The following is a 288,358-nucleotide window of genomic DNA, read 5'->3' on the forward strand; positions in this document are numbered from 1 at the left end:
AGAAAGTCCAGCAAGCACCAGGATTGTCTCCTAAAGAGGATTCAGCTGCGGGATCGGAGTGCCACCAGTGCAGAGCTTGCTCAGGAATGGCAGCAGGCAGGTGTGAGCGCATCTGCATGCACAGTGAGGCGAAGACTTTTGGAAGATGGCCTGGTGTCAAGAAGGGCAGCAAAGAAGCCACTTCTCTCCAAAAAAAACATCCGGGACAGATTGATCTTCTGCATAAAATATGGTGAATGCACTGCTGAGGACTGGGGCAAAGTCATATTCTCCGATGAAGCCTCTTTACGATTGTTTGGGGCATCAGGAAAAAGGTTTGTCCGGAGAAGAAAAGGTGAGCACTACCATCAGTCCTGTGTCATGCCAACAGTAAAGCATCCTGAGACCATTCATGTGTGGGGTTGCTTCTCATCCAAGGGAGTGGGCTCACTCACAATTTTGCCCAAAAACACAGCCATGAATAAAGAATGGTACCAAAACACCCTCCAACAGCAACTTCTTTCAACAATCCAACAACAGTTTGGTGAAGAACAATGCATTTTCCAGCACGATGGAGCACCGTGCCATAAGGCAAAAGTGATAACTAAGTGGCTCGGGGACCAAAACATTGACATTTTGGGTCCATGGCCTGGAAACTCCCCAGATCTTAATCCCATTGAGAACTTGAGGTCAATGCTCAAGAGGCAGGTGGACAAACAAAAACCCACTAATTCTGACAAACTGCAAGAAGTGATTATGAAACAATAGGCTGCTATCAGTCAGGAATTGGCCCAGAAGTTGATTGAGAGCATGCCCAGTCGAATTGCAGAGGTCCTGAATAAGAAGGGCCAACAATGCAAATGCTGACTCTTTGCATAAATGTCATGTAATTGTCGATAAAAGCCTTTGAAACGTATGAAGTGCCTGTAATTATATTTCACTACATCACAGAAACAACTGAAACAAAGATCTAAAAGCAGTTTAGCAGCAAACTTTGTGAAAACTAATATTTGTGTCATTCTCAAAACTTTTGGCCACAACTGTACATAGTTTCTGCATTTTCATAATAAATGTATGAAGACTGCATGATCCTCTCTACACCTAGGGAATTCATCTGTCTCTCAGCCCCATTTTTTTAAGAGTACAGGTGAACAATATACTCCTTACTATATCCCCCCTACCTCGTCCGTCATTACCCCAACATACCTTTCTCATTTTGCTTTAGAGATCAATGTTATACTAGATTGACTTGCTTTCAATACCTTATACATCCTAGACACAGATCTCTTCAATTTACTATCTGCTATAAATTCCTTCATTCCTTCTGAGGGAGCTTTTTTATAACTGACTGGGGAAGGCAATGAACATATTGCACTCCTCAGTTGCAGGTATTTATAAAAAATCCCTCTGTTAAATCCCATATTATCCCATATCAAAATCCTTCAATATTTCTCCATCAAAAATGTGATGTCAACACAGACATTGAACATCAAGGACACCATAAACTACCATCAGACAGGAGTACTAGCTATAGGGAGTCCTCTGAAGGAGCACAGAGGGCCCTTCCTTCACTGAGGACTTCCTTTTCTAGCTACTCCCAGCATGCATTCTGCACATAATAATGTGACTACTGAGAGATAGCAGCCTCCAGGCTATAACTAGTCCAGTACCTTTATGGGGGAGTGTGGCCCAGTAGTCCTTCCGACTCTAGCCGTGCAACTCTCGCTCCAGCAGGCGTTGCTGGGTCCCCAAAACTTCGGGCTATCTCACGACCCTGTGGCCTCTCAGCCTACCCGGCTGAGACCACTCAGATCCTCCAGAGGTATTTGCTCTAGGATCACACTCTCTTTCTGACTGACATTCTAGCTGTTTTATTCCAGCCTGATTAGAGCAGGCTTCACCTGGGGACCCCTTCCTGCTAGGGAAAAATTTGCCCTGGAATGGGGGTGGATTGGGAGGTCTCACTACTAAACCTACCATCACAATCCAAATAAAATCCAGCCCTGAATAAGTAAAGAAAATAGCTCCAGCAACTATATTTATGAAGCCAGCGCCATTCTGGATTTCACCCACCTAAGCCAGTTTAGAAACCTGGGAGAGATATACCCCCCTTCCGGGACTTTCCCGTGCATTTTATTGTTCCCATCGCCACAATATCAAAGGTCAATACAGAGATCTCTCTCATCTCTTTATAGCTATGACTGTAGCTATAAAAAATAGACATCCTCTATGTCTAAAGGAAAAAAGGTTTCTATACCAATATATAAGGGGATTCTTTACTGTAAGAGCAGTGACACTATGAAGCTCTCTACCTGGGAAGGTGGTGATGGTGAATTCACTAAACAAGTTTAAGAGGGGCCTAGATGTATTTCTGGATTGTAATAAAATACTAGGTTATAGTTTCTAGAATTCTGGAGAAGGGTTGTTGATCCAGGGAATTATTCTGGCTGCCCGATTGGAGTCAGGAAGGAACTGTTTTCCACAAGATGAGGAAAATTAGTGTCTAATACTTATGACGTTTTGCCTGCCTCTGGATCAACTTTGCAGGATAATAGGTTAAACTTGATGAACATTTGTCTACTTTAGCCTTATAAACCATGTTACAATGTTTTATGAAATACTAAATAAAAATCAAATCATTAAAGCTAAATAATGATGATGATAATAATAATAATAATAATAATAATAATAATAATGAAGAAATGGCCTGGCTACATTTGATGCCTGTAACATTGAAAAAGGAAACACAGGTACTGATTTTGGCAGGACAAGAACAGGCCAGGACTGATACCAGAAAAGCTGGGATTAAAAGTCAACAATTGATGCCAGGTGCAGTGATAAAACAATCAACCTGGTACTCAGTTGCTGCAAGAGCCTTGCACAGACAAACTATCAACAGTGGCAAAATTAATTGGTAGAAATAGTCTATTGAAACTTTGGCAAACATTACCAGCAGCAAAGAACTGGTGAGACCACAAGCTTCAGAAGGTGGTTGAAATCGAATGTGCCAAAATACTCAGAAATTGTGAAATTGAAACTGACAAAGTAATGGCTCATAATGCACTCGATTTGACCATAATAGACAAGAAAAAGGTGTGGCTCATCAAAATCACAATAGTTGGTGACATCAGGGTTAATGAGAAAAAACAATTTAAGTGTGGGTTCACACTAGCGTTAGGGATTCCATTATGGCTTTCCGTTATAACATGGTTATAACGGAAAATAAACTAAATCCATAAGACAGAATGACGGATCCGTTCTTCTGCCCATAGACTTGTATTATGACGGAATGCAAAACGGAAGCATTTAAAAGGCATTCCATTTGCTCTCCTTCCTAATAGAAGTCTATGGGAATCAAAACGGATCCGTCTGGGTCCCGTTATGCAAGACGGTAAACAAAGTCCTGTCCACAGGACTTTGTTTTCAGTCTTGCATAACGGGACTTAGATGGGTCTGTTATGTTTTCCCATAGACTTCTATTAGGACAGAAAGCAAACTCGAATGCCTTTTAAAGGCTTCCGTTTTGCATTCCGTCATAATACAAGTCTATGGGCAGAAGAACGGATCCGTCATTCTGTCCGGGCATTTCCTTATTTTCCGTTATAACCATATTATAACGGAAAGCCATAATGGAATCCCTAACGCTAGTGTGAACTCACCCTAAAATGGCTAAATATGAAGATTTGAAAACTAAAGTGCGGCTGTGGTAATCAGCACACTGGGTGCTATCCGAGAAGACTTTGGGAAGCACTTGACATAATTGATTGTGGACAAAATCACCATCTGTCACCTTATGAAAGCCGCACTGCTGAGATCTGCCTGCATCATCCTCCGATACATCACCACATCCTAGATTCCTCGGAGGATTAAGATGAACACCAACTGTGATGTCCTGTTGTGCTGTGTACTTTTCTTCTTAATAAATAATCATCACCATCATTTTTATTTATATACTGCCAACATACTCAGCAGCACTTTACAAATCAGAGGGTGAATGTAGAGAAAGTCAGACATTACACAGTAATAAACCAATCAATAATGCAAACAATAAATGTGAGAGTAGCATAGCAGTAGCAACAAGTCAACTTTAAAGGATTTTTCTTGGAGTTTTATACTGATGATCTATCCTCTGAATAGGTCATCAGTGTCTGATCGGTAGGGTCCGACATCTGAGACCCCACCTATCAGCTGCTTGAGAAGGTACCGGTGTTCGCAGTATTGCCACTGCCTTCATTATGTTTGTAGATATAAATTGTATGGATTAGAAAAGTTTAAAATATTTCTGCAGACTGCAAGCATGGCAAAATATTTTCTTTAAGGGAAACCAAGGATGTGTGGTTAAACCTTGAATTCATTTAATAATCATAGGGTAATTATCTCAACTCTTGATTACCAGTAAAGCATGGTTCTCCAGGAAAATATAGAAATCATGGTTGCTTTCTTCCCAAAACAGCACCACACCAATCCATAGCTTGCATGTGGTATTACAGCTCAGCCCCCTTCACTTCAGTGGAGTTAAGCAGTAATACCAGATGCAACCCATGGACAGGTGTGGTGCTGCTTCTGGGAGACAACATTGACAACCCATTTAGCATTGAAACTGTTTCTCAGTACACTTCATATAGGATTTGTGTGCTTCTATGCTGTTTATTGTATAACATGTATGATCAGCATAACCCCTTGGCTACTAGCAAATATGATTCCCATGGGATCTGAAATTTTCAGTCTGTCAAATAAGGATGTTGTTTATAAGAAGAAAACCAGATATAATTAATCACGACTTAAGCTTACCATATATTTAATATCTTTGACAAGAAAAATGCTCATTAGGCTACAGCAAGAGTTTCTCGGTGGGAAAGTTTGTTCAACAGTGTTAATTAATGACATTGTGCCAGATACAAAGTAAGACAATTATTGCTACAATTTGTGAAAGCATCGGAATACTCTTTTTTAAGTGTGGGCAGAAACACAATTCTGCCTTTTCTTTAAATTAAAAATCCATGTACTGCCATATTAAAGAGAAATGTTCTCAAAGTAATGTGGCAAAGTATATTGAACTGTATAATAAAAAAATATATTATAGAATGCAATATATTACTTATATTAGAACTTTAGAAGCATGCTTGACACATTACATTTTATGAACGTCCCCTAATGAATTGATACTGCTTATTGGAGATATCGGTCTCAATATCCAAAGGGGCTCACAAAAGCAGACACAAAAATGAAAAGGAGGGTCTTATGCCTCCACCCCATATTTATAACTGTTGTACATTGGGAAGACTACACCCCATCATAAGTGAAAACCTGGAGAACCTACTGTACAACAAGTCTATAACGTCAAGTAATACACTTGACGGGTTACTCCCAATAATAAGTGAAAAAATGTCCTGATCCCCTAGGGGACAAAGGGGTAAAACGTAACATTTAATCCTATGTCTAAAACAATGGAGCACTAACATAAAGCATCGGCCTGGAGGGCCTCTAAACAGACTAACATAAAGACAGCCCAATAGGGTCAGGACATTCAAAAACAAATAGGTAACACACATGGAAAGCAGGCAAAAAAGAAACGTTCTCACCCATCTGGTGCTGTATACGTGGATGGTGAAGTCACTTGAATGCGTGCGGCCTCCGATACAATGTATTTGCATGTATGTGTTACCAACGGAGATGATTCCAACCATAGAGACCTCAGCAAGGCAGTAAACGGGAGCAAGAAGTCCCTAGTCAGCCCTGGTAATGGGGTGGGGGCTAATTCACCCTACCTACCTATACGAGGTACTGGCCCCGCAAGGAGCGTCCCCATCAGATACCTTTCCCTAAAATGGGCGGAATCCCTAGTACACCCTATAACTGTAGACTCCCGACGTGTCACGTTTCATTCAATGCAAATTCATCAGGGGAGATGTACAAATACAATGTCAGGCTGGTGGTAGAGCCTGCATTGGAAAAAAACAAAAAAGTGGGGAAAAAGGAATAAGCATACGGTGGTTGGAGCTGGTTATTCCAGCAAGTATCGAGTGGGAGAGACCAGTGGAGCCAAGACCACCACATACCACAAGTAGCTTAAGTACAGGCTCACCAGTGGGTGACGCCCGTAAAGGTCCAGATATGACCCAGGATATAGATTATCCAAAGAACGTCTGTCAGCAAAGGACGCTTACCTGTCAGCGCTTTTAAAACCCAGACCAGCGTGCCAGTGTCCCGGATCCGCCCCACTTCCGCCCACGTGACTCTAAGTAAAGGAAGATACATTGCGATACGTCCTAGGAGACACGACATCATGGAGTGACGCCGCGAGTCACGCGACCGCCCTACGATTGGGCGCCATGTAATGATGCCACAGACCACATGACATAGTCATGTGATCGGACTTATCCGACCCAAGGAAAACAACTTCGCACTGCGGCCGCTCCCCCCACAAGCGCATGCGTGCAAAAATGAAGGCTATTTAATATCTAATCAGGGGCGGGCTGTGTCTGTGGCAACCCAGATGCCAAAGGCTAGTGAGCCAGGCATCAAGGGTGGCAGTTGGAGCCAGTAGTATAACAATGCCCCTAGTAACACATTTTTTGAAAATGATCAAAGTACAGAGCTGTGAATGGCTGGCTAGAATGACACCAGCCTCAGTCAGGAGACTAATTAGCTAGAGTACAGTATGAGAACCAGAGTGACAGAGAGAACCCAGAACAATACATATGTTAAACAAAAGGGGAGATATGATATGTGGCAGCTGAAGTTGAATGGGATGTCATATGTAGCAACTGAAGTTGAGTTATTCATTCATGCCTAATGGGGCCATAGTTTTCAGGTAATATATCCAACAAAGCTCACGTTGGAGAATGGCGCGATCCCAGTCCCTCCCACACCGTTGAGGGAAGACACGGTCTATGCCCATTACTGTTATACGGGCTTTTCCATTGTGATGGCTATGAATGTGATTGGCCAGAGGTGTATTTTGGCCTTTGAAATGTCACTTAAGTGTTCACCGCCCCTTCTACAGAGCTCACGGATAGTTTTACCTACATATCCCCTGTCGCATTCGCATGTCAGAAGATATATCACCCCACGAATACGGCAATTGATAAAATCGTGAATGGAGTATTCCTTGCCAGGGACAGTACTGCGAAACGTCTTCCCAGTATGTTAATGACTGCAATCAATACAGCCACTACACCTGTAGCAACCCTTGACATTAGATTTTAACCATGCAGAGTCAGTGGAAGTAGGCGGAATAAATTCACTGGATACTAGCCTGTCGCGGAGACTACGCCCGCGGCGATAGGTAAGGTGTGGATGGTCACCCACCACCTCTCTCAGATCAGGATCCAGCAAAAGAATTCCCCAATTCTTTCGAAAGATCTCACGGATCTCACTTACAGCCCTATCAAATGTAGTGATTGGACGAATCACTTGGTGTTCTGCACTTGAGTGGATTTAGGAGTCAGGAGAGTCGTTCTATTCTCAAGAGCGCCGAAATAAAGGCTCTCCTCAGGACTTTATCTGGGTAGCCCCATTGTTGAAACCTCACCTGCAAGTCCTTTGCCTGCCTAATAAATTCACACCTAGTAGAACAGTTCCTCCTAAGCCGGAGGTACTGTCCCTTGGGGATGCCACGCCTAAGCAGGAGAGGATGTCCCACCTAAGCAGAGTGTTGGTAGATGTGGGTTTTCTATAAACAGACGTTTCAAGTTCACCGTCATCCGTCTTTGAAATAAGAACGTCCAGAAACGACAGTCGTTTATAGTCTGACTCACAGGTGAAGTGCAATATTGTTATTGTTCCACAAAGGAACGGAACGAATCCACATTACCGTTCCATATAATAAAGATGTCATCGATGTACCGCGCCCACAGCCCCACCTGGTCCATGAGAGTAGAACGCTCATCTCTAAAGACCAGGGTCTCTTCCCACCAGCCCAGGAACAGGTTGACATACAAAGGGGCACACAAACTCCCCATCGCCGTGCCCCTGAGCTTGTGGTTAATTCTACCATTAAAGGAAAACACATCGTAAGTCAGCGTGAATTCCAGTAAGGAGAGAACAAAGAGGCTGTGGGCGCGGTACTGACATCCACGGGTGCTTAGAAAATGCTCAACTGCTCTAATGCCCAAGGAATGTGGAATACTGGAATATAATGCTTCAACATCTATGCTAGCTAACATGCTTCCATCTTCAGTCTGCATTCCTTCTAGTTGTTTTAACAGGTGCGTGGTGTCTCGAGTATATGAGGGGAGTGCTGTGACGAACGGGGCAAGAACCTGATCGACATAGATCCCCACATTCTGACAAAGATTCCCCTCTCCGGACACAATGGGACGCCCCTTGAGTGGGTGCGTCCCATTGTATAGTTTGGGAAGGCAGTAGAACGTTGCCAGACGTGGGTGGGTGGGTAACAGAAACTTATATTCATCATCTGTGATGATCCATGACAATTTAGCCTCATCAAGGATTATCTTGAGTTGCTTTTTATACTCATCAGATGGATCACGTGCCAAGACTTTGTATGTGGAAGGATCACTCAGCAAAGACTCGCACACACTTCTATATTGACCATGATCAATCACCATCGTGTTACCTCCTTTATCGGAGGGTTTGATAATTATCGAAAGGTCACTTTCTAGATCAGAGACAGCGGTGGCGTGGACCCGTTCAAGATTAGAACAGTGAGAAGGAGGTTTCAACAACGGGGCTATCCAGATAAAGTCCTGAGGAGAGCCTTCAGATCAGCGCTCTTGGAGAATAGAACGACTCTCCTGACTCCTAAATCCATTTAAGTGCAGACCACCAAAGTGATTCGTCCAATCACTACATTCGATAGGGCTGCAAGTGAGATCTGTGAGATCTTTCAAAAGAATTGAGGAATCCTTTTGCTAGATCCTGACCTGAGAGAGGTGGTGGGTGACCATCCACACCTTACCTATCGCCGCGGGCGTAGTCTCCAGGTCAGGCTAGTATCCAATGAATTTATTCCGCCTACTTCCACTGACTCTGCATGGTTAAAATCTAATGTCAAAGGCTGCTACAGGTGTAGTGGCTGTATTGCTTGCAGTTATTTACATACTGGGAAGACGTTTTGCAGTACTGTCACTGGCAAAGAATACTCCCTTCACCATTTTATCAATTGCCGTACCCGTGGGGTGATATATCTCCTGACATGCGAATGCGGCAGGGAATATGTAGGTAAAACTATCCGTGAGCGCCGTAGAAGGGTCGGCGAATATTTAAGTGACATTTCAAAGGACAAAGATACACCTCTGGCCAATCACATTTATAGCCATCACAATGGGAAAGCCCGTATAACAGTAATGGGCATAGACCGTGTCTTCCCTCCACGGCGTGGGGGGGACTGGGATCGCGCCATTCTCCAACGTGAGCTTCGTTGGATTTAATACCTAAAAACTATGGCCCCATTAGGCATGAATGAATAACTCAACTTCAGTTGCTACATATGTCATTTCATTTAACTTCAGCTGCCACATATCATATCTCCCCTTTTGTTTAACATATGTATTGTTCTGGGTTCTCTCTGTCGCTCTGGTTCTCATACTGTACTCTAGCTAATTAGTCTCCTGACTGAGGCTGGTGTCGTTCTAGCCAGCCATTCACAGCTCTGTACTTTGATCATTTTCTAAAAATGTGTTACTAGGGGCATTGTTATACTACTGGCTCCAACTGCCACCTTTGATGCCTGGCTCACTAGCCTTTGGCATCTGGGTTGCCACAGACAGAGCCTGCCCCTGATTAGATTTTAAATCGCCTTCACTTTGGCACGCATGCGCTTGTGGGGGGAGCGGCCGCCGTGCTGAGTTGTTTTCCTTGGGTCGGATCAGTTCGATCACGTGACTATGTCATGTGGTCTGTGGCGTCATTACATGGCGCCCGATTGTAGGGCGGTCGCGTGACTCGCGGCGTCACTCCATGACGCTGTGTCCCCTAGGACGCATCGCCACGCCGGCCCGCCTCTCCCTGCGTTCCACCAGCCATGTGACTTCCTTTACTCTGAGTCATGTGGGCGGAAGTAGGGCGGATCCAGGACACTGGCACGCTGGTCTGGGTTTTAAAAACGCTGACAGGTAAGCGTCCTTTGCTGACAGCCGTTCTTTGAATAATCTATATCCTGGGTCACATCTGAACCTTTACGGGCGTCACCCACTGGTGTGCCTGTACTTAAGCTACTTGTGGTTTGTGGTGGTCTTGGCTCCACTGGCCTCTCCCGCTCGATACTTGCTGGAATAACCCTATACCAGCTCCAACCACCGTATGCTCATTCCTTTTCCCCCACTTTTTTGTTTTTTTTCCAATGCAGGCTCTACCACCAGCCTGACATTGTATTTGTACATCTCCCCTGAAGAATTTGCATGGAATAAAACGTGACACGTTGGGAGTCTACCGTTATATGGTGTACTAGGGATTCCGCCCGTTTTAGGGAAAGGTATCCGGACGGGGACGCTCCTTGTGGGGCAAGTACCTTGTATAGGTAGGTAGGGTGAATTATCCCCCACCCCATCACCAGGGCTGACTAGGGACTTCTTGCTCACGTTTCCTGCCTTGCTGAGGTCTCTATGATTGGAATCATCTCCGTTGGTAACACATATATGCAAATCCATCGTATAAGAGGCCGCACGCATTCAAGTGTCTCCACCATCCACATCTACAGCACATGATGGGTGAGAACGTTCCCTTTTTGCCTGCTTTCCATCAGTGTTACCTATTTGTTTTTGCATGTCCTGGCCCTATTGGGCTGTCTTCATGTTGGTCTGTTTAGAGGCCCTCCAGGCCGATGCTTTATGTTAGTGCTCCATTGTATTAGACATAGGATTAAATGTTAAGTTTTACCACTTTGACAACTTACTGTACCTGAAATAAATCCCCTCCTTACAGGGACCCAGCAGCTACATGGGCTGCTTTATACACTGGCACACTGACTATGGCCAATAGCATACAGAGTCAAATAACATCACATCTAGATAATGTGTGAGCAAAATGGCCAAAATTACGTTAAAACTGAGAAATAGAGATGAGTGAATTGACATTGACGAGGTGGAATTAAATCCAAATTTCAGGAAAAATCAGATTCTCACAGAAGACAAATTTCCTCACGCTTCGTAGTAACAAATCAAATTTTTTCCTAAAATGGCTGCTGCATGTGTTAGGATATGGAGCAAAGAACTCTGGGAATGAGGGATCACCCACAATGCCATGCATGCAGTCAATCAGCAGCCAGCCAGCCCTGTGATGTCACAGCCCTATAAATAGCCTCAGTCATCTTGGATTCAGCCATTTTCCAGTGTACTTAGTGCAGTGAGAGACGTCAGCAGGCGCTAGGAACAGTGCTAGGAAAGACTTGATTGTGCTGAAAAATCGATTTGGAAGTTCAGGGAAAGATTATTCAAGGTGAAGTGTTCAGCCTCCACTGCAGTGACAATTCACAGTGCTCCTCCAGCATACCACATATGCAGTGCATGGCGGTGTCACGCAATTCTACACCTAGTTTGCCTGGGGGAACTGAGTCACACAGGGGAGGAACTGCTCCACGTCCTTCATCAAGAAATCAAATCCTGTCTTTCTCCTCGATAAATGAAAGTCGGAGCCATAGTGACCGACAACGTGGAGAACATGGTGTCCGTGCTGCATCAAGGAGAGCTGAGCGATACGTCCTGTATGGCGTAAATATTCAATCTGGTTGTAAAGCGGTTCCTGAAATCTTCACTCCATCTGCAAGAAATCCTGAAAAAAGTCAGAAAACTTTGCTTGCACTTCAACCACTCGTACACTGCAAAGCAAACCCTCCTTGAGCTGCAGCGGCAAAACATAGGCTAATATGTGATGTTTCCACCCGTTGGAATTCCACCCTTCATATGTTGGACTGATTATATAAACGAATTCTTGATGATACAGACGGATGGAGGTACTCTCCTGTGTAACTTCGATGTTAGCCAGTGGCAGCTCATGCATAACACCTGCCATTTGCTCAGGCCCTTTGAGGAGGCCACATTATTTGTCAGTCGCCAGGACTATGGAATGAATAACATCATTCCACTTATTCACGTCCTGGAGCACATGCTGCTAAATCTGACTGGCCAGGGTACAGGAGACGTGACAACTACATTTTATGGCCACATAAGCCCTGTGGGGGCTAAACTAGAGGAGGAGGAGGAGGACTTTCGAGTACAAGCAATGCATAGAGAAATGGGTGTTTTTTCTACACAGGTGACCGTATAGGAGGAGCAGGAGCAGCCAGAGGAGCTACAGGGCGATGAGAAAGACGAGGCAGAGGACACAGACACACCGTGGCAGTATGCAGTGGAGATGGAGGCAGGGAGTCCCTCCGAGTCACTTGCGAAAATGGCCTGATGCATGCTCAGTTGCTCGCACAGTGACAGCCGAATTGTCATCATACGGCAAAGGAATGACTACTGGCTCTCCAACATGTTAGACCCTCTCTACTGGTCCAAAATAGGGGCCTTTTTTACACCCGCTTAGAGGGAGGGCAAACTGATCAGGACATCCTATGTAGTCAGTTGGCCGCTGCTTTTGTGCGCCATTGCCCATCCTCTCGTAGGTCTAAAAGGAGGGGCCATATGTGCTCACGTTCCACTGCAATGGGTGCTGGGAGGGGGGACAGAAGCAGTACCAGCTCCATCAGCAGCAGCTTTAGTCTAGAGTTGCTGATGAGCAGTTTTATTCACCCGCCTACTGAAGAAACTACTCACCAGCAGCAGCTAGAAACAGAGCAGTACCTGAAACTGCAGGTTGAGGCATACTGTAAACCCTGCCACCCCACATCAAAGATCCCCTGGACTACTGGGCAGCCAAACTCGATTTGTGGCCACAACTGGCGAACTGGGCGAACCGCCATAGACTTCAATAGGCAGGCAAATTTTAAAAACCACAAGGACTCTTTCTGGCCACAATAGTGATGGAAAAGTTGTTTCAAGGGGACTAACACCTGGACTGTGGCATGCCGGAGGGGGATCCATGGCAAAACTCCCATGGAAAATTACATATTTGATGCAGAGTCTGGTTTTAATCCATAAAGGGCATAAATCACCTAACATTCCTAAATTGTTTGGAATAACGTGCTTTAAAACATCAGGTATGATGTTGTATCGATCAGGTAGTGTAAGGGTTACGCCCGCTTCACAGTGACAGACCAAACTCCCCGTTTAACGCACCGCAAACAACCGCAAACAGTCCATTTGCACAACCGCAAACTCCCCATTTGCACAAGGTTGGATACCAAGCTAGCCATGTCCCGTTCCTTGTCCTCACTGATGTCATTGAAGGTCTTTTCCTCCACCCAGCCACGTACAACACCAAGGGTCCCCGAAAGGTGACAACAAGCCCCCTCAGACGCCTGCTGTGGTTGGTCTTCCACCTCCTCAAATCCACCTTCCTCCTCTGACTCGTCTTCTTCAGACTCCTCTCTCTGCATTGCCTCTCTCTGCGTTATTATAAGGTGTGTTAAGTATTACTATTCCTATCAGTTTAATCCCTGTTACGTCCCCTATCAGGGGACGTGTATATGGAATCGATTTTAGGAACCAGGAAATGGAAAAAGATGCTTGGTCGGTCCTCTTAATCCCAACTTGGGGCACTGCGCGTGCGCCGTGTAATGCACTGTGCAATCCCAATATGTGTGGTGTGTTAAGTAGTACTATTCCTATCAGTTTAATCCCTGTTACGTTCACTAGTATTATTATTATAAGGTGTGTTAAGTAGTACTATTCCTAATCATTATAATCCCTGTTACGTCCCCTATCAGGGGACGTGTATATGGAATCGATTTTAGGAACCGGCAGATGGAAAAAGATGCTTGGTCGGTCCTCCTACTTCCAATTTGGGGCACTGCGCGTGCAATCTAATGTGCCACCAGATAGATAGGAGTGGTGTGTTAAGTAGTACTATTCCTATCAGTTTAATCCCTGTTACATCCCCTATTAGGGGACGTGTATGGAAAAGAATTTAGACAACCGCAAAGAGTTGTCAATAGTTGACACACTCATGACATAAATTTTATACCTCTATGCGTCAATCTTGGTGTAGTTATGACTGTGCTCGTGCGCACGTTTGGGAGATTGCAGGCGATGGGGTTTTTTCAAAGCCTATGGTCGTGCTGAGGTAGTTCAGTGACAGTTAAGTGACCCAGAAAACAATGATTCTGCAGTGTGGGCCCATTGTTGGCCTAGTAGGCTTTAATGATTACCTTAGATGATCACAAAGAAAATTAATGTTTTTTTTAATGCAAAATTATCCAGCCGATCGCTTTTGGTCTGTTCACAACGAAGCAATGACCTTATCATCTGGGGTGTACCAACATTGCCATTGCCAACACACTCATAGAGTTGGTCGCTTCATTGTTATACGTAAGCCCCTTCACCACAACAAGGTAACAATCGCGAAGGGGAATTGACACATGTATGTGCCCTTTTTTTTTGGTTTTTGAAGCCACAGTGCGGCACCAGAGGCCAGAAAAATTAGGCATGTACACATGCCTGAAAAATCTGGTATTGTTGCAGCCGCTACTGTAGCAGCGGCCAGAAAAATAGATGTTTCCCAGGCAGAAAGTGCCATAAAACATTGCGACTTGAACCCTAGTTGGTTGGCGGATAAGTCACGCAAGTCATCCGGCATTCAGAGATAAAATACAGCAGCGTGTGGACCATTTTTAGCCCAAGGCAGCTCATCTCATCAGGCCTTTTTTAGTCGAATGTATCGCCCACTGTCAGTCCCTTCGGGATCCATCCATCATTCATCTTATTAAAGGTGAGGTAATCTAGACTTTTTTGACCTAGGCGACTTCTCTTCTCAGTGACAATACCTCCTGCTGCACTGAAGGTCCTTTCTGACAGGACACTTGAAGCGGGGCAGACCAGAAGTTCTATTGCAAATTGGGATAGCTCAGGCCACAGGTCAAGCCTGCACACCTAGTAGTCAAGGGGTTAATCTCTCCTCAGAGTGTCGATATCTGCAGTTAAGGCGAGGTAGTCTGCTACCTGTCGGTCGAGTCGTTCTCTGAGGGTGGACCCCGAAGGGCTGTGGCGATGTGTAGGACTTAAAAAGCTCTGCATGTCCTCCATCAACAACACGTCTGTAAAGCGTCCTGTCCTTGCCGGCGTGGTCGTGGGAGGAGGAGAATTACTTTCACCTCTTTCCCTGTTAGATTCCCGTTGTGCTGTGACATCCCCCTTATATGCTGTGTAAAGCATACTTTTTAATTTATTTTGGAACTGCTGCATCCTTTCCGACTTCTGGTAATTCGGTAACATTTCAGGCACTTTCTGCTTATACCGGGGGTCTAGTAGCGTGGACACCCAGTACAGGTCGTTCTCCTTCAGCCTTTTTATACGAGGGTCCCTCAACAGGCACGACAGCATGAAAGACCCCATTTGCACTAGGTTGGATGCCGAGCTACTCATGTCCCGTTCCTCGTCCTCAGAGATCTCACTGAAGGTATGTTCTTCCCCCCAGCCACGTACAACACCACGGGTACCAGATAGGTGACAACGAGCTCTGGGATGCCTGTTGTGGTTGGTCTTCCACCTCCTCCTCAAAGCCACATTCCTCCTCTTCCTCACACTCCTCTTCCAGCGTTGCCGCAGGTCCAGCAAGCGATGCTGATAAGGCTGTTTCTGTTGGTGATGGTGACCACAACTCTTCCTCTTCCTCTTCACGCTCATCTATGGACTGATCAAGCACTCTTCGCAGGGCACGCTCCAGGAAGAAAACAAATGGGATAATGTCGCTGATGGTGCCTTCAGTGCGACTGACTAATTTTGTCACCTCCTCAAAAGGACGCATGAGCCTATAGGCATTGCGCATGAGCGTCCAATAACGTGGAAAAAAAATTCCCAGCTCCGCATAGGCTGTCCTAGCACCCGGGTCATACAAATACTCGTTGATGGCTTTTTCTTGTTGGAGCAGGCGGTCGAACATTAGGAGTGTTGAATTCCAACATGTCGGGCTGTCGCAAATCAAGCGCCTCACGCATGTTGTTTCGCCGCTGAATGTCTGAAAAGTGCGCCATGGCCATGTAGGAACGCCTGAAATGGCCACATACCTTCCTGGCCTGCTTGAGGACGTCCTGTAAGCCTGGGTACTTATGCACAAAGCGTTGTAAGATCAAATTACACACATGTGCTATGCACGGCACATGTGTCAACTTGCCCAAATTCAATGCCGCCAACAAATTGCTTCCGTTGTCACACACCACTTTGCCGATCTCCAGTTGGTGCGGGGTCAGCCAATGATCCACCTGTGCGTTCAGGGCAGACAGGAGTACTGGTCCGGTGTGACTCTCTGCTTTCAGGCAAGTCAACCCCAAGACGGCATGACACTGTTGTATCCGGGATGTGGAATAGCCCCTGGGGAGCTGGGGGGGGGGGTGCTGTTGATGTGGAGCAAGACGCAGCAGCAGAAGAGGACTCAGCTGAGGAGGTTATGGAAGAGGATGGAGTAGGAGGAGTAGAGGAGGTGGCAGCAGGCCTGCCTGCAAGTCGTGGCGGTGTCACCAACTCCTCTGCAGAGCCACGCATTCCATGCTTGGCAGCCGTGAGCAGGTTTACCCAATGCGCAGTATAGGTGATATACCTGCCGTGCTTTGCAGACCAGGTATCAGTGGTCAAATGGACCCTTGCCCCAACACTGTGTGCCAGACATGCCATGACTTCCTTTTGCGCAATCGAGTACAGGTTGGGGATTGCCTTTTGTGCAAAGAAATTTCGGCCGGGTACCTTCCACTGCGGTGTCCAAAATTTTTTGAAGGCCTCAGACTCCACCAGCTTGTATGGTAAAAGCTGGCGGGCTAAGAGTTAAGAGCCATCTGTCAGACGCCGGGCAAGGGGGTGACTTTGTGACATTGGATTCATACGCTCAAACATGTCCTTGACAGACATCTGACTGTGACTGTGAGTGTTGGACTTCCCACGACTCAGTTTCTTTTGGCACAGGTTGCAAATGGCATCGCTGTTGTCAGAGGCAGATACACAAAAAAAATGCCACACTGCTGAGCTCTGCAATAACGGCATTCTGGTGGTGGCAACAGCATGCGTTGATTGGCGTGCTGTCTGGCTGACCCTGGATGCCGATGAATGCTGTCTGATTGTGCCACTAGCTCCTTGTGACGACCTCCCCCTGCTTCCAACTTGTCTCCTCTTCCTCTCTGTCTCCTCATCAGAACTTTCCACCTGTTCTTCTTCTCTTCGAGCAGGCACCCACGTGACATCCACGGACACATCGTCATCATCAACCTCTTCACTTGTATCTGACAACTCAGCAAAGGAAGCAGCAGCGGGTACAACATCATCATCATCACACCGTACGTCTATGTGTGTAATGCTGCCAGACTGAGACATATCCCTGTTATCTACATCCTCTGGCAATAATGGTTGCGCATCACTCATTTCTTCCAACTGATGTGTAAATAACTCCCCTGACAGATCAAGTGAAGCGACTGTGGTGCTAGTGTTGGTGGTGGCGGCAGGCGGGCGAGTGGTAACTTTAGAGGTGCCCAAAGCTGAGCTGAAGGAGGATGGTGCATCAATGTTCCGAGCGGAAGCTGTAGAAGATTGGGTGTCCTGTGTTAGCCAGTCAACTATGTCCTCAGAACTTTTTGAGTTCAGGGTACGTGGCCTCTGAACACTGGGCATTATTCTAGGGCCAAAGGGAATCACAGCACCACGACCACGACGGCCCCTGTGGGGTGACCTGCCTCTGCCTGTCATTTTTTTTAGATTAGTTAAGTTGTACTATGCGTGCAAGATACTGTGACACCAGATATGAGTTGCGCTGAAGTGACACTATACGCTTGCAGCTGGGCCTTAAACACACAAACACGTGTGTGCAACTGACTGCTATTTATTCACAGTCAAAATTGTTGTTTTTCTTTAAATGGAATCGAATGTGACACCAGATATGAGTTGCGCTGAAGTGACACTATGCGCTTGAAGCTGGGCCTTAAACACACAAACATGTGTGTGCAACTGACTGCTATTTATTCAGTCAAAATTGTTGTTATTCTTCTGGAATCGAATGTGACACCAGATATGAGTTGCACTGGTGACACTATGCACTTGCAGGGCATGAAACACACGCGCGTGCCGGCAACTGACTGCTATTATATTACAGTCAAAAAAGTATAATTTTTTTTTAAATGCAAGCTACTGTGACACCAGATATGAGTGGTGGCACTGGGCATGTGGACACAGTATATGCTGTGAGCCTGACACACACGCTGGCAGGCAGGCAACTGCAATTAGATTACACAGAAAAAAAAAAAAAAGCAGACTGATGTTCTAGCCCTAAAAAGGGCTTTTTGGGGTGCTGTCCTTACAGCAGAGATCAGATAAGTCTTTCAGGACTGTAGTGGACACTGAATACACTAGCCTAGCTATCGATTTCCCTATTAAATCAGCAGCAGCTACACTGTCCCTCCTCTAACTAAGAATGCAGCTTTCAAATTAATCTGAAATGGATGCTGTCCAGGAGATGGGAGGGTCTGGGAGGGAGGGTCTGCTGCTGATTGGCTGTAATGTGTCTGCTGACTGTGAGGTACAGGGTCATTAGGAACCCAGCTCTAAGTTGAAATCGCAATGCGATTAATATAACCTCTATTAATCGCATTGCGATTACAACTTAGATCTGAGTTCCTAATGGTTGTATTCCTAGAATTGACGAATATAATGAATATAGCACTATATTCTCAATCTTCGTTATATTCTAGCAATACAACAACCATTAGGAACCCAGCTCTAAGTTAAATTCGCAATGCGATTAATATAACCTGTATTAATCGCATTGCGATTACAACTTATCAAATTTGACACTGCAGCTTCTGAATGAATCTAAAATGGATGCTATCCAGGAGGTTGGAGGGTTTGGGAGGGAGGGTCTGCTGCTGATTGGCTGCAATGTGTCTGCTGACTGTGAGGTACAGGGTCAAAGTTTACACAATGATGACGAATAGGGGGCGGACCGAACATCGCATATGTTCGCCCGCCGCGGCGAATGCGAACAAGCTATGTTCGCCGGGAACTATTCCCCGGCGAATAGTTCGGGACATCTCTACTCACCACTATGCCACTGGGGTACTCTGTGGTCTTCTCATGCTGCTGCCACCTCAACACTATGTCACTGTGCCACTCTGTGGTATCCTCATGCTGCTGCCACCTCAATACTATGCTACTGGGCCACTCTGTGGTCTCCTTATGCTGCTTCCACCTCCCCACTCAATCACTGTGCCACTCTGGGGTCTCCTCATGCTGCTGCCACATCACTACTCTGTGGTCTTCTCATGATGCTGCCACATCACCACTCTGTGGTCTCCTCATGATGCTGCCACCTCAACAGTATGTTACTGTGCCACTCTGTGGTTTCCTCATGCTGCTGCCACATCACCACTCTGTGGTCTTCTCATGCTGCTGCCACATCACTACTCTGTGGTCTCCTCATGCCGCTGCCACCTCAACAGTATGTTACTGTACCACTCTGTGGTCTCCTCATGCTGCTGCTACCTCAAATTATGTCACTGGGCCACTCTGTGGTCTCCTCATGATGCTGTCACCTCACCACTGTATGGTCTCCTCATGCTGCTTCCACCTCAACACTATGTCACTGGGCCACTCTGTAGTCTCCTCATGCTGCTGCCACCTCACCACTTTGTCACTGGGCCACTCTGTGGTCTCTTCATGCTTCTGTCACCTTAACACTCTGTCATTGGGCCACTTTGTGGACTTGTCATGCTGTTTCCACCCTCCCCGCTCCATGACTGGCCACTGTTTTGCCTTTTTGCCTGGCAGACATATTCATTTATTTGACCCTTCTTCTGATCTTTCAGAAGGAAGGAAAAAGAGAGGCACACAACGGATCCTGTCTATGTAGCAGCTGTAAGACCTGTATGAAATGGTCCCTATTTGGCATCCGAATTGGCTTATGATTTGGTAGCCAAAAGCAGGAGTGGATACAAAACACAGAAGACATGCAAAGACTCCATTTCTGTTTTGGATCCACTCCGTTTTTTTTTTTTTGGGGCTTTAGCAATACTAATAGATTACTGACCAAATGCTGACCGAGTGAAGGCGGGTGCTCAACAGACAGGATCCGTTTTTTAGGGGGTTATTGTTCTGACGGATCAGAGGAAGGGCAAAATAATCAGTGACCTCAACACAAACTTCCTGTTGACACCCTCTCCACTCTGTCAGGGGGCTCTACTTGTATAAGCATTTAATAGAACAGGTTCTGTAGACATCTATGTGGAATCAGCTGACGACGGTGTAAAAGGAGTGCGCTCTTTCATGCTATAGTAGGATCTTGGGCCTCTGCATGGTTCTTTATACCTGGCGCTAACATTGACCTGTAAGGCTATTTGGTCAGTTTTGGCCCCGTAATTGACCTAATGAGTGAAGGTGTGAAGTGATTCTAAGAGCGACGCCTGTCATATGCGTGTCCTACTGACTCACAGTATTGTCTCACTACCACAGAAGACTCCCTATGCGTGTTACTGCAAGGCACACTGTTCTACACCACTATACAGGCTCTCTGCAGCTGTTTTTTAACACGATTCGCCACAAATAAATTCGGATCTAATCAAATTTTTGGGGAAAATTCTGAGAACCGACCAAATCTAATTTTTTTTAAATTTGCTGAGAAACATGCATATATGCTCTAACTCTTCATTTATGCGTACATAATATTCTCAGGTACTGATCTGTGACAACAGCTATAAAACTGTTTTGCTCCACTGAATCTGACCTTATCTGTTCCTGTCTTCAAAAGGTCTTCGAGTTTATTAGTTCTGTTTGATCTTCTGATTGCTTTCTTCTGATCCCCCACTGGAGCACATTTGCATCTGTATTTTTGTAAAAGACATAACAAACAGTTGACAAAGACAAGCAACTATAGTTCAACTTCAAATATGAAACTGCATAACATGTTATTCCTTAATGATTAAGAAACTTGCAGATACAAATTAAATAAATAAGCAAGATTTAATTGTGCAAAACCCATATATAAAGTAGTACTTTTGAGCTGGTGAATGATACATGTAAGGGCATTACACCTTAACTTTCTGGCCAGTGAGGGGTGTACACAGCTCCCCAATCAAGGATGACAGAAAAAATCAGGAGGACACATAATTTGGAAAACAAGTTTGACAGTCACAAATGTCTTTTAAAACATATGGTACGGCCACATATTTTGGTCTTGCCAGCTAATTACCAGTTTTTGGTCTCATATTGAAACAGAAATAAACCAAATATGTGACACCTCCCTCCAGCTTGCATCTGTCTCAGTACTATTGTGGCTACCCTCTAAGGGATGGTCCCCTAAACCGTTTGATCTTCCTACATGGCTTGTTCAAGCAGCCAGGTCTCTTATCCTGCTGCATTGACTGGACCCAAATCCTCCTTCCCTTACCCAATGGAAGATGAAAGTCGATCAATTATATCTTATGGAAGAACTTAGTAGCTGGGCCAACCGATCTCATTCCAAGTTTTTGCGACTATGGAGCCCATGGAATAACTATAGAAAAGCCTATACTTGATATGTGTTTCTAAAACCTACAATTATACCCACTTATACCCACTTACACATATAACCCTTCACTCCGTTGCAACATGTTTATTATTGACCTATGGAAAGGCAAATATACAGAAGCAATAGCCGTGATTTGAATATGTATGTATTGGTATATATTTTTTGGATGCCAGTTTTGAACACATGTATTTTTGTACTGAAGTATACGCTAACTTTCACTAATCATACAGTATTCTTTACTGGTTTTGGGGAGCTGCCCTGGGAACAACCTGTGATATTTGTTTCAGTAGGAGGATATTCATCTCCTCCATTCGTTCGTTATGTATGTTTATCATTATACTGTCTTATCCCATCATAGAAGGCTAAACTGAATATAAACTGGGCGTATTGATGACGTTGTTCCTAGACCATGCTGGGTCAGGTGAAAAATAGATGTCACCCTTGTCTATGTGCAGGCCCCGAATCTGTATACTTTGATGGGCCCTTGTTACCGTATATATGATTGTTATATATGACTTTTTCTCAATATCTGTAACTATATGAAAACGTATATATTTTGTAACATTGCAAATGATACTTACATTTTCATTGTGATAATCAATAAAGCAGATATTTGTTAAAACATATGGTACAATCTGAGATCAGGATGGTTGGAGGTTGCAAAGTTCCTACAAGAAGCAACTGGCTTAAAGGTTACAATATTCTCCATGGAGGCAATTGTCTTAATGGCTAGAACAGTCTCTTTAGAAGTAATAGGCTTAATGTTCCCACAGTGTTTACAGGCAACAGGCTTTCATTATCCTTCTGGGACAAGCTCAGCTCCCAAAGTTGCATCCAACTCATTGGGTGATGACAATGCCACTTGCTAGTCTCCCTCTCACTACTAGGAATAAAAGTGCCTCGGGCCCCATCTACTCTTCAGGAGGCACACATGCCCTCACATACATTGGTGTGGCTTACTTATAGCCAAAGCTATCTGCATATATCTCTAATAAGCACTGTCCTGCATGCCACTTTCACTCTCTGTGAAAAGCTAGTAGATGTATTTCTCCTCACCTGTCCTGTCACAGGTTATCTGAATGCTTGCAGGTGTGAGGGTTATAAAGTGCCATCATTTGATTACCCTTCACCTCTGATATGCCATTCCAAACTCTGACTAGATCCTTAGGGTAGTATGCCAATTAGTGAATGTCACTCACCTATACTTGCTAGCTAACTACCACCCAAGGCTCCTACTCCTTGCTATATCAGCAGCTGTGGCATTTGGCACCTCACCTACAGTTGTGTTCAAAATAATAGCAGTGTGTTTAAAAAAGTGAATAAAGCTCAAAATACTTCTAATTGCTTTTATTTCCATACACACAAATGCATTGGGAACACTCCACATTCTATTCCAAATCAAAACATGAAAAATATATCAAATTTGTGTTGTTCCTCTAAATTTTTTAAAGAAAAGTGAATATTAGACTGTTCAAAAAATAGCAGTGATTGTGTTCTTCTTAAACTTATATAAACTGAAAAAATGTTTGAAGATTTTGCTTTCCTTTGAATCACTTAACTAATATTTAGTTGTATAACCGCTGTTTGTGAGAACTGCTGTACATCTGTGTTGCATGGAGTCAACCAACTCCTGGCACCTGTCAACAGGTATTCCAGCCCAGAATGATTGGACTACATTCCACAGTTCTTCTCTATTTCTTGGTTTTGCTTCAGAAACTGCATTTTGTATGTCACCCCACAAGTTTTCTATTGGACTAAGATCCGGGGATTGGGCTGGCCACTCCATAACGTCAATCTTGCTGGTCTGGAACCAAGATGTTGCACATTTAGTGGTGTATTTGGGGTCATTTTCTTGTTAGAACATCCATTTCAATGGCATTTCCTCTTCAGCATAAGGCAGCATGACCTCTTCAAGTATTCTGATGTATTCAAACTGATCCATGATCCCTGGTATGCGATAAATAGGGCCAACACCGTAGTATGAGAAACATCCCCATATCATGATGCTTCCGACACCATGCTTCACTGTCTTCACAGTGGACTGTGGCTTGAATTCAGTGTATGGGGGTTATCTGACAAACTGTCTCCGGCCACTAGACCCAAAAAGAACAATCTTACTTTCATCAGTCCACAAAATGTATCTTTAGGCCAGTCAATGTGCTCTTTGGCAAATTGTATCCTCTTCACCTCTTCAGCACTAGTGATGAGCGGCAGAGGTCATATTCGAATTTGCGATTTCGTAGAATATTTGTCGAATATTCGCAAATTCGAATATTCGTTATATTCTACGATTTTTTTTACTCGAAAAATCAGCAACGTAATGATTGTGTAATATGCAAATTTTCGTAATGCAACTTTTTCAGCTTACAACTATTAGACAAAGATTATAGCACAATTAGCTAAATTGCTCTATATTATTTTTTTTCGAATATTCGCTATCATGCTATAACTTAGTTTTTTGGAATATTCGTAATATTCTAAAACAAGAATATATAGCAATATAGCGAATATTCGGAAAAAATTTTTGAATATAGAGCAATTTTGCTAATATAGTGCTAAAAATCTTCTTTGTCTAATAGTTGTAGATTTTTTCTCATCTGAAGTTCAGATTGGAAAAAAATTACAACTATAAAAAAAAGATTATAGCACTATATTAGCTAAATTGCTTCTATTTTTTTTCGAATATATTCGCTATACTGCTATATATTCTTGTTTTAGAATATTACGAATATTCGAAAAAATTAAGTTATAGCAAAATAGCGAATATTCAAAAAAAACAAATATAGAGCAATTTAGCTAGTATAGTGCTATAATCTTCTTTGTCTAATAGTTGTAATTTTTATATTAGCTAAATTGCTCTATATTTGACTTTTTTTTCCCGAATATTCACTATATTGCTATAGCTCTGTTTTTTCGAATATTCGTAATATTCTAAAGCAAGAATATATAGCAATATAGCTAATATTCAAAAAAAACGAATATAGAGCAATTTAGCTAATATAGTGCTATAATCTATTTTTTTATAGATTTTTTCGAATATTCGCTATATTGCTATATATTCTTGTTTTTGAATAATACGAATATTCGAAAAAACAAAGTTATAGCAATATGGCGAATATTCAAAAAAAATCGAATATAGAGCAATTTAGCTAATATAGTGCTATAATCTTCTTTGTCTAATAGTTGTAAGTTGAAAAATTTGCAATAAAAAATTTGTATTACGAAAATTCGCAAACAACACTACTCCTAAAGTCAAATATACTGCAGCCTTCTCATTGGCCCACAAGCTAGAAGCAGGGAGGGATCATGTGTACTGATTAAAAAAAAATCTAATATTCGAAATTACAAATATATATCACTATATTCGAAATAATTACGAATTTTCGAAGTACCTATATTCGCGATAAAAATTCGAAATTCGAATATTGGTGATCAACAGTATTCAGCACGTCTTTTTTTGAACAGTGGGACTTTGCGGGGGCTTCTTGCTGATAGCTTGGCTTCACATAGGCGTCTTCTAATTGTAACAGTACTCACAGTTAACTTTAGACCTTCTTTGATATTCCTGGAGCTGATTGAGTCCTTGCCATTTTGGCTATTCTTCTATCCATTTGAATGGTAGTTTTTTCGCTTTCTTCCACGTCTTTCAGGTTTTGGTTGCCATTTTATGTATAATCTTATTTTATTCATTTTTGATTTTCATAAGCAAGTGACTCATTACATCACAGACATTGATACAAGTAATAAGGACATAGTCCAACACAGGGACACGCAGGACCCTCATGAACAGCTGAAAAATCATAGAGACATCAATCACTAGTGGGACACTGGCGTCCCAACTAGGGATGAGCGAACTCGAACTGTATAGTTCGGGTTCGTACCGAATTTTGGGGTGTCCGTGACACGGACCCGAACCCGGACATTTTCGTAAAAGTCCGGGTTCGGGTTCGGTGTTCGTCGCTTTCTTGGCGCTTTTGTGACGCTTTCTTGGCGCTTTTTGAAAGGCTGCAAAGCAGCCAATCAACAAGCGTCATACTACTTGCCCCAAGAGGCCGTCACAGCCATGCCTACTATTGGCATGGCTGTGATTGGCCAGAGCACCATGTGACCCAGCCTCTATTTAAGCTGGAGTCACATAGCGCCGCCCGTCACTCTGCTCTGATTAGCGTAGGGAGAGGTTGCGGATGCGACAGTAGGGCGAGATTAGGCAGATTAACTCCTCCAAAGGACTTCACTTGATTAATCGATCGATCTGCAGCTGTGCATCATTGAGCTGCTGAAATTCAAATGCTCACTCACTGTTTTTAGGCTGCCCAGACCGTTTGTCAGTCACTTTTTTCTGGGGTGATCGGCGGCCATTTTGTGTCTTGTGCGGTGCTGCGACCAAGTGCATCCAAGCTGCGACCAAGTGCATTTAACCCTCATGGGTGTGGTTGTTTTTTGGCTAAAGCCTACATCAGGGTGAAGCTGTCACACCAAGTGCATTTAACCAGCAATAGTCTGTTCATTTTTTGGCCATATACTAAATCAGGGGCAAGCTGCGCCTGTCACCAAGTGCATTTAACCCTCAATGGTGTGGTTGTTTTTTGGCTAAAGCCTACATCAGGGTGAAGCTGTCACACCAAGTGCATTTAACCAGCAATAGTCTGTTTATTTTTTGGCCATATACTACATCAGGGGCAAGCTGCGCCCGTCACCAAGTGCATTTAACCCTCAGTAGTGTGGTTCGTCAAGCTGTGACACCAAGTGCATTTAACCAGCAATAGTCTGTTCATTTTTTGGCCATATACTACATCAGGGGCAAGCTGCGGCCGTCACCAAGTGCATTTAACCCTCAGTAGTGTGGTTGGTCAAGCTATCACACCAAGTGCATTTAACCAGCAATAGTCTGTTCATTTTTTGGCCATATACTAAATCAGGGGCAAGCTGCGCCCGTCACCAAGTGCATTTAACCAGCAATAGTCTGTTCATTTTTTGGCCATATACTACATCAGGGGCAAGCTGCGCCCGTCACCAAGTGCATTTAACCCTCAGTAGTGTGGTTCGTCAAGCTGTGACACCAAGTGCATTTAGCCAGCAATAGTCTGTTCATTTTTTGGCCATATACTACATCAGGGGCAAGCTGCGCCCGTCACCAAGTGCATTTAACCAGCAATAGTGTGGTTATTTTTTGGCCATATCCCAGTCTAATTCTGTCACTAAATCCATACCGGTCACCCAGCGCCTAAATACTAGGCCTCAAATTTATATCCCGCTAAATCTCTCGTTACCGCTGTCCTGTTGTGGCTGGGAAAGTTATTTAGTGTCCGTCAAAGCACATTTTTTGTTCTGGGTTGAAGTACAATTCCCAATTTAGCAATTTCATAATTTAGTGGTTCCTGCTATATCAGAGCTATTTGAAATCTATCCCTAAAAGGGTATATAATATTCAAGGTGCACATAGGGTCATTCAGAATAACTTCACACACACGCTACTGTGCATTTCCAAGTCTAATTCTGTCGCTAAATCCATACCGGTCACCCAGCGCCTAAATACTAGGCCTCAAATTTATATCCCGCTAAATCTCTCGTTACCGCTGTCCTGTTGTGGCTGGGAAAGTTATTTAGTGTCCGTCAAAGCACATTTTTTGTTCTGGGTTGAAATACAATTCCCAATTTAGCAATTTCAGAATTTAGTGGTTTCTGCTATATCAGAGCTATTTGAAATCTATCCCTAAAAGGGTATATAATATTCAAGGTGCACATAGGGTCATTCAGAATAACTTCACACACACGCTACTGTGCATTTCCAAGTCTAATTCTGTCACTAAATCCATACCGGTCACCCAGCGCCTAAATACTAGGCCTCAAATTTATATCCCGCTAAATCTCTCGTTACCGCTGTCCTGTTGTGGCTGGGAAAGTTATTTAGTGTCCGTCAAAGCACATTTTTTGTTCTGGGTTGAAGTACAATTCCCAATTTAGCAATTTCATAATTTAGTGGTTCCTGCTATATCAGAGCTATTTGAAATCTATCCCTAAAAGGGTATATAATATTCAAGGTGCACATAGGGTCATTCAGAATAACTTCACACACACGCTACTGTGCATTTCCAAGTCTAATTCTGTCACTAAATCCATACCGGTCACCCAGCGCCTAAATACTAGGCCTCAAATTTATATCCCGCTAAATCTCTCGTTACCGCTGTCCTGTTGTGGCTGGGAAAGTTATTTAGTGTCCGTCAAAGCACATTTTTTGTTCTGGGTTGAAATGCAATTCCCAATTTAGCAATTTCATAATTTAGTGGTTTCTGCTATATCAGAGCTATTTGAAATCTATCCCTAAAAGGGTATATAATATTCAAGGTGCACATAGGGTCATTCAGAATAACTTCACACACACGCTACTGTGCATTTCCAAGTCTAATTCTGTCACTAAATCCATACCGGTCACCGAGCGCCTAAATACTAGGCCTCAAATTTATATCCCGCTAAATCTCTCGTTACCGCTGTCCTGTTGTGGCTGGGAAAGTTATTTAGTGTCCGTCAAAGCACATTTTTTGTTCTGGGTTGAAGTACAATTCCCAATTTAGCAATTTCATAATTTAGTGGTTCCTGCTATATCAGAGCTATTTGAAATCTATCCCTAAAAGGGTATATAATATTCAAGGTGCACATAGGGTCATTCAGAATAACTTCACACACACGCTACTGTGCATTTCCAAGTCTAATTCTGTCAGTAAATCCATACCGGTCACCCAGCGCCTAAATACTAGGCCTCAAATTTATATCCCGCTAAATCTCTCGTTACCGCTGTCCTGTTGTGGCTGGGAAAGTTATTTAGTGTCCGTCAAAGCACATTTTTTGTTCTGGGTTGAAATACAATTCCCAATTTAGCAATTTCATAATTTAGTGGTTTCTGCTATATCAGAGCTATTTGAAATCTATCCCTAAAAGGGTATATAATATTCAAGGTGCACATAGGGTCATTCAGAATAACTTCACACACACGCTACTGTGCATTTCCAAGTCTAATTCTGTTAGTAAATCCATACCGGTCACCCAGCGCCTAAATACTAGGCCTCAAATTTATATCCCGCTGAATTTGAATACAATACATTGGGCCAAATAATATTTTTGTTGTTGTGGTGAACCATAACAATGAGAAAAACATCTAGTAAGGGACGCGGACGTGGACATGGTCGTGGTGGTGTTAGTGGACCCTCTGGTGCTGGGAGAGGACGTGGCCGTTCTGCCACATCCACACGTCCTAGTGTACCAACTACCTCAGGTCCCAGTAGCCGCCAGAATTTACAGCGATATATGGTGGGGCCCAATGCCGTTCTAAGGATGGTAAGGCCTGAGCAGGTACAGGCATTAGTCAATTGGGTGGCCGACAGTGGATCCAGCACGTTCACATTATCTCCCACCCAGTCTTCTGCAGAAAGCGCACAGATGGCGCCTGAAAACCAACCCCATCAGTCTGTCACATCACCCCCATGCATACCAGGGAAACTGTCTCAGCCTCAAGTTATGCAGCAGTCTCTTATGCTGTTTGAAGACTCCGCTGGCAGGGTTTCCCAAGGGCATCCACCTAGCCCTTCCCCAGCGGTGAAAGATATAGAATGCACTGACGCACAACCACTTATGTTTCCTGATGATGAGGACATGGGAATACCACCTCAGCATGTCTCTGATGATGACGAAACACAGGTGCCAACTGCTGCGTCTTTCTGCAGTGTGCAGACTGAACAGGAGGTCAGGGATCAAGACTGGGTGGAAGACGATGCAGGGGATGATGAGGTCCTAGACCCCACATGGAATGAAGGTCGTGCCACTGACTTTCACAGTTCGGAGGAAGAGGCAGTGGTGAGACCGAGCCAACAGCGTAGCAAAAGAGGGAGCAGTGGGCAAAAGCAGAACACCCGCCGCAAAGAGACTCCGCCTGCTACTGCCCGCCGCCATCTGGGACCGAGCACCCCAAAGGCAGCTTCAAGGAGTTCCCTGGCATGGCACTTCTTCAAACAATGTGCTGACGACAAGACCCGAGTGGTTTGCACGCTGTGCCATCAGAGCCTTAAGCGAGGCATTAACGTTCTGAACCTGAGCACAACCTGCATGACCAGGCACCTGCATGCAAAGCATGAACTGCAGTGGAGTAAACACTTTAAAACCAAGGAAGTCACTCAGGCTCCCCCTGCTACCTCTTCTGCTGCTGCCGCCTCGGCCTCTTCTGCTGCTGCCGCCTCGGCCTCTTCCTCCGCCTCTGGAGGAACGTTGGCACCTGCCGCCCAGCAAACAGGGGATGTACCACCAACACCACCACCACCACCTCCGTCACCAAGCGTCTCAACCATGTCACACGGCAGCGTTCAGCTCTCCATCTCACAAACAATTGAGAGAAAATGTAAATTCCCACCTAGCCACCCTCGATCCCTGGCCCTGAATGCCAGCATTTCTAAACTACTGGCCTATGAAATGCTGTCATTTAGGCTGGTGGACACAGACAGCTTCAAACAGCTCATGTCGCTTGCTGTCCCACAGTATGTTGTTCCCAGCCGCCACTACTTCTCCAAGAGAGCCGTGCCTTCCCTGCACAACCAAGTATCCGATAAAATCAAGTGTGCACTGCGCAACGCCATCTGTGGCAAGGTCCACCTAACCACAGATACGTGGAGCAGTAAGCACGGCCAGGGACGCTATATCTCCCTAACTGCACACTGGGTAAATGTAGTGGCAGCTGGGCCCCAGGCGGAGAAGCTGTTTGGCGCACGTCCTTCCGCCGCCAAGGATCGCAGGGCAACATTCTTTGCCTCCTGTTGCCACCTCCTCCTTCTCGGCTTCCTCCTCCTCTTCTTCCACCTGCTCATCCAGTCAGCCACACACCTTCACCACCAACTTCAGCACAGCCCGGGGTAAACGTCAGCAGGCCATTCTGAAACTCATATGTTTGGGGGACAGGCCCCACACCGCACAGGAGTTGTGGCGGGGTATAGAACAACAGACCGACGAGTGGTTGCTGCCGGTGAGCCTCAAGCCCGGCCTGGTGGTGTGCGATAATGGGCGAAATCTCGTTGCAGCTCTGGGACTAGCCAATTTGACGCACATCCCTTGCTTGGCGCATGTGCTGAATTTGGTGGTGCAGAAGTTCATTCACAACTACCCCGACATGTCAGAGCTGCTGCATAAAGTGCGGGCCGTCTGTTCGCGCTTCCGGCGTTCACATCCTGCTGCTGCTCGCCTGTCTGCGCTACAGCGTAACTTCGGCCTTCCCGCTCACCGCCTCATATGCGACGTGCCCACCAGGTGGAACTTCACCTTGCACATGCTGGACAGACTGTGCGAGCAGCAGCAGGCCATAGTGGAGTTTCAGCTGCAGCACGCACGGGTCAGTCGCACTACAGAACAGCACCACTTCACCACCAATGACTGGGCCTCCATGCGAGACCTGTGTGCCCTGTTGCGCTGTTTCGAGTACTCCACCAACATGGCCAGTGGCGATGACGCCGTTATCAGCGTTACAATACCACTTCTATGTCTCCTTGAGAAAACACTTAGGGCGATGATGCAAGAGGAGGTGGCCCAGGAGGAGGAGGAGGAGGAGGAGGAGGAGGAAGAGGGGTCATTTTTAGCACTTTCAGGCCAGTCTCTTCGAAGTGACTCAGAGGGAGGTTTTTGGCAACAGCAGAGGCCAGGTACAAATGTGGCCAGACAGGGCCCACTACTGGAGGACGAGGAGGACGAGGATGAGGAGGAGGTGGAGGAGGATGAGGATGAAGCATGGTCACAGCGGGGTGGCACCCAACGCAGCTCGGGTCCATCACTGGTGCGTGGCTGGGGGGAAAGGCAGGACGATGACGATACGCCTCCCACAGAGGACAGCTTGTTCTTACCCCTGGGCAGCCTGGCACACATGAGCGACTACATGCTGCAGTGCCTGCGCAACGACAGCAGAGTTGCCCACATTTTAACCTGTGCGGACTACTGGGTTGCCACCCTGCTGGATCCACGCTACAAAGACAATGTGCCCACCTTACTTCCTGCACTGGAGCGTGATAGGAAGATGCGCGAGTACAAGCGCACGTTGGTAGACGCGCTACTGAGAGCATTCCCAAATGTCACAGGGGAACAAGTGGAAGCCCAAGGCCAAGGCAGAGGAGGAGCAAGAGGTCGCCAAGGCAGCTGTGTCAATGCCAGCTCCTTTGAGGGCAGGGTTAGCATGGCAGAGATGTGGAAAACTTTTGTCAACACGCCACAGCTAACTGCACCACCACCTGATACGCAACGTGTTAGCAGGAGGCAACATTTCACTAACATGGTGGAACAGTACGTGTGCACACCCCTCCACGTACTGACTGATGGTTCGGCCCCATTCAACTTCTGGGTCTCTAAATTGTCCACATGGCCAGAGCTAGCCTTTTATGCCTTGGAGGTGCTGGCCTGCCCGGCGGCCAGCGTTTTGTCTGAACGTGTATTCAGCACGGCAGGGGGCGTCATTACAGACAAACGCAGCCGCCTGTCTACAGCCAATGTGGACAAGCTGACGTTCATAAAAATGAACCAGGCATGGATCGCACAGGATCTGTCCGTCCCTTGTCCAGATTAGACATTAACTACCTCCCCTTAACCATATATTATTGGACTCCAGGGCACTTCCTCATTCAATCCTATTTTTATTTTCATTTTACCATTATATTGCGAGGCTACCCAAAGTTGAATGAACCTCTCCTGTGTCTGGGTGCCGGGGCCTAAATATATGCCAATGGACTGTTCCAATGTTGGGTGACGTGAAGCCTGATTCTCTGCTATGACATGCAGAATGATTCTCTGCTGACATGAAGCCAGATTGTCTGTTACGGGACCTCTCTCCTCTGCCTGTGTGCTGGGCCTAAATATATGCCAATGGACTGTTGCAGTGGTGGCTGACGTGAAGCCTCATTCTCTGCTATGACATGCAGACTAATTCTCTGCTGACATGAAGACAGATTCTCTGTTACGGGACCTCCCTCCTCTGCCTGGGTGCTGGGCCTAAATATATGCCAATGGACTGTTGCAGTGGTGGCTGACGTGAAGCCTCATTCTCTGCTATGACATGCAGACTGATTCTCTGCTGACATGAAGCCAGATTCTCTGTTACGGGACCTCCCTCCTCTGCCTGGGTGCTGGGCCTAAATATATGCCAATGGACTGTTGCAGTGGTGGCTGACGTGAAGCCTCATTCTCTGCTATGACATGCAGACTAATTCTCTGCTGACATTAAGCCAGATTCTCTGTTATGGGACCTCTCTCCTCTGCCTGGGTGCTGGGCCTAAATTTATGAAAATGGACTCTTACAGTGGTGGGTGACGTGAAGCCAGATTCTCTGCTATGGGACCTCTCTCCAATTGATTTTGGTTAATTTTTATTTATTTAATTTTTATTTTAATTCATTTCCCTATCCACATTTGTTTGCAGGGGATTTACCTACATGTTGCCTTCTAGCTCTTTCCTGGGACCCTCTAGCTCTTTCCTGGGCTGTTTTACAGCCTTTTTAGTGTCGAAAAGTTCGGGTCCCCATTGACTTCAATGGGGTTCGGGTTCGGGACGAAGAACATTTCCGGGATGTTCGGCCGAACTTCTCGAACCCGAACATCCAGGTGTTCGCTCAACTCTAGTCCCAACCAAACAGGGCACCCCAAGCAGGGAGAGCTATTAATAAGCAGAATCATTATCCATGTTCTAACCCCCGAAAGCCCAAATACACACACAAAGTGAGTAAACCTAAACGGAGGACCCAACCACACAATAGACATGAAGACACATAAGGGAAGAGGAGTAGGAATAGGAAAGGGTACTAAGGAGAGGATACGCCCGACAGGAACCCCACCAAGAAAAAAAGTCAGGGACACAACAAATCCCCAAATCTCTGCGAGTCTAAAAAGAGAATCAGAGAATTGTATCTGTTCTGGTAAATCCCACCTCTCTCCTGACTATCCGCTATCAATTCTTCCATCCTGAGAATATGTTTTAATTCCTTGGCCCATTCCGACAAAGTGGGAGGGGTAGTGGTTTTCCAGTGCCTTGGAATCACCATGCGTGCCGCTGCTAAGAAGAGGCGTAATGCACCTTTCTTAACTTGTGAAATTGAGCCAGGAATTAGAGATAACAGTGTAACCTGAGGAGTATTAGCTACTGACTGGTTCGAGTAGCTGGTGTAGATGCTCAAAACTTTCTCCCAAAAAGGTTTTATTAGTTGGCATTCCCACCAGATATGCAACATGGAACCTTGCTCTCTTTCACACCGCCAGCAGTGATCAGGAACCGACGGGAACATCTGGTGCAGAATAGTAGGGCAGTAGTACCACCTAGAGACAATTTTAAAATTATTTTCTTTAATTTGAGATGCCATGGACATCCCATGGGAGAGTGTACAAATCTTTTCCACCTCAACCGCCGAAAAGGTGACTTGCAGGTCCCGTTCCCATTTTGCGAAGCAAGGGGCTCTGTCACCATTCTGGGAATGTAACAGAACCTGATACATGGATGATATTGTACCGCGACCGTCAATGGAGGCCAAGTAGAGTTTGTCGAAGTCTGTCAACTGACCTACCACTCCACCAGGGAACGTCTGACCCATAAAAGACCTGACCTGAGCATACCCCAACCATGAAACTTGTGCAAAAGCCGCATTTTGTCTAAGGCTTTCAATGGAGGATAAGAGCCCTGAGGTGACTAAGTCCTTAACCCTCAAGATCCCATCCCCTACGGTTTTGATGAGAAAAGCAGATGGTCGAAGGCCCGGTAAAAATGCAGGATTGCCATGCAATGGGGTCATGGGGCCTGGTCTAGCCGACACCTGTGCCAAGGAGATCCACTTATCCCAAATTGATAAAGCATGTCTTACCAAGTATGGCCATTCTTCAGGAGCCGGCCGTTTCTCCAATTCAAGACAAGGCAACGCTTGAAGAGGAAGGGGAGACAGAGACTGCTCCAATCCTATCCACAACTTCTGAGCATCCTTATGAAGCCAGTCCCTGATTCTGGTTAGCACAGAGGCGCTATGATAGATTAGCATGTCCGGGAGGCCAAACCCACCCAAGGATTTCTGTTTAGGTCAGGACTTGCCTTCCTAACCTAGGCTTGCTAGCTTGCCATATGAATTTATTCAGGCCTTTCTGCAGCTCCTGGAAGTACGACCGTGGTACATGTATCGGAACGGTCTGAAAGAGGTAAAGAAACCTCGGTAGGATGTCCATCTTGAAGGCGGACATGCGACCGAAACCAAGACAACTTTTTAAGGGAATATTTCTGCATGTCCTCCAGCGTTCTCCTCTGCAGTGGCAAGTAGTTGAGTGAAAAAAGCATATGTAGCTGCGTCGGGATCTGAACACCCAGATACACCAAACTCTGCTCTTTCCATTTAAAAGAAAAGTTAGCTCTAAGGGAGTTTACATCCGCGTCAGACAGAGAAATGTTGAGTAGCTCCGTCTTAGAGAGATTTACTTTAAAATTGCTCAAGTGGCCAAATCTGTCAAACTCTCGGAGTAGAGATGGAATGGAGATATGTGGGGATGACACGTATAGGAGCAAATCGTCAGCGTACAACGCCAGTTTCTGCTGTCTATTCCTGACGGAAACACCCGGGATGTCGGGATTGAGGCGGATAGCCTGAGCGAGATGTTCCATTTGTAGTACATATAGGAGAGGGGACAGTGGGCAGCCCTGACGGGTTCCATTATGGATCTCAAAAGGTGGTGCTAGAATCCCATTAACCCTAACTCTAGCGGTAGGATTAGTATATAAGGCTGACACATATTCTATGAACCTGTGTCCCAATCCAAGATGTTGCAAGGAAGCCAACATAAATCGCCAGTGGACCCTGTCAAATGCCTTTTCGGCATCTACAGACATCAGGCCAACAGGGATCTGACTTTCTTGCACATGGTGAATCAATGTGATAGTGCGTATGGTATTGTCTCTGGCTTCTCTGCCAGGGACAAAACCCACTTGATCTAGGCTAATACATTGCGGTAGAATCAGTCGCAACCTATTTGCCAGGATCTTGGAATAGATCTTAATGTCACAATTTATTAAAGATATCGGCCTATAATTACCACAAACCGTGCTATCCTTATTGGGCTTGGGAATGACAACGACATGAGCCTCTAGGGCTTGTTTGGGGAAGGGACAAGCAGGAGAGATACAATTGAACGCTTTTGTCATTACAGGACTGAGGAGATCAAGGAATCTCTTGTAAAAAGCGCCAGTAAATCCATCCGGCCCCGGACTCTTGTGGCCTTTAAGAGATTTAATCACCACTTTTACCTCAGTCTCAGAGAGGGGTAAATCTAGGTCAGCTCGTTGATCAGGCGTGATCGCAGGCAGGGCTGTCTCAGCTAGATAGGAAGATATACGACCATCCAGGTCAGAGGGCCGCATGTCCGCGAACTGGCCTTTGATGTTATACAAGGAGGCATAATACTCTCTGAAGGCTTCAGCAATGTGGAGAGGATGATGCAAAGTCTTACCTTGCGAATCCTTGATCTCTGGGATGTAGGATTGCAACGATTTAGGATGGAGCAGTTTGGCAAGCGCCGATCCGCATTTATTGGCGTTCTCAAACAAAAAGCCCTGAAACCTTTCCCTAGCGTGTGCATGTCTCCTGCCGATCTCCTCCCTCAATTTATCTCTCACTGAGGACAATTCTGACAACAGATCTGGGGTACGAGATCCCTTGTGAAGGGATTCAAGGCGAAGTAACTCATCCGATAAGCTCCTAATGCGTGCCTCCCTTTCTTTCTTCAATCTCGAGCCGTGCTGGATAAAGACCCCCCTCAAAACACATTTCAGTGCTTCCCACTGCAGAGGAGGAGCTGTGGAGTCATTGGCGTGCGTGACCATGAAATCTGAGATGGATTTCTCTATGGCTTGTCTGCAGACCATGTCTTTCAATAAATGTGCATTAAGCCGCCAAGTCCTCTCCTTAGCAACTAACTCAGGTAGGGCCAGGGTAAGAAAAACTGGGGCATGATCGGACCACAATATCGATCCGACATCCACCTTAGGCTGGTAAGACAAAGCATGATGGGAGATAACGAACAAGTCAATCCTACTGTAGGAGTCATGAGCTGGGGAGTAGTATGTGTAATCACGGCTCGTCGGGTTTAACACCCTCCAGACATCCACCAACCTATTGGATCGCAAAACAGAGCGGACCTAGTAAGGGTCGAATGAGGGACTAGTGATCTACCAAGGGACGTGTCCAGCGACGGGTCAAGAGGTAAGTTAAAGTCCCCACCCAGCAGTACAATACCATCCAAGAAAGATTCCATTTTTGACATAATAGCAGCAAATGCCTTACCTTGACCCGAGTTCGGGAGATATATATTACCTACTGTGTACACTCTCCCATGTATGGCCAGCTTGACAAAGACGTACCGCCCAGTACTGCAAGATCTAGAATCCAAAACAGAGCAAGGTAAATTTTTGTTCAAAGCTATCGAGACACCTCTCGCTTTAGCATCTGGATTAGTACTATGGAACCAAGTGGTGTACGTTCTGGATCTGAAATTTGGTACATGGTGCGTCCTAAAATGTGTTTCCTGGAGAAGTAGGATCTGAGCTTTTTCTTTTTGCAAACCAGCTAGGATCATCGCCCGTTTGTCCGGGATATTAAAGCCCCTTACATTCAGGGAGACCAATTTGATGTCAACCCTCTGGGTGGTCGGAGGCGCCATGACCAGATTACAGGGGAAGCCCTAACAGGATAGGTGACAGGAACGGGGGAGGGGAAAAACACACGACGGTAAAACACACAGCAGAGAAACACACAAGGACACGACGATTCACAAAATAATGGGAGAGGAAATGTGATCAGACAAGACAAGGCCACAAGAAGAAAAAGGGGAAAAGACGATAGACACAATCCCAGACAGGGGAGACACCCTAAGGTATAAAAAAAAAAACCCTCGGAAGTGAGGTAAGTAACTGAATGAACGCTAAACAGGGAACTGTCTTCCAACAGCAGGTGTAGAGTACCTGCCTGAGAGTATGTATGACCAGCTCTGTACTCCTGCACGCCTCAGATAAATGGCGGGTAGAGAAGGGGGGGAACCGCTCTGTAAAAATGCACCCACTCTCAACGAACAAACAGGAAACCCGGTAGCTATAGATCAAGCTGTGGGGAAGGGATGCCTAATGAGGTGGGTTACTTCAACCCGGTAAAAGAGGGCCCCGGCCCTATGGCATATAGAAAAATCGGGCACTTGGGAGCTGGGCATAAACCATAAGAGGCCCCATGGGGAAACTGCGTAAAGGGGCACATTCTATTCTTCAAAACTTATCTAAGAGACACAATCAGAGAGGCTGTCTCCTGTCATCCATCCCTCTGTTCCGTCCTGGAGAGGCGGCCTTCCAAACCGAGAATCTCGACGGGATCGGGGGGGTAATGGACCAGTCAGGAAGATCAATATCAGGGAGACCCAGCGCTGCCAGGAAGTCAGCTAACTCAGACGGATCACGCAGTTCATAGCGCTTGCCCCCTCTTCTGACCACCAGCTGGAACGGATAGCCCCACATATAGGGGATGTCTCTTTCACGGAGGCATTCCAGTAAGGGACGAAGTGCTCTCCTTTGTTGCAATGTGGAGCGAGCCAAGTCCTGCAAAAGAGAGATATGAGCTCCCCTGAACTCGATCGTGGCGGTGTTGCACGCCTTACGCATGATCTCTTCTTTGATGGAGTAATAATGTAGGCGACATATCACGTCTCTGGGTCTAGCAGGATCCGGGTTTGGGGGGCCGAGTGTCCTGTGCGCCCTGTCAATTTCCAGGTCATCCGAAACCGGTCTGTTCAGGACCTTATTGAATAATTCTTGTACAGTGTGGATAAGATCAGCAAAAGGGATAGCTTCAGGGAGGCCCCGCAGCCTGATATTGTTGCGCCTGCTACGATTCTCCACATCCTCATGTAGGCGATAAAGCTGGCTGATATGTTGATCTCGCTGCACCCCTTTATCTTCCAGCACGTCTAGTCGGGATGAGATTTCAGCCTGATGGGAGAATATATCGTCCACCCTCTCCTCCACCATTTGTATATTGGTGGACAGGGTATGAAGTTCCTGCTTATAGGAGGTTTCAAGGCGTGCAATAAACTGTTCCATCTCTTGCCTGGTCGGCAGTTGTCTGACATGGGCTCTCCAGTCCCAGGGTGGCTCCTCTGAGTCCACCGGAGGGATAGCCTGGGACAAGGTCATTTTCTGTGGCGTCTGTGCTGCCTGAACCGGCGACTCGGAATCTCGTGGGGCCTGGCAAGATGGTGCCAACCCGCCGTCTCCGCCAGACACAGCGCGGGCCGGAGGAGGCGAGTCCCTCTTCTGATGTACAGCGGGTGAGTGGGGCTGGTTCATGTCGCGGTGAGTTACCCCAGACTTTTCCGCTTGTCTCATAGTCTGTAGGGGCTTATATGGGGGTGCAGCGGCGTTCAATTCATTCGCCGCTTGCCGGAGATACGAAGCGCCCAAGTTCCGGCCCGTTACCTTCTGGCCTTCAGGAGCGAAGAACTGCTGTATGTTCTTATGCCTCACGTCCGTGGGGGTATTAACGGAACCGGCAGAGGATCCCCTTCTCGTCCGAACCATCGGAGCCTGAAATGGCAGGTGCTGGTGAGCTAAAAATGCTTGCTAAGTCCCTCTCAGGACAGGAGCTCTCGGCGATGCGTGTTCACTCCGCCATAGTCAGGACACGCCCCCCGTTGGTTGCCATTTTAAAGCATTTGTGATCATTTTAGCTGAGCAGCCTATCATTTTCTGCACTTCTTTAGATGTTTTCCTCTCTACGATCAACTTTTTAATCAAGGTACGCTGTTCTTCTGAACAATGTCTGGAACGACCCAGTGTTTTCAGAATTTCAGAGAGAAATGCACTGTAACCAGCATGTACAACATTTGCTGCCTTCCTCCCTTAAATAAGGGCAATAATTGACACCTGTTTTTCAAAGAATGAATGACCTCACTCATTGAACTCCATACTGCTATTATTTTGAACATGCCCCTTTCAATTAGTGATTCAATTACGCAGAATCAGCAGCATACATGTCATGACTAAGGTTGAGCAAACCCGAACTGTAAAGTTCGGGTTCGTAATGAACTTTAGGAATTTGGGACCCCGGACACGAACCCGAACATTTCTGTAAAAGTTCGGGTTCAGTGTTCGCCGCTTTCTTGGTGCTTTTTAAAAGGCTGCACAGCAGCCAATCAACAAGCGTCATACTACTTGCCCCAAAAAGCCATCACAGCCATGCCTACTAATGGCATGGCTGTGATTGGCCAGAGCAGCATGTGACACAGGCTCTATATAAGCTTGAGTCACGTAGCACTGCATGTCACTCTACTGTTACAAGTGTAGGGAGAGGATGCTGCTGGACTTGTGGTTTCCGGGAGAGCATAGGAGAAAATCTAACTCAGCGATCTACAGACAAATAGTTGTGTGGGTGCAGGTCACTATCGTTTTACCCTGCCTTGAGCTCATTGACCAAAAAATACAAACTTTTAGAATTCTGTTAGTTAGGTGGGTGGCTGCGGTGGCGGCGGCCATTTTATGCATGTTCAGTGCATTCACCAGCACTGCATCTGAGCTTTTGGGACATTGCAAATCATCATTTTTTGGGGGGCAAACTACAACATCTGTATTAGTCAGTGTGCAATTTAAGGCAGAAATAGACCAATCATTTTCTGGGGTTTGAAAAACACACTTTTTTTTTTTTTTTCAAATAACAGTATTTTCCAGATCTGCAAGTGTTAAATTCAAGTTTAATATCTACAGCTTTCATATTTTGTTAGCAAAAAAAAGACTTTTTGGGGGCAATCTACAACATCCGTATTAGTCAGTGTGCAATTTAAGGTAGAAATACAACCATCATTTTCTGGAGTTTAAAAAACACTCTTTTGACAGGGGTTTGAATTAGGCCTTTGAAATACCGCCATTTTGTGCAAAGATATATTTACTGCAGGCCTACGCTGGTTCAGGGCGTGTGTGATCCCCCCTATACATACAGGAGTTTGAATCAGGCATTTGAAATACAGCCATTTTGTGCAAAGATATATTTACTTCAGGCCTACACAGTTTCAGACCGTGTGTGATCCCCCCTATACATACAGGGGTTTGAATTAGGCATTTGAAATACAGCCATTTTGTGCAAAGATATAATTTACAGCAGGCCTACAGAGGTTCAGGCCCTCTGAGATACTACCTCTACATACAGGATTTAGAAATTAGGCATTTGAAATACAGCCATTTTGGGCAAATTTTTTTTTTATTGAGGCCTAGTCTGGTTCAGGCCGTGTGAGATACAGCCTCTACATACTGTTGTTCTATTTTACTATTAATTAAACACCCATTTAGGGTAAGATCCTAAATTTGAAAAATATGAAGTGAGCGTCTAATAAGGGACGTGGCCCAGGTCGTGGTGCTGCTGGTGGAGCTCCTGTTGTAGGGAGAGGACGTGGTCAATCTGTGCCAGCTACACGCACAAGTGAAACCCCTTCCTCTTTTGCGAGTAGGCGACAAAACCTGCAGCTGTATTTGTTCGGGCCTAATGCTGCTTTACGTATGGTGAGGCCTGAACAAGTACAGGCGATGGTAGATTGGGTTGCTGACAGTGGATCCAGTTCCTTCACATTGTCTCCCACCCAGTCTCCTGCTGAAAGACCACAGTTGGCACCTGCAGCAGATGTCCATCAGTCTTTCACCTCACCCCCTTGCAAATCAGCCAAGCAGTCTGAGCCCCAAGTCATGCAGCAATCTCTTCTGCTTTTTTATGACTCAGCGTCAGCTCTCCATATCCCAAACGCTGGCGAGAAAGAGGAAGTACCCCCCTACCCACCCGCAATCCCTAGCCCTGAATGCCAGCATTTCTAAATTACTGACCTTTGAAATGCTGTCATTCTGTCTGGTGGAGACGGATAGTTTTAAAGGCCTTATGGCGGTGGCTGTCCCACAGTACGTCAAGTCTAGCTGCCACTACTTTTCAAGGCGAGCTATCCCTTCACCTTCACAACCAAGTAGGGGACAAAATCAGGTGTGCACTGCACAACGCCATCAGTGGCAAGGTGCACCTGACTACGGATATGTGGACCAGTAAGCACGGTCAGGGCCGTTATATCTCCATAACAGCACACTGGGTAAATGCAGTGGCGGTTGGGCCTGAAGCGGATAGCAGTTTGGCGCATCTCCTTCCACCACCGAGGATTGCAGGGCACTTCAGTTTGCCTCCTGCTGCTTCCTCCTCCTCTACTAGCTCCTCATCCGGACAGCGTAACACCTTCACCACCAACTTCAGCACAGCCAGGGGTAAACGACACCAGGCAGTTTTAAAACTTATCTGTTTGGGGGACAAACCCCACACCACGCAGGAGCTGTGGACAGGCCTTGAACAACAGACCGATGAGTGGTTTGTGCCAGTCAGCCTCAAGCCCGGCCTGGTGGTGTGCGATAATGGGCGAAATCTCGTAGCAGCTGAATTTGGTGGTGCAGAGATTCCGTAAAAATTACCCCGATATGTCAGAGCTGTGCGCACTTTCAGCGTTCTCATCCTGCTGCTCGCCTGTCAGGGCTGCAATGTAACTTCGGCCTTCCCGCTCACCGCCTCATTTGCTATGTGCCCACAAGGTGGAACTCCACCTTGCACGTGCTGGCTAGACTGTGCGAGCAGCAGCAGGCGATAGTGGAGTTTCAGCTGCAGCACGCATGGGTGAGTCGATCGGCGGAACAGCACCACTTCACCACCAATGACTGGGCCTCCATGTGAGACCTGTGTTCTTTGTTGCGCTGTTTCGAGTACTCCACCAACATGGCCACTGCCGATAACGCCGTTCTCAGCGTTACTATCCCACTTCTATGCCTCCTTGAAAAATGCTACTGGCGATGATGGAAGATGATGTGGCACAGGAGGAGGAGGAGGAGGAAGAGGGATCATTTTGTAGGGTTTCGGGCCAATCATTCCCAAGTGGCTCTGAGGGTGGGTTCCTGCCCCCACAAACCCAAGATACACAATTGTCCAGCCAGGGCACAGTTCTGGAGGATGACGAGGTGGAGGATGAGGACGAGGAGATGGAGGAGGAGGAACAATGTTCACAGCAGGGTGGCACCCAGACAAGCTCATGGCCATCACTGGTGCATGGATGGGGGGATACAGAGGACACAGATGATACACCTCCCACAGAGGACAGCTTTTTGTTGCCTCTGGCAGCCTGGCACACATGAGCGATTACATGCTGCAGTGTCTCCGCAACGACCGCCGAGTTGCCCACATTCTAACTTGTGCTGATTACTCGGTGGCCATGCTTCTGGATCCCCGTTACAAGGACAACGTACCGTCCTTAATTCCGTCACTGGAGCCTGATCGTAAGATGCGCGAGTACAAGCGCACTCTGGTAGACGCGCTGCTGGCATTCCCACCTGACAGCGGGGGCACAGTGGTAGCACAAGGTGAAGGCAGAGGACGAGGAAGAGGTCGCCAACGCAGCTGGGCCACCGCCAGCACCTCAGAAGGCAGGGTTAGCATGGCCGAAATGTGGAAAAGCTTTGTCAGCACGCCACAACAACCAGCACCACCAGCTGATATGGAACATCTTAGCAGGAGGCAGCATTTGACACACATAGTGGAGCAGTATGTGTGCACATTAATATGCGGGTCTACACTTAGTGTTTTATGACACCTTTCCACGTTAGTCTGGTATATGTGAGGGTGGAGGTTCACGGTCCCGCTACACGGGGCGTCCCAACCCCCTTTTTACCTTGTGCCTTTGTGTTATGGTATATTTATTATTTTGTGCCCTAATAAACTACATTCTTCTATGGGTTTTTTGGTCTCTTTTCTTTTGTTGGTTTCAGTATATTATACTAGACCCAAGTGTATTTGTACACCTTATTAGAGTTTTTCTTATAGGTTGGTCTAACTGTGTGCACACGCCTACACGTACTGAATGACGGGTCTGCCCCCTTCAACTTCTGTGTCTCCAAATTGGGCACATGGCCTGAGCTTGCCCTTTACGCCTTGGAGTTGCTGGCCTGCCCTGCAGCCAGTGTATTATCTGAACTTGTGTTTAGCACGGCAGGGGGCGTCATCACAGACAAGCACAGCCAACGTGGACAAGCTCATGTTCATTAAAATGAACCAGGCTTGGATCCCACAAGACTTGTCTGTACCTTGTGCAGAATAGACATTTATACCACCATCAAACATACATTCCTGTACTCAAGTCAAGTGCAATAATTCTTTGTTTTCTTATTTTTTATTTGTCCCAATATTTTGGGGGCTACCTACCCCAATAAAAAAATAAAAAAACATTGTTGGCTACCTCCTCCTCCCCTATTGCTGCCTCCACCTACAACACCACATTCACCACCTCCTCAACCTCCGACTCCATATCCACCTCCTTCTCTGATTTGCAGGTTAATAATTTGTAATTTTTAGTTATTTTATGTTATTTCCCTATCCACATTTGTTTGCAGAGCAGTTGCCATGCTCTTAAGTACATTTTACTGCCTTTTACATCCCTCTAGCCTTTTCAATGAATATTTTAGAGCCATTTTAATGCAAAAAAGTGTCAATTTTAGTGCCCTAAATTGAAAAAAATCTTATTTTCAATTGTCGGGAGACATTTAACCATTTTTGGCGTATACAAACCCCTGCTGTGCCTGGGTGACAGGGGCCTAAATCTTTAAAAATCCTTTGTTCTATTGCTTGGTGACATGAACCCCCTTTTGCCGTGAATGAACCCCTGATGTGCCTGGGTGACAGGGTCCTAAATCTCTCAAAATCCTCTTTTCTATTGCTGGGTGACATGAACCCCCTTTTGGCGTGAATGCGCCCCTGCTGTGCCTGGGTGACAGGGGCCTAAATCTCTCAAAATCCTCTTTTCTATTGCTGGGTGACATGAACCCCCTTTTGCCGTGAATGAACCCCTGCTGTGCCTGGGTGACAGGGTCCTAAATCTCTCAAAATCCTCTGTTCTATCGCTGGGTGACATGAACCCCCTTTTGCCGTGAATGAGCCCCTGCTGTGCCTGGGTGACAGGGTCCTAAATCTCTCAAAATCCTCTGTTCTTTTGCTGGGTGACATGTACCCCATTTTGCCGTGAATGAACCCCTGCTCTGCATTGCTGACAGGCAACTTAATTTAGTGAAAACATCTGTTACTGATCGGAAGATGCACGACTACAAGCGCACGCTGATGATGGCATTTCCACCTGACAGCGGGGGCACAGTGGAAGCACAAGGTGAAGGCAGAGGAGGAGGAAGAGGTCGCCAACGCAGCTGGGCACCGCCAGCACCTGAGAAGGCAGGGTTAGCATGGCCCAAATGTGGAAAAGCTTTGTCAGCCTTGGAGGTGCTGACCTGCAGCCAGTGTATAGTGTGAACGTGTGTTTATCACGGCAGAGAGCATTATCACAGGCCGCAGCCAATGTGGACACGCTTACGTTTATTAAAATGAACCAGGCATGGATCCCACAGGACTTGTCCGTACCTTGTGCAGAATAGACATTTATACCAGCCTCAACCATCCATTTTTGTACTCAAGTGCACTTATTCTTTGTTTTATTTTGTTATATGTCCCAATATTCTGGGTGATACCTCAATTTAAAAATAAAAAAAAACACAAATCAGTGTTGGCTACCTATTCCTCCTTCACCGCCACGTCAACCTACACCGCCACATCCACCGCCTCCTCAACCTCCTACTCCTAGATCCAGATTGTTATTTAAAATTCTTCAGTATTTTATGTTATTTTAAGTCATTTCCCTATCTACATTTGTTTGCAGAACAGTTGTCATACTCTTAAGCACATTTTTTCATGCCTTTTGCAGCCCTCTAGCCCTTTCCAGGACTATTTTAGAGCCATTTTAGTGCCCAAAAGTTCGGGTCCCTATTGACTTCAATGGGGTTCGGGGTCAAGTTCGGGTCCCGAACCCAAACTTTTTTTTCAAGTCCGGCCGAACCCGATTGTTACTTAAAATTTTTCAGTATTTTATGTTATTTTAGGTCATTTCCCTATCCACATTTGTTTTCAGAACAGTTGCCATGCTCTTAAGCACATTTTGATGCCTTTTGCAGCCCTCCAGCCCTTTCCAGGACTATTTTAGAGCCATTTTAGTGCCCAAAAGTTCGGGTCCCCATTGACTTCAATGGGGTTCGGGGTCAAGTTCGGGTCCCGAACCCGAACTTTTTTTTCAAGTTCGGCCGAACCTGCCGAACACGATTGTTATTTTAAATGTTTCAGAATTTTATGTTATTTTAGGTCATTTCCCTATCCACATTTGTTTTCAGAACAGTTGCCATGCTCTTAAGCACATTTTGATGCCTTTTGCAGCCCTCTAGCCCTTTCCAGGACTATTTTAGAGCCATTTTAGTGCCCAAAAGTTCGGGTCTCCATTGACTTTTTTTTCAAGTTCGGCCGAACTCGTCGAACCCGAACATCAAGGTGTCCGCTCAACTCTAGTCATGACTATTGGGTCTGTTGGATTTCTATTACTCTACTACACCTGCTAGTAAATTATTTGACATGTAGAAATATAATTTCTACTAAAAACAGTGATTGGTCAGGTAGTAATGTCTGACTGCTATTATTTTGAACACACCTGTAAGTCTGTATCTATATGTAATGTGTTATACATATTTGCATGGCAATTAGCAGTGCAGTTTTTCAACATATACAGTACAGTTGCATCAGTTACCGTGCGGTTTCACACATACTGGTTCATAGCATTTGTTAACATCTTGTCTGAGGGCATGTTGTCAGAGCATTTAACCTACAATGGTGCATACATTACTTAAGTATCACTCTGAATTTGTGCAAGGCACATTACATGGTGTTTCATGTGCAACGTCTCAAAGTGAGTCAAATTCACCTGGATAGTAATACCACTGTAACAGGTAAGTGGTAAGCAATAGCAACTGAACAATTGCTGGAAATAACTGTCAAAACATTTATTTTTTAAGAGCAAGTTTGAGCATTTTCAGGCATCTTACATGCAACATATTTACAGAGGAAGCAAGCTGCGAATGAATAATTGCTGCATTACATCGCTGAAATTCTCAATTACACCACTTGTGTAGCCATTGTTGTGCAATGGTCATCACTTTACATAAAATAGTGTAGGAGCACTACAATAGCTCTACAATGTAGAACACTGAGTCATAAAACTATATATTACTGTATATTTGAACTTTTTTGAAGTTTACTAGTTTATTAGTTGAAATTCTTAGAAACTACCTACATTTTTACCCCTTCGGGACCCAAACAGTTTTTGTGTTTCCAAATTCTGTGTCATATTTTTTGATATGGCCTTTATTAATCATATTAACCGCTGTTTCACATTTAATGTACAGAATCAGATTATTATTATTATTATTAGTAATAGTATTTCAAATATGTATATTATTGGGTGTCTTCTAATGAATACTTAGTAAAATGCATTTACCATTCTGCTTTTCTGCATATTTCTATGTTCTTATACTATGACAGGATTTTATTGATTATTTTCCCCCAAATTTGTAATATACTAACACATGCATAAATGCCCCTATATAATCTTGTGTGTGAAATACACAAGCAGTTTGTATGGCATACCAGCAATTGACTATATCAAAAGACAACCCTACAGGTCCTCAATGGACCTTAGGGTCTCTGGCTATACAAGATATCCCCACCTTGTTCAACCTCCTTTATTCTGTATTCAGCATATTCATTGTAGAATAGAAGAGGCTCAATGGTAGAAAATTGCTGACAGCTTCACTGTCACCCCTGAAGCTATGGATGCACAATAAAGCACTGCAGCACTGTTTGAGAACTCCTGCCCTGTCTTTCTGTTATGGCGTGTGGCAACCGATTAACAGTTCACCAAAACGATTCACTTAACACTCATTACTATAATGCTATTTCTAATTTTAAAAAATCGAATAAAATGAAATTCCAAATCATGCTGCTTTATGATGAAGACAATCAAGCTTTGACTTGTCCTCCCAGACACAGAGAAATATTAGGTGGTAAAATGTTGGTGCGGTAGAATAAATTCTGCCATTCGGTGACTTGCAGGAGTTTACCACCTTATACATGATCACCTTACCACCCTATGCATGTACATTCCGTCAGGCATATAGCTGACAGTGCAGCTCACCAATATGTTCTTATAACACTGTTCATACATGACCCAGACTACCCCATCACTGTAGGACAGTTTCAGTTGAGAGAAAGAGGCTAACATACAGTGACATGCAAAAGTTTGGGCACCCCGGATCACAATTACTGTTACTGTAAACAGTTAAGCAAGTTGAAGATTAGTTGAATTTCCAAAAGGCACAAAGCTAAAGATGACACATTCTCTTTGTATTTTAAGAAAAAACAATTTTTTATTTCTATATTGTACTTTTCAAAATAGGAAAAGGGCCCAAAGCAAAAGTTTGGGAACTCTGCATAGTTAGTACCTAGTAGCACCCCCTTGTAATCACTTTTTATGGCCAGCCAAGAGTCTCAATTTTCGTTTGAGGGATTTTCATCCATTCTTCCTTGCGAAAGTCTTCCAGTTCTTCAAGATTCTTGGACCGTCTTGCATGCACTGCTCTTTTGAGGTCTATCCATAGATTTTCAATGATGCTCAGATGAGGGGACTGTGAGGGCCATGGTAAATCCTTCAGCATGCACCTTTTGAGGTAGTCTATTGTGGATTTTGAGATGTGCTTAGGATTATTATCCATTTGTAGAATCAATCCTCTGTTCAACTTTTGATTTTTTTTGCAGTTAGTGGCCAAACTTACAATTTTATGCCTCTGTAAAAAGTTACAGTTGTATACATTTCCCAATTTATCCCCACACACAATCTCCGATCCACGCAAGACCTCTTTCTTTGTTCTCCTTTTGTTCTTTGCACAATTGTCTACAGGATTTCTCACATGCATTTCCTATACTCTGAAACTCAGTACCACAGCACATCAGACTCTCCCCCAAGATCCAAACCTTCCAAAGCATCCTGAAAACCCCCCTTTTTAGGAAAGCCTACCACCTGCATTAAAGGAAGCCTGTTATAATGAAAATGCAATGTAAGCAACAGGCAGCATGTGATAGAGCAAAAGATGCTGAGCAGAATAATATATGGTTTTATGGGAAATATTTCAGTGTAACTAATATTTTATAAGTTTAAATTCCTGCTCATTTTGGGCTTTGAAGTCAAGGAGGCAGTCCTATCAGTGATTGACAGCCTGCCCTCTATAGCTGTGTATACAGAGATAGCTGTCAATCACTGATAGGACCGCTTCTTGGACTTCAAAGCCCAAATAAGCAGGAATTAAAATGTATAATTTACAAGTTTTACTGAATCTTTTCCCACAATACTATATATCAATCTGCTCAGTTTTGTTACCAATAAACGTGATGCCACTTGCCTAGGAAAGGGCTGTGATGCTCAAAGATGATCAGCATGGGTGCCCAGTGTCCAGAGGAAAGGTCTTTAATATCAGAATATCTGAAAACCCCTTTAAGCCTTACACAGTGCCCTTTGAAATCAATAGATTTTCCATGTAGAACAGTAACTCATTTAACTCATTGTAGTTGCTGTAATGGCTAATAGCTAATGGTTTAAGGACTTAACTCTATTAACTCAGATTTTACTAATATGGTATTTGAAAATGGGTTTTGTAAATCAGACAAGCCCTTAAAAGGTGGTTACATGAGATGAGGAATAAAGAGAACTCCAGCAGTTGTAATGCAGAAAGGTGAATCTTTACTGAAGTGCGGCATTTACATATAGTGACGTTTCGGCCTGATGTGGCCTTTATCAAACTGTGATAAGAGGTAATAGGAAAACAATGTATCAGTACATAGGCAACTCATGGTTGTAATGACATATCAAGGACATAAGGTAATACAAGTTATCTGACGAGAGCCTGTCTGAAGAGAATCTTTACAATAGCAAAAATTGAAAAAAATTACATTAGAACAAATCAGGACTAGAGTTGAGCGAACACCTGGATGTTCGGGTTCGAGAAGTTCGGCCGAACATCCCGGAAATGTTCGGGTTCGGGATCCGAACCCGATCCGAACTTCGTCCCGAACCCGAACCCCATTGAAGTCAATGGGGACCCGAACTTTTCGGCACTAAAACGGCTGTAAAACAGCCCAGGAAAGGGCTAGAGGGCTGCAAAAGGCAGCAACATGTAGGTAAATCCCCTGCAAACAAATGTGGATAGGGAAATTAATTAAAATAAAAATTAAATAAATAAAAATTAACCAAAATCAATTGGAGAGAGGTTCCATAGCAGAGAATCTGGCTTCCCGTCACCCACCACTGGAACAGTCCATTCTCAGATATTTAGGCCCCGGCACCCAGGCAGAGGAGAGAGGTCCCGTAACAGACAATCTGGCTTCATGTCAGCAGAGAATCAGTCTTCATGTCATAGCAGAGAATCAGGCTTCACGTCACCCACCACTGTAATAGTCCATTTTCATAAATTTAGGCCCAGCACCCAGGCAGAGGAGAGAGGTCCCGTAACAGACAATCTGGCTTCATGTCAGCAGAGAATCAGTCTTCATATCATAGCAGAGAATCTGGCTTCCCGTTACCCACCACTGGAACAGTCCATTCTCAGATATTTAGGCTCCGGCACCCAGGCAGAGGAGAGAGGTCCCGTAACAGACAATCTGGCTTCATGTCAGCAGAGAATCAGTCTTCATATCATAGCAGAGAATCAGGCTTCACGTCAGCCACCACTGCAACAGTCCATTGTCATAAATTCAGGCCCAGCACCCAGGCAGAGGAGAGAGGTCCCGTAACAGACAATCTGGCTTCATGTCAGCAGAGAATCAGTCTGCATGTCATAGCAGAGAATGAGGCTTCACGTCACCCACCACTGCAACAGTCCATTTTCATAAATTTAGGCCCAGCACCCAGGCAGAGGAGAGAGGTCCCGTAACAGAGGATCTGGCTTCATGTCACCAGAGAATCAGTCTGCATGTCATAGCAGAGAATCAGGCTTCACGTCACCCACCACTGCAACAATCCATTGGCATATATTTAGGCCTAGCACACAGGCAGAGGAGAGAGGTCCCGTAACAGACAATCTGGCTTCATGTCAGCAGAGAATCAGTCTTCATATCATAGCAGAGAATCAGGCTTCACGTCAGCCACCAATGCAACAGTCCATTGTCAGATATTTAGGCCCAGCACCCAGGCAGAGGAGAGAGGTCCCGTAACAGAGGATCTGGCTTCATGTCACCAGAGAATCAGTCTGCATGTCATAGCAGAGAATCAGGCTTCACGTCAGCCACCACTGCAACAATCCATTGGCATATATTTAGGCCTAGCACACAGGCAGAGGAGAGAGGTCCCGTAACAGACAATCTGGCTTCATGTCAGCAGAGAATCAGTCTGCATGTCATAGCAGAGAATGAGGCTTCACGTCACCCACCACTGCAACAGTCCATTTTCATAAATTTAGGCCCAGCACCCAGGCAGAGGAGAGAGGTCCCGTAACAGAGGATCTGGCTTCATGTCACCAGAGAATCAGTCTGCATGTCATAGCAGAGAATCAGGCTTCACGTCACCCACCACTGCAACAGTCCATTTTCATATATTTAGGCCCAGCACCCAGGCAGAGGAGAGAGGTCCCGTAACAGAGGATCTGGCTTCATGTCACCAGAGAATCAGTCTGCATGTCATAGCAGAGAATCAGGCTTCACGTCAGCCACCACTGCAACAATCCATTGGCATATATTTAGGCCTAGCACACAGGCAGAGAGGTCCCGTAACAGACAATCTGGCTTCATGTCAGCAGAGAATCAGTCTTCATATCATAGCAGAGAATCAGGCTTCACGTCAGCCACCAATGCAACAGTCCATTGTCAGATATTTAGGCCCAGCACCCAGGCAGAGGAGAGAGGTCCCGTAACAGAGGATCTGGCTTCATGTCAGCAGAGAATCAGTCTTCATGTCATAGCAGAGAATCAGGCTTCACGTCACCCACCACTGCAACAGTCCATTTTCATAAATTTAGGCCCAGCACCCAGGCAGAGGAGAGAGGTCCCGTAACAGAGGATCTGGCTTCATGTCACCAGAGAATCAGTCTGCATGTCATAGCAGAGAATCAGGCTTCACGTCAGCCACCACTGCAACAATCCATTGGCATATATTTAGGCCTAGCACACAGGCAGAGGAGAGAGGTCCCGTAACAGACAATCTGGCTTCATGTCAGCAGAGAATCAGTCTGCATGTCATAGCAGAGAATGAGGCTTCACGTCACCCACCACTGCAACAGTCCATTTTCATAAATTTAGGCCCAGCACCCAGGCAGAGGAGAGAGGTCCCGTAACAGAGGATCTGGCTTCATGTCACCAGAGAATCAGTCTGCATGTCATAGCAGAGAATCAGGCTTCACGTCACCCACCACTGCAACAGTCCATTGTCATAAATTCAGGCCCAGCACCCAGGCAGAGGAGAGAGGTCCCGTAACAGACAATCTGGCTTCATGTCACCAGAGAATCAGTCTGCATGTCATAGCAGAGAATGAGGCTTCACGTCAGCCACCACTGCAACAATCCATTGGCATATATTTAGGCCTAGCACACAGGCAGAGGAGAGGTTCATTCAACTTTGGGTAGCCTTGCAATATAATGGTAAAATGAAAATAAAAATAGGATTGAATGAGGAAGTGCCCTGGAGTCCAATAATATATGGTTATGGGGAGGTAGTTAATGTCTAATCTGGACAAGGGACGGACAGGTCCTGTGGGATCCATGCCTGGTTCATTTTTATGAACGTCAGCTTGTCCACATTGGCTGTAGACAGGCGGCTGCGTTTGTCTGTAATGACGCCCCCTGCCGTGCTGAATACACGTTCAGACAAAACGCTGGCTGCCGGGCAGGCCAGCACCTCCAAGGCATAAAAGGCTAGCTCTGGCCACGTGGACAATTTAGAGACCCAGAAGTTGAATGGGGCCGAACCATCAGTCAGTACGTGGAGGGGTGTGCACACGTACTGTTCCACCATGTTAGTGAAATGTTGCCTCCTGCTAACACGTTGCGTATCAGGTGGTGGTGCAGTTAGCTGTGGCGTGTTGACAAAAGTTTTCCACATCTCTGCCATGCTAACCCTGCCCTCAGAGGAGCTGGCCGTGACACAGCTGCCTTGGCGACCTCTTGCTCCTCCTCTGCCTTGGCCTTGGGCTTCCACTTGTTCCCCTGTGACATTTGGGAATGCTCTCAGTAGCGCGTCTACCAACGTGCGCTTGTACTCGCGCATCTTCCTATCACGCTCCAGTGCAGGAAGTAAGGTGGGCACATTGTCTTTGTAGCGTGGATCCAGCAGGGTGGCAACCCAGTAGTCCGCACAGGTTAAAATGTGGGCAACTCTGCTGTCGTTGCGCAGGCACTGCAGCATGTAGTCGCTCATGTGTGCCAGGCTGCCCAGGGGTAAGGACAAGCTGTCCTCTGTGGGAGGCGTATCGTCATCGTCCTGCCTTTCCCCCCAGCCACGCACCAGTGATGGACCCGAGCTGCGTTGGGTGCCACCCCGCTGTGACCATGCTTCATCCTCATCCTCCTCCACCTCCTCCTCATCCTCGTCCTCCTCGTCCTCCAGTAGTGGGCCCTGGCTGGCCACATTTGTACCTGGCCTCTGCTGTTGCCAAAAACCTCCCTCTGAGTCACTTCGAAGAGACTGGCCTGAAAGTGCTAAAAATGACCCCTCTTCCTCCTCCTCCTCCTCCTCCTCCTGGGCCACCTCCTCTTCCATCATCGCCCTAAGTGTTTTCTCAAGGAGACATAGAAGTGGTATTGTAACGCTGATAACGGTGTCATCGCCACTGGCCATGTTGGTGGAGTACTCGAAACAGCGCAACAGGGCACACAGGTCTCGCATGGAGGCCCAGTCATTGGTGGTGAAGTGGTGCTGTTCTGTAGTGCGACTGACCCGTGCGTGCTGCAGCTGAAACTCCACTATGGCCTGCTGCTGCTCGCACAGTCTGTCCAGCATGTGCAAGGTGGAGTTCCACCTGGTGGGCACGTCGCATATGAGGCGGTGAGCGGGAAGGCCGAAGTTACGCTGTAGCGCAGACAGGCGAGCAGCGGCAGGATGTGAACGCCGGAAGCGCGAACAGACGGCCCGCACTTTATGCAGCAGCTCTGACATGTCGGGGTAGTTGTGAATGAACTTCTGCACCACCAAATTCAGCACATGCGCCAAGCAAGGGATGTGCGTCAAATTGGCTAGTCCCAGAGCTGCAACGAGATTTCGCCCATTATCACACACCACCAGGCCGGGCTTGAGGCTCACCGGCAGCAACCACTCGTCGGTCTGTTGTTCAATACCCCGCCACAACTCCTGTGCGGTGTGGGGCCTGTCCCCCAAACATATGAGTTTCAGAATGGCCTGCTGACGTTTACCCCGGGCTGTGCTGAAGTTGGTGGTGAAGGTGTGTGGCTGACTGGATGAGCAGGTGGAAGAAGAGGAGGAGGAAGCCGAGAAGGAGGAGGTGGCAACAGGAGGCAAAGAATGTTGCCCTGCGATCCTTGGCGGCGGAAGGACGTGCGCCAAACAGCTCTCCGCCTGGGGCCCAGCTGCCACTACATTTACCCAGTGTGCAGTTAGGGAGATATAGCGTCCCTGGCCGTGCTTACTGGTCCACGTATCTGTGGTTAGGTGGACCTTGCTACAGATGGCGTTGCGCAGTGCACACTTGATTTTATCGGATACTTGGTTGTGCAGGGAAGGCACGGCTCTCTTGGAGAAGTAGTGCCGGCTGGGAACAACATACTGTGGGACAGCAAGCGACATGAGCTGTTTGAAGCTGTCTGTGTCCACCAGCCTAAATGACAGCATTTCATAGGCCAGTAGTTTAGAAATGCTGGCATTCAGGGCCAGGGATCGAGGGTGGCTAGGTGGGAATTTACGCTTTCTATCAAATGTTTGTGAGATGGAGAGCTGAACGCTGGCGTGTGACATGGTTGAGACGCTTGGTGACGGAGGTGGTGGTGGTGGTGTTGGTGGTACATCCCCTGTTTGCTGGGCGGCAGGTGCCAACGTTCCTCCAGAGGCGGAGGAAGAGGCCGAGGCGGCAGCAGCAGAATAGGCCGAGGCGGCAGCAGCAGAAGAGGTAGCAGGGGGAGCCTGAGTGACTTCCTTGGTTTTAAGGTGTTTACTCCACTGCAGTTCATGCTTTGCATGCAGGTGCCTGGTCATGCAGGTTGTGCTCAGGTTCAGAACGTTAATGCCTCGCTTCAGGCTCTGATGGCACAGCGTGCAAACCACTCGGGTCTTGTCGTCAGCACATTGTTTGAAGAAGTGCCATGCCAGGGAACTCCTTGAAGCTGCCTTTGGGGTGCTCGGTCCCAGATGGCGGCGGTCAGTAGCAGGCGGAGTCTCTTGGCGGCGGGTGTTCTGCTTTTGCCCACTGCTCCCTCTTTTGCTACGCTGTTGGCTCGGTCTCACCACTGCCTCTTCCTCCGAACTGTGAAAGTCAGTGGCACGACCTTCATTCCATGTGGGGTCTAGGACCTCATCGTCCCCTGCATCGTCTTCCACCCAGTCTTGATCCCTGACCTCCTGTTCAGTCTGCACACTGCAGAAAGACGCAGCAGTTGGCACCTGTGTTTCGTCATCATCAGAGACATGCTGAGGTGGTATTCCCATGTCCTCATCATCAGGAAACATAAGTGGTTGTGCGTCAGTGCATTCTATGTCTTTCACCGCTGGGGAAGGGCTAGGTGGATGCCCTTGGGAAACCCTGCCAGCGGAGTCTTCAAACAGCATAAGAGACTGCTGCATAACTTGAGGCTGAGACAGTTTCCCTGGTATGCATGGGGGTGATGTGACAGACTGATGGGGTTGGTTTTCAGGCGCCATCTGTGCGCTTTCTGCAGAAGACTGGGTGGGAGATAATGTGAACGTGCTGGATCCACTGTCGGCCACCCAATTGACTAATGCCTGTACCTGCTCAGGCCTTACCATCCTTAGAACGGCATTGGGCCCCACCATATATCGCTGTAAATTCTGGCGGCTACTGGGACCTGAGGTAGTTGGTACACTAGGACGTGTGGATGTGGCAGAACGGCCACGTCCTCTCCCAGCACCAGAGGGTCCACTAACACCACCACGACCATGTCCACGTCCGCGTCCCTTACTAGATGTTTTTCTCATTGTTATGGTTCACCACAACAACAAATATATTATTTGGCCCAATGTATTGTATTCAAATTCAGCGGGATATAAATTTGAGGCCTAGTATTTAGGCGCTGGGTGACCGGTATGGATTTAGTGACAGAATTAGACTTGGAAATGCACAGAAGCGTGTGTGTGAAGTTATTCTGAATGACCCTATGTGCACCTTCAATATGATCTACCCTTTTAGGGATAGATTTCAAATAGCTCTGATATAGCAGAAACGACTAAATTATGAAATTGCTAAATTGGGAATTGTATTTCAACCCAGAACAAAAAATGTGCTTTGACGGACACTAAATAACTTTCCCAGCCACAACAGGACAGCGGTAACGAGAGATTTAGCGGGATATAAATTTGAGGCCTAGTATTTAGGCGCTGGGTGACAGGTATGGGTTTAGTGACAGAATTAGACTTGGAAATACACAGTAGCGGGTGTGTGTGAAGTTATTCTGAATGACCCTATGTGCACCTTCAATATGATCTACCCTTTTAGGGATAGATTTCAAATAGCTCTGATATAGCAGAAACCACTAAATTATGAAATTGCTAAATTGGGAATTGTATTTCAACCCAGAAGAAAAAATGTGCTTTGACGGACACTAAATAACTTTCCCAGCTACAACAGGACAGCGGTAACGAGAGATTTAGCAGGATATAAATTTGAGGCCTAGTATTTAGGCGCTGGGTGACAGGTATGGGTTTAGTGACAGAATTAGACTTGGAAATACACAGTAGCGGGTGTGTGTGAAGTTATTCTGAATGACCCAATGTGCACCTTGAATATTATATACCCTTTTAGGGATAGATTTCAAATAGCTCTGATATAGCAGAAACCACTAAATTATGAAATTGCTAAATTGGGAATTGTATTTCAACCCAGAACAAAAAATGTGCTTTGACGGACACTAAATATCTTGCCCAGCAACAACAGTACAGCGGTAACGAGAGATTTAGCAGGATATAAATTTGAGGCCTAGTATTTAGGCGCTGGGTGACAGGTATGGGTTTAGTGACAGAATTAGACTTGAAAATACACAGTAGCGGGTGTGTGTGAAGTTATTCTGAATGACCCAATGTGCACCTTGAATATTATATACCCTTTTAGGGATAGATTTCAAATAGCTCTGATATAGCAGAAACCACTAAATTATGAAATTGCTAAATTGGGAATTGTACTTCAACCCAGAACAAAAAATGTGCTTTGACGGACACTAAATAACTTTCCCAGCTACAACAGGACAGCGGTAACGAGAGATTTAGCGGGATATAAATTTGAGGCCTAGTATTTAGGCGCTGGGTGACAGGTATGGGTTTAGTGACAGAATTAGACTTGGAAATACACAGTAGCGGGTGTGTGTGAAGTTATTCTGAATGACCCTATGTGCACCTTCAATATGATCTACCCTTTTAGGGATAGATTTCAAATAGCTCTGATATAGCAGAAACCACTAAATTATGAAATTGCTAAATTGGGAATTGTATTTCAACCCAGAACAAAAAATGTGCTTTGACGGACACTAAATAACTTTCCCAGCTACAACAGGACAGCGGTAACGAGAGATTTAGCAGGATATAAATTTGAGGCCTAGTATTTAGGCGCTGGGTGACAGGTATGGGTTTAGTGACAGAATTAGACTTGAAAATACACAGTAGCGGGTGTGTGTGAAGTTATTCTGAATGACCCAATGTGCACCTTGAATATTATATACCCTTTTAGGGATAGATTTCAAATAGCTCTGATATAGCAGAAACCACTAAATTATGAAATTGCTAAATTGGGAATTGTACTTCAACCCAGAACAAAAAATGTGCTTTGACGGACACTAAATAACTTTCCCAGCTACAACAGGACAGCGGTAACGAGAGATTTAGCAGGATATAAATTTGAGGCCTAGTATTTAGGCGCTGGGTGACAGGTATGGGTTTAGTGACAGAATTAGACTTGAAAATACACAGTAGCGGGTGTGTGTGAAGTTATTCTGAATGACCCAATGTGCACCTTGAATATTATATACCCTTTTAGGGATAGATTTCAAATAGCTCTGATATAGCAGAAACCACTAAATTATGAAATTGCTAAATTGGGAATTGTACTTCAACCCAGAACAAAAAATGTGCTTTGACGGACACTAAATAACTTTCCCAGCTACAACAGGACAGCGGTAACGAGAGATTTAGCGGGATATAAATTTGAGGCCTAGTATTTAGACGCTGGGTGACCGGTATGGATTTAGTGACAGAATTAGACTGGGATATGGCCAAAAAATAACCACACTATTGCTGGTTAAATGCACTTGGTGACGGGCGCAGCTTGCCCCTGATGTAGTATATGGCCAAAAAATGAACAGACTATTGCTGGTTAAATGCACTTGGTGTCACAGCTTGACCAACCACACTACTGAGGGTTAAATGCACTTGGTGACGGGCGCAGCTTGCCCCTGATGTAGTATATGGCCAAAAAATAAACAGACTATTGCTGGTTAAATGCACTTGGTGTGACAGCTTCACCCTGATGTAGGCTTTAGCCAGAAAACAACCACACCATTGAGGGTTAAATGCACTTGGTGACAGGCGCAGCTTGCCCCTGATTTTGTATATGGCCAAAAAATGAACAGACTATTGCTGGTTAAATGCACTTGGTGTGACAGCTTCACCCTGATGTAGGCTTTAGCCAAAAAACAACCACACCATTGAGGGTTAAATGCACTTGGTGACAGGCGCAGCTTGCCCCTGATTTTGTATATGGCCAAAAAATGAACAGACTATTGCTGGTTAAATGCACTTGGTGTGACAGCTTCACCCTGATGTAGGCTTTAGCCAAAAAACAACCACACCATTGAGGGTTAAATGCACTTGGTGACAGGCGCAGCTTGCCCCTGATTTTGTATATGGCCAAAAAATGAACAGACTATTGCTGGTTAAATGCACTTGGTGTGACAGCTTCACCCTGATGTAGGCTTTAGCCAAAAAACAACCACACCATTGAGGGTTAAATGCACTTGGTGACAGGCGCAGCTTGCCCCTGATTTTGTATATGGCCAAAAAATGAACAGACTATTGCTGGTTAAATGCACTTGGTGTGACAGCTTCACCCTGATGTAGGCTTTAGCCAAAAAACAACCACACCATTGAGGGTTAAATGCACTTGGTCGCAGCTTGTGCTGGCGCACCACAAGACACAAAATGGCCGCCGATCACCCCAGAAAAATGTGACTGACAAACGGTCTGGGCAGCCTAAAAACAGTGAGCAATTGAGGATCAGCAGCTCAATGATCCACAGCTGCAGATCGATCAGTTAATCAAGTCCTTTGGAGGAGTTAATCTGCCTAATCTCGCCCTACTGTCGCAGCCGCAACCTCTCCCTACGCTAATCAGAGCAGAGTGACGGGCGGCGCTATGTGACTCCAGCTTAAATAGAGGCTGGGTCACATGGTGCTCTGGCCAATCACAGCCATGCCAATAGTAGGCATGGCTGTGATGGCCTCTTGGGGCAAGTAGTATGACGCTTGTTGATTGGCTGCTTTGCAGCCTTTCAAAAAGCGCCAAGAAAGCGTCACAAAAGCGCCAAGAAAGCGACGAACACCGAACCCGAACCCGGACTTTTACGAAAATGTCCGGGTTCGGGTCCGTGTCACGGACACCCCAAAATTCGGTACGAACCCGAACTATACAGTTCGAGTTCGCTCATCCCTAATCAGGACCTGTCCAGATTATAGGATACGTAGGATGCATCTAATGAGGCAGATAAGGTAGATATTTGAGTCCACAATAGCCAATATATAATAGAAAATATATGCAATTTATTAGATATATATTTAGGATATATACAATATGTACAGTCCGGTAACTAGGCTAGACTACATTGTGTTTACATTGGGATGGAATACTATATCAAGGTGTAAGTATCAATAAAAAGGTATTATGTAGATGTCATCATGTGGGTATGGAAAAAAATAACTGGTATATCATCATACAGATATAGATGTAACAGGAACATGTAATTACCTGGTGCCGCTTAGAGAAATAAAGAGGATGTAGATGCGCTCAATTGGGTAGGGTAGCGTGCGATTGCAGGGAGAAAGGGCGTCTATTTCAAATGAGCTGTGCGCGTAAGTCCGGGGCAGGTGCACATGCGCTGAGGAAGTCTGTTCCAATCCGATCCCAGAAGTGTGCGTGTCATGGTGGCCAGGGGAGCGCTTCAGGCCTCGTTATAACATACGTAGAGGCTTAAATGCTATAGTATGGTGTAAGAAAAGTACGTGTCAAATGGAGCGCATGAGTGGTGGCCAGGGGAGCGCTTCAAACCTTTTTATAACATAAGTAGAGGCTTAAATGTATAGTTTGATGTCAGCAGTGACGTTAATGAAGAATAAAAAAATAGAGGAGGGACGGGGATAGATAGGATGAGGAAATAGAATAATAGAATAGTAAGATAACAAAGGGAAAAAAAATAGAAATAAATCATAAAGATTGGGATAAGTTAAAAATTAACACCATTGTAGATTATTATGACTCAATCTTGGGCATACAGAGAAACAAGGATACTGTAGATGGCATCAGGTTATCCCGTTAACTAATCTATAACAAAGGGAAAATAAAATGTATAAAATAGTATGCAAATTACACTGTAGCACTGATCTGACTAACTGACTAACTAAGAGAAATGTAAAAATCCTGCAAACTACAGCACAGTTTTATTGTACATCAAAGGAACAATGACATATGCGATAAGAAGTAAAACTAATCATATCATATCACACCTTGTATTTCATATTCCTTGTTTAGCCCTTTGGGTTCCAAACTATCCAGTTTGTGCATCCAAAATGCCTCTCTCCTTTTAAGTTATGTGATGCGATCTCCACCCCTCCTATGCGGTGTTACTTGTTCAATTAATTGGTATTTCAGTTGGGCGAGGTTGTGTCCTTCCATGTCAAAATGAGATGGGACTGGTAGTAGAAGGTTTTTACGCCTAATACTCGATTTGTGCTGGCACATGTGATATAGCCTTTAATAGGGAAGCTCTTCCCTGACTGTGGGTGATGGAAATGTGAGCCCTTTTGGACATTGTAGCACTGTAAACAATGCACACACGGAAATGTGCCCGTTTTCTGTGTAGCCAGAAATGTTTCTTTAGTGATCTTACAGGCGGATCCTATATCAGCTTTAAACAGAAGGACAGGGTCGTCGTGTGCAGGTCAATATGGGATTTTGAATTCAGTTATATTGGGATATGCCTTCTGTAGGATGGGCCAATGATTCCTGATACTGTTGAGGATTTTTGTTACCATTAGGATGATAGGTATGTACAAAGGGAATTCGTGGGGATCCCAATGTGGACTGAGGCATTTTAGGCCTCACTCGATCTTTAACGAGAGGTTCCAGATAACCTCTTTCAAGAAATCTTTGCTTTATTTCAGTTGCCGTGTGGATTCTGACGTGATTATACGCCTTAGGCGTGTGTATTGGGAATGTGGCAGGGATTTTTTTGTATTTTGTGAGTGAAAGCTCGAGTAATGGAGTAAGTTATTGCAATCAGTGGGTTTTCTATAGAGGTCTGTGGAGAGGGTTCCTGTTGATTCTCTGGTAATCATCTTATCAAGAAAGTTGATGGACTGAGAATGGTAGTGGATGGTAAATTGCAATTCGGGATAGATAGAATTAAGGAAAGTATAAAATTCTAGATATAGTATGAAAGTGTGAAATTCTTGATATATTATTCCATCCCAATGTAAACACAATGTAGTCTAGCCTAGTTACCGGACTGTACATATTGTATTATATCTTATATATATCTAATAAATTGCATATATTTTCGATTATATTTTGTTTATTGTGGACTCAAATATCTACCTTATCTGCCTCATTAGATACATCCTACGTATCCTATAATCTGGACGGGTCCTGATTAGAGATGTTGCAAACATAACATTTTTCGTTCGCGAATGGCGAACGCGAATTTTCGCAAATGTTCACGAACGGTGAACCGGGCGAACCGCCATAGACTTCAATAGGCAGGCAAATTTTAAAACCCACAGAGATTCTTTCTGGCCACAATAGTGATGGAAAAGTTGTTTCAAGGGGACTAACACCTGGACTGTGGCATGCCGGAGGGGGATCCATGGCAAAACTCCCATGGAAAATTACGTAGTTGATGCAGAGTCGGGTTTTTATCCATAAAGGGCATAAATCACCTAACATTCCTAAATTGTTTGGAATAACGTGTTTTAAAACATCAGGTATGATGCTGTATCGATCAGGTAGTGGAAGGGTTATGCCCGCTTCACAGTGACAGACCAAACTCAGACAGACCAAACTCCCCATTTAATGCACCGCAAACAGTCCATTTGCACAACCGCAAACTCCCCATTTGCACAAGGTTGGATACCAAGGTAGCCATGTCCCGTTCCTTGTCCTCACTGATGTCATTAAAGGTCTCTTCCTCCACCCAGCCACGTACAACACCAAGGGTCCCCGAAAGGTGACAACAAGCCCCCTGGGACGCCTGCTGTGGTTGGTCTTCCACCTCCTCATAGCCACCTTCCTCCTCTGACTCCTCTTCTTCAGACTCCTCTCTCTGCGTTGCCACAGGTCCAGCAATCAACAACGACAAGGCTGCTTTTGGTGGTGATGGTGACCACAACTCTTCCTCTTCATGCTCATCTACAGCCTTAACCAGCACTCTTCGCAGGGCACGCTCCAGAAAAAACGCATATGGGATGAGGTCAGTGATGTTGCCTTGGGTTTGACTGACCAGGTTTGTCACCTCTGTAAAAGGACGCATGAGCCTACAGCCATTGTGCATGAGCATTCAGTAACGCGGCCGAAAAATACCCACCTCTGCAGAGGCTGTCCTCTTTTTTTTTAATAAAAAAAAAAAAACTGTTCTTAACAGTTTAATCTCTGTTTTGTCCCCTTTCAGGGGCCGGTGTATGGAATAGATTTTAAGAACCGGGAGATGGAAACAGATGCTTGGTCGGTCCTCTTACTTCCAATTTGGGGCAATGCGTGTACGGATTGCAATTTACTGTGGCACCAGATATGAGTGGTGTGTTTAAGTAGTACTATTTCTATCAGTTTAATTCCTGCTACGTCCCCTATCAGGGGATGTGTATGGAATAGATTTTAGGAACCGGGAGATGGAAAAAGATGCTTGGTCGGTCCTCCTACTTCCAATTTGGGGCACTGCGCGTGCAATGTACTGTGCCACCAGATATGAGTGGTGTGTTAAGTAGTACTATTCCTATCAGTTTAATCCCTGTTATGTCCCCTATCAGGGGCCGGTCTATGGAATAGAGTTTAGGAACCGGGAGATGGAAAAAGATGCTTGGTTGGTCCTCCTACTTCCAATTTGGGGCACTGCGCGTGCAAAGTACTGTCCCACCAGATATGAGTGGTGTGTTAAGTAGTACTATTCCTATCAGTTTAATCCCTGTTACGTCCCCTATCAGGGGACGTGTATGGAATAGATTTTAGATAACCGCAAAGAGTTGTCAATAGTTGACACACTCATGACATACATTTTATTCTTCTATGCGTCAATCTTGGTGTAGAGATGACTGTGCTCGTGTGCACGTTTGGGAGATTGCAGGCGATGGGGGTTTCTCAAAGCCTATGGTCGTGCTGAGGACAGTTAAGTGACCCAGAAAACAATGATTCTGCAGTGTGGGCCCATTGTTGGCCTAGTAGGCTTTAATGATCGCCTTAGATGATCACAAAGAAAATTAATTCTGTGCAAAATTATCCAGCCGTTCGCTTTTGGTCTGTTCACAATGAAGCAATGACCTTATCATCTGGGGTGTGCCAACATTGTCATTGCCAACACACTCATAGAGGTGGTCGCTACATTGTGATACGCAAGCCCCTTCACCACAACAAGGTAACGATTACGAAGGGGAATTGACACATGTATGTGCCTTTTTTTTGCTTTGTTTTTGCAGCCACAGTGCAGCACCAGAGGCCAGAAAAATTAGGCATGTACACATGCCTGAAAAATTAGGTATTGTTGCAGCCGCTGCTGTAGCAGCGGCCAGCAAAATTGATGTTTTCCAGGCAGAAAGTGCCCTAAAACATTGCGGCTTGAACCCTAGTTGGTGGCGGATAAGTCACACAAGTCATCCGGCATGCAGAGATAAAATACAGCAGTATGTGGACCATTTTTAGCCCAAGGCAGCTCATCTCAGTCGTCAGGCCTTTTTTAGTCAAATGTATCGCCCACTGTCAGTCCCTTTGGGATCCATGCCTCATTCATCTTAATAAAGGTGAGGTAATCTAGACTTTTTTGACCTAGGCGACTTCTCTTCTCAGTGACAATACCTCCTGCTGCACTGAAGGTCCTTTCTGACAGGACACTTGAAGCGGGGCAGGCCAGAAGTTCTATCGCAAATTGGGATAGCTCAGGCCACAGGTCAAGCCTGCACACCCAGTAGTCAAGGGGTTCATCGCTCCTCAGAGTGTCGATATCTGCAGTTAAGGCGAGGTAGTCTGCTACCTGTCGGTCGAGTCGTTCTCTGAGGGTGGACCCCGAAGGGCTGTGGCGATGCGTAGGACTTAAAAAGCTCTGCATGTCCTCCATCAACAACACGTCTGTAAAGCGTCCTGTCCTTGCCGGCGTGGTCGTGGTAGGAGGAGGAGTACTTTCACCTCTTCCCCTGTTAGATTCCCGTTGTGCTGTGACATCACCCTTATACGCTGTGTAAAGCATACTTTTAATTTATTTTGGAACTGCTGCATCCTTTCCGACTTCCGGTAATTTGGTAACATTTCAGGCACTTTCTGCTTATACCGGGGGTCTAGTAGCGTGGCCACCCAGTACAGGTCGTTCTCCTTCAGCCTTTTTATACGAGGGTCCCTCAACAGGCACGACAGCATGAAAGACCCCATTTGCACAAGGTTGGATGCCGAGCTACTCATGTCCCGTTCCTCGTCCTCACTGATCTCACTGAAGGTCTGTTCTTCCCCCCAGCCACGTACAACACCACGGGTACCAGATAGGTGACAACGAGCACCCTGGGATGCCTGCTGTGGTTGGTCTTCCTCCTCCTCAAAGCCACATTCCTCCTCTGACTCCTCTTCCTCAGACTCCTCTTCCAGCGTTGCCGCAGGTCCAGCAAGCGATGCTGATAAGGCTGTTTCTGGTGGTGATGGTGACCACAACTCTTCCTCTTCACGCTCATCTACGGCCTGATCCAGCACTCTTCGCAGGGCACGCTCCAGGAAGAAAACAAATGGGATGATGTCGCTGATGGTGCCTTCAGTGCGACTGACTAGGTTTGTCACCTCCTCAAAAGGACGCATGAGCCTACAGGCATTGCGCATGAGCGTCCAGTAACGTGGCAAAAAAATTCCCAGCTCCGCAGAGGCTGTCCTAGCACCCCGGTCATACAAATACTCGTTGACGGCTTTTTCTTGTTGGAGCAGGCGGTCGAACATTAGGAGTGTTGAATTCCAACGTGTCGGGCTGTCGCAAATCAAGCGCCTCACTGGCATGTTGTTTCGCCGCTGAATATCTGAAAAGTGCGCCATGGCCGTGTAGGAACGCCTGAAATGGCCAAACACCTTCCTGGCCTGTATAAGGACGATCTGTAAGCCTGGGTACTTATGCACAAAGCGTTGTACGATCAGATTACACACATGTGCCATGCACGGCACATGTGTCAACTTGCCCAAATTCAATGCCGCCAACAAATTGCTTCCGTTGTCACACACCACTTTGCCGATCTCCAGTTGGTGCGGAGTCAGCCACTGATCCACCTGTGCGTTCAGGGCGGACAGGAGTGCTGGTCCGGTGTGACTCTCTGCTTTCAGGCAAGTCAACCCCAAGACGGCGTGACACTGTCGTATCCGGGATGTGGAATAGCCCCTGGGGAGCTGGGGGGGTGCAGTTGATGTGGAGCAAGACGCAGCAGCAGAAGAGGACTCAGCCGAGGAGGTTAGCGAAGAGGATGGAGTAGGAGGAGTAGAGGAGGTGGCAGCAGGCCTGCCTGCAAGTCGTGGCGGTGTCACCAACTCCTCTGCAGAGCCACGCATTCCATGCTTGGCAGCCGTCAGCAGGTTTACCCAATGCGCAGTGTAGGTGATATACCTGCCCTGACCGTGCTTTGCAGACCAGGTATCAGTGGTCAGATGGACCCTTGCCCCAACACTGTGTGCCAGACATGCCATGACTTCCTTTTGCACAATAGAGTACAGGTTGGGGATTGCCTTTTGTGAAAAGAAATTTCGGCCGGGTACCTTCCACTGCGGTGTCCCAATAGCTACAAATTTTTTGAAGGCCTCAGACTCCACCAGCTTGTATGGTAAAAGCTGGCGGGCTAAGAGTTCCGACAAGCCAGCTGTCAGACGCCGGGCAAGGGGGTGACTCTGTGACATTGGCTTCTTACGCTCAAACATGTCCTTGACAGACACCTGACTGTGGGCAGATGAGCAGGAACTGCTCAAGGCGAGAGGCGGAGTGGCGGGTGGTTGAGAGGGGGCAAGGAGGACAGCAGTGGTTGACGTGGCTGAAGATGCTGGACCAGGAGGAGGATGGTGGCTTTGAGTTTGTGTGCTGCTTGTACTCATGTGTTGATCCCATAGGCGTTTGTGATGTGAGATCATGTGCCTTCGCAAAGCAGTTGTACCTAGGTGGGTGTTGGACTTCCCACGACTCAGTTTCTTTTGGCACAGGTTGCAAATGGCATCGCTGTTATCAGAGGCAGACACACAAAAAAAATGCCACACTGCTGAGCTTTGCAATGACGGCATTCTGGTGGTGGCAACAGCATGCGTTGATTGGCGTGCTGTCTGGCTGACCCCGGGTGCCGATACATGCTGTCTGACTGTGCCACTAGCTCCTTGCGACGACCTCCCCCTGCTTCCAACTCGTCTCCTCCTCCTCTCTGTCTCCCCATCTGAACTTTCCCCCTGTTCTTCTTCTCTTCGAGCGGGCACCCACGTGACATCCACGGACACATCGTCATCATCAACCGCTTCACTTGTATCTGACAACTCAGCAAAGGAAGCAGCAGCGGGTACAACATCATCATCATCACACCGTACGTCCATGTGTGTAATGCTGCCTGACTGAGACATATCCCTGTTATCTACATCCTCTGGCAATAATGGTTGCGCATCACTCATTTCTTCCAACTGATGTGTAAATAACTCCTCTGACAGATCAAGTGAAGCAGCTGTGGTGCTAGTGTTGGTGGTGGCGGCAGGCGGGCGAGTGGTAACTTGAGAGGTGCCCGAAGCTGAGCTGGAGGAGGATGGTGCGTCAAGGTTCCGAGCGGAAGCTGTAGAAGATTGGGTGTCCTGTGTTAGCCAGTCAACTATGTCCTCAGAACTTTTCGAGTTCAGGGTACGTGGCCTCTGAACACTGGGCATTATTCTAGGGCCAAAGGGAATCACAGCACCACGACCACGACGGCCCCTGCGGGGTGGCCTGCCTCTGCCTGTCATTTTTTTTAGATTAGTTTAGTTGTACTATGCGTGCAAGCTACTGTGACACCAGATATGAGTGGCACTGTGCACTGGCAGTAGTTGGCAGAGTAGACGCTGTAGGCCTGAACACACACGCTTGCAGACAACTAACTGCTATTATATTACAGTCAAATTGTTATTGTATTTTTAAATGCAATCTACTGTGTGACACCAGATATGAGTGGCACTGGCAGAAGTTGGCAGAGTAGACGCTGTAGGCCTAACACACACGCTTGCAGAAAACTAACTGCTATTATATTACAGTCAAAATTGTTTTTTTTTTTAAATGCAAGCTACTGTGACACCAGATATGAGTGGCACTGGCAGAAGTTGGCAGAGTAGACGCTGTAGGCCTGACACACACGCTTGCAGACAACTAACTGCAATTATATTACAGTCAAAATGTATTTAGTTTTTTTTAATGCAAGCTACTGTGACACCAGATATGAGTGGTGGCACTGGGCAAGTGGGCACAGTATACGCTGTGAGCCTGACACACACGCTGGCAGGCAACTGCAATTAGATTACAGAGAGAAAAAAAAGCAGACTGATGTACTAGCCCTAAAAGGGCTTTTGGGGGCTGTCCTTACAGCAGAGATCAGATGAGTCTTTCAGGACTGTAGTGGACACTGAATACACTGGCCTAGCTATCGATTTCCCTATTAAATCAGCAGCAGCTACACTGTCCCTCCTCTCACTAAGACTGCAGCTTCCGAATGAATCTAAAATGGATGCTGTCCAGGAGGTGGGAGGGTCTGGGAGGGAGGATATGCTGCTGATTGGCTGGAATGTGTCTGCTGTCTGTGAGGTACAGGGTCAAAGTTTGCTCAATGATGACGAATAGGGGGCGGACCGAACATCGCATATGTTCGCCCGCCGCGGCGATCGCGAACAAGCAATGTTCGCCGGGAACTGTTCGCCGACGAATAGTTCGGGACATCTCTAGTCCTGATTTGTTCTAATATAATTTTTTTCAATTTTTGCTATTGTAAAGATTCTCTTCAGACAAGCTCTCGTCAGATAACTTGTATTACCTTATGTCCTTGATATGTCTTTACAACCACGAGTTTCCTATGTACTGATACATTGTTTCCCTATTACCTCTTATCACAGTTTGATAAAGGCCACATCAGGCCGAAATATCACTGTATGTAAATGCCGCACTTCAATAAAGATTCACCTTTCTGCATTACAACTGCTGGAGTTCTCTTTATTGTTATATACGGGGTGGGAATCCGACTCCAAGCACTTATTGGCAGAGTGCCACGAAGTTCTACGTCAGGTGAGATGAGTAATGTTAATGATTCCTAGTCCTAAGAAGGATCGTTGGATACGTTCTATGGGGGGACATTTGCTAACTTATTTACGCCACAGAAGTGGCAAAAATAGGTTAGTAAATGTCCCCCATAGAACATATCCAACACCAGGTAGCACATTTTACGCATACCATTTGTGTAGCAAAATTTGCTAAATTTCTCCCTTTACCCACTTTTCAGAAGTGTCAAAAAATGGGGGCGTGCCATGGGTGGGAAGCGGTTGGCGTTATAAGCCTGCCACATTTATGTTTCTTCATGGCGTGAAGAAAAACTTAAATTTACAGCTGCTGTAGATTTAAGTGTGTTGCATGGCATGGCTTGAAGATGCGCCAACTATACGAGAGCCGTGCCCCTCTGCATAAATTTGGACCATCCTCCAACAGCACAAGGGGAATCAAGACCACCATATAATACCCATATTTTCTTTTTTGATTGGTTTTCTTTGGCTGTGGTGAGAAAACTAGTTCTTCAGTGATTCAAATAAAATGATTCAATATAAATATATGGAATCACACTTTGTATAATACAATAAAAATTTCTACAGATTTGGCCCTTGATTTTGACCTTACAACACACATTCAATTTTTTCCTTTTCCTCTGGTGCCAGTAAGAAGTTAACACGACTGATCGACAGAGGTGATGGATATTATTATGTACAGTGGCTTGCAAAAGTATTTACCCCCTTTGACTTTTTTTTTCCGTATTTTAGTGCCTCACAACCTGGAATTAACATGAATTGTTTGAGGATTTGCATAATTTAATTTACAGAACATGCCCACAACTTTGACGTTTTATTTATTTATTGTGAAGCAAACAAGAAATAGTAGAAAATAACAGGAAAAGGTCAATGTGCATAACTATTCACACCCCCCTAAAATCAGTACTTTGTAGAGCCACCTTTTGCGGCAATCATAGCTCCAAGTCGCTTTGGATAAGTCTCTATGAGCTTGCCACATCTTACCACTGGGATTTTTGCCCATTCCTCCTTGCAAAACTGCTCCAGCTCCTTCAGGTTGGATGTTTGCGCTTGTGAAAAGCAATCTTTAAGTCTGACCACAGATTTTCTGTTGGATTGAGATCTGGGCTTTGACTAGGCCATTCCAACACATTTACATGTTTCCACTTAAACCACTAAAGAGTTGCATTAGCAGTGTGTTTGGGGTCATAGTCCTGCTGGAAGGTGAACCTCTGTCCTAGCCTCAAATCACACACAGAGTGGTACAGGTTTTGCTCAAGAGTATCCCTGTATTTAGCACCATCCATCTTTGCCTCAACTCTGACCAGTTTCCCAGTCCCGGCTGCTGAAAACCATCCCCACAGCATGATGCTGCTACTACCATCTTTCACTGTGGGGATGGTGTTCTTTGGGTGATGTGTTGGGTTTGCGCCAGACATAGCGTTTTCTTTGATGGCCGAAAAGTTCTATTTTAGTCTCATCCGACCAGAGCACCTTCCTGCATACATTTTGGGAGTCTCCCGCATGCCTTTTCGCAAATTAACAACATGCCTTTTTGTTTTTAGCTGAAAGTAATGGCTTTCTTCCGGTCACTCTTCCATAAAGCCCAACTCTATGGAGCATACTGCTTATTGTCGTCCTATGTACAGATACTCCAGTCTCTGCTGTGGAACTGTGCAGCTCCTCCAGGGTTACCTTAGGTCTCTGTGCTGCCTCTCTGATTCATGCCCTCCTTGCCCGGTCCGTGAGTTTTGGTGGGCGGCCGTCTTTTGGCAGGTTTGCTGTTGAGCCATGTTCTTTCCATTTGGTTATGATAGATTTAATGGTGCTCCTGGGGATCATCAAAGATTTGGATATTTTTTCATAACCTAACCCTGACTTGTACTTCTCAACAACATTGTCCCTTACTTGTTTGGAGAGTTCCTTGGTCTTCATGGCAATGTTTGGTTAGTGATGCCTCTTGCTTAGGTGTTGCCGTATCTGGGGCCTTTCAAAAAAGGTATGTATATGTAATGACAGATCATGTGACACTTAGACTGCACACAGGTGGACATCATTTCACTAATTATGTGACTTCTGAAGGTAATAGAGCTTTTTATGGGCTTCCTAACAAAGGGGGTGAATACATGCTCACATGCCAATTTGCTGTTTTCTATTTCTAAACAATAGTTTTATTTATATATTTTTCTCATTTTACTTCACCAACTTAGACTATTGTGTTCTGATCCATCACATAAGATTCAGATTAACAAAACATTGAACTTAAGGCTGTAATGTAACAAAATACAAAAAAGTCAACGGGGGTGAATACATTTGCAAGGCACTGTATTGCTTGATAAACCGAGTGCTATTTATAATAGGGATGGCATACATTGTGCATTGCAATTATGTATTCCCTTGAGACATTGTCATTATATTTATATTTAGGCTTCTACTGGGAATGCAAAAAAAAAAAAAGCTTAAAAGTGAAGAAATTTATGACAGTTTTTGCCACATGACTGTTACGATATTATGTGATTAAAGCACCTTCAAGACTTTTATGGCTATTCTGTAATCTTTGAAATCCCTGCTAAAAATACTCTGTCAGATGTTGCTTATTCGTAATGCTAAATATCATGACACCGATGGGGGATAAAGAATCTCAATTCTCTATTCATTCTAATCATGCAACAATTAAAACAGAATGATACTGTATTCAGATTTTTCTAATTATACCACAATTTAGTTTCTTGAATGGAGGCATGACAATAAGTACTTTGACTATTACACTGTATATAATGTGGTACTGGGTGAATAGAGGTCGTAAAATGAATGCAGAAACTTATCCCTTGTGACTTTTACATGCTTTATAGTAATTAGTTAATGACTAGGGATGAGCGAACTCGAACTGTATAGTTCGGGTTCGTACCGAATTTTGGGGTGTCCGTGACACGGACCCGAACCCGGACATTTTCGTAAAAGTCCGGGTTCGGGTTCGGTGTTCGTCGCTTTCTTGGCGCTTTTGTGACGCTTTCTTGGCGCTTTTTGAAAGGCTGCAAAGCAGCCAATCAACAAGCGTCATACTACTTGCCCCAAGAGGCCATCACAGCCATGCCTACTATTGGCATGGCTGTGATTGGCCAGAGCACCATGTGACCCAGCCTCTATTTAAGCTGGAGTCACATAGCGCCGCCCGTCACTCTGCTCTGATTAGCGTAGGGAGAGGTTGCGGCTGCGACAGTAGGGCGAGATTAGGCAGATTAACTCCTCCAAAGGACTTGATTAACTGATCGATCTGCAGCTGTGGATCATTGAGCTGCTGATCCTCAATTGCTCACTGTTTTTAGGCTGCACAGACCGTTTGTCAGTCTCATTTTTCTGGGGTGATCGGCGGCCATTTTGTGTCTTGTGGTGCGCCAGCACAAGCTGCGACCAAGTGCATTTAACCCTCAATGGTGTGGTTGTTTTTTGGCTAAAGCCTACATCAGGGTGAAGCTGTCACACCAAGTGCATTTAACCAGCAATAGTCTGTTCATTTTTTGGCCATATACAAAATCAGGGGCAAGCTGCGCCTGTCACCAAGTGCATTTAACCCTCAATGGTGTGGTTGTTTTTTGGCTAAAGCCTACATCAGGGTGAAGCTGTGACACCAAGTGCATTTAACCAGCAATAGTCTGTTCATTTTTTGGCCATATACAAAATCAGGGGCAAGCTGCGCCTGTCACCAAGTGCATTTAACCCTCAATGGTGTGGTTGTTTTTTGGCTAAAGCCTACATCAGGGTGAAGCTGTCACACCAAGTGCATTTAACCAGCAATAGTCTGTTCATTTTTTGGCCATATACAAAATCAGGGGCAAGCTGCGCCTGTCACCAAGTGCATTTAACCCTCAATGGTGTGGTTGTTTTTTGGCTAAAGCCTACATCAGGGTGAAGCTGTCACACCAAGTGCATTTAACCAGCAATAGTCTGTTTATTTTTTGGCCATATCCCAGTCTAATTCTGTCACTAAATCCATACCGGTCACCCAGCGCCTAAATACTAGGCCTCAAATTTATATCCAGCTAAATCTGTCCCTAGTGCTGTAGCTGGGCGAGTTATTTAGTGTCCGTTCAAGCACATTTCTTGTTCTGGGTTGAAATACAATTCCCAATTTAGCAATTTCATAATTTAGTGGTTCCTGCTATATCAGAGCTATTTGAAATCTATCCCAAAAAGGGTATATAATATTGAAGGTGCACATTGGGTCATTCAGAATAACTTCACACACACCCGCTACTGTGTATTTCCAAGTCTAATTCTGTCACTAAACCCATACCTGTCACCCAGCGCCTAAATACTAGGCCTCAAATTTAAATCCCTCTAAATCTCTCGTTACCGCTGTACTGTTGTTGCTGGGCAAGATATTTAGTGTCCGTCAAAGCACATTTTTTGTTCTGGGTTGAAGTACAATTCCCAATTTAGCAATTTCATAATTTAGTGGTTCCTGCTATATCAGAGCTATTTGGAATCTATCCCTAAAAGGGTATATAATATTGAAGGTGCACATTGGGTCATTCAGAATAACTTCACACACACCCGCTACTGTGTATTTCCAAGTCTAATTCTGTCACTAAACCCATACCTGTCACCCAGCGCCTAAATACTAGGCCTCAAATTTAAATCCCTCTAAATCTCTCGTTACCGCTGTACTGTTGTTGCTGGGCAAGATATTTAGTGTCCGTCAAAGCACATTTTTTGTTCTGGGTTGAAGTACAATTCCCAATTTAGCAATTTCATAATTTAGTGGTTCCTGCTATATCAGAGCTATTTGAAATCTATCCCTAAAAGGGTATATAATATTGAAGGTGCACATTGGGTCATTCAGAATAACTTCACACACACGCTTCTGTGCATTTCCAAGTCTAATTCTGTCACTAAATCCATACCGGTGACCCAGCGCCTAAATACTAGGCCTCAAATTTAAATCCCTCTAAATCTCTCGTTACCCACCGCTGTACTGTTGTTGCTGGGCAAGATATTTAGTGTCCGTCAAAGCACATTTTTTGTTCTGGGTTGAAGTACAATTCCCAATTTAGCAATTTCATAATTTAGTGGTTTCTGCTATATCAGAGCTATTTGAAATCTATCCCTAAAAGGGTATATAATATTGAAGGTGCACATAGGGTCATTCAGAATAACTTCACACACACGCTTCTGTGCATTTCCAAGTCTAATTCTGTCACTAAATCCATACCGGTGACCCAGCGCCTAAATACTAGGCCTCAAATTTAAATCCCTCTAAATCTCTCGTTACCCACCGCTGTACTGTTGTTGCTGGGCAAGATATTTAGTGTCCGTCAAAGCACATTTTTTGTTCTGGGTTGAAGTACAATTCCCAATTTAGCAATTTCATAATTTAGTGGTTTCTGCTATATCAGAGCTATTTGAAATCTATCCCTAAAAGGGTATATAATATTGAAGGTGCACATAGGGTCATTCAGAATAACTTCACACACACGCTTCTGTGCATTTCCAAGTCTAATTCTGTCACTAAATCCATACCGGTGACCCAGCGCCTAAATACTAGGCCTCAAATTTAAATCCCTCTAAATCTCTCGTTACCCACCGCTGTACTGTTGTTGCTGGGCAAGATATTTAGTGTCCGTCAAAGCACATTTTTTGTTCTGGGTTGAAGTACAATTCCCAATTTAGCAATTTCATAATTTAGTGGTTTCTGCTATATCAGAGCTATTTGAAATCTATCCCTAAAAGGGTATATAATATTGAAGGTGCACATAGGGTCATTCAGAATAACTTCACACACACGCTTCTGTGCATTTCCAAGTCTAATTCTGTCACTAAATCCATACCGGTGACCCAGCGCCTAAATACTAGGCCTCAAATTTAAATCCCTCTAAATCTCTCGTTACCCACCGCTGTACTGTTGTTGCTGGGCAAGATATTTAGTGTCCGTCAAAGCACATTTTTTGTTCTGGGTTGAAGTACAATTCCCAATTTAGCAATTTCATAATTTAGTGGTTTCTGCTATATCAGAGCTATTTGAAATCTATCCCTAAAAGGGTATATAATATTGAAGGTGCACATAGGGTCATTCAGAATAACTTCACACACACCGCTTCTGTGCATTTCCAAGTCTAATTCTGTCACTAAATCCATACCGGTGACCCAGCGCCTAAATACTAGGCCTCAAATTTAAATCCCTCTAAATCTCTCGTTACCCACCGCTGTACTGTTGTTGCTGGGCAAGATATTTAGTGTCCGTCAAAGCACATTTTTTGTTCTGGGTTGAAGTACAATTCCCAATTTAGCAATTTCATAATTTAGTGGTTTCTGCTATATCAGAGCTATTTGAAATCTATCCCTAAAAGGGTATATAATATTGAAGGTGCACATAGGGTCATTCAGAATAACTTCACACACACGCTTCTGTGCATTTCCAAGTCTAATTCTGTCACTAAATCCATACCGGTGACCCAGCGCCTAAATACTAGGCCTCAAATTTAAATCCCTCTAAATCTCTCGTTACCCACCGCTGTACTGTTGTTGCTGGGCAAGATATTTAGTGTCCGTCAAAGCACATTTTTTGTTCTGGGTTGAAGTACAATTCCCAATTTAGCAATTTCATAATTTAGTGGTTTCTGCTATATCAGAGCTATTTGAAATCTATCCCTAAAAGGGTATATAATATTGAAGGTGCACATAGGGTCATTCAGAATAACTTCACACACACGCTTCTGTGCATTTCCAAGTCTAATTCTGTCACTAAATCCATACCGGTGACCCAGCGCCTAAATACTAGGCCTCAAATTTATATCCCGCTAAATCTCTCGTTACCGCTGTACTGTTGTTGCTGGGCAAGATATTTAGTGTCCGTCAAAGCACATTTTTTGTTCTGGGTTGAAGTACAATTCCCAATTTAGCAATTTCATAATTTAGTGGTTCCTGCTATATCAGAGCTATTTGAAATCTATCCCTAAAAGGGTATATAATATTGAAGGTGCACATTGGGTCATTCAGAATAACTTCACACACACCCGCTACTGTGTATTTCCAAGTCTAATTCTGTCACTAAACCCATACCTGTCACCCAGCGCCTAAATACTAGGCCTCAAATTTAAATCCCTCTAAATCTCTCGTTACCGCTGTCCTGTTGTAGCTGGGAAAGTTATTTAGTGCCCGTCAAAGCACATTTTTTGTTCTGGGTTGAAGTACAATTCCCAATTTAGCAATTTCATAATTTAGTGGTTCCTGCTATATCAGAGCTATTTGAAATCTATCCCAAAAGGGTATATAATATTCAAGGTGCACATTGGGTCATTCAGAATAACTTCACACACACGCTTCTGTGCATTTCCAAGTCTAATTCTGTCACTAAATCCATACCGGTCACCCAGCGCCTAAATACTAGGCCTCAAATTTATATCCCGCTGAATTTGAATACAATACATTGGGCCAAATAATATATTTGTTGTTGTGGTGAACCATAACAATGAGAAAAACATCTAGTAAGGGACGCGGACGTGGACATGGTCGTGGTGGTGTTAGTGGACCCTCTGGTGCTGGGAGAGGACGTGGCCGTTCTGCCACATCCACACGTCCTAGTGTACCAACTACCTCAGGTCCCAGTAGCCGCCAGAATTTACAGCGATATATGGTGGGGCCCAATGCCGTTCTAAGGATGGTAAGGCCTGAGCAGGTACAGGCATTAGTCAATTGGGTGGCCGACAGTGGATCCAGCACGTTCACATTATCTCCCACCCAGTCTTCTGCAGAAAGCGCACAGATGGCGCCTGAAAACCAACCCCATCAGTCTGTCACATCACCCCCATGCATACCAGGGAAACTGTCTCAGCCTCAAGTTATGCAGCAGTCTCTTATGCTGTTTGAAGACTCCGCTGGCAGGGTTTCCCAAGGGCATCCACCTAGCCCTTCCCCAGCGGTGAAAGACATAGAATGCACTGACGCACAACCACTTATGTTTCCTGATGATGAGGACATGGGAATACCACCTCAGCATGTCTCTGATGATGACGAAACACAGGTGCCAACTGCTGCGTCTTTCTGCAGTGTGCAGACTGAACAGGAGGTCAGGGATCAAGACTGGGTGGAAGACGATGCAGGGGACGATGAGGTCCTAGACCCCACATGGAATGAAGGTCGTGCCACTGACTTTCACAGTTCGGAGGAAGAGGCAGTGGTGAGACCGAGCCAACAGCGTAGCAAAAGAGGGAGCAGTGGGCAAAAGCAGAACACCCGCCGCCAAGAGACTCCGCCTGCTACTGACCGCCGCCATCTGGGACCGAGCACCCCAAAGGCAGCTTCAAGGAGTTCCCTAGCATGGCACTTCTTCAAACAATGTGCTGACGACAAGACCCGAGTGGTTTGCACGCTGTGCCATCAGAGCCTGAAGCGAGGCATTAACGTTCTGAACCTGAGCACAACCTGCATGACCAGGCACCTGCATGCAAAGCATGAACTGCAGTGGAGTAAACACCTTAAAACCAAGGAAGTCACTCAGGCTCCCCCTGCTACCTCTTCTGCTGCTGCCGCCTCGGCCTATTCTGCTGCTGCCGCCTCGGCCTCTTCCTCCGCCTCTGGAGGAACGTTGGCACCTGCCGCCCAGCAAACAGGGGATGTACCACCAACACCACCACCACCACCTCCGTCACCAAGCGTCTCAACCATGTCACACGCCAGCGTTCAGCTCTCCATCTCACAAACATTTGATAGAAAGCGTAAATTCCCACCTAGCCACCCTCGATCCCTGGCCCTGAATGCCAGCATTTCTAAACTACTGGCCTATGAAATGCTGTCATTTAGGCTGGTGGACACAGACAGCTTCAAACAGCTCATGTCGCTTGCTGTCCCACAGTATGTTGTTCCCAGCCGGCACTACTTCTCCAAGAGAGCCGTGCCTTCCCTGCACAACCAAGTATCCGATAAAATCAAGTGTGCACTGCGCAACGCCATCTGTAGCAAGGTCCACCTAACCACAGATACGTGGACCAGTAAGCACGGCCAGGGACGCTATATCTCCCTAACTGCACACTGGGTAAATGTAGTGGCAGCTGGGCCCCAGGCGGAGAGCTGTTTGGCGCACGTCCTTCCGCCGCCAAGGATCGCAGGGCAACATTCTTTGCCTCCTGTTGCCACCTCCTCCTTCTCGGCTTCCTCCTCCTCTTCTTCCACCTGCTCATCCAGTCAGCCACACACCTTCACCACCAACTTCAGCACAGCCCGGGGTAAACGTCAGCAGGCCATTCTGAAACTCATATGTTTGGGGGACAGGCCCCACACCGCACAGGAGTTGTGGCGGGGTATTGAACAACAGACCGACGAGTGGTTGCTGCCGGTGAGCCTCAAGCCCGGCCTGGTGGTGTGTGATAATGGGCGAAATCTCGTTGCAGCTCTGGGACTAGCCAATTTGACGCACATCCCTTGCTTGGCGCATGTGCTGAATTTGGTGGTGCAGAAGTTCATTCACAACTACCCCGACATGTCAGAGCTGCTGCATAAAGTGCGGGCCGTCTGTTCGCGCTTCCGGCGTTCACATCCTGCCGCTGCTCGCCTGTCTGCGCTACAGCGTAACTTCGGCCTTCCCGCTCACCGCCTCATATGCGACGTGCCCACCAGGTGGAACTCCACCTTGCACATGCTGGACAGACTGTGCGAGCAGCAGCAGGCCATAGTGGAGTTTCAGCTGCAGCACGCACGGGTCAGTCGCACTACAGAACAGCACCACTTCACCACCAATGACTGGGCCTCCATGCGAGACCTGTGTGCCCTGTTGCGCTGTTTCGAGTACTCCACCAACATGGCCAGTGGCGATGACACCGTTATCAGCGTTACAATACCACTTCTATGTCTCCTTGAGAAAACACTTAGGGCGATGATGGAACAGGAGGTGGCCCAGGAGGAGGAGGAGGAGGATGAGGAAGAGGGGTCATTTTTAGCACTTTCAGGCCAGTCTCTTCGAAGTGACTCAGAGGGAGGTTTTTTGCAACAGCAGAGGCCAGGTACAAATGTGGCCAGCCAGGGCCCACTACTGGAGGACGAGGAGGACGAGGATGAGGAGGAGGTGGAGGAGGATGAGGATGAAGCATGGTCACAGCGGGGTGGCACCCAACGCAGCTCGGGTCCATCACTGGTGCGTGGCTGGGGGGAAAGGCAGGACGATGACGATACGCCTCCCACAGAGGACAGCTTGTCCTTACCCCTGGGCAGCCTGGCACACATGAGCGACTACATGCTGCAGTGCCTGCGCAACGACAGCAGAGTTGCCCACATTTTAACCTGTGCGGACTACTGGGTTGCCACCCTGCTGGATCCACGCTACAAAGACAATGTGCCCACCTTACTTCCTGCACTGGAGCGTGATAGGAAGATGCGCGAGTACAAGCGCACGTTGGTAGACGCGCTACTGAGAGCATTCCCAAATGTCACAGGGGAACAAGTGGAAGCCCAAGGCCAAGGCAGAGGAGGAGCAAGAGGTCGCCAAGGCAGCTGTGTCACGGCCAGCTCCTCTGAGGGCAGGGTTAGCATGGCAGAGATGTGGAAAACTTTTGTCAACACGCCACAGCTAACTGCACCACCACCTGATACGCAACGTGTTAGCAGGAGGCAACATTTCACTAACATGGTGGAACAGTACGTGTGCACACCCCTCCACGTACTGACTGATGGTTCGGCCCCATTCAACTTCTGGGTCTCTAAATTGTCCACGTGGCCAGAGCTAGCCTTTTATGCCTTGGAGGTGCTGGCCTGCCCGGCAGCCAGCGTTTTGTCTGAACGTGTATTCAGCACGGCAGGGGGCGTCATTACAGACAAACGCAGCCGCCTGTCTACAGCCAATGTGGACAAGCTGACGTTCATAAAAATGAACCAGGCATGGATCCCACAGGACCTGTCCGTCCCTTGTCCAGATTAGACATTAACTACCTCCCCATAACCATATATTATTGGACTCCAGGGCACTTCCTCATTCAATCCTATTTTTATTTTCATTTTACCATTATATTGCGATGCTACCCAAAGTTGAATGAACCTCTCCTCTGCCTGTGTGCTAGGCCTAAATATATGCCAATGGACTGTTGCAGTGGTGGCTGACATGAAGCCTGATTCTCTGCTATGACATGCAGACTAATTCTCTGCTGACATGAAGCCAGATTGTCTGTTACGGGACCTCTCTCCTCTGCCTGGGTGCTGGGCCTAAATTTATGACAATGGACTGTTGCAGTGGTGGCTGACGTGAAGCCTGATTCTCTGCTATGACATGCAGACTGATTCTCTGCTGACATGAAGCCAGATCCTCTGTTACGGGACCTCTCTCCTCTGCCTGGGTGCTGGGCCTAAATTTATGACAATGGACTGTTGCAGTGGTGGCTGACGTGAAGCCTGATTCTCTGCTATGACATGCAGACTGATTCTCTGCTGACATGAAGCCAGATCCTCTTTTACGGGACCTCTCTCCTCTGCCTGGGTGCTGGGCCTAAATTTATGACAATGGACTGTTGCAGTGGTGGCTGACGTGAAGCCTGATTCTCTGCTATGACATGCAGACTGATTCTCTGCTGTCATGAAGCCAGATTGTCTGTTACGGGACCTTTCTCCTCTACCTGGGTTCTGGGCCTAAATTTATGAAAATTGACTCTTACAGTGGTGGGTGACGTGAAGCCTGATTCTCTGCTATGATATAAAGACTGATTCTCTGCTGACATGAAGCCAGATTGTCTGTTACGGGACCTTTCTCCTCTGCCTGGGTTCTGGGCCTAAATTTATGAAAATTGACTCTTACAGTGGTGGGTGACGTGAAGCCTGATTCTCTGCTATGATATGAAGACTGATTCTCTGCTGACATGAAGCCAGATTGTCTGTTACGGGACCTTTCTCCTCTGCCTGGGTTCTGGGCCTAAATTTATGAAAATTGACTCTTACAGTGGTGGGTGACGTGAAGCCTGATTCTCTGCTATGATATGAAGACTGATTCTCTGCTGACATGAAGCCAGATTGTCTGTTACGGGACCTTTCTCCTCTGCCTGGGTTCTGGGCCTAAATTTATGAAAATTGACTCTTACAGTGGTGGGTGACGTGAAGCCTGATTCTCTGCTATGATATGAAGACTGATTCTCTGCTGACATGAAGCCAGATTGTCTGTTACGGGACCTTTCTCCTCTGCCTGGGTTCTGGGCCTAAATTTATGAAAATTGACTCTTACAGTGGTGGGTGACGTGAAGCCTGATTCTCTGCTATGATATGAAGACTGATTCTCTGCTGACATGAAGCCAGATTGTCTGTTACGGGACCTTTCTCCTCTGCCTGGGTTCTGGGCCTAAATTTATGAAAATTGACTCTTACAGTGGTGGGTGACGTGAAGCCTGATTCTCTGCTATGATATGAAGACTGATTCTCTGCTGACATGAAGCCAGATTCTCTGTTACGGGACCTCTCTCCTCTGCCTGGGTGCTGGGCCTAAATTTATGACAATGGACTGTTGCAGTGGTGGCTGACGTGAAGCCTGATTCTCTGCTATGACATGCAGACTGATTCTCTGCTGACATGAAGCCAGATTCTCTGTTACGGGACCTCTCTCCTCTGCCTGTGTGTGTGCTGGGCCTAAATATATGCCAATGGACTGTTGCAGTGGTGGCTGACGTGAAGCCTCATTCTCTGCTATGACATGCAGACTAATTCTCTGCTGACATGAAGACAGATTCTCTGTTACGGGACCTCTCTCCTCTGCCTGGGTGCCGGGGCCTAAATATCTGAGAATGGACTGTTCCAGTGGTGGGTGACGGGAAGCCAGATTCTCTGCTATGGAACCTCTCTCCAATTGATTTTGGTTAATTTTTATTTATTTAATTTTTATTTTAATTCATTTCCCTATCCACATTTGTTTGCAGGGGATTTACCTACATGTTGCTGCCTTTTGCAGCCCTCTAGCTCTTTCCTGGGCTGTTTTACAGCCTTTTTAGTGCCGAAAAGTTCGGGTCCCCATTGACTTCAATGGGGTTCGGGTTCGGGACGAAGTTCGGATCGGGTTCGGATCCCGAACCCGAACATTTCCGGGATGTTCGGCCGAACTTCTCGAACCCGAACATCCAGGTGTTCGCTCAACTCTATTAATGACACATTGATAGCGGAAACTGAAATAAATTGCTGAAATTTTTGATTAAGTCAAGAGCTCTGCACATAATGCATCTGATGAATAAGGGATGACTACAAGCCATAGAATATTTAAAGTAGGCCTGTAGAATTTTTTAAGTTGATAGATCATTTGTACATGTAAATATAGACAATAAGCAGCAGGCCTATGGCACACAGATATCACTGCTAAAGTATGGAGGGCTTGACGCCGACACTGCTTTGGCACGTTCACATTTTCTGGCGGCAAACCCACAGTGCTGTACAGTATCAGCAAAGTGATTTAGATTTTAAGAAATCTCATCCACATGCAATGCAAAAAAATCCATCACGTAAATCACGATGGATTTCACATTTTTATTGGGGAGGGTGAAAGCTGCAGCCTTTTCCATGGCAAACAGAGCATCTAATAGTTGCTGTTTTTGATTACGTTTTTGCATACCTTTAGGGTGCTATTGTACTAAGCACTGCATGCTTGAATATCATTCCGTGTCCGTTGTTCCGTTTTTCGTGATTTTCTGCGGACCCATTGACTTTCAATGGGTCCGTTGAAAACTCGGCTAATGCACCGTTTGTCATCTGCGTCCGTGATCCGTGGTTTCAGTCCGTCCCAAAGAATATAACTTGTCCTATTTTTTTCACAGAAAACGGTTTGGAGACCTTTTCAAGTCAATGGGTCCGTGAAAAAATGCCGAGGTACACAAGATTGTCATCCGCATCTGCGCGTCCGCATCCGTTTTTTTCCTATCATTTGCATGGCAAACTTGACTTAGATTTTTTTTCACTTTCCTTCATGTCTGGAAATCCTCCAAAAATAAAGGAAGACACACGGAAACATAAACAGACACGTGTGTCTTCCTCATGCACACTGTCGTGTGCAGGAGGCCTTAGGCTTAGTGGACTGAGAAAATCGCTGTTAATTGCTGTAATATTTTTTTTTAAAATTGTAGTTGGATTGGAAATAGATATGTGCAAATTTCCCAAATTTCCTTTTCGAGTCTGATTTCTTTTATTGCAAATTTTTCAACTTACATCTATTAGTCAAAGAAGATTATAGCACTATATTAGCTAAATTGATCTATATTAGTTTTTTTCTTTGAATATTCGCTATATTGCTATAACTTTGTTTTTTTGAGTATTCGTAATATTCTAAAACAGGCATGTCCAAACTGCGGCCCTTCAGCTGCTGCTAAACTACAACTCCCAGCAAGCCTGGATAGCTTACAGCTATTAGGGCATGCTGGGAGTTGTAGTTTAGCAACAGCTGAAGGGCCGCAGTTTGGACATGCCTGTTCTAAAACAAGAATATATAGCAATATAGCGAATATTAGAAAAAAAATGACTATAGAGCAATTTAGCTATAATCTTTGTCTAATGGTTGTCATTTTTTTCTCATCTGAAATTCAGATTGGAAAAAAAAAATCTACAACTATAAAAAAAAAGATTATAGCACTATATTAGCTAAATTGTACTATATTATTATTTTTTGAATATTCGCTATATTGCTATATATTCTTGTTTTAGAATATTACGAATATTAGAAAAAACAAAGTTATAGCAATATAGCAAATATTCAAAAAAAACAAATATAGAGCAATTTAGCTAATATAGTGCTATAATCTTCTTTGTCTAATAGTTGTAAGTTAAAAAATTTGCATTACGAAAATTCGCATATTACACGATCATTATCTTGCCGATTTTTCGAGTAATAAAATCGTAGAATATAACGAATATGCAAATTCGAATATGACCCCTGCCGCTCATCACTAGTCCTGAGTAGTTCTGATCACCGCCGCGCGGCGGGCGGTGATTGGAACTGGGTGCCTGCTCCAGTCATGGAGCAGGCACCCTGGGACAATGCGCCGGGGGGTTCTGTGACCCAATTCAGACCTGCAGTTTGCTGCGTTTCCGGGTTATTCGGGTCTCTGGGGACCCGATAACCCGGGACAGGATGGTGATCGTGGTGTGATAATACACCACCAATAACCGCCCTGCAATCCTGAGAGGTGAACTTTTTTTGGGGGCGCAAGCATTTTTATTTTTTTCTGCATACGCTGACTGTGGCCGGCACTCTTAGCGTCCAGCTGATCAGCCGTCCAAACCTGATCAGCACACCCCACTGCTGATCAGGTTTGGATGGCTGATCAGCGAGTTAGAATTTTTATTTTTATTTTTCAAATTTTTTGCCCTTTTTTTAGTTTTTTTTTTTGTATTTTTTTCTTTTGTCTGTTAGGTTAAAAGTAAATTTGTAAACACCCGTGCCCGCACACACACCAAATAAAGTTTAACACGCACGCACACACACACTCCCCTATGCCCCACCAGATGATCTCTGCCGAAGAGGCATATACGCCCAGCTTGCCTTAGAGTCCGAGAGCCCCAGTGATTACCCCACTTTCCTTTTGTCATCCGCGTCCTCTTCATCATCTAGCAATGATGATAAGCCCCCAAGGCGGCGGAGGCACCGTCAGACGGAGCAAGGGGACCGCCATGCTAGGGACCCTGTGGCCCACACTAGTACGAGCAGCTCTGGGGCTCATACTAGTTTTTTCCAGCCTGCCAGATCAGTCCACCTGAGCCCCCTGCCGGTGAACTTGTCTGGTGTACCCCAGAGCATTTTAAGCCCGCAATTCCTGATTTTGTAGGCCAACCAGGAATCCAGATTTCCACAGTGGGCTTCACTGAAAACTACTATTTTAGTCTTTTTTTCAGTGGCCACTTTGTAAACCTAATGGTGAAGCAGACGAACCTGTACGCCCAACAGTTCATTGCTCAACACCCGGGCTCCTTTTTGGCTAGGGCCGGTGGCTGGACTCCAGTTAGTGCAGATGAAATGAGGACATTTTGGGGCCTTGTGCTGCACATGGTTTCCCGCTAACACTATGGGCCTTGTCAAAAAAGAAATAAATAGTGTCAAGCATTATTGGAGTGGGGACGTCCTCTACCAGACCCCACTTTACACGTACCCGGTTTGAGGCCATCCGGAAATGCCTGCATTATGAAGATAATGCAGCCTGTTCCCCCCAAGGTGATCCTGCCTATGACAGCCTGTACAAAATCAGGCCGGTCATCGATCACTTTGGGGCCAAATTTGTGCAGGCATATGTACCTGGAAGGGAGGTCGCGGTTGATGAGTCATTGCTTTCAATGGGTGACTCATTTTCTGCCAGTATGTTTTATACTAGTATCCCCTTGTTCCAGTCCCTCGCCGCCAGATCCACGTCTGCTTGTGGGACCGTGCAGAAAAATTAATGCAGCCTCCCTACCCACCTCCTCCAGGTACCTATCCCCAGGGGTGCGACCCGTGCCCTTACCAGTGGAAACCTGTTGCTGGTCAGATATAAGGACAAGAGGGATGTCCTTGTACTGTGCACAATCCACGGTAACGGCATCACCCCTGTCCCTGTGCGAGGTACCGTGGCAACGGTCCTCAAGCCCGACTACAATCGGTATATGGGAGGAGTTAATCTCTCTGATCAAGTCCTCAAGCCATATAATGCCATGCACAAATGCGTGGCATGGTACAAAAAAGTTTCGGTCTACTTGGTACAGGTTGCCTTGTACAACTCTTTTGTGCTGTCCCAAAAGTGCTGGCAACACAGGGACATTCCTTCAGTTCTATAAGGCAGTCCTCAAGGCCCTGATCTTTTCTGACTCCATGACCTAACCACTCAGATGGACACGGTCAAATTTTTTAAATAAAAACTGTGCCAAAACAGCAATTTTGGGGCAAATTGTAAATTTTAATCTGTTTTTTTTTTCCAGTAACATAGCCAAACAAAACTTAATATTTATTACCCTAATTCTGCAGTTTACAGAAACAACAGATATGTGGTCGTAAACTGCTGTATGACCAAACCGCAGGGCTTAGAAGCAAAGGAACGCCGTATGGTTTCTGGAAGGCATATTTTGATGGGCTTTTTTTTTTTTTTTTTTTTTTTTGGCACCATGTCCCATTTGAAGCCCCCCTGATGCACCCCTAGAGTAGAAAAAAAAAATCACTGATTGAAATACATTCGGTTCACGTTCACCTCTTAAACACTTTCACTGATGAATAGAACGTTTTTATATGTGTGTATTAAAACATAAACTGTATTAATTCACATTAAAATAGAAAGAGAGTGAATCACTATTGCAAATAAATCACAATAAGGACAAACCCTTGCTAAGCTATACACACAGCTGGGTTGGCAATGGGTATAAGCCAGAGAGTCCTCCTTCAGGAACACCCCCTATGCTTTGCTGCGGGGTGTGAGGAGGAATTATCTCTGGCTCATTAATGAACCCTGTGGTCTTGTTGTGACCAACTGCCAATTGCCAAAATGTAGCTTGCAGGGTAAGGAGTCTCTATCAACTGTTGGACCCCTAGAGTTTAAACTCCATAAAACTGACCCTATCTAAGAAACTACACCCCTCAAGGTATTCAAAACTGATTTTACAAACTTTATTAACCCTTTAGGTGTTCCTCAACAGTTTATGGCAAATGGAGATGACATTTCAGAATTTATATTTTTGGTAACCTTGCCTCACAAAAATGTAATATAGAGCAACTAAAAATCATATGTACCCTAAAAATAGTCCCAATAAAAATGCCAGCTTATGCCATAGTTTCCAAAATGGGGTCACTTTTATGGAGTTTCTACTCTAGGGGGGCTTCAAATGGGACATGGTGTAAATAAACCAGTGTAGCAAAATCTGCCTTCCAAAAACCACACAGCGCACCTTTCCCTCTACGCCCTACTGTGTGCCCGTACAGTAGTTTACGGTCACATATGGGGTGTTTCTGCAAACTACAGAATCGGGGCAATAAATATAGCATTTTATTTGGCTGTTAACCCTTGCTTTTCAACTGTAACAAATGGATTAAAATGGAAAATTTGGCCAAAAAATCTAAATTCTGAAATTTTATCTCCATTTGCCATTAACTCTTTTGAAACACCTAAAGGGTTAACAACATTTGTAAAATCAGTTTTGAATATGTCGAGGGGTGTAGTTTCTAGAATAGGGTAATTTTGGGATGGTTTCTATTATGTAAACCTGAACTGGTCCTTAAAAATTGGGTTATTGAAAATTTCTGAAAAATTTCAAGATTTGCTTCTAAACTTCTAAGCTTTGTAACATCCCCAAAAACTAAAATGGCATTCCCAAAGTGATCCAAACATGAAGTAGACATATGGGAAATGAAAATTTTGGTAAATTTGGTATTTTTTGTAATAAATAAAAAAAAAATTTAACTTTATTTTACTAGTGTCATGAAGTACGAAAAAATTATCTCAGAATGGCCTGGATAATTCAAAGCATTTTAAAGTTATCACCACATAAAGTGACACTGGTAAGATTTGCAAAAAATGGCCTGGTCCTTAAGGTGAAAATGAGCCCGGTCCCTAAGAGGTTAAAGGGACTTTCCATAATGAGAAAGAGTACCCCCAAGACAATGCATATATATTGCAAAAAAAAACTAAGTAACATACCAGACACATTCTCTCTCGTTCTCTTTCATTTGCCTTAAACAAATAAATCTGAAGTTTTGTGGGAAATTCAGTACAAATCAGGTTCATTCAGAATTGATTCTCTCATCTTTAATAGATACTGTTAAAAAGCAATACAAAACGTAACCTTATAGCATCAGAAAACAATAATGTACATAACCATGTGGTAGGATAGAGATGTGAACAGATGGTTGGTGATACAACCTCAAACACCTAGGTCACAGTCTCCACATGTAATAATCACTTAAAATCCAACTTCAATCTCAAACACAGAGAAGCTCTGACTCAAAAAACACTTTGACGATGTCACATTGATGAAACAGTATAAAATGTGCGCATACAACATTAGCTATAGATTCGAACGAAGGAGAAAAACAAAACAAGCGGCACTCACCGATTGCAGAAAGGTACACTTTATAGCTATAGATTCGTCCTGTATTAGTACATACATCTAGCACAGACTGGGCAAGATCTGCAACTAAACAACAAAACAAGCACCCGGTGGTACACTAGTAAATGACCAGTGTCCACTTACCATTCTCAATGTATGATAGCTGTTGGCACCTGTGTACATGGATCCACAGTAGTTGAAGGAACCAGGATTCTGAGTTCTAGTTGGCCCAAGTGATCACATATGTCTAGAGACAAAAACAATGATTGAGCGGTACGCAACATCCCTAAATGTTATTCTTGCAGAGAATCCGCCCCCAAAAAAGCGACCCCCAACAACTGGTACCTGCATTATCCTATTAGTTCCTGTATTACTCCTGAGTTATAGGAGATCGGGTGTGTGGGGTTTTATCAGTCACCAACAGACTGGTCAGATCTCTATCCTACCAACTGTTTGTTTATAATTTATAATTTTGTTGCGAAGTCCATTATAGCCAATATTACGGTACCATAAATCTTTTTGTTTTTCTGTCTCTATAATGGGACAAACAAAAATCTTAAATAGTGCAGATGTGTATTTACTTTTATTGTTCAGTCCCAGTCTAATTGATGCACACATGAGGATTTCCCGGAAAAGTGAACAGAACTCTTGGCCCACTTTGACAAAAAGATCAAACATATAAGTGACATATAAGAGATTGATTCTATTCTGTGTGTGTACAGACATAGCTATCCATCATTGATAAGACAGCTCCCGTGTACAGGCAGATATTTAAATGTATAATTTACAGGTTTTGATGAATCATTTCCCATAAAACAATATATCAATCTGCTCAGCTCCTCCTGCTTTATAACCTTCTGCCTGCAGATTGCATTGCATGTTGTGTTGACATGTAAACCCCTCCCATGTAACAAACCATACAACTGCGCCATTAGGACATAATCAGTGTGGGGCGCTATGCACATGACACATGAGCTAATTTAGCAGGGTTGTGGCCCATACTTGTTCTTTCTCAGTTAGTCTGCCTGGATACTTACATTTTACAATCCAGAGACTTTGCTACTCCCAATATATGTGCTCGAGCGCGATGCTCGATTCTCCTCCCTGCACGTTTGTTGGCTGCTATGCAGCCAATAAACGTACATGTAAGTACTGCCACTCAGTGTAATGCCGTAGCGATGTTGGTTACCGGCATTACAGCGATTGGCTGGCCGGAACGCGTCATCGGGTGCTTTAAAGCACCCAATAACAATGGTTTGGCTCAGTCTTAGTCAGGGAGAGCTGTGCTGTAGAAGAGACAGATAGTGTAGGGAAGTGAATTTTATTTTTTTGGTTAGGCAGGGTTGGTGTTAGAGACCCAAAAGTCCTTTTAAGGACTATTGTTGTGTCTGGCAGCAATATATATTTTTAGCACAACCTGCGCTAAATTGCGTGCTATTGTAGAGACTAGAGTTGAGCGGACACCTGGATGTTCGGCCAAACTTCACAAAAAAGTTCCAGTTCGGACCCGAACTTGACCCCCAACCCCATTGAAGTCAATGGGGACCGGTACTTTGGAGCACTAAAATGGCTCTAAAAAAGTATTGGAAAGGGCTAGAGGGCTGAAAATGGCATAACAATGTAGTTAAGAGCATGGCAAGTGCTCTGCAAACAAATATGGATAGGGAAATGACTTTAAATAACAAAAAATACCTAAAAAAAAAAATATATGGATCTTGGAGGACAAGGTACATATGGAGTAGGAGGTTGAGGAGGCGGTGGATGTGGCGGTGTAGGTGGAAGCGGCGGTGGAGGATGAGGAGGTAGCCTACACTGATTTTTGGTTTTATTTTTTATTTTATTTTATTTTTCGTTTAAATTAGGGTACACCCCAAAACATTGGGAAATATAACCTGTGATAACCCCCTCCAGCTGTGCTAAACAAATGTTCAAACAATACACTGGCTGCAGGGCATTCCAGAACCTCCAAGCTGTAAAGGGCAAGCTCAGGCCATATGCCCAATTTGGAGACCCAGAAGTTGAAAGGGGCAGACCCATCAGTCAGTATGTGTAGGCGTGTGCACACATACTGCTCCACTATGTCGCACGTCCCCGTGATGTCCACAATCTAATTGGATATCTACTCTATCAACTTTCGATCTTCTTTTCTGTGCCTACCATGTTGATCACGGTTAGTTGCGAATCAGGGTTCCACACCGGAGAGGGAGCGTGAGAAAGGGAGACTACACCCAAGGGTGGTCAATGGCTGCAATGTGATCAAGCTGAAATGTGGGACAAATTATTGAAGCCAAAGCTTCCAAGTACAGTAGGGGGCGCGGGGCAATTACCCACTCCCGACTCGGGGAGAAAGTGATGATAAATAACAATACAGGACTCTTAAGATGCCATGTTATTGGAATGATTAATAAAAAATTATAGGGAATGTCACTGGGGTATTTTGGATTTGGAAACGTTAGACAGGAGAGGCCCTGATGCCTCTTTGTTGACTCTAGATAACTTATGCCTGATCGCATGTCCCTGTGTCATCCACAAACCATTTGGATATCTTCTTTATCAACTTTCGATGTTCTTTTCTGTGCCTACCATGTTGATCACGGTTAACGGCGAATCAGGGTTCCACACCATAAAGGGAGCATGAGAAAGAGATACCACATCCAAGGGAGGTTAATGGCTCCAATTTGATTGAGCGGAAATGTGGGACAAGTTGTTAAAGTTGAAATTAATTTTAGAAATTTAATTCTCTGTCACCTATGCAGAGCAGAAGTTTTTAATCGCCAGAAATTAGTTAATGTCACCCACCAATGGAACAGATGATTTTTACAAATTTCAGTCCCTGTCACCTATGCAGAGCAGGGGTTTATTCACTGCAAAAATGGTAAAATGTCACCCAAGAATGTAACAGACGAATTAGTGAAATGTATTTCCTTGTCCACTAGGTAGAACAGGGGTATATCACAGCCAAAAATTGGTGAATGTCACCCGACAATGTAACAGAAAAATGTGTGAAATTTATTAACCTGTCCACTAGGTAGAGCAGGAGTACCGGTATATCACAGCCAAAAATTGGTTAATTTTCAACCGAAAATGTAACAGACAAATTAGTGAAATTTGTTTACCTGTCTACTAGGTAGAGCAGGGGTATATCACAGCCTAAAATTGGTGAATTTCACCCAAAAATAGAACAGACAAATTAGTGCAATGTATTTCCCTGTCTACTAGGCAGAGCAGGTGTATATCACAACCAAAAATTTTAGAATTTCACCCTAAAATGTAACAGACAAATTATTGAAATTACATAAAATAAAATACGTACAAATAAAATAATAATAATCTTGATGTATGAGGCATAGAGTTGAGCAGACACCTGGATGTTTGGGTTAGACGGGTTCGACCGAACTTCACAAAAAAGTTTGAGTTCGGGACCAAAATAATTAAATTGATATAGGAGGACGAGGTCCATATGGAGTAGGAGGTTGAGGAGGCGGTGAATGTGGCGGTGTATGTGAAAGTGGGGGTGGAGGACGAGGAGGTAGCCTACACTGCTTTTTGGTTTAATTATTTTTTTTTTTAAATAGGGTACACCCCAAAACATTGGGAAATATAACCTGTGAAAACCCCCTGCAGTCGTGCTAAACACATGTTCAGACAATACACTAGCTGCAGGGCAGGCCAGCACCTCCAAGGGGTAAAGGGCAAGCTCAGGCCATGTGCCCAATTTGAAGACCCAGAAGTTGACCCCTGTCAGTCAGTTCGTGTAGTCGTGTGCACACTTACTGCCCCACCATGTCGCACGTCCCCGTGATGTTCACGATCCAATTTGATATCTGCCCTATCAACTTTCGATGTTCTTTTATGCTCCTACCATGGTGATCACAGGTGGTGGGGAATAAGGGTTCCGGGCCAGAGAGGGAGCCTGAGAAAAGGATACCACATGCAAGGGAGGTCAATGGATGAAATTAAATGTAATCCAGCGGATATTTGGGACAAAGTATTGAAGCATAAGCTTCCAAGTTAAGGAGGGGGTGCGCGGCAATTACCCACTCCCGACTCAAGGAGAAAGTGACGATAAATAACAATACAGGACTCTTAAGATTCCCTGTTATTGGAATGATTAATAAAAAATTATAGGGAATGTCACTGTGGTATTTTTGATTTGTAAACGTTAGCCAGGAGAGGCCCTGCTTCCGCTTTGTTGACTCTAGCTAACTTCTGCCTGATCGCACGTCCCGGTGACGTCCACGATCCATTTGGATATCTTCTCTATCAACTATTAATGTTCTTTACTGAGCCTACCATGTTGATCACGGTTATCGGCGAATTAGGGTTCCATGCCGGAGAGGGAGCGTGAGAAAGAGAGACCACATTCAAGGGAGGTTAATTGTTTCAAATTAAATATGATAGAGTGGAAATCTGGGACAAAATATTAAAGCGCATATGTGCAACAACTTTTCAACATTTAAGCATTGAATTAAAGGATGTGGCGCGCATCAATTAATGAAGAATTTCTTAAATTGTATTCCCTGTCAACTATGCAGAGCAGGGGTTTCTATCCGGCAAAATTTGAAGAATGTCACCTGACAATGTAACAGGCGATTTTTTTTATTTATGTTCCTGTCACCGATGCAGAGGTGTCCCAGTGACATCCACCATCCATTTGGATATCTTCTCTATCAACTTTCAATGTTCTTTTCTGAGCCTACCATGGTGATCATGGTTATCGGCGAATCAGGGTTCCACGCTGGAGAGAGAGCGTGAGAAAGATAGACCACATCCAAGGGAGATAAATGTATTAGAATTTTTTGGGATCAAGCAGAAATATGGGAAATGTTTTTCAGGCACAAATGTGGGAAGAATTACTGAAGCGCAAATGTGGGAAAAGTTATTGGAGCGCAAATGTGGGACAGCTTGTTAAAGTTTAAGCATTGAATGAAAGGAGGTGGCGTGCATGAATTAAAGAAGAATTTCAGAAATTGTATTCCCTGTCACCTATGCAGAGCAGGGGTTTCTATCCGGCAAAATTTGAAAAATATCACCTGACAATGTAACAGACAATTTTTTTAAATGTATGTTCCTGTCACCTATACAGAGGTGCCCCGTGACGTCCACCATCCATTTGGATATCTTCTCTATCAACTTTCGATGTTCTTTTCTGAGCCTACCATGTGAATCACAGTTATCGGCGAATCAGGGTTCCACGCCGGAGAGGGCCAGTACCTACTGGCCTTGAGAAAAGGGAGAGTGATATTCTAGGTTTTTTTCCATTTCAAATATAGGATCTAATTTTTTCCTGATGGAGTCATAGTAGGACTTGGGAATTGGAATTGGAAGAGCTTGTTCTAGGAAGGTAAGACGAGGTAGAATGAGAGAATTAAGAAGATTCTTACGACCGAACCAGGAAAGTGTAGGGAGGTTAGTGTTTAGATTATCTATGGCCTTAAACAATGATTGTTGTAGCGGGATATAATTGAGGGAAAAGAGTTCAGAGATGCTGGGGCTGATTTTTACCCCCAGGTAGTGTCACGGCGGGGAGTGGGGAGAACCCACCACCGTGCAATAGCTGGGGCTGCAACGCCAGATAGCAATGAACAGAGAGCAGGTCACCTCCTAATGTAACCTTGAGCTCTCCCTAGACTCCTAGCGCCGCCTCAGAAGGTAAGGGGGCTCATGCTCACCAACCTAGGACCCTGCTATCCATGCTGCGCCCTAGGCCTGATGACACGGATGACAGGCGTCTCCAGAGGCCCAGTAGCTGACAGGATGCAAGGCTATGGGTAAAGCTGTACGGCAGGTAAGTCACACAGCAACATAACAATGCTATCTACACTTACCTGCTGAAGCCGAGATGGACGGAGGCTCCAGGCTGGGAAACCCACAGTCTTGCCTTCGCTTAACCCCTCCGGGAAAGCCCGCCCCTTCCAGAGCCGTCACACACCACAATCAAACCTCCAACCGAAACCCACACCATAACAACATACACCAGGTGGGGGGAGGAATGACAGAAACACACCGGAGGGGACAACAGACACAGCAAAGGAAACAGAATAATAAATAAGGGTGACTCACACAGGCAATCACAAACAGCCCAGGAGCAGAGCTCCACACCAAGCTGAAAACCAAAATCAAACTGACCTTCAGGCTCCACCACACCAACATATAAGGAGGCCTGAGGTCACACCCACCACACCTACCAGACACACCTTAACCCTGTGCATACCAAAAAGGGGAAACACCACATCCAAGGAAAAGTGCCTCGCATGCAAACCATGTTGCCAAAGGCAACCGCATGTGAAGACACAGAGTCACGACCTAACCACGGGTCGTGACAGGTAGGTCACATGTGGGGATGTCCAATCAAATGGAGAATCTTTCATTAATTTTTTCTTGGTCGGTTCGGGGATCCTTGAGCATAGTACAAGGGATTTTTTTTCATTAATTTTGAAATTAGAGATTGTGCTGTAAGCAAGAAGGTGTTTTTGTATACCATGGAAGGGAGGATAATGGATTAGTGGTCATTATCAGAACATCATCCGCAAAAGCGGCAAGTTTATATTCCCTTGGCCCCAGCCTCACCCCCTTGATGCTCGAGTCACCCCTCAGTGTAACCAGCAGAGGTTCCAAAGCTAGGATAAAAAGCAAAGGATCCTATTTTAGCTTCAGAACATAACTGAATGTGTTCCTTTGAGATGAAAACATAATCTAACCGATGATACGATCCATGAACGTAGGAATAAAAAGTATAAATCGATTGTGTTGGGATGCAAGGATAGCCAGGAATCCACCAGATGCAAACTCCAAAAATCTCCTCTAATTGTATTTAATGAGCTCACGGATAGGGCAAACTTATGGGATGAAGAGTCCAGCTGCGGATTTAAGGTGACATTTAGGTCCCCACCCAATAGCACAATTCCCTCTTTAAAGGAGTCAATAATGGACAGTATGTTAGAGAACCAGTGAGCTTGTCTAGTGTTCGCTATATAGATGTTTATGAATGTATATATTTGAGGACCTATTTGTCCCTTGACCAAAATATATCTCCCCTCCTCATCCTGGATGTGTCTGATATACTTAAAAGTGATTTTCCTCTGGAAGCCGATGCTCACCCCCCGAGGCTGAAGAACCCCCCCCCCCTCCGATATTGATACCACAGCGGGAAGTTGTCATGGTCTTACCTTCTCACTGTTCTCCTTCGTTTGACATGTGCTGGCGGCCATCTTGGTTTCTGGGTTTCTTGTAGCCTCCCACCCTGCGGCTTCTCCTTCCCACTGGGAGGAGCTGGATGCCTAGCTCATATATATAGGAGGTCTGTGGCTTCAGTTCCTTGCTTGGTCCTCCTGTGTTCACATGCTTCTAAGACTGCTGCTGCTTCTGGTTCCTGATCCTGGCCTCGTCAGACTACCCGTTGGTTCCTGATCCTGGCTTCGTCTGACTACCCCGTTGGTTCCTGATCCTGGCTTCGTCTGACTACCCTTCTGGTTCCTGACCTCTGTCTACGCAAGACCCTGCTTCGGTTTAGCCATCCGTTTGGACTTTTGCTTACGGCTTGATTTTCAATAAAGCCTTCTTATTTTCCTCTTATCTCTTGTTGTACGTCTGGTTCATGGTTCCTTGACATTAGGACCAAGCCATGAATTCTGACGGTACAGGGCCATCCTCGCTACCTACGCTGGTTGCCAGACTTGATCAGCAGGATCACCTGTTGGGTCGGTTCGCTGTGGCGTTGCAAACCCTGCTTGAACGCACGGCTCATTTCGCTTCCATTGCCGATGGGTCGGTTGTCGCTCCTGGGCCCGCTCCTACTGCCGCTCCGGTTGTTGCGCCAGAGTCTACCCCGACACCTGTTGCTGCGCCTGCGGTGTCTCGGGGTATGATCGGTTCTGCCCCCCTTCCACAGCGCTTTGGGGGAGAGCCAACTCAGTGCCGAGGTTTCCTTAACCAGGTGGGCATTTATTTCGAGTTGCTGCCACATGCCTTTCCTACTGAGAGATCAAAGGTGGGCTTTTTGATCTCGCTGCTCTCGGACAAGGCCTTGGCCTGGGCCAGCCCTTTATGGGAGAACAACAATCCGGTGGTTGCCGAGTTTTCCGGTTTTGTTGCTTCTCTTCGGAAGGTATTCGATGTGCCGGCTCGTGCTGCCTCTGCTGCGAAGCTCCTTATGTCCATCAGACAGGGTTCACGATCCGTAGCTGAATACGCCATTGAGTTTCGTACCCTGGCAGCAGAGGTGGGCTGGAATAATGAGGCTCTGGTCGCTGCTTTCTCTCATGGTCTCTCGGATGCCTTGAAGGATGAGGTTGCAGCTAAGGACCTACCAGTGGAGCTCGAGTCTCTTATTTCTTTCCTGATTTTGATTGACACCAAAATCAGGGAGAGACCTTCCTTTAAGGAGAGCCTGCGGAGGTCTTCTAACAGATTGGCGCCTACGTTTGCTGTCCCACCCGTGCCTCCCTCTCCTCCCACGCCTCCTGGGGATGACTTGTCTGGGGGTGAACCCATGCAGCTGGGGTTTGCTCGCCTGTCCGAGGGGGAGAGGGTACTCCGGAGACGCGAGGGCCGATGCATGTACTGTGGTCTCGGTGGGCATTTTCGGTTGGCATGTCCGAACCGTCCGGGAAACGCTCGCACCTGAGATCCTGTCGGGGGCAGATCTTGGGTGGAGTCTCCTCGTCCCCGGTTTCCCGTGTTGACAAACCACTGATCACTGTTGTCCTCTCCTGGGTCGGGGGCTCGGTGACGACCCAGGCGTTGGTGGACTCTGGTGCTGGTGGTTTGTTCATTGATAGTGTGTTCGCTGCCGCCAATTCCATTCCTCTGCAGCCTCGAGGTTCCCCACTGGCTCTTGAGGCGATAGACGGCAGAGCCCTTCTGCCGCCACACGTGACTCATGAGACCCTTCCAGTGGGGATAGCCATTGGTGCCGTTCACAGAGAGTCGGTCTGTTTCCAGGTGATTTCGTCTCCACACTACTCGGTGGTCTTGGGGTACCCCTGGCTCCAGAAGCATAATCCGACTTTCGATTGGAGATCGGCCGAGATCCTCTCGTGGTCACCGCAGTGTGGGGCTAGTTGCATCCATGGGCCTGTCAAGTTGCTGTGTACTTCCTCGGACTCTCTGTTGCCTCCTGAATACGAAGAGTACCGGGATGTATTCGATAAGGTGCGCGCGGTTGCCCTACCTCCGCACCGCCCATACGATTGTGCCATAGAGTTACAATCTGGTGCCGTTCCTCCTCGTGGCAAAGTCTATCCACTGTCGGTAGCGGAGAATGAGGCCATGGAGGAGTACGTGAGGGAGGCGCTTTCACGCGGACACATTCGCAAATCCTCGTCCCCGGCAGGGGCTGGATTTTTCTTTGTGGAAAAGAAGGGCGGTGAGTTGAGGCCTTGCATCGATTACAGGGGTCTCAATCGCATCACGATCAAGAACGCTTACCCGATACCCTTGATTTCCGAGCTGTTCGATCGCCTCAAAGGGGCCACGGTCTTTACCAAACTCGACCTAAGGGCGGCATATAACCTGGTAAGGATCAAGGCGGGCGATGAGTGGAAGACCGCGTTTAACACCAGGACCGGTCATTATGAATCCTTGGTTATGCCCTTTGGGTTGTGCAATGCGCTCGCAGTCTTCCAGGAATTCATCAACGATGTTTTCCGTGACCTGTTGCAGCAGTGTGTGGTGGTCTATTTGGATGACATCTTGGTATATTCTGAATCCATGGAGGCCCACATTATGGATGTCAGACGAGTGTTGCAACGGTTACGAGAGAACAGGCTGTTCGGTAAGCTTGAGAAATGCGAATTTCACCGATCCCAGGTAACCTTCTTAGGTTACATCATTTCCGCTGAGGGGTTCTCCATGGATCCTGAGAAGGTTTCGGCTGTCTTACAGTGGCCCCAGCCCAGTGGTCTCCGTGCCCTGCAGCGCTTTTTGGGCTTCGCCAATTATTATCGGAAGTTCATCAGGGACTTTTCTATGCTAGCCAAGCCGCTCACGGATCTGACCAGGAAGGGCAGTAATTTCCAGGTCTGGCCGCTCGAGGCCATCCGAGCGTTTGAGGCTCTAAAGTCCGCCTTTGTGTCGGCTCCGATTCTGTCGCATCCCAACCCTGGGTTGCCCTTTGTCCTCGAGGTGGACGCGTCTGAGACGGGAGTAGGCACCCTCCTGTCTCAGCGTAGAACACCAGAGGGTCCTCTGCTTCCTTGTGGGTTTTACTCCCGGAAACTGTCTTCCGCGGAGTGCAACTATCAGATTGGTGACAGGGAGTTATTGGCCATCGTGCAGGCCCTTAAAGAATGGAGGCACTTGCTCGAGGGTTCGGTGGTTCCTGACGGGCCACAAGAATCTGACCTACCTTTCTGAGGCCAAGAGATTGACACCACGTCAGGCCAGATGGGCTCTGTTCTTGTCACGTTTTAATTACGTGGTCTCCTACCTACCCGGTTCCAAGAACATCAGAGCGGATGCCTTATCACGGCAGTACTCCGAGCTGTCCGGGGAGGAGTCGATTCCGACTTCGGTCATACCTCCAATCAGATCCTGGCCGCCATTCGCACCAGCCTGACCTCTCCCCTGGGTGAGCAGATTTTGGCGGCTCAATCTGGTGCTCCCTCTGGGAGACCCAACGGCAGGTGTTTTGTGCCTGAGGAGTTGCGCACTCGGTTGTTGCGAACCTACCATAACTCCAAGGCCGCGGGGCATCCTGGAAAGAATCAGCTGTCCTGGGCTGTTTCACGTCTGTTCTGGTGGCCTTCTCTACGTTCCGACATCGCCGCATATGTAGCGGCATGCTCCGTTTGTGCCCAGAGTAAGTCCCCTCGGCACCTTCCGTTGGGCCTGTTGCAACCCATAGCCACCGGGGAGCGCCCATGGTCACACCTGGGGATGGATTTCATTGTGGACCTCCCTGCATCCCGAGGCCATACGGTCATTCTCATGATTGTGGATCGGTTTTCCAAAATGTGCCACTGTGTTCCTCTCAAGAAGTTACCCTCTGCACAAGAGTTGGCCACGATTTTCGCCAGGGAGGTCTTCCGGTTGCACGGTTTGCCCAAGGAGATTGTGTCGGATCGGGGGAGTCAGTTTGTGTCCAGGTTCTGGCGCGCCTTTTGCTCCCAGTTGGGGATTCATCTCTCTTTCTCCTCGGCCTACCACCCTCAGTCCAATGGGGCCGCAGAACGATCCAATCAGGCCTTGGAGCAATTCCTTCGTTGCTATGTCTCCGATCACCAAGACAATTGGGTTGACCTCCTGCCTTGGGCTGAGTTTGCCAGGAACACGGCAGTGAACTCTTCCTCTGGGACGTCTCCCTTCATGGCCAATTATGGGTTCCAACCTGCCGTGTTACCGGAGGTATTCTCTCCCCAGGATATTCCGGCTGTGGAGGATCACCTTTCCGTCCTACGTGCTTCTTGGGTACAGATCCAGAGGTCCCTTGAGGTCTCTGCGCAGCGCCAGAGACTCCAGGCTGATCGCAGACGAGCGCCCGCTCCTTCCTACCAGGTCGGAGACCGTGTATGGTTGTCCACCCGCAACCTCAACCTTCGAGTGCCCACTCCCAAGCTGGCGCCTCGCTTTGTTGGTCCCTTCCGAGTGCTTCGCAGGGTAAACCCGGTAGCCTATGCCCTTGCGCTTCCTCCTGGCATGCGGATCTCCAACGTGTTTCATGTCTCCCTGTTGAAGCCATTGGTGTGTAATCGTTTCACTTCCTCGGTTCCTCGGCCCCGTCCGGTCCAAGTGGGCAATCGTGAGGAATATGAGGTGAGCAATATCCTGGACTCGCGCCTGGTCCGCGGTCGGTTGCAGTTTTTGGTCCATTGGCGTGGTTATGGTCCAGAGGAGCGTTCCTGGGTTCCCTCCGCAGATGTCCATGCTCCTGCTTTGCTCCGAGCCTTCCACGCACGCTTCCCTCAGAAACCGTTCCTTACTCCGCGGAGGAGGGGCCCTTGAGGGGGAGGTACTGTCATGGTCTTACCTTCTCACTGTTCTCCTTCGTTTGACATGTGCTGGCGGCCATCTTGGTTTCTGGGTTTCTTGTAGCCTCCCACCCTGCGGCTTCTCCTTCCCACTGGGAGGAGCTGGATGCCTAGCTCATATATATAGGAGGTCTGTGGCTTCAGTTCCTTGCTTGGTCCTCCTGTGTTCACATGCTTCTAAGACTGCTGCTGCTTCTGGTTCCTGATCCTGGCCTCGTCTGACTACCCCGTTGGTTCCTGATCCTGGCTTCGTCTGACTACCCCGTTGGTTCCTGATCCTGGCTTCGTCTGACTACCCTTCTGGTTCCTGACCTCTGTCTACGCAAGACCCTGCTTCGGTTTAGCCATCCGTTTGGACTTTTGCTTACGGCTTGATTTTCAATAAAGCCTTCTTATTTTCCTCTTATCTCTTGTTGTACGTCTGGTTCATGGTTCCTTGACAGAAGTGTAAAAAATACATATTAGGGTATTTATTAAATCTAAAATGCGTCTCCTGAAGGAGCAGTACACTAGCCCCAGATTTACGTAGCATGGTACAGATTTGACTACACTAAGATGGAGAGTTGAAGGCTTTGACATTGTAGGATGCTATGTGTAGGTCAGCCATGTGGACTAAGGCATTTTAGGTTACCTTTATGCAGTGAGGGCTCCATCCAGGTAGATGCATATTTTGGTTGGTAGAAGTTCAGCCCCCCGCGGGGGCGAGCAAAGGCCCAAGAGGAAAACATAGTGTCTTGATAACTAAGCGTGTAGATTCTCTGTACTGCAAGTACCACCTAGTACAATGGAACTAAATGAATAAAAAAACTAAACAGTAATCAAACTTAAACATTGAAATAACAATGCAAATAAGGAGAGAAGGCATTATGGGGGTAGAATGGTCTAAAGACCCATGTATGACTTCCCCAGCACTAAAGGGAGAGGGATAAGGATGGAAAGAAGAAGCAGGATAGAGGAATAATATTAACCCATTAGGAAAAAGCATGTTTAAAGAGACAGACACTTGCAAATTTTAGTAAGTCCCCTATGAGCAAAACAACCTGTGAGAAATAAGGGGGTTATTAATATGGTAGAATAAGCATTTTGTGAGCTGATTATGGAGCAGCGTTTAGGAATCTTGCGCCAGTCTCTTCGGCGTCAATGGTCGGTTCTTTTTCTGAGCTTTTGGCGTAAGTTGCCGAGCAAAGGGAGCTACAGTAGGGACATCAGGTAGTGTCGCTAGATCTTGAAAGAGTTCCCAATTTTCCCCATTCAGCGGAGGGCTTTGCAGGTGATCACATACTGCATCTAAATCTGTGTAGGCCGAGATGTTAAAGCGGCGTCCCTCATAGAAAAAGGAGAGACTAAACGGAAAGATCCATTTGTATTGGGTCTTGTTGGATCTTAGCCAGTTGGTTAGCGGCTTTAGGGATCTGCGTTTTCTCAAAGTGGAGGATGCAAGATCTTGGTAAACTGCGATTTTCGCGCCTTCGTATGATAGATTAGCGCAGTTTCTTGCTGCATCTTGAATCGCTGATTTGATCTGGAAGTTGAGAAATCTGCATATCACATCTTCAGGCTTTGGCTTGTGGCGCAGAGCTCTGTGGGCTCTCTCAATGACAATATCAGGGGGTGCTTCTGGGCCCAGGAGGGAATTGCAGATATATCCCCTGTGGGCACAGACTCTGGGATCCCTCTAAAACGCAAGTTATTGCGATGCCCCCTGTTTTCCTGATCTTCTAGAGCATTATGTAAGTCATTTAGGTAGGTACTGCACCTTTCAAACGATCATGTTGTAGCTGTCTGGTGAACCAGGATCGCGGTTTGGTGGGACTCCAAAGCCTCCACACGGTCCCCGACGTGCCTCATATCCTGGTGAAGCGCTGAAATTTCGCTGAGAACCGGTTCCATTGCTTTACAGAGGGCTTGCTTCAGGTAATGCCTGGTAATCGGCAGGGCGCCTCTGCTTTGCGGCTTTTCATTGTCGCTGTCCTCCTATGATTTCTCAGCGGAGCGCTCGCTTGCTTTGTGGGGATGTGTCGGCGCCATCTTTGTTTCCCGCGCAACAAATGTGGAGGCAGCTTTTTAATAAATCTATCCATGTCATCGCTCGCTGGCTGCAATTTGTTGGTAGAGGAATGGTCACCTGCTTTAGGGTTGCCGATCTTTACCATCCTTCCTTCTTATAGCAGCTGTAGGCTTGTGCTAGGGGAATCGTCTCAGCAGAGCTCAGAGTGCAGCAACCATCTCGGTCCGGCGCTAGTACCGCCCCATAGACTATTTTTTTTTATTTTTTTTAACCCGACTGCTAGGTATAGCAGTGGTACATCACACCCAAAAAATGCTGAATTTCACCCGAAAATATAACAGACAATTTTTTTTAAAACCTGTCTACTAGGTATAGCAGTGGTACATCACACCCAAAAATTGGTGAATCTCGCTCGAAAATGTAACAGACAAAGTAGTGAAATGACATAAAATAAAATATGTACAAAAAAAATTGATTTATGAGGTGGAGGTCCATATGGAGTAGGAGTCTGAGGAGGCGGTGGACGTAGCGGTGTAGGTGGAAGCGGACGAGGTAGCCAACACTGGTTTTTGGTTTTAATTTTATAATTTTTTTTAAATTAGGGTACACTCCAAAAGAGTGTGAAATATCCAAAATATAAGAATAAGCAATTGCGCTATACGGTAGTATAACAATGGCTGGTTAAGGCAGGTATACATGTCTATTCTGCACAAGGTACGGACAAGTGATGCTTGTCCACATTGGCTGTGGACAGGCGGCTGCGCTTGTCTGTGATGATGCCCACTGCCGTGCTAAACACACATTCAGATAATACACTGTCTGCAGGGCAGGCCAGCACCTCCAAGGCGTAAAGGGCAAGCTCAGGCCATGTGCCCAATTTGGAGACCCAGAAGTTGAAGGGGGCAGACCCGTCATTTGGTACATGTAGGCGTGTGCACACATACTGCTACAACATGTTGGTGAAATGCTGCCTCCTGCTAAGATGTTCCATATCAGCTGGTGGTGCTGGTTGTTGTGGTGTGCTGACAAAGCTTTTCCACATTTCGGTCATGCTAACCCTGCCTTCTGAGGTGCTGGCAGTGCCCCAGCTGCGTTGACGACCTATTCCTCTTCCTCTGCCTTCACCTTGTGCTTCCACTGTGCCCCCACTGTCAGGTGGGAATGCCACCAGCAGCGCGTCTACCAGCGTGCACTTGTACTCTCACATCTTATGACCACGCTCCAGTGAGGGAATTAAGGATGGTATGTTGTCCTTGTAATGGGGATCCAGCAGCGTGGCCACCCAGTAATCAGCACAAGTTAGAATGTGGGCCACTCGGATGTCGTTGCGGGGACACTTCAGCATGTAATCGCCCATGTGTGCCAGGCTGCCCAGAAGCAACGAAAAGCTGTCCTCTGTGGGAGGTGTATCGTCTGTGTCCTCTGTATCCCCCCAGCCACGCACCAGTGATGGCCATAAGCTGGTCTGGGTGTCACCCTGCTGTGAACAAGGTTCCTCCTCCATCTCCTCCTCCTCATCCTCCACCTTGTCATCCTCCAGAACTGTGCCCTGGCTGGACAATTGTGTACCTGGCGTTTGTGGGTGCAGGAACCCACCCTCGGAGCCACTTGTGAATGACTGTCCGGAAACCCTACAAAATGATTCTTCTTCCTCCTCCTCCTGTGCCACATTCTCTTCCATCATCGCCAGCAGCGTTTTTTCAAGGAGGCATAGAAGTGGGATAGTAACGCTGAGAATCGGCACTGGCCATGTTGGTGTAGTACTCGAAACAGCGCAACAAGAAACACAGGTCTCGCATGGAGGCACAGTCATTGGTGGTGAAGTGGTGCTGTTCCGCAGAGCGACTCACCCATGCGTGCTGCAGCTGAAACTCCACTATCGCCTACTGCTCAAGGTGGAGTTCCACCTTGTGGGCACATAGCATATTAGGTAGTGAGCAGGTAGGCCAAGGTTACGCTGCAGCGCTGACAGGCGAGCAGCAGCAGGGTGAGAACGCCGAAAGCGCACACCGACGGCCCGCACTTTATGCAGCAGCTCTGACATATCGGGGTAATTTTTAAGGAATCTCTGCACCACCAAATTCAGCACATGCGCCAGCCAAGGGATGTGCGTTAAACCGGCTAGTCCCAGAGCTGCTAAAAGATTTTGCCCATTATCACATACTACCAGGCCGGGCTTGAGGCTCACTGGCACCAACCACTCATCGGTCTGTTATTTAAGGCCCATCCACAGCTCCTGCGCGGTGTGGGGTTTGTCCCCCAAACAGATAAGTTTTAAAATTGCCTGCTGTCGTTTCCCCCTGGCTGTGCTGAAGTTGGTGGTGAAGGTGTTATGCTGACCAGATGAGGAGCCGATAGAGGATGAGGAAGCGGAGTAGGAGGAGGAGGCAAACTGAAGCACCCTGCAATCCTCGGTGGTGGAAGGACATGCGCCAAACTGCTATCCGCCTCAGGCCCAGCCGCCACTGCATTTACCTAGTGTGCTGTTATGGAGATATAACATCACTGACCGTGCTTACTGGTCCACGTATCCGTAGTGAGGTGCACCTTGCCACAGATGGCGTTGCGCAGTGCACACCTGATTTTGTCCCCCACTTGGTTGTGCAGGGAAAGGATGGCTCGCTTGGAAAAGTAGTGGCGGCTGGGCACGACGTACTGTGGGACAGCCACAGTTATAAGGCCTTTAAAACTCTCCGTCTCCAACAGACGGAATTACAGCATTTCAAAGGCCAGTAATTTTGAAATGGTGGCATTCAGGGCTAGAAATCGCGGGTGGGTAGGGGGGTACTTCCTCTTTCTCTTCATTGTCCTCCAGATTTTCCTCTTTTCACTTCATTGTCCTCCAGATCATCTTCCACCCAGTCTTCACCGAAGCTCTCCTTGTTGGTCTGCACACTTTCGAAATCCACAGCAGTTGGCACCTGTGTTTCGTCATTATCCGAGCTGCGGTGGTCCTCCCATGTACTCATTCCAAAACATAAGTGGTTGGGCATCGGTGCACGCAATCCCTTTAACTTCACTTCTGTGGCAGGGCTAGGTAGATGGCCCTGGGAAACCCTGCTAGCAGAATCATCAAAAAGCAGAAGAGACTGCTGCATTACTTGGGGCTCAGACTGCTTGGCTGATTTGCAAGGGGGTGAGGTGAATGACTTCAAGGATGTAAGATTTCTCCTCAGGCTATCCTCACAAAAACCCCTTCTTTACCAATAACCACTCTGACACCTTCTTGCTTGGTAAATGACCATTACGGCCAACTTTATTGTACAAATAACATAATAATAACAATAATCACTTTAATACATCCATCAACCTTATGAACCACTGCACCGTAACAAGGATCCTGGAGGGCAACAAAACCACGCGGTATCTTCCGTTACCATCTCTCCATATACTTCAATATTACCCTTGGCCGCACTCACCGACCCAAGGGCACCAAATCCTTGAAGTATCCAAGTATCTCCTCCTGTAGACCTTCTAGCCCAACAGGAGCCCCATCTTCGGTAGTGATGAGCGGGAGGTGCCATATTTGATTTCGCGATATTTCGCGAATATTCGAATGAATATTCGTGTTATATTCGTCGAAATCGAATATTCGTAATTATTCCAATTATCGCGAATAATATACGATTTTTTTTTCGCGTATTGCGATTATTTATCTTGATAGTATAAGGCAACGTTCCTATGCTAATTGACTATGGCTAGGCTAATATGTGTATTTTACGAAATTTCGTGATTTGCTCTAACTTCGTCTCTTAGAATATTACGAATATTCTAAAAGACGAAGTTAGAGCAATATTACGAAATTTCGTAAAATACACATATAGATTGTAATTTAGCTAATATACTGCTATAATCCCTTTTTTGCCTCTAATTTTTTTTTTGCCTCTTCTGAACTTAAGTTTTGTAAAATATGTACACTATTAAAAAATAATACTATAGCAGTATATTAGCTTAAATACAATCTATGTGTATTTTACGAAATTTCGTAATATTGCTCTAACTTCGTCTTTTAGAATATTCGTAATATTCTAAAAGACGAAGTTAGAGCAATATTAAGAACATTTGCAAAAGCCGAAATTGCGATGCGAGTAATATAATACGAAATAATCGCATGAAGATTTCAACTTAGCACTGCTATATTCCATATTCTAGCCTAGTATGGAATATAGCAGTGCTAACTTAGCACAGCTATATTCCATATTAGGCTAGAATATGGAATATAGCAGTGCTAAGTTGAAATCTTCATGCGATTATTTCGTATTATATTACTCGCATCGCAATTTCGGCTTTTGCAAATGTTCTTAATATTGCTCTAACTTCGTCTTTTAGAATATTACGAATATTCTAAAAGACGAAGTTAGAGCAATATTACGAAATTTCTAAAAGACGAAGTTAGAGCAATATTACGAAATTTCGTAAAATACACATAGATTGTATTTAAGCTAATATACTGCTATAGTAATATTTTTTAACAGTGTACATATTTTACAAAACTTAAGTTCAGAAGAGGCAAAAAAAATTAGAGGAAAAAAAAGGGATTATAGCACTATATAAGCTAAATTACAATCTATATGTGTATTTTACGAAATTTCGTAATATTGCTCTAACTTCGTCTTTTAGAATATTCGTAATATTCTAAAAGACGAAGTTAGAGCAATATTAAGAACATTTGCAAATTTCGCAAGTTGCGATGCGAGTAATATAACACGAAATAATCGCATGAAGATTTCAACTTAGCACTGCTATATTCCATATTCTAGCCTAGTATGGAATACAGCAGTGCTAACTTAGCACAGCTATATTCCATATTAGGCTAGAATATGGAATATAGCAGTGCTAAATTGAAATCTTCATGCGATTATTTCGTGTTATATTACTCGCATCGCAACTTGCGAAATTTCGTAAAATACACATATAGATTAGATTGTAATTTAGCTAATATGGAATATAGCAGTAAGTTGAAAACGCCACTGACTGGAGCAGCCAGGAAGCCAGGAATCCAAAGGACAGGTAAGAACAACTTTAGAGAAGTGGGAAAGAAAAAAAATATTATAATAAAAAAAACAAAAAACGAATATTCGAATTCGCGAATATATAGAACGATATTCTAAATATTCGCGAAATCTCGAAATTGCGATATTCGAGAAAAAAATTCGTAATTCGAATATTCGCGCTCAACACTAATCTTCGGCATTCACCAACCACATGATATACAGGCTCCAACATGTCCTGCATCTCTTAAAACCATTGTATTGCTCCCCCAGGATCTCATATAACTCAGCCCCAAATCCACCACCATACCAACCCTAATTCCAAATGAAGGGCGGGAGGGCGGGAAACACTCTCCCTGCACTAACACCTGCCTACCAAACCACTCCCCCGTTCCTATATACTGCCCGCGAAACCTCACTCCTCCCCCAACCCAACTTCCAATCTTAACCCCTTCCTAGCCTGAGCACTTCCACCCAAGTCAAAGCGCACTCCGCTATATCTGCGCCTTCGCTCCATTGCTGTTATGACTTCAAGGATGGAAGATTTCTCCTCAGGCTATCCTCACAAAAACCCCTTCTTTACCAATAACCACTCTGACACCTTCTTGCTTGGTAAATGACCATTACGGCCAACTTTATTGTACAAATAACATAATAATAACAATAATCACTTTAATACATCCATCAACCTTATGAACCACTGCACCGTAACAAGGATCCTGGAGGGCAACACAACCACGCGGTATCTTCCGTAACCATCTCTCCATATACTTCAATATTACCCTTGGCCGCACTCACCGACCCAAGGGCACCAAATCCTTGAAGTATCCAAGTATCTCCTCCTGTAGACCTTCTAGCCCAACAGGAGCCCCATCTTCGGCATTCACCAACCACATGAGATACAGGCTCCAACATGCCCTGCATCTCTTAAAACCATTGTATTGCTCCCCCAGGATCTCATATAACTCAGCCACCAGAAGCCCACCGGTGACACCTCACCTGTGGGCGTCCTGCCACACCTTCAAGGCCGTCTCCAACCCCTCCTGTATACCCAAGGCCCACATATCAATACCCACATCATTAAGATGCACGCCATCAGATCTCAAGAATTGAGGCGACGCCGCCTCCAATTCCCGATGACGAACCACCACTCCACCTTGCCTGCGCACAAAATGCCCAACCTCCTTGTTCAACTTCGCCCGTGCTTTATTCAATCGGTCCACTGAACGCGCACCACGCCAACTACTCCGCGCCACCACATCCGACCACACCAATAACAAGTCCGGCAAATCCGACGCCAACCGCAACACGTCCAACTTGATGTCCCTGATCACATCCCGCGACCGACGGACCCCCAGGTCATTGCCACCCACATGCAACACCAAAATATCGGGCGCGCGGTCCAACAAAACGTTCGTACGGATCTCAGGCAAAACCCGCCCCCAAAGAAGCCCCCGCACACCAATCCACCGTACTTGCAGTTCCTCCGCCGGAAAACCCAATTGACGGCCGTTCCGCCGCACGTCAGCTCACAAAGCCCCCCAGTAGACATACGAATGTCCAAAAATCCACGCAAGACAAGGAGCTGCCCCTGCAATAAAACAAACAAATCAAAATCAAACAACCATCACTGTCAAACCCGCTCCCAACAAATAGATCACACAACAACACCCCCCAGCCCCACTACAAGAGATGAGGCCTAACATATGTACGGAAACAGTCAGACTCCCAGCGCCCGATACGCTTTATGATCTCCTCCTCCAAGTCCCCACCTGGCCGCCTCCGTCGCGGCCCCAATCCGGAATGAATGAGACGCAAAATCCGACGCCGAAAAACCAGCAGCCGACAAACACTTCCGAAATACAGCCACAAACTGAAACCTAGACAAACACGATCCGTCCACATGCACCAGCAAAGCACCCGAGCCAACCGGCCGTAACCCCAAAAATTCCCGCACACAACGCACAGGGCAAACAACCGAATCCGCAAGAGGCCTAAGCCACACTACCACGCCCTTACCCACTTGATCCGTCTTCGACTTGCGAATCCGACATCTCAAAGCACCATCCACCAACTCAACATCCTCCCACAACAAACCACCCCCACTCGTGCGACTCGCAGCCACCAACTCAGAAATCCGGAAAGCCCCAAAAAAGGCCAACACAAACGCCGCCCTAAACAAACACACCTCATATGCCGACCGACAGACCCGCCCCGCCTCCTTCCACAGCGTCTGCAACACCGTAAAAGAAACCGGCCTCCTAGCATCCTTCCTCACCACACTACGACGATAACCCTTCAAGGCCTGCCGCACCATAAAACACCGAGACACGTCCGCTAAGCCCCTCAAGCGCAACCAGAAGGCAACCGCCGCCACCCTTTTCGATGCAACCGAGAATGACAAACCATCCGCATAAAACTGACCCACCCAAAAAATCAACAACGTCCTAAAATCCGCAAAAGATCCGCAACCACCCATCCTGTCAATCAAATCCTCCCACAACACCCACACAGCCGAATATGCCGACCACGTACCTCCACTCAGCGACCGTCTAATGAGGCCCGCCGACACCCCAAGGCCACGCTCCAGAGCCACTGGGGGCAGGGCAACCCCGAGACCTCGGCACCCAGGCGCCAGGCCGCGAAAACGATCCCACTGAAAGCGAGAAAGGGCATCAGCAAGTGAGTTATCCACGCCAGGCACATGCACTGCAACAAAACATGCATTCAACTGCAAACCCCGTAACACCAGATGACGCAGCAAATTCAAGACCGGCGGCGAGCTCGCCGACTGGCTGTTAATTGCCTGAACCACACCCATATTGTCACAATAGAAGCGAACCCGCCGATCCCTAAGCAAATTCCCCCACAACTCCGTAGCCAAGACAATAGGAAAGAGCTCCAACAACACCAAGTTAGTTAGGAAACCGGCCTGCCTCCATTCCACCGGCCACTCACCCGCACTCCACTGACCCTGGCAAAAAAAACCATAACCACGTGATCCCGATGCGTCCAACTCAGGACTACCCACCACCGCGTCCATCCACACGGACCGACCATTGTATTCCGACAAAAAGGACTCCCAGATCACCAAATCCTCCTTCACCGCCGCCGGCAAACGCAAATAATGAAAAGGGGCAGAAACGCCCGCCGTAGCCAGGGCCAAGCGACGACAAAACACCCGCCCCATCGGCAAGATACGACAGGCAAAATTCAATTTCCCCAAAACCGACTGAACCCGCTTGAGCTGCACCTTCTTCGCCCTCCTCAAGAACAACACCTCCTCCAACAAATCAGACACCTTATTGACCGGCAAACGACACTCCATAGCCACACTGTCAATCTCGATCCCCAGAAACTTTATCACCGTGGACGGGCCCTCCGTCTTATCAGCCGCTAACGGAATACCAAAACGCGCCGCCACCCTCTCCATGGTGCGCAACAAAACAGAACAAACCCTAGATCCAGCCGGACCCAAAAACAAAAAAATCATCTAAATAGTGCAAGACCGAACTCCAACCCGCCTCCTTCTTCACCACCCACTCCAAAAAAGGGCTAAACGCCTCAAACAAAGAGCACGAAATCGCACAACCCATCGGCAGACAACAATCAACATAATAACAGCCATCCCACTGAAAACCCAACAAATGCAAGCTATCAGGGTGAATCGGCAACAACCGAAAAGCGGCCTCAATGTCCGTCTTCGCGAGTAGAGCGCCCCGCCCAAAACGACGCACCCACCGCACCGCCGCATCAAAAGACGTGTACGACACCGAGCATAACTCATCCGCAATACCATCATTCACCGAACCGCCAACCGGATAAGACAAATGATGAATAAGCCGAAACTTGTTGGGCTCCTTCTTAGGAACCAAACCCAAAGGAGAAACCCACAAATCCGGCAAAGGACACTCCAAAAAGGGGCCCACAACCCTACCAGCCGCAACCTCCCCAGCAATCTTATCCCGCACCACAGCCGGATGGCGCAAAGCCGAAGACAAATTCCGCAGCGCCCGACTGACCCCCACCGAACCACATGGGATAACGAAACCCTCAGTAAACCCCGCCAACAACAACCGCGCCGCCTCCCTATTTGGATACATCCTTAAATACGGCGCCATCTCGTCCACCCTCACCGGCGTCACCCCTCTTCTGCACAACCTCGGATCCCTTGCCCTTACCTCGCTTGAAGCACCGGGACAAGCTATGGGAACCACCACACCCGGAACACTCGTGCTTGTACCGGCAATCGGACAAGAACCGACAATGCCCCTCATTGTACTGCCAACAACACCCTTTCCTACCACTCCCAGAAGCCTCCGAGGCCGAGGCGCCCCCGGCCCCTCCACGAAAGGGCTGAGGACCCCCCCTCGGCGCCGCCATCAATCGCATCCACAGACCAATGTCCTTATGGTCCCAGCGGATGCTAGGCCTGACCGCCTTCCGCTGCCGGAACTGCTCGTCATACCTAAGCCACGCCACGCCCCCATAAGTCCGATGCGCCTCGCCGATAGCATCCATATAACAGAAGAGAGCCGAGCAATGCTCAGGCGCCTTCTCCCCAATCACACTTGCCAGAATGGCGAAAGCTTGCAGCCAATTCTGAAAAGTACGCGGTATCAGCCGATACCTTCGCCTTTCCTCCTCCTCCTTCTTACTCTCGTCCGGCTTACCCCTATCCAAATTAAATTTCTCCAAGGGAAGCAACGCAAAAATCTCCACAAATTCATCCCGCCATATCTTATCCTTAACCTCCTGCTTCAAGTGAGCCCCCAGCGGCCCCTCAAAACACACATAAATCTCCCCTTTTGCCGCATCCGCCAACCGAACACCATCCCCCGCTGCACCCCCAGCAGCCGCTACCACTCCAGCCCCAGACACCAAGGCGCCCCCGCTAACGCCGTCCTCCCGCACCCCAACAGGCCCCAACGCCGGACCCTGCACCAGACCCACCGCCGGTACCGGAGCCCAGACTGACACAGGCGCCGCCGCAGGCCCGGAACCCAACCGCGACAATAAGGACAACATACCAGACAACACCTCCCGCACCAACGCATCAGAACTCCCCACATTAACACCCACAGTGTCCCCCCCCCCCCCAACATAACTCTGACTCGCTGGTCTCTCACCTGGCCGTCCCCGGACAACATCACCGGCAGCCGCAGAACTCCTCCCAGACGTCCGCAATGGCGCAGTCGAGCAGCACGGCACTTCTTCATCCACAGGAGGAACGTCCATCCCGCCTGCCGCCGAATCGTCACCCGGGTCCACCTCGCCCTCCTCCAACGGCGACAGCTCAGCATCACCCCGCTCCTGCAGGAGACCGCCATCCAGGAAGTCATGCGCCGCACCAGCCACCTCGCAGGGCCGCACACCGTCCTCCACCATCTCATCCATCAGCGCAGGCTCTCCAGACGTGCCGCCAGAATCCGCAACCTGCAGTCCCAGGTCAGGGGACAGGGCAACCACCCTGTCCCCCTCCACGCTGTCATGTCGCCTACCCACCCCCAGGGGTCGCGACGCACGCACAGACCGTCCTCCACCACTTCTCACCGCCGGCTCCACACGCTCCAGCCGCCGGCCGGAAGCCACCAGCCGCGGCACAGACGACCTCTCCTCACTCCTGCCCGCAAGGCCCAGGCTGCAGGACCTCCCGGCCGCACTCTCCCTCCGATTGACAGGTAAGGCCGCGCCAGACCGTACACCACGCCGCATCACCCCGGGCGCCGCGCGCGCCGGCTCGCGCTCCCTGCCTCTCGACACTTGGGGGCCAGAACCGGGGGTATCTCGGCCCCCTCCCGCCGCTCCAACACGCGCCGCCGACTGCCTCCCGCTGTGCCTGGGCTCCGGCACCACAGGCGACAGCGGAGGGTTAACTGGGGGACTCCGGAGACGCCGGCGCACACGCGGCGTCGACTCCAGACTCAAACGCTCCGGGGGGACCGACCTCCGTGCCCTGTAGGGCCGAGCCGCCGCCACAGCCACAGGGGACGGGACAAGAGCCGCCTGCAAAGTGTCATGCAGACGCTCCGCACCATGTTCGCGAACTGCCGCCCTGACCGCGGCCACCAGCTCCTCCAGAGACGACATCTTGCAAACACTCTCCCTGCACTAACACCTGCCTACCAAACCACTCCCCTGTTCCTATATACTGCCCGCGAAACCTCACTCCTCCCCCCAACCCAACTTCCAACCTTAACCCCTTCCTAGCCTGAGCACTTCCACCCAAGTCAAAGCGCACTCCGCTATATCTGCGCCTTCGCTCCATTGCTGTTAAGACTGATGGACATCGGCTGCAGTTGCCAACTCTGATCTTTCAGCAGGAGACTGGGTGGGAGACAATGTAAAGGCACTGTCAGCAACCCAATCTACTATCGCCTGTACTTGTTCTGGCCTAACACCATTTGTAGAGCCGCATTAGGCCCGACCAAATACCGCTGAAGGTTCTGTTGCTTACTCGCACCTGGGGAAGGTGTTTCACTTGTGCGTGTAGCTGGCACAAATTGACCACGTCCTCTCCCTGCAACAGGAGCTCCACCAGCAGCACCACGACCGGGGCCACGTCCCTTATTTGACCCTCTCCTAATATTTCTCAAATTTAGGATCTTGCCCAAAATGGGTGTTTTTTTTAATAGCAGAATAGAACAGGTTCGGGGTCTCTCAACCCTACTATTGTTGTATCTGGCAGCAATATATATTTTTAGTGCATCAGAAGCTAAATAGCTTGCAATTGTTTGGCCACTGCAGACAGTGACTGTATCTGCGCTACATCTCCTGTATAACATTTGTACATCCTAAAAATATCTGTGACATCCATTGTACTTTTTCCATAGACGCTGCGGCCAGCAACATTATCTGCACTACATCTCCTGTTTATCGTGTGCGCATACTAAAAATATCTGTGATATAGACAAATTTTTTCTTTGCCGCTGTTGACAGCAGCGCCATTACCTGTGGTACCTCTCCTGTATAATGTTTCTGCATCCCAAATATCAGTGGCATCGAGTGAATTTATTTGTGCATACACTTTATAAAAACTGCACTACTGTACATGTGACATACTTGCAAGCATAAATACCATTTAATATGATGAAGCTGAGCAGTAAGGGAAGGGGAAGTGGCCGTGCTGCTGGCAGAGCACAAGAAACACACTCATCCACGATACCTAGCTTCGTGTCCTATTTTGCAGGGTGGCGCAGGACACCACTCTCGAAGTCACACCAGTGAGACCAGGTGGTTGGTTGGATTGCAGCAGATAATGCTTCCAGTCGGTTAAGCATCATCCTGTCTTACACAAAGTCCAGTCTCAGTAGCCAAGAGTCTGGTCAACAGATTCCTCACCCTGATACTTCTTCCAACCACCATAGAGAGTCTTTGCAAACAAATATCCGCGGATATTCAGAGGAGCTATTTTCCCACTTGAAGAGGAACAGGAGATCTTGTGCCCTGATTCCAAAACTCTTGAGCATCCACAGTCAGAAGAAGATGGCGGTGGGGATCGGCAATTAATGTTTCCTGAGGTGGATGATGATGATAAGACACAGTTGCCAATAAGTCATCGGTAATTAGTGTCTCAATAGGTTGATGATGAGGATGAGACACAGTTGTCAATAAGTGAGGTTGTTGTTAGGTCAACAAGTCAGGAGGATGACCAGAGTGAGGAAGTGGAAGAGGAGATTGTGGACGATAAAATCACTGACCCAATCTGGGAAGATGGCAAGCCAAGCGAGGACAGCAGTGCAGAGGGGGAGGGATCTGCAGCACCGCAACAGGCTAAGAGAGGCAATGGGATGGCAAAAGGGAGAAAACGGGCCACACTAAACAGGCTCGCAACTATTCCCCGGAGTACCCCGCTTGCGGCAATCTCACTTGCCAAGGGGTAGGTGTTCCGCAGTCTAGCACTTGTTTAAGGAAAGTGCGGATGATAAAAGAATTTTCATTTGCAACCTGTGCTTTACCAAAATGAGCAGGGGCGTGAACACTTGCAACTTCATCACCACCAGCATGATCCTCCACATGGCATCAAAGCACCCTAACAGAGATGGCATTGCGATATGCCTGGCGGTCATATCGCGGCAATTTTTGCATGTTCTCGATTCAAGAAAAATGCGAACATATGATGATGTCTGCCAACGCCATATTCTTTTGCATTGCGTCAAACTTTGACCCATGACACATCTATCAGATCGGACAGGACAGCCAATTGAGACACTTCAGCACATGGACACACCCCCACCCAATAACAGAACCCGATCTGGCAGCCATTTTACATTCTGTGTTTTGCCAGTGTAGGGAGAGGTTGCTTTGTGGAGCATGGACAGGCTGTTAGGGACACCAAACGCTAGCTAATAGGGCCACAATAGTCCTTTTAAGGACTGGTATAGGTGTGCTATCGATAGATGTGATATACTGAGGGGTGTGATATACTAATAATATACTTTCTAACATAGAAAGTATATTATAGTGCATTTATATTGTGCAGCAGTTGTGTGTGGTTCTGCTACGATACAGCAGCTATATAGAGGGACTATTGGAACAACTATTTGCAACAGGTGTGATATACCTATTGCCCCCCCAAAAAACTGATTGAGGGGTGTGATATACCTGCTTCCACAAAATACTGATTGACGGCTGCAATATACCTGTTGCCCCAAATAAACAGGGTGCTGTGATATAACTGTTGCGGCAAAAAATAATAATTGAGGGGTGTGATATACCTGCTTCTACAAAATACTGATTAAGGGGTTTGATATACCTGTTTCCACCAAATATTGATTGAGGCCTGCGAGATACCTGCTTGCACAAAATAATGATTAAGTGGTTTGATATACTTGCTTCCATAAAATACTGATTGAGGCCTGCGATATCACTGCTTCCACAAAATACTGAATGAGGGGTTTGATATACCTGCTTGAACAAATACTGCTCTTCTCTAGCGACTTAGGCATAGGGTAATTTTGAAAATGACAGGCAGAGGAAAAGGCAGGCCTTTCTGCTTGGGTGGTAGGGGTCGGGCAGGTGCACCAGTGGGAAGAGGCGTGTGCGATTACTTCAAAGGACGCACCAGAGTTGGTTGAGTGGCTCATTCAGCCTTCCGCATCTACAGCCTCCTCTTCCTTTGTATCTGCACCCTCCTCACTCTCTGATGTGTGCACCCCCAAAGACACCACCACCACCATAGCCCCTCCACTTGAGTCAGAGGAATTATTTGCCCATCCATTCCCAGACCTTACCAATGCGCAGCCATTCTCGACATCGGATGAGAAAGAGGAGGTAGCAATAGCCGCCACCCAGCGGTCCGACAACAGTACCCTGATCAGCCCAAGGAGTGAAGTCCCCGCTGTTGCTGCCTACTCCTAGATCTCAAATTTCAGTGGTGGTAAAGCTGACAATGATGACGTGTCGATGGACGTCACGTGGGTGCCCACAAGAGAGGAAGAGGAGGGTAAGGGTAGTTCAGAGGGAGAGACGGAGCAGCAGACAGGGAGTAGAAGAAGGAGAAGCATGCAGAGCTTGCAGGGCACAGGAGGCAAAAATCTGACTGCAAATGTATCTGGAACAAGCCATTTACCATGCACAATCACTTCTGGGGCTCCCAGGACGCCGGCAAATGGCTCCACAGTGTGGGAGTTTTTTAACTTATCCGCTGCTGACAATAGTGTTGCCATCTGCAGCCTGTGCTGTCAACGCATAAGTCATGGTAAGCACAACACTCACCTAGGGACGACCGCCTTAAGGCTACTTTCACACTAGCGCTTGATCGGATCCGTTCTGAACGTATCCGATCATATTAATGCAGACGGAGGCTCCGTTCAGTACGGATCCGTCTGCATTAATAACTTAGAAAATTTTCTAAGTGCGCAAGATGCCTGAGCGGATCCGTTCAGACTTTCAATGTAAAGTCAATGGGGGACGGATCCGCTTGAAGATTGAGCCATATGGTGACCTCTTCAAGCGGATCCGTTCCCATTGACTTACATTGTAAGTCTGAACGGATCCGCTCGCCTCCGCACGGCCAGGCGGACAGCTGAACGCTGCAAGCAGCGTTCAGCTGTCCGCCTGTCCGTGCGGAGGCGAGCGGAGCGGAGGCTGAACGCCGCCAGACTGATGCAGTCTGAGCGGATCCGCTCCATTCAGACTGCATCTGGGCTGGACGGAGGCGTTCGGGTCCGCTCGTGCGCTCCTTCAAACGGAGCGCACGAGCGGACCGACGAACGCTAGTGTGAAACTAGCCTAAGAAGGCACCTGGCCTCCCATCACCAAGCCCGGTGGGAGCAACGCCGTCTGAACCCACAAAGCCACACTCTCGGTGCTCCACTTCCTGCCTCTTCTTCTTCTCCTCTCTCCTCTAATTTTTTCCACCTTTCGCCGTGCCATTGTCGCATTCATCTGTCAGAAGGCAGGCTTCCGTGGCCCAAATGTTTGAGCGTAAAAAGTTGATGACGCCGGATAACCATCTTGCCCAACGGTTGACCGCTGGCTTGTCGGAACTGCTAGCCCACCAACTACTGCCATATATACTGGTGGACTCGGAGGCCTTTCGAAAATTTGTGGTCATTGGCACACTGCAATGGAAGGTCCCCTAGGGGAAATATTTCTCCCAGAAGGGCATCCCAGAGCTATATGGCCACGTTCAGTGGCAAGTGAATGTATCTCTGGCACACAGTGTACATCTGACCACAGACACGATTTATTGCCAAATACCACTGGGTCCAGGACGTCTTGTGGCAGGCCAGGAAAATCTGGCCATTTTAGAAGATCTTACACGGCCATATCTCGTCTTACTGACGTTAAGCGGCGACACCACCTGCTCGTCAGACGTCTGATTTGTGACAGCCCGACGTGCTGGAGTTCCACCTTGTATATGATTGATAGGCTGCTCCAACAGCAACGTGCCGTTAACGACTACCTGTACGAACCCTGCAGCAGGACAGGTTCTGGGGAGCTTAGTTTATTTTCACTGTCCCAGTGGCTGCTCATGCGCGATGCATGCAGACTTCTCCAAACTGCTCAGTCACAGCCAGGGCGCCATCAGTGACATCATACCTTACGCCTTTTTTCTGGATCATACATTGCATCATGCAGCAATTATGGCAAGAGAGAAAAGGGAGAGGCGCTCATAGGGTAGTAGGCGATGGTAAGCAGATAAACGTGATGGATTGAATGTGCTCACCTTTGGGTGTTGTGCAGGTGTAAACGCACAACAGGTTAGACACACCAAAGATTGAGAGGGTGAGGGAGGTCCGTGCTGCCGGTACCCGTTCAGTCCCTTTGGATGGAGTTGCCAATAACTCCTAGGGAATGTTAGGTGCGAGAAGAGTGATTTGTGTCCGAAAACACACAATAAGGTACCTCTTTGGCGCACAGGGACGACCACAGTTTCAAGGTTTTTTGGTATAAATACTATTTATTGTTCGGTTGACAACGCGTTTCGGAGTTTATAACTCCTTTTTCAAGTCTTGGGGGCGCCAACAGCAAGGGGCAACAGGCAAAAGGTGGCCGGGTGGCTGATGTGTGCTGCTGCTGTGTCTGGCGTCACTCCGAAACGCGTTGTCAACCAAACATTGCATCATGTCATTGATCAAGTCATCGAGGAGCAGGAGCTGGAAGATGAAGAAGTTACACTTCTGAATGAATTCCCAGGGGGGCTACTCCATCTGAGACAAGTCAGCAGGAGCCTGAAGAGGAGTCAGAGGAGGATGGTAGCTGGAAGGAGGAGCAAGAAGAGCAGGCTTTGAGGTGGACTTTAAACTTTTTGAGGATCCCTGGTGCTGTCCGTGGCCTTGGGGGAGGAGACCGAGGACGACTTTCTGCTGGGCGATGAACAGGAGCCAGAGTGCTGCACTGCTTCCAATTTAGTGCAAATGGGGGCCTTCATGCTCCAGTGTTTGAAGAGGGACCCCCGAATAAAAAGCATAAAGGGCAAAGACCAGTACTGGGTGGCAACGTACTTAGACCCCCCAGTTCAAACAAAAAATGGCGGACATGATACCAGCATCACAGAGGGCTGGCAGAATGCAGCATTTCCAGGCCTTGCTGCGAGAGATGCTGCATTCTGCTGTTATGGGCGCTGGCAGAGGAATTTCCACTCACAGAGAAACAGGTGCGGGTACCTGCGATAAGAGGGCAGTTTGAAGATGTGTTGGTCACTTCGGATATGAGATCATTCGTGCAGCCAACCCATCGACAGCCGCCCTGCGGATCCAACTTCAGGGAACACGTAGACCGACAGCTGTCTGACTACATCGGGTTAACGGAGGATGTGGACGCTCTGAGAAGTGAGGAACCCTGGACTACTGGGTGTGCAGGCTTGACCTGTGGTCAGAGCTGACACATTTTGCCATGGAACTCTTGACTTGTCCCTGTTTGAGTCTACTGTCCGAAAGGACGTTCAGTGCAGCAGGGGGGATCGTGACCGATAAGCGCAGTCACTTAACTCACGACAGTGTGGACTACCTCACATTTCTGAAAATGAATGAAGCATGGATCTTGGAGAAATTCAACACCTGTGACGACCACGTGTAATTGAATTTTCTCATGCCAGCCCACACATATCCCCCACTACAAGAACAAAGAATGGTCCTTGTCTTATGTATATACAGCAGCATAAAAGGCCTTTTCTGTCAAGTGAATGCCTAATTTTTGGGGACTCTACTCCAGTGGCCTACAGTAAATTTTTTATCCAGTGACCGCTTAATGTACCTCCAGCCACATAATCATAAGTTATTTTCTGTCAGGTGAATGCCTTATTTTTGGGCCTGTACTCCCGTGGCCTAAAATAAAACTTTTCTAGGCTCCAGCAGGGCACATTTTTAAGACGCATAAAAATGACCCCTGATTAAAATACATATTTTTTGTGGGAGTTTTTTTCCAATGATTCCCCTCTGGTATGTCACTGTCCATGCTGTGGTACTATTTGTGCACTTCTAGTAAGTATTTGGTGGCTGCAAATATAATCTGAAGGTTTTTCAGGTTTGCGTGCCATTAAAGTCAATGGGGGACGCCGCAAACGCATGGTTCACGAACATTTGAACACGAACTCGCGTTCACCAACCGTCCCGGCTGATGTTCGCAATCACTACAGCCTAACAGGTGGGCCGAACGCCTGGGTCCACAATCAGTGTCTGCCGGTCACACTACTGCCTCCTCTTCCCCTGTGTTACGTGCTGGCCAATCCCTTGTCCAAGATGCACGCCCAGATGCCTTCTGCCCTGCACCTGGACTTTCGCAAGCATCATCAGCTAGCACATCCACTTCTGTGTCCCAGCGCAGCGTACAGATGTCCATACCCCAGGCCTTTGAACGAAAGCATAAATACTTAGCCACCCATCCACAGGCCATAGCACTAAATGCCCTCCTTTCCAAATTGCTGGCCCTGGAAATGTTGACATTTAGGCTTGTGGACACTGAGGCTTACCGCAGCCTGATTGCGGCGGCCGTCCTTCGTTACTCAGTCCCCAATCTCCACTATTTTGCCCAGTGTGCTGTCCCCGCCTTACACCAGCTTGTATCCCGTCACATCACCCGTGCCCTGACCATCACACTCATTAGAAAGGCACACTTAACGACTGACACATGGAGAAGTGCTTGTGGCCAGAGACACTACATTTCCCTGAAGGCACACTGGGTGATTGTTGTGGAGGCTGGGAGCGAGTCATACCCTGGGATGGCACAGGTGCTACCGACGCCAAGGATTGCGGGCCCTTCTTCCATCAGGATTTCTTCCACCACCTACATTAGTGGCTGCAACCCCCCCTTCTCCTCCTTTACCTCCTCCTCCACTTCCATCTCTGAATGGTCATCTAGCAGCACCAGTCAGCGATCAGTCAGTAGCTGCAAGCAGTGTAGCACTGCAGTGGGGAAGCGGCAACAGGCCCTGCTGAAACTTATTTGCTTAGGTGACAAACAGCACACCGCCGCAGATCTGTGGCAAGGTATAAGGGACCAGACTGAGCTGTGGCTCTCGCCACTCAACCTAGTCTGAAAATGGCTGTAACTTGGTGGCGGCTTTGGAGCTCGGCAAGCTCAGACACATATCATGCCTAGCCCACATGTTAAACTTAGTGGTTCAGCGGTTTCTCAAAACCTACCCCAATTTGCCTGAGCTACTGGTAAAGGGGCGCCGCGTGTGTGCCCATTTCTGAAAGTCATCTACAGCTGCCACCAGTCTGGCAGCGCTTGCAATTGCCAGCTCACCTACTGTTGTGCGACGTGAGAACGCGCTGGAACTTGACATTCCACATGTTGGCCAGGCTTTGTGAGCAGTAGAGGGCAGTACTGGAATACCAGCTGCAACATGGTCCTCGCCTTTCCAGTGAGCTTCCGCTCTTCACAAGCGACGAGTGGGCATGGATGTCTGACCTGTGTTAGGTTTTACGCAACTTTGTGGAATCAACACAAATGGAGCGCGGCGATGCCGCTATTATCAGCGTAACCATCCCACTTATGTGTCTACTGGAGCGCTCGCAGCTCACAATGAAGGCGGACACTTTGCATGTGGAAGAGGTGGAAATGGGGGAAGACAGTACACAGGGTGATAGCCAGATCACCCTCAGTTAATCTTCTCATCGTAAATTGGATGATGATGAGGAGGAGTAGCAGAAGATGGTTGCCTCCGCTACAGAGGGTATTACCCATAGCAGGCTTATTCCATCTGTTCAGCGTGGATGAAATTTGAGAATTTGTGAGATCTACGGTCAGTTTTTTCTTGATTGCGAAAAAAAGATTAGCAATTCGAATATTCACGCTCAACACTAGTCTGTTGGGACCAGGGATGTTGCTAGGATCTGAAGACATCCGGGGCACGAGCCCACGTGAAGCCATGCCCCCATCTGATGAAGCCACACCCTCATCGCCACTGGGGGGGGCCTCACAGTAGTTATTAACCCCTTTCAGCAGTCCCCCCTTCAGTGAATGGGGGACTGCTGAATGGGGTTAATAACTACAGCGAAGAGCCTAGCCGTCTGAGCAACCCCACAGATCATCCATAACAGTGCCATCCACAGATCCGCCTCCCCATAACAGTGCCATCCACAGATCCGCCTCTCCATAACAGTTTCATCCACAGATCCTCCTCTCCATAACAGTGCCCTCCACAAATCCCCCTCCCCATAACAGTGCCATCCACAGATCACCCTCCCCATAACTATTCCATCCACAGATCCTCCTCCCCTTAACAGTGCCATCCACAGATCCCCCTCCCCATAACAGTGCCATCCACAGATCCCCCTCCCAATAACTGTTCCATCCACAGATCCCCCTCCCCATAAAAGTGCCATCCACAGATCCCCCTCCCCATAACAGTGCCATCCACAGATCCCCCGCTGGGTAAGGTACATACTTTTTAATTCCAGTCAAAGGCTCAGCAGGGCACTGGGGCCAGGGTGAGGGAGAGGGCACAGTTCTTCTTGCACAGTATTCTAACTAGTCGGCCAGGCTCTGGCTGACACACTCTTGAAGTTTGCCGCGCTGCCGCCCTCACCTTGCTACCAGGTCCAGCAGGCGTGCAGGCAGGCACGCAGCGTGATGTGAGTCTTCAACTCTGCCACCAGTGTCACATAAAGAATTTCACCACTAAGTACTTCAGCCTATACCGCAAAAACTCCTGATCTTAAGAAACTGGACTTGGATTCCAAAGCAGAGGCTCTACTGTCATGTCTTGTGTGCTGTGGAGATCGAATGCAGATGGAGCAGATAAGTGTTTTCAACTTAGTGAATCTGCTTGATTTAAAGAGGACCTTTCATCCAGACTTTATAAACGAAGTATCAGGGTATGTAGGGCATACAGCGGGGATCTAATAGTGCTTACTGTTTTTTTCTGGGCGCAGCTCCGTTTACCCGCTGTGACCCCCGTTAAATTCTCCCTCTCTGTATGCTAATGAAAGTCTGCTGGTGTGTTGTCATCAGTGTTTTCATTATGTTTACTGCAGGACTCACGACTAGGGATGAGCGAACCCGAACTGTATAGTTCGGGTTCGTACCGAATTTTGGGGTGTCCGTGACACGGACAAGAACCCAGACATTTTCGTAAAATTCCGGGTTCGGGTTCGGTGTTCGTCGCTTTCTTGGCGCTTTTTGAAAGGCTGCAAAGCAGCCAATGAACAAGCGTCATACTACTTTCCCCAAGAGGCCGTCACAGTCATGCCTACTATTGGCATGGCTGTGATTGGCCAGAGCACCATGTGACCCAGCCTCTATTTAAGCTGGAGTCACGTAGCGTCGCATGTCACTCTGCTCTGATCAGCATAGGGAGAGGTTGCAGCTGCGACGTTAGGGCGAGATTAGGCAGTGATTAACTCCTCCAAAGGACTTCATTCAGAGATCGATCTGCAGCTGTGGATGATTGAACTGCTGCTATTGAATTGCTCACTGTTTTTAGGCTGCCCAGAGCGTTTTTCAGTCACTTTTTTCTGGGGTAATCGGTGGCCATTTTGTGTCTTGTGGTGTGCCAGCACAAGCTGCCACCAAGTGCATTTAACCCTCAATGGTGTGGTTGTTTTTTGGCTAAATCCTACATCAGGGTGAAGCTGTCACACCAAGTGCATTTAACCAGCAATAGTCTGTTTATTTTTTGGCCATATACTACATCAGGGGCAAGCTGCACCTGTCACCAAGTGCATTTAACCCTCAGTAGTGTGGTTGGTCAAGCTGTCACACCAAGTGCATTTTACCATCAATAGTGTGGTTATTTTTTGGCCATATCCCAGTCTAATTCTGTCAGTAAACGTATACCTGTCACCCAGCGCCTAAATACTAGGCCTCAAGTTTATATCCAGCTAAATCTGTCGTTACTGGTGTGGCTGGTCAAGTTATTTAGTGTCCGTCAAAGCACAGTTTTTGTTCTGGGTTGAAATACAATTCCCAATTTATCAATTTCCTAATTTAGTGGTTTCTGCTGTATCAGGCCTACTTAAAATTTATCCCTAAAAGGGTATATCAGATTCAAGGTGCACATAGGGTCATTCTGAATAACTTCACACACACGCTACTGTGCATTTCCAAGTCTAATTCTGTCAGTAAACCTATATCTGTCACCCAGCGCCTAAATAATAGGCCTCAAATTTATAGTCAGCTAAATCTGTCGTTACTGGTGTGGCTGGTCAAGTTATTTAGTGTCCGTCAAAGCACAGTTTTTGTTCTGGGTTGAAATACAATTCCCAATTTAGCAATTTCCTAATTTAGTGGTTTCTGCTGTATCAGGCCTACTTTGAATTTATCCCTAAAAGGGTATATCAAATTCAAGGTGCACATAGGGTCATTCTGAATAACTTCACACACACGCTACTGTGCATTTCCAAGTCGAATTCTGTCAGTAAACCTATACCTGTCACCCAGCGCCTAAATACTAGGCCTCAAATTTATATCCAGCTAAATCTGTCGTTACTGCTGTACTGTTGTGGCTGGTCAATTTATTTAGTGTCCATCAAAGCACATTTTTTGTTCTGGGTTGAAATACAATTCCCAATTTAGCAATTTCCTAATTTAGTGGTTTCTGCTGTATCAGGCCTACTTTAAATTTATCCCTAAAAGGGTATATCAGATTCAAGGTGCACATAGGGTCATTCTGAAGAACTTCACACACACGCTACTGTGCATTTCCAAGTCGAATTCTGTCAGTAAACCTATACCTGTCACCCAGCGCCTAAATACTAGGCCTCAAATTTATATCCAGCTAAATCTGTTGTTACTGCTGTACTGTTGTGGCTGGTCAATTTATTTAGTGTCCGTCAAAGCACATTTTTTGTTCTGGGTTGAAATACAATTCCCAATTTAGCAATTTCCTAATTTAGTGGTTTCTGCTGTATCAGAGCTATTTTAAATCTATCCCTAAAAGGGTATATAAGATTCAAGGTGCACATAGGGTCATTCTGAATAACTTCACACACACGCTACTGTGCATTTCCAAGTCTAATTCTGTCAGTAAACCTATACCTGTCACCCAGCGCCTAAATACTAGGCCTCAAATTTATATCCAGCTAAATCTGTCGTTACTGCTGTGCCTGTATTAGTGTAATACGGTACCTAAATAGATAGCCAGATAGTGTTAGGTGTCTGCAAAAAAAGGCCTGAATTTGAATTCAATACATTGGGCCAAATAATATTTTTCTTATTGTGGTGAACGGTAACAATGAGGAAAACATCTAGTAAGGGACGCGGACATGGTCGTGGTGGTGTTAGTGGACCCTCTGGTGCTGGGAGAGGACGTGGCTGTTCTGCCACAGCCACACGTCCTAGTGTACCAACTATCTCAGGTCCCAGTAGCCGCCAGAATTTACAGCGATATATGGTGGGGCCCAATGCCGTTCTAAGGATGGTAAGGCCTGAGCAGGTACAGGCATTAGTCAATTGGGTGGCCGACAGTGGATCCAGCACGTTCACATTATCTCCCACCCAGTCTTCTGCAGAAAGCGCATAGATGGCGCCTGAAAACCAAGCCCATCAGTCTGTCACATCACCCCCATGCATACCAGGGAAACTGTCTGAGCCTCAAGTTATGCAGCAGTCTCTTATGCTGTTTGAAGACTCCGCTGGCAGGGTTTCCCAAGGGCATCCACCTAGCCCTTCCCCAGCGGTGGAAGACATAGAATGCACTGACGAACAACCACTTATGTTTCCTGATGATGAGGACATGGGAATACCACCTCAGCACGTCTCTGATGATGACGAAACACAGGTGCCAACTGCTGCGTCTTTCTGCAGTGTGCAGACTGAACAGGAGGTCAGGGAGGAAGACTGCGTGGAAGACGATGCAGGGGACGATGAGGTCCTAGACCCCACATGGAATGAAGGTCGTGCCACTGACTTTCACAGTTCGGAGGAAGAGGCAGTGGTGAGACCGAGCCAACAGCGTAGCAAAAGAGGGAGCAGTGGGCAAAAGCAGAACACCCGCCGCCAAGAGACTCCGCCTGCTACTGACCGCCGCCATCTAGGACCGAACACCCCAAAGGCAGCTTCAAGGAGTTCCCTGGCATGGCACTTCTTCAAACAATGTGCTGACGACAAGACCCGAGTGGTTTGCACGCTGTGCCATCAGAGCCTGAAGCGAGGCATTAACATTCTGAACCTTAGCACAACCTGCATGACCAGGCACCTGCATGCAAAGCATGAACTGCAGTGGAGTAAACACCTTAAAACCAAGGAAGTCACTCAGGCTCCCCCTGCTACCTCTTCTGCTGCTGCCGCCTCGGCCTCTTCCTCCGCCTCTGGAGGAACGTTGGCACCTGCCGCCCAGCAAACAGGGGATGTACCACCAACACCACCACCTCCGTCACCAAGCGTCTCAACCATGTCACACGGCAGCGTTCAGCTCTCCATCTCACAAACATTTGAGAGAAAGCGTAAATTCCCACCTAGCCACCCTCGATCCCTGGCCCTGTATGCCAGCATTTCTAAACTACTGGCCTATGAAATGCTGTCATTTAGGCTGGTGGACACAGACAGCTTCAAACAGCTCATGTCGCTTGCTGTCCCACAGTATGTTGTTCCCAGCCGCCACTACTTCTCCAAGAGAGCCGTGCCTTCCCTGCACAACCAAGTATCCGATAAAATCAAGTGTGCACTGTGCAACGCCATCTGTAGCACGGTCCACCTAACCACAGATACGTGGACCAGTAAGCACGGCCAGGGACGCTATATCTCCCTAACTGCACACTGGGTAAATGTAGTGGCAGCTGGGCCCCAGGCGGAAAGCTGTTTGGTGCACGTCCTTCCGCCGCCAAGGATCGCAGGGCAACATTCTTTGCCTCCTGTTGCCACCTCCTCTTTCTCGGCTTCCTCCTCCTCTTCTTCCACCTGCTCATCCAGTCAGCCACACACCTTCACCACCAACTTCAGCACAGCCCGGGGTAAACCTCAGCAGGCCATTCTGAAACTCATATGTTTGGGGGACAGGCCCCACACCGCACAGGAGTTGTGGCGTGGTATAGAACAACAGACCGACGAGTGGTTGCTGCCGGTGAGCCTCAAGCCCGGCCTGGTGGTGTGCGATAATAGGCGAAATCTCGTTGCAGCTCTGGGACTAGCCGGTTTGACGCACATCCCTTGCCTGGCGCATGTGCTGAATTTGGTGGGGCAGAAGTTCATTCACAACTACCCCGACATGTCAGAGCTGCTGCATAAAGTGCGGGCCGTCTGTTCGCGCTTCTGGCGTTTACATCCTGCCGCTGCTCACCGCCTCATATGCGACGTGCCCACCAGGTGGAACTCCACCTTGCACATGCTGGACAGACTGTGCGAGCAGCAGCAGGCCATAGTGGAGTTTCAGCTGCAGCGCGCACGGGTCAGTCGCACTGCGGAACAGCACCACTTCACCACCAATGCCTGGGCCTCCATGCGAGACCTGTGTGCCCTGTTGCGCTGTTTCGAGTACTCCACCAACATGGCCAGCGGCGATGACGCCGTTATCAGCGTTACAATACCACTTCTATGTCTCCTTGAGAAAACACTTAGGGCGATGATGGAAGAGGAGGTGGCCCAGGAGGAGGAGGAGGAGGAGTAGGAGGAGGAAGAGGGGTCATTTTCAGCACTTTCAGGCCAGTCTCTTCGAAGTGACTCAGAGGGAGGTTTTTTGCAACAGCAGAGGCCAGGTACAAATGTGGCCAGCCAGGGCCCACTACTGGAGGACGAGGATGAGGAGGAGGTGGAGGTGGATGAAGATGAAGCATGGTCACAGCGGGGTGGCACCCAACGCAGCTCGGGCCCATCACTGGTGCGTGGCTGGGGGGAAAGGCAGGACGATGACGATACGCCTCCCACAGAGGACAGCTTGTCCCTACCCCTTGGCAGCCTGGCACACATGAGCGACTACATGCTGCAGTGCCTGCGCAACGACAGCAGAGTTGCCCACATTTTAACGTGTGCGGACTACTGGGTTGCCACCCTGCTGGATCCACGGTACAAAGACAATGTGCCCACCTTACTTCCTGCACTGGAGCGTGATAGGAAGATGCGCGAGTACAAGCGCACGTTGGTAGACGCGCTACTGAGAGCATTCCCAAATGTCACAGGGGAACAAGTGGAAGCCCAAGGCCAAGGCAGAGGAGGAGCAAGAGGTCGCCAAGGCAGCTGTGTCACGGCCAGCTCCTCTGAGAGCATGGCAGAGATGTGGAAAAGTTTTGTCAACACGCCACAGCTAACTGCACCACCACCAGATACGCAACGTGTTAGCAGGAGGCAACATTTCACTAACATGGTGGAACAGTACGTGTGCACACCCCTCCACGTACTGACTGATGGTTCGGCCCCATTCAACTTCTGGGTCTCTAAATTGTCCACGTGGCCAGAGCTAGCCTTTTATGCCTTGGAGGTGCTGGCCTGCCCGGCGGCCAGCGTTTTGTCTAAACGTGTATTCAGCATGGCAGGGGGCGTCATTACAGACAAACGCAGCCGCCTGTCTACAGCCAATGTGGACAAGCTGACGTTCATAAAAATGAACCAGGCATGGATCGCACAGGACCTGTCCATCCCTTGTGCAGATTAGACATTAACTACCTCCCCTTAACTATATATTATTGTACTCCAGGGCACTTCCTCATTCAATCCAATTTTTATTTTCATTTTACCATTATATTGCGAGGCTACCCAAAGTTGAATAAACCTCTTCTCTGTCTAGGTATCGGGGCCTAAATATCTGACAATGGACTGTTGCAGTGGTGGCTGGCGCGAAGCCTGATTCTCTGATATGACATGCAAACTAATTCTCTGCTGACATGAAGACAGATTCTCTGTTACGGGACCTCTCTCCTCTGCCTGGGTGCTGATCCAAAATATATGCGAATGGACTGTTGCAGTGGTGGATGACGTGAAGCCTGATTCTCTGCTATGACATGCAGACTGATTCTCTGCTGACATGAAGCCAGATTCTCTGTTACGGGACCTTTCTCCTCTGCCTGGGTGCTGGGCCTAAATATATGCCAATGGACTGTTCCAATGTTGGGTGACGTGAAGCCTGATTCTCTGCTATGACATGCAGACTGATTCTCTGCTGACATGAAGCCAGATTCTCTGTTACGGGACTTCTCTCCTCTGCCTGGGTTCTGGGCCTAAATACATGCCAATGGACTGTTGCAGTGGTGGCTGACGTGAAGCCTGATTCTCTGCTATGACATGCAGACTGATTCTCTGCTGACATGAAGCCAGATTCTCTGTTACGGGACCTCTCTCCTCTGCCTGGGAGCTGGGCCTAAATATATGACAATGGACTGTTGCAGTGGTGGCTGACGTGAAGCATGATTCTCTGCTATGACATGCAGACTAATTCTCTGCTGACATGAAGACAGATTCTCTGTTACGGGACCTCTCTCCTCTGCCTGGGTGCTGGGCCTAAATATATGACAATGGACTGTTGCAGTGGTGGCTGACGTGAAGCCTGATACACTGCTATGACATGCAGACTAATTCTCTGCTGACATGAAGCCAGATTCTCTGTTACGGGACCTCTCTCCTCTGCCTGGGTGCTGATCCAAAATATATGCCAATGGACTGTTGCAGTGGTGGATGACGTGAAGCCTGATTCTCTGCTATGACATGCAGACTGATTCTCTGCTGACATGAAGCCAGATTCTCTGTTACGGGACCTCTCTCCTCTGCCTGGGTGCTGGGCCTAAATATATGCCAATGGACTGTTGCAGTGGTGGCTGACGTGAAGCCTGATTCTCTGCTATAACATGCAGACTGATTCTCTGCTGACATGAAGCCAGATTCTCTGTTACGGGACCTCTCTCCTCTGCCTGGGTGTCTGGGCCTAAATATATGCCAATGGACTGTTCCAATGTTGGGTGACGTGAAGCCTGATTCTCTGCTATGACATGCAGACTGATTCTCTGCTGACATGAAGCCAGATTCTCTGTTACGGGACCTCTCTCCTCTGCCTGGGTGCTGGGCCTAAATATATGCCAATGGACTGTTGCACTGGTGGCTGACGTGAAGCCTGATTCTCTGCTATGACATGCAGACTAATTCTCTGCTGACACAAAGACAGATTCTCTGTTACGGGACCTCTCTCCTCTGCCTGTGTTCCTGGGCCTAAATATATGCCAATGGACTGTTCCAATGTTGGGTGACGTGAAGCCTGATTCTCTGCTATGACATGCAGACTGATTCTCTGCTGACATGAAGCCAGATTCTCTGTTACGGGACCTCTCTCCTCTGCCTGGGTGCTGGGCCTAAATATCTGACAATGGACTGTTGCAGTGGTGGCTGACGTGAAGCCTGATTCTCTGCTATGACATGCAGACTGATTCTCTGCTGACATGAAGCCAGATTCTGTTACGGGACCTCTCTCCTCTGCCTGGGTGCTGGGCCTAAATATCTGACAATGGACTGTTGCAGTGGTGGCTGACGTGAAGCCTGATTCTCTTCTATGACATGCAGACTGATTTTCTGCTGACATGAAGCCAGATTCTGTTATGGGACCTCTCTCCTCTGCCTGGGTGCTGGGCCTAAATATCTGACAATGGACTGTTGCAGTGGTGGCTGGCGCGAAGCCTGATTCTCTGCTATGACATGCAGACTGATTCTCTGCTGACATGAAGCCAGATTCTCTGTTACGGGACCTCTCTCCTCTGCCTGGGTGCTGGGCCTAAATATATGACAATGGACTGTTGCAGTGGTGGCTGACGTGAAGCCTGATTCTCTGCTATGACATGCAGACTGATTCTCTGCTGACATAAAGCCAGATTCTCTGTTACGGGACCTCTCTCCTCTGCCTGGGTGCTGGGCCTAAATATATGCCAATGGACTGTTGCACTGGTGGCTGACGTGAATCCTGATTCTCTGCTATGACATGCAGACTAATTCTCTGCTGACACGAAGACAGATTCTCTGTTACGGGACCTCTCTCCTCTGCCTGTGTTCCTGGGCCTAAATATATGCCAATGGACTGTTCCAATGTTGGGTGACGTGAAGCCTGATTCTCTGCTATGACATGCAGACTGATTCTCTGCTGACATGAAGCCAGATTCTCTGTTACGGGACCTCTCTCCTCTGCCTGGGTGCTGGGCCTAAATATCTGACAATGGACTGTTGCAGTGGTGGCTGACGTGAAGCCTGATTCTCTGCTATGACATGCAGACTGATTCTCTGCTGACATGAAGCCAGATTCTGTTACGGGACCTCTCTCCTCTGCCTGGGTGCTGGGCCTAAATATCTGACAATGGACTGTTGCAGTGGTGGCTGACGTGAAGCCTGATTCTCTTCTATGACATGCAGACTGATTTTCTGCTGACATGAAGCCAGATTCTGTTATGGGACCTCTCTCCTCTGCCTGGGTGCTGGGCCTAAATATCTGACAATGGACTGTTGCAGTGGTGTCTGGCGCGAAGCCTGATTCTCTGCTATGACATGCAGACTGATTCTCTGCTGACATGAAGCCAGATTCTCTGTTACGGGACCTCTCTCCTCTGCCTGGGTGCTGGGCCTAAATATATGACAATGGACTGTTGCAGTGGTGGCTGACGTGAAGCCTGATTCTCTGCTATGACATGCAGACTGATTCTCTGCTGACATGAAGCCAGATTCTCTGTTACGGGACCTCTCTCCTCTGCCTGGGTGCCGGGGCCTAAATATCTGAGAATGGACTGTTCCAGTGGTGGGTGGCGTGAAGCCAGATTCTCTGCTATGGGACCTCTCTCCAATTGATATTGGTTAATTTCTATTTATTTTATTTTTATTTTTATTCATTTCCCTATCCACATTTGTTTGCAGGGGATTTACCTACATGTTGCTGCCTTCTGCAGCCCTCTAGCCCTTTCCTGGGCTGTTTTACAGCCTTTTTAGTGCCGAAAAGTTCGGGTCCCCATTGACTTCAATGGGGTTCGGGTTCGGGACAAAGTTCGGATCGGGTACGGATCCCAAACCCGAACCTTTCCGGGAAGTTAGGCCGAACTTCTCGAACCCGAACATCCAGGTGTCCGCTCAACTCTACTCACGACGACATAATTGGGGCCATACCGTAAATGGAGGTGTACAATCACCCATCAATTTTCCCCAAAAAAAATTGGTTGAAATAAAAAATGTTACCAAAGAAAGGATAAAGGAATTAGGTTCATACAGGAGAAAGTCTACTGTAACCCAATAATTTTTCCCAAAAAAGTCTGTTTCACATTAAAAAATTTACCATTACGTAATTCGGTCCATACCGCAAAAGAAGTTGTACATTTACCCATCAATTTTCCAGAAGAAAACACGGTTAAAATAAAAAAAATTCACCAATGAAAGGATAATGGAATTCGGTTCATACAGAAGAAAGTCACCCAGCAATTCAAACAGAAGAAAATCACCCAGCAATTATCCCCAAAAAAGCCTGTTTCCCCAAAAATTTCCCCACTACGTAATTCGGTCCATCCCGCGAAAAGTGCTTTACCACATATAACTGCACCACTGAATGGCAAATAGGCCCAATTTTTTTTATATTTTTACACAAAAGGCTTTTCAACAAATAAGTACAACCATGTGTGGCAAATATATTTGTATTTCGCCAGTAATACACGGCAAACTGGGCTGTAAAATATCTCACTGCACCGCTGAACGGCAAATAGGCCCACATTTTTTACTATTTTTACACAAAAGGCTTTTCAACAGATAAGTACAACCATGAACGGGAAATATATTTGCATTTCGCTGGTAATACACAGCAAACTGGGCTATAAAATATCTCACTGCACCGCTGAACGGCAATTTGGCACAAATATTTTTCTATTTTTACACAAAAGGCTTTTCAACAGATAAGTACAACTATAAACGACGAATATATTTGTATTTTGCTGCTAATACATGGCAAACTGGGCTGTAAAATATCTAACTGCACCACTGAGCGGCAAAGATATTTTTCCTTTTTCTACTAATACACACAAAAAAGGGCTTTAAAACAGATAGGTCTGTTCTGCTCCTCTATTAACTTCCTCAACTCAACTCCCTTTATTAGAAAACCCCAGGATATATATATATATATATATATATATATATATATACAGACGTGGACAAAATTGTTGGTACCCTTTGGTCAATGAAAGAAAAAGTCACAATGGTCACAGAAATAACTTTAATCTGACAAAAGTAATAATAAATTAAAATTCTATAAATGTTAACCAATGAAAGTCAGACATTGTTTTTCAACCATGCTTCAACAGAATTATGTAAAAAAATAAACTCATGAAACAGGCATGGACAAAAATGATGGTACCCCTAACTTAATATTTTGTTGCGCAACCTTTTGAGGCAATCACTGCAATCAAACGCTTCCTGTAACTGTCAATGAGACATCTGCACCTCTCAGCAGGTATTTTGGCCCACTCCTCATGAGCAAACTGCTCCAGTTGTGTCCGGTTTGAAGGGTGCCTTTTCCAGACTGCATGTTTCAGCTCCTTCCAAAGATGCTCAATAGGATTGAGGTCAGGGCTCATAGAAGGCCACTTTAGAATAGTCCAATTTTTTCCTCTTAGCCATTCTTGGGTGTTTTTAGCGGTGTGTTTTGGGTCATTGTCCTGTTGCAAGACCCATGACCTGCGACTGAGACCAAGCTTTCTGACACTGGCTAGTACATTTCTCTCTAGAATTCCTTGATAGTCTTGAGATTTCATTGTACCCTGCACAGATTCAAGACACCCTGTGCCAGACGCAGCAAAGCAGCCCCAGAACATAACAGAGCCTCCTCCATGTTTCACAGTAGGGACAGTGTTCTTTTCTTGATATGCTTCATTTTTTCGTCTGTGAACATACAGCTGATGTGCCTTGGCAAAAACTTCGATTTTTGTCTCATCTGTCCACAGGACATTCTCCCAGAAGCTTTGTGGCTTGTCAACATGTAGTTTGGCATATTCCAGTCTTGCTTTTTTATGATTCGTTTTCAACAATGGTGTCCTCCTTGGTCGTCTCCCATGTAGTCCACTTTGGCTCAAACAACGACGGATGGTGCGATCTGACACTGATGTTCCTTGAGCATGAAGTTCACCTTGAATCTCTTTAGAAGTCTTTCTAGGCTCTTTTGTTACCATTCGGATTATCCGTCTCTTAGATTTGTCATCAATTTTCCTCCTGCGGCCACGTCCAGGGAGGTTGGCTAGAGTCCCATGGATCTTAAACTTATGAATAATATGTGCAACTGTACTCACAGGAACATCTAGTTGCTTGGAGATGGTCTTATAGCCTTTACCTTTAACATGCTTGTCTATAATTTTCTTTCTGATCTCTTGAGACAGCTCTTTCCTTTGCTTCCTCTGGTCCATGTCGAGTGTGGTACACACCATATCACCAAACAACACAGTGATTACCTGGAGCCATATATATAGGCCCAATGGCTGATTACAAGGTTGTAGACACCTGTGATGCTAATTAGTGGACACACCTTGAATTAACATGTCCCTTTGGTCACATTATGTTCTGTGTTTTCTAGGGGTACCATCATTTTTGTCCATGCCTGTTTCATGAGTTTATTTTTTTACATAATTCTGTTGAAGCATGGTTGAAAAACAATGTCTGACTTTCATTGGTTAACATTTATAGAATTTTAATTTATTATTACTTTTGTCAGATTAAAGTTATTTCTGTGACCATTGTGACTTTTTCTTTCATTGACCAAAGGGTACCAACAATTTTGTCCACGTCTGTATATATGATGCCAGCACCACCTAGGGGTGAATGGATGTAACAACACTCTTACAGCCTCACTCTTACAGCCTGGTAACAGGAATTACAGCTTGTACCACAATACATTAAATAAAGATATATCAAAAGTTTCAAGTGCCCACATATAAAACATAGTGGGACACTGCATCTACAATCATGAAAGGCAACTATATTTGTATTTCACTAGTAATACACAGCAAACTGGGCTGTAAAATACCTCACTGCACCGCTGAGCGGCATATATATTTTTTTCTTTTTCCACTAATACTCGTAAAAAGGGCTTTGAAAAAGATAACTGCACCGCTGAACGGCAAATATATTTTACTTTTGCCACTAATACATGACAAAAAGGGCTATAATTTTCGCACTTCACTACACAACGGCTAATAAGCCCTTTTTTTCCCACTAATACAAACCAAAAAATGCTTTAGAACTTATAACTGCACTGCACAAGGGCAAATAAGATTTTTTAACAGCACTTTCACCCTAATAAGAACGGTAACGGTTTGCTGGAATTACAGAGCTGTATAATGGTAATTTGGATCCCCAGTCAGTGCAGCAAGGTCTAATAGGATTGTTCCTCTTACCCAGGCTGTAACCTTACGTACTGAACCCTGTTGAACAAAAATGCAGTGTAATGAATCCTCCTATCCTTTCCTTACACCTTGAATAATCTTTCCCTGCACTTGAAAATCGTTTTTTCTTTTAGCTCTATGATTTTTCTATCACTTTCCCTAGCGCCTGCAGACGTCTCTCCTGGCACGAAGTACGCTGGTGAATGACAGAATCTAAGAGTGCTGCCGTATTTATACGGCTGTGACATCACAGAGCTGGCTGGCTGCTGATTGGCTGCATGCATATCAGTATGGGTGATACCGCCTTCCCAGAGTTCTTTTCTCCATGTCCTGACACGTGCAGCAGCCATTTTTGGAAAAATGTCATTCGTTACTACGAAGCGCAAGGAAATTCGCATTTGGTGCGGATCAAAAATTTTCTGAACTTTGTAACGAATTCCACTTTGTCAGCTTTGATTCACTCATCTCTAGTAATTGCTGAAAAAACAAAAAATAAGTTATGGCATATACCATAGTTGCTTCATAATTTTCAACTTTTAAAAAGTGGCTAGCAAAGTGGGTGGGGCTTATCATTAGGGGGTGTGCCTGTCTCAATTTCCATCATTTACACTAGGAATGCGCAGAAATTATATTTTTAATTTATACAAGCTCTTTAATGGCATACCGTTGATTTGAATTTCTGCCACACAGACCACCATCAGATACTCCAAATTTATTAAGAGCCCTGCATTCCTTTAAAATAATTTGGCCGTTTTGGCCAAACTTTATACTAAAACTGATGCATGTAATCCAATGTCAGTATATCAGCCCCAATGGAGATTTATCAAAGCTGGTGTAAAGGAAAACTGGCTTAGTTGTCCACATTAACCAATCGGATTCCACCTTTTATTTTCCAAGGGAACTCTGAATAATGAAAGGTGGACTCTGATTTTTTGCCATGGGCAACTAAACCAGTTTTCCATTACACCAGTTTTGATAGAACTCCCCCAATATCTTTTATAGTGCTACCCCTTTTCAAACACGGCCCATGTATTTCTTAAAGAGGATCTGTTATCAATGCAAAAAAAATGACATATTTACTTGGTGCTGGGGGTTGCACATATTCATTACTCAGGGGAGCATGGCCAACTAGAATATATAAATATCTTAACATTATAATGTTAATTATGTAATATGTATTTAAGTTTTTGTATCACAATAAATAAAAGTTAATAAAAAAAAAAAGAATATATAAATATCTCACTTTTTTTTTAATTGGTGACAGTTCCTCTTTAAGTAAAATGTAGTCTTATCATTAAGAGTACTGAAAGACACAGTTTTAAAATGAAATATTACAGAAACATGCTAATGAAATGATTTTATGCTGCAAATAATCTGTGATAATTATATTTGGCAATCAATACAATACACTTCAGTATTTTTCCATAGCTAAAAAATTTTGAGCTTTGCCAAATGGCTTCATTCATCTCTACCATACATGAGTCCAAGAAACAGATAATTACTCAGCTCGAGCAGAGCCATATTTTGCAATACTGATAAAACAAGTTTTTTGCTACAGTATGAAAGTCATCTTCTCAAGTTCACTTATTTTAATGTTTTCTTCCGACTTCTTACTCGCAGGTCTTTTTACAGTTGTCCTATGTTTCTGTTAATTTACAAATCACTCTGGAGTAAAGACCATTAAGAAAGCTATAGTGTATCCGCTCGGAATTAATTGGTATTCAAGCTTCTAATTACTGGCTCTGTCAAATAGATCTATTCTGATTATTTTGTTTTATTAGTACTGTCACTCCCTTTAAGTCCTAACAGAATATTTAAATAAACCTGTCTCCACTAATTTACATGATTTATACAATTACACCAGTGATAATTACAATAGCTCAGACATCAACCAAAAGTGGCTCGGAAAGATAGACTTAAACATTTTATTCATTAGCCAATTACTTCACAAATCAGAAACCTTGTAATTCCCCACATAAATAAAGAGTGATATTGCTTCAGTAAAATACTTGCTTCATGTCAATTGAACAACAGCAAATTGCCTTAGATTCATGCAATGCATCTCTAATATAAATCACCACAATTAGCTTATGTGGAAAGAAGGCGGGAAAAAAAAAAACTGTTGTGGCTTTTGCTGCATGTTTTACATGCAGATTTTGTCACAGATTTGCTATGCATTTCACCCTATCCATTGCAATGGATGAAATACACAGGGGAAATCTACAGAAAGACTCTGAGGCCTCTTTCACATGGGGGTCATGTTTTTGGCTCGGATAAGATGGGCATGCGTCACGGGAAAATGTGCAATTTTTCCGCACGAGTGCAAAACATTTTAATGCTTTTTGCACGCGCGCGAGAAAGATGGGCATGTTTGGTACCCAAACCCAAACTTCTTCACAGAAGTTCGGGTTTGGGTTAGGTGTTGTGTAGATTGTATTATTTTACCTTATAACATGGTGATGGATCATGTGATGAGCGCAGTGATGTCACCACAGGTCCTTTTCCTTACAGATGAAGGCAGAAGAGAAGCCGGGCTGCCCGAACAAGTGGATTAGGTGAGTTAAATTATTATTATTATTTTTTTTAACCCCTCCAGCCCTATTGTACTATGCATTCTGTTTTAAGAATTCTATTATTTTCCCTTATAATCATGTTATAAGGGAAAATAATAATGATCGGGTCTCCATCCCGATCGTCTCCTAGCAACTGTGCGTGAAAATCGCACCGCATCCGCACTTGCTTGCGGATGCTTGCGATTTTTCATGCAGCCCTATTCAGTTCTATGGGGCTTGCGTTGCGTGAAAAGCACACAAAATAGAGCTTGCTGCGATTTTCGCGCAACGCACAAGTGATGTGTGAAAATCACCGCTCATGTGCACAGCCCCATAGAAAATGAATGGGTCTGGATTCAGTGCAGGTGCAATGCGTTCATCTCACGCATTGCACCCACGCGGAAAACTCACCCGTGTGAAAGGAGCCTAAAGGTGAATTTAAAATTTGCACCATTTTCCAATTTACTGTATCTCTGCTTGTGACACATATCTGTAGCTTACACTGCAGGAGACTGAATGGTCTTTGTGGTCCCAAAATGGCTTTTCCACAGGTTTCTTGCTGCTTAGGCCTCATGCACACGACCGTTGTGTGCATCCGTGGCCGTTGTGCCGTTTTCCGTTTTTTTTCACGGACCCATTGACTTTCAATGGGTCCGTGGAAAAATCGGAAAATGCACCGTTTGGCAGCCGCATCCGTGATCCGTGTTTCCTGGCCGTGAAAAAAATAGGACCTGTCCTATTTTTTTCACGGCCAACGGTTCACGGACCCATTCAAGTCAATGGGTCCGTGAAAAATCACGGATGCACACAAGATTGTCATCCGTGTCCGTGATCCGTGTCCGTGATCCGTGTCCGTTTTTTCCTATCATTTCAATGGCAAACTTGACTTAGATTTTTTTTTCATTTTTCATGTCCGTGGATCCTCCAGAAAACAAGGAAGACCCACGGACGAAAAAACGGTCACGGATCACAGACCTACGGACCCAGTTTTTGCGGACCTTAAAAAAAAACGGTCGTGTGCATGAGGCCTTAGTGTGTGGGAGCTTGGGTTCTACAAGTTTGCTACGGCTGCTCCAGGTTACCACTCCCCACTATGATGCTCAGCTGCTCTGTGACCATATCTATGCTCTGGTGTACCCTTATGACTATTACTTCATACCTCCACTTTCTAGCTGACTAAAACGTAGGATCTGTTCACAGCAGCAGCTTCTCTGCAGCGATCACATTCTTTCGGCCTGAAAACTACTGATTCTAGATCTGCAGGGCACACACAGACGTGTTATCACCAGGGCCGGTGCTACCATAAGGCAGACCAAGCGGCCGCCTTAGGGCGCACCCTGGGGGAGGGCGGAAAAATGTGACATGGAGGGGGAGAAATGTGACATGGGGGTCTGATGGCTGACATTGGGGGCTGATGGCTGGGGGATGATGTCTGACATGGGGTTCTGATCTGAGGTCTGATTAACATTGGGGGTCTGATTGGGGCTGTGAGCTGAGGTCTGATTAACATTGGGGGTCTGATTGCTGGTCTGACCTGAGGTGTAATGAAAAATATTTTTTTCTTATTCTCCTCCTCTAAAACCTAGGTGTGTCTTAGAGGGCGAGAAATATGGTCCTTAAACCAGCCATTGTCTGAAGCAGAGAGAAGATACCAGGACCACAGAGAGGAGAAGCGTGGGGGGGGGGGGCGCCAAAATGTAGCTTCGCTTGTGTTGGCAAAAATCCTTGCACCGGCCCTGGTTATCACTATAGCTGGGTAACTTGCATAATTAGATCATATGATCAAAAAGGTCAGGTGCCCCTTAACAACTTAATATCCAACAGCAGTATAACACATTTGGCAATAATGCGGCAGCATAGCTCTGTTTACTAGATACACATTTAGAGTGCTATGCATTTATATCACAGTGCTGTACAATATCAATAGTGTGTTTTTCACTGTCCCCAGAGTGGCTTATCTGAAATGTCCATCAAATTCTACCCAAGGCGATATGTCTCCCTTAGCTGACATGTAGTCCCAAGTTGCCTGTGGCAGACTTCCACTGTCCAGTGCCAGTGCATGCACGGAGTTTCACCCTCTTTAGTGGTATACCTTCTTCTATACCCTCACTAATGTTGTTCAGTGGTTCCAGGCCCACATCTGCACATCATTCACCATACCACATAAAACATGGTATATCAGCATGGTTGCAAGTTTTTAACACTTAAGTACCGCTACTCAAATTTTATCTGTAGCACCATTATCTCATCTCTATACACTGCCTGTCTATAACATCTTCAACTACTGTACTCTATTGCGTGGATCTATAATACCATCATCCCCTACATCTACACCATTTATATCATTAATACCTACATCTCCAGTATCTACACTATTTGTCTACATCACCTTCATCTACTGTATCCATGCATCTATCTATTACTCTTTCATCCAATTTATCTACTCTGCTTGTATCTATAACATCTTTACCTTCTGCAGCTACTGTACATTGCTTTAATCCTTATCACCTCCATCTTAAATCCTGAGCTCAGGTACCTTTCTGCAATTAAGGTGAGGACAAGTTTTGGAGCCGCTGCAGCATTTAAAGCCTTGCTGCAGCAGTAAGTGTATCCACATCCCGGCTCTGGAGTTGCAAGTAGCTAGGTGGGAGTTCAGGTGAGTCTAGTTGAGGTGGGGTGGTGGGCATTACCGGCATCTGTGAGGGATTTTTTTTCTGTGTTAGGTCTCTGATAGTGATGGACGAACAAATGTTCGCGAACCACAATTTCGTGACAGGCCACATTCACTTTAATGGCAGGCGAACCTGAAAAACCTTCAGGTCATATTTGCAGCCATCAAATACTTACTAAAAGTGCACAAATCATCCTACAACATGGACAGTGACATACCAGAGTGGGATCAATGGCAAAAATTCGCACAAAAAAATCTGTATTTTAATCAGGGGCCATTTTTATACGTCTTATAAGGGAAACTCTCAAAAATGTGCCCTGTCGGAGCCTAGACAATTTTTATTTTAGGCCACGGAAGTACAGGCCCCAAACATTAGGCATTCACCGGACAGAAAACATCAAGTGATTATGTGGCCGGAGGTATATTAGACGGTCATAGGATGTAAATTGTACTGTAGGCCAGTACAAATACAGGTCAAATACATATGTTTAAAATAACTAAAAATATAAACTATAAAATTGGATTAAAAACATGGCTAACGAAATACCCCCTCTTGAATAAACACCAAATGATAATAGGTGAAATTCAAAAACAGATGTGGGCCTGGAACCACTGAGCAACATTAGTGAGGGTATAGAAGAAGGTATATTGCTAAAGAGGGTGAAACTCCTTGCATGCACTGGACAGAGTTGTATGTCAGTGGAAGTCTGCCACAGGCAACCTGGGATTACATGTCGGCTAAGGGAGACATATCGCCTTATGTAGAATTTGATGGACATTTCAGATAAGCCACACTGGGGACAGTAATAAACACACTATTGATATTGTACAGCACTGTGATATAAATGCATAGCACTCTAAATGTCTATCAATTATACTGCAGGCCAGTGGACTACAGGCCCCAAAAATTATTTATTCACTGTACAGAACAATTGATAATGTGGCTGGAGGTAAATTAGGCGGTCACCGTATAACAATTTTACTGTTGACCAGTTACATTACCGGGCCCAAAAATTATGCATTTAACATACGTAAAAGATCAAGTGATTATGTGGCTGGAGGTTTATTAGACGGTCGATGGATAGATGGATCTGTATAGCTGCGGTATCTCAGCAGAACCGCACACAACTGCTGCACAATACAAATGCACTATAAAGAAAGTATATTATAGATATATCACACCCCTGCCACAATCAGTTTTTTGGGGGGGCAACTGGTACAGATGTAGCAGGGGTAACACTCAAATCCTTAACTCAAATTGAATTATCTCATCGCGTTACATTGAAACAAAAGCCATTGAAAAGCAATTGCTTAACACTTTTAATTAACTTTAGTTTAGTTAACACATCTCATAAAGCATGAGTCTTAACCCTACTACATCCGTATATCACACCAGTTGCAATTAGTTGTTCCAATAGCGTTTGTCCCTCTGTATAGCTGTGGTATCTCAGCAGAACCGCACACAAATGCTGCACAATACAAATGCACTATATAGAAAGTATATTATAGGTATATCACACCCCTGCCTCAATCAGTTTTTATTAGGCAACTGGAATATCACACCAGTTGCAATTAGTTGTTCCAATAGCGTTTGTCTTTCTGTATAGCTGTTGTATCTTAGCAGAACTGTACACAACTGCTGCACAATACAAATGCACTATATAGAAAGAATATTATAGGTAGATCACACCCCTGCCTCAATAAGTTTTTGGGGGGGATAACTGGTATATCACACCAGTTGCAATTAGTTGTTTCAATAAAGTTTGTCCGTCTTTATAGCTGCGGTATCTCAGCAGAACCACACACAACTGCTGCACAATACAAATGCACAAATGCACTATATAGAAAGTATATTATAGGCATATCACACCCCTGCCACAATCAGTTTTTTTGGGGGGAAATTGGTATATCACACCAGTTGCAATTAGTTATTCCAATAGCGTTTGTCCCTCTGTATAGCTGCAGTATGCCAGCAGAACCGTACACAACTGCTGCACAATACAAATGCACTATAATCTACTTTCTATGTTAGAAAGTATATTTTAAGTATATCACACACCTCAGTATGTCACACCTATCGATAGCACACCTATACCACTCCTTAAAAGGACTTTTGTGGCCCTATTAGCTAGCGTTTGGTGACCCTAACAGTCTGCCCTGCTCCACACAGCAACCTCTCCCTACACTGGCAAAAGACTGAATGTAGAATGGCGGCCAGATTGGGATTATTTATAGGGTAGGGGGTGTGTCCATGTGCTGAAACGTCTCAGTTGGCTGTCCCACCTGATGGATGTGTCATGGGTCAAGGTTTGGCGCAATGCAAAAGAATAGTCAAGTGTTCATAAATGCCAGACTAAACAGGTGGCTTTTCATTTTGGACTTAAATGCTTCCAGGGATGGTGATGTCCTAATTGGGTGTGGCAGGGGCGGCATGACAGAAGGCTCTGTCTACAAAGGTTTTAAGGTGGACTTTGGGGCTGTTAAAGTTATTAGATCCTTTTGATCTAAGATTGGGGGGGGGGGATGCAGTTGCAACAAGTCCTCAGGTATCCAGGGCCTTGATTGTGCAAGGATTTGAATATCAATAAGCCAATCTTAAACAGAATTCTGCATTTTATCGGTAGCCAGTGTAGTGAGCGAAAGGGTTGGTATTATGTGGCAATGGCAGGGTTGGCTTGTTAACAGCCTGTCAGGGGCATTCTGTACTAATTGCAGGCGATGCAGGTTTTTGTTTGGAAGGCCTGTATAGAGAACATTGCAGTAGTCCAGCCGTTATGTGATGAAGGCATGAATAAGGTTTGGGAGATCTGCTGGAGGTATGAGGTGTTTAGATGGGGACTACAGGCCCCAAAAATTTTGCATTCAGCGGACAGAAAAGAACAAGTAATTATGTGGCTGCCTGGAGGTAGATTACACGGTCATTGGATATCAATTTTACAGCAGGCCAGTGGACTACAGGCACCAAAAAATTATGCATTCAGCGTACAGAAAAGAACAAGTAAGTATGTGGCTGGAGGTACAGCCAGGTCCATAAATATTGGGACACCGACACAATTTTTACATTTCTGGCTCTATACACCACCACAATGGATTTGAAATGAAACAAACAAGATGCAAACAACCAACAACTGCAGACTGTCAGCTTTAATTTGAGGGTATTTACATCCAAATCAGGTGAACGGTGTAGGAATTACAATAGTTTGCATATGTGCCTCCCACTTGTTAAGTGACCAAAAGGAATAGGACAGAATAATAATCATAAATCAAACTTTCACTTTTTAATACTTGGTTGCAAATCCTCTGCCGTCAATTACAGCCTGAAGTCTGGAACGCATAGACATCACCAGACGCTGGGTTTCATCCCTGGTGATGCTCTGCCAGGCCTCTACTGCAACTATCTTCAGTTCCTGCTTGTTCTTGGGGCATTTTTCCTTCAGTTTTGTCTTTAGCAAGTGAAATGCATGCTCAATCGGATTCAGGTCAGGTGATTGACTTGGCCATTGCATAACATTCCACTTCTTTCCTTTAAAAAACTCTTTGGTTGCTTTTGCAGTATGCTTTGGGTCATTGTACATCTGCACTGTGAAGCGCCGTCCAATGAGTTCTGAAGCATTTGGCTGAATATGAGCAGATAATATTGCCAGAAACACTTCAGAATTCATCCTGCTGCTTTTGTCAGTGGTCACATCATCAATAAATACAAGAGAACCAGTTCCATTGGCAGCCATACATGCCCACGCCATGACACTACCACCACCATGTTTCACTGATCAGGCGGTATGCTTAGGATCATGAGCAGTTCCTTTTCTTCTCCATACTCTTCTCTTCCCATCACTCTGGTACAAGTTGATCTTGGTCTCATCTGTCCATAAAATGTTGTTTGGCAAACTCGGAAGGATTTTTTAGATGTTGTTTGGCAAACTCTAATCTGGCCTTTCTGTTTTTGAGGCTTACCAATGGTTTACATTTTGTGGTGAACCCTCTGTATTCACTCTGATGAAGTCTTCTCTTGATTGTTGACTTTGACACACATACACCTACCTCTTGATCTGGCCAACTGTTGTGAAGGGTGTTTTTCTTCACCAGTGACATAATTCTTCAGTCATCCACCACAGTTGTTTTCCGTGGTCTTTTCGAGTCTTTTGGTGTTGCTGAGATCACAGGTGCGTTCCTTCTTTTTAAGAATGTTCCAAACAGTTGTTTTGGCCATAATGTTTTTGCTATCTCTCTGATGGGTTTGTTTTGATTTTTAAGCCTAATGATGGCTTGCTTCACTGATAGTAACAGCTCTTTGGATCTCATCTTGACAGCAACAGATTCCAAATGCAAATAGCACACTTGAAATGAACTCTGGACCTTTTATCTGCTCATTGTAATTGGGATAATGAGAGAATAACACACACCTGGCCAATTGTCCCATTACTTTTGGTTCCTTAACAAGTGGGAGGCACATATGCAAACTGTTTTAATTCCTACACCATTCACCTGATTTGGATGTAAATACTCTCAAATTAAAGCTGACAGTCTTCAGTTAAAGCACATCTTGTTTGTTTCATTTACAATCTATTGTGGTGGTGTATAGAGCTATAAATGTTAGAATTGTGTCAATGTCCCAATATTTATGGACCTGGCTTTAGATTACACTGTCATTGGATATCAATTTTACAGCAGGCCAGTGGACTGCACGCCCCAAAAATTATGCATTCAGCGGACAGAAAAGAACAAGTAAGTATGTGGCTGGAAATAGATTACACAGTCATTGGATATCAATTTGACAGCAGGCCAGTGGACTACAGGCACAAAAAATTATGCATTCAGCGTGCAGAAAAGAACAAGTATGTGGCTGGAGGTAGATTACACGATCATTGGATATCAATTTTACAGCAGGCCAGTGGACTGCAGGCCCCAAAAATTATGCATTCAGTGGACAGAAAAGAGCAAGTAAGTATGTGGCTGGAGGTAGATTACATGGTTATTGGATAGCAATTTTACAGCAGGCCACTGGACTACAGGCCCCAAAAACTATGCATTCAGCGTACAGAAATACAAGTCAAATACAGTTGCAAGAAAAAGTATGTGTACCCTTTGGAATTATATGGATTTCTGCACAAATTGGTCAGAAATTTGTGATCTGATATTCATCTAAGTCACAACAATAGACAATCACAGTCTGCTTAAACTAATAACACACAAAGAATTAAATGTTACCATGTTTTTATTGAACACACCATGTAAACATTCACAATGCAGGTTGAAAAAGTATGTGAACCCTTGGATTTAATAACTGGTTGAACCTCCTTTGGCAGCAATAACTTCAGCCAAACGTTTCCTGTAGTTGCAGATCAGACGTGCACAACGGTCAGGAGTAATTATTGCCCATTCCTCTTTACAGAACTGCTTCAGTTCAGCAATATTCTTGGGATGTCTGGTGTGAATCGATTTCTTGAGGTCATTACACAACATCTTAATCGGTTTGAGGTCAGGACTCTTACTGGGACACTCCAGAAGGCATATTTTCTTCTGTTTAAGCCATTCTGTTGTTGATTTACTTCTATGCTTTGAATAGTTGTCCTGTTGCAACACGTATCTTCCATATGAGCTTCAGCTAGTGGACAGATGGCCTTTAGTTCTCCTGCAAAATGTCTTGATAAACTTGGGAATTCATTTTTCCTTCAATGATAGCAATCCGTCAAGGCCCTGACACAGCAAAGCAGCCCCAAAACCATGAAGCCCCCATCACCATACTTCACAGTTGGGATGAGGTTTTGATGTTGGTGTGCTGTGCCTCTTTTTTTCTCCACACATAGTGTTGTGTGTTTCTTCCAAACAACTCAACTTTGGCTTCACCTGTCCACAGAATATTTTGCCAGTGCTGCTGTGGAACATCCAGGTGCTCTAGTGCAAACTGTAAATGTGCAGCAATGTTTTTTTTTTGGACAGCAGTGGCTTCCTCTGTGGTATCCTCCCTTGAAAACCATTCTTGTTTAGTGTTTTATGTATCGTAGATTCGCTAACAGGGATGTTAGCATATACCAGAGACTTTTGTAAGTCTTTAGCTGACACACTAGGATTCTTCTTCACCTCATTGAGCAGTCTGAGCTGTGCTCTTGCAGTGATCTTTACAGGACAGCCACTCCTAGGGAGAGTAGCAGCAGTGCTGAACTTTCTCCATTTATGGACAATATGTCTTACCTTAGACTGATGAACAGCAAGGCTTTTGGAGATACTTTTATAACCCTTTCCAGCTTTATGCAAGTCAACAATTCTTAATCGTAGGTCTTCTGAGAGATCTTTTGTGTGAGGCATCATTCACATCAGACAATGCTTCTTGTGAAAAGCAAACCCAGAACTGGTGTGTGTTTTTTATAGGGCAGGGCAGCTGTAACCAACACCTCCAATCTCATCTCATTGATTGGACTCCAGTTGACTGACACCTCACTCCAATTAGCTCTTGGAGATGTCATTAGTCTAGGGGTTCACATACTTTTTCAACCTGCACTGTGAATGTTTACATGGTGTGTTCAATAAAAACATGGTAACATTTAATTCTTATTATTCGTGTTATTAGTTTTAAAAGATTGTAATTGTCTATTGTTGCGACTTAGATAGAGATCGGATCACATTTTATGACCAATTTGTGCAGAAATCCATATAATTCCAAAGGGTTCACAAACTTTTTCTTGCGACTGCACATATATTTAAAAGAACAAAAAATATAAAATTGGATTAAAAACATGGCTAGCGAAATCCCCCGTTTAAAAAAAAAAACCACCCTAATGATAATAGCTGAAACAGGTGGTCGTCACAGGTGTTGAATTCCTCCGAGGCCCAAAACATTAGGCATTCAACGGACAGCAAAGGCCTTTTATGCCGCTATATTTACTTAAGACAGGGACCATTATTTGTTCTGGGTGGTGGCGGATATTTGTGGGCTGTCATGAGGAAATTCAATTATACGTGATCAACTCGTCTCATGTGTTGAATTCCTCAGAGATCCATGAATTATTCATTTTTAGAAATGTGAGGTAGTCCACACTGTCATGAGCTAGGCGAGTGCGCTTATCGGTCACGATCCCCCCTGCTGTGCTGAACGTCCTTTCGGACAGGACACTGGACTTTTGCCAGCTCAAGCCTGCACACCCAGTAGACCAGGGATTCCTCGCTTCTCAGAGCGTCCACATCGGCTGTTAACCCAATTTAGTCGGACACCTGATGGTCTAGGCGTTCCCTGAGACTGGATCCAGAGGGCAGCTGTCGATGGGTTGGTTGCAAGAATGATCTCATATGCGAAGTGACCAACACATCTTCAAACCGCCCTATTCTTGCATGCGCTGTTGGATTGGTACCCGCAACTGTTTCTCTGTGAGTGGAAATTCCTCAGCCAGCGCCCGCAAAAGCAGAATGCAGCATTTGTCGAAGCAAGGCCTGGAAGTGCTGCATTCTGGTATCCCTCTGTGATGCTGGTAACATGTCCGCCATTTTTTTTTGTACCGGGGGTCTAGGTACGTTGCCACTCAGTACTGGTCCTTGCCCTTTATGCTTTTTATACGGGGGTCCCTCTTCAAACACTGGAGCATGAAGGCCTTCATCTGCACTAAGCTGGAAGCGGTGCAGTGGCCTGGCTCCTGCTCATCGTCCAGGATAATGTCGTCCTCGGTCTCCTCCCCTCACCCACGGACAACACCAGGGATCCCAGAAAAGCTTTAAGCATGCTCTTCTTGCTCCTCCTTCTCCTCCGCCCCTGCACCATCCTCCTCTGACTCCTCTTCAGACTTCTGTTGACTTGTCTCAGATGGAGTAGCCCCCCTGTGAATTCATCCAGCATTGCGACTTCCTCATCTTCCTGCTCCTGCTTCTCGATGGCTTGATCAATGACACAACGCAATCCACGCTCCAGAAAGAAGACGAAAGGTACGATGTCACTGATGGCGCCCTGGCTGCGACTGACCAGTTTGGTGATCTCATCAAATGGCCACAGAAGTCTGCTTGCGTCGTGCATGATCAGCCACTGGCTCACCAGAACCTGTCCTGCCAAAGAGTTCGTACAGGTAGTCGTTAACTGCACGCTTCTGCTGTAGCAGCCTATCAAGCATATACAAGGTGGAGTTCCAGCGCGTCAGGCAGTCACAAATAAGACATCTGATGGGCAGGTGGTGTCGCCCCTGAACGTAAGCAAGGCGAACCATGGCCGTGTAAGATCTTCTAAAATGGCTAGAGATTTTCCTGGCCTGCCGCAAGACGTCCTGGTCCCCGGGGTATTTGACAACGAATCACAGCACGTGTGTCATTTTTCCCTGTTTCAGCGCGCTCATCAGATTGGCACCTTTGTCGCACACCACTTTAATTACCAACTGCCAAGTTGAGCTGGGTTAACCACTGATCGGCCTGTGACCGCAAAGCTAAAAGGAGTGCAGGACTGGTGTGGCTCTTGGCTTCCAGGCACAATAGCCGCAGCACAGCATGGCACCGCCTCACCTGGCACATCAAATAGGTTCTGGGGATCTTGGGGGGCGCAGCGGAAGAGGCAGTAGCAGTTGAAAAGGAGGAGTCGGCTGAGGCGGAGGATGGAGTAGAAGGAGGAGAAAAAGAGGTAGGCCTGTGGCGGTAACACCAAATACACATGGGGGCAACGGGTTGCATGCTTGACGGCTGTCAGAAGGTTCACCCAGTGGGCAGTAAAAGTTATGTACGTTCCCTGCCCGTGTTTGCTAGATCACTTGTCTGTGGTCAGATGTATCTTGACACCGACACTGTGTGCCAGAGATACATTCACTTGTCGCTGAACATGGCCATATAGATCTGGGATGCCCTTCTGGGAGAAATATTTTCTTTCGGGGACATTCCATTGTTGATGGCCTGCCTTTTGTCAGATGCGGCATCCGTTTTTTTGGGAGGATCTGTTTTTTTCCACAGATCCCTTGTAATAAATGCCTATCCTTGTCCACAAATGTGAAAAAAGTAGGACATTCACAATTTTTTTTTTTGCTGAAGGGAAACACGGACAACGGATGCGGAACACAGATGGATGAACTGTCAGTATTTTTTTGCTGACCCATTGAAATTAATGGGTCCCCATGCTATCCGCAAAAAAAACGGAACGGAGGCTGAAAAAAACAACATGTGCATGAGGCCTAATACTGTTGAGGGGACCTTGACAATAAAATCTTTTTGTCTTCCTACTGGGTGGGCCCCTTCTGAGTTCTGTCCCCATGTCAACCACATCACCTGCGTCCATTATAGCTATCACCCTAGGTGAAACGTTGAGTAAATGGCATAAGGCCTCTTTCACATTTTTGCGTTCCGTATACGGTCCGTATACCAAACCATTCATTTCAATGGTTCCGCAAAAAAAACGGAATGCACTATGTATGCATTCCCTTTCCGTATTTCCGTTTTTCCGTTCCGTTGAAAGATAGAACATGTCTTATTATTGCCCGCAAATCACGTTCCGTGGCTCCATTCAAGTCAATGGGTCTGCAAAAAAAATGGAACACATACGGAAATGCGTCCATATGTCTTCCGTATCTGTTCCGTTTTTGCGGAATCATCTATTAAAAATGTTTTGCCCAGCCCAATTTTTTCTATGTAATTACTGTATACTGTATATGGAACGGAACAGAAATGGAAACACAATGAAAACAAAAAATGGAACAACGGATCCGTGAAAAACGGACCGCAAAACACAGAAAAAGCCATACGGTCGTGTGAAAGAGGCCAACCAGTGATGGCTAACCTCCGGCACTCCAGCTGTGGTGAAACTATGACTCCCAGCGTGCTCCATTCATTTCTATGTTGTTCTGAGAACAACCAAGCAAGTATGAATCTTGGGAGTTGTAGTTTTACCACAGCTGGAGTGCCAAAGGTTAGCCGTCACAGGCATAGGAGATCAATGCCAAGAGCATCATATCCCAGGAAATGTAGGAAGTCTAAGTCTGCCTGATTCCTTCACACCACCTTTTCACTGGACTGAACCCAAGGGAGCGACAGCCTGAGGCAGTACACCATGGCACAGCATATCATCAGGGCCACTACAACTCCCATCCTCTGCACCGGCTCTTCAGGGGCTTGCTGCACATCATAGATTGTGCGATGCACCTTATAAAGGTGGATTTTAATGGTTTAATGGCTTATAACATTGGGTTCCAATTCATGAGCTTTAATTATTGTCTATAAAGATACTCATAAACTTTCAGGAAAATTATGAAGCATTTTTCAGTATCTTCCACACCAATACATAAGCCTGATGTGGATTCACTTTTGCTATTTCCTTGTAAATGTCAGTCTACATTTCCACATTACAGTTTATGTGAAAAATATAATAACACTACAAATCGTCCATAGAAAGCATAAACAAGTAATTTCATAGTACAAGCCTCCATAAACATAGTTTAATTCCTTTTAGCCATAGACTATTTGTCTTTCTGCATCAATGAGTCGAAAGAAAAGTATTTTTTTAAAGCATTAGTAATTAGAATCTTTTCAGAAAACAAAAAGAGGAAACGATCTCTAAACATGACACAGATAACGCCATTGTGTCACCCAAGGATGAAATTTTAAATTACTTTGAAAGATTTGTTGTCCCAAAGCGCAACTGATCTGATACACCATAGGAATTGTGTTTGCAATTGGAATTTAACACCATGACTATCGAATTAAACTAATTTACAACACATGGATTGTTTCAAAGAAAAGGCATACACCGTGATGTTCAGTGTCTAGCAGAAGTACAATTATTGGGATGTGATGAAACAACATGTTACTGACCTTTTCCACTTGTTTAATTCTAATATAACTTCCATTGTTATTGAAAGTTTTTGCTAAGTCAAGCCTAAACAGCTTAAATGGGTTCTGTGGACCAGGAACCAATGGTCAGGGGGCCAGGCATGGTGGAAAAGTGAAAGAAAAAGACACACCTGTCACAAGTATTCCGGGTCCGGCATCGAGCTCCTGTCTCACCGAGCACTTCCAGTCAGTGCTGATCAAGAAGTGCAATGTGCCATCAATGTGCCCGTGACACGTCACCACTGCCGGCCAGTCAGTGGCCTTAGCAGTGACTTCTGCAGGAATGGCATATCACCACTGAACTCAGAGATGGAAACAAGACCTGAAACACTAGTGACAGTTTTTTTTTTTACATTTGTAGTTTTCCCCACAACGATGTGACTACTAACCATGAACAATCCATTGTCAATCAGTTTTAATGAACAATGCCTAAACAACTGGGGCAGGCACAGCCATGCAGTCTTTGGCCACATCACGTCATCTGTGCTGAATTATGAGAATTGTGTCATGTGACATAACTTCTGCTCATCCGATGTTTAGTTTCATGATTTGCTGATGGTGATTTATTTATTATTTTTTCATTAATATACCTGCATATTATGAGGGAAAGTCATAGTTTTAAATGCACCATTTTGGGTACATATAATGATTTATTAAAGCCAGCTATTTAGCTTAAACCCCCTTTTCTACATCAGTAAAGAGGCGTATTAGTTGTCACTATTATTCAATATTATATTATTCCCTTAACGACCTGAGCTGTACATGTACGCCGCTACTGGACGTGACTTAACGTCCAGTGCCGTACATGGGTAACACCCCAGAGTTGTGTTACTACACGCCTCTACCCCGCTACTGCCCTTTAGGAGCTTTTACATTGTCATCAGATATAATTTGTATTATGTCTCCACAAATGTACATCTAAAACTGTGTTAAATTTAATTTTCTCCTTGTAATTTTACAGGTCCACCATCAGGTGGCAGTATCATTGGTAGAGATAGTTTTAATGTTTTGGCCGTTCAGAGTGGAACGATCCTGTTCTATTCTGCCCCCCTGCTGAAGAGAAGTGGAGGATTCCATCTTCAGCAAGGGAGAAAAAAACTGTTAGATCCAGTTTTAGTTTCCCCTGCATAGGGAAGACAGCAAGGACCAAGTCTCATTCAGTTCAAAGCAGAAGCATTTATTCCTGCCAGTGATTGCCAAAACCTGCTGGGACCAAAGACCAAAGCTGTATACTGCTTGGATACAAGTTATCTTCAGTAAAGAAAAGTTTGAACTTCATCTAAAGGTCTGGACCTCATTTCTGCTGCAAAATTCCTCTATTACTCCTACTATCACTACGCTCAATTTATTGCAAGTGAGCCAGGAGTCCAGCCGTACCCAGGTAGGAGACACCATTGACACAATTATCACCAACTATAGAAACATTATAAGCCATTACACCACTCTGGCATTCCTAACCTCGGACTTGTGTTATAACACCTTGGAAGTGCCCAGTGACAGTACCCTGCGCACGCTGCAATTAGCGTCACAGACAAAATACAGATTATTATCCACCTGACCCAGGCACTGCATTAAAGTGGCATCAGCGTACCTGTTTCCTGGTCACTGCACATGTACAGCGCAAGGTCCGCGGGGCTCTGGGGAAGGATCAGGGGTGAGTCGCGGCACCATGCCTGCTCTTACCGGCAGGCAGCCATGCCAAGAAAAGGGCAGCATGGTGCTGCACTGCCCCCCTGCAGCTTTAAGCGCTGAGATTGGCCGATCAATGAGAGCGGCACATTGCAGCCCTGGAAGTTGTAAGAAGCATCGGGGTGGGACGGGAGGAGGACGGGGGAGGTGGCAGGTGCTGAATTGGTCTGCACTGGTCACCTCCGAGGTGAGGCAGGGGACACCAGTAGTTTGGGTCCCCTGCCTGCTCTGCGATTGGCTGGAACAACGCTCCAGCCAATGGCAGCGCTATTTGCTGCACAGGAAGAGGCCGAACTTCCCTGCAGACAGCCATTTTAGCTGGTGACTGCCTGCAGAGAGCTTCTGTCCCTTTCTGATTCAATAGGGAAAGCGTTAGCTAGGGCAGTGTTCTGTGTCCACACACTCATCTGCTGTAAGGACAGCGTCCTGACAGCACCCCAAAAAGCCCTTTTCAGGGCTGGTACATCAGTGTGCTTTTTTTAAAATATATATACAGTCATGTGAAAAAATTAGGACACCCTTTGAAAGCATGTGGTTTTTTGTAACATTTTTAATAAAAGGTTATTTCATCTCCGTTTCAACAATACAGAGAGATTAAAGTAATCCAACTAAACAAAGAAAACTGAAGAAAAGTCTTTTCAAGATCTTCTGTAAATGTCATTCTACAAAAATGCCTATTCTAACTGAGGAAAAAGATAGGACACCCTCACATGTATTCCCTCTTAAATTGGCTCAGATCTCACACAGGTATATCACACCAGGTGCACATAATTAGTAGATCGTTACTCTGCATGTTGAATGAGGCTTGCCCTATTTAAACCTCAGACATTTAGTTTGGTGTGCTCCTGACTGTTGAAGTGAGAGTGAGCACCATGGTGAGAGCAAAAGAGCTGTCAGAGGACTTCAGAAAAAAGATTGTAGCAGCCTATGAGTCTGGGAAGGGATTTAAAAAGATCTCAAAAGATTTTGAAATCAGCCATTCCACTGTCCGGAAGATAGTCTACAAGTGGAGGGCTTTCAAAACAACTGCCAACATGCCCAGGACTGGTCGCCCCAGCAAGTTCACTCCAAGAGCAGACCGCAAGATGCTAAAAGAGGTCTCCAAAAACCCTAAAGTGTCATCTCGAGAACTACAGCAGGCTCTGGCTACTGTTGATGTAGAAGTACATGCCTCTACAATCAGAAAGAGACTGTACAAGTTTAACTTGCATGGGAGGTGTGCAAGGAGGAAACCTTTGCTTTCCAAGAGAAACATCGAGGCCAGACTGACATTTGCCAGAGATAAAGTTGACAAAGACCAGGACTTCTGGAATAATGTTCTTTGGACAGATGAGTCCAAAATTGAATTATTTGGACACAACAGCAGAGGACATGTTTGGCGTAAACCAAACACAGCATTCCAAGAAAAGAACCTCATACCAACTGTGAAGCATGGAGGTGGAAGTGTCATGGTTTGGGGCTGCTTTGCTGCAGCAGGACCTGGTCAGCTCACCATCATAGAATCCACGATGAATTCTACTGTGTATCAGAAGGTGCTTGAAGAACATGTGAGACCATCAGTTAGAAAATTAAAGCTGAAGCGGAACTGGACCATGCAACATGACAATGACCCAAAACATACTAGTAAATCAACCAAAGATTGGCTGAAAAAGAAGAAATGGAGAGTCCTGGAATGGCCAAAAGTCAAAGTCCAGATTTGAATCCCATTGAGATGCTGTGGGGTGACTTGAAAAGGGCTGTACGTGCAAGAAACCCCTCAAACATCTCACAGCTGAAAAAGTTCTGCATTGAGGAGTGGGGTAAAATTTCCTCAGACCGATGTCGAAGACTGGTAGATGGCTACAAGAACCGTCTCACTGCAGTTATTTCAGCCAAAGGAGGTAACACTCGCTATTAGGGGCAAGGGTGTCCTATCTTTTTCCTCAGTTAGAATAGGCATTTTTGTAGAATGACATTTACAGAAGATCTTGAAAAGACTTTTCTTCAGTTTTCTTTGTTTAGTTGGATTACTTTAATCTCTCTGTATTGTTGAAACGGAGATGAAATAACCTTTTATTAAAAATGTTACAAAAAACCACATGCTTTCAAAGGGTGTCCTAATTTTTTCACATGACTGTATATATATATATATATATATATATATATATATTGCAGTTGCCTGGCTGCCCATGTGTGAGAGGCTGCAGGCTCAGTCATAGACAGCACTGTGTGCACAGTGCACACCATTCATACAGGGTGTGACAGAAAATACCACTGGCTAGTGGCCAGGCCTGCACTCATACCGTTACAGGGTGTCATTCACCCAAATACCTTGCAGAAAAAAAAAAATTCTATTGAAAATTCTTCTGTGATCTAATCACATTTGCAAGCCCGTGTGTGTCAGGCCAACACATACTTTATTGTGCCGACTGGCTAGTGGTTAGGCCTGCACTCATACCGTTACAGGGTGTAATTCACCCAAATACCTTGCAGGAAAAAAAAATTCTATTAAAAAAATTTCTGTGATATAATCACATTTGCAAGCCCGTGTGTGTCAGGCCCACACATACTGTATTGTGCCCACTGGCTAGTGGCGAGGCCTGCACTCATACCGTTACAGGGTGTTATTCACTCAAATACCTTGCAGGAAAAAAAAATCAATTTAAAATTTTTCTGTGATCTAATCACATTTGCAAGCCCGTGTGCGTCAGGCCCACACATACTGTATTGTACCCACTGGCTAGTGGCTAGGCCTGCACTCATACCGTTACAGGGTGTCATTCACTCAAATACCTTGCAGATAAAAAAATTCTATTGAACATTTTTCTGTGATATAATAACATTTGCAAGCCCATGTGTGTCAGGCCCATACAGACTCTACTGTGCCCACTGCCCGCCACTTATATATGGTGGCACAGTACCTTGCACGCATAGTAACACTTATCTAATAAAAAATGACAGGCAGAGGCAGGCCACGCCGCAGGGGCTGTCGTGTTCGTGGTGCTGTGATTTCCACTGGCCCTGGAATAATGCCCAGTGTTCAGAGGCCACGTACCCTGAACCCCAAAAATTCAGAGAAAATAGTTGACTGGCTTACACAGGACACCCAATCTTCAACAGCTTCCGCTAAGAACCTTGACGCACCATCTTCCTCAAGCTCAGCTTTGGTCACCTGCACTCAAGTTACCACTCTCCCCCCCGCCGCCACCACCACCAGTACCACCACAGCCACCACAGCCACCACAGCTGCTTCACTTGATCCCTCAGAGGAGTTATTTACACATCAGTTAGATGAAATTAGTGATGCGCAACCATTATTGCCAGGGGATGTAGATAACAGGGATATGTCTCAGTCAGGCAGCATTACACACATGGACGTACAGTGTGATGATGATGATGATGTTGTACCCGCTGCTGCTTCCTTTGTTGAGGTGTCAGATTCAAGTGAAGTGGTTGATGATGACCATGTGGATGCCACGTGGGTGCCTGCTCGAAGAGAAGAAGAAGAGGGTGAAAGTTCAGAAGGGGAGACAGAGAGAAGGAGGAGACGAGTTGGAAGCAGGGGGAGGTCGTCGCAAGGAGCTATTGGCACAGTCAGACAGCATGTATCGGCACCCGGGGTCAGCCAGACAGCACGCCAATCAACGCATGCTGTTGCCACCACCAGAATGCCGTCATTGCAAAGCTCAGCAGTGTGGCCTTTTTTTTGTGTGTCTGCCTCTGACAACAGCGATGCCATTTGCAACCTGTGCCAAAAGAAACTGAGTCGTGGGAAATCCAACACCCACCTAGGTACAACTGCTTTGCGAAGGCACATGATCGCACATCACAAACGCCTATGGGATCAACACATGATGACGAGTAGAAGGAGCACACAAGCTCAAAGCCACCATTCTCCTCCTGGTCCAGCATCGTCAGCCACGTCAACCACTGCTGTCCTCCTTGCCCCCTCTCAACCACCCGCCACTCCACCTCTCACCTTGAGCAGTTCCATCTCATCTGCCCACAGTCAGGTGTCTGTAAACGAAATATTTGCGCATAAGAAGCCAATGTCACAGAGTCACCCCCTTGCCCGGCGTCTGACAGCTGGCTTGATGGAACTCTTAGCCGGCCAGCTTTTACCATACCAGCTGGTGGAGTCTGAGGCCTTCAAAAAATTTGTCGCTATTGGGACACTACAGTGGAAGGTACCCGGACAATTTTTTTTTTCTAATAAAGCAATCCCAAACCTTTACTCGGTGATTGAAAAGTAAGTCATGGCATCTCTGGCATACAGTTATGGGGCAAGGGTCCATCTGAACACTGATACCTGGTCTGCAAAGCACGGTCAGGGCAGGTATATCACCTACACTGCGCATAGGGTCAACCTGCTGACGGCTGCCAAGCATGGAATGCGTGGCTCTGCAGCGGAGTTGGTGACACCGCAACGCAGGCAGGCCTACTGCAACCTCCTCTACTCCTCCTACTCCATCCTCTTCCATAACCTCCTCGGCTGAGTCCTCTTCCGCTGCGGCGTCTGGCTGCACATCAACTGAATCCCCCCAGCTCCCCAGGGGCTATTCCACATCCCGGATACGACAGTGTCACTCTGTCTTGGGGTTGACTTGCCTGAAAGCAAAGAGCAACACCGGACCAACACTCCTGTCTGCCCTGAATGCACAGGTGGATCAGTGGCTGACCCCGCACCAGCTGGAGATCGGGAAAGTGGTGTGTGACAATGGAAGCAATTTGTTGGCGGCATTGAATTTGGGCAAGTTGTCACATGTGCCGTGCATGGCACATGTGTTGAATCTCAACGTACAACGCTTTGTGTCTAAGTACCCAGGCTTACAGGACGTCCTCAAGCAGACCAGGAAGGTGTGTGGCCATTTCAGGCGTTCCTACACGGCCATGGCGCACTTTTCTGACATTCAGCGCCGAAACAACATGCCAGTGAGGCGCATGATTTGCGACAGCCCGACACGTTGGAATTCAACACTCCTAATGTTTGACTGCCTGCTCCAACAAGAAAAAGCCGTCAACGAGTATTTGTATGACCGGGGTGCTAGGACAGCCTCTGCGGAGCTGGGAACTTTTTTGCCACATTACTGGACGCTCATGCGCAATGCCTGTAGGCTCATGCGTCCTTTTGAGGAGGTGACAAACCTAGTCAGTCGCATCGAAGGCACCATCAGCGACCTCATCCCATTTGTTTTCTTCCTGGAGCGTGCCCTGCGAAGAGTGCTGGATCAGGCTGTAGATGAGCGGGAAGAGGAAGAGTTGTGGTCACCATCACCACCAGAAACAGCCTTGTCATCATCGCTTGCCGGACCTGCGGCAACGCTGCAAGAGAAGTATGACGAAGAGGAGTCAGAGGAAGAATGTGGCTTTGAGGAGGAGGAAGACCAACCACAGCAGGCATCCCAGGGTGCTCGTTGTTGTCACCTATCTGGGACCCGTGGTGTTGTACGTGGCTGGGGGGAAGAACAGACCGTCAATGACATCAGTGAGGAGGAGGAACGGGAAATGAGTAGCTCGACATCCAACCTTGTGCAAATGGGGTCTTTCATGCTGTCATGTCTGTTGAGGGACCCTCATATAAAAAGGATGAAGGAGAACGACCTGTACTGGGTGGCCACGCTACTAGACCCCCGGTATAAGCAGAAAGTGGTGGAAATGTTACCAAATTACCGGGAGTCAGAAAGGATGCAGCAGTTCAAAACCAAACTAAAAAATATGCTTTACACAGCTTATAAGGGGGATGTCACAGCACAACGGGAATCTAACTGGGGAAGAGGTGAAAGTAATCCTCCTCCTACCACAACCACAGCGGCAAGGATAGGACGCTGTACAGATGTGTTGTTGATGGAGGACATGCAGAGCTTTTTCAGTCCTACACATCGCCACAGCCTTTCGGGATCCAGCTTTAGAGAACGACTCGACCGACAGGTGGCAGACTACCTCGCATTAACTGCAGATATCGACACTCTGAGGAGCGATGAACCCCTTGACTACTGGGTATGCAGGCTTGACCTGTGGCCTGAGCTATCCGAGTTTGCGATAGAACTTCTGGCCTGCCCTGCTTCAAGTATCCTGTCAGAAAGGACCTTCACTGCAGCAGGAGGCATTGTCACTGGCAAAAGAAGTCACCTCGGTCAAAAAAGTGTTGATTACCTCACCTTCATTAAGATGAATGAGGGATGGATCCCGAAGGGACTGACAGTAGGGGATACATTTAACTAACAAAAGGCCTGATGACATGTCTTGGCCTCAAAATGGTCACCACACTGCTGTATTTAATGTCTGCATACCGGATGACTTTCGTGAATTCTCCGCCACCAACTAGGGTTCAAGCCGCAATGCACTCGGTCTCCCATTAGCCACAGACCTGCTGCTTAGCTTCGGGAGCGAGGATCTGTGCTTGACCTCGTTCCCAGGGCGGCATTGCTAGCTAGGAGGTTCCCTGCTCCTAAGTATGCCTTGAGCGCCGAGCTGATCACTCTGTGCTTGACTGGTTGGTCTGTCGGTCATGTGACGCTGGTCACTTCACATGACCCTCACTCCCCACTATAAATACAGGCAGCCTGCTGGCCACAGGTTGCCTGTTAATTTAGGGTCCACCTGTGATGTTGTATTTCCTGGCGTACTTACCTACTGCTGTTTCCTGACGATCCTCTGCCTGCTCCTTTGGTACTTTGCTGCTCTCCTGGTATTCTGACCCCGGCTTCTCCTGACTATTCTCTGCTTGCTCCATTTGTACTTTGTAGCTTTTCTGGTATTGACTCGGTCCGTTCACGTTCTGTTGTTTGTCTGTCTGTCATCCCTGCACTTAGTTCAAGCTAGGGATTGCCGTCCAGTTGTCCCCTGTCATTAGGACTCGCGAGGCAAGTAGGCAGGGCCAGGGGTAAGGGTGGAGCGCATTGGTCAATTCCCTCCCCCCTGTGTGTGTACGCGACCGTTACAGATTAACAGGCCCAATAACCACTGTATTATGAATCCTCTGGTGACCCTGACTGACCATGTCTCTAATCTGATGCAGATGGTGCAGGAGTTAGGGGAAAGACTCAGTTCTTTTTTTTAGAGTAAGGGCAAGGTTCTTCCACTCCTCAGGCTTCCACTCTGCATTTTGAGCCCCAGATTAAGCTCCCAGAACCCTTTTCTGGAGCATTATCATTTCCCGACTACAGGGTGATCCCCAGGACTGGGCATTCTCTTTACCTGCTGGTACCAGTTGTTTATCTTCTGTGGAGGGGTTCTTTCAGGCCCTGGGTACCCTCTATGATGAACCAGACAGGGCTCTACACTGGTTCAGGGCAATCTACCTGCGGAGGATTATTGCACCCAATTCAGAAGGTGGTGTGTCCCCTCAGGGTGGAACGAACCAGCCCTGAAGAGTCAGTTCAGGTTAGGTCTGTCTGATAACTTAAAGGATCTGCTGATCAGTTATCAACCTCCAGAGACCTTAGAGGAGATGATGACCCTTGTTGTCCGGCTTGACCGACGGGTTAGAGAGAGACGACAGGAACAACAGTTTTCTTCCCAGATGCTGGTCCAGCCAGAGGCCTATCCCAGAGACAATGCTGAGGTCTCCACCGAGGAACCCATGCAGGTTGGCATGACCCGAGGGAATCTTCACCGCAGACGTGGAGAATGCTTTTACTGTGGAGATCCCGACCATTGGATCAACCAGTGTCCTAAGAAGGTCCTCTCTGTCAAGTCTCCTAAGGCAAGGCAACCTAAAGACCAGGTACACCGTGACTTTTCTAAATATAAGCTTTTGGTACCCATTACGATTTCTCTGGGAGTAGATAAATGGCCGGGTAAGGCCTTTATCGATTCTGGCTCAGCGGCCAGCTTTATTGACTCTGAGTATGCTGTAAGATTGGGCATTCCAATGTTTGCTTTACCAACTCCTATCCATGTCATGGCTATTGATGCTACTCCTCTTATTGGTGGTAAGGTGAGCTCATGTACCTCAGAGATTTCTCTAACCGTGGGTGTGTGTCACTCAGAGAGTTCCCTTTTTGTCCTGGAGAACCTACCGGCTGAGGTGGTATTAGGGTTGCCTTGGCTCCGACTACATAACCCCACTATAGATTGGTCCAATGGGGAGTTGGTGAGATGGGGGCCTAAGTGTGACTCATGCTTGTCTGTGGTACAGGCTGGGATCTCAGTAAAGTCAGACACTTTACCCACTGTTGTTAGGGAGTATTCTGATGTATTCTCATCACCAACCCCGGAGGTTCTACCCCCCCCCCCCATAGACCTTATGATTGTACTATAGAGCTAGTAGAGGGGGCCAAGTTTCCTAAGAGACTAATTTATAATCTTTCTAAGCCCGAACGCAAGGCCATGGAAGATTATATTAAGGAGAACCTTAGTAAAGGGCATATTAGACCTTCTGTCTCTCCTATGGGGGCAGGGTTTTTCTTCGTTAAGAAAAAAGATGGTGGTCTTAGGCCATGTATCGATTATCGGAGATTAAATAAAATCACTGTCCAGAATAGATACTTCCTCCCATTGATTCCGGATTTATTTAACCAGGTTCTGGGGGCAACCTGGTTTTCCAAAATTGACCTGAAAGGAGCATACAATCTAATCCGAATCAAGGAGGGAGACGAATGGAAGACGGTGTTGGAATACTCCGGTAGGACACTTTGAATATCAGGTGATGCCTTTTGGACTCAGCAATGCCCCAGCTGTGTTCCAAAACTTCATGAACGACATTCTTAGGGAGTTCTTAGGTAAATTTGTTATTGCCTATCTTGACGACATTTTGATATTCTCTCCTGACTTTGAATCCCATGTGTCTCATGTTAAACAAGTATTAGAGGTGTTGAGGGAGAATCAGCTATCCGCTAAGCAAGAGAAATGTGTCTTTGGTGTACAGGAGATTCCACAAAAGGCAATCCCACCCTGATATGGGACGTAACAGGGATAGGGATGAGCGAACTCGAACTGTATAGTTCGGGTTCGTACCGAATTTTGGGGTGTCCGTGACACGGACCCGAACCCGGACATTTTCGTAAAAGTCCGGGTTCGGGTTCGGTGTTCGTCGCTTTCTTGGCGCTTTTGTGACGCTTTCTTGGCGCTTTTTGAAAGGCTGCAAAGCAGCCAATCAACAAGCGTCATACTACTTGCCCCAAGAGGCCATCACAGCCATGCCTACTATTGGCATGGCTGTGATTGGCCAGAGCACCATGTGACCCAGCCTCTATTTAAGCTGGAGTCACATAGCGCCGCCCGTCACTCTGCTCTGATTAGCGTAGGGAGAGGTTGCGGCTGCGACAGTAGGGCGAGATTAGGCAGATTAACTCCTCCAAAGGACTTGATTAACTGATCGATCTGCAGCTGTGGATCATTGAGCTGCTGATCCTCAATTGCTCACTGTTTTTAGGCTGCACAGACCGTTTGTCAGTCTCATTTTTCTGGGGTGATCGGCGGCCATTTTGTGTCTTGTGGTGCGCCAGCACAAGCTGCGACCAAGTGCATTTAACCCTCAATGGTGTGGTTGTTTTTTGGCTAAAGCCTACATCAGGGTGAAGCTGTCACACCAAGTGCATTTAACCAGCAATAGTCTGTTTATTTTTTGGCCATATCCCAGTCTAATTCTGTCACTAAATCCATACCGGTCACCCAGCGCCTAAATACTAGGCCTCAAATTTATATCCAGCTAAATCTGTCCCTAGTGCTGTAGCTGGGCGAGTTATTTAGTGTCCGTTCAAGCACATTTCTTGTTCTGGGTTGAAATACAATTCCCAATTTAGCAATTTCATAATTTAGTGGTTCCTGCTATATCAGAGCTATTTGAAATCTATCCCAAAAAGGGTATATAATATTGAAGGTGCACATTGGGTCATTCAGAATAACTTCACACACACCCGCTACTGTGTATTTCCAAGTCTAATTCTGTCACTAAACCCATACCTGTCACCCAGCGCCTAAATACTAGGCCTCAAATTTAAATCCCTCTAAATCTCTCGTTACCGCTGTACTGTTGTTGCTGGGCAAGATATTTAGTGTCCGTCAAAGCACATTTTTTGTTCTGGGTTGAAGTACAATTCCCAATTTAGCAATTTCATAATTTAGTGGTTCCTGCTATATCAGAGCTATTTGGAATCTATCCCTAAAAGGGTATATAATATTGAAGGTGCACATTGGGTCATTCAGAATAACTTCACACACACCCGCTACTGTGTATTTCCAAGTCTAATTCTGTCACTAAACCCATACCTGTCACCCAGCGCCTAAATACTAGGCCTCAAATTTAAATCCCTCTAAATCTCTCGTTACCGCTGTACTGTTGTTGCTGGGCAAGATATTTAGTGTCCGTCAAAGCACATTTTTTGTTCTGGGTTGAAGTACAATTCCCAATTTAGCAATTTCATAATTTAGTGGTTCCTGCTATATCAGAGCTATTTGGAATCTATCCCTAAAAGGGTATATAATATTGAAGGTGCACATTGGGTCATTCAGAATAACTTCACACACACCCGCTACTGTGTATTTCCAAGTCTAATTCTGTCACTAAACCCATACCTGTCACCCAGCGCCTAAATACTAGGCCTCAAATTTAAATCCCTCTAAATCTCTCGTTACCCACCGCTGTACTGTTGTTGCTGGGCAAGATATTTAGTGTCCGTCAAAGCACATTTTTTGTTCTGGGTTGAAGTACAATTCCCAATTTAGCAATTTCATAATTTAGTGGTTTCTGCTATATCAGAGCTTTTTGAAATCTATCCCTAAAAGGGTATATAATATTGAAGGTGCACATAGGGTCATTCAGAATAACTTCACACACACGCTTCTGTGCATTTCCAAGTCTAATTCTGTCACTAAATCCATACCGGTGACCCAGCGCCTAAATACTAGGCCTCAAATTTAAATCCCTCTAAATCTCTCGTTACCCACCGCTGTACTGTTGTTGCTGGGCAAGATATTTAGTGTCCGTCAAAGCACATTTTTTGTTCTGGGTTGAAGTACAATTCCCAATTTAGCAATTTCATAATTTAGTGGTTTCTGCTATATCAGAGCTATTTGAAATCTATCCCTAAAAGGGTATATAATATTGAAGGTGCACATAGGGTCATTCAGAATAACTTCACACACACGCTTCTGTGCATTTCCAAGTCTAATTCTGTCACTAAATCCATACCGGTGACCCAGCGCCTAAATACTAGGCCTCAAATTTAAATCCCTCTAAATCTCTCGTTACCCACCGCTGTACTGTTGTTGCTGGGCAAGATATTTAGTGTCCGTCAAAGCACATTTTTTGTTCTGGGTTGAAGTACAATTCCCAATTTAGCAATTTCATAATTTAGTGGTTTCTGCTATATCAGAGCTATTTGAAATCTATCCCTAAAAGGGTATATAATATTGAAGGTGCACATAGGGTCATTCAGAATAACTTCACACACACGCTTCTGTGCATTTCCAAGTCTAATTCTGTCACTAAATCCATACCGGTGACCCAGCGCCTAAATACTAGGCCTCAAATTTAAATCCCTCTAAATCTCTCGTTACCCACCGCTGTACTGTTGTTGCTGGGCAAGATATTTAGTGTCCGTCAAAGCACATTTTTTGTTCTGGGTTGAAGTACAATTCCCAATTTAGCAATTTCATAATTTAGTGGTTTCTGCTATATCAGAGCTATTTGAAATCTATCCCTAAAAGGGTATATAATATTGAAGGTGCACATAGGGTCATTCAGAATAACTTCACACACACGCTTCTGTGCATTTCCAAGTCTAATTCTGTCACTAAATCCATACCGGTGACCCAGCGCCTAAATACTAGGCCTCAAATTTAAATCCCTCTAAATCTCTCGTTACCCACCGCTGTACTGTTGTTGCTGGGCAAGATATTTAGTGTCCGTCAAAGCACATTTTTTGTTCTGGGTTGAAGTACAATTCCCAATTTAGCAATTTCATAATTTAGTGGTTTCTGCTATATCAGAGCTATTTGAAATCTATCCCTAAAAGGGTATATAATATTGAAGGTGCACATAGGGTCATTCAGAATAACTTCACACACACGCTTCTGTGCATTTCCAAGTCTAATTCTGTCACTAAATCCATACCGGTGACCCAGCGCCTAAATACTAGGCCTCAAATTTAAATCCCTCTAAATCTCTCGTTACCCACCGCTGTACTGTTGTTGCTGGGCAAGATATTTAGTGTCCGTCAAAGCACATTTTTTGTTCTGGGTTGAAGTACAATTCCCAATTTAGCAATTTCATAATTTAGTGGTTTCTGCTATATCAGAGCTATTTGAAATCTATCCCTAAAAGGGTATATAATATTGAAGGTGCACATAGGGTCATTCAGAATAACTTCACACACACGCTTCTGTGCATTTCCAAGTCTAATTCTGTCACTAAATCCATACCGGTGACCCAGCGCCTAAATACTAGGCCTCAAATTTAAATCCCTCTAAATCTCTCGTTACCCACCGCTGTACTGTTGTTGCTGGGCAAGATATTTAGTGTCCGTCAAAGCACATTTTTTGTTCTGGGTTGAAGTACAATTCCCAATTTAGCAATTTCATAATTTAGTGGTTTCTGCTATATCAGAGCTATTTGAAATCTATCCCTAAAAGGGTATATAATATTGAAGGTGCACATAGGGTCATTCAGAATAACTTCACACACACGCTTCTGTGCATTTCCAAGTCTAATTCTGTCACTAAATCCATACCGGTGACCCAGCGCCTAAATACTAGGCCTCAAATTTAAATCCCTCTAAATCTCTCGTTACCCACCGCTGTACTGTTGTTGCTGGGCAAGATATTTAGTGTCCGTCAAAGCACATTTTTTGTTCTGGGTTGAAGTACAATTCCCAATTTAGCAATTTCATAATTTAGTGGTTTCTGCTATATCAGAGCTATTTGAAATCTATCCCTAAAAGGGTATATAATATTGAAGGTGCACATAGGGTCATTCAGAATAACTTCACACACACGCTTCTGTGCATTTCCAAGTCTAATTCTGTCACTAAATCCATACCGGTGACCCAGCGCCTAAATACTAGGCCTCAAATTTATATCCCGCTAAATCTCTCGTTACCGCTGTACTGTTGTTGCTGGGCAAGATATTTAGTGTCCGTCAAAGCACATTTTTTGTTCTGGGTTGAAGTACAATTCCCAATTTAGCAATTTCATAATTTAGTGGTTCCTGCTATATCAGAGCTATTTGAAATCTATCCCAAAAAGGGTATATAATATTGAAGGTGCACATTGGGTCATTCAGAATAACTTCACACACACCCGCTACTGTGTATTTCCAAGTCTAATTCTGTCACTAAACCCATACCTGTCACCCAGCGCCTAAATACTAGGCCTCAAATTTAAATCCCTCTAAATCTCTCGTTACCGCTGTCCTGTTGTAGCTGGGAAAGTTATTTAGTGCCCGTCAAAGCACATTTTTTGTTCTGGGTTGAAGTACAATTCCCAATTTAGCAATTTCATAATTTAGTGGTTCCTGCTATATCAGAGCTATTTGAAATCTATCCCAAAAAGGGTATATAATATTCAAGGTGCACATTGGGTCATTCAGAATAACTTCACACACACGCTTCTGTGCATTTCCAAGTCTAATTCTGTCACTAAATCCATACCGGTCACCCAGCGCCTAAATACTAGGCCTCAAATTTATATCCCGCTGAATTTGAATACAATACATTGGGCCAAATAATATATTTGTTGTTGTGGTGAACCATAACAATGAGAAAAACATCTAGTAAGGGACGCGGACGTGGACATGGTCGTGGTGGTGTTAGTGGACCCTCTGGTGCTGGGAGAGGACGTGGCCGTTCTGCCACATCCACACGTCCTAGTGTACCAACTACCTCAGGTCCCAGTAGCCGCCAGAATTTACAGCGATATATGGTGGGGCCCAATGCCGTTCTAAGGATGGTAAGGCCTGAGCAGGTACAGGCATTAGTCAATTGGGTGGCCGACAGTGGATCCAGCACGTTCACATTATCTCCCACCCAGTCTTCTGCAGAAAGCGCACAGATGGCGCCTGAAAACCAACCCCATCAGTCTGTCACATCACCCCCATGCATACCAGGGAAACTGTCTCAGCCTCAAGTTATGCAGCAGTCTCTTATGCTGTTTGAAGACTCCGCTGGCAGGGTTTCCCAAGGGCATCCACCTAGCCCTTCCCCAGCGGTGAAAGACATAGAATGCACTGACGCACAACCACTTATGTTTCCTGATGATGAGGACATGGGAATACCACCTCAGCATGTCTCTGATGATGACGAAACACAGGTGCCAACTGCTGCGTCTTTCTGCAGTGTGCAGACTGAACAGGAGGTCAGGGATCAAGACTGGGTGGAAGACGATGCAGGGGACGATGAGGTCCTAGACCCCACATGGAATGAAGGTCGTGCCACTGACTTTCACAGTTCGGAGGAAGAGGCAGTGGTGAGACCGAGCCAACAGCGTAGCAAAAGAGGGAGCAGTGGGCAAAAGCAGAACACCCGCCGCCAAGAGACTCCGCCTGCTACTGACCGCCGCCATCTGGGACCGAGCACCCCAAAGGCAGCTTCAAGGAGTTCCCTGGCATGGCACTTCTTCAAACAATGTGCTGACGACAAGACCCGAGTGGTTTGCACGCTGTGCCATCAGAGCCTGAAGCGAGGCATTAACGTTCTGAACCTGAGCACAACCTGCATGACCAGGCACCTGCATGCAAAGCATGAACTGCAGTGGAGTAAACACCTTAAAACCAAGGAAGTCACTCAGGCTCCCCCTGCTACCTCTTCTGCTGCTGCCGCCTCGGCCTATTCTGCTGCTGCCGCCTCGGCCTCTTCCTCCGCCTCTGGAGGAACGTTGGCACCTGCCGCCCAGCAAACAGGGGATGTACCACCAACACCACCACCACCACCTCCGTCACCAAGCGTCTCAACCATGTCACACGCCAGCGTTCAGCTCTCCATCTCACAAACATTTGATAGAAAGCGTAAATTCCCACCTAGCCACCCTCGATCCCTGGCCCTGAATGCCAGCATTTCTAAACTACTGGCCTATGAAATGCTGTCATTTAGGCTGGTGGACACAGACAGCTTCAAACAGCTCATGTCGCTTGCTGTCCCACAGTATGTTGTTCCCAGCCGGCACTACTTCTCCAAGAGAGCCGTGCCTTCCCTGCACAACCAAGTATCCGATAAAATCAAGTGTGCACTGCGCAACGCCATCTGTAGCAAGGTCCACCTAACCACAGATACGTGGACCAGTAAGCACGGCCAGGGACGCTATATCTCCCTAACTGCACACTGGGTAAATGTAGTGGCAGCTGGGCCCCAGGCGGAGAGCTGTTTGGCGCACGTCCTGCCGCCGCCAAGGATCGCAGGGCAACATTCTTTGCCTCCTGTTGCCACCTCCTCCTTCTCGGCTTCCTCCTCCTCTTCTTCCACCTGCTCATCCAGTCAGCCACACACCTTCACCACCAACTTCAGCACAGCCCGGGGTAAACGTCAGCAGGCCATTCTGAAACTCATATGTTTGGGGGACAGGCCCCACACCGCACAGGAGTTGTGGCGGGGTATTGAACAACAGACCGACGAGTGGTTGCTGCCGGTGAGCCTCAAGCCCGGCCTGGTGGTGTGTGATAATGGGCGAAATCTCGTTGCAGCTCTGGGACTAGCCAATTTGACGCACATCCCTTGCTTGGCGCATGTGCTGAATTTGGTGGTGCAGAAGTTCATTCACAACTACCCCGACATGTCAGAGCTGCTGCATAAAGTGCGGGCCGTCTGTTCGCGCTTCCGGCGTTCACATCCTGCCGCTGCTCGCCTGTCTGCGCTACAGCGTAACTTCGGCCTTCCCGCTCACCGCCTCATATGCGACGTGCCCACCAGGTGGAACTCCACCTTGCACATGCTGGACAGACTGTGCGAGCAGCAGCAGGCCATAGTGGAGTTTCAGCTGCAGCACGCACGGGTCAGTCGCACTACAGAACAGCACCACTTCACCACCAATGACTGGGCCTCCATGCGAGACCTGTGTGCCCTGTTGCGCTGTTTCGAGTACTCCACCAACATGGCCAGTGGCGATGACACCGTTATCAGCGTTACAATACCACTTCTATGTCTCCTTGAGAAAACACTTAGGGCGATGATGGAACAGGAGGTGGCCCAGGAGGAGGAGGAGGAGGATGAGGAAGAGGGGTCATTTTTAGCACTTTCAGGCCAGTCTCTTCGAAGTGACTCAGAGGGAGGTTTTTTGCAACAGCAGAGGCCAGGTACAAATGTGGCCAGCCAGGGCCCACTACTGGAGGACGAGGAGGACGAGGATGAGGAGGAGGTGGAGGAGGATGAGGATGAAGCATGGTCACAGCGGGGTGGCACCCAACGCAGCTCGGGTCCATCACTGGTGCGTGGCTGGGGGGAAAGGCAGGACGATGACGATACGCCTCCCACAGAGGACAGCTTGTCCTTACCCCTGGGCAGCCTGGCACACATGAGCGACTACATGCTGCAGTGCCTGCGCAACGACAGCAGAGTTGCCCACATTTTAACCTGTGCGGACTACTGGGTTGCCACCCTGCTGGATCCACGCTACAAAGACAATGTGCCCACCTTACTTCCTGCACTGGAGCGTGATAGGAAGATGCGCGAGTACAAGCGCACGTTGGTAGACGCGCTACTGAGAGCATTCCCAAATGTCACAGGGGAACAAGTGGAAGCCCAAGGCCAAGGCAGAGGAGGAGCAAGAGGTCGCCAAGGCAGCTGTGTCACGGCCAGCTCCTCTGAGGGCAGGGTTAGCATGGCAGAGATGTGGAAAACTTTTGTCAACACGCCACAGCTAACTGCACCACCACCTGATACGCAACGTGTTAGCAGGAGGCAACATTTCACTAACATGGTGGAACAGTACGTGTGCACACCCCTCCACGTACTGACTGATGGTTCGGCCCCATTCAACTTCTGGGTCTCTAAATTGTCCACGTGGCCAGAGCTAGCCTTTTATGCCTTGGAGGTGCTGGCCTGCCCGGCAGCCAGCGTTTTGTCTGAACGTGTATTCAGCACGGCAGGGGGCGTCATTACAGACAAACGCAGCCGCCTGTCTACAGCCAATGTGGACAAGCTGACGTTCATAAAAATGAACCAGGCATGGATCCCACAGGACCTGTCCGTCCCTTGTCCAGATTAGACATTAACTACCTCCCCATAACCATATATTATTGGACTCCAGGGCACTTCCTCATTCAATCCTATTTTTATTTTCATTTTACCATTATATTGCGATGCTACCCAAAGTTGAATGAACCTCTCCTCTGCCTGTGTGCTAGGCCTAAATATATGCCAATGGACTGTTGCAGTGGTGGCTGACATGAAGCCTGATTCTCTGCTATGACATGCAGACTAATTCTCTGCTGACATGAAGCCAGATTGTCTGTTACGGGACCTCTCTCCTCTGCCTGGGTGCTGGGCCTAAATTTATGACAATGGACTGTTGCAGTGGTGGCTGACGTGAAGCCTGATTCTCTGCTATGACATGCAGACTGATTCTCTGCTGTCATGAAGCCAGATTGTCTGTTACGGGACCTTTCTCCTCTACCTGGGTTCTGGGCCTAAATTTATGAAAATTGACTCTTACAGTGGTGGGTGACGTGAAGCCTGATTCTCTGCTATGATATGAAGACTGATTCTCTGCTGACATGAAGCCAGATTGTCTGTTACGGGACCTTTCTCCTCTGCCTGGGTTCTGGGCCTAAATTTATGAAAATTGACACTTACAGTGGTGGGTGACGTGAAGCCTGATTCTCTGCTATGATATGAAGACTGATTCTCTGCTGACATGAAGCCAGATTGTCTGTTACGGGACCTTTCTCCTCTGCCTGGGTTCTGGGCCTAAATTTATGAAAATTGACTCTTACAGTGGTGGGTGACGTGAAGCCTGATTCTCTGCTATGATATGAAGACTGATTCTCTGCTGACATGAAGCCAGATTGTCTGTTACGGGACCTTTCTCCTCTGCCTGGGTTCTGGGCCTAAATTTATGAAAATTGACTCTTACAGTGGTGGGTGACGTGAAGCCTGATTCTCTGCTATGATATGAAGACTGATTCTCTGCTGACATGAAGCCAGATTGTCTGTTACGGGACCTTTCTCCTCTGCCTGGGTTCTGGGCCTAAATTTATGAAAATTGACTCTTACAGTGGTGGGTGACGTGAAGCCTGATTCTCTGCTATGATATGAAGACTGATTCTCTGCTGACATGAAGCCAGATTGTCTGTTACGGGACCTTTCTCCTCTGCCTGGGTTCTGGGCCTAAATTTATGAAAATTGACTCTTACAGTGGTGGGTGACGTGAAGCCTGATTCTCTGCTATGATATGAAGACTGATTCTCTGCTGACATGAAGCCAGATTGTCTGTTACGGGACCTTTCTCCTCTGCCTGGGTTCTGGGCCTAAATTTATGAAAATTGACTCTTACAGTGGTGGGTGACGTGAAGCCTGATTCTCTGCTATGATATGAAGACTGATTCTCTGCTGACATGAAGCCAGATTGTCTGTTACGGGACCTTTCTCCTCTGCCTGGGTTCTGGGCCTAAATTTATGAAAATTGACTCTTACAGTGGTGGGTGACGTGAAGCCTGATTCTCTGCTATGATATGAAGACTGATTCTCTGCTGACATGAAGCCAGATTCTCTGTTACGGGACCTCTCTCCTCTGCCTGGGTGCTGGGCCTAAATTTATGACAATGGACTGTTGCAGTGGTGGCTGACGTGAAGCCTGATTCTCTGCTATGACATGCAGACTGATTCTCTGCTGACATGAAGCCAGATTCTCTGTTACGGGACCTCTCTCCTCTGCCTGTGTGTGTGCTGGGCCTAAATATATGCCAATGGACTGTTGCAGTGGTGGCTGACGTGAAGCCTCATTCTCTGCTATGACATGCAGACTAATTCTCTGCTGACATGAAGACAGATTCTCTGTTACGGGACCTCTCTCCTCTGCCTGGGTGCCGGGGCCTAAATATCTGAGAATGGACTGTTCCAGTGGTGGGTGACGGGAAGCCAGATTCTCTGCTATGGAACCTCTCTCCAATTGATTTTGGTTAATTTTTATTTATTTAATTTTTATTTTAATTCATTTCCCTATCCACATTTGTTTGCAGGGGATTTACCTACATGTTGCTGCCTTTTGCAGCCCTCTAGCTCTTTCCTGGGCTGTTTTACAGCCTTTTTAGTGCCGAAAAGTTCGGGTCCCCATTGACTTCAATGGGGTTCGGGTTCGGGACGAAGTTCGGATCGGGTTCGGATCCCGAACCCGAACATTTCCGGGATGTTCGGCCGAACTTCTCGAACCCGAACATCCAGGTGTTCGCTCAACTCTAAACAGGGATTAAACTGATGAGAATAGTACTACAGAAAATACCACTCATATCGGGTGTGACGGTAAATTGCACGGCGCAGACGCAGTGACCGTCGCGTCGATTCAAACAAAGGGGAGGGAGCCAGCGTTTTTTTAACCATCTCCCCGTTCGAAAACTCAATTTAATAAATGGACCCCAGATTGGGGATGTCACGTAACAGGGATTAAACTGATGAGAATAGTACTACAGAAAATAGCACTCATATACGCGTATGTTAAGAGGAGACTGTGTCAATCAGGCCTTCATGGTAGAATATCTGCTAGGAAACCACTGCTAAGGACAGACAACAAGCAGAAGAGACTTGTTTGGGCTAAATAACACAAGGAATGGACATTAGACCAGTGGAAATCTGTGTTTTGGTCTGATGAGTACAAATTTGAGATTTGGTTCCAACCACTGTGTCTTTGTGCGACGCAGAAAAGGTGAACGGATGGACTCTACATGCCTGGTTCCTACCGTGAAGCATGGAGGAGGAGGTGTGATGGTGTGGGGGTGCTTTGCTGGTCACACTGTTGGGGATGTATTCAAAATTGAAGGCATACTGAACCAGCATGGCTTCCATAGCATCTTGCAGCGGCATGCTATTCCATCCGGTTTGCGTTTAGTTGGACCATAATTTATTTTTCAACAGGACAATGACCCCGAACACACCTCCAGGCTGTGTAAGGGATATTTGACCATGAAGGAGAGTGATGGGGTGCTGCGCCAGATGACCTGGCCTCCACAGTCACCGGACCTGAACCCAATCGAGATGGTTTGGGGTGAGCTGAACCGCAGAGTGAAGGCAAAAGGGCCAACAAGTGCTAAGCATCTCTGGGAACTCCTTCAAGACAGTTGAAAGACCATTTTAGGTGACTACCTCTTGAAGCTCATAAAGAGAATGCCAAGAGTGTGCAAAGCAGTAATCAAAGCAAAAGGTGGCTACTTTGAAGAACCTAGAATATTACATATTTTCAGATGTTTCACACTTTTCTTGTTATGTATATAATTCCACATGTGTTAATTCATAGTTTTGATGCCTTCAGTGTGAATCTACAATTTTTATAGTCATGAAAATAAAGAAAACTCTTTGAATGAGAAGGTGTGTCCAAACTTTTGGTCTGCACTGTATATGATCTCGTGAGCTCAAAGGATAACGTCGGAAAGAACGTCTATGAGTTGGCAAAGTCTAAGTTAGAGCCTATTAAAAATGGGTCTGGAGATGGTGGCACTGCGGTGCTGGCTGTGGCAGAGAAGATGGAAGATGCTTCTGCTGAACCAGTTGATGGGGCTGATGTGGATGCCGAAGACCACAGACCCGTGGTAGAGTGTAGCCCAGGCCTGAAATATGTCCCCTCTGCCTATAAGGCCTTCCAAATCGCCAGCAGCCTGCTGGGGAAGAAGTACGAGGAGGTGAACGATCAGTTTTTGGATCCTGGCTATTACGATGGGCTGTCTCTCCTGACTCCTCCCCAAAAGGAGAACAGTGTCCTGGGTGAGCCTCTGAAGAAAATACCAGAAGACAAGGTGTCTGCTGAAGACGCCGTGCCTCCTGCCTCGACACAATCCTAAGATTGTTGGGTCTATACACCACCACAATGGATTTGAAATGAAATGAACAAGATGTGCTTTAACAGGTAGTCATTTTTTTCCCATTAAAGTGTGCTTTGAAATGCTTTCACAAGTGTTTCTGTCTTATGTGAGACACCAATTTGCTGAAAAGTACCCTTTCATATGGGGGTGCTCTTTCCGAAATAGGGTCACTTGTGAAAGTGAAAAATTTGGGTGTAAAGCAACTTTTTCTGGAAAAAATTGTAATTGTTTTTTTTTCACAGCCAAGCATCTCCTAATTCTGTGAAACGCCTGATGGGTCAAAGTGCTCACTACACACATTAAAATATTCCTTGAGGGATGTAGTTTTCCAGAATGGGGTTACTTTTTGGGGGTTTCTACTCTAGGGGTACCTCAGGCTGTGTTCAATTGCAAGATGGCACCTGTCAATTTTTCCGGTGAAATCTGCCTTCCAGAATCCATTTGGTGCTCCTTTCCTTCTGACCCCTGTGGTATGCCCATATAGCAGTATACAAACATATATGGGGTATTGCTATAATCAGGAGAAAATGGGCAATAAGTTATGCGTGCATTTTCTCCAGTTCCCCCTTCTGAAAGTAAAAAATTTGGGCGTATTTTTCTGGGAAAAATTGTAATTTTTCATTTTCATAGCCAATTCCATTAATCACCTTTTGAGGACAAAATACTCACTACACATTTTAAAATATTCCTTGAGGAGTGTAGTTTACTGAATGGGGTCACTTTTTGGGGGTTTCCACTCTAGAGGTACCTCAGTGGTCTTCATATGTGACATAGCTCCCAAAAGCTAATCCTGCAAAATCTGTCCTCCAAAAGCCCTATGGTGCTACTTACCTTTTGAACCCTGCCATGCACCCATACATCATTTTTGAGCACATATGAGGTGTTGAAGTTTTTTGGGGGAAATTTGCGGTGCATTTTGTCCTGTTTCCCCTTGTGAAAGTGAAAAATGTGGGTGTAAAGCAACTTTTTCTAAATTTTTCATTTTCACAGCCAAGTGTTTCCTAATTCTGTGAAACGCATGATGGTTTAAAGTGCTCATTACACACCTTGAAATATTCCTTGATGGATGTAGTTTCCGGTCACTTTTTGGGGGTTACCCCTGTAGGGCCACCTCAGGGTGTCTTCATATGCGACATAGCTCCCAATTACCATTCCAGCTAAATCCACTCTCCAAAAGCCATATGGTGCTCCTTCCTCTCTGAAGCATACTGTGCGCCCATACATCAGTTTTTGAGCACACATGGGGTGTTTCTGTAAACTCCTGATTCAGGGTAATAGATTTTGAGTTTTGTTTAGCTGTTAACCCTTGATGTGTTGCAAAAAAAATAGATTACATTTTAAATCTGCTAAAAAAGTGAAATTTAGAATTTTCATTCCTAGTTTTATTTAATTCTTGTGGGGAACCTAAAGGGTTAACAAAGTTTGTAAAATACATTTTGAATAGCTTAAGGGGTGTCATTTCTAAAATGGGGTGATTTATGGGTGGTTCCTAATATGTAAGCCCCAGAAAGTGACTTCATAACTGAACTGGTCCTAATAAAATTGGGGTTGGAGATTTTCTTCTAAACCTTCTAACATCCGAAAAAATAAATGTCATTTTCAAAATGATCCAAACATGAAGTAGACATATGTGGAATGTAAAGTAATAACTATTTTTGGCGGTATTACTATCTATTATAAAAGTAGAGAAATTGAAATTTGGAAATTTGTGAATTTTTAAAAATTTTGGGTAAATTTGGTATTTTTACCACTGTCATGAAGTACAAATGTGCCGAGAAAACAATCTCAGAATGGCCTGGATAAGTAAAAGCATTTTAAAGTTACCACATAAAGTGACATATGTCAGATTTGCTAAAAATGGCCTGGTCCTTAAGGTGAAAAATGGCTGGGTCCTGAAGGGGTTAATATAAAAAATGTTTAAATAATAAATAAAGATACTTATTGTATGTTTTTGTAACCATTGAATAAACCAATCACATCATAACCAATCCTTGACACCTCTTTCATATTGTTAAAGTCTAATGTGAGCTGCCCAATTTCAGACAGTACCACCCCCCATAAAAAAGTTATTCCTTCATGCATATACAAATATACATGTGAAGATATATTTGATTCCATACATTTTAATTAATTTGATAGTCTTAATCTAGAAATTAATTAAAAATAAACAGCAGATAAACTTGACAGCCCTGCTTGTTAGTTTCCAGTACTGTCAGTGTGTTCCTGAAACAGTCTTGTAAAAATCATCCCTCAGATTTATATATATTTTTTTTTTTAATGATAAATACAGTAGCTAAGATGACTTTTTGTCTCCTATTTTATGACTAAGGCCTCTTGCACACGACCGTATTTATGGTCCGCATCCGATGCGGACCTATTCACTTCAATGCTGTCCGCATCCATTGCTCCGTTCTGAGGCCCTGCAAAAAAAATATAGCATGTCCTATTCTTGTTTGTTTGTGATTAGTTGCTTTGGGCATCTAAGCCAGTTTTCCTTTATACTAGTTTTGATAAATCTCCCAAAATGTGAGAAGGAGGCGCAGAGGGATCTCATGGGGAAAAATACAAAAGATGTATTCATATACTTTTCAGTTAGACATAAAAAAATGACACAAAATAGGATGAATAGGATGAAATGAAAATAAATTAAGAAAATAGAAGCTGGTAGAGATGAGCAATTCCATTCAGTTTGAGTTCAACTCAAATTTTCCAGAAATTCAGGTTGAAAACATATTGGACTTTTTAGTGTTTCGATTCCGGCAAATTTCTCAAAATGTTCAGACCTAAATCAAACCTGACAACTGGATCGGCAAAATCAGATCTTTATCATATTTCAAGAAATTGTATTTACTATGTTTGCATGGACATTGTATGTTCTTCGTATGTTTCCGATAGGTTTCGCCAGTTTTAGTTTCCTCTCACACTTCAAAATCTATAAATATTTTAATTAGCTTTTCAATAAACTGGTGTAAAATTGGAAGGGTAGGAATAATGTAAAAATTAAAGTCAAATCTCATATTGTGCATAACAGTCTCTAACACACTTAGAAGCACCCTGGAACCTCACATGGATCCCGAAATCTCCCCATTAATTGCTCTAATTGCTCTGAAAGATTTATTTGAAGCTGTCAGATCAGGGATGCCTTTTCTCAAAGGGTGTGTACTTTGTGCTGCAGCTGGAGGCAGTTGAAGGATGGAACTGGAGTATTTTCTCCCATCTCAGTGAGCTGGAAAATGAATTTTGAAAAAGAACTAACAGCAGGTGGCGCTCTACAGAGAGATTTCAGTGACTGACTCAGGGGCTATACTACATTTTTAATTACATGCAAATACAAAAGTATTAGGATCCAGGTGCTGGTTTGAAAACTGTAGAATATTATTCATGGGACAACCCCTTTAAATTGTGAGCTCTATGTGCATAGTGCAGCAGAACATGTTAGCTCTACATTAGCCGCATGAAAATAAATTTTAGTGTCATAGTTTTTTCAAAAAGTGTGCACAAAATATAACCTCATCTGCTTCATAGACATTAATTTTTCTGAAGTAAACTGCAAATGTAATTTTTATCCTGCATAGATCTTTCTCATGTATATTGGTTTATCAGCCAATTACTTTTATATATGTCGCCTGAGCTTAATCCATTTTCCAGGACCTTATGTAAAACATAAATTTTCTCCCTGTCCAGAAAGGGAAGAGATTGTGACAATGTATCTCGTGTCTGGGGGCTATGTTGCGCATTAAAATTTAGTGCTGAACAAAATGCCAAGTACAAGACAAAGAGATTATTTTGGTTAGCGTTCGGATGCTCCGCTGCTTACCAATATGAAATCCTCAATCTGGTAGTTGTAAATTGATGGATAAAGGCCAGCTGTCAGACTCTGCAATCACCAGCTACATGCGCGCCTAGCCCAATCTCTCTATAGCTATAGCTTATTGTACCCCTAGGGTTATTAATTTAAATCCAGATTAGTAGCCTTCTGTTACTTGGCCTACAGAGGTTGTCAAAAATAAAACCAGGATATTGCAGCTGTGATTCCTGTATAGGCACCTATAATTGTGTATCATGCTTTGTTATTTCTTTTCAGCATTTTTCTTCCTTTGGAAAAAAAAGTTAGAGACTGTACTAAGAGACGTTTTAACTCTATCATTATTAGATTTATTATTACTGTTCCTGCGTTGCTTAAGGTTAGATAGAGAACAACTTAAAAGCAGAAATTCATATATATGAATTCAATATAAAGATGCAACATGCATCAAATTGTCATCCAGCATAGGGCCAACATTTGTATTATTTACTGTGGCCTAAGGAAATGAGCATGAAGATGTTTTGCAGAATGGAAATATAGAAGTGACTACAATATGCATTTCTACCACTAGGTGATGTTTTACTGTATTGTAAATCGCTTGTCTCAGTGGAATTGCTTATTGAATAATATTTCTACTCAACAGCACACAGTATGGTCAGGCATGGTATTGCAAGTAAAATTTATCAATAATTTGTAATGGAAAATATTAGATCTTTAAAGGCATTCTCTAGTTTACATGCAGCTAGACTTAAATTGGGACCGGCCACCATTAAATATCATTTTAATATAATCCACTAGAGATGAGCGAAATTTTGAAAAATTTGATTTGACAGCTTTGCCGTAGTTTGACATTAAATTTGATTTGTAACAAATTAATTTGTCACAAATTGCTATGCTAATACCCTATTCAGCCTATCAATCAATTGGACCATTGTTAACGGCTGCTTAGACAGAAGTGCATCCGTCTAACAGCCGTTAAAAATGGTAATACACTAGTGCAATATGGCATTTTGGGTTTAAAAACCCCCCAAAAAAAATCACTCACCTTAGCCATAGGCAATCTACTACTCTCTTGAGCGGAAAAAAACTACCAAAGGCCCTGCACTGAGTGTGATTGCGCTAGGTAAGTGGATAAGGTGAGTATTTTTTTTCCCGTTCTTTCTAAGACAACTCTAGCTGCCATTTTAGGAACAGTTATTCATTACCACAAAGCACGAGGATATTCGGCTTTGTGACCAATCAAATTTTTCCTAAACTTCAGATCGAACTCTACTTCAGATGCTTTGATTCACTCAACACTATAATCCACCATGAAAAACTAGTTCCTTTTGATTTTTTTTTTTCTTTTGCAAAAATGCTCCACTTGTGAGATATTCCTTTTAAGTCATTATAATGGCACCCCCTGGTGTATGGTAATGTGCATGCATACCTATTGAGCTGAATGACCGCGGTCGCACATGCTCATTGTTATCATTTAACTGTCACCAGCCGTATCTACTGTTGGAAGATGTGACAGTTACAGAGAAACAGCTACAGCAGAAAAGACATCCCCACCAAACTGTGATAAGGAGATAACCAGAGCAGAAAGGACACATCCTCCGAGCTGTAAAAGGTAGAGAGTTGCAGCAGAAAGGACACACCAAATGAGAAAGGATTGTCATGGACAGAGGATGTAGAACTACTGCACAAACTGACTGATTTGACTTTGGGCAAGATCTCCACCCAGCTGCTTCCTCTTTAAATAGTCCTAGTGTGGTTCGCTGCTGCCCCACAGGGGTCAGAAACACCAGTGCAAAGCATTGAGGGATCATTCAATACTCGTATTCAGGAAACAGGCAGAGTTAAAAACAGGCAGGGTATATGGGTATTTGTGAAATAAGTCTGAGGTCATGGCAGGCAACAAAGAGTCAATACAGTAAATAGGCAGTGGTCAGGTCAGGCAGTGGAGTGTCAAAGTCAGTAAATGGGCAGAGGTCAGCCCACTGGTAAAGAAAGAGAATGGCATATCTTTACAGGAACTAGTGAGCTAGACAACTTAAAGTTCAGGCACTCTCCCCTATGGGAAGGCACTAAGAGTACCCAGAAAGTACCAGCCATTGGCTGGGGAACACTAGGGTGCACATGTTGACACTTTTAAAGCTGGGAGCTGCCCTTGAGACAGACCTAAGGGACTTGGAGGAAAAGCACAGCGTGCAGTTTGTCACCAGAAAGCATGTGTAACACCGGCGATTGGATACCCAGAACCAGAACCAGCTTTGGATACCCAGAACCAGCTGGTCGAGTTATGCGCCACCACAGTACTCACTCTGAGAATTGGGGTAGCAGAGGCCATAGGCCGTCTGCATAAGGACACACCCCTGTGTATGGTAACTAGCCTCATAAGATCTATCAAAGTACAGTAACTGGACAAATAATTGGAGAGATCTCTAGATCCATATGAGGCAGAGGGCTGATTCTAGCTTTTAAGAAAGAGACATTCAAGCACTATGGAGGGAGATTTATCAAAACGGGTGCAAAGCTAAACTGGCTTAGTTGGCCATAGCAACCCATAAGATTTCACCTTTCATTTAATTACAAATTCCTTTTACCTCAGTATTTTGTCAAAAAACACCACTGCCGTTTTTGATGCTGTTTTTTTTTAAAGAAAAGCAAAAAGTGGAGCCAGCAAAAAAAGAGAAATATAAGTCTGGAGGGGGCGTGGCCAGAAGCCAATGAAGCCACAGAGGACCGCCCTGGCTCTGTCCCCCTCCAGACCACGGCCTGAGTGCCCTCCACTAAATGGGACCCTGCAGCCGCCTCCATGTGATGACCCCCTCTCAGAGCTCTCCCTGTGTTGCACTACGCTCCCCATGCTACCTCTCCTGACAGGGGAACTACTATCCATCAATGTACTCCCCCAGCTCCTCTTCTGCTAAGAGATTGTCTCCTCTCCCTCAGAGACTCAATGAATCAGGCAAGTTTCTAGGCAGTCAACCCCAGACCCAGTCTGAGTTCCCTGTATCACCTGGTAACAGTGTTCCTCAGATTTTGCGGTCTTGTTCCCCATCGAGACGCTGGTCCACCTCCTCGTCCGATTCTAATGGTCCAAGTTCTCCTAATAAACTTCCTCCTAACTGGTGGTCTCATATTCAACAATTGCCCACAAAGCAAGATTTTCGGGGCCTTATCTCAGAAGTAAAAGATGCCTTTAAGGAAGAACTAGCTGTTGTACGACAAAACATCCAAACTGTGGGTCACCGCTTGCATCAGCTGGAAGAGGACCATAAAATCTCACGAACAGTGATTCGTACCCTCCAAACCCAAATGTCTACTCGTACCCTCCAATTATGCGGCCTACAAAACCACGTGGAGTATCTAGATATTCAAGATTGCCACCACAACATCAGGGTGTGGGTAGTTCCGGAGACTCAGGGAGAAAAGTATGTTCGCTCTACTCTCCTTGCTATCTTCAACACCATATTGGGTCGTCCCCCGGACCATCCTATCCTGATGGACCGTGCACATAGGGCATTACGGCAAAAGTGGCCGATTGGAACACCACGGGACATTATTTGCTATGTTAATGACTTTGGTCTAAAAGAAGCTACATGGCGGAAGCCTGCTCCCTAAACATGTGGATTTCTAGGGGACTAAGATATCTCTGTTCCAAGATCTGTCCTGAATTGCTCTTCAAAAAAGGAGGGCATTGAAACCTTTCTCTGCAAAAAACTCAATCCCCTATAGGTGGAGTTTCCCCTTTAGCCTCTCAGCATGGAAAAATGGAAATTCTGCAGTCCTAGAGAACCCTGAAGATTTTGCAGATTTCTGTTCTTGACTAGCTCTTACCCCTCCGCAGCTACCTAATTGCGAATCGCCAGTCCATCTTCCTCCGATTCCAGCGACATGGAACACCGTTGGACCCCGTAAAAGTCATCTACAACCATCTACTACTGAAAGCTGAACCGGGTCCTGCCCATGGACGGACTCTTGACGGGGTCACTATACTAACTCTGGTTTACTGTTTTTCACTTTTTCTTCCCTTAAGCAGGCTCTTATGCTTCCTTTAGGCTCCTTTAGTCTATGGAGTTCTGGGGAGGGGGAATCTCATGTCTTTGGTCATGGTTGGGCGGCTACCGCTGTTTTCCCCTGAGTGAGTTTGGTGAATCTTACTCAGCTGCCCCCGGGTAGGCTGTACTTTGAGTCCTCCTTGCTTCAATCCGCCTGAACTCCATAGACATAGGGGCTTTGGTTTTACTATGCCTTTAATGTTACAACCAGTTCTTTTTAGAATACTGTTTTACTGTTGACTACATCAGTCTTTCTATGGTTGTATACAACTCAGTCCCCTCTCCGTGTTCTATGTTGGGTCTAGATCCTTGCTATTGCCAAAGGTTGTGTGATTCCAAGAGGAGCAGCCTGGCACCAATTTTTAGGGATTCCTCGATTACATATTTAAGCTACGTACAATAACATGCCCCCCTTTTTAATAAGTTTCCATGGCTAGGATTATGTCTTTAAATGTCAAAGGTCTGAACTTAAATCTTAAGAGACGCATTACCTTGCTGGAACTCCGTAGATCCAAAGCTGAAATTGTTCTTTCACAGGAGACATATCTGACATCCGAGGGCTCCTTCTCTTTTGCCAAGCACTGGTTCCCCAGAACTTACACGGCCTCGGCTGGTTCGCAGGAGTTGCAATTTTGATCTCCAGATCCTGCCCACTTCAGGTCGACAAGGTAGACGCTGACTCTTTAGGTTGATACCTCATCCTACAAGGTACTCTGTATGGTGCCCGACTGCAGCTCTGCACGGTCTACGCTCCTAACTCAGGTCAGCTTACCTTCCTTTCCTCTCTTTACTACTTTCTCTCCTCTGATCGAGGGGTAGTTCAGCTAATAGGGAGAGACTTCAAAGTCCCTTTTTCTGAATGCTCTGATAGGCTCACTACACCCCCAGCACCTCTGTCCAGTCAGTATAAATGCCTTTCTAGAGGCTTCCGGAAGCTTATCCATCTGCACTCTTTCTATGACATCTGGAGAGTGGACGACCCTTCTGACCGCCAATATACGTTTTACTCCCATCCTCAGTTTAAAAACTCTTGAATCAATTATTTTTTTTGTCAATGTTATGGCCCTCAGGTCCTTAACTGACGCATCTATTGGCCCAATTACATGGTCAGATCGTGCCCCAATATTTTTAGAACTAATCCTTTCTTCTGCCCCTCTAAAACACACCCACTGGAGACTAAATGATACTCTGCTAACTAACCCGGTGACTTGTGAGGAGCTGCGCTCCTCTTTGTCTCAATACTTTGTGGAACTTTAACATTACTGCCTTTACGGCTGCTAACCACTCAGTCCCAGGCTAATAAAACATAACTTTCACTTATTCATGTTAAAAAATGGGTGAAATAATATATTGTGAGCGTCTTATAGGGTTAAAAACACTGTACACCTTGAGACTTGCTGTGGGTTCCCATCACTGGGTCTGTAAACTAAGTTAATTCGCAATATACATGTGTAATAACATAGATACCTGTGGTAGGGTCTTTTTTGTTCCTGCTTTATATGCACAAGCATATATGACTTTGGGGCAAAATGAACAGAGCATAGGAGCAGCCGCAGTATCCTCAATAGTTCGGGTTTTATCTAAGTCCCGGCGCATGCCAGAGGCTAACTGTGAAACTGTGCTGTGGAAGCAGTTAAGTAAACACTGTGTTTCTTCTGTGCTTTTTTCTAAGTGCCGGCGCATGCGTAGAACATCCGAAGTTGCGAGCCAGGGACAAGTGTTGGCAGCGATCGGTACTGCGCAGGGGTCTGTTTTTACCTAAGTCCCGTCGCATGCTCACTACGATACTTAGGACTCGCATGAAGGGTAAGTGTGTGCGGCTGTTCCCACTGTGCCTTCTCCAGGTATCTTGTGGAAAGCACATAAAGCAGAGTTTCATGGGTGTGCATCTCTCTCTCCTCCAGGTAAAAAAAGATAAACAGGCTCAATATCGGGAGTGTATCAGCTCTCTCCGAGCCGCAGAAATTACCCTTGTCTCCCCCCCAACAACACGGGTATTGAGACAAATAATCGATCTGTGCTCCCCCCTCCAGTGCCTAGCCCTATCCACCACTGAACGGTTAATCCGCTACACTAGGCAACGTTTTTTTGCCTATGGGAACAAACTGCACACCCTGCTGGCCCAGCAGTTATAAGAGCGTTCAGCGGCCTGTACCCCTCACGCTAATAAAGACCAACAAGGTACACTCCAATGCCACTCCAATTCTATTGCTAAACTGTTCCACACGTATTATACAACTCTGTATTCTCTTCCCTCTACTCTTCCGGCTAATGAAACACAACGAAACACACTTCTGGATGACTTCTTCTCAGAATGCCATCTTCCCTTGTTATCCCGGAAACCTTTTCCCACTTAAACCAAGTTGTCACAATACTTTAGATTAAAGAAACTATAGCGGAAATGCCCAGTGGAAAGTCGCCTGGCCCTGATGGACTTTCATATAATTACTTTAAAACATTTGGAGAATTGGTAATTCACCACATGACCATACTGTTTAATGTATTTCTGTGAGGAGATAGAATCCCTAACACTATGCTCTGTTCCTACATACCCATCTTCCCGAAAACTGTCAAAGATCCCACTGACTGCTCGAGCTACCGGCCAATTAGTCTACTAAATTCAGACTTGAAAATATTTACTAAGTTATTAGCGAATTTCTGGCTTCACCATCTGATCCATAAAAATCAGTTGGGTTTCGTTTGGTTTCGCCAGGCAGGGGATAGCACCAGAAAAGCCATTGACTTGATAGACGTGGTGGACAGAGGAGGAGTGGAGGCCCTTCTACCAAGCTTAGATGCCGAAAAGGCCTTCGTCACTTAAACTGGGACTTTATGTTTCGTACACTACTCCATTTTGGCTTTAGAAGTCCATTTGTGAATGCGTTGAGGAGCCTATACTCCTCTCCGACAGCAGTGGTCAGGCTGCCGCATGCCCACTCTCCCCCTCCCTCAATCTATAATGGGACACGGCAAGGGTACTCTCTTTCTCTTCTCCTGTATATACTCAGTATCGAACCCTTGGCTGCATTAATACACAATAGCCCAGACATCCAGGGAATCCCGGTCATGGATAAATCATTTTCCATCTCTCTCTTTGCAGACGATGTTCTGCTTACCTTTACTAACCCTTTCCTCTCCCTCCCTAATCTGAGTGCGGTTCTGAACAGATATGGCAAGTTATCCGGTTATGAATTTTATACCACTAAGTCCAAGGTGCTAGCAGTTGATATCCCCCCTGACAGACTTCATCTCCTCCAAGCCCTGTTTAACTATACCTGGCGTACCCGCTACATCAAATATTTGGGAATTCACTTAACCCCTAAGTACTTCCTCCTCTACAAGGCTAACTTCTTGCCATTATTATCAGAAGTGAACAATCAATTTACCAAATGGAAATCTCTTCCGATTTCCTTCCTTGGCCATATAGTGGCCATAAAAATGTCTATTCTGCCAAAATTCCTGTATTTGTTTGAAACCCTCCTAGTGAGGGTGCCTGCCACAGTCCTCCATTCAATACAGACCGCTTTTGTGAACTTTGCTTGGAATTACAAATGTCACAGGTTTTCCAAACAGATCTTGATAGCGCGTGTCTCTAATGGAGGTATGGCCCTTCCGAGCATTATCCTATACTATTTTAATAAATGTTGCATCCTGGTCTATGCTTACAAACGTTGTACTGGAATTGAGAGTCTGTGGTTGGCACCAACCCACCTGGGAACTATGATATGGGGCCCTCCTCCTATCCCAGCCTCTGGCCTGCTCATCCCTATGTTGTTTACTAGGGAGACCTGGTATAGGAACAGGTAAGGTACAATCTAGTGACATTGCGCTCCCCTCTTACTATGTTTTTCTTTACTCCCCACTTCCTGGGAAGCTCTGGTGTGGGGATGGTTGGACCGTGGACGGCTGTGGGGCTCTATAGCCTTTTCGACCCAAAGGATCCTCTCTCTACTTCAATTCTGACCTTTGAATAACTCCAGACTAAATTCTCCTTGTCAAGCACTTTGGCATTTCAATATTCTAGAATACTGAATTTTTGCAGGAGTGTCTTGGGATCGACGGAACTCCCAACCCTCTCCTCTTTTGAACGCTTATGTACCTGATGCCCCTCTTCTAAGGGTCTAATTTCTGATATATACCAGATCTCGACCTCCTCGGACATCCCAGTAGATTACAAGCACTTATACATGCAAAAGTGGGAAGACTGGCTACAGAGGGAGCTCTCCCCAGAGACATGGAGGACTGTGTGGAGACGGGCATACTCTAGTTCTACTTCCATAACTGGCAAGGAAAACCAGTTAAAGATCCTATCATTCTGGTATCACACACCAGAAGTACTACATGCTATGAACCCAGGGTTGTCAGATTTCGGTTGGAGATGCTCCCAACCGAAACCCTCTCTATTCCACATTTTTTGGTTATGCCCAATTATAGAGCCATTTTGGTTACAGGTCACTAGATTAGTGCAAGATGTCTTAGATGTTCATATCCCTAGAGAACCTCTGACGTTCCTCTTGAATGTAGTACCAGAAAAACTAGGGGGCTACAGTGCCAGGCTGCTTATCCACATACTAACTGCAGCCAAGTGCTTGATTGCTCTTCATTGGAGATGTTCTAACCCTCCTACGATTTCTAACCTATACACCCTTATACACATTTATTTAGTTTGTTTTGTTTGTGTTTTCTTTTTGTACACTGTTAACTGAGAAGGTCTGACTGTTCTGGACCACTATCATAATTATAATCCACTGTTTATGACCCAAAAATTTAAAACTCAATAAAATATAAATTGGAAAAAAAAGAGAAATATAAGTACATCTTTCATATTACAGATTCCCTTTGAATCCATTTCTGCCTTTGGCTCAAAAACTACCTGTACATGAAAAAATTGTCACAAAGACTGTGGCCCTTTTTTTAGGCTGCTAGTGAGGCTCCCTGAGACATATTTCTCTTTAAAGATTTTTTTTTTAACTGTATTGTAAATTACAAAGTCCTTATGGGTGGCAGATCTTCTTTAAAGTTTGCCCCCATTCTTCCATATCTTCTGACATGTCACTCATACATATCAAATAATGCAATGTGGACCCCCCCACACACACAAATTGTTACAGTTTTCTGTACACATCCATTGAAGTAAAGCTAATTGGTCAGAAATAAACAAAATATAAAAAGGTTCATCATTTGCAGAAAGGTACATGTGCCTTTGTTCTAGTGATAGGTGGTAGACCTACTGCTACTTTTAACGTCAGAAGATGATAGAGTGTAGGTTCACACTGAGCTCCACTGGAATGTAAAAACCTGTAACATATCCATATAGCAAAATAACAAAGTGCATAGTATACCGTACAGTTCTCATCACCAGGCTCTATGGGTTCCTGCCACTTTGACATGTGCAATGCCATAAAATGACCACCGTAGTCGGTTGCTGCTGTGGAAGGATAGGTCACTACATCAGTGCGATCATCAGCGACTGACTACCAAAGCCATGCAAAGCAATATCAATGTGAATGACATAGCATCATGCCATTAAGTAAACAATGGAACACAATTTTGAAAAGCTGTGTCATCCATGTTGTCCAAATTTACAGTAATCTCCCCCAGACACTGTGATTTTATTTTTCTGTATTTTGTATGTGTAGATGTGTCCTTCCTTCACTATCTTCTTTGCTTGACATATCCCAAGGTGTGTGATGCGAGATGACAGGCCTTTAAAAGCATGATTTTACAATACTTTGTTGGGAGTTATTTATGGTATATGTGTCTGATTGAAGCCACACAGTTGTTATGGTGTGAGGCAGTCTGTCACCACCAAAATCATTTTCAAAGTTAGCATACCGCTATGTAGGGTACATGCCCCAGTCCTCCATTCCTGAGAAATACACCTTTTTATTTTTATGCAAGTAAGGCTTTCAGTGCACTGTGGGAAGGACAGTCCCATTCAGTGCTGCTGGTTTATTCTGTGTCATCTCTACGGCTCGCAAGGCCTGTCAATAAAACTAAAGGGGGTTCTGGTGGCGTTATTGGAAGAGCAAACCAAAGAAAGCCGTCCTGCCCATGGTGCACCAAAAACTTTATTTGAATAAAAGTAAAAGGACGTATTTATAAGGATTTAAGGAGTGGGGGCTTTTCAAAAGAAAGGTATGCTTATGTTTCAGGGAACCTATTATAATTGGGGCTATGGTTAATTTGAAACTGACTTTGGAAGTGACACCCGTTAATGAAATTTGTCGAAAGGAAAGGGTGGACACTTGTAGTGTCCCACAGCAACTACTGGCTGTTAGGTCATATAATAATACTGTATAAGGCCTCTTGCACACGAACATATTTTCATTCCATTTCCTTTCCGTTTTTTTTTGCGGACCATATACGTTACTATTCATTTCAATGGGTCTGCAAAAAAAACGGAAGATACTCTGTGTGCATTCCGTTTCTGTATTTCCGTATTTCCGTTCCGCAAAAAAATAGAACATGTCCTACTATTGTCCGCTTTTCAGACAAGGATAGTACTGTTCTATTAGTGGCCAGCTGTTCCGCAAAATACGGAGTCATCCTTATTTTTTGCGGATCTGTAATTTGCAGACAGCAAAATACATACGGTAGTATGCAAGAGGCCTAACCCAGACCTCCAAGAACCAAGTCAGATATGCAGTTTTTCTTATGTTTGGAAAATCGAAGCAAAAATTAAACTAATGCCTATTGGGCTACTTTCACACCTGCGTTAGTTACGAATCCGTCTTGTATCTGCACAGACGGATCCGCACCTATAATGCAAACGCTCTTATCCGTTCAGAATGGATCCGTTTGCATTATTCTTTTTAAAAAAAAGTCTAAGTCAAAACGGATCCGTCCTGACTTACATTGAAAGTCAATGTGTGATGGATCCGTTTTCAACTGCACCAGATTGTGTTAGTGAAAATGGATCCATCCCCATTGACTTACATTGTAAGTCAGGACGGATCCGTTCGGCTCCGCATTGCAAGGCGGACACCAAAACGCTGCAAGCTGCGTTTTGGTGTCCGCATCCAGAGCGGAATGGAGGCGGAACGGAGCCAAACTGATGCCTTCTGAACGGATCCTTATCCATTCAGAATGCATTGGGGCTGAACTGTTCCGTTTTGAACCGTTTGTGAGAGCCTTGAAACAGATCTCACAAACGGAATTCAAAATCCCAGTGTGAAAGTAGCCTAAATCAAAAGAAGGATCAATTTCAGCACAAAGGCCTCATGCACATGACTGTAGTTTTGATCTGCATCCATTCCACATTTTTTGCGGATTGGATGCAGTGTCATTCATTTCTATGGGGCTGCAAAAGATGCGCACACCATGTGCTGTCTGCATTTGTATTTCCATTCCAAAAATTGAACATGTCCTATTCTTGTCTGTGTTGCGGACAATAATAGGCATTTCTAAAAGAGGGCAGGACATACCAAATCCGCAAAATGTGGAACGCAGATGGGTGGTATCCGTGTTTTGCGATCAGCAATTTGGTCATGTACAGTCGTGTCCATGGGGGCCCAAGGCAGAGAAGCAACTTTCCCTGACATTTCCTGATGACAAGTAGATGACTGCTGATAAATGAATGTCATCTGAAGGTGCCCAATTCCTCTTTTTCTAAGCAGAGAGAACGGTGTCCACTGAGACCATGGCACTTTACAAATGTTTGTCTTGTATGCCACACTGTAAATAATATGCTTCATAAATCTATGCATTATAAAATAGGAAATGATTATTAATGGTAGGCCAGCAGGCACTGAACAATAAATATCCAACTATGTAACAGGCATGCTACCTTAATAGCCCCGGATGCGAGATTGATTAACCAATCTTTTCTTAACTGTCCGGGTCAAGTGATTACCAAGTTTAATAAGGTTGACAATGGCTTTCCCAGCAAGCTCCTGTAGATTTATGACAATTTAGAGGTAGCATTTGCTGACATTCAAAGCTAGGGAAACATTTCAATTGAACTACAATTTAAACCTAGCCAGGACATAAGGGGATCATAACTCTTACCAGACGTTCTTCTCCGACTTGTCACTTCATTTTTCAAATCAAGGAATGCAAATCAGGCAATCAGATATCTTTATTTGCCATTGTTTAGTGGTAGTCAATATTTAAAAATGGCCAAATGCTTCCCAGAACGTAACATGTGCTACATATGAATTGCTAGTTGCTAATATACTGGAATACTACATATTTTACTTAAACTTATTTTATAGCAAAAAATAATTTGGGAGAAGTGCTAGATAAAGAAATGTGTCAAATATGTAGAGTATATGCAGTATGTGAGCAAAAGTATTTGGATTTGCTGGATAATAAGTTAAATATCCAATGCAAAATTAAGCACACCACCATACACTATTTACAGACAAACATTGGTAGTAGTATTGGTTATAATTAAGGATGAGCGAACCCGTGGAAGTTTGGGTTCGCGGGGTTCGGCCGAACTTCAGGTCAAAGTTCAGGTTTGGGACCCAATTTTGCCCCCGAAACCAAACCCTATTGCAGTCAATAGGGACCTGATATTCACTTTATTATTTTCCGTTATAACATGGTTATATCGGAAAATAATAGCATTCTTAAGATAGGATTCAAAACAAAATAGCCATTTAGGGACCAAAGGACCTGCGATGTGCACGATTACGTCACCACGTGGGAGAGTGCTGGGACGTCATCACGCATATCACAGGTGCTGTGGCAGGTCCTGTTCAGTAATGATGGAAGAAGCTGCTGCAGCGCGATCAAGTGGACGAGGTACGTTTTTTTTTTTAACCCCTAAATAGCTATATTGTTTTGCATTCTGTCTTAAGAATGCTATTATTTTCTGATATAACCATGGTGTAATGGAAAATAATGGCTCGAACACCGAACCCAAACCAGGTGAAAAATCAGGGTTCACGTCCGGGTACCCGAACTCACAAAGCTCGGTACGCACCTGAACTTTGCAGTTCCGGTTTATTCATCCCTAGTCATAATGAAGAGGTCAATGACTTTAAATGTGACACTGTCGTAGGATGCCACCTTTGTCACAAGTCAGTTAGAGAAATTACTGACTTCCTAAGTCTATCGCAGTCAACTATCAGTGCCACTACAGTCAGATGTCTAGGAGTAATAACAGCTAAGCCATGAAGGGGTAGACCACGCAGTTAGGGTAGGGCCACACGGTCAGGATTCTGCATGCAGTTTTGGAAGCCAAGATCACAAGCGGATCATAAGAGGTTAGAAAGTATAAAGCACAAATATGTCCTCCACTCTTTGTTAAATTCACTCCTGGTTTTGGCTTCCAAAACTGCATTCAGAAAAGCCATACCCTTACCCTTGTAGCCGTACCCTTACAGAATGGGGCCACTGAATGCTGAAGCATGTGTATACAATTGCATCATCACTATACAGTTTAGAACTGCCTCAGAAAGTATATGTATAAGATGAGTACATTTTAGAAAATTCATTTCAGGTCTGATACTCTGAGGTCTTATATGATTTATATTTTATCTCTTTTCTTTCTCTCTTTTTTTTCACATTTTTGCTCTTACTTTCCTCCCGAGCAATAGTTAATAATTTCAGAGTGACACTGATATATATATAGCTATGGGTAAACGCATGGTTGTGGTGTTAACTAACAGCATGTTTAAAAGCACATTGCGTGGTGTTTAAACACATACGTTGTCAGTGGGAAAAAAACAGCACAACAAGGAACAAACAAGGCAGTAGATGGATGAATGTGTAGGAGTAATAGTAGTTGTAGTAGAATTGGCAAGACAGTAGATGTGTGGCTGTGTGGAGGTAATGGTTGTGGATAGGGATGAGCGAACTCGAACTGTATAGTTCGGGTTCGTACCGAATTTTGGGGTGTCCGTGACACGGACCCGAACCCGGACATTTTCGTAAAAGTCCGGGTTCGGGTTCGGTGTTCGTCGCTTTCTTCGCGCTTTTGTGACGCTTTCTTGGCGCTTTTTGAAAGGCTGCAAAGCAGCCAATCAACAAGCGTCATACTACTTGCCCCAAGAGGCCATCACAGCCATGCCTACTATTGGCATGGCTGTGATTGGCCAGAGCACCATGTGACCCAGCCTCTATTTAAGCTGGAGTCACATAGCGCCGCCCGTCACTCTGCTCTGATTAGCGTAGGGAGAGGTTGCGGCTGCGACAGTAGGGCGAGATTAGGCAGATTAACTCCTCCAAAAGACTTGATTAACTGATCGATCTGCAGCTGTGGATCATTGAGCTGCTGATCCTCAATTGCTCACTGTTTTTAGGCTGCCCAGACCGTTTGTCAGTCACATTTTTCTGGGGTGATCGGCGGCCATTTTGTGTCTTGTGGTGCGCCAGCACAAGCTGCGACCAAGTGCATTTAACCCTCAATGGTGTGGTTGTTTTTTGGCTAAAGCCTACATCAGGGTGAAGCTGTCACACCAAGTGCATTTAACCAGCAATAGTCTGTTTATTTTTTGGCCATATCCCAGTCTAATTCTGTCACTAAATCCATACCGGTCACCCAGCGCCTAAATACTAGGCCTCAAATTTATATCCCGCTAAATCTGTCCTTAGTGCTGTAGCTGGGCGAGTTATTTAGTGTCCGTTCAAGCACATTTCTTGTTCTGGGTTGAAATACAATTCCCAATTTAGCAATTTCATAATTTAGTGGTTTCTGCTATATCAGAGCTATTTGAAATCTATCCCTAAAAGGGTATATAATATTCAAGGTGCACATTGGGTCATTCAGAATAACTTCACACACACCCGCTACTGTGTATTTCCAAGTCTAATTCTGGCACTAAACCCATACCTGTCACCCAGCGCCTAAATACTAGGCCTCAAATTTATATCCAGCTAAATCTGTCCCTAGTGCTGTAGCTGGGCGAGTTATTTAGTGTCCGTTCAAGCACATTTCTTGTTCTGGGTTGAAATACAATTCCCAATTTAGCAATTTCATAATTTAGTGGTTTCTGCTATATCAGAGCTATTTGAAATCTATCCCTAAAAGGGTATATAATATTCAAGGTGCACATTGGGTCATTCAGAATAACTTCACACACACCCGCTACTGTGTATTTCCAAGTCTAATTCTGGCACTAAACCCATACCTGTCACCCAGCGCCTAAATACTAGGCCTCAAATTTATATCCCGCTAAATCTGTCCCTAGTGCTGTAGCTGGGCGAGTTATTTAGTGTCCGTTCAAGCACATTTCTTGTTCTGGGTTGAAATACAATTCCCAATTTAGCAATTTCATAATTTAGTGGTTTCTGCTATATCAGAGCTATTTGAAATCTATCCCTAAAAGGGTATATAATATTCAAGGTGCACATTGGGTCATTCAGAATAACTTCACACACACCCGCTACTGTGTATTTCCAAGTCTAATTCTGGCACTAAACCCATACCTGTCACCCAGCGCCTAAATACTAGGCCTCAAATTTATATCCCGCTAAATCTGTCCTTAGTGCTGTAGCTGGGCGAGTTATTTAGTGTCCGTTCAAGCACATTTCTTGTTCTGGGTTGAAATACAATTCCCAATTTAGCAATTTCATAATTTAGTGGTTTCTGCTATATCAGAGCTATTTGAAATCTATCCCTAAAAGGGTATATAATATTCAAGGTGCACATTGGGTCATTCAGAATAACTTCACACACACCCGCTACTGTGTATTTCCAAGTCTAATTCTGGCACTAAACCCATACCTGTCACCCAGCGCCTAAATACTAGGCCTCAAATTTATATCCCGCTAAATCTGTCCCTAGTGCTGTAGCTGGGCGAGTTATTTAGTGTCCGTTCAAGCACATTTCTTGTTCTGGGTTGAAATACAATTCCCAATTTAGCAATTTCATAATTTAGTGGTTTCTGCTATATCAGAGCTATTTGAAATCTATCCCTAAAAGGGTATATAATATTCAAGGTGCACATAGGGTCATTCAGAATAACTTCACACACCCGCTACTGTGCATTTCCAAATCTAATTCTGTCACTAAACCCATACCTGTCACCCAGCGCCTAAATACTAGGCCTCAAATTTATATCCCGCTAAATCTCTCGTTACCGCTGTCCTGTTGTGGCTGGGAAAGTTATTTAGTGTCCGTCAAAGCACATTTTTTGTTCTGGGTTGAAATACAATTCCCAATTTAGCAATTTCATAATTTAGTCGTTTCTGCTATATCAGAGCTATTTGAAATCTATCCCTAAAAGGGTAGATCATATTGAAGGTGCACATAGGGTCATTCAGAATAACTTCACACACACGCTTCTGTGCATTTCCAAGTCTAATTCTGTCACTAAATCCATACCGGTCACCCAGCGCCTAAATACTAGGCCTCAAATTTATATCCCGCTGAATTTGAATACAATACATTGGGCCAAATAATATATTTGTTGTTGTGGTGAACCATAACAATGAGAAAAACATCTAGTAAGGGACGCGGACGTGGACATGGTCGTGGTGGTGTTAGTGGACCCTCTGGTGCTGGGAGAGGACGTGGCCGTTCTGCCACATCCACACGTCCTAGTGTACCAACTACCTCAGGTCCCAGTAGCCGCCAGAATTTACAGCGATATATGGTGGGGCCCAATGCCGTTCTAAGGATGGTAAGGCCTGAGCAGGTACAGGCATTAGTCAATTGGGTGGCCGACAGTGGATCCAGCACGTTCACATTATCTCCCACCCAGTCTTCTGCAGAAAGCGCACAGATGGCGCCTGAAAACCAACCCCATCAGTCTGTCACATCACCCCCATGCATACCAGGGAAACTGTCTCAGCCTCAAGTTATGCAGCAGTCTCTTATGCTGTTTGAAGACTCCGCTGGCAGGGTTCCCCAAGGGCATCCACCTAGCCCTTCCCCAGCGGTGAAAGACATAGAATGCACTGACGCACAACCACTTATGTTTCCTGATGATGAGGACATGGGAATACCACCTCAGCATGTCTCTGATGATGACGAAACACAGGTGCCAACTGCTGCGTCTTTCTGCAGTGTGCAGACTGAACAGGAGGTCAGGGATCAAGACTGGGTGGAAGACGATGCAGGGGACGATGAGGTCCTAGACCCCACATGGAATGAAGGTCGTGCCACTGACTTTCACAGTTCGGAGGAAGAGGCAGTGGTGAGACCGAGCCAACAGCGTAGCAAAAGAGGGAGCAGTGGGCAAAAGCAGAACACCCGCCGCCAAGAGACTCCGCCTGCTACTGACCGCCGCCATCTGGGACCGAGCACCCCAAAGGCAGCTTCAAGGAGTTCCCTGGCATGGCACTTCTTCAAACAATGTGCTGACGACAAGACCCGAGTGGTTTGCACGCTGTGCCATCAGAGCCTGAAGCGAGGCATTAACGTTCTGAACCTGAGCACAACCTGCATGACCAGGCACCTGCATGCAAAGCATGAACTGCAGTGGAGTAAACACCTTAAAACCAAGGAAGTCACTCAGGCTCCCCCTGCTACCTCTTCTGCTGCTGCCGCCTCGGCCTATTCTGCTGCTGCCGCCTCGGCCTCTTCCTCCGCCTCTGGAGGAACGTTGGCACCTGCCGCCCAGCAAACAGGGGATGTACCACCAACACCACCACCACCACCTCCGTCACCAAGCGTCTCAACCATGTCACACGCCAGCGTTCAGCTCTCCATCTCACAAACATTTGATAGAAAGCGTAAATTCCCACCTAGCCACCCTCGATCCCTGGCCCTGAATGCCAGCATTTCTAAACTACTGGCCTATGAAATGCTGTCATTTAGGCTGGTGGACACAGACAGCTTCAAACAGCTCATGTCGCTTGCTGTCCCACAGTATGTTGTTCCCAGCCGGCACTACTTCTCCAAGAGAGCCGTGCCTTCCCTGCACAACCAAGTATCCGATAAAATCAAGTGTGCACTGCGCAACGCCATCTGTGGCAAGGTCCACCTAACCACAGATACGTGGACCAGTAAGCACGGCCAGGGACGCTATATCTCCCTAACTGCACACTGGGTAAATGTAGTGGCAGCTGGGCCCCAGGCGGAGAGCTGTTTGGCGCACGTCCTTCCGCCGCCAAGGATCGCAGGGCAACATTCTTTGCCTCCTGTTGCCACCTCCTCCTTCTCGGCTTCCTCCTCCTCTTCTTCCACCTGCTCATCCAGTCAGCCACACACCTTCACCACCAACTTCAGCACAGCCCGGGGTAAACGTCAGCAGGCCATTCTGAAACTCATATGTTTGGGGGACAGGCCCCACACCGCACAGGAGTTGTGGCGGGGTATAGAACAACAGACCGACGAGTGGTTGCTGCCGGTGAGCCTCAAGCCCGGCCTGGTGGTGTGTGATAATGGGCGAAATCTCGTTGCAGCTCTGGGACTAGCCAATTTGACGCACATCCCTTGCTTGGCGCATGTGCTGAATTTGGTGGTGCAGAAGTTCATTCACAACTACCCCGACATGTCAGAGCTGCTGCATAAAGTGCGGGCCGTCTGTTCGCGCTTCCGGCGTTCACATCCTGCCGCTGCTCGCCTGTCTGCGCTACAGCGTAACTTCGGCCTTCCCGCTCACCGCCTCATATGCGACGTGCCCACCAGGTGGAACTCCACCTTGCACATGCTGGACAGACTGTGCGAGCAGCAGCAGGCCATAGTGGAGTTTCAGCTGCAGCACGCACGGGTCAGTCGCACTACAGAACAGCACCACTTCACCACCAATGACTGGGCCTCCATGCGAGACCTGTGTGCCCTGTTGCGCTGTTTCGAGTACTCCACCAACATGGCCAGTGGCGATGACACCGTTATCAGCGTTACAATACCACTTCTATGTCTCCTTGAGAAAACACTTAGGGCGATGATGGAAGAGGAGGTGGCCCAGGAGGAGGAGGAGGAGGAGGAAGAGGGGTCATTTTTAGCACTTTCAGGACAGTCTCTTCGAAGTGACTCAGAGGGAGGTTTTTGGCAACAGCAGAGGCCAGGTACAAATGTGGCCAGCCAGGGCCCACTACTGGAGGACGAGGAGGACGAGGATGAGGAGGAGGTGGAGGAGGATGAGGATGAAGCATGGTCACAGCGGGGTGGCACCCAACGCAGCTCGGGTCCATCACTGGTGCGTGGCTGGGGGGAAAGGCAGGACGATGACGATACGCCTCCCACAGAGGACAGCTTGTCCTTACCCCTGGGCAGCCTGGCACACATGAGCGACTACATGCTGCAGTGCCTGCGCAACGACAGCAGAGTTGCCCACATTTTAACCTGTGCGGACTACTGGGTTGCCACCCTGCTGGATCCACGCTACAAAGACAATGTGCCCACCTTACTTCCTGCACTGGAGCGTGATAGGAAGATGCGCGAGTACAAGCGCACGTTGGTAGACGCGCTACTGAGAGCATTCCCAAATGTCACAGGGGAACAAGTGGAAGCCCAAGGCCAAGGCAGAGGAGGAGCAAGAGGTCGCCAAGGCAGCTGTGTCACGGCCAGCTCCTCTGAGGGCAGGGTTAGCATGGCAGAGATGTGGAAAACTTTTGTCAACACGCCACAGCTAACTGCACCACCACCTGATACGCAACGTGTTAGCAGGAGGCAACATTTCACTAACATGGTGGAACAGTACGTGTGCACACCCCTCCACGTACTGACTGATGGTTCGGCCCCATTCAACTTCTGGGTCTCTAAATTGTCCACGTGGCCAGAGCTAGCCTTTTATGCCTTGGAGGTGCTGGCCTGCCCGGCAGCCAGCGTTTTGTCTGAACGTGTATTCAGCACGGCAGGGGGCGTCATTACAGACAAACGCAGCCGCCTGTCTACAGCCAATGTGGACAAGCTGACGTTCATAAAAATGAACCAGGCATGGATCCCACAGGATCTGTCCGTCCCTTGTCCAGATTAGACATTAACTACCTCCCCATAACCATATATTATTGGACTCCAGGGCACTTCCTCATTCAATCCTATTTTTATTTTCATTTTACCATTATATTGCGAGGCTACCCAAAGTTGAATGAACCTCTCCTCTGCCTGTGTGCTAGGCCTAAATATATGCCAATGGACTGTTGCAGTGGTGGGTGACATGAAGCCTGATTCTCTGCTATGACATGCAGACTAATTCTCTGCTGACATGAAGACAGATTCTCTGTTACGGGACCTCCCTCCTCTGCCTGGGTGCTGGGCCTAAATATATGCCAATGGACTGTTGCAGTGGTGGCTGACGTGAAGCCTGATTCTCTGCTATGACATGCAGACTAATTCTCTGCTGACATGAAGACAGATTCTCTGTTACGGGACCTCTCTCCTCTGCCTGTGTGTGTGCTGGGCCTAAATATATGCCAATGGACTGTTGCAGTGGTGGCTGACGTGAAGCCTCATTCTCTGCTATGACATGCAGACTAATTCTCTGCTGACATGAAGACAGATTCTCTGTTACGGGACCTCCCTCCTCTGCCTGGGTGCTGGGCCTAAATATATGCCAATGGACTGTTGCAGTGGTGGCTGACGTGAAGCCTCATTCTCTGCTATGACATGCAGACTAATTCTCTGCTGACATGAAGACAGATTCTCTGTTACGGGACCTCTCTCCTCTGCCTGGGTGCCGGGGCCTAAATATCTGAGAATGGACTGTTCCAGTGGTGGGTGACGGGAAGCCAGATTCTCTGCTATGGAACCTCTCTCCAATTGATTTTGGTTAATTTTTATTTATTTAATTTTTATTTTAATTCATTTCCCTATCCACATTTGTTTGCAGGGGATTTACCTACATGTTGCTGCCTTTTGCAGCCCTCTAGCTCTTTCCTGGGCTGTTTTACAGCCTTTTTAGTGCCGAAAAGTTCGGGTCCCCATTGACTTCAATGGGGTTCGGGTTCGGGACGAAGTTCGGATCGGGTTCGGATCCCGAACCCGAACATTTCCGGGATGTTCGGCCGAACTTCTCGAACCCGAACATCCAGGTGTTCGCTCAACTCTAGTTGTGGAAGTAGGGGAGGAGCAGCTGTGGCAGCAGCAGCAATACAACACGGAACATGATGGTAGGCAGGCAGAATGACCCAGTGGCATGATCGGGCCGTAAATAAAGAGACACTGTCGGCAGTGGCAGATTTATTCATTGAACTCAGCAGAAGATGTGTGAAAATACTCATGGAGCCATTCTTCATTTTCACAAATGTGCTGTTTTGCACACTTGCGAAAGACAAATTTGTGTGTTTGGGTGTAATGACACTACCTGCTGCATTGAAAACCCTCTCTGAAATGACACTGGAGACTAGACATGACAGTACAGAGAGCAAACTGAGCCAGTTCTGACCACTGTTCCAATCTGCCTGCTTGGAAGCCCTTGGGGTCAGGGTTTAGGTGGTGCATGTCCATTTACTAATGTGTGTCAGGTTGGCGTGGCAGTGGAAAAAACAGTAATGCAGCAAACTGAACTGGCTGCTGCAGAGGCAGTGGGAGAGTGGTGACTAATTTTGGTCAAGGGGGAACTTCACCACATTTGGAAAAGGACATGTTTTATGGACAGCTGCAGTTGGCCAAAAGTATGAGTGGCATAGTGAAGAATACAATTTGGGTGAAGGCACAGAACTGCACCACATTTGGAGAATGAAAAGACATGTTTTAAGGACAGCTGGCAAGAAGTAATAATGCCTGCCTGCTGAATTAGCTTTTGGTGAAGGCACAGAACTGCTCCATATTTACCACAACTAAGTGATATGGCAGCAACTGCACCACCAGAAGCTTGGCCAGGTGGGAGTTAAGCTTGCACTCAAGATAATTGCTGTTTGTGAATAGTTTTCTCATGGCCAGACATTGCATTATGGATGTCTCATGATGGAGCAGAGGACAAGGAAGAGGAGTCTTAGCCAGAGGAGAAAAAGTTGTTTATGATGACAAGAACGTTGTACTGGCTGACAAAAACAAGATCGGGAGAAGGAAGACAGACTTCTTCCATATGCTGGCCAGTTCTGTTTTCCCATTGGAACCGGTGATGCTGCATGCTGCATCATGTGCTGCAGTCTGGTACCTATGTTCGTTTTTGAGCAACCATGGCTTTTAATCCTGCAGATCTTGCACTTGACTGTAGTTTTGTGGAGAAAAACTGCCATATGAGAGACACAGAGCTAGTGGCAGCCGAGCTTAGCCTAAGTCTGGCATGTTTTGAGCCCGCTTCCACAGTATATCAGCATCACCAGTTTCCAAGCTGACTACAATAGAAACAAATCTGGCCCAGGCAGTTGTTTTGGAGGTTTTGGCAATACATTGCTTTAGCTCTTCATTGCTGCTGTGGCCACCACCTTCCTCCTCTGATGTTACCTCTTCCTCAGCACCCCAATTTGGCTCCCAAGTTCTGTCCAACACACAATCATTATTATAGTTCTCCGCCTCACTTTTATCAAAATGTGATATGTCATTGGTGGGTCCTCGGCCATTAAAAAGTAACTATGTCCCTAAACTGTCCTTACAATGTCCTAGCTTTGCTGGCTTATGTCTGTAATTGCTTTTTGCCAGCTGCATCCTACACACATCCTCTCACATCACAGGCTGCACTCAGAATGGAGTCTGTGACTTCTGAGCAAACCCAGAGACTTAAAGGGTTTCTACCACTTCGGTTTCACATATTTAGCTGTCAGACACTAGCGATCCGCTAGTGTCTGCTCTGCCCAACCATCCTGCTATAATAGCTTTTGGGGCAGCCGTTTTGCTAAAAAAAGAACTTTTATTAATATGCTAATGAGCCTCTAGGTGCTATGGGGGCGTCATTAGCACCTAGAGGCTCCGTCTACCTTCAGAAACTGCCGCCGCCCAGCGCGTCCCTCCAGCCCGCCCATCTCCTCCTGAATGCGATCCTCCTTGTGAGCGCCTGTATTCGGCGCATGCGCAGTGAATGTCTGACAGCTTCCCTGCTCAGACATCTCCACTGCGCCTGTTCCTCGGAGCACTATGGCGTCATCGCGCAGGCGCAGTGGAGATGTCTCAGCAAGGAAGCAGTCAGACATTCACTGCGCATGCGCAGAATACATACGCTCACAAGGAGGATCGCATTCAGGAGGAGATGGGCGGGCTGGAGGGACGCGCTGAGCGGCGGCAGTTTCTGAAGATAGACGGAGCCTCTAGGTGCTAATGACGCCCCCATAGCACCTAGAGGCTCATTAGCATATTAATAAAAGTTCTTTTTTTAGCAAAACGGCTGCCCCAAAAGCTATTATAGCAGGATGGTTGGGCAGAGCAGACACTAGCGGATCGCTAGTGTCTGACAGCTAAATATGTGAAACCGAAGTGGTAGAAACCCTTTAAGGACTTGCCAAAATCCTGTCCCCTGGTTGGCGCATAGTCTGTCTCTCAGCCTCTGAGCCAAACACACAATCAGTGCAAACCCCTCTGCCAGGCAAATGTGATCATCCATCTACATCCTCCTTACCTTTTTCCTGCTAATTTTCACAGTAAATTGGCATGGCACCATTTAGCACACTCCATCTGAAGCAGGAGGGAGGCTGAAGATGAAGGATCTAATGACACTGGGAGGGAGGGGGGCTTGCCCTGAATGGCTCAAAGGTTGACAGACAGCTTGATCAGCCAATCAGGGGGCAGGATTCTGGTAGGTCCTTTTGCTCAGAAGGAAGAAACAGCATTGTGTGCGCAGCTAGTAGTTTTGAGCCAATTTAAACCTCGTGCCTACCAAACCCAACTCCGGATTCTGAATTTGAAATGTTTTTAAAGATGTAAAACTGAATTCTGAAATAATTCACCAAAGTCTCGTACGACTTTGGGTGAAACAAATTTTGCCACCATGAAGGCTCCGTACAGCATTAAAATGAAGTGTTAGAACAAAATGACTGTGGATCTTTGATCTGAAGCTCGATTCACTAAACACTAGCAGCTAGCTATATGAAAGCAGATTTTGGGCTATGTCTGCCAAAACACAATTGCAGACACAAGCTAGCAATATAAGTGTGATAGGGAGAGTAAAGGGAGAGTGAGCACAGTAATATAATTAGTTAGATTTAGGATTTTATCAGGGAACGCATAGAGACTTAGAGAGTGAGAAACTGGTGACTCAAAATCATGTGTTGTTTTTCATGCAGCTTGCTCCTAAATCCTGTTTTATAAAAAAAATATATATATATATTATAAATGAATAGCCAGGCAGCTTCTTTTTTATTTATTTATTTTTTAAACCAGATGTTTTACAGTTCATAGGCTTATTGTCAGCACCTCCAGCATCAATAGCTTACATTCTGCTCCAAACACCGAGGAATTGCCCCCTTCTTTAATGTATGTATCTATCATTTAGGCATTTTAGCTCATTTTAATGCATCACTATATCCCTTTTAGTGAATGCATTGTATTACCTCAATAGCTGTGTAGTTACAGCAAGAGCATTTTACTGCAAACACCACATTACTATACCAATGTTATTGAACGTATTTTACTGCAAAAACTGCATTACTACACCTGGTTTAGTGAGCGTGTTGTATAAATTCAAGACACCATGTAGTTACAGCAAAAACAATTTACTGCAAAAACTGCATTACTATACCTATGTTAGTGAACATGATGTTTTACTTTAAGATACCGAGTAGTTACAACAAATGCGTTTTACTGAAAAAACAACATTATTACCATTGTAAATTGTCAATAACAGTGTACATCGTGTTTGTAGAAGGGGAGGGACATTTAACTGTGCCTCTGACTTTAAATTACCCAAAAAACAGTAGCAATCTTACTAGTAACCTTAAATAATTTGTGTACTAAACCCATGAATTTTCATTTATAGGCTTAATAATAAAATGTTTGGTAAATGGAAGAGTTAAAAGTGAAAGACAGAGGCATCATCAGCCAGGAGTCAGAATATATCTGCCTGTAGTAGTGCAAACAGAAGTAGCAGCACCAAACGTCCGACTAGTATTAGTGGTAGTAGTAGTAGCTAGTGTTCAGCGAAGGATAGCATTCAAAAAGGTATTCCGTCCAAAGTTTAGGAAAACTTTGATTTGCAACAAAGTCGAATTTCCGGACTTTTCGTGGTAACTAGAGATGAGCAAAAAATTTGATTCGACTGCTACAACGAATTTCACTAGGAAATTCGATATGTGAGGAATTACTTAGTCACAAAGCACATTCCTTTGCATGAAGCTGGTGCAATGATGGGGAACGGCGATTGCACTGCCCCCCGTCATTGAACCCCTCAGATGCCGCGTTCATCGCTGATCACTGCATCAGATGCTACATTTAGGAATTTTACAGGTTAATTAGGGTAAAAAAAAACAAAAAAATACTCACCTTATCCATTTGCTCATATAGAGGCCCTCTCAGCCATCTTGGTTGAAGACACCGTGCGAAAACTCGCGCAGTGACTCACTTGGCCAGCGCGCCAGCGTCATGACGTTATATGCGACCGTGTGCAAGATGAGGTATGTATTTTTGCAAGTGCAAAGAAATTTGGCTTTGCAGCAAATCAAAATTTTCCTGAAATTCGGATCGAAGTGAATTTGTTTGTCTTCGATTCGCTCAACACTAGTGGTAACAAATCAGTTTTTCAAAAAATGGCAGCTGAACATGTCCCAAAGTTAAAAGCCCAGGAACGTCAGATCACTCATAATGCCAGCCAATCCGCAGGTAGCCATCCCCTGTGATATCAAAGCCCTATAAAAGCCTCATCCTGCACAGTCTCCACCATTGTCCTGTGAGCTGAGCATAGGGAGAGACATCACAAGCACTTATGCGCTAGGGACTGTGTTGCTGAAAACAGTTAGACAGAACAATATTGGAGAGGGAGAGTGCAGGGAGAGTTTATCGCTGTGTGCATCACAGTCTTGTGCACTGACATTCAGAGTTAATCTGTTATTTTAGTGATACAGTTACTGTGCCTCAGAATTAAAGGCAGGTATAATATATAGCCAAGTGCGTCACCTTCTAGTGCATTGACATTCAGAGTTAATCAGTTATTTTCGTGATATAGTTACTGTGCCTCAGTATTAAAGGCATGTGTGTGCATCACTGTGCACCAACATTCATATATAATCCATTCTATTAGCCGTAGCATTACATTACATGCGATTTATGGGCAAGTGTAATTTTTCACCCTGTACATAAGTGTGCAGTGGAGCAAAATTTATCATAGCGAATCCCTTCTGTTAGCTGTAGTGTTACAATAAGTCCTTATAACAGGCAGGCGTAATTTATTACCCTGTACATAAGTGTGCAGTGGAGTGAATTTATCATAGCTAATCCGTTCTGTTAGCTGTAGCATTAATTTGTGTCCCTATTACGGGCAGGTGTAATATATCGCCCTGTACATAACTGTGCGGTGGAGTGAAATTTATCATATCTAATCCATTATGTTAGTTGTAGAATTACGTTAAGTCTGTATTATGGTCAGGTGTAATTTATCGCCCTGTACATAACTGTGCAGCGCAGCGAAATTTAACATAGCTAATCCCTTCTGTTAGCGATACAGTTGTTATACACTATGGCCAACAGACAGTTGCCTGGGTCCTCCAAAGTAACGAGCAGTGGCAAAAATGTTGCTGTGGCTTGCAGAAGTAGCAGAAGAAGGGGGATTGGTAGCAGCTGCACCAACAGGACCAACAATCCAGCTGTACTGGAATGGTTGACTCGCTCTGCACAATTATTTCAAGTGACAACAGATACACACAGCCAGGAATTGGTGAGTTCCTCTGACAACACGCTTAGTTGGCATGGCCAGGAAATACCTACATGCCCTCAACTGTGCTGAACCTGCCTCTTGCATTTGCTGCTCCAACTGTTAGCCAAGTAGTAGTAGCCTCCAGTTCTGCTCCGCTTTTCAGCGATAATGAGCTTTGTGAGGACAGTCAGCAGTTCCAGGCCAGCCCGGACTTGGAGGAGAGGTCCGCTGTGGACTCCTTCAGGAGTGCAGCTACCGAAGATAACAGACAGGTGGGAGCTCATTTTGCGAGAGGTCAAAAATGTATGCAAGAGACAGGTGAGGGTGACACAAGTGCCAACCATACATTTGTAGATGATGATTTAACTGATAGCACTTAGGAGCCAGGTGAAGAGAGGGCATCATCATCATCATCAGGGGGCAAGGGTGGCAGCATGCCTGTGAACAAGCAGCGTGAAAGGGTGCCTGGGAGACAGCAGGGTAAAAGCAGTGGAATATCTGTAGCCAAACGTGGGGGGAACTGGGGATACACCATTTGCTACACAGGAGACTCTCTGTGAGGCAGTTAAAAGTATCACTGGTTGGCATAGACTGTAGTTTCAGTATAAATTCCACTGCTATATCTCTGCAGCGGTATACTAATGTGATAGCACTTCAGTATACAGTGAATATAAAAGGTCTACACACCCCTGTTAAAATGTCAGGTTTTAGTGACGTAAAATAATTAGACAAAGATAAATCATTTATCACTGGTATTTGGAACTGTTCATAATTCCCTTTAGCTTAACTAAGGCCCCAGTTCCAGCAGAAGAAAAACAGCCCAAAGCATGATGCTGCCACCACCATGCTTCACTGTGGGTAAGGTGTTCTTTTGGTGATGTGCAGTGTTGTTTTTGGGCCAAACATATCTTTTGGAATTATGGCCAAAAAGTTCAACCTTGGTTCCATCAGACCATAACACCTTTTCCCACATGCTTTTGGGAGACTTCAGATGTGTTTTTGCAAACTGTATCACATGTATCCCTGCCTGCAAATTGTGGTCCCCAATGCACGGAACAGAACCAACACGTTCATGTGCAAGAAGCCTTAGGCAAATGCTTTTGCTATCTAACAGGGTTTAGGAGAAGAGGTTCAATGTTGGAGCTTCCCTTACAATGGCCCCATAGTCTACCTGTATAATGAGTACCTGACTCTCCCTTCATTTTCAACATCTCTTCTTGATGTCCCTGAATGAAAACATTTGTATATACATTCACAGGCTGAAAACCACACACAAGAGAGAGCTATGGTTATGATGACATTTATTTGTACCTCTGGTCAGTTCAACATCAAGAGCGTTTATATCCAGTCATCTATGGTATATATACCTGTAGGGTACAGCCAGGGGCGTAGCTAAAGACTCATGGACCCTAGTGCAAGAGTTCAGCTTGGGCCCCCCTTCCCTCAGTGTTTTGTGGCCAGGGGCAGGGAAGCACAAACCTTTGTCCCGTCCAAGGCAAAAATTGAAACGACACCCCCCATGCCAAATTCTTGACCTAGCCCCTTCCCTCCAGCCAGAGGTGTAACTTGACCAGCATGCACTTTCTATAATGCTGGTGTCTTCTTATGCAGGGCCCCCCTCAGGCTCCTGGGCCCGGGACCTCTGCATCCCCTATATCTACGCCCCTGGGTACAGCCATACATAGCACGTCCACAGCAGAATCCACACGTACGTAGCTGGAGATGTGTTGTGGGTTTTATTTCTGAAACATGTCAATTACAGATAGCTGCCATAGATTTCACTATTTGCAGTAGTGCTGAAATCTGCAGCAAATCGGTGTTGTTACTGCGAAAGTTGTAGCAAAATTTACCCAATTTGGTGTGGAGTTTGCTGCTGTGGAAAATCCACAGCAGGCCTACCATATGTTGCAATGCTTTAAAAGGGAATGTAACAACTACATTTTTGGGCAATTAAAACCAGATAGTGAACCATTTTTTTTATCTGTTTAATATTCTGATTGTAGATTTTTTTCCCCACTTTCTGAACAGGATTATCTTGCCTGAGCTGCTGTTAACAGTAATTACAGCAGGCATATAGGCACAACAGACTGGAGATGACTCAATTTCTATGGGAGCGTTTTTTAGACATAATCTGTTACCTATGCAGAGGTCAGTGTACAGCAAGGGGGGGGGGGGGGGGGGGTAGATAAGCTGAGCTCATTATTTAGCTTAATGGCCAGAGCAGAAACACAATTGTAGGAGTTTTTTTTTTTAAATAATTAAAGTGCAAATTGCAAAAAGTTTTGTGACTGTTTGCATTTTTACACCACTATAGTTTTACAGCAGCCATATAGACACAACAGACTGGAGGTGACTTGGGACAGTTTAGCAGATCACGACAGAGGTGTTAAGTTTAAATCTGCACCAGATTTAGCAAACCCCATGGGATGTTTGATACATTTGGTGCAAAGTATTCCAATGCAGACTCCTGCAAAACCGATCAAATATTACCCTTGCAGTGGCATGCCTAGGGTGTTTGTCCTTTCTCTGGCACCCCCACCCTCCAATACTTAAATTTTTTACCCCCTCACAGTAGTATTGCCCTCATTGTACAACCTTCACAGTAGTTTTGTACAGATGTGTGCCCCCTCACAGTAGTTATGCCCACATTGTGCCCTCTCACAGTCGTTATGGCCTCTCTGTGCCCCTTTCACAGTTGTAATGCCCTCTTTGTGCCCCTTTACATTAATAATTTTTATTGTGTCCCCTTCATAGTAATAATCCCCATTGTGCCCCCATTATAGTAATAATGCCCACTGTGCCCCTTTACAGTAATAATTCCTAATGTTCCCCTTCACAGTAATAATTCCCACTGTGCCGCCATCACAGTAATAATGCCCATTGTGACCCTTCACAGTAATAATATCCATTGTGCCCCCTTCACAGTAATAATGCCCATTGTGCTAGTAATGCCCTCTGTGCCCCCTCCATAGTATAAATCCTCATTTTTCCCCCTTCACAGTTATATGCCCATTGTGCCCCCTTCATAGTAACAATGCCCACTGTGCCCCATTCACAGTAATAATGCCCACTGTGCCCTGTTCATTGTAGTAATGCCCTCTGGCTATGTGCCCCCTCCATAGTAGAAATGCCCATAGTGCCCCTTCACATTAGTAATGCCCTCTGTGCCCCCTCCATAGTAGTAATGCCCTCTGTGCCCCCAGCTGTTTGAAGAGAGGGCAGCGCTCATATGAGAGCTGCTTTCTCTGTTCTGTTCACCTGCTCGCCATAGTATTTGCAGTGATGAGCAGGTAAACAGAGCAGAGAAGGCAGCGCTCATACAAAAAAAATATTTGATAACCCCTTTAAAGACATACTTAGAAAACATTACATACAGTGCTACAGAACATACAGGGTCATACAGCGCCACATACCTCTTACATTCAGTGACTTCTCTTCTCTGATGTAGATATTCTCTTTCCTCTTCTTCTCCTGTTAGACCAGACATCTTACTTTCCGACTTTTCCATCATCCTCCCACCTTCTCAACACCCCATCCTGCCACCCCCAATACTGTGTCCACTCTGCTCCCCAATACTTTCCTACAGAAACAGTCCCCCTGAAAATACTAGTACCACACAGATAGTATGTCAGTACAAAAACACCCCTTTATATTGTGCACTAGTAATAAAAAAACACCTTGATTTCAGATCAGACCCCCATATAAAACCCTAAATGAGATCCCCCAATCTCAGACCAAACCCCCTTTAGACCTCTATGTCAGACCCCATATAAGACCCCAGTTTTAAACCTCAGATCAGATAGTGTGGAGGTCTAGTCTAATGAGGGTCTGGAGGTCTGATATGGGGGTCTGGTCTGAGGTCTGATATGCGGGTCTGGAGGTCTAATGGAGGTCTTATATGGGGGTCTTATCTGAGGTTTGATATTGGGTAGGGGTCTTACATGGAGGTCTAATGGGGGATTAGACATCCATGTAAGACCCCGACCCAATATCAGACCTCAGATAAGACCCCCATATAAGACCTCCATTAGACCTCCAGACCCGCATATCAGACCTCAGAACAGACCCCCATATCAGACCTCCAGACCCTCATTAGACCTCCAGACTCCCACTAGACCTCCAGACCCCCATTAGACCTCCAGACCCCCATATATGACCCCCATTAGACCTCCAGACCCCCCAGTCAGACCTCCAGACCCCCTAACAGACCCCCATAAAACCTCTAGGCCACCCAGTCAGAACTCCAGACCCCCAATCACACCCCCATTAGACCTCCAGACCCCCAATCACACCCCACAGTCAGACCTCCAGACCCCCAAGTCAGACCTCCAGACCCCCAATAGACCTCTAGATACCCCAGACCCCTAATCAGATCCCCATTAGACCTCTAGACCCCCATTAGACTTCCATACCCTAATCAGACCCCCATTAGACCCCCAGACCCCCAATCAGACCCCCATTAGAACTCCAGACCCCAATCAGACCCCCATTAGACATCCAGACCCCCAATAAGACCCCCCAGTCAGACCTCCAGACCGCCCAGTCAGATCTCAAGACCCCCAATCAGACCCCCATTAGACCTCTAGACCTCTCAGTCAGACCTCCAGACCCCCATTCAGACCGCTAATAGACCTCCATATGCCCAAATCAGACCCCCATTAGACCTCCAAACCCCCAATTAGACCCCCATTAGACCTCCAGACCCCGCAGTCAGACCTCCAAACCCCCACTCAGTCCCCCATTAGACCTCTAGACCCCCCATTAGACCTCCAGACCCCGCAGTCAGACCTCCAGACCCCCAATCAATCCCCCATTAGACCCCTAGATCCCCCAAACCCCCAATCAGATCCCCATTAGACCTCCAGACCCCCAATCAGACCCCCATTAGACCTACGGACCCCTATTAGACCTCCAGACCCCCAATCAGACCCCCCAGTCAGACCTCCAGACCCCCAATCAGACCCCCATTAGACCTCCATACCCCCAAATAAGACCCCCATTAGACCTCAAGACCCCAAAGTCAGACCCCCATTAGACCTCCAGACCCCCAATCAGACCTCCAGACCCCCAATCAGTCCCCCATTAGACCCCTAGATCCCCCAGACCCCCAATCAGATCCCCATTAGACCACTAGACCCCCCGATTAGACCTCCATACCCCCAATCAGACCCCCATTAGACCTCCAGACCCCCAATCAGACCCCCATTAGACCTTCAAACCCCCAATCAGACCCCCATTAGACCTCCAGACCCTGCAGTCAGACCTCCAGACCCCCAATCAGTCCCCCATTAGATCCCCCAGACCCCCAATCAGATCCCCATTAGACCACTAGACCCCCCGATTAGACCTCCATACCCCCAATCAGACCCCCATTAGACTTCCAGACCCCATTAGACCTCCAGACCCCAATTACACCCCCATTAGATCTCCAGACCCCCAATCAGACCCCCCAGTCAGACCTCCAGACCCCCAATCAGACCCCCATTAGACCTCTAGACCCCCCCAGTCAGACCTCCAAACCCCCAATCATACCCCCATTAGACTTCCATACCCCAATCAGACCCCCATGAGACCTCCAGACCCCAAAGTCAGACCCCAATCAGACCCCCAGATTCCCAATCAGACATCCAAACTTCCGTCAGACCTCCAGACCCCCATTAGACCACTCCAGACCCCCTATTAAGACCTCCTGACCCCCCAGTCAGACCTCCTGACCCCCCAATCAGACCTCCAGACCCTTCTCAGACCGCTCCAGACCCCCCATTAAACCTCCATATCAGACGGAAAAATAATAAAGTCACTTACCTCTCCTGTCGCCACTCTCCCTGTTCTGGCTGTCTTCTCTTCTCAGGGCCAGCGCTGCAGTCACCTGACCTCCTGCAGCGTCAGGTCAGAATGTGCTCTGTACTTCCTGATGCTGCAGGCAGCCAGGAAACAACAGCGTGGGCCCTGAGAAGAGCGAGCAGACTAGTGAGTGCTTCCATTATGGAAGCACTCACTAGTATTCCCTTTACAAGATGCACTGCATCTTATAAAGGGAAAAGCAATGAGCGCTTATTTCTTCTATTCTGTCACCCCACTCAGAGAGCTGAGAGCCGGCACCCGGCACCCCCCCCCCCCCCCCCCCTTTCTTGGACACACCACTGTACTCTCGTGATGAATTTTCCTCTATGACATTTTGCGATGACACATTCCTTTTGAGCACTATAATCCTTAGTCCCTCCAATGCTGTAGGAGTGCGTGCAAACTACATTCTAAAAATTACTGGACAGATATATGACATGCCTTTGTGATCCATACAATTTTTAGCAAAAGGATAAAAGAAAAATCAATAGAATAAAATATTATGCCCCCACCAGCATACCATTCATTTAATGATGTTCATAGGTTGCTATATATTCTTACATTTGCATGATTTTTGCTTGGATTTTTGCTTGGAGAAGATAACAAGCTGTCAATACCCCACTCATAGTCCTAACCTCCCACGTTCCAACTTTGTGACCAAATAGGTTTTGGGAAATCAACAACCATGACAGGTCAGTATGATTGGTTTTAATTAGGAGTTTAATTTCATAAAGAGAAGAGTGCAAATGACAGGTTACATGAACAGCATGCCGAGTGAATCACTTCCAAGCCAACTGTTCATGATTGTCCAAAAAAGAAGCTTCCTGCTGCTTGATGCTGAATTCTGCATCTTAAACTGACAGCTCCTGTACAAACTATTTCTAATTTATTCATTTTCGCTAATTTTATCAGTTTATGTGAACATCTGACTTATTAAAAACTTTACAGATACACAGAAAATGAATTACAATCTCAAGTACTGGGAACTTTTGCTGAATGATTTATAGTTAAAGGGAGTGTGGCACTAGGAAATTCACTGGTAAACCAGGCACGGTACCTTGTAGGTCTAGCTCAGCTAAATGTAATGATACCTTTCACTTAGTGTTCTGATGAATCATTCTGGAGAAAAAGTGCTTTTAATCCATATGCAAACAAGCAGTTAAGTGAAGCAAGGGCGGGCCCAAGCCACTCTGTGCACCCTTGCTCCTGTGGCTTCCTCTGCCTACTCTCTCCTTCTTGATTGGCTTGGGCCCGCCCTCAGTGCACTTACCTGCTCAGTTTTATATGGATTAAAAGGACTTTTCCTTCAGATTGAAGCAACAGATCACTAAGGGAAAGGTATTATTACATTCAGCTGAGCTAGACCTAAAAGGCACTGTGCCTAGTTTGACATTGAGGCTAACTTTCCTTTAAGGCATTTTTCAGACGATCGAGTTTTCCGCCGGGTGCAATGCGTGACATGAACGCATTGCACCCGCACTGAATCCTGACCCATTCATTTCAATTGATCTGTGTACATTTTTTCACGCATCCCTTCTGCGTTGCGTGAAAATCGCAGCATGTTCTATATTCAGCGTTTTTCACGCAGCCCTGGCCCGATATAAGTAAATGGGGATGCGTGAAAAACGCATTGCATCTGCAAGCAAGTGCGGATGCAATGCGTTTTTCACTGATGGTTGCTAAGAGATGTTGTTTGTAAACCTTCAGTTTTTTTATCACGCGCGTGAAAAACACATCAAAACGCAATCGTAGACAAAACTGACTGAACTTGTTTGCAAAATAGTACGAGTTTCCCTGAATGCATCCGGACCTAATCCATCACGCTCGTGTGAAAGAGGTCTAAGGCCCCTTTCACACTGGCGAGAATTCTGTGCGGGTGCAATGCGTGAGGTGAACGCAGTGCACCCGCACTGAATCCGGACGCATTCACTTCAATTGGGCTGTTCAGATGAGCGGTGATTTTCATGCATCACTTGTGCGTTGCGTTAAAATCACAGCATGTTCTATATTCTGCGTTTTTCACGCAATGCAGGCCCCATAAAAATGAATGGGGATGCGTGAAAACCTCAAGCATCCACAAGCAAGTGCGAATGCAATGCAATTTTCACTCATGGTTGCTAGGAGATGATGTTAGTAAATTGATAAAAATCAATTTACTGTATTATTTTCCCTTATAATATGGTTATAAAGGAAAATAATAACATTCTTAATACAGAATGCTTACTAAAATGTTGCTTGAGGGGGTTAAAAAATAAAAATACATTAACTCACCTCATCCTGTTGTTCGCGCAGCTGGCATCGTCATCTTTCTTCATGTTTAGGACCTGCAAAAGGACATTTGATGACGTAATCACGCTCACCACGTGCTGAGCGTGGTGACGTCAGCACAGGTCCTGCTGAGATTATGTCATCAAAGGTCCTTTTGCAGGTATTGAAAGATGAACAAAAGAAGACTATGCCGGCTGCAGGAACAACAGGATGAGGTGAGTAATTTTTTTTATTGCTTTTTCAACCCCTCAAGCAACATTTTAGTAAGCATTCTGTATTAAGAATGCTATTATTTTCCTTTATACCGATGTTATAAGGGAAAATAATAAAATAAATAGAACACCTAACCCAAACCCGAACTTTAGTGAAAAAGTCCGGATTCGGGTCTTGGTACCACATTCAGTTTTTACGCACGCGCAAAACGCATTGCACCCACGCGGAATGAAATGAACATCGGAACGCAATTGCAGTCAAAACTGACTGCAATTGCATGCCTACTCGCGCGGTTTTCCCGCAATGCACACGCGACGCATCCGGTGTAAATCCGGGACGCCCGTGTAAAAGAGGCCTAAGAGTTTATTTTAAGTGATCCACTATAATCCTCAAAGTTAAACTTACCCAGGAGCCTGCAGTCTGGAGATCCATGCACAGGTCCCAGGTAACGGTTGAACTGCCCAGGAATATAAACAAAGTTTTGAAAAATTTGATTCAGCTGCTTCATTGAACTTCAACAAGTAATTAGATTCTTTACAAATTACTTCATCACAAATTGCTTTCCATTGTATGGCACAGACGCAATGATGTAGAACAGCGATCATCCTGCTCCCTGTCATTTGACCCCTCAGATGCCGTTTTCAATGGTGATTGTGGCATCTGTGTCTCACATTAAGCTATTCAGGGGCTAATCAGGGGTTAAAAAATATTCTCACCTCATCCAGTTGCTCTCGGAGAGGCCGTCAACTTCATCTTGATTGAAGAAAGCCCGCCAAAGGACCAGCGGCAAGCATGATGTGACCACATGATCATCAAGGTCCACTTCAGATACTTTGATTGACTCAACACTAGTTACAGTGCTTCAGCTTTTAGAAACACCACTCAAACATTGTGGGAGAAAAAACTGGTTTGCTTTACTTGAAACACATAACAACTATTATCTGTAAAATCATCAAGATGGCGAACACAAGAGATGGCATCTTACATCTGACCAGAGAATACATACACTGGAAGAACTATACATGAATAAACACTGATGGTTAGCTGTCACGGCTGAGGATGGGGAAAACCACAGTGAAGGGAAGATGTCAGTGCACACCACACATAAAACAGAGTGAAGGGGGGGCGGAGCTAGCGCCGGAAGGGAATGGTCGCAAGCGCTTGAGCTCCGTTACATTGAGTCTCTCCCTACACAGCTAACGCTAGCATACCCGACGAACCATGGTGAAAATCGGGAACCCTAAAACTGGGGAAGCTACCCGCCACCAAAAAAACGTGTCCGGAGAAGGAGACATGGATAAATTTATAAAGAAAGCGGATATCGCCGCTAAAGAATCCAAGATGGTGCCCGCTCCTCAAGCTGAAGAAACTACGAGTGAACATGAGGCATCTGAGGCCGACAGCAATACTGAAGAAGCAAGAGGGTCTCAAAGCTTACCGATCTCCAGGAAATTCCTGAAAAAGACGTTAGCAAAAGCCCTGGAACCAGTCGCACATGAACTGGCCTCCTTCAGACAAGAAATGAGACACATTGGAGGCAGAGTGGAAAACCTGGAAACGGCCCAAACCTCCATGCAAGAGTGGCAAATGGCGGCTGCAGACAACTTCAAGTTGAATGCGGTTCATACAGCACTTGAAGATCAGGAAAACCGCGGTCGGAGGAATAACCTCCGGTTCCGAGGAGTTCCAGAAGCCATCACTGCTTCAGAAATTCCATCAGCGATCCTGGCTATATGATGCGACCTCTTAGGTCCGGAATACCCGTCGCAAATCATCCTTGAGAGGGCCCATAGAGCTCTAAGGCCCCAACCTAATGCCTCAGATCCGCCAAGGGATATAATTTGCCGCTTCCTTAGCTACCAGGATAAAGAAGCGGTCCTCTTTAAAGGGGTTGTCCGGGTTCAGAGCTGAACCCGGACATACCCTTATTTTCACCCCGGCAGCCCTCCTGAGCCTAGCATCGGAGCATCTCATGCTCCGATGCGCTCCCGTGCCCTGCGCTAGATCGCGCAGGGCACAGGCTCTTGTGTTTACAATAACACACTGCCGGGCGGTAACTTCCGCCCAGCAGTGTGTTCGGTGACGTCACCGGCTCTGAGGGGCGGGCTTTAGCTCTGCCCTAGCCGTTTTACTGGCTAGGGCAGAGCCAAATCCCGCCCATCAGTGCCGGTGACGTCACCGGGGTTCCTGTCAGCCCCATAGAGAGCCCCGGTACGTCACCGGAACTCAGAAAAATGCCTTTGCCCTGCACGATTTAGCGCAGGGCAAAGGAGAGCATCGGAGCATGAACTGCTCCGATGCTCATGTCAGGGGGGCTGCCGGGGTGAAAATGGAGGGATGTCCAGGTTCAGCTCTGAACCTGGACAACCCCTTTAAGTCCCGCAACGCCGCTGAAATAAACTACAACGGGGCCCCTATCAACATATTTCAAGACCTAGCTCCGGTGACCCTAAAGAAACGGAAGACCCTTAAACCTTTGATGGACTGGCTTAGGGCTCAGAAAGTTCCATACCGCTGGACCTTCCCGTTTGGTCTCTCCTTCGCCGTAGAGGGTCGCAGGCACAACATCCATTCGCATACAGATCTGGCCCCGCTGTTCGAATATCTGGAGATGCAACCTCTGAAGATAGAGAATTGGGACAGCATTCAAGATCTAACAGCGCTCCCGAGGATCCAATACTCAGCACCATTCGAATCCAGAAGAACACCTAAAGCACAGCGTCAAAAGAGGAAGAACTCCCCTCTAACACGTAGGAGGATCAACGCGGACTACTTCTGACCGGGATCCACCCGCTCAAAGAAAAACCGCGATTCATGTTCCTAGCTGTTTCATCCACCCGTTAGCTAAGGGACTGGTAGTATTACTTTGTTATTAAGTTTTATGTGTTTTCCTCATAGCCTCCTTATACTTAATTGAAGTGGCAGGCTCTTAGGCCCATAAATAGGCCCTGCTTGGGGCAAACAAAAGTGAAACGTTTTTTATGTTAACCCCTAGGCTGCGGTATCAAGCTAGTTTTCCTAGTAGGTTTATAACTTCTGTTCGCAGATATATTACCTGAAGCAGATTCGCTATAGAACGTCTGCCGCTATCCACTTCATCCCCCCTTTCCTTACCACCTTCCCTTCCCCCCCTTTAGCTGGCTGTTATATTTTATATATAATACCCCCACAACCCCCCCCCCCCTTGTCTTTCCTGCTTCCAACTCAGGATACCTTTAATGGCAGGCGAAATACCCAAGTTTCTTGTCATACTTTGTTTATGCTATTTGTCGATATAATCTCAGGTAAACTGCGAATTTTATTCCTCTAAGATTTCAGATTGCTTAATCGCATAGGGTCGGGTACCTGGAGGGGGGGCTGTCTGTATATTTATAGACTAGCCCTTACCGACAGATACTTTATACTAAAGTAGGGAAAGGTTCCTAAATGAGTGGAATCCTCTTTCCCCCCTTTCAGATGATCATTGATCTTGCTTATTATTTTGTTCATGTTATTTATGTTGTTTATTGTGTTACGTATGATCCTAGATCGCAAGGACAATTTCAAGAGAGAGACAAGCGGCATCATACCAACCTTAACATCACATCCTGGTCAGTAAACCATCTTATTATGTTTCAGACATTGCATCATACATTTGCTAATTTAGACGCCTCGGCTCTCCTCCACTCCCCTAATGGCGGACTTACGGATAGCATCATATAATGTACATGGCTTTAACTCGCCGTCCAAGAGGCGCCATATATTTGGGGTGTTGAGGAGAGACAGAGCTAACGTCTTATTCCTCCAAGAGTCCCATCTAAAGATAAACAAATTTCCTAACCTATCATTCTCTCAATATCCTCACTGGTATCACTGTGGATCCCCCTCCTCTAACTCGAAGGGAGTGAGTATAGGTTTCAGTAGAAATAGCCCCTTTCTTTTTAGCGACCAGATCAGAGACCCTGAAGGTAGATACTTAATGATTAAAGGGAAAATAGGACCACAGTCATACACATTCATTAATGTTTATGCACCGAACTTTAAACAAACCATTTGGCTCAAAAAAGTCTTGTCTTTAGCTACTCCCTTTCAGGAGGGTATCACCATACTTGGGGGCGACTTCAATGTAGCAATAAACCCTTTACTAGACTCCTCTTCACATAAATCAGCGCACTCCCAAAAAGCTCTTAGCTCCTTAACAAACTGTCTATGGAATTCACACTTAATAGACACATGGCGAACACTACACCCTGATGCTTCGGAATATACTTTCTATTCTTATGCCCACAACTCATATCAACGCCTGGACTACCTATTTATTACTAAAAATCACATTGGGCTATGCTCTGAGGCAGAGGTGGGATCTATCTTATGGTCGGACCATGCCCCGATTTACTTATCAGTGTCGGCACCTCAACAAAGGAATTACAACAAACCTTGGCGGCTGAATGAATCCCTACTGGGGACCCCAGAGACCAAAGAGCGACTTCAACTCTTATTAGAGGAATACTTTACTCTAAATAACACTCAAGATATTTCGCCTCAGATTCTCTGGGATGCCCACAAGGCTTTTATCAGAGGCCAATGTATAAACTTAAGTTCCTATCTTAAAAAGAAGAGGGAAAAACAACTGGACTTACTATATGAACAAATTAAAAAATTGGAGGGTTTGCATAAAAGTTCACTTCTTAGTACACACCTAGAAGAACTTAGTAAACTTAGAACATCTCTCAAAAATCTTTTAAACACAGCCTCGGCTAAATATTACTTGCACTCCCAACAGAAGATATTTGCCCACGGCGATAAAGCTTCAAAGTTTGTCACCCAGAGAATCAAAAAAAGAAAACTAGATAACTATGTTCATAAACTAAAAGAGGCATCAGGATCCTTGATCTTCGACCCCTCAAAAATTGCATCCCAATTTAGGAACTATTATGAGGCCTTATACAATTTAGATCCCCCCCCCAACAAACCACGAACGTCACCCAAGGTAGGAATCCTGGTGATACCTTTCTGAAAGATCTCTCACTTTCAAAACTGTCAGAAGAAGCCAGAACATCCCTCCAAGCCCCATTCACCAAAGATGAATTGACTAGAAGTCATAAAGAATTCACCCAAAGGGAAAAGCCCAGGTCCAGACGGGCTCCCAACCCCTTATTATTTAGCCTTCCTCGACACTTTAGGTCCCACATATGCTTCCAATATACAATGCGTCCCTAAAGAACAAACCTCTCTCGGCTGATATGACGAAGGCCAATATCATCCTTATCCCAAAAGAAGGCAAAGACCATACTCAGTGCCCAAACTTTAGGCCCATTTCTCTCCTTAACATAGATCTCAAATTTCTCGCAAAGTTATTAGCCAATAGATTAGCGAAATTTCTCCCCTCGCTTATTCATAGGGACCAAGTTGGCTTTGTCAAGGGCAGAGAAGGTAAATATCTTACACTATGCAAAGAAAAAATCAATACCGGTGGCACTTCTCAGCACGGACGCCGAAAAAGCCTTTGACAGAGTCAACTGGTCCTTCATGAAGCAAATCCTCATTTCCCAGAACTTTCCACACGCCTTTTTGCATGCTATAGATGCCATGTACGTTAACGCCTCCGCTTCTATCTCAGTTAACAGTACAATGTCACACCCTTTTAGTATAAAAAATGGCACTAGACAAGGGTGTCCATTGTCCCCCTTGCTATTTGTTCTGACATCTTGAGCCCCTTCTTCAAACAATCAGAAATGACTCTACTATCAAAGGCATAACCCTCGGAGATCAAGAACCTAAAATTGCAGCTTTCGCGGATGATATGCTTGTTATGATCAGCAATCCAAAATCCGCGCTGCCTAGTATTTATCAACATTTGGAGAACTACGGAATTTGTTCCAACTTTAAAGTGAACCATAGCAAATCATTTATCATATTCTCAGGCTTATCAACCTCAACAAAACATAAACTAGCACAAAAATCCCCCTTTAACTGGAGAGCTCCTTTCCTGACATATTTAGTGCTCAAAATTAGCACAGATCCATCTCAATGGTTTGCTCTGAATTATGACCCTCTGTTATTGGAGATAACTAAGATAATTAAAAACCTGGAACTGCCAATACTCTCGTGGTTTGGGAGGAAAAATATTTTGGCCTCATTAATTCTCCCGAAACTAACATACCTACAACAGACTCTTCCCATTCAGGTCCCCTCCTTATTCTATAAAAAGGTGAGATCCCTTTTTAGCTCATTTATTTGGTTTAATAAAAAACCCAGACTGTCTTACAAGGCTTTGAACAGAGCAAAAAAATGGGGCGGTATTGCTCTCCCGGACCCCAAAATTTATGGTAAGGCTGTTCTTCTAGCCAGAGCAATAGACTGGTTGAGGGAACCCTCCAACAAATCTTGGGTCTCTATGGAACAAGATCTATTGGGTTACAACCTTAGGGCCTTCTTACTAGGCCACAGAACTGTTCAAACCTTACCCCCATTAGCTTCCTCCTTAATGAGAGCAACATTTTCTGTCTGGAAGGGGCTCAATGATTCACAACATTGTATACCCTTTCCCTCCATAACCCTGCAAATTAGAGATATTATGAATGTGGCACCTAAAGCTTTGCTGGATAGTGTGGTGGGTTCACTTAAAAACTCCACAACTCATGTAAGGGACATACTGAGCGACTCCCATTCTTACTCCTTAACAGACCTGAAAACCAAGCTTAACTATAACCATGCAAATACCTCCCCTCTACTCTTCCTAAAGTCGTATCTTCAACAAAATATAAACAGTAATGAGCTCTCCCGCACACCGGTCTGGCTAGAAAACCTCTTAGAAAGTACACAATATCCAACCAAATTAATTTCCCAGTTATACGAGAAACTAAGAATGCCAAATGCCCTCTTTACTCCGGCGTACATTAGATTATGGGAAAGAGATCTGAATAAAACATTCTCCAGACAGGAAATAGATAGGATAATGATTTCTCCACATAGAGCATCAAGATGTGTTAGAATCCAAGAGAACTGCTATAAAGTAGTAGCCAGGTGGTATAAAACGCCTGACAAAACATGTTTATACTGAGCATCAGCATCCGACACATGTTGGAGATGCTTAAAAGCTAGAGGATCCTTCCTACACATTTGGTGGGATTGCCCTCCCTTAAAGGAATGGTGGAAACAGATATTTGTATTATGCAATAAAGTCTGTTCTTCTTCACTGGCACCTCAACCGGAGCTGGCTTTGTTAAATTTATTTCCTAAAGCCAATAAAACCCTAAATACCGGCCTCTATAAACAATTGATCAACACAGCTAGATTCTTGATCCCGCTCCACTGGCTGTCACCAGAAGTCCCTTCTATTGAAAAATGGTGTTCTAGAGTAGACCAGGTATATAGGCTTGAGGAAATATCCAACTGGGAATGCAGATCTATTCAAAAATTTAGATCCACCTGGCTCGCTTGGGAATCCTATAGAGGTTTCAAGAATGGGTAGACGTTGGTTGCACACAGGTAGTTTGGGAATCTCCCCTTTTTCTCTCCCAATTTGCTCATCATAGTCACAGTCGCACATGTTTATAGTGGTGTATATACACTGTCTGAGTAGGATAGTCCAGAAGTGAGGTATCTCTCTTGAAATTTGGTCGTTTGCCCGAACTCTCGCTGCCTATTATTAGAACAATACTAGTAATATCAGTAAACATTGTAATGTCTTATTTTCATTCTGCGATCTTACATGTATCATACTATTGTTGATTGTTTAATTCTCATATGGAGCAGGAAGACCTGTCACAACTCTCATCTGCGCCTCTGTTTATTTGTACTCATGCTTTTACAAATAAAAATTTTATAAAAAAAGAAATAAATAAAAATAAAACAGAGTGAAATTACAAAAATTTGCGATCAACACTACTCCTAAAGTCAAAGATATTGCAGCCTTCTAATTGGCCCACAAGCTAGAAGTAGGGAGGGATCATGTGTACTGATTTAAAAAATCTTGAATATTAGAAATTACGAATATATATCACTAGATTCTAAATATTTGCAAATTCCTGAAGTGCTAATATTCGCAATAAAAATGTGCAATTCAAATATTCGTGATCAACACTATTATTGACTACCCTTCTGTAATAATTTTTTTGATCTATGTGTATATAATGATCCTTTAGGCACCTGCATTTTTCAAAAGTGACATAATTTCAATTCATAGTTCTGCAATATTTTTTTCAGATTTCTTACTTAGAAAATAAAAATACTAGTACATTTGTAACCTTTCCAGAGAGCAATAGCTTTTAGATGAATTCTAGCAATAGGGATAGAAATGTCATATCTACATTTTTGTCATATTGTACTCTTGAATAATTAATGCTTTTTAATTGGCTGTCGGGATTTTTTCTCCATATTTAAAATACATATATACAAATCGACCTTCTGTAAGGGAACTGTTTTTAACGTGCAGCATTTTAAATCTACAGAAAAGGAAGTTTGTGCTAAGCAAGCTGGTTATTGATTTGTTCGAATGGACTTTTGTGTTGAGTTTGTGGGCTGTTTTAATTCTCTTGGCTTTTATTATTTTTAGAAGCCCTTAGGCCCCTTTCACACGGGCGAGTTTTCCACATGGATGCGATGCGTGAGTTGAACGCATTGCACCCGCACTAAATCCGGACCCATTCATTTCTATGGGGCTGTTCACATGAGCGGTGATTTTCACGCATCACTTGTGGGTTGCGTGAAATTCGCAGTATGCTCTATTTTGTGCGTTTTTCACGTAACGCAGGCCCCATAGAAATTAATGGGGTTGTGTGAAAATCACAAACATCCGCAATCAAGTGCGGATGCGGTGCAATTTTGACGCACGGTTGCTAGGAGACGATCGGGATGGAGACCTGATCATTATTATTTTCCCTTATAACATGGTTATAAGGGAAAATAATAGCATTCTGAATGCAGAAGGCATAGTAAAATAGCGCTGGAGGAGTTAAAAAAATTAAAATTTAAATTTAACTCACCTTAATCCACTTGATCGCGTAGTCGGCATCTCTTCTGTCTTCTTTCTTTGCTGTGTGCAGGAAAAAAAACTGTGGTGACGTCACTCCGGTCATCACATGATCCATCACATGATCTTTTACCATGGTGATGGATCATGTGATGGACCATGTGATGACCGGAGTGACATCACCACAGGTCATGTTCCTGCACACAGCAAAGAAAGAAGACAGAAGAGATGCCGGCTGCGCGATCAAGTGGATTAAGGTGAGTTAAATTTATATATTATTTTTTTTTAACCCCTTCAGCGCTATTTTACTATGCATTCTGTATTCAGAATGCTATTATTTTCCCTTATAACCATGGTATAAGGGAAAATAATACAATCTACAGAACACCGATCCCAAGCCCGAACTTCTGTGAAGAAGTTCGGGTTTAGGTACCAAACATGGCGATTTTTCTCACGCGAGTGCAAAACGCATTACAAAAAAATCGTGCATGTTCCCGCAACGCACCCGTACATTTTCCCGCAACGCCCGTGTGAAAGGGGCCTAAGTCTGCCCATGTTGTGACTCCCTTCTGAACAGTTATTTGGCAAATATGTTGCAAAAATAAATAGTGTAAATATAATTGCTATATAATTGCTATTTTTTACTCATCATTTTTTAAATGGTATATAATAATTTTTTCTTTTTCTTTGTGAATTTTACATTTACAACATTTCATAAAAACTAAATATAAAAAACAGGCATAACTAAAGATGGCACAAGAACCCATCTACCACACAAGAAGACACAAGTATTCTAAATAGCATAGTGTAGGTGGGATTGTACATTTTGCATTATGAACTTACCATAGTAAAAACAACAAAAATGAACGGAACATGCATTTTCTTTTTTTTTTCTGGGACTTTATAAACCTGGTTTCATTTCAGGCTTTTAAATTTGTTTTTTTAAATTTTCATTTGATAGACATTTGTCTCTTTTTTTGTTTGCATAGAAAGAGCAGCATGTTGAAGATAAGAAACTGACACGTATTCGTTTACTATCCTCTCTTTACCTCTTTGGATTGCAGAATTCTGAGTCAGGGTAATGATGAGGAGTAATATCATGAATTAGTATAAAAATAAGGAACAGTATACATGATGTAATGCAACTGGAGCCAACCAATAGCTAATGCATGAGAATGACTAAAAATGATCATTTTAGTTAGTATTCTCACCTAAAAAAGATAAAATCCTGGATTCTGTAATAATCCCTACATTCTATTTTATTTATTTTTTTGTTCCTACAAAGGATATCTTAAAGGGTTTGTCCCATCTTGCCATTTCCAAGGAGTTACAGTGTAGCTTGTTCTGCTACGTTGTTTGCGTAGCTCCCATTTACCACTAAGGGAGTTACGGAAACAGCAGAGCATCTGCCCATTTGACTGTTTTTGTATGTCTCCCTCCTTGAGGCTATTGCTTAGTCCTATCTCGCCTTGTAGTGGAGAGTGGCCGCTCATGTGCGGTCCTGCTCTAACAGCTCGGACCAGCCGGAGTACTAATGTGTGCTGTTTAACTCCTTACATGCCGCAGTCAATGGCACACACTGCATGTAAGTGGTGAGAGAGGGAGTGGACTCCCTCTGTCTCCTATCAGCACCCCGCAAATGCGATTGTGGGGTGCCGATAGGTATAGGCCCCAAGCCAGCTTTGAGTGTTTTCCAGCAGGCTGCATCTTTCTGATGCAGCCTGCTTGTCAATGTCAGTATAGCACTGCCATTAAAATGCAATGCACTGTAGAGATAGTGCATTGTATTTTAATAGCAATAAAAATATTAAATGGTAAAACAAAAACACATTGCACTTTTAAAATAAAATCTCCCCGAAATGTTTGGTATTATCGCGTCTGTAACGACCTGCACTACACAAATATCATGTAAATTATATCCTACGGTGAATGCCATAAAAAATGGCAGAATTGCTAATTAATTTGCCAACAGAAAAACGTAATTACAAGCAATAAAAAAACGTAATTTACCCCAAAATTATACAATAAAAACTACAAGTCCTCACACAACTCAATGAAAAGAAAAAGAAAAAAGTTATGGGTCTTCAGAATCGACAATGCAAAAAGGGGTTTTATTGCACAAAGTAGTAAAACATAAAAAAAAAACGCTGTAATCATACTGACCCAGAGAATAAAAATATTATGTTATTTATAGCAAAAAATGAACGCCGTAAAATTTATAATGTAAAAACTTAGCGGCAGTATTGCTGTGTTGTCCCATATCCCTCCGAGAAAGAGTTAATAAAAGTTAATCCGAAAATGATGTGTACCTCAAAATGACACAATTTTCCTGTAAAAAAACAAGCTCCCATACAGCTACATAGGTGTAAAAATAAGAAAGCTTTAGATCTTGGAAGACGATGAAAAAAGGAAGAAAAACACTTGGTCAGTAAAGCCCATAACAGGCTGCTCACTAATGGATTAATCGCTGTAATGATATGACAGCAATAGCAAATAATGTCAATGGAACACTGATCTATATAGCTATGGGTAAATGCGTGGCTGACATTATTAACAAATAGTTTATTTAAAAAGACATCCCATATAGGGGAGATGATGTTTAAGCACACGCAAAAAAAAAAAACAGTGGCTTGTTAGGAGCAAGCGTCCAATTATTATGCCTTAAGGCAGCAGTTGTCTGCCCGTATTTATATACACTCAAATGTTAATTGTCAGAAGAAATAGTGGCTTTAGACTGGATCAATTTTCCTTTTTATTCGAGAGCAGTACAGTGTGGATGTGAAAAGGTTAATGTAGCAGCCCAGCACAGCATGGAACAGACAAGGCAGTAGATGTGTTGGCAGCTATTCAGGGCTAATCATATTAGTAGTGGAGGCTTTGTAGGGGTAATGGAGACTTTGTAGGGGCTTTGTGGCATCATGTGGGCGGTGACAAATAACTACCATTGGCAATGATAAATCTATTCAGTCAGAGGTGTGTAAATATTCTCCCTGATCCGTGCATCATTTCTTTTGACAAAAGTGATGTTTCATAAACTTGTGAGTGTTTGTGTGTGATGACATAATTTGCCATGCGGAAAATCCTTTGGCCTCCCTTTTAACAAAAGGAAAACATTCCCCTGTTTTCCTTTCATAGCTAGGGTGCTGAAAGCAACAATTGAAAGGAGCAGTCCATGCTCTCACTATGTGACAGTAGAGGATGTATTTTTGGGAGAAATAATGGCAACTAAATACAGTAGATTGCAACAAGGCAAAATGCACCTCATCAGTTCCCTAAAGGCAGTAGAATCTAATATTTGGATGCAGAAACTGCACCATCAGGAACGTGGCAAGATGAGGGTTAACCTTGCATACCATTGGATTGCTGGACACATCGAGTTTTTTCCTGGTCACACATTCCATTATCAATAACTAACGACAGAGCCGAGTAGGAGCAGTCTGAGTGGGGCAGGCAGTAACTGCTGATGAATATGCAAAGAAAACTGTTGTGCATGTGGGTGTGGCTTCGCTGTCACAAAGGAGACCAGGAGAAGGAGGACACTATTGTTCCGCTAGCTGGTGGCTAGTTCTATTTTCCCACAGGATCTGGTGATGCTGCTTCATTTGCTGCAATAGCCATTGTGCTTATTTTCATCCTACAGATACACAGCAATGATTTTGCTTTATGGTACTGTGGAGAATAACTGCCTGGTGGGAAATACCCACACACAGCTAGAAGCAGCTGAGTTTGGCTTAGGTCTTTCAGTTTTGAGCCAACAGAATTAGAAGCATTACCAGTTCCTAAGCTGATCCTAATAGAAGCAGATTTGGCCCTGGCAGTTTTTTTTTTGGGTGTTATGGCCATACGTTGTCTCTGTTTTTTTATTTTTTGGCCACTACCCTTCATCTCTGCTGCCACCTCTTCCTCAGCACTCTGATATGGCTCCCAGGTCCTGTCCAACACCCAAATATAGTCATAGTTCTCACCCTCCCACAATTTTTTATCAGACTATGATATGTCATTGTGGGCTCCTTTGCCCCCTTTCAGATTCTCTCCTTTGTATTTTCCCTTAGTGCCCCTGTCACCAGAGTTACCATTTCCCCTACCACCAAAATCACTCCACTAATATTACAACTAGAGATAAGCAAATTCTTCAAAAAATTTGATTCACCAGTTCGCTGAATTTTTTTGAAAAAATTGCTATTTCCTGTCTGCCGAGAGCCTTTATAGTGGTGTAGAACACTGTGCCTTGCAGAAACAGACATAGAGAGTCTGCTTTGGTAGTGAAATAATACTGTGAGTCTCTATGACATGCAGATGACAGGCATCGCTCTATGAATCACTGCACACTTCACTTATTTGGGCAGTCACGGGGCCAAAACTGACCAAATAACTCAAGTGTAAACTCAGCCTTACAGGTCAATGTTAGTGTCAAGAAGAAGCGCAGTCCTTTAACCCCTTAGGGACACAGCCTTTTTACACCTTAGGACCAGGCCATTTTTTGCAAATCTGACCAGTGTCACTTTAAGTGCTGATAACTTTAAAACGCTTTGACTTATCCAGGCCGTTCTGAGATTGTTTTTTCGTCACATATTGTACTTCATGACACTGGTAAAATGAAGTAAAAAAAATTATTATTTTTGCACAAAATAATACCTAATTTACCAAAAAATTTCAAAAATTTGCAAATTTCAAAGTTTCAGTTTCTCTGCTTCTGTAATACATAGTAATACCCCCAAAAATGGTGATGATTTTACATTCCCCATATGTCTACTTCATGTTTGTAGCATTTTGGGAATGATATTTTATTTTTTGGGGATGTTACAAGGCTTAGAAGTTTAGAAGCAAATTTTGAAAATTTTCAGAAATCTTCAAAATCCCACTTTTTATGGACCAGTTCAGGTTTGAAATCATATTGTGAGGCTTAGATAATAGAAACCTCCCAAAAATGACCCCATCTAAGAAACTACACCCCTCAAGGTATTCAAAACTGATTTTACATACGTAGTTAACCCTTTAGGTGTTGCACAAGAGTTATTGGCAAATGGGGATGAAATTTGAGAATTTCATTTTTTTGTCTAATTTTCCATTTTAACCCATTTTTTCCACTAACAAAGCAAGGGTTAACAGCCAAACAAGACTGTATCTTTATTGCCCTGACTCTTCCGTTTACAGAAACACCCAATATGTGGCCGGAAACTACTGAACGGCCACACTTCGGGGCGTAGAGGGAAAGGTGCGCCGTATGGTTTTTGGAAGGCAGATTTTGCTGGACTGGTTTATTTACACCGTGTCCCATTTGAAGCCCCCTGATGCACCCCTAGAGTAGAAACTCCCTAAAAGTGACCCCATCTAAGAAACTACACCCCTCAAGGTATTCAAAACTGATTTTTATATACGTCGTTAACCCTTTAGGTGTTGCACAAGAGTTATTGGCAAATGGGGATGAAATTTGAAAATTTCATTTTTTTGCCTTATTTTCCATTTTAACCCATTTTTTCCACTAACAAAGCAAGGGTTAACAGCCAAACAAGACTGTATCTTTATTGCCCTGACTCTTCCGTTTACAGAAACACCCAATATGTGGCCGGAAACTACTGTACGGCCACACTTTGGGGCGTAGAGGGAAAGGTGCGCCGTTTGGTTTTTGGAATCCAGATTTTGCTGCACTGGTTTTTTAACACCATGTCCCATTTGAAGCCCCCTGATGCACCCCTAGAGTAGAAACTCCATAAAAGTGACCCCATCTAAGAAACTACACCCCTCAAGGTATTCAAAACTGATTTTACATACATTTTTAACCCTTTAGGTGTTGCACAAGTTTTAATGGAAAATAGAGATACAATTTCCAAATTTCACTTTTTTGGCAGATTTTCCATTTTAATATTTTTTTTCCAGTTACAAAGAAAGGGTTAACAGCCAAACAAAACTCATTATTCATGGCCCTAATTCTGTAGTTTACAGAAACACCCCATATGTGGTCGTAAACAGCTGTGCGGGCACACGGCAGGGCGCAGAAGGAAAGGAATGCCATACGGTTTTTGGAAGGCTGGATTTTGCTGGACTGGTTTTTCTGACACCATGTCCCATTTGAAGCCCCCCTGATGCACCCCTAGAGTAGAAACTCCAAAAAAGTGACCCCATTTTAGAAACTACGGGATAGGGTGGCAGTTTTGTTGGTACTAGTTTAGGGTACATATGATTTTTGGTTGCTCTATATTACACTTTTTGTGCGGCAAGGTAACAAGAAATACCTTTTTGGCACAGTTTTTTTTTTTGTTATTTACAACATTCATCTGACAGGTTAGATCATGTGGTAATTTTATAGAGCAGGTTGTCACGGATGCGGCGATACCTAATATGTATACAATTTTTTTTATTTATGTAAGTTTTACACAATGATTTCATTTTTAAAACAAAAAAGTTTTAGTGTCTCCATAGTCTAAGAGCCATAGTTGTTTCAGTTTTTGGGCGATTATCTTGAGTAGGGTCTCATTTTTTGCGGGATGAGATGACGGTTTGATTGGCACTATTTTGGGGTGCATATGATTTTTTGATCGCTTGCTATTGCACTTTTTGTGATGTAAGATGACAAAAAATTGCTTTTTTTACACCGTTTTTATTTTTATTTTTTTACGGTGGTCACCTGAGGGGTTAGGTCATGTGATATTTTTATAGAGCCGGTCCATACGGACGCGGCAATACCTAATATGTATACTTTTTTTAATTTATGTAAGTTTTACACAATGATTTCATTTTTGAAACAAAAAAAATGATGTTTTAGTGTTTTCATAGTCTAAGAGCCATAGTTTTTTCAGTTTTTGGGCGATTATCTTAAGTAGGGTCTCATTTTTTGCGGGATGAGATGACGGTTTGATTGTTACAATTTTGGCGTACATGCGACTTTTTTGATCACTTTTATTACCTTTTTTTGGGAAGTAAGGTGGGCAAAATTTCTATTTCATCATAGTTTTTAATTTTTTATTTTTATGGCGTTCACCGTTCGGGTAAAGTAACATGACCGTTTTATAGATCAGGTCGTTACGGACGCGGCGATACCAAACATGTGTAGGGAATTTAATTTTTTTCATTTTTAATCAGTGATAAATGTGTTTTTTGATTTTTACTTTTTTTCACTTTTTTTTTTACCCAGACCCACTTGGTTCTTGAAGATCCAGTGGGTCTGATGTCTGTATAATACAGTACTGTACTCTATATAGGGTACTGCACTGTATTTTACTTACACTGAACAGATCTATGCTTTCAGCACAGATCTGTTCAGCACCATGGACAGCAGGACGCCTGAGCAGGCGTCCTGTTGCCATGGGAACCTTCCCCGTCTGCCACAACTTCGCAGGCGGGGAAGGGTGAGGACTGGGGTGTCGGGGGGCTGTCTAGGGGCTCTCTCCCTCTCCCATCGGGGGGCTGCAAAGGCACAGCAGCCCCCCGATCGGAGAGGGAGGGAGCTCCCTGCGCTGTTAACCTTTTCCATACAGCGGTCCGTACGGACCGCTGTATGGAAAGGGTTAAACGGCTGACATCGCATCAACGATGTCAGCCGTTTATACCAGGGTGCCAGCAATGTGCTGGCACCCTGGTATACCCACTAGAAACCAACGATTATTCAAGGGGAGGCGGGCGGGGGATCGCGATCCCGCCTGCCGCACCGCCCGCCTCCCGCACCGCCCGCAACCCTCCCCCGGCACCACCCGCCCACTAAATATCATTCAGGGGTGCAGGGGGAGGAAGAACATATATATTCTGGGCATTGTAAAGTTTCTGATCCCCGCGGTCAGGGACCGCGGGGATCGGAAACGGCAAAAAGCGCATCAAACCGCAGGTCTGAATTGACCTGCGGTTTGTTGCGATCGCCGACATGGGGGGGTCACGGGACCCCCCCGCGCATTTAGCCTAGGTGCCTGCTCAATGATTTGTGCAGGCACCTTGTTCCGATCACTGCCAGCCGGGCGGCAGTGATCGGAACAACACATGACGTACCGGTACGTCATGTGTCCTTAAGTACCAGGGCATCATGACGTACCGGTATGTCATGTGTCCTGAAGAGGTTAAAACCGTTGTCAGCTGATTCCACATAGATGTCTACAGAACCTGTTCTATTAAACTCTTAGGCTGGTTTCACACGGGCGTTGCGGAAAAATGTGCGGGTGCGTTGCGGAAACACCCGCGATTTTTCCGCGCGAGTGCAAAACATTGTCATGCGTTTTGCACTCGCGTGAGAAAAATCGCGCATGTTTGGTACCCAAACCCGAACTTCTTCAAAGAAGTTCGGGCTTGGGATTGATGTTCTGTAGATTCTATTATTTTCCCTTATAACATGGTTATAAGGGAAAATAATAGCATTCTGAATACAGAATGCTTAGTATAATAGCGCTGGAAGGGTTAAAAAAATAATAAAAACGTTAACTCACCTTATCCCCATGATCGTGTAGTTCCCGGTCGGTCTGTTCTTTAGCTGTGGGCTTGGGCTGAATGACCTTTGGTGATGTCAGATCACATGCTCCAATCACATGGTCCATCACCATGGTGATGGAGCATGTGATCTGACATCACCACAGGTCCTTTAGTCACAGCTAAAGAAGAGACCGACCGGGAACTAGGCGATCATGGGGATAAGGTGAGTTAACTTTTTTATTATTTTTAACCCTTCCAGCACTATTATACTAAGCATTCTGTAGTCAGAATGCTATTATTTTCCCTTATAACCATGTTATAAGGGAAAATAATACAGTGAATAGACTGTCACCTAGAACCCATGCGTGGAAATCGCACCGCATCCGCACTTGCTTGCGGATGCTTGCGATTTTCACGCAACCCCATTCATTTCTATGGGACCTGCGTTACGTGAAAAACGCAGAATATAGAACATGCTGCGATTTTCACGCAACGCATAAGTGTTGCGTGAAAATCACCGCTCATGTGCACAGCCCCATAGAAATGAATGGGTCAGGATTCAGTGCGGGTGCAATGCGTTCAACTCACGCATCGCACCCGCACGGAAATCTCGCCCGTGTGAAAGGGGCCTTATACAAGTAGAGCCCCCGAAAGAGTGGAGATGGTGTCAGTAAGTTTGTGTTAACGTCACTGATTATTTTGCCCTTCCTCTGATCCGTCAAAACCCACAAAAAACATAAACTGTCTGTGAAGCATCCGCCTTCACTCAGTGAGCATTTGGTCAGTAATCCATCAGTATTGCTAACGCCAATAAAAACAGGAGTGGATCCAAAACAGAGATGACACGTGAATGGAATATTTGCATGTCTTCTGTGTTTTGTACCCACTCCTGCTTTTGGCTGTGTGGGGGTTAGCTCACTAGTAGGGGCACAGCAGTCAGAGACAGTGACACAATGGCACAGTTCACACAGGGGTTGCCTGTTTTCTTTATTTTCGTCCACAAACAAAATATAAGGCCTTTACATTCAGGCAAAGATACAAAATAAATTCCTGCTCGGCTGAGCACTAACTAAACATAAAATGACCCTTTCTATACGGGCGGCCTACTACCAGCCACACGACACAATTCAAAATAAACTCACAGTGTCCTTTTGTTGCTTTAGCAGACTTCAGCAGCAATGGTGAAAGCCAGTCAGTTCAACCAGTCCCCACCCAGACATGCTCATAGTGCAAACCTTTATAGCCCAGAAACAAGCTGAGATCCATCACCTGGCTGAGAGCTCTATATGAAACCCGTTCTGGACAGGAAGGGAATGAGGAGCCCCACTACCAACCTGCATCCTCATTCCATTAAATCCAGGCCCGACAACACCATTTACCAAAGTCCTCAGCAAACTGTTTTGCTAAGGCAGACCAGCTTTTCCTGGATTTCTGATATCTCACCCAGTTTCCTAGTTGAGATATCCACCTCCTGTAGCATAGTACATGGTATATGAAAGAAACCTAGGGGAAATATAACGATTCGCTACTACTTTTCCAGTCACTCTCTCACATACCCTCCCCCTTTGTTCGAACCTGTGAGGCCGAACACTTTTACTCACCAAACAGTGTGTTCTGGATAGGGCATCGGCATTCCCTTGCAGTTTGCCTGACCTGTGCTCAACCAAAAATTTAAAGTTTTGTAAAGTCAGAAACCACCTTGTGACTCTCGCGTTTTTCTCCTTGGCCTGACTCATCCATGTAAGGGGGGAATGATCTGTCACCAACCTGAACTGTCGACCCAACAAGTAATATCTTAGAGTCTCTAGAGCCCATTTAATTGCCAGACATTCCCGTTCAACAATACTATAATTTTTCTCCGCAGGAGTAAGTTTTCTACTCAAGTATGTCACGGGGTGTTCTTCTCCCCCAACCTCCTGTGACAGGACTGCCCCTAAACCAACATCAGAGGCATCAGTCTTTACAGTAAACACCTTTTTGAAATTTGGGGTCATCAACACTGGTTGTCTACAAAGGGCCGACTTTAACTCCTGAAATGCACTCTCAGCTTCTGTGCTCCATTTTACCATGGCCGACTTACTTCCCTTAGTGAGGTCTGTCAAGGGTACTGCTACACTAGCAAAGTTTGGGATAAATCTACGGTAATACCCCACAATTCCCAAAAAGGCTCTCACTTGTTTTTTGGTTAAGGGCCTGGGCCAATCTTGGATGGCTTCTACCTTATTCACTTGAGGTTTTATTACACCTCTCCCAATTATATACCCTAGATAACGTGCTTCCTCAAGACCTAAAGCACACTTCTTAGGGTTTGCTGTTAACCTGGCTGCCCGGAGGGAATCCAACACTGCCTGCACTTTTGGTAAATGACTTTCCCAGTCATCACTAAAAATGATGATATCATCTAAATAAGCAGAAGCATATCTACGATGAGGTTTAAGGATGACATCCATTAACCTTTGGAAGGTTGCTGGAGCCCCATGTAACCCGAAGGGCATGGTGACATACTGAAAAAGGCCTTCTGGAACAACAAAAGCAGTTTTTTCTTTAGCACTGTCAGTAAGGGGCACTTGCCAGTACCCCTTGGTTAGGTCAAGGGTAGAGAAATACCTTGCATGGCCAAGTCTCTCAATTAATTCCTCTACTCTTGGCATTGGGTATGCGTCAAACTTTGACACTTCATTTAATTTTCGGAAATCATTACAGAACCTCACTGTACCATCTGGCTTTGGGATTAGGACTATGGGATTGGACCACTCACTTTGTGACTCTTCAATCACCCCGAGTTCTGACATATTTTTTACTTCTTCAGATATAGCTTGTCTCCGAGCTTCAGGTACCCTATATGGTTTCAAGTGAACTCGTACCTGTGGCTCAGTGACTATGTCATGTTTGATAACTGAAGTGCGCCCAGGCAAATCTGAGAACACATCAGTGTTTCTTGAGACAAATTCTTTTGTCTCCTGCATTTGAAACTTGGACAAGGATTCTGAAATATGCACACCTACAGTATTATTACAAGAATTGTTTATCTTATTTGCAGACAACTCTGGGGCAACACTGCAAGGGGAACTCACTGCTGACAGAGTCTCTCTGTCCTTCCAGGGTTTGAGCAAATTTATATGATACAGCTGTTCAGGCTTTCTTTTACCAGGCTGGTAAACTTTATAATTTACCTCTCCCACTTTTTCTATTACCTCGTATGGCCCTTGCCACTTAGCCAGGAATTTACTTTCTACAGTGGGCACTAGCACCAACACTCGGTCACCAGGGTTAAAGGTTCTAACTTTAGCTGACCGGTTGTAGACACAACTTTGTGCCTTCTGAGCCTGCTCTAAGTGTTCTTTGACGATGGGCATGACAGCAGCTATTCTGTCTTGCATGAGAGCAATATGCTCTATTACACTTCGGTAAGGGGTGGGTTCTTGTTCCCAAGTTTCCTTAGCAATGTCAAGGAGACCACGTGGGTGTCTGCCATATAAGAGCTCAAATGGGGAGAAACCTGTTGAGGACTGCGGTACTTCCTGAACTGCAAACATCAAATAAGGTAACAAACAATCCCAGTCCTTTCCATCCTTGCTAACCACTTTTTTTTAACATGCCCTTCAGTGTCTTGTTAAATCTTTCAACTAGACCATCAGTTTGAGGGTGATAAACGGAAGTACGCAGGTGTTTAATCTTCAAGAGCTTACACATTTCTTTAGTGACCTTGGACATGAAAGGAGTCCCCTGATCCGTAAGGATCTCCTTTGGTATGCCTGTGCGAGAAAACATGTAAAAAAGCTCTTTGGCAATAAGCTTAGCAGAGGTGTTTCGTAAAGGCACTGCCTCAGGATAACGTGTGGCGTAATCTAACACCACAAGTATATGTTGATGTCCCCGTGCAGACTTTACAACAGGGCCTACCAAATCCATGGCCACCCTTTCAAATGGTACTTCTATAATTGGCAAGGGGACCAGAGGACTTCTAAAATGTGACACAGGAGAGGTTAGTTGACACTCTGGGCAGGATTCACAAAACCTCTGTACCTCAGAAAAAATCCCTGGCCAAAAGAAACGCTGGAGGATGCGTTCTCTGGTCTTTTCAGACCCAAGATGACCTCCCAGCACATGCTTGTGTGCTAGATCCAATACCAGTCTGCGATATGGTTGGGGCACCACCAGTTGCTCAACAATTACCCCACGTATTTTATCTACCCGGTATAATAGATCCTGGTTAACCGCCATATGGGGAAACTCACCATCAGCACCTGGATACTGTGGTACACCATTTACCACCTTCACATTTTCCCTTGATCGTGTCAAAGTGGGGTCTCTGAGCTGAGCAGACCCAAAATTGTCACGAGACACCTCTAAATTAGGCATATCAGGAACCTCCCCCACATCTTCAGTATCACCAGCTAGAACGGCTAGAGGAAAATTATCAACTTTGTCAGTGGTCATCCCTACTGTGGGAACCTCAGAATCTGGGTCATATGGTTCAGGGGTTACCTCAATACATACATTATCAGTCAGATTTTCTCCACAGGTTACATTTCTGCTCTGCCACAAGTCCCAGAACAGGGGAAAGTCTCTTCCCAGTATCACACTATGCATTAGTGATTTAACCACACCCACTTCATGACATGAAACACCACAGGGAGTTTCTATTGTGACCCGAGCAGTGGGGTACTCTCTGGTTTCTCCATGTATGCATAGTACCCCAACAGTATGTCCACTGTATGTCCCAGGGTTTACCAGAGAGCCGTGTACCAAGGTCACCAAGCTCCCAGAGTCCAACAGCGCCTCAGCTGTACAACCTCCTATGGACACAGTACACATTTGAGGTTCTAACTTAGACACAGTTTCTGCAGAATACACGGACTGTGCAAACAGAGAAATACGTCTGGACATATTGCAATCCATTGGCTCAGTTGTGAGGGGGCAATTAGCAACCACATGTCCAAATTCATGACACCGCCAGCACTGTACACGGTACTGTTCCCCATTTTGGGACCCTGGCCTGGACCTCCAGGTCCCAGCGGAACGTGGCCCAGCTGGCTCCCCCTTTAAGCCATCTCCCCTTAAAGCATTTCTCACATCTCTAGCAATTGGTACAGTCTTACCAGTAGACTTCGGGGACCTGCTGTCCCTGGGGCTGGCATACCTGGACGACGCTTGGAGTATGTCCTCTGTAGCACTGTACTGCTCCACGAGACTCACCAATTGGTCAGCCGTTGTAGGTCCTCCTTGTCCAATCCAGCGCTGGATCTTGGGGGGTACTGACCTGATGAACTTATCCAGGACAACTCTCTCTACAATTTGACCTGGGGTACATTCCTCAGGCTGCAGCCATTTTCTCACAAGATGGATCAGATCGTGCATCTGTGAACGGGGTGGCAAGCTCTCAGAGAAAGTCCAGTTGTGCACACGGCCTGCACGCACATGCATGTTTACTCCAAGTCGAGCCAGTACCTCACCCTTAAGTTTTGCATAATTTCTCGCATCTGGCTCACCCAAATCGTAGTAGGCCTTCTGCGGTTCCCCAGTTAAGAAAGGCGCCACCACATCCGCCCACTGGTCGACTGGTAACTTTTCACGCTCTGCTACTCTCTCAAAGACCATGAGATAGATATCCACCTCCTGTAGCATAGTACATGGTATATGAAAGAAACCTAGGGGAAATATAACGATACGCTACTACTTTTCCAGTCACTCTCTCACATACCCTCCCCCTTTGTTCGAACCTGTGGGGCCGAACACTTTTACTCACCAAACAGTGTGTTCTGGATAGGGCATCGGCATTCCCTTGCAGTTTGCCTGACCTGTGCTCAACCAAAAATTTAAAGTTTTGTAAAGTCAGAAACCACCTTGTGACTCTCGCGTTTTTCTCCTTGGCCTGACTCATCCATGTAAGGGGGGAATGATCTGTCACCAACCTGAACTGTCGACCCAACAAGTAATATCTTAGAGTCTCTAGAGCCCATTTAATTGCCAGACATTCCCGTTCAACAATACTATAATTTTTCTCCGCAGGAGTAAGTTTTCTACTCAAGTATGTCACGGGGTGTTCTTCTCCCCCAACCTCCTGTGACAGGACTGCCCCTAAACCAACATCAGAGGCATCAGTCTGTACAGTAAACACCTTTTTGAAATTTGGGGTCATCAACACTGGTTGTCTACAAAGGGCCGACTTTAACTCCTGAAATGCACTCTCAGCTTCTGTGCTCCATTTTACCATGGCCGACTTACTTCCCTTAGTGAGGTCTGTCAAGGGTACTGCTACACTAGCAAAGTTTGGGATAAATCTACGGTAATACCCCACAATTCCCAAAAAGGCTCTCACTTGTTTTTTGGTTAAGGGCCTGGGCCAATCTTGGATGGCTTCTACCTTATTCACTTGAGGTTTTATTACACCTCTCCCAATTATATACCCTAGATAACGTGCTTCCTCAAGACCTAAAGCACACTTCTTAGGGTTTGCTGTTAACCTGGCTGCCCGCATCCTCCACCATATGTGGGGGTTAGCTCACTAGTAGGGGCACAGCAGTCAGAGACAGTGACACAATGGCACAGTTCACACAGGGGTTGCCTGTTTTCTTTATTTTCGTCCACAAACAAAATATAAGGCCTTTACATTCAGGCAAAGATACAAAATAAATTCCTGCTCGGCTGAGCACTAACTAAACATAAAATGACCCTTTCTATACGGGCGGCCTACTACCAGCCACACGACACAATTCAAAATAAACTCACAGTGTCCTTTTGTTGCTTTAGCAGACTTCAGCAGCAATGGTGAAAGCCAGTCAGTTCAACCAGTCCCCACCCAGACATGCTCATAGTGCAAACCTTTATAGCCCAGAAACGAGCTGAGATCCATCACCTGGCTGAGAGCTCTATATGAAACCCGTTCTGGACAGGAAGGGAATGAGGAGCCCCACTACCAACCTGCATCCTCATTCCATTAAATCCAGGCCCGACAACACCATTTACCAAAGTCCTCAGCAAACTGTTTTGCTAAGGCAGACCAGCTTTTCCTGGATTTCTGATATCTCACCTAGTTTCCTAGTTGAGATATCCACCTCCTGTAGCATAGTACATGGTATATGAAAGAAACCTAGGGGAAATATAACGATTCGCTACTACTTTTCCAGTCACTCTCTCACAGCTGCCATATCATAACCCTATTCTGATTATACCATATAGGCATTACAGCTGCTACACAGAGAGGACCTGTTGTGCGTTTCATTTTTCCTTCCTTCTGACAGATCAGAAGAAGGGCAAAATAAATGATTAGTGTTGAGCGCGAATATTCGAATAGCAAATTTTTTTCGCGAATATCGGCACTTCGCTAATTCGCGAATATTTCGAATATAGTGCTATAAATTCGCTATTTCGAATATTCGTTTTTTTTTTGTTTTTTTTTAATTGTTATATTTTTTCCTTTCCCACTTCCCTAAAGTTGTTCTTACCTGTCCTTTGGATTCCTGGCTGCTCCAGTCAGTGCCCGTTGCCGCTTCTGCCGCCTTCCGTGCTCATGGAGCGTCCCCATCTCCATGGGAACGTCTCCATATACTAGAATGTACTGTCGGATTTGAGAATTACGTTAAAATCGCAATTGCGATTAATATAACACGAAATAATCGCATTTGCGATTTCAACGTAATTCTCAAATCCGACAGTACATTCTAGTATATGGAGACGTTCCCATGAGCATGGAATATAGCATTACTAAGTAAAAATCGCAAATGCGATTATTTCGTGTTATATTAATCGCATTTTTTTTTTTTTTTTTTTTTACTATGGTTGGCTTCAATGGTAGAATTAGCGAATATGACGAATATATTCGTTATATTCCACAAAACGAATATACGAATATATTCGTTATATTCCACAAAACGAAGATAACGAAGTATTCTGCATCTCAGTTATATCTACCTATTCATCAACTTCGCTAATTCTAGCAATCATATAGGAAAGTTTACTATAAAGACAGATAAGTATAATTCGCTATGCGATTATATTACTTTGCTTTTTTATATAAATAGATTATAATAATTATCAGGTATTATAATTATTCTATTTAGATTAAAAAAAAGCAGTCATATAATCGCATAGCGAATTATACTTAGCTGTCTCTATAGTAAACTGTCCTATATGATTGCTAGAATTAGCGAAGTTGATGAATAGGTAGATATAACTGAGATGCAGAATACTTCGTTATCTTCGTTTTGTGGAATATGACGAATACATTCGTATATTCGTTTTGTGGAATATAACGAATATATTCGTCATATTCGCTAATTCTACCATTGAAGCCAACCATAGTAAAAAAAAAAAAAAAAAAAAATCGCAAATGCGATTAATATAACACGAAATAATCGCATTTGCGATTTTTACTTAGTAATGCTATATTCCAGGGATCAGCAACCTCCGGCACTCCAGCTGTTGTCAAACTACGACTCCCAGCATGCTCCATTCACTTCTTTGGGAGTCCTGAGAACAGCCATGGAGGTGTGCATGCTGGGAGTTGTAGTTGCACCACAGCTGGAGTGCCGAAGGTTGCTGATCCCTGCTATATTCCATGCTCATGGAGCGTCCCCATCACCATGGTAACGTCTCCATATACTAGAATGTACTGTCGGATTTGAGAATTACGTTGAAATCGCAAATGCGATTATTTCGTGTTATATTAATCGCATTTGCGATTTCAATAGGAGAGTAGCCTTTAAGTTTAAAAAATAAAAATAAAAAAAAATAAAAAAAAATTTAAAAAATCGCATATGCTATTTTTTAAATCGCATATTATTCGCGATAACTAGCATAATGACGAATATTCGATTTCGACGAATATAAAACGAATATTCTATCGAATATTCGCGAATTTCGTCGAAATCGAATATGGCACCTGCCGCTCATCACTATAAATGATAATGTCATTCAAGCCAAAAAGGCTAAATAGTGGCCTAGTCATGAAGTGGGGAAGGTGGGAACAGCATCAGGAGGCCACAGAGTGGCCATATGACACAGTGGTGAGGTGGAAGCAGCATAAGGAGACCACAGAGTGGTCCAATTACAGAGTGTGGAGGTGGCAGCAGCATGAGGAAGCCACAGAGTGGCAAGGTGACATAGTGTTGAGGTAGCAGCAGCAGCATCAGGACACCACAGAGTGGCAAGGTGACATAATGTGGAGGTAGCAGCAGCATCAGGAGACCACAGAGTGGAAAGGTGACATATTGTGGAGGTAGCAGCAGCAGCATATGGAGACCACAGAGTGACCCAGTGACAGAGTGTGGAGGTGGGTGGCAATAACAGTACCCGCTGACGATGGTGGGTGTAAGTAGGAACACTTGGCATCAGATGTGTGGCATCAGGTGGATGGCAGCATCAAAATAGTAACTGAGGCAGGTAGCTAGAAGAAACGGGTCTCTTTTGTCAAAGTGTTGGTGTGGCACCATGGATGATCTAGTCTGATGCATCAGGCATTGGTGGGTGGGAATCCTGGCTGATCCATGCCTGATTCATCTTGACAAAGGTCAGTCTCTCCACATTTAGGGTGGATAGGCGAGGTCTCCTTGGGGTAATTTTGGCCCCGCCTCACTAAACACCCGCTCTGATGCCATACTACTGGCTAGGCAGGACAGCTTTTCCAGGGCAAACTCGGCCATTTGTGGCCACAGGTCCAGTTTGGCTGTCCAGTGGTCCAGTGGATCTTCAATGACGGCTGGCAGGGTGCACTCCAAGTATGCCACCACCTGCTGGTTCTGCTCTATGTCTATTTGTTAGTGAGTAGTTTCTTCAGTAGGCGGGTGAAAACAGCTGCTTATCAGCGACTCTAGACTCAGGCTGCTGCTAATAGAACTGGTACTGCTTCTGCCACCCCACCCTTATCCAGCAGCCATGGCAGAGGAACGTGAGCGCAGAGGGCCCCCCTGGTCAGACCTGCAAGAGGATAGACGATGGTGCAAATAGGCAGCGGCCAACTGACTAAATAGGATGTCTCTATAGTAGTTCAGTTTGTCCTCCCTCTCAGCGGGTGTAAAAAATGCCCCTATTTTGGACCGGGATAGAGGGTCCAACAAGGTGGAGAACCAGAAGTCATGCCTCGGCTGAATGGTGACAATTTGTCTGTCACTACGCAAGCAAGTGAACATGCAGCGGACCGTTTGCACAACTGACTTGGAGGGACTCCCTGCCTCCATCTCCACTGCATACATATTTTTTCACTTTTCCACTACTAGGTATAGTTTAGGCCCCTTGGTTAGGTAGTTTAGGGATCAGTTAGCGCCCAGCCCACCGCACCGCAGTCCGTTATTCGCTGATTAGCGTATCGCTAATCAGCATTTGTACTTTTATAGTATCAAAACTGATCACGGTCAGATCTATAATTGTATCACTGCACATTCACTTTACACCCGCTGCGGCGATAAAAAAATCAGTTTTGATATTTTTTTATCAACCGCAGCAGCCTCCGGTACTTCGCTAGCCTCCCATTTGTAAGACAGGCTTGCTTTTTCTTCTTGGGTAGTCTCAGGGAATACCCCTAAATTTAGTTGCCCAAATGTCAAACAGTGGGGTATTCTTCTGAAGAGGCCTACAGGCTTCTGACCCAGTCGGATGAGGAATGGGAACCCTCATCTGATGAATCTAGCAGGTCAGAATACGAACCTGTAGAAAGCAGTGGCTCTCTGACCCAAAGTTCGGACGAGGAGGCTGAGGTCCCTGATAGCACCAGGCGTACCCGGCCCCGTGTCGCTAGACCGCAGGTTGCACAGGATCCGCTTCAAGAGCAGCAGAGTGGGGCTGGTGCTGTCGGATTACGTGGTGAGGCATACACCAGCAGCGCAGCCCTTCCTGGACCTAGTACCAGCACTGCCGTAGAACATGGTGAAGTAGCGAGCACCAGAAGGGCAGTTGAAGCTAGTACGGTAGCACGTGCAGTAGTGACCCCGTCGCAGCCACCGCAAAGACGTGCCCGTAGAGCCCCTAGAATCCCTGAGGTGCTGGCAAACCCTGATTGGCAGTCCCCAACTTCAGCCGCACCTGTAGTTCCCCCTTTCACCGCCAAGTCTGGAGTTCGGGTTGAGACAGCTCAGATCGGTTCGGCCCTGGGATTTTTTGAGCTGTTCTTGACTGCGGAGCTCTTAGACTTAGTTAGTTGTGGCAGAAACAAATCAGTATGCCACACAATTTATAACTGCTAACCCGGGAAGCTTTTATGCCCAGCCTTTCCGGTGGAAACCAGTCCAAGTTTCCGAAATTAAAATTTTTTGGGGCCTTCTCCTCAACATGGGTCTAACTAAAAAGCATGAATTGCGGTCATATTGGTCCACGAACCCAATTCATCACATGCCCATGTTCTCTGCTGCTATGTCCAGGACACGATTTGAGACCATCCTGCGTTTCCTGCACTTTAGTGATAACAGCACCTCCCGTCCCAGAGGCCACCCTGCTTTTGACCGGCTCCACAAAATTCGGCCCCTCATAGACCATTTCAACCTGAAATTTGCAGATTTGTATACCCCTGAGCAAAACATCTGCGTAGACGAGTCCCTGATACATTTTACCGGGCGCCCTGGCTTCAAACAATACATCCCAAGCAAGCGCGCCCGGTATGGGGTCAAATTGTATCAGCTCTGTGAAAGGGCCACAGGCTATACCCACAAATTTCATGTCTATGAGGGAAAAGATCAGACCTTGGAGCCGGTCGGTTGCCCTGACTACCTGGGGAGCAGTGGGAAGATAGTCTGGGACTTGGTGTCACCCTTATTCGGCAAGAGGTACCATCTTTATGTGGACAATTTCTACACAAGTGTGGCCCTCTTTAGGCATTTGTTTCTAGAACGGATTGGCGCCTGTGGTACCGCGCGAACTAGTCATGCGGGCTTCCCCCAACGGCTCGTTAGCACCCGTCTTGCAAGGGGGCAGAGGGCTGCACTGTGTAACGAAGAACTGCTCGCGGTGAAATGGAGAGACAAGCGTGACGTTTACATGCTCTCCTCCATTCACGCAGACACGACAATACAAATTGAGCGAGCAACCCGTGTCATTGAAAAGCACCTCTTAGTCCACGACTATAACCTTCACATGGGAGGGGTGGACTTCAATGACCAGATGTTGTCTCCGTATTTAGTTTCCCGCAGAACCAGACGCTGGTATAAGAAGGTGTCTGTATATTTAATTCAATTGGCTCTGTATAATAGTTTTGTTCTCTACAGTAAGGCTGGGAGAACACGATCCTTCCTCAAATTTCAGGAAGAGATCATCGAGAACCTCCTGTACCCAGGAGGTTCCGTGGCCCCATCCACCAGTGTAGTTAGCCGTCTACACGAGCGACATTTCCCCAATGTCGTTGCTGGTACCTCAACCCAACCGTCACCCCGAAAAAGATGTCGTGTCTGTAGCAGGAGTGGAATAAGGCGTGACACCCGCTATTTCTGTCCTGACTGTCCTGACCACCCTGCCCTATGCTTAGGGGAGTGTTTCCGGAAGTACCACACACAGGTACACCTAGCATAGGGATCATCTCACCAGGACAGGCACACAGGGCTATTAGGGCCCATTCACTCACACAGCTGCTGCAAACGTCTCCTTTCACCTGGGACAAAGTGCATTACGCACTTCGCCACATCTTTGGGCGATTTGCGCTTTGCACATTGACCCATGGGGAAGGAGAGGTTTGTTCTATAAAGGTAAAAAAAAAAAAAAAAAACACCAGTAAGCAAAAAGGTTAATGTTTAGTTCAAAAAGTTAAAGTTTATATGTTCTGTTCCAAAGTTAATAAAATTATTGCGTTGCAGCCTGTTTTTTTTTTTTTTTTTTTTTACCTTCCAGGTGGACCAACCGATCGACTAGCTGCAGCACTGATGTGCATTCTGACAGAAGCATTGCGCTGCTGTCAGATTACACGCAAGTCGGTGTATGCGGCGCTGCGAGACGAGATTTCTACTCTGCAGTAACAGATACGTTTGCCAAGGCATACGAGCTGAGGAGGAGGCGGCGTTCCTATGCTTTGGCAAACACTTTATATATAAAAAAATAAATAAAAAATTCCCGGCAATGATTTATTCATCCACATCGATTGATGTGAATGGAGAAATCTGGTTTGCCAGGGCATACGAGCTATGTGGGTATGGATGTTGGGCGGCGCTCCTATGTCCTGGCAGACGCCTTTCCCCTCCTTTTTTTTTTTTTGGCAGAGATTTTTTCATCCACATTGATCGATGCGAATGAAGAAAACTGTGCCGTTCATTTTTTTCTTTCAGCCCAGAGGCTGAACGGAAAAAATAATCTCATTACCTGTATGCTCAATATAAGGAGAATAGCAGAAACTCCTAATGCTGGCCAAACATGTAATGATTGCGGAGACCCTCAAATGCCAGGGCAGTACAAACACCACACAACTGACCCCATTTTGGAAAGAAGACACCCCAAGGTATTTGCTGAGGGGCATATTGAGTCCATGAAAGATTTAAATTTTTGTCCCAAGTTAGCGGAAAGTGAGACTTTGTGAGAAAAAAAAAAATCAATTTCAACTTATGCAAAAAAAAATAAAAATTCTATGCACTCGCCAGGCCCCTCATTGAATACCTTGGGGTGTCTTATTTCCAAAGTGGGGTCACATGTGGGGTATTTATACTGCCCTGGCTTTTTAGGGGCCCTAAAGCGTGAGAAGAAGTCTGGGATCCAAATGTCTAAAAATGCCCTCCTAAAAGGAATTTAGGCACCTTTGCGCATCTAGGCTGCAAAAAAGTGTCACACATGTGGTATCGCCGTACTCAGGAGAAGCTGGGGAATGTGTTTTGGTGTGTCATTTTACATATACCCATGCTGGGTGAGATAAATATCTTGGTCAAATGACAACTTTGTATAAAAAAATGGGAAAGGTTTTCTTTTGCCAAGATATTTCTCTCACCCAGCATGGTTATATGTAAAATGACACCCCAAAACACATTCCCCAACTTCTCCTGAGTACGGCAATACCAGATGTGTGACACTTTTTTGCAGCCTAGGTGGGCAAAGGGGCACATATTCCAAAGTGCACCTTTCGGATTTCACCGGTCATTTTTTACAGATTTTGTTTGCAAACTACTTCTCACACATATGGGCCCCTAAATTGCCAGGGCAGTATAACTACGCCACAAGTGACACCATTTTGGAAAGAAGACACCTCAAGGTATTCCGTGAGGGGCATGGCGAGTTCCTAGAATTTTTTATTTTTTGTCGCAAGTTAGTGGAATATGAGACTTTATAAGGAAAAAAGAAAAAAAAAATCATAATTTTCCGCTAACTTGTGACAAAAAATAAAAAATTCTAGGAACTCGCCGTGCCCCTCACGGAATACCTTGGGGTGTCTTCTTTCCAAAATGGAGTCACTTGTGGCGTAGTTATACTGCCCTGGCAATTTAGGGGCCCAAATGTGTGAGAAGTACTTTGCAATCAAAATCTGTAAAAAATGACCGGTGAAATCCGAAAGGTGCACTTTGGAATATGTGCCCCTTTGCCCACCTAGGCTGCAAAAAAGTGTCACACATCTGGTATTGCCGTACTCAGGAGAAGTTGGGGAATGTGTTTTGGGGTGTCATTTTACATATAACCATGCTGGGTGAGAGAAATATCTTGGCAAAAGACAAATTTTTCAATTTTTTTATACAAAGTTGGCATTTGACCAAGATATTTATCTCACCCAGCATGGGTATATGTAAAATGACACCCCAAAACACATTCCCCAACTTCTCCTGAGTACAGCGATACCAGATGTGTGACACTTTTTTGCAGCCAAGGTGGGCAAAGGGGCACATATTCCAAAGTGCACCTTTCGGATTTTGCAGGCCATTTTTTACACATTTTGATTGCAAAGTACTTCTCACACATTTGGGCCCCTAAATTGCCAGGGCAGTATAACTACGCCACAAGTGACCCCATTTTGGAAAGAAGACACCCCAAGGTATTCCGTGAGAGGCATGACGAGTTCCTAGAATTTTTTATTTATTGTCGCAAGTTAGTGGAATATGAGACTTTGTAAGAAAAAAATAATAAAATCATCATTTTCCGCTAACTTGTGACAAAAAATTAAAAGTTCTATGAACTCACTATGCCCATCAGCGAATACCTTAGGGTGTCTACTTTCCGAAATAGGGTCATTTGTGGGGTTTTTCTACTGTTTGGGCATTGTAGAACTTCAGGAAACATGACAGGTGCTCAGAAAGTCTTCTTCAAGCTGCTTCAAAAAGCGGAAATTCACATTTTTGTACCATAGTGTGTAAACGCTATAACTTTTACCCAAACCTTTTATTTTTGGCCCAAATATTTTTTTTTTATCAAAGACATGTAGAACAATACATTTTGCAAAATTTTACAGCTGAAAGGGAAAAATGTCCTTTTTTTGCAAAAAAAATAGTTACATTTTGATTAATAACAAAAAAAGTAAAAATGTCAGCAGCAATGAAATACCACCAAATGAAAGCTCTATTAGTGAGAAGAAAATGAGGTAAAATTCATTTGGGTGGTAAGTTGCATGACCGAGCGATAAACGGTGAAAATAGTGTAGTGCAGAAGTGTAAAAAGTGGCCTGGTCATTAAGGGGGTTTCAGCTAGCGGGGTTGAAGTGGTTAAATGGTACTAGCAATTTTTTTATTCTTTAATTTAAAGACAAAGGTGCAATTAAATGTCCCTCCCCTCCACAATTTACAATAGTGTGGAATGAAACAGATATATAAATGCAGCACAAAGCATTCACTGATCTGTTTACTGAAATGGGTACAGTATACAAATGTTGCTATTGCATATTGGGTTCAATAATAATGAATGGTATCTTCATACAATGCAATGCATTAACTGTGTGAAAGAAATTAACTGTCACCGCCAGCTCTCTGAGAAGGTCCGGCAGACGTTCTTCTCTACCTCTTGCATGATGTTCTTTGTTTTGGTTTCACTTTGTTATCTCCTTTCCTTCTCCCAGCTGTCACTTATTCACACTAATTGCCTCCCTTTATATTCCCTCCCATACTGCCTCACTTTGCTGTTTATACTACTTCCTGGATTGAAGTGATCACTGCTGGAGACTTCTGTTACTGCTTGTTCAGATAAGTCCTTTCTTGTATTGTGTTTCTTTGCTGGCTTGATTCTAGGTGACCCTGACTCCCTCCGTATTAAGTGCAGGGAGCCGGTGGTCGTGTCCCCTCACTATTATAGGGCTTTCAGGTGTCACACAGTCTAGGTATGAGGGCGTGCAATCGTCTACATCTGAGACCCTTGTATGTGCTTAGCAGTCAGGGTGAGCTCTTAGGGTTTTACAGGGGTCACCTATATGCTCCTTAGTTTGGGATCAAGCCAGTCGGATGTTTATCCATAACTTCCAGCTATCTGCAATATCATCCGTGACATTAACATGAAGTGAACACAGTTGTGCTTAACAGGCATCCATTTTGTCTACTTCCTCCATATTTCTATAATTAAGTAATAAATAGAGTTGGGGAGAGAGGGAAGCCCTGACGTGTCCCATTTGTTATGGGAAAAGGGGAGGAAAGTACGCCATTTGCCTTAAAGGGGTTATCCGAGTTAAATAAATGTATGCTAATAACTCTTATAGTATTATATTAAACCATTTTTTTTAATTACTTACATTAGCTATTTTGCTCTGTTTAGCCAGTTCATCAACCCTGCTCAGGCACTGACGTCTCGTTTACAAGCTTCTCCCTGCTTGAGGGAGTGGCCCGGCTCTGTAAACGAGGCGTCAGAGCCTTTGGTGCCCGCCCCTCTCTTCCTCTCTCCCTCCCCTCACACAGCTCATGCACGATACTTACCAGAGCCGAGGTGATAGATTTTCTCCAGCAGTACCAGCAGCAGGGTTTGTGTCTGACTCCTTCCCTCACATGGGCCAGTTTACACGTTCCCCTCCCGCGTCTGGGGATCGTTATTACAGCCCTGGCCCACTCAACAAGTTCCCATTACACTGTTAATACCCCCCCCCCCAGAAAAAAATAAGGAAATAATTGTCCATCATATAGATATAGCTATAGCTATATCTGCATCCAAGATATATCTTTATCTAAGCTATAGCTTAGATACAGTGATAGCTTAGATACAGCAATAGCTTAGATACAGCTATAGCTTAGATACAGCTATAGCTTAGATGCAGTGATAGCTTAGATGCAGCGATAACTTAGAATCAGCGATAGCTTAGATACAGCTATAGCTTAGATGCAGCTATAGCTTAGATACAGTGATAGCTTAGATGCAGCGATAGCTTAGATGCAGTGATAGCTTAGATGCAGTGATAGCTTAGATGCAGTGATAGCTTAGATGCAGTGATAGCTTAGATGCAGCGATAACTTAGAATCAGCGATAGCTTAGATACAGCTATATGTCTATCTTATAGATAGAGCCGTAGCTGTATCTGAGCCGTAGCTGTATCTCCAATGTGACAGGAAGATCTTCTGTGTGAGCTGGGAGATGATCATGTGACTGTTTTTTTATGCAAACTTAGGTTGTGCAGAGCAGGGTGAGGGGAAGGTCAGATTTTTCACGCCCTCAAATATTCATGAGGCAGAGCTCAGGCATTGTTGTTACACGCCCCCTCAGCATGTAAACAAAGCAATGACAGAACCATGAAAGGTGTAAATATGGGGTTCTCTCTTAAGAAATCAAGCTTAACCAATGTATATGTAGGTCCTGATGAATTTTATGAGGTTTTAATTTTTTTCCCCCATAACTTGGATAACCTCTTTAACTCTTGCCGCGGGGGCACTATATAGAAAGAAGATGGCATAGATGAAGTCTGGTGTAAGACCAAATTTCGCTAGTGCCTCTTTCATGTAAAACCCATCCACCCGGTCAAATGCCTTCTCGGAATCAGTACTTAAGAGTGTAAGGCAAGTTTTAGTGGTGGAAGCATAGTTTATGGCTTGTAACACTGTATAGGAATTATCTCTGCCCTCTCTCCCCTCCAAAGCCCACCTGTTCTGCATTGACTAATGATGGTATAATAGGGGCCATTCTATTTGTCAATATCTTGGCAAAAAGCTTAATATCTGCATTCAGGAGGGAAATTTGCCAATAACTCGAGCAAACCATGGGCTCCCTTCCTTCCTTGTGAATAACACTTATGTGAGCTTCCAGGGCCAGTGGAGAAACTACAAATCCAAACACTATTCCATTATTGGAAACTAGGGTAGGGAAAAAGGTTTTGTAATAAGCCATGAGGATGCCATATGGGCCAGATACTTTAACCAAAAGGACTTTTATCAGAACAGTCTTAGGGCCCATTCAGACGGCCATAGTGCTTTGTGGATCCGCAAAACACGGCCGTGGGAGCTTCGCAATTTGAGTACCGTACATGGGCACAACCATAATAGAAAATGCCTATTCTTTTCCACGTTTGTGGACAAGAATAGGACATGTTCTATCTTTTCCAAGGAGCCGTGGAGCGGAACCACGGATGCAGCACACGCATCTTTTGCGGCTCCATTGAAATGAATGGGTCTGCATCCGTTCCGCAATTTTATGGTCGTATGAATGAGCCCCTAATCTCCTCATAAGTAATAAGTCTTTAACGATAGAGGGGAGTGCTGGAATTCTGCAATATTAAGTGTATGGGAGTATAAACTACTCTCAGTCTCATCTTGACGTAGGCTATATAAGGATTGATAGTAAGCTGAAAAGGCATTAGCAATGCTGTCCAAAGTAGACACTAGTGAGCCCATCTGATTGCGTATTTGCTTGATACGTAACATATCCCAATCTTTTTTGACTAGGGCCAACATCACCTTACCTCCCTTGTCTCCATGAATGTAATACTTATGGCAATCTTTCAAGTAAGCCTTAGCTGCTTTAGTGTGAAGAATGTCTTTTCGTTCCTTTCATATGGAGGCAAGGGATGTGAAGTCTCCCATAGCTAGAGTGTGTTTGTGGGAATGCTCCTTCTTAGCTATCTGTGAAAGAGTAGATGAGACACATTTAGCACTCTCCTTTTTAATAAAAGAGCCATAGGATATAAATTCCCCTCTCATTTAAGCTTTATGTGCTTCCCATACAGCCACGTGATTGAGGGTGAAATTAGTTTTAATCTCAAAATAATATTTCAATTTAGTTGTGAAGGTATCTCTACTCTGTCCAGAGTCTAAAAGTTGGGGATTCAGTTTCCACATCCATTCACTGGGAGCAGGATCAGGCAACTGAATTACTGAGTGTACCAGTGTATGGTCCGAGATGGAAATTTGTTCCACCTTTACTTCCTGTGTGATAAAGATTCTCTGATGTGAGACAAGAAAATAGCCCATTCTATGATAAGACCTGTGAGTAGCTGAAAAAAAAGAGAAGTCCTTCTCTGAAGGGTGTAACAATCTCCAGTGGATTAAGGGTTGCATTCAAATCATCTCCTATCAGCAATAGACCGTCATAGAAAATAAGAATTTTTTTGCAATACCTGTTTTACAAAAACTCACTGAAAAAAGTGGGCTAAATGGATGAAAATGCTCTAAACCCAGACACTGTAGCGTGTCTATAACCGGGGAAGCAATTCCTTTGCATGCGTTCCGCAGATAACAGCAATCCCCAGAAAAAAATGCGTACAATGGAGGATGGAGGGGCAGACCGCATGCACCACAAGAACATCTTACACAAAATGATATATTGTGCAGTTGAAAAAATATACATACAAAAATCACTACAAAAAACGCACCAAAATGTTACGCAACTGACAATACTAGCTAACTCACTCTAGAGGGGGAGGAAGAGGCCGAGACCGCAGCAGAAGAGGGAGCAAGAGGAGCCTGAGCTCTTTTGTGGTTTTTCAGGTGTGTACTCCACTGCAGCTTGTGCTTTGCATTTAGATGCCTGGTCATGCCGGTGGTGCTCAGCTTTAGAACATTTATGCCTCGCTTCAGGCTCTGATTGCACAGCGTGCAAACCACTCGCATCTTGTCATCAGCACATTGTCTGAAGAACCGCCATGCCAGGGAACTAGTTGGAGATGGCTTTGGTGTGTTCAGTCCCCCTGGGTGCGGTGCGCAATAGCAGGAATACTAGCTTGGGGACGGCCACTCTGCTTTTGCACTCTGCTCCCTCTTTTGCTGTGCGGCTGGTGCTGTGCGACCACCACCTCTTCCTCCGAACTGCACACGTGCCCTCCTTGCCGGTCTGCACACGGCAGAAAGCCGCAGTAGTAGGCACCTGAGTTTCGTCATCATCATCAGAGACGCGCTGCAGTGGTCCTCCCATGTCCACATTCTGAAACATAAGTGGTTGGACATCAGTGTACTCTATCTTTTCCACTTCTGGGTTAGGGCTAGGTGGATGGCCCATGGAAACCCCACCAGCAGAGTCATCAAAAAGCATGAGAGACTGCTGCATGACTTGGGGCTCAGACTGCTTTGCAATGGGGTGAGGTGAATAACAGATACCCATGGGCTGCAGGTGCCAACTCTGCAGTTTCAGCAGGGGACCGGGTGGGAGACAATGTGAAGGAACTGGAGGCACTGTCAGCCATACAATCTACTGCCGCCTCTACTTGTTCTGGCCTCACCATTCATACACTGATATTCAGGCCTACAAAATGATGCTGAACGTCCTGTCGCCTACGTGCACCTGAGAAAGGTGTTTCATTTGGGCATGTAGCTGGCACAGATCAAACACGTCCTCTCCCTGCAGCAGGAGCTCCACCAGCACCAGCAGCGCCACAACCAGGGTCACGTCCCTTATTTGATGCTCTCCTCATTCTTTGAGGTCACCCACCGAACTAACAGTCAGATTAACTATATTAATTTCCCTGTCATATATAAAAGTGCATGTGTATCTCACACCAAAAATGGGTATATGTCACCCACCGAACTGACAAATGGATAACTTTATTAATCTCCCTGTCACAAATGCAGTGCACGTGTATCTCACACCAAAAATGGGTATATTTCACCGGCCGAACTAACAGTCAGATCAACCTGTTTGCTAACAGCGGCGTACATGTACGGTGCTGGAGCGATGTGTAAACATGGCACCCGTGACTAATTACTGCGACCGGAAATAATGCAGATTGCGGTAATTAAATGCTTAAGATGCCGTGACCAAGTGAGGTCACAGCATCTAAATGCGCAATTCGGGCAACGGTACTCGGGCAGTGATATTTCAGATGACTTTATACGTTGATTTCTAGTGGTGCTGTTGTGAGTATAATAAAGCCTTTATCTTTGACATATTCACGGGTACTGCACTATGTTGCTGATCTTTTGAAGGGTCACCGCTGTCCTTGTGAAGTTTCAGTCGGCAGTGTGGCATGTGCCTGTGGGGAAGTTTCAGCGTGGGATATGATTTAACTGCGCTTTCCTTCTACAAGGCGTTTCCAAACTACATCTCCTTTGAAGCGCAGACCTGGACTCTGGTTTATTGATTGTATGTGATAAGGAGGTTGGATCGACTCCTATTCTCAGGACTGCTGCTTAGTTTGCGACTTTGGCACATAGAACTATTTATTTTTCTTTGCCAGTGGAAATCTGTGCTTTGGTCTGATGAGTCCAAATTTGAGATCTTTGGTTCCAACCACCGTGTCTTTGTGCGACGCAGAAAAGGTGAACGGATGGACTCTACATGCCTGGTTCCCACCGTGAAGCATGGAGGAGGAGGTGTGACACTGTTGGGGATTTATTCAAAAATGAAGGCATACTGAACCAGCATGGCTACCATAGCCTCGTGCAGCGGCATGCTATTCCATCCGATTTGCGTTTAGTTGGACCATCATTTATTTTTCAACAGGACAATGACCCCAAACACACCTCCAGGCTGTGTAAGGGCTATTTGACCATGAAGGAAAGTGATGGGGTGCTGCGCCAGATGACCTGGCCTCCGCAGTCACCGGACCTGAACCCAATCGAGATGGTTTGGGGTGAGCTGGACCGCAGAGTGAAGGCAAAAGGGCCAACAAGTGCTAAGCATCACTGGGAACTCCTTCAAGACTGTTGGAAGACCATTTCAGGTGACTACCTCTTGAAGCTCATCAAGAGAATGCCAAGAGTGTGCAAAGCAGTAATCAAAGCAAAAGGTGGCTACTTTGAAGAACCTAGAATATGACATATTTTCAGTTGTTTCACACTTTTTTTTATAAGTATATAATTCCACATGTGTTAATTCATAGTTTTGATGCCTTCAGTGTGAATCTACAATTTTCATAGTCCTGAAAATAAAGAAAACTCTTTGAATGAGAAGGTGTGTCCAAACTTTTGGTCTGTACTGTACGTTCTAGTAGGGTACTGGTCATTTGTTATTGTTTGCACTAAAAGGATCCGGTACCAGCTAGTGTTGACGGCTAGTATGGGGTAGGATCTTTTTTTTAAAGATACGTCTAGTGTGCTCTGTCAGCTAAATTAAACCCCTACCTATTCTCCTCAGTGTTCTGGGATTGTCTATCCCTATATGGCTTCTGTGCTAGATTTAGAGGTACCCTAATGTGGCTGTAGTTGGAGCACTCATTCTTGAAAGGGGCTAGTATAGAATAGAGGGTCAGTCAGCACAGGTCTGAGGTTCCAGCCGGCTGGAAGGGTCGCCCTTTAAAAGGATCCTACACCATACTAGCCGTCAACACTAGCTGGTATCGGACCCTTTCAGTGCAAACAATACCAACTGACCAGTACTCTACTAGAACATATATATTGGAAATTGATTCTACCTTCTTTTTTAATCAGGCATTTAATAAAAGTTAAGTTTTATCTTAATAAGGGACTCCAGCTCAGATACAGACAATTATTTGATTATTAACATAACTATTGTTTCAACTTGTTTTAGTATCTTTATCTTATTGGACTTTTTCTACACTAAGCACACTATCTGGCTACAATTGATGAATTTATGTACTAAACACCATTTTTTATCTTAAAAAAATAACTGATATTTTTGTGGCGCTTTATTAATTAATTAATTCATTTTTAACCATTTAAAGCCTGAAGAAGTATTTGTTTTGTATTTACTCTTTTTGTAAAAACAATAAAAATGCTTTGAAATTTAAAGTTGTTTGTGGTTGTCTTGTTTTGTTTATCACATCAAGAACAGTTATTGTATGAATCATAGTAGTGTAAATTGAGTTTTCCTTCAAAAAAATTAATAAATCATCAGTGTACATAAAGCTATGAGATCACAGATGGGTAGAATATCTAGCATCTTATGCAATTTATAATTAGAGCTACATGATAGAATTTGCCAACATTAGCCCCTAGCTGTAAAATTACTCAGAAAGAAATGGCTGCCTGCAGTGTTACATACTGACAGAGATACTAGCCATTACTGATTCTCTGAAGATGTACTGTAACATAAGTGACTTTCTGAAGCTATAACATGCTGTAATATCATTCTTCATTTCAAGACAATATATTGAAGATTTTTACAGTTATCAAATTATCAGAAGGTAAAAAAGAAACAGCAACAGTTAAATGACACATAACAAAGGCATAATACAATGAGACACAAGGAATCAATCAGATAAAGGTGTTTGTTTTTGTTTTTTTATAATGAGACATACAGTACAACAAAAATGAAAAAACAAAAAAATATTCTCTGTACAAACATATAATGTGAAACATCACTAAGGTAGGTGAAAATTGGTCGTTACTCCCTACAAGGCCAAGTGCAAAACAATTAGTTGCTGAGTCACTGGGAAAATTATGGGTTTTGAGTACAGATATCCAAATTTTTCTGAAAAGTAAAAGATCTATGTTGTACATATATAGGCGTTATTGATAAGCATCAGAACTTAAACATGTGGCTGGGAATTTGTTTCCAGCAGAAAAGTATCAGTTTAAAAATAAAATCATACTAAGGGTCCATTCACATCGTCCGCAAAATGGGTCCGCATCCTTTCCGCAATTTTGTGGAACGGGTGCGCACCCATTCATTTTCAATGGGGCCGGAATGTGCTGTCCTCATCCGCATTTGCGGATCTGCACTTCCGCATCCGTGCTTCCATTTCCGGAAAAAATAGAACATGTCCTATTCTTGTCCGCAATTGCGGACAGGATTTATCATTTTCTATTATAGTGCCGGCGATGTGCGGTCCGCAAATTGCGGAATGCACATTGCCACTGTCTTATGGACGTGTGAATGGACCCTAAAATGATCAGTTTAATTGACTTGAGATTGTGAATAGAGATGAGCGAATTTCCGAAAAGATTTGATTCAATCTAAATTCATTTGTGGTGAATCGCGTGGCTGCAGAGAGCTAGTATAGTGGTGTAGAACATTGTGCCTTGCAGTAACACGCATACACGAGTCTGCTGTGGTAGTGAAACAATACTGTGAGTCAGTATGACACGAACATGACAGGCGTTGCTCTTAGAATCACTGCACATTTCACTTATTTGGGCAGTTACGGTGCCAAAACTGACCAAATGTCTTGTGTGAACTCAGCCTTACAGGTCGACATTAGCGTCAAGAAAAAGGGCACTGCTTTTACACCGTTGTCAGCTGATTCCACATAGATGTCTACAGAACCTGTTCTATTAAACGCTTATACAAGTAGAGCCCCCCCAACAGAGAGGAGAGGGTGTCAGCAGTAAGTTTGTGTTGACGTCAGTGATTATTTTGCCCATCCTCTGATCCGTCAGAACAAAAAAAAAAAAAAAAAAAGGATACTTTCTGTTGAGCATCCTCCTACACTCAGTCAGCATTTTGTCAGTAATACATCAGTATTACTAAAGCCCCCCAAAAAAGGAGTAGATCCAAAACAGAGATGACACGTGAATAGAATATTTGCAGGTCTTCTGTGTTTTGTACCCACTCCTGCTTTTGGCTGCCAAATCATTTGCCAACTCTGATGCAAAATAGGGACTATGTCATGCAGGCCTTACAGCTATTACATAGACAAGATCTGGTGTGCGTGTCATTTTTCCTTCCTTCTGACAGATCAGAAGAAGGGTCAAATAAATGATGATGTCAGCCAGACCGAAAGGCAAAATAGTGGCCCAGTCATGAAGTGGGGAGGGTGGGAACAGCATAAGAAGTCCACAGAGTGGCCCTATGACATAGTGGTGAGGTGGAAGCAGCATGAGAAGACCACAGAGTGGCCTAATGACAGAGCCTGGAGGTGGCAGCAGCAACAGGAGAGTAGAACAATGAAAAAGTGTGAAATTGGTGACAGCAGCAGCATCAGGAGGCCACAGAGTGGCACAATGACAGAATGTTGAGGTGGCGGCAGCAGCATCAGGAGGAGGCCACAGAGTGGCACAATAACAGTATGGAGGTGGTAGCAGCATCAGCAGCAGGAGGAGGCCACAGGGTGGCACAATAACAAAGTGTGGATGTGGCAGCAGCATCAGGAGGAGGCCACAGAGTTCCACAATGACAGAGTGTGGAGGTTGCAGCAGTAGCATTATCAGGAGGAGGCCACAGGGTGGCACAATGATATTATGGAGGTGGCAGCAGCAGCACCAGGAGACCTGAGTGGTGAGGTGGCAGCAGCATCAGGAGATCACAGATTGACCTGTTGACAGAGTAGGGAGGTGGGTGGCAATACCAGTACCAGCTGAAGATGGTGGGTAAAAGAAGGAGCACTTGGCATTAGATATGTGCCATCAGGCGGGTGGCAGCATCAGAATAGTAGCTGAGGCAGGTAGCCAAAAGAAACTGGTCTCTTTTGTCAAAGTGTTGGTGTGGCATCATGGATGATCTAATCTGATGCATTAGGCATTGGTGGGTGGAAATCCTTGCTGATCCATGCCAATAGTTACCACTCGCTTAGAACTTTGGTTAGAACTCGCTTGTCCAACCAAAATGTGGAAAGACTGCTGGGAGTTGTAGTTTTGCAACAGATGGAGGCACACTGGTTGGGAAACACTGGACTAATGTAAGCAAACTACCTGTAGTTGCCTGCAAAGACTGATTAAATGGAAGAGGTAACTGTGCTCCTACACACAAACGTTCACTGCACAGCACACTTGTCTGACACTACGTCAGTAACTGTCAAGACGCATTCACACACTGCACATACGCTGCTAAACGCTCCACCTAATTTAAAAAACCTTGCTATATTGAATGAAATGTCCTAAACAAGGACTTCAAAGCTAATAAGCAACATTGGAGTGGACAACAATTGTTTAAAACAATCAATTGCCCCCCAACATGTTTCACCAGATCTTCAGGGGTTTGGGCAGAATTTTTGTACCTCAGGAGTCAGTATTGGGCCCTATTCTCTTCAATATATTTATTAATAGTGATGGACGAACATCGGCCGGAATGATTTGCGAACACGATCACGCGAACACGACCAAATGTTTGCGAACCGCAAGTTCGAGGTGGGCACCTTTCACTTTAATGGCAGGCGAACCTGAAAAACCTTCAGGTCATATTTGCAGCCACCAAATACTTAGTAGAAGTGCACAAATAGTCCCAAAACATGGACACTGACATACTAGAGAGGGATCAATGGCAAAAATTCCCACAAAAAATATGTATCTTAATCAGGGGCCATTTTTATGCGTCTTAAAGGGAAATTCTCAGAAATGTGCCCTGCTGGAGCCTAGAAAAAATTTATTTTAGGCCACGGGAGTACAGGCCTTAAAAATTTGGCATTCACCTGACATAAAAGAAATTGTGATTATGTGGCTTGAGGTAGATTATGCGGTCAATGGATAAAAATTTTACTGTAGGCCACAGGAGTACAGGCCCCAAACATTAGGCATTCACTGGAAATAAAAAAAACAAGTAATTATGTGGCTGTAGGTACCTTAGGTGGTCACCGTATAACAATTTTACTGTTGGCCAGTTAGATTATAGGCCTCCAAAATGATGCATTCACCGTATTTAAAAGATCAAGTAATTATGTGTCCGGAGGTAGATTACAAGGTCATTGGATATCAATTTTACTGCAGGCCAGCGTACTTTCAGACTCAAACAATAGGCCTTCACTGAACAGAAAAGAACAATTGATAATGTGGCTGGAGGTACCTTAGGCGGTCAGCGTATAACAATTTTACTGTTGGGCAGTTAGATTACAGGCCCCCAAAATTATGCATTCACCGTAAATTAAACATCAAGTTATTATGTGGCTGGTGGTAGATTACACGGTCATTGGATATTAATTTTACTGCAGGCCAGTGGACTACAGGCCCCAAACATTAGGCATTCACCGTACATAACAATTCAAGTAATTATCTGGCTGGAGATAGATTACACGGTCATTGGATATCAATTTTACTGCAGGCCAGCGGACTTCAGGCCCCAAACATTAGGCATTCACCGGACAGAAAATAACTATTGATAATGTGGCTGGAGGTACCTTAGGTAGTCAACGTATAACAATTTTACTGTTGGCCCCCAAAATTATGCATTCACGGTACAGGAAATATCATGTGGCTGGAGGTAGATTACAGGTAGATTACATGGTCATTGGATATCAATTTTACTGCAGGCCAGTGTACTACAGGCCCCAAAAAAGATTCATTGACCGGACAGAAAAGAACAATTAGGCATTCACTGGACAGAAAATACCTTTTATGCCGTTGTATTTACATAAGTCAGGGACCATTCTTTGTTCTGGTTGGTGTAGGATATGTGTGAGCTGGCATGAGGAAATTCAATTAAATGTGGTTGTCACAGAAATGTGAGCTAGTCCACACTGTCATGAGCTAGGTGAGTGCGCTTATCGGTCACGATCCCCCTGCTGTGCTGAACGTCCTTTCGGACAGGACACTTCACAAGGGGCAAGCCAAGAATTTCATGGCAAATTGTGCCAGCTCTGCCCACAGGTAAAGCCTGCACACCCAGTAGTCCAGGGGTTCCTCACTTCTCAGAGCGTCCACATTGGCCGCTAAACCGATGTAGTCGGACACCTGTCGGTCTAGGCGTTCCCTGAGGCTGGATCCGCAGGGCGGCTGTCGATGGGTTGGCTGCAAGAATGATCTCATATCCGAAGTGACCAACACATCTTCAAACTGCCCTCTTCTTATATGCGCTGTAGGATTGGTACCCGCAACTGTTTCTCTGTTGGGAGGAAATTCCTCTGCCCACAGCAGCAGAATGCAGCATCTCTCGAAGCAAAGCCTGGAAGTGCTGCATTCTGATAGCCCTCTGTGAGGCTGGTAACATGTCTGCCATTTTTGTGTTTGTACCGGGGGTCTAAGTACGTTGCCACCCAGTACTGGTCCTTGCTCTTTATCCTTTTTATACGAGGGTCCCTCTTCAAACACTGGAGCATGAAGACCCCCATTTTCACTAACTTGGAAGTGGTGGAGCGGCCTGGCTCCTGCTCATCGTCCAGGAGAATGTCGTACTCTGTCTCCTTCCCTCAGTCACAGACAACACCAGGGATCCCAGAAAAGTTTAAAGCCATATCATCAAATGGCCACAGAAGTCTGCATGCATCGTGCATGATCAGCCACTGGCGCAGTGAAAAAAAACAAGCTCCCCAGAACCTGTCCTGCCACAGAGTTCGTACAGGTAGTCGTTAACAGCACGTTTCTGCTGGAGAAGCCTATCAAGCATATAGAAGGTGGAGTTCCATTTCGTCGGGCAGTCACAAATCAGACGTCTTACGGGAAGGTGGTGTCACCACTGAATGTCAGCAAGATGAGCCATGGCCGTGTAAGATATTTTAAAATGGCCAGAGATTTATCCTGGCCTGCCGCAAGACGTCCTGGACCCCGGGGTATTTGCGACGAATCGCTGCACGACTAAGTTTAGGACGTGTTCCTTGCATGGGACGTGTGTCATTTTGCCCTATTTCAGAGAGCTTAGCAGATTGGCACCACTTTACCAACTGCCAAATGGAGCGGGGTTAGCCAGTTAGCCACTGATAAGCCTGTGACCAGAAGACAGAGGATGGAGTAGGAGGAGGAGAAGAAGAGGCAGGCCTGCATGCATTCCGTGGTGGTAACAAGAAATCCACACGGGTGCCACGGGTTGCTAGAGATGTCGCGAACATAAAATTTTCCGTTCGCATACGGAGAACGCAAATTTCTGCAAATGTTCGCGAACGGGCGAAACGGGCAAACCGCCATTGACTTCAATAGGCAGGCGAATTTTAAAACCCACAGGGACTCTTTATAGCCACAGTAGTGATGGAAAAGTTGTTTCAAGGGGACTAACACCTGGACTGTGGCATGCCGGAGGGGGATCCATGGCAAAACTCCCATGGAAAATTACATAGTTGACGCAGAGTTGGATTTTAATCCATAAAGGGCATAAATGACCTAACAATCCAAAAATTTTTGGAACAACGTGGTTTAAAACATCCAGTGTGTGTATACGATCAGGTATGATGTTGTATCGATCAGTTAGTGTAAGGGTTACGCCCGCTTCACAGACATTGACAGACCAAAATCCCCTTTTAATGCACCGCAAACAACCGCAAACAGTCCATTTGCCCAACCGCAAACTCTCCATTTGCACAAGGTTGGATGCCAAGCTAGCCATGTCCCGTTGAAGGTTTCTTCCTCCACCCAGCCACGTACAACACCAAGGATCCCCGAAAGGTGAATTGAATTGATTTTTCGAATGGGGAGATGGTTAAAAAAACGCTGGCTCCCTCCCCTTTGTTTGAATCCACGCCACGGTCACTGCGCCTGCGCCGTGCAATTTACTGTCACACACGATATGAGTGGTATTTTCTGTAGTACTATTCTCATCAGTTTAATCCCTGTTACGTGACATCCCCAATCCGGGGTCCATTTATTAAATAGATTTTTCGAATGGGGAGATGGTTAAAAAAACGCTGGCTCCCTCCCCTTTGAATCCACGCCACAGTCACTGCGTCTGCGCCATGCAATTTACTGTCACACCCGATATAAGTGGTATTTTCTGTAGTACTATTCTCATCAGTTTATTCCCTGTTACGTAACGTCCCCAATCTGGGGTCCATTTATTAAATAGATTTTTCGAACGGGGAGATGGTTAAAAAAACGCTGGCTCCCTCCCCTTTGTTTGAATCCACGCCACGGTCACTGCGTCTGCGCCGTGCAATTTACTGTCACACCCGATATGAGTGGTATTTTCTGTAGTACTATTCTCATCAGTTTAATCCCTGTTACGTCCCCTATCCGGGGACGTGTGTCGAATTGATTAATCATTGTCGAATTAACGACATCCTGAAATAATTTTGTTCTGAGCTCTGTACTTGCTTTGTATTGGAATTGATGGGGATTTTTTAAATTGTCTGCATTATTTCTAATAATCTATTAAGAGTCTTTATTATGATTTTTTTATATTATGTATTAAAAAACAATACAACTTAAAAAAATAAAAAATAAGAAAAATAATGTTTTTTCTATGAAAAATTATCCAGCCGATCGCTTTTAGTCTGATCATAATGAAGCAATGGCCTTATCTGGGGTGTGGAAACATTGCCAACACACTCATAGATGTGATGATCGCTTCATTGTGATACGCAATCCCCTTCACCACAACAAGGTACCGATCACGAAGTGGAATTGACACATGTATGTGCCTTTTTTTTGTTTAGTTTTTGCAGCCACAGTGCATCACTAGAGGCCAGAAAAATTAGGCATGTACACAAAATGGATGTTTTCCGGGCAGAAAGGTGAATAAAACATTGCGGCTTGAACCCTAGTTGGTGGCGGAGAATTCACGAAAGTCATCAGGTATGCAGACATTAAATACAGCAGCGTGGGGACCATTTTGAGGCCAAGGCATGTGATCAGGCCTTTTGTTAGTCAAACGTATCCCCCACTGTCAGTCCCTTCGGGATCCATGCCTCATTCATCTTAATAAAGGTGAGGTAATCAACACTTTTTTGACCAAGGCGACTTCTTTTGTCAGTGACAATGCCTCCTGCTGCACTGAAGGTCCTTTCTGACAGGACACTTGAAGCGGGGCAGGCCAGAAGTTCTATTGCAAACTGGGATAGTTCAGGCCACAGGTCAAGCCTGCACACCCAGTAGTCAAGGGGTTCATCGCTCCTCAGAGTGTCGATATCTGCAGTTAAGGTGAGGTAGTCTGCTACCTGTCGGTCGAGTCGTTCTCTAAGACTGGATCCCAAAGGGCTGTGGCAATGTGTAGGACTGAAAAAGCTCTGCATGTCCTCCATCAACAACACATCTGTAAAGCGTCCTGTCCTTGCCGCCGTGGACGTGGTAGGAGGAGGATTACTTTCACCTTTTACCCTGTTAGATTCCCGTTGTGCTGTGACATCCCCCTTATAAGCTGTGTAAAGCATATTTTTTATTTTGGTTTTGAACTGCTGCATACTTTCTGACTTCCGGTAATTTGGTAACATTTCCGCCACTTACTGCTTATACCGGGGGTCTAGTAGCGTGGCCACCCAGTACAGGTCGTTCTCCTTCATCCTTTTTATACAAGGGTCCCTCAACAGACATGACAGCATGAAAGACCCCATTTGCACAAGGTTGGATGCCGAGCTACTCATTTCCCGTTCCTCCTCCTCACTGATGTCATTGACGGTCTGTTCTTCCCCCCATCCACGTACAACACCACGGGTCCCAGATAGGTGAGAACAACGAGCACCCTGGGATGCCTGCTGTGGTTGGTCTTCCTCCTCCTCAAAGCCACATTCCTGCTCTGACTCCTCGTCCTCATACTCCTCTTGCAGCGTTTGCCGCAGGTCCGGCAAGCGATGATGACAAGGCTGTTTCTGGTGGTGATGGTGACCACAACTCTTCCTCTTCCTCTTCACGCTCATCTACAGCCTGATCCAGCACTCTTCGCAGGGCACGCTCCAGGAAGAAAACAAATGGGATGAGGTCGCTGATGGTGCCTTTAGCGCAACTGACTAGGTTTGTCACCTCCTCAAAAGGACGCATGAGCCTACAGGCATTGCGCATAAGCGTCCAGTAACGTGGCAAAAAAATTCCCAGCTCCACAGAGGCTGTCCTAGCACCCCGGTCATACAAATACTCGTTGACGGCTTTTTCTTGTTGGAGCAGGCGGTCGAACATTAGGAGTGTTGAATTCCAACGTGTCAGGCTGTCGCAAATCAAGCGCCTCACTGGCATGTTGTTTCGGCGCTGAATGTCTGAAAAGTGCGCCATGGCCATGTAGGAATGCCTGAAATGGCCACACACCTACCTGGCCTGCTTGAGGACGTCCTGTAAGCCTTGGTACTTAGACACAAAGAGTTGTACGATGAGATTCAACACATGTGCCATACACGGCACATGTGACAACTTGCCCAAATTCAATGCCGCCAACAAATTGCTTCCATTGTCACACACCACTTTGCCGTTCTCCAGTTGGTGCGGGGTCAGCCACTGATCCACCTGTGCGTTCAGGGCGGACAGGAGTGCTGGTCCGGTGTGGCTCTCTGCTTTCAGGCAAGTCAACCCCAAGACAGCGTGACACTGTCGTATACGGGATGTGGAATAGCCCTGGGGAGCTGGGGGGATTCAGTTGATGTGCAGCCAGACGCCGCAGCAGAAGAGGACTCAGCCGAGGAGGTTATGGAAGAGGATGGAGTAGGAGGAGTAGAGGAGTTGGCAGTAGGCCTGTCTGCAAGTCGTGGCGGTGTCACCAACTCCGCTGCAGAGCCACGCATTCCATGCTTGGCAGCCGTCAGCAGGTTGACCCAATGCGCAGTGTAGGTGATATACCTGCCCTGACCATGCTTTGCAGACCAGGTATCAGTGGTCAGATGGACCCTTGCCCCAACACTGTATGCCAGAAATGCCATGACTTCCTTTTCAATCACTGAGTAGAGGTTTGGGATTGCCTTATTAGAAAAAAAAAATTGTCCGGGTACCTTTCACTGTGGTGTCCCAATAGCGACAAATTTTTTGAAGGCCTCAGACTCCACCAGCTGGTATGGTAAAAGCTGGCGGGCTAAGAGTTCCGTCAAGCCAGCTGTCAGACGCCGGGCAAGTGGGTGACTCTGTGACATTGGCTTCTTACGCTCAAACATTTCCTTTACAGACACCTGAACGTGGGCAGATGAGATGGAACTGCTGAAGGTGAGAGGTGGAGTGGCGGGTGGTTGAGAGGGGGCAAGGAGGACAGCAGTGGTTGACGTGGCTGAAGATGCTGGACCGGGAGGAGGATGGTGACTTTGAGCTTGTGTGCTGCTTCTACTCGTCATCATGTGCTGATCCCATAGACGTTTGTGATGTGCGATCATGTACATTCGCAAAGCAGTTGTACCTAGGTGGGTGTTGGATTTCCCACAACTCAGTTTCTTTTGGCACAGGTTGAAAATGGCATTGCTGTTGTCAGAGGCAGGCACACAAAAAAAATGCCACACTGCTGAGCTTTGCAATGACGGCATTCTGGTGGTGGCAACAGCATGCGTTGATTGGCGTGCTGTCTGGCTGACCCCAGGTGCCGATACATGCTGTCTGACTGTGCCACTAGCTCCTTGCGACGACCTCCCCCTGCTTCCAACTCGTCTCCTCCTTCTCTCTGTCTCCCCTTCTGAACTTTCCCCCTCTTCTTCTTCTCTTCGAGCAGGCACCCACGTGGTATCCACGGACACATCGTCATCATCAACCATTTCACTTGTATCTGACACCTCAGCAAAGGAAGCAGCAGCGGGTACAACATCTTCATCATCATCACACTGTACGTCCATGTGTGTAATGCTGCCTGAATGAGACATATCCCTGTTATCTACATCCCCTGGCAACAGTGTCGGACTGGGGTACCTAGGGCCCACCAGTAAAATTTATTTTGGGGCCCACCGTACGGATACTTTCAAATATTATAAATAATCTAACACATTTTTTATATGAACATAGGCTGGTTTAGGTGCTGTACATTGAATATATGTATGTAGTGCAGAAAATCTAATGTGTTATGTGCCACTTGTGCAGGGGTTTGGAGACTAGGGGCCAACCTTGCTCAGGGGCCCACCGGGGGATTCCCCTGTACCCTTGTGGGCCAGTCCGAGCCTGCCTGGCAATAATGGTTGTGCATTACTAATTTCATACAACTGATGTATAAATAACTCCTCTGAGGGATCAAGTGAAGCGGCTGTGGTGGTAGTGGTGGTGGTGGCGGCGGGCGGAGAGTGGTAACTTGAGAGCAGGTGACCAAAGCGGAGCTGGAGGAGGATGGTGCGTCAAGGTTCTCAGCGGAAGCTGTTGAAGATTGGGTGTAAGCCAGTCAACTATTTTCTCTGAATTTTTTGGGTTCAGGGTACGTGGCCTCTGAACACTGGGCATTATTCCAGGGCCAGTGGAAATCACAGCACCACGACCACGACAGCCCCTGCGGGGTGGCCTACCTCTGCCTGTCATATTTATTTTTTTATGTGGTGGTACTATGCGTGCAAGGTACTGTGCCAACCTATATAAGTGGTGGGCAGTGGGCACAGTACAGTCTTTGTGGGCCTGACACACACGGGCTTGCAAATGTGATTATATCACAGAAAAATTTTAAATAGAATTTTTTTTATCTGCAAGGTATTTGAGTGAATGACACCCTGTAACGGTATGAGTGGAGGCCTAGCCACTAGCCAGTGGCCACAATACAGTATGTGTGGGCCTGACACACAGGCTTGCAAATGTGATTATATCACAGAAACATTTTAAATATAATTTTTTTTATCTGCAAGGTATTTGAGTCAATAACACCCTGTAACGGTATGAGTGGAGGCCTAGCCACTAGCCAGTGGCCATAATACAGTATGTGTGGGTCTGACACACACGGGCTTGCAAATGTGATGATATCACAGAAAAATTTTTAATCGATTTTTTTTATCTGCAAGGTATTTGAGTGAATGACACCCTGTAATGGTATGAGTGAAGGCCTAGCCACTAGCAGTATACAGTATGTGTGGGCCTGACACACACCGGCTTGCAAATGTGATTATATCACAGAAAAGTTTTAAATATAATTTTTTTTATCTGCAAGGTATTTGAGTGAATGACACCCTGTAGCGGTATGAGTGGAGGCCTAGCCACTAGCCAGTATACAGTAGAGTCAAGGCAATAAAGTTACTGTCTTGTTTGGCTGTTAACCCTTGCTTTGTTAGTTGAAAAAATGAGTTAAAATGGAAAATTAGGCAAAAAAATGAAATTCTCAAATTTCATCCTCATTTGCCAATAACTCTTGTGCAACACCTAAAGGGTTTAACGAAGTTTGTAAAATCAGTTTTGAATACCTTGAGGGGTGTAGTTTATAGAATGGGGTCATTTTTGGGTGGCTTCTATTATGTAAGCCTCGCATAGTGACTTCAGACCTGTAGTGGTCCCTAAAAATTGGGTTTTTGTAAATTTCTGAAAAATTTCAAGATTTGCTTCTAAACTTCTAAGCCTTGTAACATCCCCAAAAAATAAAATATAATTCCCAAAATAATTCAAACATGAAGTAGACATATGGGGAATGTAAATTCATCACAATTTTGGGGATTATTACTATGTATTACAGAAGTAGAGAAACTGAAACTTTGAAATTTGCTAATTTTTCAAAATTTTTGATAAATTTGGTATTTTTTATGCAAAAATTTTTTATTTTTTTACTTTATTTTACCAGTGTCATGAAGTACAATAATAATAATAATAATCTCAGAATGGCCAGGATAAGTCAAAGCATTTTAAAGTTATCAGCACTTAAAGTGACACTGGTCAGATTTGCAAAAAATGGCATGGTCCTTAAGGTGAAATAAGGCTGTGTCCCTAAGGGGTTAAAAAGGGTCTTTCTAGCTTAAATTGCACACTGACTAATGGGGTATCATTTTTTGCGGGATGAGGTGACGGTTTGATTGGTACTATGTTGGGGGTCATAAGCCTTTTTGATCGCTTGGTGTTGCACTTTTTGTGATGTAATGGGACAAATATAGCTTTTTGGAACAGTTTAAAAAAGCATTTTTTATGGTGTTTATCAGACGGGGTCTATCATGTGATATATTTATAGAGATGGTTGTTACGGATGCGGTGACACCTAATATGTGTATTTTATTTTATTTTTTAATTTTTTTTTATAGGAAAAGGCAATTTCTTTTTTTTAATTTCCATTTTTATTTATTTATACTATTAGATGCCCTGTAGGAGGCGCAGCAGCCCCGATGGTTGAGAGAGGGAGCTCCCTCCCTCTATTAACCCCATGGATGCCGCAACCGCGGCATCTATGGGGTTACAGCAGAGTGTCAGCATAGAGCTAACACTCGCTGCTGATGGCGGCGGCCGTCGCAATCACACACAGCAGGGGGACCGCACAGCAAGGGGGACCGGGGGCAGCGCTGGAAAGGGGGGGTGGGGGGTACGGCCGCAACATTGAGGGAGGCTGGAGCAGGAGGGGCGGGGAGAATGAATGGGGCGGACCTCATCAGGGGCAGCCCGGGCAGACTACTTGAATATGGATGGGGCGGGGGAACTGCACTGCATCAGGGGCAGGCGCGGACAGGGGGGTGTTGGAAGCGCAAGATCGGGAGGGGGCACAGAGACACTACCTGATTTCAGGCTCTGATCTGCAGAGCGCAGATCAGAGCCTGAAACCGGCATTTTTTTCACTGCCGCGATCCGATTGGTTAGTATGCACTGACTAACCAATCAGATCGATTGCCGGCAAGAGGCCACTCTGATTGGTCCCTTGCCGGCATTACTGCACTGTATGCTGTCCGTGACAGCATACAGGGCAGGGGCAGAAGCTTTAATCCAAGCGCTTTGCAGCTGGTTTGACGTTTATAGACGTGATATATCACGTATATAAACGGATTGCAGTCGGGAAGGGGTTAACAATCACAGATGCAGCAAAGGCTGCAATATTAAGTACTTTGCCCAAAAAGAGTAATTTTTTTAAGAATATGACAGCAGTATATAACTCTTGAATATCACACTGAGAGATGCAGACAAGGCAAAAAATTAAGTATTTTGACCCAAATTTTTTTTTTTTAATACCAGAATAGCACAGCAGTATCTAAAGCATGTATCTCACAATGACAGATGCAGATAAAGCCGCAAATTAAGTATTTTGTACAAAATGGGTGTTTTTTCAATAACAGAATATGATAGCAGTATACAACGTTTGAATTTCACACTGACAGAAGCAGACAAGGCCGCAAATCAAGTATTTTGCTCAAGATGGGTGTTGTTGTTTTTTTATACCAGAATAGCACAACACTATTTAAAGCGTGTATCTCACACTGACAGATGCAGACAAGGCCGGAATTTAAGTATTTTGTCCAAAATGGGTGTTTTTTTTATAACAGAATATGACAGCAGTATCTAAAGCGTGTATCTCACACTGACAGATGCAGACAAGGCCGCAATTTAAGTATTTTGTCCAAAAAGGGTGTTTTTTAAAACCAAGAAAATTATAGCTGTATTTCTAGCTTAAATTGCACACTGACTAATGCGGCAGAGGCCCAAACGGAGGGTATTGCCAAAAATGGGTGTTTTGTAAAACCCAGAAAATTATAGAAGTATTTCAAGCTTGTTTTTAACAATTACAGTTGTAGCGAAGGCCGCATTATTAAGTACTTTGCCCCCAAATGGGTGTTTTTTTAATAACAGAATATGACAGCAGTGTATAACGCTTGAATTTCACACGTACAGATGCAGCAAGGGCTGTAAAATGTAGTATTTTTCCCAAAATGGGTGTTTCTTTTTATAACTGTATAGCACAGCAGTATCTAAAGCGTGTATCTCACACTGACAGATGCAAAAAAGGCCGCAATTTAGGTATTTTGCCTAAAAAGGGTTTTTTAAAACCCAGAAAATTATTGCTGTATTTCTAGCTTAACTTGCACACTGACTAATGCGGCAGAGGCCCAAGATGGAGGGTATTGCCAAAAATTGATGTTTTTCAAAACCCAGAAAATTATTGAAGTATTTCAAGCTTGTTTTTAACAATCGCAGATGCAGCAAAAACTGCAAAATTAAGTACTTTGCCCAAAATGGGTGTTTTTTTACTAACAGAATATGACAGCAGTATATAACGCTTAAACTTCACAGTGACAGATGCAGCAAGGGCTGTAAAATTGAGTATTTTTCCCAAAAAGGGTGTTTTTTAAAACCCAAAAAATTATTGATGTATTTCTAGCTTAAATTGCACACTGACTAATACTGCAAAGGCCACAGATGTAGGGTCTTGACAAAAATGGGTGATTTTTTTTTAACTTAGAATATAATTGCAGTAGTTCAAGCTTCTATTTGTCACAAATGTCATATGCTGTGCTGTTGCACAGAACTTGCATAAAATGGCCACCGCCGCCGCCCACCTAACGAACAGACGGATAAAAGTTATTTTTCTGTGTCACTGGGCTCAGGGCAGGATAAAATGATTGTGCACTGCACCCACAAAACTAAATCTATGTAGATCGCTGAGTTAACAAGCACTTCTAATTAAAGATTTTTTCCTATTTTCTCCCTCACAGCAGCAGCATCCTCTCCCTACGCTAGTAACAGCAGAGTGACGTGCAGCGCTATGTGACTCCAGCTTATATAGAGGCTGGGTCACATGCTGCACTGGCCAATCACAGCCGTGCCATTAGTAGGCATGGCTGTAATGGCTTCTAAGGGCACAGAGTTAAATGCTTGTTGATTGGCTGCTCTGCAGCCTTTCAAAAAGCCCCATAAAATAGCCGAACACCGAACCCAAACCCTAACTTTTACTGAAATGTTCGGGTTCGGGGTCCAAAAATCCTAAAGTTCGGTACGAACCCGAACTTTACAGTTCGGGTTCGCTCAAACCTAGTCTCTTGGCAATCACTTCGTGGATCGATTGCTAATGGAAAAATGAGGAGTAGGAGCAGCAACATCAGGACCAGCAGATGATGGGAAGGACAGACACTTCCCTTCGGCTAAGGTGGTGAAGCCCTGACTGCATGAAATTGTGTGCTTGCCACTGGGTGAAGCAGCGGTTGCTGCAGCAGGCTGGACCACCACATCAGAGCCACGGTTCTCCCAGACCACTTTATGGTGACGCTGCATGTGTTGACGTAGGGCCGTGTTACCAACATTGGCACCCTGGCCACGCTTCACCTTCTGCCCACAGATTCTACAAATGACCATGTTCACCTCCTCCGGCAGCTTAAAGGAAGTCTTTCGCGCCGATTGACCCTATAAACCTATTAATAGACTAATGTCCATGGCATCCCCCCTATTAAAACAGTTCTTACCCTTAGTTCCCTGCTATAGTCGTTCGTCCGAAAAACACTTTTATTCTTTATGCAAATTAGGCAGTGAAGGTGCCCAGGGGCGGCCTTAGAACGGCCGGTGCCCAGGCCCCTGGGTCATCTTCGTACTAATCCACTCCCCCATCCGCCGCGTCTGCCCGCCCATCCGCCGAGTCTGCCCGCCCATCCGCCGAGTCTGCCCGCCCTTGGTCTCATGTCTTTACCTTCCGCCTCCTGGCCGTAATCCCGCGCATGCGCCGATGACCGCGATGTCGGCGCATGCGCATTGTATGCCCACAGTCTGGCCGGGGCATCACAGTGTACCTTGCGCATGCGCTGGCCCGGGTCTCACTTACGTTCCTGCCGTGCGTAGTCGCATCACAGCGCTACGCTGACGGCAAAGAAGTCTGGTCTGTGGCAGGCATTACTTCTCTCTCCTCTCCTCCAGTGTCGAAAACTCAGAGGATTTAAATAGTTAGTATAATCAACTAAATATATGTGTAATGTATTTTCCCACTAATAGTCTATCTCCCAAAGAAAGGCAACAAATAAAATGATAGATAGTACAGCCATACAGAAGGACATGCTGCTAACTTTTGACACTCAAATACAGAGGCACATGTCCCCTACTTTTGTCACTCAAAGACTGGGCCATAAGTCCGCCACCTTTGTGTGTCAGAGATAGGGCCACATGACCGCCACCTTTGTGTGTCAGAGATAGGGCCACAAGTCCGCCACCATTGTGTGTCAGAGATAGGGCCACAAGTCCGCCACCTTTGTGTGTCAGAGATAGGGCCACAAGTCTGCCACCCTTGTGTGTCAAAGACATATATGCAGTCGAGATATAGACTCCTGTCGAATTAAATAACCAGTGTCATTTTAAATTGAGTAAAGCTATACAACAATGTGAATCACTCTAATAATTAAAAAATATACTGTGTTCGCATGTGCATTACTTTAAGAACATCTGTGTTTGCAGCACATTCATTTCAATTTTTAAAAAGGTGTTTGGTCTGCCTTATGTGCACAGGTGGATGTGATTTTTACTTGTCAAAAAAAAACAACGGTGTAATAAGGCGTTGTGCATGTGAGTGTGTGTGTATAGGTGGACCTTCTACCTCATGGCGGCAAACTACACGCTGATTCTCTGTGCTTACCGGTGGACCTTCTACATCATGGCACCAAACGACGAGACCAATCTCTTTTTGTCTGTATGTGTGTGTGTGTGTGTCTGTGTTCCTACCAGTGGACCTATTACCTCATGGCGGCAAAGTACACGCTCAATCTCTGTGCTTACCGGTGAATTTTAAAAGATATGGCAACAGATTGAAAGTCTAATGTGTGTTTTGTAACACAGAGACACTAGTACGAACTTTATTAGCAAAATTTTTATTTTATTTTTTGAAAATTTATATTTTAGCCGTAAAGATAACAGTGAATTATGAATAAAGCTCAGGATATGAAAACACATAATGATGTTGGTATTAAAACGGAGGAAGTAACTGCTCAAGACGAAGTAAGTTTTTTTTTTTTATAGTATTTATTTACTTTAAACAAAAAATAGTAGTGAAAAATTTACTTACCGTATTTTTCGCCCTATAAGACTCTCTTTTTACGCCCCAAAAGTGGGGGGGAAATAGCAGTGCGTCTTATGGGGCAAATGCTGCTGATTTTGCAGAGTTTTCAATGATACAGCCGCCGCGATGCCGCGCGGCGGGTGTATCAGCTGTGAGGGAGGAGGGGCTGGGGGCCGGCGTCTGCTTTTAAATTGACAGCGGGGCCCGTGCAGTGACTGTATTCTACTACACGGGCCCCGCTAACTGTATAATCCTATCTCTAATAGTTAATTCTTATGTATATAATCGCATAATCAGCGCTGTGTATTAATTACAACTACAAGCTCCCGCCGCTCCGGTAGGTAGCAGAGAGGAGGGAGGACGGGCGCTGGCAGCGTGAGTCACTACGTCACGCGCCTGCGCTGCCCACTTTATGAATGAAGCAGGCGGCGTGGGCAAATGACGTATGACTCATGCTGCCTGCGCCTGTCATCCCGGCCTGCCTCCTCCCTCCTCTCTGCTACCCAGCGCTTGAAGTTGTAAGTACCGTAATACACAGCGCTGATTATGGGATTATATACATAACAATTAACTATTAGAGATATGATTATACAGTGAGCGGGGCCCGTGTAGTAGAATGCAGTTACTGCACGGGCCCCGCTGTCATTATAAAAGCAGATGCGACCCCCACCCCATGTATTGAGGGTTATTCACTACAGGGACACTTATGGAGGCGATCTGTGGATGACACATAGCATAAGATGCAAAATATGTGTCATACACAGATCCCCATTACAGTGCCAACCAGAGAGCCCAATAAGAGCCACACACAGTTCCTCAAGTGTCACCCACAGATCCACCCTAAATGTCACCCACAGACCCCCCCCTAAGTGTCACCCACAGATCCCCCCCTCTAAGTGTCACCCACAGATCCCCCCCTAAGTGTCACACACAGATCCCCCCCCCCTAAGTGTCACCCACAGACCCCCCCCCCAAGTGTCACCCACAGACCCCCCCCCAAGTGTCACCCACAGATCCCCCCCCCAAGTGTCACCCACAGATCCCCCCATAACAGTGCGTCACCCACAGATCCCCCATAACAGTGCGTCACCCATAGATCCCCCATAACAGTGCGTCACCCATAGATCCCCCATAACTGTGCCAGCCACAAACCACAATTAGTTCAAAACCCACCGAAAGCACACCTTTTGGTTCAAAATTTTTTAATCTTATTTTCCTCCTCAAAAACCTAGGTGCGTCCTATGGACCGGTGCGTCTTATAGGGCGAAAAATACGGGTACCGTATATTTCTTTTTTTAAATGATAGTCTAAAGTCAATAAAGGAGTCAACATGAGACAATTTAGAAACCAGAGATCTTCCAAAAACCTTAAAAATACTACTGCAGTAAATATCTAACACAAGGTCTTCTGAGAGAAGCATGTTTAATTATATCAAATAAACTGCAAATGAGCAGAAAATTAATAGAAGGAACATCTTTCAAACGACAAAAAACATAGAGAGTCACATTTCAACACAGAGACCTGTCCGATAGACTCAAGTGCTGCAAATATTTCATATCTGCTCAGACCTCTCACAGGGAGGGCAGTAAGGCTAGGTCTACACGACGACATTTGTTGCGCAACAAAAAGTTGCGCGACAAATAGGGCGCAACATTTGTCACGCAACATTTTGTTGCACTAATGTAGCACGACAATTTTTATAATGGCAGTCTATAGTGTCGCACTGCAACATGCGACATGCTGCGACTGCGACAGTCGCAGAAAAATCCATCTCGAATGGATTTTCTGCGACTGTCGCGTCGCAGTCGCAGCATGTCGCATGTTGCAGTGCGACACCATAGACTGCCATTATAAAAATTGTCGCGCGACATTAGTGCAACAAAATGTCACGCGACAAATGTCGTCGTGTAGACCTAGCCTAACACTGAGCTTTTTAATTAAAAGTTAACATGCAGTACACACCTTTTCTGTTGTTGCCCATACGTCTATGGTTTCAATTGTTTTTTGTCTGAAATTTTCGTTTTCTATATAGTATAAATTCTATATGTATGTAATTAAATCAATGTATGACAATTTTGAAAAATAGAATTATAAAGAGTATTAATTCTTCCTTAAATTTTTTTTTATAAAGATATTATTTTTTTCATATGTACATAAACCGTTTTCTTTTTAATATTTTTTAGACGGAAGATAACATCCCTGCGAATGATTGCAGCGATCTATACGTGATATTATCTACACAATCTGATTCAAGTATTTTGTTGAATACAAATTACAATATATTAGCATGCTACGTCGAGGATGAATCTCTTAATCTAGAAGTATGTAAAAGTTAGTTCAATCTAGCTGGTCTCACCTCACTTTAAAATAAAATAAAAAATTCATTATAGATAATTATTAATTTATCAACTGATTAATTATGATACATAATTAATTTTTTTATTTATTTTGTTATCTTGATTATGGAGTAATTAAACTTTAATTTAAAAAAAATTTCCTTGTAGCACTAAATGGTCTAGAGTGCCACCCCTTTTTCATCGTCAATTAATAATACTCTGGTTGATCAATGCAATATAAATGTTATGTTTATTCGATACATGTGTTGTCGCAGAAACCCTGTTATCAAATAACATGACAAATTTGATTGCAAAGATCAAACATAATATTTGTATTTAATGATTAATATTTCATAATAAATAATTTAAATACATTTTTTATTTTGTTTCAGGCGTTATTTGAAAACTCTGATTTGCATGGTTCGGAGAACGTGTTTCCGTTGGAGGAAGTAACAACAACCGTATCTCAACAAACATTGTTGACGGCAGAAACAAAAGTAAAAAATGATTCTGAGGATCCAGAGGTAATTAGATATTTTGAAATATCATACTAATACTAATTAACCGACTTGAATATTGATTACAATTATTTATTAATATATATTTTTTACAGTTACAAGAACTTATGTCTCAGTTAAGAATAAAATATTTTGGAGATCTCTTGAACACCAACTGTTTCCCCAGCAATCCTATTAGAGATGAAAACAGCCAGTATATCGTTTTTCAACCGGCAAACTCTAATTGTCGTATAGGAAAAAGAGATTGGTGTCTTTGTGACAACTGTCCAATAATGAAAACAAACATCGAATCTATATGTTGCAGAGAGGTAGAAAATGCACAAGAATTTATTGAGGAATCGGGTTGCATCACTACACATGAATTCTTTTCTATTTTCTGCCAAAGAGAAGATACCGTTAGTGTGGTGTTTCGCACGGTTGGGCAACAACAAGCACCACAACCTGCCAAAGACATGAACAGGTAATGTCAAATACAAACCGGATTCCAAAAAAGTTGGGACACTATACAAATCGTGAATAAAAACTGAATGCAATGATGTGGAGGTGCCAACTTCTAATATTTTATCCAGAATAGAACATAAATCACGGAACAAAAGTTTAAACTGAGAAAATGTACCATTTTAAGGGAAAAATATGTTGAATCAGAATTTCATGGTGTCAACAAATCCCCAAAAAGTTGAGACAAGGCCATTTTCACCACTGTGTGGCATCTCCCCTTCTTCCTACAACACTCAACAGACGTCTGGGGACCGAGGAGACCAGTTTCTCAAGTTTAGAAATAGGAATGCTCTCCCATTCTTGTCTAATACAGGCCTCTAACTGTTCAATCGTCTTGGGCCTTCTTTGTTGCACCTTCCTCTTTATGATGCGCCAAGTGTTCTCTATAGGTGAAAGATCCGGACTGCAGACTGGCCATTTCAGTACCCGGATCCTTCTCCTACGCAGCCATGATGTTGTGATTGATGCAGAATGTGGTCAGGAATTATCTTGTTGAAAAATGTAGGGTCTTCCCTGAAAGAGATGACGTCTGGATGGGAGCAGATGTTGTTCTAGAACCTGAATATATTTTTCTGCATTGATGGTGCCTTTCCAGACATGCAAGCTGCTCATGCCACACGCACTCATACAACCCCATACCATCAGAGATGCAGGCTTCTGAACTGAGCGTTGATAACAACTTTGGTTGTCCTTGTCCTCTTTGGTCCGGATGACATGGCGTCCCAGATTTCCAAAAAGAACTTCGAATCGTGACTCGTCTGACCACAGAACAGTCTTCCATTTTGCCACACTCCATTGTAAATGATCCCTGGCCCAGTGAAAACCGCTGAGCTTGTGGATCTTGCTTAGAAATGGCTTCTTCTTTGCACTGTAGAGTTTCAGCTGGCAACGGCGGATGGCACGGTGGATTGTGTTCACTGACAATGGTTTCTGGAAGTATTCCTGAGCCCATTCTGTGATTTCCTTTACAGTAGCATTCCTGTTTGTGGTGCAGTGTCGTTTAAGGGCCCGGAGATCACGGGCATCCAGTATGGTTTTACGGCCTTGACCCTTACGCACAGAGATTGTTCCAGATTCTCTGAATCTTCGGATGATGTTATGCACAGTTGATGATGATAGACGCAAAGTCTTAGCAATTTTTCGCTGGGTAACGCCTTTCTGATATTGCTCCACTATCTTTCTGCGCAACATTGTGGGAATTGGTGATCCTCTACCCATCTTGGCTTCTGAGAGACACTGCCACTCTGAGAAGCTCTTTTTATACCCAATCATGTTGCCAATTGACCTAATTAGTGTTAATTGGTCTTCCAGCTCTTCGTTATGCTGAAATTTACTTTTTCCAGCCTCTTATTGCTACTTGTCCCAACTTTTTTGGGATTTGTTGACCCTGTGAAAATTTGAATCAACGTATTTTTCCGTTAAAATGATACATTTACTCTGATTAAACGTTTGATCTGTCATCTACGTTCTATTACAAATAAAATATTAACATTTGCCATCTACACATCATTGCATTCAGTTTTTATTCACAATTTGTTTAGTGTCCCAACTTTTTTGGAATCCAGTTTGTATTATATCTTATTCATTTTATTTTTCTTTAAGGGGTTACCTGAACTTTCTTTCAGCTGCAGATCTATCCTCGTTATAGATCATCAGCATCCGATCGGCGGTAGTCCGTGGACTAGGACCCCCGATGATCAGATTCTGATGATCTATCACAAGGATAGATACTAAGCTGAAATAAAGTTCTGTGGTCCAAGAGTGCTAGATGGAAGACCACACAATAGAATGTTGCGCTAGTGTAGCCAAGAGATGATGAGGACATGTACAAGCAGATTAAAAGTTGAGTAAGGTGCGGATGCTGGATAGGTTTTTCAGTCTGAGGCGACAGGTGGGTGAAAGGGTTAGGATGTGCGATCTGAATGATAGGGTAGAATACAAGGTCACTCCAATACAAGGGAACTTGGCTGTTATTCTGGTCAATGTTGACTTTGGTGATGGCAGTATAATCTGTAACTTATTTTAATCGGTGTAAATCAAATATTTTGTTGTGATGCCATTCTGTTCTATCATTAACAACGCCTCAGACTCGAGCCTGAAGACGTGACCAGGTGCATTAGAGAATGGCGGGACGGCTGTATTTATTTGTCGTGCGCAAGAACAATACAGAAATAAAAAATTCTACGCCATAAATGCCCATAGGAACGCTCAGTTGCAGAACATTTTCTAGCTTGATTTATTCACTTGACTCTTGTAACTTTCGACAGCTGGAGGTGGTTATACGACAGAAGGGCTGATCAGAAGGCAGAAAGAACTTTTTTTATTTACATTGACATGTTCCATTAAAGCCAACTGGGTGAACCTCTAGAAGCTAAATAGGATCCTTTTAGAAATATATTTTTTCATTATGTTTAAAACAAACAACACAATAAAAGGTACCATTGTACTAAGGGCCCTTTCACACTTGCGTTGTCCGGATCCGGCGTGTACTCCACTTGCCGGAATTACACGCCGGATCCGGAAAAACGCAAGTATACTGAAAGCATTTGAAGACGGATCCATCTTCAAAATGCTTTCAGTGTTACTATGGCAGCCATGACGCTATTAAAGTCCTGGTTGCCATAGTAGGAGCGGGGAGCGGCATACTTACCGTCCGTGCTGCTCCCGGGGGGCTCCAGAGTGACGTCAGAGCGCCCCAGGCGCATGGATGACGTGTACATGTGATCACCTCATCCTTGCGCCTAGGGGCGCCCTGACGTCACTCTGGAGCGCCCCGGGAGCCGCACGGACGGTAAGTATGCCGCTCCCCCGCTCCCCGCTACACTTTACCATGGCTGCCAGGACTTTAGCGTCACGGCAGCCATGGTAACCATTGAGATAAAGCTAAACGTCGGATCCGTATCAATGCCTTTCAATGGGCATTAATTTCGGATCCGGCCTTGCGGCAAGTGTTCAGGATTTTTGGCCGGAGCAAAAAGCGTAGCATGCTGCGGTATTTTCTCCGGCAAAAAAACGTTCCGTTCCGGAACTGAAGACATCCTGATGCATCCTGAACGGATTTCTCTCCATTCAGAATGCATAAGGATAATCCTGATCAGGATTCTTCCGGCATAGAGCCCCGACGACGGAACTCTATGCTGGATCCGGACAACGCAAGTGTGAAAGGGGCCTAAGAGTCAAACATTCGGTATTATGATGGATGGGCTGATTAGAAAAGGCTAGAATTGTTTTATATAATCCCTTTCATTTAATTTTGTAAGTTATTTTAGAAGTATTTGAATAAATTACATTTTTTATATTTATAGACAACGCAGAAAGACTGCATATCGGACTTTTACTGCATGGGTGCATGGATATCTTGGGAAGGGTAATCGACGACCCATCCCGACATGTGTGGTGCATAAAGTACGGCAAGCCTTTGCTGACACGGATGAGGAATACACTGGTTTCAAGCATGCACCTGATATTCCAGCTGAATTTATGGCCTATGAATAAACTCTTGTTATTGAAAAAATGAATAAATCAGTTTTTGTTGCCAGGGGTAGAAATAACTACTATTTTATATTAATGGTATATTAATAGAATAGGTAATCTATACTAAAAGTACAGGCACCCGCTTAAAGCAACTATAGTATTAATATTTTGTTGTTTATGTTTTCAATTTCAAATTAAAATTCATGATATTTAAAAAACATTTAGAAGTTGAATCTCATTACTGGTTAATATATATAATATATAAATGCTTTAAAAAGTGTAATGTGTTTGTTAAAAAAATACAGGGTGGGCCATTTATATGGATAGACCATAATAAAATGGGAATGGGTGGTGATATTAACTTCCTGTTTGTGGCACATTAGTATATGTGAGGGGGGAAACTTTTCAAAATGGGAGGTGACCATGGCGGCCATTTTGAAGTCGGACATTTTGATTCCAAATTTTCTATTTTCAATAGGAAGAGGGTCATGTGACACATCAAACTAATTGGGAATTTCACAAGAAAAACAATGGTGTGTGTAAAGACATAGGAACACCGTGGCAATTGTGATGGTGACAAACAGGGAGAGACACACAGACACAGGTGACAGACACACACACACAGGGACAGACACATACATATGGACAGACACTTATACGATGGTGAGATCGTCACAGCACCTGCTGTGTATAGGGCAGGCTCACCGCCGCAGTCCGCTCCATACATTGTCTCAGCACCGCATAGTGAGTGGAGCACAACACTGCCTGCATGGCCTGGCTGATCATAAGCCGGGCCATGCAGGCAGCCGCCGGAGACAGCGGTGAAAACCCAGTGACAACTCAGGGTTCTTTCACATCACCGTTCAGCCATTCTGTTCTCCTGCTCCATTTAGGAGCAGGAGAATGGAGAGGACGGATTTGGCACATAACTGAGCCGAACCGATCCTAAGGACCCCATAGACTATAATGGGGTCTGTTAGGTGTTCGCTCAGAAGAAGATTTTTGAAGGAAGCGGAGACAAAAGTCTTGCATGCACTACTTTTGTTTCTTCTCCAAAATCATCTTCTGAGCGGAAACCTAACAGACTTTATTATAGTCTATGGGATCCGTAGGCTCCGTTATGTTCCAAATCTGTCCTTTACATTGTCCTGCTCCTAAATTGAGCAGGAGAACGGAATGGCTAAACGGTGATGTGAATGAAGCCTCATACTGATCTTTTCTATACGGGCCCCCTTCTCTCTCTGTACAGGGAACACTGACAACTGTTGCGGTCCGCATCATTTGCAGCCCGATTTAAATGAATGGGACCGCACACATTACGCAAAATTGTTGCACAGAGGCGGACCAAGATTTACGGTCGTGTGACTGGACCCTAAAGGTGGGTCATCAGCGATACTTGGTGGTGACAGCAGGGCTGAGTGACAGTAACTACTGACAACACCTACTAAGGACACATCCCAAAAATTTACCATGGACAAGTAATACTTCTCCATGCTAAATCTTACAGCATGTCCTAATTATAAGTAAATGGGACATCATGGGAGGGGAGTGGTGCTGGCTGAGACTCACTATTTGGCTAATGGAAAAAGCTCAGTCACTGTGACATGTCTGAGCCTCGAGGGGTTAAAATTAAACAACTGGACAAAAGAATGAAGAAAAAAAAAGGACCTTACTAGCTTACTAGTTTGAAGACAGGCCAGCAGCAAGCAGGACAGGAAGCAATTCTGCAGTGATGGTAGAAAGACAGGAGCAGCCACACTGAGTTGTCACCCTCTGGTGATCACAGAAGAACGTGGGGCATGTCATGAGCACGGAGGACTGCAGAAGGAGGAGGCAATGATCAGGTTATTTTCCTGGGACCCGGCCCCTCCTTCTGCAGGTCTCTCTCTCAAGCTCTTTTCCCTTGCTGTGTGAGGAGGCGGAGCCAAGGATAGCAGCATCGCACAGTGAGTGAGAGGCAGCAGCACACTTATCATAACCCGGGACATGCAGGCAGCCGCCCGCGACATTTGGGACCTATCATATTTAGCTGCAGTAGTGAGCTGGCACAGTGGGCCCCCCCAGGAGCAGTGGGCCCCGGCACTTGACCCACCCACACTCCAGCAGCTCACCTCGCAGCTTCCTATCCTTGTACGTGCCGCTCCAAGTCTGCGACCCCGCCTCCTCCACTTCCGGCCAACCACCTCCCAGACTGCCTATCTACCTACGCCCTCCGGCTCCGAGTCCAACCGCCCCCTATCAGAGCACCAAGCCCAGCCCACTCGCCACATAAATTTTATTGTTATTTTTTTGATCCTCAGTTGTCGGCGGCCCCCCAGTGGCGTAGGTCCCTATAGCCATTGCTATGGCTGCTATGGCGATCCATACGCCACTGGTTCAAGTGGCATAAAAATAAACATACAGTAGCTTTCTGTATGTTTGAGAATATTTTCTTTACTTGAGTTTCTTTGTATAGTTTTTATTATAATTGCACGTGTTTCCTAAATTACTCCTCCATAGGACAATATACATTTAATACATTGTTATAGAGCACACCGATACATGAATGTAATGCTACCTTGTTATTTTTCTTTACACTTGCAGAAGTTGCAAATGAGGACTCAAAGGGGACCAGGGATGGTGCTTACTGTGTTTGAGACCAGGCTGCTAAAACCTTCTTTCATTGTTTCCCCGCTCAGCTTCTGCCTATGCCCACCCCCTATTCCCTTGCATCAAGCTTTTTCTGGCACGGGCAGAGGCTGGGCGGGGAAACCATGAAAGAAGGGAGAGCAGCCTGGCCTCAAACACATTAAGCACCACCCCTGGTCACCTTCGAGTGCTCGCCCCTGCTCACCTTCGAGTGCTCATTTGCAACTTCTGCAAGTGTAAAGAAAAAGAACAAGGTAGCATTACATTCATGTATTAGTGTGCTCTATAACAATGTATTAAATGTATATGGCCATAGCGACTTTAAAAAAAAACTTTCAACATTAGATGAGTTTAGTGCGGCAAACTGAACTAGCTGCACCATGTATCTGTAAAACAGTTAAATCGCCAGAGCAACATATCTGAGATCCAAGCGATCGTTATCAACTAGTCTATAATAAAGAATCAGAAAAAACAATTTTTTACTTTAGCGCAATTACAAAACACACAGCAATTAAATTCAATGTAAACAAATTGCCCTTTCAAAGTCTATTTATCATAGTGCGTTAAGGATTGAAGCACTGCATATTCTAAAAACAAAGGGTATCTATTTGAAGAAAACATAAATCTGAACAGTTTTCAGTTAACCGGAATGTGTCCACCGGTCAAATTTTCAACTGTATTTAAATAGATTTGAATCGACTGATTCGCTGGCGTTTAATGTCCTCTTTTTGTGGTCTTTCCTTGTTGATGATATTCGGTGGTAATGTCGGTGCTCTAGATGTCCATGTTGATTTAAGATCGCCCTTGACTAGTTTCAAAACGTCTACACATATATCTTCGAGATAGTCTACTGATTTTTTTTCATAAACGTCACGTACTATCCATCTTGTTGTACCCTTTGGAATCACAAGACAGGTACGTTTTGTTCCAGTTGATTCAGAATTTTTCTTTGGGCACTTGATCACTGCTTGCTCTCGACCAACATTTCTGTTATGAGTCAGGGCAGCTAATTTGGTCCTGGCCTCCATTGCGTCTATGCCAAAATGGATTCTTTTAGATCTGTATTTTAGGACCAAACTATGAAAGTTTTCCAATTGTCCTGTATGGCAGTTTCTTGTAAGATGTCTGAGATCATTATTCAAAACTTTGCTATTTACTATTTTTTCGATATTCATGAAGGGTGGGGTCTCCTTGGAAAGCCAAAGTACCTCTCCATTTCTTTCATCAATTTTGCCATGTGCACAACGATTGTACAAACTCCCATTCCATTCGTGCTCGTCAACTATGTGGTTTAGCAATGACAACCATTTTTCACGCAGTAATTCGGTATTAGCATTGCAATTCTGAATACTCCACCAGAAGTGTAGAATTATTTTGTTGATCCATGGCTTTATTTCTTTACAAAATTTATTTTGGCTTGCAGTGGTTAATTTCTTTTTTAAGGATTTGGCGTAATGCCAAACATCGAATTGTTGTTCTATTAAAGGGTACTCCAATCGTAACTGTTTACGTATGCCAACATGTCTATCTGAGGCAAATATTTTTATATTATATCCGTTGTCTAAAAGACGATCCATAACGATTGAGAATCCATGCTTTTCCATCGCAACTGATGAAGAACACTGAGTGCGCTGGACCACTTCAAAGTCGACAATCTTGGTGGATAAGGTGTCCATCACGGAGTACACACAATATTTTGCATTATGACCGGGACTATCACATTGCCCGTCACCCGCAATGCATAGTGGTTTACATTTTATATCTTTGCCAATTTGTTCTTTTTCTCTATTCCATGCAAGATCTAAGGCAGGAAAAAGAAATAAAGATTGGTATCGGTAATATGTTGTCTCAGAAAAAATTACCAACCCAAGAACATCACAAAATTCTTTCAATTTGGTGAAATTTTGACCACTGAACAGGATGGCAGCTGCTGTCATTATGTTTCCAGCTGCATAATTACCCACTCTCAGTTGGCTTTCGAATATTTTGAATCGGTGTCCCTGAGAGCACATTCCAGTGACTCTTACATAAGAACCATCAATTTTTTTTTTAAAAGTCTTAACCGTAGAATGACAGTCAATATGGTACTGACACTTAACTTTCATCAATAAGTTGTCTAAGCAGGATTCAAATAAAATAATCTTCTTATCGTTTACTATATCACGTTCATTTGAGTATATAAATGAAAATGGTGGTAATTCTTTGATTTGTGAAAAAAATGAAGATGTCAAGAAATCGTTAGAGTTGTCTAAGCTGCCAAACTCTGGGACGTAACTATGTTCTTGAGTATCACAGGTCACTGTGATGTCTTCATTCATTTCGATTTCATCGTTTTCTTCAATCAAATTATTTTTTTCAAATATGGGTGATAGAGGTTCAATCCCGTCAATGTGTTGTTGTTCACTATTGGTAAAAAATCCAAAGCTTAGATTTGGCCTTTTCTTCAGAGGTGATGATAAATCTATGACAAGAAATATAAAAATAGTAGGGCACACCAACACTTGGATTACACACGGAGAGTTTGGATATAATAATATGTATTTATTAAACACATAAAACAATCTATTCCGACATATTATAATGCATAGCTAAAATCTATAAAATACATAGATACAGTGGGTATGTGAATATAAAAATATAAAATATAATATAAAATAAAATAAAAATTCCTTATAATGACCTATGGGTCAGAGTCTTTTGAGACAAATGAGCTTCACATGCTCGGCGTAATAAATTGTTGCTGCAAAGTCAGTAAAATAAATTCACTATTAGTATTATAGATTAGATAGATCACAGTTGTTTTACTCACTGTTTCAACACTGCCGATTTGATTGTAACACTGGTGGCGTCCCACGAGTGATACTATTTTAATGAGTTGCGGTGTAATAGGAATTTCCACCGAGTCTATGTGAATATCAGGTCCGGGATCTTCAGTGATATATAAAGCTGTGCTGTCGCGGAAGCCGCTCAGTGGTATCTTTATGCTGCGCTATTTTTCTTGTATCACGCAAGCTGTAGAGTCACCAGATGCGCTTCCCATAGGTTACCGACAGGTATCCAGCTTTCCTTTAAGAAAGTATATTCTCACCGATCCCTTGGCTGTTGGTTCCTTTTCTTTAAGCGCTTAAATCTTCTGATTCTGTGTCTTATCCCATGAAATAAGACACAGAATCAGAAGATTTAAGCGCTTAAAGAAAAGGAACCAACAGCCAAGGGATCGGTGAGAATATACTTTCTTAAAGGAAAGCTGGATACCTGTCGGTAACCTATGGGAAGCGCATCTGGTGACTCTACAGCTTGCGTGATACAAGAAAAATAGCGCAGCATAAAGATACCACTGAGCGGCTTCCGCAACAGCACAGCTTTATATATCACTGAAGATCCCGGACCTGATATTCACATAGACTCGGTGGAAATTCCTATTACACCGCAACTCATTAAAAATAGTATCACTCGTGGGACGCCACCAGTGTTACAATCAAATCGGCAGTGTTGAAACAGTGAGTAAAACAACTGCGATCTATCTAATCTATAATACTAATAGTGAATTTATTTTACTGACTTTGCAGCAACAATTTATTACGCCGAGCATGTGAAGCTCATTTGTCTCAAAAGACTCTGACCCATAGGTCATTATAAGGAATTTTTATTTTTATTTTATATTATATTTTATATTTTTATATTCACATACCCACTGTATCTATGTATTTTATAGATTTTAGCTATGCATTATAATATGTCGGAATAGATTGTTTTATGTGTTTAATAAATACATATTATTATATCCAAACTCTCCGTGTGTAATCCAAGTGTTGGTGTGCCCTACTATTTTTATATTTATTGTCATAAATTTTAGAGGAGTGGGTGAATCCTCTCGTAGGAGCACCCATACCATTTTTGACTAGTAGGTGAGCCCTCTCTAACCTATACTTTGTGATGATAAATCTGTCGTTTGTGAAATACGGTTGTATTTTATGTTATTGGAAGGAGTTGACATCATCTGACTATTATTTTCTAAACCTCTTTCTAGATCTTGAAATGAATCTTCATCCTCATTTTGATCATTTGACAGTAATATAATCTTGCAGTTAGTAAAGGTAAAATCAGTCTGAGTAGCAACACAACAATATTGTGTTGCTTTATTTGGAACAATTACGTCTTCTTCTACCATGTCACACAATTCTTCTGTGTGGGTTTCTTTAGCGGATTCAAAACTGCGCTTCAAACTGCGTTTATAAACCTTCTTTAGGGTCTCTTCTATTATACATTCTCCATCGCCAAGAGTAGGGAATATTGTCGGAATGGCATCTGTCTTCAAATACCTTCCATTTGGACCAATATTATAGCAGTCTTTAGAGAAATGACAAGAACATATCCTAAATTTGTCTTTAGGTTTTCCCGCCAAAATGCTATCTGATAGTGTTTCAAGATCCTTAAATTTTTGTCCTGTGCCTTGCAGCCATGATTTTATTTTACTTAAATCCTTAGGAAATCTGTGCAATATAATATCTTTCTGTTGGTTTTTCTTCCCTGATTTGCTAAGGCACCGATTAACTATACAGGAAGGCATTTTCCAAATTTTTTATTCTTTAGATAGTATAGTCTAAATGACATAAAAAAATGAAATTAAATTATAGTATTACCTAATACTAGACATATTTAAATTTTTTTTTTAAATACGTTAAAGTCCATAACCTTATTGACCTGAAATTCTTTTTTTTTTATACAATATATAGAATTAAGAAGGCCATTTGGAACGGTGTTAGCTGACATGGTGTCTAAGGTCCGCCTTGACGTGAACACAGACAAAAAGGGATTTGTCTCGTCGTTTGGTACCATTATCTAGACGGTTCACAGGTACGCACAGAGATTGAGCGTGTAGTTTGCCGCCATGAGGTAATAGGTCCACTGGTAGGAACACAGACACACACACACACACACACACATACAGACAAAAAGAGATTGGTCTCGTCGTTTGGTGCCATGATGTAGAAGGTCCACCGGTGACAGGGGGGTGATCAGGGAATCTTTATGGGTGATCACCCCCCTGTAAGGCTCCATTCAGACGTCCGTATGCGTTTTGCGGATCCGATCCATGTCTCCGTGGATCCGTAAAAAACATACGGACGTCTGAATGGAGCCTTACAGGGGGGTGATCAATGACAGGGGGGTGATCAGGGAGTCTATATGGGGTGATCAGGGGTTCATAAGGGGTTAATAAGTGACAGGGGGGGGTGTAGTGTAGTGTAGTGGTGTTTGGTGCTACTTTACAGAGCTGCCTGTGTCCTCTGGTGGTCGATCCAAACAAAAGGGACCACCAGAGGACCAGGTAGCAGGTATATTAGACGCTGTTATCAAAACAGCGTCTAATATACCTGTTAGGGGTTAAAAAAAAATCACATCTCCAGCCTGCCAGCGAGCGATCGCCGCTGGCAGGCTGCAGATCCACTCGCTTACCTTCCGTTCCTGTGAACGCGTGCACCTGTGTGCGCGCATTCACAGGAAATCTCGGCTATTGCGAGATGACGCACGGATGCGTCCAGGAGGAATGAATCAACCACCTTCCGGACACATCCGTGCGTACAGCGGTCGGGAGGTGGTTAAAGTAATACACATGCGAACACAGTATATTTTTTAATTATTAGAGTGATTCACATTGCTGTATAGCTTTACTCAATTTAAAATGACACTGGTTATTTAATTCGACAGGAGTCTATATCTCGACTGCATATATGTCTTTGACACACAAGGGTGGCGGACATGTAGCCCTATCTCTGACACACAAAGGTGGCGGACTTGTGGCCCTATCTCTGACACACAATGGTGGCGGACTTGTGGCCCTATCTCTGACACACAATGGTGGCGGACTTGTGGCCCTATCTCTGACACACAAAGGTGGCGGACTTGTGGCCCTATCTCTGACACACAATGGTGGCGGACTTGTGGCCCTATCTCTGACACACAAAGGTGGCGGTCATGTGGCCCTATCTCTGACACACAAAGGTGGCGGTCATGTGGCCCTATCTCTGACACACAAAGGTGGCGGACTTGTGGCCCTATCTCTGACACACAATGGTGGCGGACTTGTGGCCCTATCTCTGACACACAAAGGTGGCGGACATGTAGCCCTATCTCTGACACACAAAGGTGGCGGACTTGTGGCCCTATCTCTGACACACAAAGGTGGCGGACTTGTGGCCCTATCTCTGACACACAATGGTGGCGGACTTGTGGCCCTATCTCTGACACACAATGGTGGCGGACTTGTGGCCCTATCTCTGACACACAAAGGTGGCGGACATGTAGCCCTATCTCTGACACACAAAGGTGGCGGACTTGTGGCCCTATCTCTGACACACAATGGTGGCGGACTTGTGGCCCTATCTCTGACACACAAAGGTGGCGGTCATGTGGCCCTATCTCTGACACACAAAGGTGGCGGACTTATGGCCCAGTCTTTGAGTGACAAAAGTAGGGGACATGTGCCTCTGTATTTGAGTGTCAAAAGTTAGCAGCATGTCCTTTTGTATGGCTGTACTATCTATCATTTTATTTGTTGCCTTTCTTTGGGAGATAGACTATTAGTGGGAAAATACATTACACATATATTTAGTTGATTATACTAACTAATTAAATCCTCTGAGTTTTCGACACTGGAGGAGAGGAGAGAGAAGTAATGCCTGCCACAGACCAGACTTCTTTGCCGTCAGCGTAGCGCTGTGATGCGACTACGCACGGCAGGAACGTAAGTGAGACCCGGGCCAGCGCATGACATCGCGGTCATCGGCGCATGCGCGGGATTACGGCCAGGAGGCGGAAGGTAAAGACATGAGACCAAGGGCGGGCAGACTCGGCGGATGGGCGGGCAGACTCGGCGGATGGGCGGGCAGACGCGGCGGATGGGGGAGTGGATTAGTACGAAGATGACCCAGGGGCCTGGGCACCGGCCGTTCTAAGGCCGCCCCTGGGCACCTTCACTGCCTAATTTGCATAAAGAATAAAAGTGTTTTTCGGACGAACGACTATAGCAGGGAACTAAGGGTAAGAACTGTTTTAATAGGGGGGATGCCATGGACATTAGTCTATTAATAGGTTTATAGGGTCAATCGGCGCGAAAGACTTCCTTTAACAAAAAATTGTCACACCGCCGAGTATGGCATTTTCCCACCAACACTCCTTGCTGCCTGCTACCGCTGCCTCCGAGAACCCCTGCACCGCCAGTTTCCTGGCCAATAGGCTCCTGCGAAGCAGGTGGTCTACCCCAGGCACGTTTGGCTTCTGACCTCCCACTGCTGCCACACTGCTGACTCACAGCCACGCTGCCAGCCTGCTGGCTCAGAAGCTGCCACCTTCTTCTCTTCATGATGATGATGATGATGATGAAGCCTCTTCTTCACCCAGCTCCCAAGTGCGATCGGCTACATCATAATCATCAACCGCTACTGCCTGCACTTCACTGATGTCCACCTCAACGGTTTTAGGGCCAGGAGCATGACCGCTCACAACACCTGCTCAAAGGCGACTCTCCATATCACTACTTGCACGTCTACTGTAGAAAGCGGCGGATTTATCCTCCAGATCTTGGTTTGGCAGTAGGTGCTGACTGTCCTCTAGTAGCTTGTCCTCACTGAAAAGTGGAACCGAGCCTATGGCATATAATACTTCTCGCGCTGAGGGAACTGAAAATGACATAGGAAGGTTCAAGACAGATGGGGTCACAGGGCCTGCTAACGGGCCATGCCAACTAAGTGTCGCGTCAGAGGGACCCACCGACTCTTGGCTGGGATTGTCCGATGTCACTTGCGACAAACTCGAAGACCGAGTCAACCATTGAAGCACAGCTGTGTTCCTGGTCAAGACACGACCGCTAGATTACACTGTGAGCTCAGGCCTCTCACTGCGACTACTGCTGCCACTCCCCCTTTTTCCGCTGCCTGCAACAGAAACATTTTGGCCTCTGCCCATTCCATTTGAAGGGCCTGTCTGTCTGACATACTGTATGATAAAAGAATTAAATTAAAATTAAAATAATACCCCTCAAAAAAGGCTGTAGTACAATGTTACTTCACCGCTGAATGGCAATTATATATTTTTCTCATTAATAAACTCCCACCCCCCAAAAAAAATGATTATCACAATTCACAGCAGAACGCCAATTATTCTTTTTCCTATTTCTACACCCCAAAATAAGAAATATATCACAATTCACCGCAGAACAGGTGATGGGACGTATGTGTATTTTCTTTCTATACACCATGTGAATGGTTGTAGTACAATATAACTTTTACTTATCCAAGCCATTTTGAGATTTTCTCGTGACACATTGTACTTCATGATAGTCATAAACTTGAGTCAATATATTTCACCTTAAATTTTCAAATTTCAATTTCTCTACTTTTATAATAGATAATGATACCTCATATAATAGTTATCACTTTACATTTCCAATATGTCTACTTTATGTTTGGATCATTTTGAAAATGACATAGAAGGCATAGAAGTTTGGCTCCTTCCACACGAGCGAGTTTTCCGCACGGGTGCAATGCGTGATGTGAACGCATAGCACTCGCATTGAATCCTGACCCATTCATTTCAACGGGTCTGTGTACATGAGCGTTGTTTTTCACGCATCAGTTCTGCATTGCGTGAAAATCGCAGCATGTTCTATATTCTGTGTTTTTCACGCAGCCCTGGCCCCACAGAAGTGAATGGGGCTGCGTGAAAAACGCATTGCATCCGCAAGCAAGTGCGGCTGCGATGCGTTTTTCACTGATGGTTGCTAAGAGATGTTGTTTGTAAACATTCAGTTTTTTATCACGCATTGAAAAACGCATCAAAACGCATTGCACCCGTGCAGAAAAAACTGAACAACTGAACGCAATCGCAGACAAAACTGACTGAACTTGCTTGCAAAATGGTGCGAGTTTCACTAAACGCACCCTGAACGCATCCAGACCTAATCCGTCACGCTCGTGTGAAAGAAAGCAAATCTTTGCCTTAGGCCTAGTTCACACTTCAGTGTTTGGTCAGTGATTTCCATCAGTGATTTGTGAGCCAAAACCAGAAGTGGAGCCTCCACAGACATGAGGTAGACG

Source organism: Bufo gargarizans, chromosome 3 (assembly GCF_014858855.1).
Source record: "Bufo gargarizans isolate SCDJY-AF-19 chromosome 3, ASM1485885v1, whole genome shotgun sequence".
In the NCBI taxonomy this organism is placed as follows: Eukaryota; Metazoa; Chordata; class Amphibia; order Anura; family Bufonidae; genus Bufo; species Bufo gargarizans.